The sequence below is a fragment of the Callithrix jacchus genome, chromosome 6 (genome assembly GCF_049354715.1).
Source record: "Callithrix jacchus isolate 240 chromosome 6, calJac240_pri, whole genome shotgun sequence".
NCBI lineage: Eukaryota > Metazoa > Chordata > Mammalia > Primates > Cebidae > Callithrix > Callithrix jacchus.
This window is the reverse complement of record NC_133507.1, coordinates 9,178,761-9,422,243: the sequence shown is the minus strand read 5'-3', so window position 1 is coordinate 9,422,243 and position 243,483 is coordinate 9,178,761. Positions and strand designations below refer to the sequence as shown.

The window sequence follows — 243,483 nt, the reverse complement described above, 5'->3', positions numbered from 1 at the left end:
ACAGGGAGCGTTGTTTCTCCGAGGGTTTGATTAAAATACAAATCCAGGAAAACCATTTACATGCAGTGAGCTGTGATGGCAGCACTGCGCTTCAGCATGGGTGACAGACTGAGACCGTCTCAGAAAGACAAAACAAAACATTTACAGATGACACAGTATAGCAGAGTAGAGGAAAACAGTCATTCTCGCCATACAGCCCTGGATATAAACTCCGACTCATTCACTAACTTTGGGAAGCGTGACTTTAGGCTCTTTAGTGCTTTTTGGGAAATAGGGTCTCACTCTGTCACCCAGGCTAGAGTGCAGTGGCACAATCACAGCTCACCATAGCCTTGACTTGTTGAGCTCAGGTGATCCTCTCACTCCTAAGTAACCACAGGTGTGCACCACCACATTCAACTAATCTTTGTATTTCTTGTAGAGACCAGGTTTTACCATGTTGCCCAGGCTGGTCTCCAACTCCTGTGCTCAAGCTATCCACCCACCTTGGCCTCCCAAAGTGCTAGGACTACAGATGTGAGCCACCACACCCAGACCTTCTAGTGCTTTTTAATACTCTAATTGATACTCTAATTCCTTCATAAGTAAAACCTGCTTCCGATGTAGTGAACTGAATTGACACTGAAGAAGTTCAAATCAGATACGAAGCAGAGAGGGCCAGGTGCGGTGGCTCATGCCTGCAATCCCAGCACTTTGGGAGGCAGGGGCAGGAGGATCACCTGAGGTGAGTAGTTCAAGACCAACCTGACCAACATGGTGAAACCCAGTCTCTATTAAAAATACGAAATAAGCCTGGCATGGTGGTGCATGCCTGTAATCCCAGCTAGTTGGGAGGCTGAGACTTGGGAGTCAGAGTTTGCAGTGAGCTGCCGAGATTGTGTCATTGCACTCTAGCCTGGGCAACAAGAGGGAAACTCCATCTCAAAAAAAGAAAAAAAAAAAAAAGAACAGTTCAGATATTCTCCCAGAACACTCAGAAGATGAATGTGGTAATTAAACATGGAGATTAGAAAGCAGAAACTCAGGCCGGGCGTGGTGGCTCAAATATGTAGGATGGGTCTATAAAAGACATCATATTGCCGTAAATAAAAAGAACGGTAACCAAAAGACACACTCTGATATACAAAGTCTTAGAAAATATCTCTCTCTTCCTAGGAAATTGCTGGGATACATACATAACCCAGTCATATTTCCTGGAAATATTATCAAAGAAAGGAACCCATATTAAGATTTTCTTGGCCGGGCGTGGTGGCTCAAGCCTGTAATCCCAGCACTTTGGGAGGCTGAGGCACGTGGATCATGAGGTCAAGAGATCGAGACCATCCTGGTCAACATGGTGAAACCCCATCTCTACTAAAAATACAAAAATTAGCTGGGCATGGTGGCGCAAGCCTGTAGTCCCAGCTTCTATAGACCCAGCTACTCAGGAGGCTGAGGCAAGAGAATTGCTTGAACCCAGGAGGCAGAGGTTGTGGTGAGCCGAGATCGCGCCATTGCACTCCAGCCTGGGTAACAAGAGCGAAACTCAGTCTCAAAAAAAAAAAAAAAAAAAGATTTTCTCATTAGACATATCATGAAATAAAGACTAAATAATAAATATAATGGTGATAACAAAATGTAATGGAAAAGTCAAGAATGAAATTTGAGGGTAAGATACATAATGTAAAAAATCATAGGAAATAGCAATTTGGTTTATAAATTCAAGTGAAATTAACAATGGCCAGCTGGAATGGGCAGGAAGCTTATTAGATGCAGAATTTACTTCAGTCTTGGCTTTGATGACTGAAAAAATGAATTTTCAAGCATACTTTTTGAAAAGAAGAGAAAGGCACCTGGGCACAGAGGCTCATGCCTGTAATTCTAGGTGTTTGGGAGGCTGATGTGGGAGGATCACTTGAGGCTCAGTTTGAAACAAACCTGGGCAACACAGTGAGACTCTGTCTCTACAAACAAATTTAAAAGGCTGGGCATGGTGGCATATGCTCATAGTCTCAGCTACTGGGTTGGGGCAGTGATGGGGAGGATCACTTGTGTGCAAGAGTTTCAAGGCTGTAGTTTGCCACCATGATTGTGTCACTGCACTCCAGCCTCGGTGGCAGAGTGAGACCCTGTCTCCAAAAAACTAAAAAATAAAAATAAAAGCATAGGAAGGCAATGATTTGCTGGGCATGGTGGCTCATACCTATAATCCCAGCACTTTGGGAAGCTGAGGTGGGCAGATCTCTTGAGGTCAGGAGTTGGAGACCAACCTGGCCAACGTGGTGAAACGTGTCTCTACCAAAGACACAAAAGTTAGCTGGGTATGGTGGCGTGCATCTGTAATCCCAGCTACTCAGGTGGCTGACAGAGGAGAACGGCTTGAACCCGGGAGGCAAAGGTTGCCGTGAGCTGAGATCATGCCACTTCACTCCAGCGTGGGAGACAGAGGGGATACGTGGTCTCAAAAAAAAAAAAAAAAAAAGGCAATGATTTAAAACAGATATATTTTCCAAATAACTGTAAGAGAGAAACACAAATTACTAACAATCCATATGCAACCCAAAAGAAAACAAAGGAAACACTAAGACTGAAATAAAATGGCATAAATTACATAAATGTAATTTATGACAAGAAAAATTATTTAAGAGGTTACACCTATGGTATGTTTAATAAAAAGGAAAAAGAGGCAAAACCTTGTCGATTGCGTTTATAATATGAAATCCATTTATTATCTGCTATTTATAAATAATCATGCCAAAGAAATTACACCAAAAGGTTTAGACTAAAAATCACATAATGTAGTGGTGGAACCTCAAAGCCTGGTCTTGGATTATCCCAATGCAGTCTTCTCTACATACTACAGTGCTGTGTTTTTTTTTTTTTTTATAAACCAGCTGATTAATAATTCAAGTAGCATAGTGAGGGTGGACACTACAGACTGCATAAGCATCCCAGCATCATCTGTTCTACATATTACTATTCCAAATGGCATGCTGCTGTGTTTGTGAATCCAGCCTCCCACGGTGGATATGTCACCACTGACCTGTAAAAATTGGAATGACACATCTTCACTGGAGGCAGGCCTTGGCCATCCTCCACAGCAGACTATTAACTAACAAAATAAGCAGTACTATTTATTTATTTATTTATTACAATGCTGTTAAAAAAAAAAAAAAGGCCTCTGATGAAATCCTGGTGACTTCTCTCTTCTTACAGATCCAGGAAGTGTAGACAGCTGTTGAGCCCTGTTTCCAAATCCCCAGCTGAAGGTGTGCTGACATGCCTTCTGTCCATGCAGCCCTATCCAAGGCTCAGCTATTCGTGATCACCCCCAAATGTTACCCTGATTCTATTATCAATTTGTAATAAAACTCACCTGTGTGAGTTGCCAATTAATTTTTTGTTTCTCACACATCTTCCATGCCATCATCAAATTGTTTACTGTTCATATTGAAAGTGACACACAGCCAAGAGAGCATATGCTATGTTCAAGTAAGGAATGCTATGTAAGCCAAGCATGGTGGCTCATGCCTTTACTCCCAGCACTTTGGGAGGCCAAGGCAGATGGATCAATTGAGGTCAGGAGTTGAAGACCAGCCTGGCCAATAGGGTGAAACCCCATCTCTACTAAAAATACAAAAAGCCAGATGTGGTGGTGTTATCCCAGCCACTTGGGAAGCTGAGGTGGGAGAATTGCTTGTACCCAGGAGGTGGAGGTTGCAGTGAGCCAGTATTGCACCACTGCACTCCAGTATGGGTGACAGAACAAGACACCATCTCAAAAAAAAAAAAAAAAAAAAAAGAAGAAGAAAGAAAGAAGAAAGAGTGCTGTGTAATACAACAATGATGTACTTGTCAGTAGTCTAGTGAGTCAGGGGAACCCTTTCTCTTTATTGTGGAAAAAAACTGCACAGTCAGAAAAAAAAATTAAAAGATGATTTTCAGGAAAATTGAGTTAAAAATCCAATTCTGTTTTACACAAGTAGGGTATACTATCTACTTTTGTGTTTTACAGAAAAACAAATACCCAGTGATTTGGAGATGGAAAATACATGCTCCTTAACAAATAAAAGAAGCTTAGCTGTGGGGAAACCTGCCCTTCCTCAAAATTTATTGAATAGCTTAAAAAGATTTCATCGGCAATTATAAATGCGCTTCTGAGGTGCTTACTTCATGGGCCTCAGAGGGAGTAATGGGCAATGAGAGGCTCAAGACACTTAAAAAACACATGGACATTCTGATTGCCACCCTTAGAAAGTGCTTTTTTTTTTGAGACCGAGTTTCACTCGTTACCCAGGCTGGAGTGCAATGGCGCAATCTCGGCTCACCGCAACCTCCGCCTCCTGGGTTCAGGCAATTCTCCTGCCTCAGCCTCCTGAGTAGCTGGGATTACAGGCACGCACCACCATGCCCAGCTAATTTTTGTATTTTTAGTAGAGATGGGGTTTCACCTTGTTGACCAGGATGGTCTCGATCTCTTGACCTTGTGATCCACCTGCCTCAGCCTCCCAAAGTGGAAAGTGCTTTTTTTCTTAAGTTAAAAAATACAAAATATTTCATAAATTTATGTGTCATCCTAGAGCAGGGGCCAGGCTAATCTTTGTATCATTCCAATTTTAGTATATGTGCTGCATAGAAAGTACTTTTGCAAGCATAGAAAGTACTTTTCAGGTAAAAACATGCTTCAGCTCTACTTCCTTCAGTGATTAGGTAGGTTCTAGAAAACAGCAAACACCTGAGCCATTCCCACTGGAAAGAAAATCACAGGCAGATCTCATTCCATATGTCAGTGCTTCTAAATATCAGAGCACTTCTGGCACAGTGGTGTGTGCCTGTAATCTCAGCTACTTGGGAGGCTGAGGCAGAAGGTCCTTTGAGCCCAGATTGGCCTGGGCAACATAGTGAGATCCCAATAAAAAAAAAAAAGTATGTGAAGCAAATTTAAAATAAGTATCAGAGAAGTATACTTTGAAAACAAAGCAAAAACCGTGAAAAGGGAAAACACAAGTAATCCAGGGTGTGCACAAACATGTATTGTACGCAATGCAGTGGCTAACTGGACTGCAGTTTATTCCAGCCTCTTGGTAAGATTCGGGATCACTGTTTGCTTTTCATTTACCTTAAAAAATATACAAGCCAGCTTTGCAATTCAGAGGAGATACATGATGTTTACTGCAAAGGCTTTGATGTGAGTTCAGCTCTACCATCTTTAAAATAACCAGAAAAACTCAGAAATGGTTTGCCAGTCTGATCCATGATCCTATGGTTAGAAAAGGCATTTTATCCACCATAATTTTCAAATGTGCATTTTGATAAAGCAAGACAATTTTTATGCTGTCATAAATGACGTGATTGTAAAGTTTAATATTTAGGTCAAGTTTCCAAACATCTGGGCGGTCCACGTCTACCAAGCGCAGCCCTGGTGGGTTGTGTTAAGGAAGACGTGGGAGGAACAGCAGCAAGTCCAGTTGGTGCCCAGGGAGATGCTGTGGATGTCTGGAATGTCGCCTTTGGCAATCATGTTAAAACTATTTCTGACTTGAATGGTATTGTTTCCAGGCTGTTATTTAAAAGGTGCAACCCAAAATGCCAGTATCATTTGTATGCAGAAAATACAAATAAACTGAAAACCATCACCTTGGGTTCTACCTCTTCCACTCCCGTGAACACTTGGGTCCAACTAAAATTTCTCTCTCAAACATCTTCAATTACTTCCTAAGGTCGAATCATCCAGCGGTTTCATACATACTAAACCCCACACACATTTTCCTTCTCAAAGCTCTGTACAATCTTTCCTAGTTTCCTCATAGTATTTTCTGTTCTCCTGCCTCAAATTTCTCTCACTTTCCTTCTTCTATCTAGTCCTCCCCCCCCACCCTCACCTTTTCTCTCTCCACTCTCAGGGCAAACATACTTTCTTGGATGCTTTTCATAATACCTGTATACAAATGACTCATATTCCGCTCCGTTCTTCTGATTTTCAACAGAGGATTTCTAACTCTCTGGACGCCGTGCTGTGCTGAGAACGGTGAGAACGGAACTTTTCTTCCTCCTAGGGCTTCCAACTTCCTTACTTCAGTCAACAGAGCCGCATCTCAGCATGCCAGTGAAATGGGGGCTGTTTGTTTCAGGTTGACCCTGTTCCTCCTTTTAAAAATTGTGTGTTTATTTTGTCCAGTTATACTTGCACACATTATTTAAAGACTCAGTCTTTCAGTTCCAAAAACTTTTCTTGAATTTCTTTCATAATTTCTCTTTTCCAGTCCTTTTCTCTCTTTCTGATACTTCTATTATTCAATTATTGGAACTTGGTGACTGGTTCTCACACTGTATTGTCTCTCTCTATTTTCTGATTTGTCATGTTGCCATAAGATCTAGATTTCCTCAACTGATTTTTACTACATTTCTATTGAGTTTTTCATTTTTGCTATCATATTATTAATTTATAAAAGGCATTTTTCCCCCACTGCATATTTTTCTTTTTCGAGACAGGGTCTTGCTCTGTCATCCAGGCTGGAGTTCACTGTAACCTTGAACTCCTGGGTTCAAACCATCCCTCTGCCAAGCCTCTCAAGTAGCAGGAACTACTATACCCAGCTATTTAAAACTTTTTATTTTTATTTTTACAGAGATGGAGTCTCGCGATGTTGCCCGGGTCTCAAGTGATCTTCTTGCCTTGGCCTCCCAAGTGCTGAAATTACAGGTGTGAGCCCCTCACTGAGTATTTTTATGCAGTATCCTTTATAATCTCTTTGAGGGTATTGCTAAATTAACTCCCTCTTTGTTTAATCTGTTTCATGTTTGTTTTGATCTCTGCCTTTTGGGTTAGAGGCTTTCTCCTAATTCCTGATGTTCCTTGGCTATTCACTCATATGTAAGAGTGAGGCACGTTAAGTGCCAATTAGCTCTATGTACATGGAGATGTTTACCACTGTGGGCTTCATAGTAGGGTGATTTGGCTGAGTAACTTCTTTGGGGAACCCCGTTATCAGTGTCTTTAGATCTTTCTTCTCGGGTTTGTTAGATTCCCCAGAAAAGTCTCTTTTAGCCTCTTACCTAGAGTTAGCTGGCAGTAGTGTTGGGGAGAATGGTGGTTATATTTAGTATGCAAATGTTTAATTAATCCTATTTTCAGTGTGGTATTCCTATCTCCAGCTATGTCTGGTGTTCCCCAGTCCAAAGACCCTCTGTTTCACTCTCTCTAGGAATAAACCTCTAATCTGCTAGGTGGCGCGGGAGAGAACAGTGGCTAACTACTTGGAATGAGACAGAGGATCTAGAAGTAATTGTTTCCAGAATAGCCTTTCCACACACCACCTTGTGGCACAGTGTAGTACTCAAGAATACAAGCTCCTGAGCCACCAGAGGAATCTATCTCATAAGTCAGGCTTTCTCAGTTTTCCCCATTCCAGATAGGGATTTAATGTTCCTGAGTCGGCTAAGTCAATTTGAACCCACCATTGCAAAATTGTAACTGAGACAGTGAAAGAGATCTGACCTAGCCAGCTCCATCTTGCTTCTAACCTCCAAGCTGTCCTTGTTCTTCCCAGGGTGTAGGGTGAACTAACTTTAAGAGGAACTTATAGTTTAAAACAAATATAATAGGCAAATCCCCTTCTTGCCTGGGGATTAGATTGCCCTTGCAGGACTAACAAGTCACAAGATTAGAAATTATGGTTTAGGAGTCAGGCAGCTGGAGGCTGCAAGATTCTGACCCTCCCTAAACTGCTCCTATGTCAGCAATTGAGATATTTTGCAGACCCTGAAGTTGATGGATCAGCTGGCACCACCCAGATCAATAAACTGGCTCATCTGATCTTATGTTCCCCACCCAGGAACTGACTCAGCACAAGAAGACAGCTTCAATTCCCTGATTTCATCTCTGACTCAACCAATCAGCACTCGACTCACATTCCCCCACCCACCAAATTATCCTTAAAAACTGTCATCCTTGAATGCTCAGAAAGACCTATTTGAGTAATAATAAAACTCTAATCTCTCCCACAACTGGCTCTGCATGAATTACCCTTTCCCTACTGAAATTCCCGTCTTGATAAATTGGCTCTGTCTAGGCAGCAGACAAGGTGAACCCACTTGGTGGATACAGGTTTTCAACCTACGTATCTTTGAGTTTCCAAAATTATTTTCTCCTTGTGTGTCTTGTTGCTTGTGATTTGACCTCTTTATTGTTGTTAGTGGGTCTGAAGGCAGAGAAACTGATGTGAGCATTCAGCCAGGCCAGGATCCCATTCCCATTGCCCTTGCCTTCAGTGGGATTTCTGCAATAGACTCTTCCCAATCTTTGTGCTTCTCCATGTAACCATTATATTGTCACTAAAGTCACTTTCTTCAAACACAAAACCAGCTATTTACTAAAAAATTTCATCAGCTCTCCACTGCCTACAGAAAAGTCAACACTCCTTAGCACCCTAGGTCTTGGATGACCTGATTCCAATATAATTTTATAGTGTGACTTACACCACCCACCACACACATCCAAAGCTGCAACAATTTTAGTTTTAATAGTGTACGTTCATGATCTTCTGTCTTGAAGGCAGGGAATAAATTATGAAGGCAGTCTGAGAAGAGGTTGGAACCCAGCTACCTGAATCCATTACCTCAGCTCTGCCAGTACTGGCTGGGTGATCCTGGGCAAGCTACTTAATCTCCATGTCTGCAAAACAGGAATCATAATGGGACCCACCTTCTAACAGTGTTACAAGGATTAGAAAAGCACTTAAAACAGTAGCTGGCAAGCAGGAAGTGCAAGAAGGTAAAGATAATGATTATAATTCTGTCTCCTTCAGATTATCAAATCCCTGGAGAAGGATCACTTCTCATTTATTCAACATTTGTGCTGTGCCTATGATGTGATGGAAAGACTGTTGACTTACGGTTCAAATATAATGTGACAAATGCTACAAAAGAGGAAAGACCAGAGTGCGGAGAATAGAGCACGCAAGATTAAATGGTGCAGAACAGATGAGGGAAGGCTTCACAGATCTAACACTGAAGGTGAGGCGTGAAGAATGAATATGTGAGGGCCGAGAGTTGTGCAAGGAACAGTGGATGGGGAGAAACCCAGTCTGGAGAAGCAGATTAGGGCCAGTTGCACAAGGCCCTGCATAACCTGTTTAGCATACGCTTTAATGTTTGACCAGTGTTTGTCAATCTCACTGTGCTAGCATCCTGGGCGTGTCAGAGAGTTATGAGGAGTCAAAGTATTTTGTTACTAATAATAGCTAAAATGTGGGTACTTGATATTTTAAAAATAAACTAGTACACACTCCCAAATGATGTTGAACAAAAGAATACATAATCTAAGACTCCATTTATACAAAAGAAAGACGAAACCAGGCAAAGATCATCTCTGTTGTCTCAGTTCAGGATACAGGTACCTTTGGAGGGAATTCAAGGGGGAGTTCTGGGTGCCTCATGCTATTTCTTGATCTAGGGACTGGCTCCACAGATGTGCTGTTTCTGAAAATTTATCATGCTGTATACTTACAGTGCACTTTTCTGTATCTTTTTCACTTTAAAACAAGTAAGTTAGGTGCATGGCACCGTGTGCTCACCTGTACTTCCATATGCTTTTGTATTGAAGGGGCGAGGTTACAGACTGCTCTTGTGTTATATACTGGGAACTCGCTGTGCAGACATACATCAATGGTTTTGTGTTCCTTTATGACCTAACTCAGAATAGCTCTTAGATGCTCAGAAAGGCCAAGGATAGTGATCACACAGCCAAGGGTCACCTTTAGCAAGAGCAGGGCTTAGTGAGTGTGTGATGAATTGACTTACACTCAAGTTAGTTATACGTGTAGTGATTCTGAAATACCAACTTAGCATACCTCTATGATGGCTTTTTCTTCATTTTACATGTAATGAGGGCCTGACAGTTCCTTGCTAACCTTATAGAGAAACACAGGTCAAAACCACATCTGCATAGGCATGAGTTATAATGCAGTCAACATTTATGTACCCTTAGGAACAATAGTCAACTTTTTTTTCTTTTCCTAGTTATTTCCATTAAAAAACAATTAGCCATGTGTCACTTGACAGGGACATGTTCTGAGAAATGAGTTGCAAGGCAATTTCATTGTCTTGTGATGTCATGTATGTCACAGAGTATACTCAACAAACCTAGCTGGCATAGCCTACTACACACCTAGGCTGTATTGCCCCTAGGCTACGAACCTGGACACAGCATGTTATACTGAACACTGCAGGCAACTGTAACAAATAAGAAGTACGGGTGTATCTAAGCATAGGACAGTTACAGTAAAAATGGCATGATAGTCTTACAGGACCACGGTAGTATGTGGTCTGTCATTGACTGAAATATCCTAATGCAGTGCTGGATGTATCCAGCTAAAAATAGTACAAAAAGATGAGAATTTGTCTAAGGCAGCCACTACTGCGACTTCCTTATATAGTCTTACATACATATTTTATACATGCACAAAAACATATGCAAGTATGCGAATGTGTATTACTCCTGCCCTGATTCTTTTCCTAAACAATTGCAAGCCCCATGTATTTACTTGTTTTTCACTGGAGATGTTTTACATCCACAAACATGTATAAAACCCATTATTTGCACAGACAAATGGTATTCCACTGGATATACAAATTCTGACTTACTTAACAGGTATTTCTAGTGAAGCGCTAAATAAAACCTTAAAAATGTTTTTTACAAACAATGTGGCATCTTTGGATGCACATTCCTTGACACACTTTTTAAATTATGAAACTCAATGCACATCCTTACCAACATCATGTTAAATGCAAACCTTTTGACCTTTGCATTTCTATGTGGCTAACACTGGCACTTCACTGTTATTTTAATCAGCAACCTTCTATTTAGCACCACTGACTTTTCCATTTCTACCTGAATAAGTACTAAACTGTTTTGATTACCATAGCCTTAATATATACCTCAATGTCTGATAGGTTTAGTCTTTGTTCTGTTTCTCTGCAAAGGGATCATCTAAAAAAAAGAAATTTACAGGCAATATTGTAGACTGCTTTAATGCCAGACTTAGCAGCACAATACACTTATTGCTTCTATTACACAAACCCAATAAACATATTAAAATTGAATTTACTGCTTCCCCTCAAGAATATAGAACATTATTATTAATGTCACAATTTTTTTTCATTTTTAAAAATTATGCTTTAAGTTCTGGGGTACACATGCAGAACATGCAGGTTTGTTACATAGGTATACACATGCCATGGTGGTTTCCTGCACCCATCAACCCGTCATCTACATTAGGTATTTCTCCTAATGCTATCCCTCCCCTAAACCACACCCGCCGACAGGCCCTGGTGTGTGATGCTCCCCTCCCCATGTCGATGTGTTCTCATTGTTCAGCTCCCACTTATGAGTGAGAACACGTGGTTTTTGGTTTTCTGTTCCTGTGTTAGTTTGCTGAGAATGATGGTTTCCAGCTTCATCCATGATCTTGCAAAGCACATGAACTCATCCTTTTTTATGGTTGCCCAGTATTCTATGGTGTATATGTGCCACATTTTCTTTATCCAGTCTATCATTGATGGGCATTTGGGTTGGTTCCAAGTCTTTGCTATTGAGAACAGTGCTGCTAAACATACGTGTGCATGTGTCTTTATAGCAGAATGATTTATAATCCTTTGGGTATATACCCAGTAATGGATCAAATGTTATTTTTAGTTCTAGATCCTTGAGGAATCACTGCACTGTCTTCCACGATGGTTGAACTAATTTATACTCCCTCCAACAGTGTAAAAGCGTTCCTATTTCTCCACAGCCTCTCCAGCACCTGTTGTCTCCTGACTTATTAATGATCGCCATTCTACCTGGTGTGTGCTGGTATCTCACTGTGGTTTTAATTTGCATCTCTCTAATGACCAGTGATGATGAGTTTTCTTTTCATGTTTGTTGGCTGCATAAATATCTTCTTTTGAGACGCATCTGTTCATATCCTTCACCCATTTTTTTGGTGGGGTTGTTGATTCTGGACATTAGCCCTTTGTTGGATGGGATAAATTGCAAAATTCTTCTCCCATTCTCTAGGTTGCTTGTTCCCTCAGATGCTAGTTTCTTTTGCTGTGCAGAAGCTCTTTAGTTTAATTAGATCCCATTTGTCTATTTTGGCTTTTGTTGCCTTTGCTTTTGGTGAATGGTATGTCCTGAATGGTATTGTCCTGCTATTCTTCCAGGGTTTTTGTTTTTTTTTTTTTATCATTTTGGGTTTTACATTTAAATCTTTAATCCATCTTGAGTTAATTTCTGTATAAGGTATAAGGAAGGGGTCAGTTTCAGTTTTCTGCACAGGGCAGGCCATTTTCTCAGCACCATTTATTAAATAGGGAACCTTTCCTCATTGCTTGCCTTTGTCAGGTATGTCAAAGATCAGATGGTTGCAACTCAGCCTTCTTAATATTTCTTTTTTTTTTGAGACGGAGTTTCGCTCTTGTTACCCAGGCTGGAGTGCAATGGCGCATTCTCGGCTCACCGCAACCTCCGCCTCCTGGGTTCAGGCAATTCTCCTGCCTCAGCCTCCTGAGTAGCTGGGATTACAGGCACGCGCCACCATGCCCAGCTAATTTTTTGTATTTTTAGTAGAGTCGGGGTTTCACCATGTTGACCAGGATGGTCTCGATCTCTTGACCTCGTGATCCACCCACCTCGGCCTCCCAAAGTGCTGGGATTACAGGCGTGAGCCACTGCGCCCAGCGCTTATTTCTCTCTCTTTTCTTCTTTATTAGTGTGGCTAGTGGTCTATTTTGTTGATCTTAAAAATAAACAGCTGCTAAATTCATTGATTTTTTTTGAAAAGTTTTTTATGTCTCTATCTCCTTCAGTTCTGCTCTGATCTTAGTTGTATCCTGTCTTCTGCTAGCTTTTGAATTTGTTTGCTCTTGCTTCTATAGTTCTTTTAATTGTGATGTTAGGGTGTTGATTTTAGACTTTTCCTGCTTTTTCTTGTGGACATTTAATGCTATAAATTTCTCTCTACAAACTGCTTTAAATGTGTCCCAGGGATTCTTGTATGTTGTATCTTTGTTCTCATTGGTTTCAAAGAGCATCTTTATTTCTGCCTTAATTTCATTATTTACCCAGTAGTCATTCAGGAGTAGGTTGTTCAGTTTCTATGTAGTTGTGCGGTCTTGAATTTCTTAATCCTGAGTTCTAATTTGATTGCACTGCTGTCTGCAAGACTGCTTGTTATAATTCCCATTCTTCTGCATTTGCTGAGGAGTGTTTTACTTCCAATTATGTGGTCAATTTTAGAGTGTGATGTGTTCCTGAGAAGAATGTATATTCTGTTGATTTGGGTGAAGAGTTCTGTAGATATCTATCTGTCTGCTGGGTCCAGGGCTGAGTTCAAGTCCTGGGTATCCTTGTTAATTTTCTGTCTCCTTGATCTAATATTGACAGTAGGGTGTTAAAGTCTCCCACTATTATTGTGTGGGAATCTGAGTCTCTTTGTATGTCTCTAAGAACTTGCTTTGTGAATCTGGGTGCTCCTGTATTGGGTGCATATATATTTAGGATACTTAGCTGTTGTTGCATTGATCCCTTTACCATTATGTAATGTCCTTCTTTGTCTTTTTTTGGTCTTTGTTGGTTTAAGTCTGTTTTATCAGAGACTAGGATTGCAACCTCTGCTATTTATTTATTTATTTATTTACTTATGTTTTTATTTCCATTTGCTTGGTAAATATTCCTCCATCCCTTTATTTTGAGTCTATGTGTGTCTTTGCACGAGATAGGTCTCCTGAATACAGCACATCAATGGGTTTTGACTCTATCCAATTTGTCAGTCTGTGTCTTTTAATTGGGGCATTTAGCCCATTTACATTTAAGCTTAATATTGTTATGTGTGAATCTGATCATGACATTATGATGTTAGCTGATTATTTTGCCTGTTAGTTGATGCAGTGTCTTCATAGCATCGATGGTCTTTATAATTTGGTATGCTTTTGCAGTGGCTGGTACTGTTTGTTCCTTTCAATGTTTAGTGCTTCCCTCAGGAGCTCTTGTAAGGCAGGCCTGGTGGTGACAAAAATCTCTCAGCATTTGTTTGTCTGTAAAGGATTTTATTTCTCCTTTGCTTTGTGAAGCTTAGTTTTGCTGGATATGAAATTCTAGGTTGAAAATTCTTTTTTTAAGAGGGTTGAATATTGGCCCCTACTCTCTTCTGGCCTGTAGGGTTTCTGCTGAGACACCCAGTGTTAGTCTGATGGACTTCCCTTTGTGGGTAACCCAACCTCTCTCTCTGGTTGCCCTTAACATTTTTTCCTTCATTTCAACCTTAGTGAATCTGACAATTATGTGTCTTGGGGTTGGTCTTCTCGAGGAGTCTCTTTGTGGTGTTCTCTGTATTTCCTGAATTTGAATGGTGGCCTGTCTTGCTAGGTTGGGGCAGTTCTCATGGATAATATCCTGAAGAGTGTTTTCCACCTTGGTTTCTTTCTGTCACTTTCAGGTACATCAATCAAACATAGATTTGGTCTTTTCACATAGTCCCATATTTCTTGGAGGATTTGTTCATCCTTTTCATCCTTTTTTTTCTCTCATCATGTCTTCATGTTTTATTTCATCAAGTTGATCTTCAATCTCTGATATCCTTTCTTCCACTTGATTGATTCAGCTATTGATACTTGTGTATACTTCACAAAGTTCTCGTGCTGTGTTTTTCAGCTCCATCAGGTCATTTATGTTCTTCTCTAAACTTGTTATTCTAGTTAGCAATTCCTCTAAACTTCATTCAAGGTTCTTAGCTTCCTTGCATTGGGTTAGAACATGCTTCATTAGCTCAGAGGAATTTGCTATTGCCCACCTTCTGAAGCTTACTTGTGTCAATTCATCAAGCTCATTCTCCATCCAGTTTTGTGCCCTTGCTGGCAAGAAGTTGTGATCCTTTGGAGAAGAAGCGTTGTGGTTTTTGGAATTTTCAGCCTTTTTTTGTGCTGGTTTTTCCTCATCTTCATGGATTTATCTATCTTTGGTCTTTGACGCTGGTGACCTTCAGATGGGGTTTTTGTGCGGATGTCTTTTTTTTGATGTTGATGCTCTTCCTGTTTGTTACTTTCCTTCTAACAGTCGTGCCCCTCTGCCACAGGTCTGCTGGAGTTTGCTGGAGGTCCACTCCAGACCCTGTTTGCTTGGTTATCACCAGCAGAGGTTGCAGAACAGCAATGATTGCTACCAGTTCCTTCCTCTGGAAGCTGTGTCCCAGAGGAGCACCCACCAGATGTTAGTCAGACCTCTCCTGTATGAGGTGTCTGTTGATTCCTCCTGGGAGGTGTTTCCCAGTCAGAAGCCACAGGGATCAGGGACCCACTTGAGGAGGCAGTCTGTCCTTTAGCAAAGCTCGGGCACTGTGCTGGGAGATGTGCTGCTCTCTTCATAGCTGGCAGGAAGGAACGTTTAAGTCTGCTGAAGCTGCACCCACAGCTGCCCCTTACCACAGGTACTCTGTCCCAGAGAGATGGGAGTTTTATCTATAAGCCCCTGTCTGGGGGTGCTGCGTTTCTTTCAGAGATATCCAGCCCAGAGAGAAGGACTCTAGAGAGGGAGTTTGTCTGCAGAAGGCTTTCTGAGCTGCAGTAGGCTCCACCTAGTTCAAACTTCCAGGCAGTTTTGTTTACACTGTGAGGGTAAAACTGCCTATTCAATCCTCAGCCATGGCAGATGCTCCTCCCCCAACCAAGCTCGAGCATCCCAGATGGACCTCAGACTGCTGTGCTGGCAGTGAGAATTTCAAGCCAGTGGATCTTAGCTTGCTGGGCTGTCGGGGTGGGACCCATTGAGGAAGACCACTTGGCTTCCTGGCTTCATCCCCCTTTCCAGGGGATTGAACAGTTCTGTCTTGCTAGCGTTCCAAGTGCCACTGGGGTATCAAAAAAAAAGAAAGAAAGAAAGAAAGAAAAAAGCTCCTGCTACTAGTTGAGTGTCTGCCAAAATGGCCACCCAGTTTTATGCCTGAAACCCAGGGCCCTGGTGGCATAGGCACCTGGGAATCTGCTGGCCTGCCAGTTGTGAAGACCATGGGGGGAAAGCGCAGTATCCGGGCCAGAATGCACTGTTCTTGCTGGTACAGTCTCTCATGCCTTCCCTTGGCTGGGAGAAGAAGCTCCCCAACCCCTTGTGCTTCCCCAGTGAGGCAATGCCCCACCCTACTTTGGATCGCCCTCTGGGCTGCACCCACTGTCTGACCAGTCCAAATGAGATGAACTGGGCCCCCCAGTTGGAAATGCAGAAATCACCCACCTTCTGTGTCAATCTCACTGGGAGCTGCAGACAGGAGATGCTTCTATTTGGCCATCTTGCCAGTAGTCCATGTCACAATTTTAAATAGGGAAATTATGTAGTAACTAAAATTTTTTAGAAAGAATCATATTGATACAGTATAAACACTTCTCAAAGAAACTCCTAAGGTTTTACATTTTTAATATATCCTTTCTGGGTAAATACCCCGGAGGAAAATAGTAACTATATTTGTTTTGTGTTCCTCCTGGATTCTAGTCCACCAAGAACACATGAAAGTGGCCTTTTCTGGAATTAGGGTCTTTGCAGCTGTAATCAGGTTGAGATCATACTGGATGAGGGTGGGTCCTAATCCAATGACCAATGTCCTTGTAGGAGGGAAACTGGACACAGGCAAATGCCGTATGAGGCAGGAACTGGAGTGACACTGATACAAGACAAGAGACATCAGGGATGGCTGGCTGCTGCCAGAAGCTAGAAAGCGGCAGGAAGGAATTCTTCTCCAGACCCTGAGAGCATGGCCCTGCTGCACCTTGAGTTTGCATTCTGGCTTCCAGAACCATGAGAGTAATTTCAGGTGTCTCTGAAGCCGTGGCACATGTGGCAGGTTGTTACAGAAGCCCTAGTTAACAAATATAATAACCACCCCTGATTTTCTGTCAGTTTAAACTGGCATAAATCTCCAACAGTATACAGCTATATTGGGGGACTTGTCATTTGATGTCTCTTTTTCATACACTAGGTTGCTTACAATAAGGCAAAAAGTAGGAACTTGTTTAGAAAATCCAGCCAGGCACAGTGGCTCATGCCTGTAATCCCAGCACTTTGGGAGGCTGAGGCAAATGAATCACTTGAGGTCAGGTGTTCGAGATCAGCCCGGAACATGGTGAAACCCCATCTCTACTAAAATGCAAAAACTAGCTGGGTGTGGTGGCAGACACCTGTAATCCCAGCTACTCAGGAGGCTGAGGCAGGAGAATTGCTTGAACCTAGGAGGCAGAGGTTGCAGTGAGCCAAGATCAAGCCACTGCATTCCAGCCTGGCTGACAGAGGGAGACTCCATCTCAAAAAAAAAAAAAAAAAAAAAAGAAAGAAAGAAAAGAAAACCCTTTTGTGGTGATTGTTTCATACTATTAGCTCATTGAGACAAAATTTATATTAAGGAAAAACAATTCCTGAAAATAAAATGCCAATGCTTTACAAAGTGTTCATAGTTTTATTACTTATCACCTCTATGTATTTTAACAACTTCAAAAGCGCAGTTGGATTATATGGGAAAAGATTTTTCTTTTGCAAACGGCAGATGGCACCTTGTAGTTCTTTGAAGCATTTAACTGTTCTGTAAAATATTCCCACTGCTGAGATGACATCATTTGGGGCTACTTCACAATCAAAGGAGAAGGTAGTATTAAATTCTTTCACAACCAGAGGCCTTGATGGAGGCTCAAGACTAAATTCTTGTTCATCCCTGCTTGTCACAGCTGCATCCTGAATCCCCTTAGTTCCTTGTTGGGGTAAAGACATCTGTTTACTGTTAGCCAGACACTGGTCCGTGGACTCCACTTCAGAATCATCAGAGCTGTCATAATCTACCAGACTTTGAGAAGCCCCGGGGGAAGACAGACTAGGAGCGTACATGGGGTGATTCCCTTGGGAGGTCACGGCTCTCAGTGGTTCAGAGGGAGCATCGGAAGCCTGAGAGTGGCAAGCACACACCTCTATGTGACTATGAGGAGCAGGCAAACGATGGGGTACTGTTTGGTTGGTGCTTTGGTCTTGGACAAGTGAGGGGACACAACCACAGGTACTCGTGTCATATTTAGATTCAGCTGCATCAAAGTTATTGCAAATGGTGAAAAAATTATCCCAGTCCTTTTGTAGTAATTTTAAATACCTAACGAAATACTCAAGAAAACAGGTTTCTGATGAAATCAAAAAGTCAAGAAGAACTGTAGAATCAAATCCTATATTTCCTAAGAAGAACAGGAAAATACAGTGAGGATTATAGCCGTTTTCATGTGTGTGATGGGCCCACATTTCCTTTCCTCGGGTCAAGCTTTCAGCGGCTTCACATCCTCTGAAAATGAAGATAATGGAGCATCCAGAGTAACAACTTCACAAAAATAAACCGTTTTAACAGATATCATTCGTATACCACAAATTAACCTATTCGATTACTTTTAAATCTATGCATTAAAAGAAAAAATTTCAAAACCCACTCCTTTCTCCATAAGTTCTAAATAAATCTGACTCAGTAAAGCAAAATCCACTGGCTTTGGCAGTTCTAGCTTTTGTCTGCCGGATAAAAGTTCTCTGTCATCCTTTTTCTTGACATCAGAATTCCTCATTCTTACAGGTAACCAATTTCATGTGGTAAGATAATTCCTAACCTCCTTCCTTACCCACCTCAGCAAGGGTGGGCATGTGACCCAGACTGACCAATCAGAGCACTCCATGCTCCTGGCCACAGTGACTGGTTCTGACAAGGCTCTGTGACCCAAGTGGGCTAATCAGATTGCCCCCTGGGACTTCTGCTGGAGCTGTGGAAGATTATAACTGCAAGGCTGAGGTAAGCCTTAAACTGCTGGTTGCCATGCCTGAGAATGAATTCAAAGCTGTCAGACAGAGAAAAAGAGAAGTAATTGATGACACGGTTAGAGTCCCTGTACATATAGTTAATACCTGACTCCAACTTGACCCTTTAGAATTCCTAGTTATGAGCCAATAAATTCTGGGTTTTGCTTAAATTAGTTTGAGTTGCTTTCTATAATTTACAACCAAAAGAAGAATCTTAACAAATACAGCTACATGTGAAAAAAGTATCTATGTTGTAAGCACATGCCTCTCTGGACACACTAAACTGGAGTTAAGAAAGTGGGAAATTCACATACAAAGTAAGTTTAATTCAGGGGTTTCCACTTCCTGAGGAGTAAGAAGCTAACTTTGAGTACAATTTAGATAAGCTCTTACAGGCATGTGCATTTTCAGACTGAATTTGTATTTGACTGTTTTGAACCTAATTCAAATCACATGCAGGAATTTTGTGTTCCTGATTAGAACCTTTTGAAAATTGGCCCCAACGCTTACAGTCTAAAAGCAGCCATTGCCAGCAGTGTCATAATACAAGTAAGTACTGGCAGCACAACGCTGCACCACAGATCATTAGCAAGAAATCCCTTTCTCCCAGGCCAAGAAAGAAATGGAAATAAAGCAAATATTTTAGGGTTTTAATAAAGCAGAAGCTGAAACACTGGGAAAGGTCATCAGTTATTAGCTTCATAACCAGTTATAGCTATTTGCCACAAGAAGATATTATCCCAAGTACAGCTATTTTAATAAAGCAGAAACGTTCAGTATAAATCATCAGTACATGAACTTAACCAATTTCAGACATTTGCCTCAAGAAGATACCAGCCCAAATTTGACTGAATATTAAAATGAAAAATCAGAACAGCTCCTTTGACTATTTCTAAGTTTGTATTCACCTTTACAAAGGCTACTGAAGCTTAATACAGAAAAGTAAGTCGTGGGGGTGAAATGAGGTCTTCTATTAACAACAATCAAGATTCAGAGAAGTGTACTGACTTACCGGAGACTAAATCAGAAGCCGTGTTTTCAGGTCCCACTCTAGTTATACTACCTGAGATCTGCCCAGTCAGCCAAGTCTTCGTAGTGATGCAAATGCAATCTCCTTTTCATGTAAGTCAGGGTTTAAGGAACCAGAACTTATGAGGAAACCACAGGATGTTTTCCCCCAAATGATGCAAAGTAGATAACATGCCCGACACATTCTCAGAAATGTCTTCTGCTTTCCTGACTTGCAGGCAGTTCGATAATTATTCTAAAACACACTCACCTGGTCAGTGTTAAGTAGATGCCCAGTGATGCCTTGGCAGCCTCCAGCATGTCATCGTCTTGTTCTATGAAAACCCTAGACAGCCATTTGCACGGATTGTGTAATTGTAGAGAGGGCTGAAGGTGAGGCTTTAAGAAGGTCAGTAACTCAGACATGAACCTCTGCAAGTCAACTTTAAAAAACGCAAATTTCAAAGTGCAGGCAATAGTTTATCAACACATTAATAATACCTTGCCTGTATATAAACTCACAGCATCTAAAGTACCTTAAGATGCAATTATCCTAATTCACTTTCAAAAAGTCATCAGGAGTCAGGAATCATCTCTCTTTGGCAAATGAGGACACTGAGGCTCAGGGAAAGAAAATCACTCATTCCAGAGTGCATACGTGCAAAATGTACAGACAGAACAACTATTTGCAACAACTGCCAAATAACTGTCTCTTAGAAATAAAAGTTATGTGGTTTCTTGCTAAAAACAAATAAATGAACAGACAACAGAGATCACTTCATAGATGCCAGAGTCATCTGATACTAGAGGCAAGAATGCAACCAAGCAAAAATAGTTTTGTCTTCAAAATAACCGAAAAATATATTGTTTGTTTGTTTAGAGCATAGAAGTACTACTATTTTTTTTGAGACGGAGTTTCGCTCTTGTTACCCAGGCTGGAGTGCAATGGCATGATCTCGGCTCACTGCAACCTCCGCCTCCTGGGTTCAGGCAATTCTCCTGCCTCAGCCTCCTGAGTAGCTGGGATTACAGGCACGCACCACCATGTCCAGCTAATTTTTTGTATTTTTAGTAGATGGGGTTTCACCATGTTGATCAGGATGGTCTCGATCTCTTGACCTTGTGATCCACCCGCCTCGGCCTCCCAAAGTGCTGGGATTACAGGCTTGAGCCACCGCGCCCGGCCAGAAGTACTACTATTAAGCACAAAAATAAACAACATTTTAGGGAGTTGTAACTATAATTTAAAACTGAATTATATAACAGGTGCCATCTAGTGTTACAAACTATAACTACACAGAATTATAAGTAATGTGTAGTTATTAAAAGCTAAATTATATCAAAAGCAATTCAGTGATGACACTGCTCAGAACTGAAACTTTTCACTGAATCTGTATGCTGCTTGTTTAGAGACATTTACCATTCATTTCCCTCAAGTCAAATGGAAGACTTTGAACTCCTGAGTTACTATCGTGGAAATTATATATGTAACAATTTGTCAATGGAATTTCTCATATATTACCTTCAGTTCAGTATCCAGTTTTCAAAAATCTATGTCAGTAGAAATACTAATTGTATGAAGGATTAATACAAATGGGGTGGGGAAACAGGCAGGAGGATCGCTTGAGCTCAAAATATTGAGGCTGCAGTGAGCCTGGGTGACAGAGCAAGGCCCTGTCTCAAAATAAATACAGTAAACATAATAATAACCAAGAAATGACAAACAATAATAACAATAAACGTGTGGGAGTGAACACATTTTTCTTTAACCTCTCTGACAGGACCTCCATATGTTGCACCAGAGCTGGAGTGCAGGTGTGCTATGGATCGTGGCTCACTTTAGCCTTGACCTCCCAGGCTGGAGCCTCCCAGGCTATGACGGAAGGAATAGCCTGGGCCCAGGGGGGTCAGGGCTGCAGTGGCCCATGGTCACGCACCTGCACTTTAGATTAAAAAAAAGAATATAAACAAAATACTATAAATATTTGAATATGAATTGATTTCCATTACTTACTTTGAGAAGACTCATCAGCAACTATTTTTTAGACCTAAACCATTCCTTATGCTCTACACATTCCCTTGTGGCCACAAAAAGCTGACATGTTTCTTAAAGGTAATCCAGTTCTCTTTTTTTTTTTTGGAAAATGTAATAAGTTATAAATAGGATAACATACAGCTTAAATTAGTTGAATTTATACTAGCCCTGAGATTTGATAATTATGAATTACTGCACTTATACAGTAAATAATTACACATTGCATACAGAAGGAGTTAGGAGAATCACCTTTCATTTCACTTGCTGAAGAACAATTTTGAAACTTGATTTCTAAGGATTTCAGTATAACTAAGCTTGCTGCTCTAAGGATCACATGATCTGGACCAAAGATATGTTCACATCCAGGTTGAACTTCATCACCTCCAAAAAAGGAACGTTCTCCATGAACAGGCAGTGTCTCCAACAACCCTGAATTCACAGCTTGTAAAACAGCATTAGCTAATGCCAGCATGTCCACCGCTACCTGATGGTCTGGTGGCATTAAAGCAGGCACAGATCCACTACAGAGGTCTTCACCCACTTTACAGAGAAGGCACTTTTTGAGGAATATAATGAACTTTCTTTTGGCAAAAGCCTGAATAGGCCAGGTAATAACTTCTAGCACGCAAGCTGGCTTCCAAAATAAAATCCTCTGGGAAGTGAAATGCAACTTCTGGTAGATTCTGGAGGCTATGAGGAGCTCAAGCAACTCCAGGAAACACATCAGGATGTTTATTATTTTAGACGTATCTTGGCAGTTTTCAAAATGCTGAGAGAATAAGGAATTGTAAAACGCTTCAAAAATCGTGTTGAAATGAGTCAGGAACTGCTTTAGAATTTCTGCAATTATAAAAATAGGAATTATAAATAGGGAAAACAGTCTCCTTCAAACAGTTTTACAATTTAATTTTTATAAATCTCACTTTATAAGAAGGAAAAATAGATTTGGAATGTTTACCTCTAACATTAACACATGAGGTGACACAAATTAATGGCTAATAACCACGGTTAAAATTCATTTTATGGCTAGGCGTGGTGGCTCATGCCTGTAATCCCAGCACTTTGGGAGAGCGATGTGGGTGGATGACTTGAGGTCAGGAGTTTGAGAGCAGCCTGGCCAACATGGCAAAACGTGTCTCTATTAAAAATGCAGAAATTAGCTGGGTTTGGCGACGGGCATCTGTAATCCCAGCTACTCGGGAGGCTGAGGCAGAAGAATCACTTGAACCCGAGAGGCGGAGGTTACAGCGAGCTGAGATTGTGCCATTGGACTCTAGCCTGAGCAACAAAGCAAGACTTTTCTCAAAAAAAAAAAAAAGTTATCCTCAATCAAAATATATGAGAAGAGATTGAGTTTTTCATACTTTAAAACAGATCAGATATTCTAAAGTAAGTTTCATTCCTCATTATAAACACAGTGCTCCCAGGACAAAGATGACGGTTGTTTACAGGGCCACGTAAACCATACCTGTTTTTTGTGAACATGAATCTTTAAAGATTTCTTTTATTACTGCTGTAAGAGTCCAGAGGCAGTATATTGCTTTATTACTCTCAGAGTATTCAGAAAGATTTTTCTGGCAAAAAGCAATCCATGAATTACTTAAGGTTATCTACAAGTGAGAAAATAAAGAAGGTAGTTAACATACGGTATTTTCTTTACATAACATAACTGTATACCACATTGTTTACTCATTTGCCCAAAAGAAGTAAGATATGTGGAAAACAGAGAAGAAACAGAAATCTTATTTAAGTAAAAAAATTGAATATGCCATAGAAATAAAATAGAAATGAAATAAGAAAACGTTAGCAGTGTTATCTCTAAGCGGTGAATATTTTTTGTTCTTTATACTTTATATTCCAAATTTTTTACTGTAATGTCACTTTTTCTATTCAGAAAAAAAGTTATTGAAAAAAGCAAGAGATTTTAGTTGAAAAGTCAGTAGATGCTTCATTTGTTTATTAACTAATTCAGTGATAAGAAAACTTGACTCTGAATTTGTTTATATTGTTTTTCATTATGCTGAGGTGTTATGGTTTTACCTATGTTATTATGTGAGCAAATGTCTTATTAATACAAATATTTGAAGAATAAAATCAAATGTCAAAAAGAATTTTAAAGAAACTATAAGAGAGGCCAGGTGCGGTGGCTCATGCCTGCAATTCCAGCACTTTGGGAAGCCAAGGTGGGCGGATCATGAGGTCAGGAGTTTGAGATCAGCCTGGCCAACACAGTGAAACCTCGTCTCTACTAAAAATACAAAAACTAACTGGACATGGTAGAGCACACCTGTAGTCCCAGCTACTCGGGAGGCTGAGGCAGGAGAATTGCTTGAACCCAGGAGGCGGAGGCTGTGGTGAGCCAAGATCATCCATTGCTCTCCAGTCTGGGCAACAGAGGAAGACTTCATCTCAAAAAAAAAAAAAGAAACTATAAGAGAAGTAGGTTGGCGGCCATGGCTCTTGCCTGTAATCTCAGCACGTTGGGATGCTGAGGCAGGAGGACTGCTTGAGCCCAGGAGTCTGAGACCAAATACCAGATTGGGCAACACAGTGAAACCTAGTGGCCACAAAAAATTTAAATTAAAAAAATATTAGGAAAGAGAAACAAAAACATACTTTGATGACTTATCTTACCTTTTCTCTCAACTGGAAATATAGAAGCAATGCAAGGCACTGTGCAGCCATGTGAGATAACAATTTATCTGAATTTTGGAACATACAGATCTACAGGAAAACAAATACAATTAACCATTACTGCTGAACGTTAGCATTTTTATCTTAATTATCTAGATCTTTAAAAAAATAAATGGCTTACTAATTTAGAATCAACTTGGGCTGATTCTAAGAGAATTTTAATGATATCTCTGTATTTCTCCCTTGCATGGAAATCGGTTTTGACAGACAGTATTCGAGTCGTCATCACTTTGATCACCGTCAACTGAAGGAGCATGACTTCTCTGGAACTGCTCATCTCAGAGCTGCTCTTCAAACACGCGGGTGCTACAGCAATGGGAGCCAAACCGACAGAGATGGGCTGATGCCGGCCCTGGATACTGGTGTTTGCCTGTTCTAAGGAGGTGGCTGTAGAACAATCTTGATCTGAAACTTCTGGGCTGAGATAAAAGATGTAATCGCGGCTGTCATTTTCAGGTGTGGCTCCAAGAAGTACCTTCTTGTATAACTGTTCTAAAACTTCACAGAAAACTTTCATTTTGACTTCCAAAATAGATCTTACAAGAAGGTTGACAATTCCAAGTTGTAAATATTAAATCTCAGATGTGCGATAAATCTCTAAGATGTTTCTTCAGTGAAACCTAAAATAGGAAAAGTAATTTAAAAATTCTAAGTGTTATATGTTTATCACAAGAGAAAGCCACTGTTTCCACTTAATCACTAAGTCTCTTAAGTTAAAGGGAATGCTGACTGCTTAATTTCTAGAATGGAAAATTGTAACAGGAACATTATTTCAAGACCGTAACAACGAAAGGTATGTTTTCCATACAGATTCAAGAGCATAAAATTATGTTTAATTTTAACGCAGCACAAACTTGAACTTTCCTCTAACAGTTTTCAATGGCTATCAGGGTTTCTTAACCTTGGCATTATTAATATCTGGAGACAGATAACTTTGTCGTGGGGAGCTGCTTTGCACATTCTAAGACGTCTGGCAGCGTTCCTGACCTCTACCTTCTAGATGCCCAAAGCACGTCCCATCTGACCTGAGAGATTTTGACAATCAAAAAAATGTCTGCAGACATTGTCAAATGTCCCCTAGGGGACAAAAATCACTCCAGTTGAGAACCACTGAGCTAATTCAAATCCATTAACCTTCACCTCCAATTTATAGATACAATTTTAAAGTTAGACTGCCACACAGTCAAACTAGATTATGGCTATTGCTGATGCTGATGAAATTCCAATTTAAAATGAATCAATGTCAGGAGCAGCAAGTACCTACTATAGAGGGAGAAAAGAAAGAAAAAACTTAGGACTTTGGCATAAGCAAAAGAGATTGCTGAATATCATGACAATGGAATGCTGGAGCCTCTGGGAATGATCTGGCCTTGGGGAGGAGGGGGCTTTGCTCCTTTCATTGCCTTTGGGCTATTTCACACCTCTAAACTGTAGATAACAGACCGGAAGGCAAATAATGCTTGTCCACAGATATGTGAAAAACTGTCTGGTAAAGAGGCAACCCTCTCCCCAGTGGAAAAAAATCAGTTTTGCTGTACTTGAGCTCAGTCCTGTGCTCTCGGAAGGCCAGGAGGGATAAACTCATTTTAACATTCCTTCACCCCATGTAGATTCGTGGTTTTCTTACTGCTCCTTTCAACAGGTTGTGCCTGGTTCCCTGACATTTACCTGATTAAGGTAAATAAAATCTTTGCTCTGTGGTCATTTTATATGGGTTGTGATTTTGCACTCTTGAAATCTACCCTTTAATAAAATTAGACTTCTCTGCCCTGACCCATTTATAGACACCCTTCCCATCTTTAACTTCCAAAAAACTTCAGAAGGCTCCCACTTACACTTGCGTCTTCTGTCTACAATATGGCCCACTATCCTGGTATTAGTCTTTAATGGCTGGCGTCCTCCCCTGATTTCGTCTCTAAGGATTTCAGTTGTTGATCACGCCACAACACAAAGCTGCCCTGTTTTAGTCCTTTCATGAAGAAATAAACGTTAAGAAACCTATAGATTTCAAAGTTATGAATGAAACTTTTGATGCATTTTCTCTGAATCCCACTTTCAAACTGTGGTATGCATCCCACGATTGATGAACATAAATGTTGGTAACGTTGTCCCAGCTCAAGTGCTGTACTTGAGCTCAGTCCTGTGCTCTCGGAAGGCCAGGAGGGATCCGCACCATACCTTTTTATTCCACGAAAAGGTTAACCAGAACGGGCCAACCCACTGTCTACAATTCCCATACAGGACCTACTTCCACCGTCCTCACTCACTCCCTTGTTTTCTTATTTCCTACCTTTTCTCCTTCCTCTCTGAGAGGTTTCCCATTAGTAAATATTCTCCCTATCGCAACTGCTTGAATAAAATAATCTCAATTGCCTGATACATCTAGTCTGTTGCACATCAGAAACTAGTCTTTATGTTCTGCCTCAAAGTCTAATTCCATTGCGCTTACTTTGTATTTTAGTTATAACATTTCTTCTCAATGAAACCAATGACACTTTACAACAGAATATTTTGTTTTAATTACTATCACACGCTCAACTCTTCTAGTAAAAATTTCAGCAACAAATGGAATTATTTTTATTTAAGTGCTATACCAATAAAAATACTTCTAATAATATTCCTGTGGGTCACTAAGCCCTTACACTTTACCAAAATGAGACTGAATTGCTATTTGACCCAGTTTCAACCCACAGAAAGGACAATTGCATATGGCTCAATCATTTTAGCACAGCAGCCAAAGTGAATGCCAGTAAATAAATATTTCAGGGTGAAGATAGGCTGTTTTCTCTCATGGTGGGACCTAGGTCCTTTGATAAGGGTTACTGTAAGAAATTAGATTGAAAGGTTGTAAACTTTAAGAACTACAGATTCAAAATGAGGCTTTAGAGACAGAGGGGAAAAAAAAGCTATGGGGTTATGAGAGGAAGAATTAAACTCAGTTTCTTCCACTATCCTCTTATGGTGCGCTTCTGACATCAGATGTGTGAGGATTTCTCCCCACCAGCCAGCCAGCAAGCAAAGCAACCCTGCATAGAGCATTACCTGGGCGTCCTCCAGTTCAATTCTATGTTGTCTACCCGGGGATAGCATCAGATCACACAGATTGAAGAGTGAGCCACAATTCTAAAGCCAACTGCAACCTCCAGGGTGCTTCACCTGTGCTTCTGATCAACTGGTTCTAAACTGGAGTTTCCCCAACTTCCCCTTTGCATTTGATTAATTAATATGTTACAGCAGCTCACAGAAATCAGGGAATCACATATGCTTACCAGTCTGTCATAAAGGATACTGCAAAGGATACCGGTAAATAGATAGATGGGGTGAGGTATTGGGAAAGGAGCACAGAGCTTCCATGCTTTCTCTGGGCAGGCTACTCTCTAGGAAGCTCCGTATGATCAGCTTTCCAGAAGCTCTCTGAACCTGACCTGCCCTTCTCAGGCAGGAGAATGGGATCTGGAGACAAGGAACGTAAGACCGATTGACAGCAACTTCCTAGAACTAACTCAAATGTTAACACTTCAGCTATGACAGGAAATAGCCTCTCCATTTACATAGGGCGTACACCGAGTTATGTGTACTCGATAAGTCTAAGCAATTTTTAAGTAAATGACTTTGTAACATCACTTCATCTGCTTTATTTACACAGGGCAGACACCAAGTAACCAATGGAAACCTCTAGAGGATATTTAGACCCCAGAACATTCCGTAATAGGGGTCTTGAGCCCCTATGCTCAGGCCCGCTCCTACCCTGCGGAGGGTACTTTGGTTTTCAATAAATCTCTGCTTTTGTTGCTTTATTCTTTACTTGTTTTGTTTGCGCATTTTATCCAATTCTTTGTTGAAGACGCCAAGAACCTGGATACCCTTTTACCAGTCACATTTTGGTGAGCTGGCCAGGAGGTAAGCTCAAAGTTTGGGATTTATTTTTCACCTTTTCCTTTCTGTTCCATAAAAGGGCATCTCTATCTCTGTCTCTCTTTTCTTTTCCAACTCAGGAGCCTTGGTGGGCAGCAGCTAAACACAGGCAACTGCAGATTTCTGGCCAGGACCACTCTGAAACATTCTTTTCTCTTTCCTGGTTATGGTCCCTGATCCCTACATGTGGTGCACGTTTCAGGTGACTGAAACCTTTCCTTATGCTAAATTCTTTCCTTCCCCTAGGCGACTGGCTAAGGACAAAAGAAGCCCACCCAGCCTCCAATTCCTGTCATTACAGTTCATAGCTGCAACTCTTGCGGAACGAGAGACATGGGTAAGTGGGGCCTTATCAAATTAAACGGATGCTAAAAGTTGGGGATTATACACAGGTAGCAAAGGAAAGCTCATAGTAAGCCATCACCTCTGGAGGGAAAGTATGCAAAGCGGCACCAGTGCCCATCTAAGGTCCGAGATGTCTGACACTCCAAGACTGGACTCCAAAGGGGGACGCCCCAGGGGATCTTCTGGACCTCCACCTCTACAAAAGGGATGCCCTTGGCAGAGGTTCTGAAGTCTAGGACTAAACTCTCTTTAGAACTTTCTCTTGCAGTTGCAATACTGGTTGGCCCCAATATTGTTTGGAATCTGGAGTTCGCTGCTGAATGGAAAAGTGGGACGGCATTGCATGTATCCAGGCTTTTGTGCTGCTGTTCTAAGCAGGGGCCTGGTTAACGTGTGATGCTCTCCTTTGGTGCTGTTTGGCCACAGTGTTCTTTGGAGTCTGGGGAGGTTTGGCCTTTAAAGATCAAACTGCCATGGAAACAGCTTTACCCAAAATTTTCATGCACAGCCATCACTGGATTATCTAGTGCAGCAAGCAAAGTGAAAGCAGTAAGCTTGTATCGCTGTGTCATGGCTAGAGTTCCAAGCTACTGGATCTTCGTCCATGTATGTGTATACAGGTCTAGATGTGTTTATTTGTATTTACGTTTATTGTTATGTGTTGTGTTTACCAAACTGGCTTATAATTAAAGAGTGCTCATAAATTAAATCTAAGCAATCTTCACGCGACTTAAGTATAACTTTACTAAACAAGCTGGCTTTGAAATTATTGGTAAAATAAAAACAGAAATGCCTTCAGAACTGTCAGCATACATTTTTGTTTGGTTTTATGTTTGTCTTTGCTAGATATTTTGAGATGTCAGTGTTTGGCATAGAAGGTTATAAAATTATAAACAAACCCAGCCAAAACAAAATGATCTTGGTTTGCATGCCTTTTTTTTTTTTTTTTTTTGACAAATGAGAGAACTCTGCAAAAGGAAAATATTTTGGGCCCCCAAAATCACTAAGCTAAAGGAAAAATTCAAGTTGGGAACTGCTTAGGGCAAATCTGCATCCCATTTTATTCAAAGTCATCATCCCTCTGCTCACTGAGATAAATGCATATCTGGTTGCCTCCTTTGGAAAGGCTAATCAGAAACTCTGATTAGAGAGAATGCATCTGTTGTCTCTCACCTACCTGTGACCAGGAAGCCTCCTCCCTGCTTAGAGTTGTCCCACCTTTCCAGACTGAACTAATGTTCATTTTACATATGTTGATTGATGTCTCACATCTCTCTTGTTAAAGCTGAAAGAATTGAGCACAGTGAATGGGATGAATTTTTAGGTAAACTTTTTGTGTAAATGAAATGCTTTAAGTTATTTCTGATGCTCATTCAATATCTGGGTCACTTCCAATAAAGAAAGGGTTGTGATATGGGATGCCCACATCTGATGGCACCGGATTTCTTGCTTTTTGGGGTTTTGCTAAAGTTTTAGGTTACTAACAATTCTAGTTAACACATCATTCTGTAAACAAAATGTGCCCAAAAAGTTTATGTTATTAGTGAGAACACGAATAATTTTGTGTAACTCAGAGGTTATCTAAAAGTTAGTTCAGATTACAGATGTGAAAAGGTTATTTATAAAACAACCGAGTAAGGAACCAGTAAAGTAGGGGAGAAAGATGTGGAAAAATTTTAGATGATAAAATATTATTTAAAACCAGATAGAGAATTGGAGACATTTGGCTAATTAATGTTTTCGGTTAAAGCTCTTACTCTTGATTAAAATAAAATATTGTAAAGAAATGTATCAGCCGTTTGGCAATTCTTTCTTTCTTTTTTTTTTTTTTTTTGAGACGGAGTTTCGCTCTTGTTACCCAGGCTGGAGTGCAATGGCGCGATCTCGGCTGACCGCAACCTCCGCCTCCTGGGTTCAGGCAATTCTCCTGCCTCAGCCTCCTGAGTAGCTGGGATTACAGGCACATGCCACCACGCCCAGCTAATTTTTTCGTATGTTTAGTAGAGACGGGGTTTCACCATGTTGACCAGGATGGTCTCTATCTCTTGACCTCGTGATCCACCTGTCTCGGCCTCCCAAAGTGCTGGTATTACAGGCTTGAGCCACCGTGCCCGGCCGGCAATTCTTTCTTTAGATGTAGTTAAGCCGGAAGCCGGATTTAGTGTGGAGCCTAATTTCACATACGTGCTCACATTGCTTCACACTATGGTTACTGTTCTGCATGGATAGTGCTGGCACTGATGTACTTGTTGGTCATGTGCCGAGAGGGAATTTGTTGATTGCACAGGATGTATAATGACATTCGTGAACTTAAAGAAGTTGAATTGTGCATTAGCAATAAAAAATTCATTATGTGGGTTTTTTGGGTAACATTGTAGCCTCCAGGATAGACTGAGTAGGAAAATTTAGGGTTGGTTTCCTGTTTTTTTTTTTGTTTCTAGATTTCATTTGTTTGCTGTTTATTCTCCTCTGGGCTTTGCTTTTGTATGCATATATACAAAACCATGAATTTTTTTTAAGTTCCTAAGTGGAAGGCTTTTATTTGGTTCTGTGGATATTCTGTTTCTTACATGTTTCTAGAAAGCCACCACTTGTCCCACTTATCTGGAATTCCTAGGCTACCTTTGTCGGGCCTGCAGGAATTAATGGAGCACACCAGCTTTTTAATCTTAAACTAACTTTTTTGGAGTTTAGGCTTCCTGATACTTAAGTATCTTGATTATATTTTTGTAAGCAGAATCTGAGTCATTTCTCTCTCTGCCTAATTCCTCCAAAACTTGTAAACTATTTGTGAATATTCTTAATTCATGGGAACGTGTTTGTTTGCATACATCGAGCAGGGTCACTAGGGCTGCTCAGGGAGAAAGAACCCAGAACCTGGCATGCCGGCAAAAGGGCAAGAATTTCTTACTAGTCAGACTCTGGCCTCTCTCTCTTTGTGCAAACTGTTTAAATGAAAGGTAAATGCCACTGTTTATCTCCTCTATAAAGCTTTAATTAATACAACAGGAATTCTGAGACTGGTCTTAAGCTATAGAGAATCTGGTGTGCTTTGTGTTTTTCTGTATTGTTCTCTCATAAAGAGGGGTGCCTTAGGATAAAATGTGTGCCTAGGGCCCCAAAGGCCCACTATTCAAGATGGCCCAGAGAACTGGTCCATCATGTCCTTGGGAGCTTGACCTTATAACCACGTGGCTACACGTTCTCTTTCCACAATGGTGGCTCAGGGAATGAATCTTTTATCTTCTAACTGTATATTTATATGTGTTGTGTATACAATATGAAAGAGCTTTAATGAATTGGTTTAATAATAATAAAAGCTTAAATCAAATATTTTGTCAGAAAAGAAGTGTAATGCCTACCATTTAGTTCCTATGACTTAAGTAATCTCTGGGAAATAAAGACGGTTTTCAAGGTTATTGGTAAAATAAAAATATTGTCATAAATGTAAACATTTGGTCTAAATTATACCAGTCAGATTTTTAAAATTTATTATATTTGCTACGTGCTTTAAGGTCATAAACTGCTTCTTTGACTTTTTTCCTTTTTTTTTAAACAGAGTCTTGCTCTGTTCCCAGGCTGGAGCATGGTGGCTCAGTCTCAGCTTAATGCAACCTCCGCCTCCTGGGTACAAGCGATTCTTCTGCCTCAGCCTCCCAAGAAGCTGGGACTACAGGCGTGTGCCAAACTACCGGCTAATTTTTGTATTTTTAGTAGAGACAGGGTTTCACCACATTGACCAGGATGGTCTCGATCTCTTGACCTTGTGATCCACCCGCCTCGGCCTCCCAAAGTGCTGGGATTACAGGTGTGAGCCGCTGTGCCCAGCGTTGCTTCTTTGACTTTGAAAAATTCTTCATTTTGGAGCATTAGATTCTAGATAAGTTCTGGGGACATGTGAAATTAGCCAAGCCCTTTAGCTATTCCAAGACAGTTATAAGTAAAATAAATTTTATATAAGAAAGGATCTTGTCTGATTAATTCTTGTCCTAAAATAAAGTAACTGGTTGTTTAAAAGAGGAATGTTTAGGACAACTCAGAAAGCCTAAGCATGCCACAGATGGTCTGTGTAAATCATGAAAGAATTTATGACTTTATGTAAGAAATGTGTCATTTAAAGGTGATTAGGCCTCCTAAATGCTTCATAAATGCCACTGTGACTCTTAACTGTACTACTTGCCTGTTTTACAGCTAGGTAAGTCCTGGGGCACATGGAGTTAGACGGCGGAAACAGTCAGAGTTTACCTGCATTTCTGTCTGGGTTCTAGGCTCCTCCACACATAGTACATAGTTAAAAGCCCGAACTTATCAAGGTTTTCACCAAAAGTAAAAGTCGCTAAGAGTTAACATCATAACATGTAATTAAGACTACCGAAGAAACAGTTTTACATGCAAGGTGTGTAAGAAAAGTGGAAGATGTTTTTGGTAAAAGATTATAAGAAAGCATGGGAATGTAAATTTTTGCCGAGTTTAAAGGGTTAAACCACAGAATAACCGAATTTCCTTGTATAAAGCTGCTAACCCAAGTAGAACAAGAATTGAATACCAAGAAAATACTTTCTGTCAGATTCTCATGTTAAACCAGCTGTTAATGAAATTGTTTAGATACGCAATTTGAATGAACTCCACGATCTAAGTCAAATTACCTATGATAACCCATCGGTTACCAGTGGTATGCACCTAATTTGGAGAAACAACTGGCATTCAAGAGGATATAAGTCTAATGTTATTTAAGCATGGACTCATAGAGAACCAGGATGGCCACCTTGTCCTTTCTGAGTCTTTAAAGCTTTTATTATTAAAAGTTCTGCATTGCATAACTCATCATGGAAAAGATAAAATGATCCAAATAAAATATATTGATGTGAAGACTTATAAATTACCGAAATAGTTTATAACCAATGTTTGGTCCCATATTCCTGGGAAAACAATCAAAGCTTCAGATACATTTGGTCACCTGATGGACCACGTAAACAATTTTATAAAGGGATTTCATTCAATTGTTATTTTTAACGCATGTTTTCTGATTGTATAAAAGCTCTCCCATGCAAGAGGACACACCACAGTGTATTTTCACCAGGTAGAGAAAGCTTTTTATGGTTCATGGAGGACAATCAACCCCTTCACAGTCTAGAACCTGAAGATGAACTCTTCTGAGAACATTGGAGAAAGACTGTCCTTGCCATCCACATTGCAGCAAAACTTTGGAACCCTGAACTTTGGGTTTATAATCTCACAACTGAGAAGTGTCCCTCCATACTCTTGGAACTGTACACCCTTGGAACTGTTAAGGTAAAGTTCACCAGGGAAGTCTTTCCCTAAAATAATATGGCATCCTTGATGTGAACAACTTTTCCCAAGATCACAGATCAAGACTTCTACTACTATGAGACTCTTATCTTTGAATACTTTTTGTTTATGCCTCTAGGAACAACAGAAGTGAAAAGGGGGTCTGTTGTGTTCATTGATGGGGTACACTTTTATTTGTGAAGGATTTTGCAGCCAGCCTCAGGTATGCGTAACCTTATACTTTGACAGATGAAAGACAAAGGCCCAATGCGGGTGAGAAACTTTAATGGTACACACATTGCCTCATAATCAGTCAGAAACAGAACATTGGTTCACTCCTCTTAACCCACATCACAAGTTAAAGAGAACATTGCTCGAAGGGCATCTAAGATTTGTTAGGTCCTGTTTCCATGGTCCTTTTCCACTGCAAAAGAAGTAATGATGAGAAATGTATCCCTCACGATAGGCTCTGTAACAAATTCTACTGTAAAGGCTACAGTCACACAACAGACTTTAAATTCTCTTGTGAAAGTTATGATAGAATTGGCTGAACAGAGAAGTATCTGTGCAGCTGCTGGCACTTGTGGCCTATAGAGAAACACATCAAATGAAAAGTATAGAGATTCATTGGTAGCAGATTAACAAAGAGATTACATGGTTAAATGAGTAGTCTCTTTATCTAGCTCATTCTTTGACCTATTTGATTTTAGGTGGTTTGGTTTATGGGAACTCTGGGTAAGGAGCATACTCCAAACTCTTGGTATTATCCTCCTGATACTCGTAACAATAATCTCAGCCGGGCACAGCGGCTCACACCTGTAATCCCAGCACTTTAGGAGGCCAAGGTAAGCAGATCGCCTGAGGTCAGGAGTTTGAGACCAGCCTGGCCAACATGATTAAACCCTCTCTTTACTAAAAATACCAAATTAGCTGGGCACTGTGGCAAGCTTCTGTAATCCCAGCTACTCAGGAGGCTGAGGTGGGAGAATCACTGGAACCCGGGAGGCGGAGGTTGCAGCGAGCCAAGATCATGCTATTGCACTCCAGCCTGGGCAAAAGAGTGAAACTCTGTCTCAAATCAAAATAATAATAATAGTAATATCCCTTGTATACTGTATTCCTTCAAAGGTTTTAAATGCTTACACACAGCGATCAATGTCAAATAGTCTCTCTTCAGTTGGAATGATAAGAGCTGAAAGAAATGTGCAGACATGAGGACACCATAACGTATGAATCACGTGCTGAGACAAGAAACCCAAAATAATGGTAACAGAGAGGCACTAAGGCCCTAAGTTTTGGTCACCCTCTTACTTAAGTGAGAACCTGACCAAAAGGGTGGAATTTTTAAAAATAAAATTATAGGAGGCCATTGTTTTGGACTGAACTCATGTACTAGGCCCCAACAGACCAAACCAAACCAAAATGGAGTCGCTTGCACTAAGACGTTAAGGAAACACATAGATCCTAGAACAGACTAGGTTTTGTTTTTCTCCTGCAAATCTCTATAAAACATTCCTGACAGCATAGGTATCCACTCCCTGAAGTTCCCATTAAATCTTGGAAGCAAATTCATTTCCCCTCGCCTAGAAACCATCAAGCTTCAGAAAATCATGCAACAAAGGTTCCAGCCAGTTCCAGACACGACCTCCTGGCCATCAAGGGCTACTGTGCCTCCTCTAGACATGGGGTGAGCGTTCTGTGATTCCCAGTAGGTAGAGACTACGCCTCAAGCCAGCATGAAGCAGTTACAGAAGAAAGGCCATTGGTCCCCCCTCTGCCTCCATAAAGATTTATGAGGATCATATCTTTCTGGGGGGAAATGAGGCAGAAGAGGATATGGAGGCAGCTCCCTGGAACTAAATGAAATGGAAACACTTCATCCATGAAATATTCTCTCCACTTACATAGGGCATACCCTAAGTAAGCGACTTTGTAACTTTACTTTACCCTCTTCATTTGCATAGGGCATACACCAAGTGATTAATAGAAACCTCTAGAGGGTATGTAAACCCCAGAAAATTCTGTAACAGGGCTCTTGAGCCCCTATGTTTGGCCTGCTCCCACCCTGTGGGGTTTACTTTCATTTTCAACAAATCTCTGCTTTTGTTGCTTCATTTCTCCTTGCTTTGTTTGTGCATTTCTTTAAGATGCCAGAACCTGGACACCCATCAACTGGTAACACTTTCATATTTTTATGGAGGCCTCCTTACTTAGGCATGGTTGATTAAATCACTGGCCCTTGGTGACAAACTCATCCTCGAGTCCCTCTCTCCTTCCTGAGATGGGGTAGGGCTGAAAGTTCCAACTCTGAGCACAGGGCTGGTTACCCCCAGAAGCCAGCACCCCATCCTGTAGCCATCTAGATGGTCCAAAAAAATCACCTCATTAATAGAAGCTGGGGTGTGTGAAAAGTGTTTATTGTAAATAACAAAAGACTGCCTTTTACCTCAGTGCTCTGAAGCTGTTCTTGAGCTGCTTCAGAAACCCAGGACAAAGGGCCATGTTATATTTTAACAAAAGATCAACTTACTGTTCTAGTCCCATGGGAAATAACAGGCTTATAGGAGATGAGCCTGGAATCTTGGACGGAAATCAAAATATATTCATCTTAGTAATACAGGTCACAAATGCCAAGGGGCCAGGAAGGTAATGAATGAATGAAGACAATAGATGCTAAGCTGTTTCTACCGTGATCAAGCATGAACTTCTCTTAAATATGTCTGTGGGTAGCCCACCGGAATTGAAAACCGTAGTTTCTATGTGTGTATGTGTTTTAAAGCAATTGTGGTATTAAAGGAAAGGACATATCCTTAAGAAAACAAACTAGGGGATTTAACCGACCACACTTTTTTTCTGAAGTGGATGCTCCTTGGCTTGCACATCTCACTCTGCGGTATCATGCTGGCCTGGGGCAACCTGTACTCTGCAGACATCAAGCTTTTAAGAGATACCAATAGACCCAAGTGTCTGAGGAAGGGTGCACAGGATGCTGAGAGGCTTTGAGGCCATCTACAGATGATAAAAGACAGAGATCTCTCCAGCCTGGAGAGGAAGCAGTTGGAGCAATCTTACTAGGTGAGTGAAGGAGCAGTGCTTCTCTTAGTGCTTTCTCTTGGCAGAGGAGCTGAAATCCACACCAAGTGGCCTAAGCATTACCCGTATTAAGTATACAATTTGTCTGAAGCCTCTATTTTCCAAGTTCTGTAAATTATTTTAATTTTGCATTTGATGCCTAATCAAACCATGTGTTTATTAATATAAAGTAACATACTTCCCACCCATCTTCACATAAAATTGCAGTGTTAGGAATACTAATTGTTAAACTATATTAAGTACCTCCTGTGTACCAGATACTACTCTAAGTGAGTTTCACGACAACTTTATGAGGGGGGTACTTAATTATCATACCCATTTTACAGATAAGAAAACTAAGGTAGAGGGATATTACGTCACAGAGCTTAAGGGGCAGAGTCAGGATGTGAAGCCAGAAAATCTAATTTCAGAGCCTGTGCCCTTCACCACTCCACCAAGGCACTCCTCAAACTTCCACTGGTGCTTCAAAAGCCAAGGACAAGAGTTCAACACTGGACTGCAAATTAAGTTGTAACTCATACGGCTTAACTGTTCACACTATAAACAGTATGTCAGTGCTCACAATCATTTTCACATGTTACATAAGATCGAAAATAAAGGTCAATTACTATGCAATTTCCCAAGACAAACTAAGATTAATTTATTTCAAAAGAAACTCATCAACCACAGGTTGAAATGTTAATCAAGACAGCCATTTGACTGAACTTTTAAAATTATATAGTCACCCCTAGATATCTGCGGGGGATTGGTTCCAAGACCCACAAGGATACCAAAATCCATGGACATTCAATTTCCTGACAAAATGGCGTAATATTTGCATATAACCTGTGCATATCCTGCCTTATACTTTAAATCATCTCTAGATTACTTAAAATACCTAACACGATGTAAGTGATGTGTAAGTAGTTGTTACACTGCATTGTTTTGGCCTGTATTATTATTATGACGGTAGTGCTTTTTATTATTTCTGAATTTTTTTAGCTGAGGTTGGTTGAATTTGTGGATGTGGAATCCATGGATCCAGAGGGCCAACTACAGTACCATTTAAGTCCCCGAATCAACCGGCCAGCATGGTAATCAGACCTTCAGGGGTCTCTGATTTTGGTTAATGATCAGAAATCTTGCAGGATCAAATGTCGTTGGTAGTGCTGCTGTCAGTGACACAGTCTTCTGGAATTGTGGCTTTCTGAACAAAACAAAGTGCAGTCGTCCCTCAGTATCCGTGGGAGATTTGTTCCAGGACTCTCTACAAACACCAAAATCTACGGATGCTCAAGTCCCATATATAAAATGGTGGACTGTGTGCATATAATCTACACACATACTTGTAGGTACTTTAAATTATCTCAAGATAACTTGAAATATTTGACACTGTACATTGTAAATGCTACCTAAATATGTTACACTGTATGGCTTAGGAAACAATGACAAGAAAAAAATCCATACATGGTTCAGTACCGACTCTGAGCACAGAGTGAGTTCTCCTGGAAGCCAATACCCCACCCTGTAGCCATTTTTCCCCCAATTCCCTAAATATTTTTGATCTGGGGTTGGTGAATCCAGGGGAGCAGAACCCATGGGAATGGAATCCACAGATATGGAGGGCTAACTGTATTTTTAGTGGCTATACCAAACCCAGCCAACTCCCCATGAAAAGCCACCCATCCACTGTTCTTCTCAGGCATCAACAGTTCATCAACACTAAAGGCACTGTGAATCAGGGTGCCTACGGCCTTGATTTTCCTTTCTCTAAAATAATCCAACCTTTCTACAAAACTTAACCTCAAATGGGTCATGGCTGTAAAATTTAAATTAAACTTTTAGACAAAAAAAGTAGGAAGAATCTTAGGGATCTGAGGCTAATCAAAGGGTTCTCAGACTTGACCATAAAAGCATGATCCACAAATGAAAAAACTGATAAACTGGAACTCAGCAAAATTTAAAACTTGCTCTGCAAAAAAACCCTATTAAGAGGATGAGAAGACAAGCTATAGACTTAAAGAAAAACATTTGCAAAGCACATGTCTAGTACCCTAGAATTTATAAAGAACTCCCAAAACGCAACATCAAAAAAATAATTCAATTAGAAAATGGACCAGAGACATGCACAGACATTTCACTGAAGAAGATATAATAAAGATGGCAAACAATCACATAGAAAGATGTTTAACCATGTTAGCCATTACAGAAATATGAATTAAAACTACAGTGAAATGCCACTACTAGAAGGGCTAAAATGACTCCAAATGCTGGGGAGGATGCTGAGAAACTAGATTTCTCTTACACTGCTGGTGAGAATGTAAAATGGCACAGCCTCTCTGGACAACAATTTGTGGTTATCTTTTAAAACTAAATATACAACTGTCATATGACCCAACAACTACACACCTGGGCATTTATTCCAGAAAAACGGAGAATTAGTCACATAAAAACCTGTACAGGCCAGGCGCAGTGGCTCACGCCTGTAATCCCAGCACTTTGGGAGGCCGAGGTGGGTAGATCACGAGGTCAAGAGATCGAGACCATCCAGGTCAACATGGTAAAACTCCGTCTCTACTAAAAGTACAAAAAATTAGCTGGGCATGGTGGCGCGTGCCTGTAATCCCAGCTACTCAGGAGGCTGAGGCAGGAGAATTGCCTGAACCCAGGAGGCGGAGGTTGCGGTGAGCCAAGATCGTGCCATTGCACTCCAGCCTGGGTAACAAGAGCGAAACTCCGTTTCCAAAAAAAAAAAGATAATGTCAGGCCTGGTGCAGTGGTTCATGCTTGTAATCCTAGCACTTTGGGAGGCCAAGGCAAGCAGATCACGAGATCAGGAATTCAAGACCAGCCTGTCCAATATGATGAAACCCCGTTTCTATGAAAAAATACAAAAATCAGCTGGGCATGGTGGCACATGCCTGTAGTCCCAGTTACTCAGGTGGCTGAGGCAGGAGAATCACTTGAACCTGGGAGGCAGAGGATGCAGTGAGCTGAGATCATGCCACTGCACTCCAGCCTGGGCGACACAGTGAGATTCCGTCTCAAAAAAAAAAATTCAGACATCAGTCTTTTGATTCCTAGTATTAATAAGTATAGGATTTTTCATTAGCATCAACGAAAGTGTAAACAAAAATTACTTGAATTTTGATTTTAAAGGTCTCTAGACCTGCAACTGAACAGAATGGTATCTAAAACATGTTAGAGTATTTTCTTACAGAATATTTAGAGACAGGGTCTCACTATGTTGTCCAGGCTGGAAAGCAGTGGCTGTTCTCAAAGGTGCAAGCATAATACACCAGAGCTTCACACTCCGGAGCCAAGTGATCCTCCCGCCTCAGCCTTTCCAGTAGGTGAACCACAGGCGTATGACGCTGCGCTCGGCTGAAATACGTAGAATGTCTAAGTACACTGTCTATTCATTAGAAAACACTCTCCCGTCACCTAATTTTGAAATTATCAAAGAACAAGCTCCTAATAATTTAACCTTTCTTTTTATGTGACAAAAAACGTCACTACTTTTTGGGAGGTTTTCTTTAGATAATGTCTATGTTTAAATTCAGAATAAAACAAATTTTCATGATCAGCATTAAAAGTAAAGAAATTACTAGTTTTCTTTACATGATGTGGCTACCACATAGACTGATAGACTGGAAAAGTCAATAGGGGGCCTTCCCCTAATTCAACAATACGTTCAATCTGATCACAGCCCAGAAGGCTCTATTTTGCTCCATTAATGAAGACGCTGGGACACTTGCAGCAGAAGTCGAGGCACTCCAGAGCAAGGCTGTCTTCCAAGATTCTGGCTGCCTCCACCAAAAACTGCATGAACTTTGACAGAAAAAAGAAAATGGGTCTGGTTAGACAAGAGCACCTCCCTCCCCTATTGAAAGAAGTGGGGCAGATATCTTCCAACAGCATGCCATGTACCAGTATCTTCCCTTTCTTTCCATTCGTCAGGAGGGCCTCAGTTCCCCAAGAGGCTCCAGGAGATTTGGAGTGGGAAGGGTGGAAGGCTGCTGGACTTTCAAGGTCCAGGAACTGTCAGCTCTCCTTAGCTTCAGGGCTAAACGGGGTACTGGCTGTTACTAGCCTCTGAGTGCTACACCATCCTTCCCTTCCCTCAAAACAGTGGTGCTCAAATGGTGGCATGCACCTGACAGGTTTGTGAAAGCAGACTGCAGGGCCCTACCCACCCTAGGAGTTTCCCATAAGATAGTTCTGGGGTGGGGCCCAATAATTTGTATTTCTAGCAAGTCCCCAAGTTACTTCTGAGATAGAATACAAACTCTGTCACATGTTTATAAGTTGTCTTCTTATTAAACTATTGTCTTAAGACTCTGAAACAGGACAGCTTTTTTTTTTCTTTTGGCATGAAGGAAAACTCTGGCAATCAACTTATAGATAAAAGACTTAATACGTAAAAGCATTTTTCTGTCAAAGTAATATATTGGTAACAGCCTGGTGATACAGGAGCTAGAAAGAAATTATTTAGACAGATAGGGTAAGAGAGTCCTTGGCAAGGTTTCCCTTTTAATAAAAAGCAGCCCCCAAATCATTTCTTCTCTAACAAAAAGCAGCCTGAAAAATCAAGCTGCAAGCATGGATACACAAGCTAAAAGCTTGCATAGGTGAATGCCAGCTGCTATGCCAATAGGAAAGGGCTAACTGGGACCAGGCATATTCAACATGGAAGCTCCATCTTCCTTTTTCTTTGTCAAACGTGTATGGCAAAGGAACAGGTAACATGGTGCCAGCCATGATGGGTAGAGAATCTATCTGCATAATAAAAGATTATCTGCATAAAAAAAGATTAGGGTGAGGTGGCCAGCTTCTCACACAATGCAAACAGCATACCTGGTCCAAGCAATCTCTCAGGCCCCATGTAAATCAGACACCACCTCAAGCTGGTCTATAAAACCCCATGTATTTCACCACGAAACTGGAAGACCCATTCAGGTGCCCCTCTCTCTCTACCAGAGAGAGAGAGAGCTATTTTATTTCTTTTGCCTATTAAACATCTGCTCCTAAACTCACTTCTTGTGTGTCTACGTCCTCAATTCTCTTGGGATGAGACGACAAACCTTGGGTATTTACAACGAGGTGGCTTCGGAGTCAAGTGGCTTCACTACATCAGAGTTGCCACAGGGGCAACTTACCTGCCAAACTTCAGTGTCCTTCTAAGTTCAAGGGGCATAATGATGGTACCTAGCTTACCGGATGCTGGGAGGGTTAAATTAAATGCCATTGTCTCTGTAATACTCAACTCCAGTGTCTGCCCTGCATGCTCCTTTATTTCCTTTGCAGGTCTACATACGAAATAAATGTGCTTTTGTTTTGAGTCTTGCTCAGTCACCTAGGCTGGACTGCAGTGGAACCGTCCTAGCTTGCTGCAGTCTTGAACTCCTGGGCTCAAGTGATCTTCCTGCTCCAGCCTTCCAAATAGCTGAGACTACAAGCAGGCACCACTCAGCTAATTTCCATATGTATATTTTTTTATAGAGACAGGGTCCTGCTATGTTGCCCAGGCTGGTCTCGAATCCATGGCCTCAAGTGATCCTCCTGCCTCAGTCTCCCAAAGTGCTGGGCTTACAGGCATGAGCCACCATGCTGGACCAAGTTGCTTTTTAAAAAATGAATGAACATAATTTACTTTGAGAAGGAAAGCTCCCTGTTCCCCATTTTAAGGAGGTGGGAGCAAAACATTGGCTACCAGATTCTTTTTTGTTCCCTGCACTCTGGTTAGCAGATTCTTGATCAGGAATTCAGTAGAAACTAAGAGATGTTGGGCCTCTGAAGAGGGGACAGGGCATGTTCTCAAAGATGAGAAATAGTGCAAAATCAAGAGGTCACATTCATTTGGGCAACTGACAGCCTGACTGAGGTCACCCTGGTTCAGCTTTAATTAGGCAGAATGCAGGTACCAGCAAATGCAGAGCTGCTGGACAGATTCATGAAGAGCCTGTATTGGTTTTAGACATGCAGTGAAGTGATTTTGTTCTCAGAAGCTTGGAATGATACACGGATTGTATAATAGCATTGACATAAACTTGGTCAACAGAAAATACACGTATTAGGGCCGGTAGTTAGGGAACAGGGCATGATTACTTACAGGCAGCTAAAAGCAATAAAAACAGGGCTATGAAGGTTAGCACAAGGACTGGCCCCTAGCACAAAGGAACTGTTACAACAGGCTGCCAACAATGAAGACAGGCTGCAGGACATCCTGCCTTAGGCACAGATAAGAGTGTAACAAAGAGGAAGCCTGCTGCAACCGGTTAAACCCAATGGCCAAAAACTTGACTGAATGCAGACTCCGGGCTGCACGATGTCCCTATTACCGTAAAACTTCCCTGGGGAAAACAGCCACTCCCTGCCACGTACCTGAAGCCATGGCAGTTCTGGATTAACCACATTTAGTTAAAAAAAGGCGGCACCCTGATTCAGGGAACTGCCTGCCCATTTCCTGGAAACCCTCTCCTTTATCATAATAAAGAGTCTGTGCCTTCCTTATGCCTACCTGTGTGGTAGGCCCTGACCACACTGCATACCTCTTCTGAGCACTTCCACCCTCCTCTTTTGTGTGTACTTGCTTCCACTCTGCAGTAAAGCTTTTACATTCTCACTGTGGTCTCCCTTTCAAATTCTTCTTTTTTTTTTGAGACGGAGTTTCGCTCTTGTTACCCAGGCTGGAGTGCAATGGCGCGATCTCGGCTCACCGCAACCTCCGCCTCCTGGGTTCAGGCAATTCTCCTGCCTCAGCCTCCTGAGTAGCTGGGATTACAGGCACGCACCACCGTGCCCAGCTAATTTTTGGTATTTTTAGTAGAGACGGGGTTTCACCATGTTGACCAGGATGGTCTCGATCTGTTGACCTCGTGATGCACCCGCCTCGGCCTCCCAATCAAATTCTTTTGTGCACAGAAGAGAAGAACCTGACCTGGCCTGTTGGCAACAGTATCTTTCTCAAGTAGCTCTATTATGTGACCATAGGCAAATGTATTTTTAAAACATAGTACAGATTAATGCTGGACATGAGACGCATAATGTGTTCATAGTAGAAGAGACCTCAGAGATAATTTAGAGAAGATTCTCAAACTGTAGCATCAGAATTCCCTGGAAGGCTTATGGGAACACAAATGGCTGGGCCCGCTCCCGGAGATTCTGATTTAGTGGGTCTGGAGGAGGCCCAAGAATCGAACCAGGGACTACATGTGCAGTGAGAACCCCTGCACAATCTACTTGATTTATTGATGAGGAATCTGAGCTCCCTAGGTTTTTATCATATTATGCTAATGCTATACTTTTTTTTTTTTTTTTTTTGAGACAGAGTCTCATTCTGTTACCCAGGCTGGAGTATAACGGCATGATCTTAGCTCACTGCAACCTCTGCCTCCTGAATTCAAGAGATTCTCTTGCCTCAGCCTCCTGAGTAGCTGGGACTACAGGTGCTTACCACCATGCCCAGCTAATTTTTGTAGTTTTAGCAGAAACAGAGTTTCACCACATTGGCCAGGCTGGTCTTGAACTCCTGATGATCTTGGATCCACCTGCCTCGGCCTCCCAAAATGCTGATTTTAGGATTATTATTTTTTAATTTTTTTTAAAATAAATGGAAACTCTCCAATATATTAATATGAATGACCACACTTTCTACACTTAGTTGCTAAATTATGACTGTATGTTTTAAGTGGTACTTCAGAATGAAGTGTTTCACTGAAAGGTTTTCCTTAGTCTTCCCCTTTTCCAGCCTATACCTTGTCCCTTTTCCATCTGCCCCCACAAACCCGCCACCAATGGCAGGGTAGTGTTTAGGAATGGTCTATAGATTTTTTTTGTTTTTTTAGTTTAGTTTTTATTTTATTTTATTTTTATTTTTTTATTTTTTTTTCTTCTTGGAACTGTCTATAGATGTGATACTACCCAGATTTTACTGAACTCCTAAATTCTGTACATACAGACAGGATTTGATTTTCAACTGATACAATGAGATTATCTATCTACCTCAGCCAAGTAGCATACACTCCAAGATTTGCAAAAATTAAACGGCTTATATGGTGAAAACATCTATACAACTCAAGTAGGAGGACATCGATATGTCTTTATTTATTAATTTGAAAGGTTCTTTCCTGCCTGTGGGCCTCAATACAGTACTTCTGCCTTCTGCCCAGAAAGCTCTTCTGTTCACTTTCCCTTTTGATTTAGACTTAAATATGACTTGCTTTGGCAGGGCTAGGTCCTCTGGTGATACTCTGTCTTCCAGCTCTGGGGCTCTGCCTTACAGAATGTGTCACACCTGTACTTGAATGGATTTGTGCAATGGTTTGCGTATGTCTCCGCACTAGACTGTAAATTCTGTTAAGAGTTGTCTGCTTGGTTCTTCCAAGCTAGGTTCTTCCCTAGCTACTGGCACAGCATTTGATACACAGTAGGTACTTGTATTTGTGGAATATGTTCCCACCCAAAGGTTAATATAGTAGTGTATATGTCCCAAATAATCCTAAAATCTGTCCCAAAGTATATTTTAGTACCATTTTGTTCTCAAAAAAACTTTTTAAATGCCATATAATTTTCAAGCTCTGAATTTTAAATTATAATAAAAACGTAATTTAAAAAACTGTAAACAGTAGTATCCATAGCAGGGATTAAGTTCTGAGCTTATTTCATCTTTACTGTATTACACATCTGACAACATACTCAACAGAAGCAACCCATGTTGAAGTCACATCTTAAAATGGTTGTGATAGAGTACAAATTAAAACTACCCTAGAGGCCAAAATCCCTTAGCCAGGGCAAAACTAAAAGGAACTCAAAAGCCTCCACTTAGCTTCCTTTCTTTCAACATTCTTTTTGCTGGGTTGACGAAGGTCTGAAATGCAATTTTCCCACCCAGCACCATCTCCCTTTTCTGCTAGGTACAGTTGAACTAAGTTGGGCGACAAGGCAGATAATGGCCTCCAAACTGTGCGGCATCTGTCCTTCTGGTGGCCTTCTTTACTACACCAAGATCCCCAGACACGACCTGCAGGCCCAGAACAGTGCCTGCTGCCAACTAGAGCATACACTGCTCATTGGCTCCACCACCAAGTGCTTTATGGGCCAGGACATAGCCTCCTGGGCAGTGGTCCTCGACCTTGGAATCTGACCTTCACACTGACATCACTGGAACACTAGGAAAAATCCCCCAGCCCTGGACTTCCCGGAGACCAGCTAATTCAGAATTGCTGCAGGGGGCTAGGGCATTTTTCCAAGAAATAAACTCAATTCTGACTGAGTCAGGGTTTCATGAATTGCTTCATAAATACTTATCCCAAATTATTTCATTTATATGTTGCAAGATGTTCCCATTTTTCTGAGCTTTATATTAACTAAGTGAATGGGAAATGAAGTACATCTGTTAAAACCTAATCAGTACTAACTTGTTAAAAATATTCTGCAATTGAAATCGTTTCAACACAAAGAGGACAGAAAACCAATCATTGAAGTTATAAAAATTAGCAAATTTCATAGCACCAATTCAATAAAGCAATTTAAAATGATCTAATAGTACATTCTGTGAAACTCTGACAATATGATGTTCCTTGGCTATGACATAATCATGTATTTCAGTCATTTGAAAAATGGCCAGAAATAGAGAGAGTCAGGAATTAGGAGAGGACTCTGTTTCCAGGCTCCTTACCAACAAGGTCTTAGGCCCCCGTCTCTCTGCTTAACCATCATTTAGCAAACACACTATCAAAGCTGAATGAGTGCTGAGTCTGCTACAAGACTGAATATATTCTCCACGATGACTTACGTATTTATTAATTTCTTTCCCTCTTTTCCCTTATTTTTGGAGTTCAAAACTTCTTGACTCTGCAATTAGTAAATGTTATAGAACTGAACTTGTACATTATAAGTGAACTGTTAAAAAACAAAATTTGAGGCTGGGCAGTGGCTCACACCTGTAATCCTAGCACTATGGGAGGCCAAGGTTGGTGGATCACCCGAGGTCAAAGGTTCAAGACCAGCCTGGCCAATGTGGTGAAACCCCATCTCCAGTAAAAATACAAAAATTAGCCAGGTGTGGTGGCACACACCTGTAGTCCCAGGTATTCAGGAGGCTGAAGCAGGAGAATTGCTTGAACCTGGAAGGCAGAGGTTGCAGTGAGCCGAGATCGCATCACCGCACTCCAGCCTGGGCAACAAAGCCAGACTCCATCTCAAAAACAGAAACAAACAAAGGCAAACAAAATATTAACAAATTTAAAGGCATAATTAGCTTTTATTAGCAATTCATGAATCTGGCAGCATCTCAACTAAAAATTCAGAAAAGGTTTCTGATTAGCTGAGCAGAGGAGGTGGGCTGAAAAGGGATGAAGAAGCAAAAAGAGAGAATGAAAGACAGATTGGTGAGTCAAAATGGAGGGTTTTTTTTTTATATCATGCTGGTTCAGGTAAACCAGGCTCACTTCCGATTCTTTGCTGTGTATCTTCTGGATTTTTTTTTTGACAACTGGTCCATTTGTAAGTTGTTTGATTATGTGGCATCTAGCACCAGTGACTCCACTCTGATTTGGGCTGGTCTGTGGGACCTACTGCAGGAGTTTAATCTAGAACAATGGCTTCCTATACGTTTCATTTACAATACTAATAAAATACTGCTTTTATTTCATTTTTTACATTGGAGTCCCGCTGTTAAGAAAAAATAAAGGGAGAAATCGTGGTAGAATTGAAAGATCGTAGAATTGAAAGATCGAAAGCTACTAAAACTTGATACAATTTAACAGTTCTGAATAAGTTGTTTCTAATTATAATTCAGTTACCAATTTCAAGGAGAAATGGAAATGTAGAAAGCAGAAATTACGAAAGTATGAAATTATAATGGGCCAAAAATAAAAATGCCGACTCTATCTTCACTGTCATGTTATTGTGCACTTCCCTGCACTTCTCCCTTGGACAAATGCAACCGGTCCCTTCCAAAGTGGTTCTATCTTGGCCCATCCTACACCCACTTCGTCTGAAAAACCAATCCAGTTTCCTTAGGAGAGAGTCCAAACTCCTAAACAAAGCTTACCGGGCCCTTCAAGATCTGACTTTTGGCGTCTTCTCATCTCTATGCCTCATCCCCCAGTCTCATTGCCAGTTATTTTCCCACCACTCTGCTTCAACTACCCGAGCCTTCTCTCTGGCAGTTCCTGTTTTAAACAGCGAAGCATAGGCCAGCATCAGAGGCTTTGCATTTCTAATTCTCTCTGCTGGCAAAATTCTTTCCCTAGATCTTGGCATGGCTGGCTCTTTGTCATTCAAATCTCTGCTCAAATGTCATTTCCTCAGAGACCTTTCCTCACTATCTTAGTCCATTTTCTGTTGCTTATGAAATAATTCCTAAAACTTGGTAATTTATAAAGAAAAATAATTTATCGTCTACAGTATTGGAGGCTGGGAACTCTCAAGACTGACAGACCACACCTGGTGTCAGGAGGCAGCACTGCAAAGTATCGTGTGATCAGAGGCTGAGCAGGCTCATTATCAGGTCTCTCCTCATAAAGCCACCAGTTCTACCTCCATGATAATCCATTAATAGATGAATCCCCTCATGAAGACAGAACCCTCATGATCCAACCACCTCTTAAAGACTCTACCCCTCAGTACTGCCACACTGGGGATTACACGTGAGTTCGGAGGGAACAGATATTCACACCATAGCACTACCTATCTAATATGCTATAGCCCATCACGTCCTGGTCAAAATCGATCCCACCATTCTGCTTGATTTTCCTCATATAACCCATCCCTATCTCATAATTTTGTGTTTGTCTCCCCGGAAATCACGATCTTGTTCATTGTTGTCTCCTCAAGGAGTAGAACACGGGCCAGGAAAACACTTGCGAGATGAATAAATGCGCTTAATAAACGTGTCATGATCAGTCTATCTCGCATTTTCCCCACGCCCCCTCTCCATTCATTTTCAGGAACCCGCCAACGTTGCTATCCCTTCAGGGAAGCCCTTGGACCGGCGTCGCCATCCCAAAGAGAGTCCCTTCTCCCACTCTAGGCGAGGGATTCCCAGCCTGGAAGCTAACGGGGTCTCAGGGACAGACAGACGCGCCAAGGACCGGGCACTTGCGTCTGACAAGCGCTGAGCGGGAGCAGAGAAAGAGGCACCCCTCTCTTCGCTTCTTTGAGCCTGCCGCCCTCCCAACCTTAAGCCCTGGACCAGGCCCTCATTTGGCTGCACTCACGCCTCCCCGGCCGCCGAGCTCAGCGGCTGCTCCGGGTTACCTGCCTGGGATCTGGCTCAGACAAACTCTCTTCACACCGCCATTCGAGAGAACACACCAGCCCTCTCTGGGCCACCGTAGTTCACAGAAAGTACACGCTGATCCCTCCTCCCGCATGCGCAGAGACCGCGTTCGGCGTACAGTGTCTCTTAGCAACCGTTTTGAGTCCCTCGTCAGGGGCGGAGCCTCGGAAGCCACCACAGGGAGGCCGTGGGGGTAAGTGAATGGACCAATCGGAGACGAGCCTCAGTCCCGGTCGGCACGTCTCCCTTAACTGTCGCGAATGCAGGGGCAGCTTTACGGCAGGCAGAAGGTGGGGGCTGCTGGGGGTAAGGAGGAGAGAGGGAAGCAACCAACCAACTAAGTCGCCCCCACTCCCCCCACCCCCACCCACCCCGGACCTGGTTTACGGCTCCAGGCTCAGGATCCACTGCGGCCGCTGATTGGTTGCTGAAGGCTTGGTCCCATCCCAGTGACCCCAAAGTGCTGGAGGGAGGGGGCGGGGGTGGCCCAGTGCAAAGTGCATCCCGAAAGCCCCCTGTCCGGAGACCCCACGGCTGGCACTTCGGACCTCGTATGACCTAGGACCTTGCTGTCCCGAGACCTCCTGGGTCCTTCCGTAGCTGGAAGCCTCCGGCCCGGAGCGCGGCAGCCCTTAGTTCCGAGCCCTGGACCGGGACTGCCCCCCCCACCGGAGCCGGGACTTCCTCCCTGCCTCCCTACACCCCTGCCCCGAGGCTGCCCGGAGGCCGGGACCGCCACCTCCTGCCTGCTCGGCTGTTTGGATGCTCGCCGGGCTGGGGCCGTGAAGCACCGAGGAGGATCTGGAACACCAGGGTCCGGCCCTGCCTTGGGTATTTCTTCAATGGAGAAGTTGGTGAGTGTGGAGGAGGCTAAAAGGAGGAAGAGAAGCAGCAGCTGAGGAGACAGGTAAAGTCAGATACCTCCCCCAAGGGGAAGAGAGCTGGCTGGGAGGGAAGAAAATATCTGCTTTTTCTTGCCTGCCCTTGCCACTCTCCAGTCGCTTTCCTGAGCTCCCCCTTCTTCAGAGCCCCCTCCTCACCCCTGAGACACTGCACCACTTACTGGTTTCTGTTTTTCTAGGTTTGAGCTGGCTGAAGAAGACGCGAAAGCAGGAAGGGGTCTACCCACTTACCAGGGAAGCAGAAGGGACATTGCCTCTGATCAGCATCGTCTATATAGGTAATGAGCCAGCCTTCCCCTCCCCCATTGTTTATTCCTGGCCCCTACCTCATTAGGCAGTGCTTTATTTTCAGGGTGGTTGCCTGGGAATGCAACCTTTCCTAACCCAACCCCTCCCTCAGTTTCCCAGGAAAAGCAAAAACATTACTCGTGCCTGATCTTTAACATTTTATAACTAATCTGCCCCAGGAACGTATTTTCCCACTTTCTCTCTGTGCAGTGTTTCGGTGTTTTGCGTTGTCTTTTGGTACACTGTGCCATTTACTTTGCTCTGAGACTTTGAGACCTTTTTATAGCTACCCCCCTTCCTTACTCTCATAGGAATTCCTCAATTCTTTGTTAATTGCTTGTTAATTCTGAATGACTCTCCCTTTTAATTAAACCATAATTTACTGTTTCCCCCCCTTACTTTTTCCTATCACCTTTCTTCTACCTGCATCAGAAAAATCTTTTGAGTTAGGGAGTTGACAATGATTTGGTAGAGGAAGGTAAATTAATGGCTTGAGATTTATGAGTGTCAGAAAATTGATTTTATTTCCTGCTAAAAAGCGAACCTGTGTGCCTTAAGAGTGTGAATGGTATAAAGGCAACCTTATTACCCTGAAGCATTTAAGTGTAATTAACTCTTTTGGCTTTTTGTGTTTTTGTGTGTCACAAAGTGGCTGGGCTTTGAAACTTGTAAGTTACACCTCAGATTTTCTAGAAGAACTTTAAAAAGTTTACACAATATCTTATTGATCGTCTGACTCTCACGGATTTAAAAACAAAGGAACCTTTTGGTGTGTTTACATATCTGGCTCTTAATTTTAGCATTCTATAAGAAAAGATTTCTCATTTCAAAACCCTTACATAGAGTTTGCTAGGTTGAAGTTTAAGCATCTAATTCATGTGATCACATTTCTGCTGCCATATTTTGTTGCTGCTTCTGAAAATGCACTGAAGGTAAGCTTAGGACATTAGTGTAATTCCTAAAGAGGGAATATAAGCGTGGAAATTATACAAAGTTTAACTCCAAAATTAGCCAAATGAATGACTTTTCTAACATCCAGTAGCAAAAGTATAAAGTGATGTGTTAATCTATTTTAATATCCCAGATTGTTTAGGGAATTTTTGTTACAGGGAAGTACTTAAAATAGCAGAAATGAATATTTTTGTTTTCCTATGTTCCTCTGGACTTTCTGCCCTCCACAAAAAGAAATTAGTATCTTTACTGATTTTGTTAATTCTCAAGACATAGCTAAAGATGCTTTTAAGGGGATCTGAGGTATACGTATTCTTGAGACAGGGAACTGGATGCCAAAAGAAGAGATTCTACAGAACAGGATTTAGAATCAATATGTACCAGTTACCGTTCCCTGGTGAAAACTTAGGGCAGCCTTTGTATGTGTATGTAGGGAATCGGGAGTACTTGACTACATCATTTCAGTAAAAGCTAGGCAGAAACCTTTAAAGGCTAATTTTATTATGTAAGTATGGAAGTTGCCAGGGAGATGGCCTAATGATTACTTCAGAACTTCTAAAAAATGCTAAAATATTTGAAGTATGTTTTAAAGATAAAAAATCAAGTACTGTGTTTTGTATTCAAGCCTCTCAGTTAAATATTTTTTTCTGCTTTAGATTTAACTCTAGGATGGTTTCATTTTTAAGGGGTGGTTTCACCTGAGATGGTAAGGGAGGGAGTCTGTGGCTAGTCCAGCATATAAGGTAAGAGAGGATGAGGCTTTACCCTGGCTCTCAGCCAGTTCATTCTCGTTGCTTAAATGGTATTTCGTGGATCATCTCATCTTTTAATGGTTTTTCTAAAATGAGAGAATATATATAAATCATCAGCATCTGTAATGTTTCTAATATTAGAATGATTGAGAGTGTTTGTTCTAGATTATGCCAGACATTTACAATATTGAATTTGGGTATTTACCAACACGACTAGTTAGGTAGCTTACATTTTTTAATCTGGCAGTTAGCTTTTGTTGATTCTGTTGCCAATTATGTGGTTTAAAAAGAAAATCCAATTTATTTGGTCACCAAATACAGATTTATAATCACGTAGGGAGAATAATTGATTTTAATTGAAGATATTCAATGATGCATCTTTAGTATACCGAGGCCAGTACTTATATTCTTTATACATAAAGTGATGTCATTTACAATTATTTAATACTGTGACACATACAGTATCTCTTTAATTTGTTCCCATTTAACTTTGGTGACATAGAGATACATACTATCCCTAAAATGTCTAAAGCCAGATAATGTTTATATTAGCATAGCTAGTACCTGACTTTCAGCCTTCCATTTCATAATCAACTGAATGCCCTCCTTAAGTAGAATGATTGTGTCCTTTCTTGCGAACTTTCTAGGAACTGACACATGAGGCTGCAAAGATGGTATTGGCAGAGCTTGGTTAAAAGGATGATGTTGATAGATTGTTACAGTACTTGTGATTTAAGCTTTGAGTTGGGTCTGGATGAATGAATTCTAAAATTTCTCCTGTTGCTTCATGCACATTTCATGAAAATTATTGGTTTCTCTGCTGGAATTTATGTGAGTCATAGATAAGTTGTGCTTGGTAATAAATCCTTATGTTATATGGAGGTCCAGTCGTTTGGATCAAATAGGAATACCTTTATTTGTTTTGGAACATAACCACTATACTATGCTATGCTGAGTGATACTAAAATTACACTTCTACTTTATTTTGGGTTCCAGGCCCCTGATCATATCAGTAGAGCTTGTGAACAGGCATCTCAGCCGTGTTCTACGTTTTGGTCAGGCCTTGTAGTGCTGTTGCGTCCATCTTCCCTCTTAGATCTTGTGAAAGTGAACCATTGAAGAATTTTTTTCCCCTGGGATCCAGTGTCATCAGAGTTGCCGACTGCATTTGTTTTCTTAACAGCATGTATTTTTGTTTACTTTGCAAAGAAATACTTATTTCTTTCTTTGAGTAGCAAGCCAATATCTTGTTTCTAAGTTTACGTGACATCAGAAAATACAGTTCCGTTTACAACACTTAATCAAAAATGTGTGAACTTTTAATGAAAATAATATGCAAAAAGTCATTAATGTCTAATCATTTATGTCAAAGGAAATTGGGGAAATATGGTTAAATTTGGTGAAGGTTTTCTAACTTTGGACAGATCTTAAACATATTTTATTTTATGTTTATTTTACTCTTCACTCTGTTCTATTAGTTTAGATTTTTTCCTTTTAACTATGTGAAGCAAGAAGTTTTGGTTTTAACTTAATGAACTTCACTTGGCATATATATGGAAATTAGATGGTAATGTATTTTAATTTCAAAATGAGTAGTTATTAATATGGTCAATAATATTAAAGCTCGGAAGCCTAGAGTGCTTTCTTTTGACCCCATGTAGAGTGGAAAAGAACGTCTTCCTTGTTTGGATGCTTTCTCTCTCTTCTGACTGAAACCTAGAATTTCTAAAGATCGAACCCTCAGTATCAGTAGCTCCTAGTCCACAAAAACTTACACTGAACATAGTAACTTAGAAAATTACCTCCCTTGTTATATTCCGTTATTTTATAGGTGACTTCCATGAGCTATCAGATTTTTTAACTTGAACTCCCTGAGGGAAAACAGACTTTCTTCCATTCTCATCTCTGGACTTCCTCTGTGGTTTTTAATAGACATTCTTTACTACCGGATATTGTGTTCGCTTTTAAGCTCCATAGTCTTTCTTCTTCATCGATACACACGTGAATAGCTCTACTCTGGCAGGTGTATTTCTCATAAAGTAACATCAAGAGGAAATTACTTTTGATGTTTTGACTATTTGGGGGTCTTTTATAATAAATTATTGTCATAATTCAAAGAAGTGCAGCTGACAGGGATCATGTGTGCATGACGTGTGTGTATGTTTTTTTCTGGTAAACATGGATGCGTTAGTACATGCAAGGCATACTTCTTTAGTTTAAACCTGTGGTTATTGTGTATAACACTCGGTATTGTCAGAAAAGAGAAAAATAATCTTAAAAAGGTTTGGGATTTTTAAAGATTCATTTTAAGTATGCAGAATTCTATTGGAATATCACCTGGAGGTGCTGCCTGTGGCCAGAGCCGATCACGGTGCCAAGGACGCGTCAGGCATTCCACAGACATTTGTTTGATCGAAGGAGCTCATACGGAATGGTCACGAGTTACTATGCCTTTGCATCTTTCTTGTGGGGAGAAATAGTGTGGCCCCTTCATCTTTTACCACCAGGCCTTTTCTTTATATAATTAATAAATTAATATCATTTCCTATTCTGCTCAGCTCTCATGTCCTCTCTCCTGTGACTTCCAGCTGCCTCTATGGAAGTGGTGATGGGTAGTTGGAAGCCAGCAACAACCACAGGATTCTCACAGGCTTGAAGCTGTGTTGGGTGATTTTTACTTCTTATGGGAAGCAGGAAGTGCTGAGAACACACTTAGAAGTGAGATGTCTGGTGATGTTCACTCTTAAAGTAGCTTATGTGAAAAGTGATGGCAAATTCATTTGTGGAAATGTGTGGTTGGAGACATTGATTTGCCTCTTAAACTTTATTGTAGTAAAACTTTGGATTTACAGAAAAGTTACAGAGGCAGTACAGAGTTCCTGCATGCTCCACACTCAGTTTCGCCTAATAACATGTTATATTTTCATATATGTTTCTCCCCACCTTGAGGAGGGACTATCTACACAAATTATTTGGAGTTCTGGACAGCAGATGTGTTTCTCCCCTCTTTGTGTACCGAATCAGTTATTTGTATCAATGTGGACCCGTTGATATCTGCTTTGTACTTTGGGTTGTCATTTGGTACTATTTTAAGTATGGCTCCCGTTGTTCCCGCTCTGGCCATCGAGGGATCTTTCACTTGGCTCCTGTGTCCCTTTGAGCACCTCCTTACTTTCTGGCACCGTGTGATGTTCCAGTCTTAGAATCAACCATTTGTATAAGGATCGTTCTGCATGTTTCACAGCTTGCTTCGTAGGAGTTGTTCTGATCCTGTCTGCCTCATTTATTTAGAAATAATAATAGAGTTTTAAAACAAATTTTATTTCCAAGGGCAAGTTGGCAAACTCTTTACCTTTCTTGAAGAAGGTTGACAAGGAAAAACAGATAATAGTAGAGGAAAAGAGAGAAGTGGGCTATACTCGTTTGGATTGGTTGAAAAGTCTGGTGTGCAGCCAGCAGTATATGCAACTGCTCTGTGTCAGGTTGCTCAGTGGCCTGACCTTTTCTTGTCTGAAAGTTTAAGTGATGCTCATTCATCATAAGGGGAATGGGGTGGTTCTCCCAATAAGTAATTCCTAGAGTTTTCTGTAGACTTCACTTTGTGTCCTTAACCTTAATGGAATTAACAGAGCTGGAATTTAATTGACAGGAAGAAAGATCCACCCTCTTTTTTTTTTTCTTTAAGTTGTAGAGAGTTTACTCAGAATTCACACGGGGAATCTGGCAAGGCTGTTGTTAATGTTTTATCTAGTTTGGTGTATGTATAAAGAAATAACAATTTCAAAGCAATTGACTTGATGCCTTTAGGGCACATGAAGAAAAGGCATTTAAAGACACAGTCTCCTTTTATTCATTATATATTTCATTTTAACCCAGGCTACCTACATATTGAATGCACACGTATTAAGTGCTGTTTAGAAAGTGCAGGTGACTGATGGTGTCAGTTAAAAGTAAGACAGATGAAGCAAGTCTGAAAATGTATTCTCAGTAGAGAAAAATGAACAATCTGTGCTTGCATCCAAATTCCAAAATATGTGATTTATTATTTTCTTTATTTGCTCTTTTTCAAATAACTGCATTTTTGAGGGGGAAGTTCTGAAACTAAATCATATTTACTGGAGATGAACATACCTAACAAGATTATTTTCTGTAAGAGTTGATCTGAGTTCTTTCTCTGCTCTGTAGATTTATTATAAAGCACTGATGTTTAAATTCATCAGCAGGTAGACTGTGCAGACATCTATGATTATTATTGTGAAGAATTTTCCTATGATCGTTGTTTTGTTTTTAGGTTGAGAAGGCTTTTTTACTCCGCAGTCTGGACATACTTTGAACCCCCTTCCCACGATGCTGTATGCACACAATGGTTATTAGGCAATCCCAACATCAGGAGAAGGGACACTCTTCCGTAAGGTCAGTTGACCTGGTCGTCAGTCATCTGTGTTGTTCTGGGGAAAACTCATTTAACTTTGCCTTCTCTCTTAAATCAGTTCATGTATGTTAAATATACCACTCACTAAAGAAAACCCAGGTTTGTTTTGATATTCTTTCAGTATTTTTCTTGCATGCTAGACCTCATTTAAGTGCCACCATAATCACTTCATTAAAAAGAAAATCTGGTAAGGATGATTGTGAGCATAGTAAGTTTCCATTAATTTCTGTGGATGGTCTTCAGCGTTTTCTCTTATAACTGAGAATAAGCAACAACCTATTCTGAAAGGATTCTCATTAAAAAATTTCTAAGGAGGGTCAATTTGTGAAGGAATTGAGAGAAGAAATAAGAGGCAATCTTGTTTATTCCCAGTTTCCCCTGAGGAAATAGCTGTTTGGAGAAGTAGCTTGATATTTTTAAATTTGATCATTTAGTCGTGATACTTACGAGTATGTAAAGACACCATTTTTCTATGTATAAAACAACATAGGATATTCGTATTCTTCAGTTGTGACGATTTGACTTGTTAGGCCTAAGTTTACCCTTTGTACCGTCTATAATAAGTTTTGCAAGATAAATGATTATTGTTAGCAAGATTATCCTGCAATGCCTAAGCTACATATGAGAACAAAAATGTCTTTATAAAGGGCTTTATCACAGTTTAAAAATTGTTTTAGAAACAGAGGCTACTACTTCCAGTTAGCACAGCCCGGAATGGCTTTCTAGAAGCTTGTTCGTTTGGATTTCTATATGTAGTTAAAAACTTAAAAACACACTAAAAAAGCTTTCGTGTAGACATGTAAGATGCAACTTTTTACCATTTTTCTTTGGACTATTCCTGTCTTCCATAAAGGAGGTCTCATTTTACTTTTTTGTTTTAATTTTTGAGACAAGGTTTTGCTCTGTATCCCAGGCCGGAGTGCAGCGGCATAGGCAGCCTCGACCTCCCAGTCTCAAATGATCTTCCGGCTTCTACCCCTGAGTAGCTGGGACTACAGGCGCACACTACCATGCCTGGCTAATTTTTTTATTTTGTATTTTTTGTAGGGCAGGGTTTCACCATGTTGTCCAGATTGGTCTCGAACTCCTGGGCTCAAGAGATCCTCCTGCCTTGGCCTCCCAAAGTGCTGGGATTACAGATGTCAGCCAGTGTACCCGTCCAGTGATTTCGTTGTATATTGGGTTTCAGTACATTCCTCTTTTGTGACCTTTTAGGGAGTATGAGAATTCACTGTATTACTTTTCCTTTTTGTAATTTTATCATGTGGTTAATCACCAGATTGTTTAGATTCTTTTTTTGTTGTTTGTGACAGAATCTCACTCTGTTGACCAGGCTGGAGTGCAGTGGCGCAATCTCAGCTCCCTGCAACCTCTGCCTCCTGGGTTCAAGCAGTTCTCCTGCCTCAGCCACCCAACTATCTGGGATTACAGGTGTGTGCCACCATACCCGGCTGATTTTTGTATTTTTGGTAGAGATGGGGTTTCACCATGTTGGCCAGACTGGTCTCAAACTCCTGGCCTCAAGTGATCCTCCTGCCTTGGCCTCCCAAAGTGCTGGGCTTACAGGCCTGAGCCACTGTGCCTGGCCTGATTAGTTTAGATTCTTAAGGTTTTAAAATATATTGTATCATCTTGCTACCTTTTTTTTTTTTTTTTTTTTTTTTAATTTTTTCAAGATGGGGTCTTGCTCTGTGGTCCAGGCTGGAGTAGTGCAGTGGTGCTATCAGGGCTAACTGCAGCTTTGATCTCCTGGGCTCAGGTGATCCTCCCCCCCTCAGCCTCCTGAGTACCTGTGACTATAGGCACACCACACCTGGCTAGTAGTATGCATTGTCAGGTCAGGTTTACTGATTTAGCAAATGGAACATTCTGTGATGCTTAATGGACAAAGTATCAGGAACCAGTTATTCTAAATTTCATGTTTTCTACCTTCCCTTCTTAAAGGCTGATCCCTGTGACCTAATGAATCCTTTGTAAAAAGCGGACTCAGCTAGGATGTTACACCATCATTGTCGAAGGAACCCTGAACTCCAGGAAGAGTTGCAGATCCAGGCTGCAGTGGCTGCTGGGGATGTCCACACGGTGCGAAAGATGTTAGAACAAGGCTATTCTCCAAATGGCCGAGATGCTAATGGCTGGACTCTGCTTCATTTCTCTGCAGCAAGAGGAAAGGAAAGATGTGTTCGGGTTTTTCTAGAACACGGAGGTGAGTTTCCTAGAAGCAAATCTTTTTCCCCAAGGAGAAACATAAATTACGTTTAGTTTAAAATGTGTCTATGTGTAATTTTTAATGCTTCTCTCTGGTTAGTACTCAACATCTTACTCTCTTTCCTTTGTGAAGATTTGCTAAACCCAATTGTTTAAAAGATCAGTTTTGTGAATGGATTCTTTTCCCTGAAACTGGCGTTTCTGTACAGACAGGCTTGCCCAGGTTATTTCCGCTTAACAGCCTTTCTTCAGGTTGTCCAGTTGCTTTTGTTTCAGAAGCAGAAGTGACTGTGGCGTACCTGTAATTAGAGAATTACACAGGTTTCCCCTATGGATAGTTGCTCAAGCATGTAGACTTAGCACAAGTCCTTTAATTTTTTTTTTTTTTTCAGAGTTGGAGATTGGAGAATTGTTTTTTTCTTTTTTCTTTTTCTTTTATTTTTTAAAGAAGAAAAGAAAGAGACAGAGTGAAGGAGAGGAAGAAAGAGAAAGAAAAAGGGAGAGAGAACGGGAATATTGCTTTATTCTAAAAATGGGTATTAATAATGGCCCATCAATATTTTGTGTATTTGAAGTGGAGAATGTATATTTTGTGTATTTAAAATGGAGAGCTCTATAAATATTTATTAAGTTTACTTATTCCGGATCTGAGTTCAAGTCCTGGTTGTCCTCATCAATTTTCTGTCTCCTTGAGTCTAAATCTCTTTATGGGTCTTATGTATCTGGGTGTTAGGATTGTTAGCTCTTATTGTTGCATTGATCCTTTTACCACTATGTCTTCGCTGCTTTGAAATCTATTTTATCAGATGCGAGAATTGCAACTCCTGCTTTTTATTTATTTATTTATTTTTGCTCTCCATTTGGTTGGTAAGTCTTTCTCCATCCCTTTGTTTTGAGTCTTTGTGTAAGACTCCATCCCTTTGGCTGAGTGCAGTGGCTCATGCCTGTAATCCCAGCACTCTGGGAGGCCAAGGTGGGTGGATCACCTGAGGTCAGGAGTTCAAGACCAGCCTGGCTAACATGGTGAAACCCCATTTCTACTAAAAATACAAAATAATTAGCCAGTCGTGGGGGCATGTACCTGTAGTCCCAGCTACTCGGAAGGCTGAGGCAGGAGAATCGCTTGAAGCCGGGAGGTGGAGGTTGCAGTGAGCTGAAATTGTGCCATTGGTCTCTGTGCGGTTGGCAACCAGAGCAAAACTCCATCAAAAACAGAAACAAAAACAAAACAACAAAAACAAAACAACAAAAATCATGGCCCTACTGATATCCTGTCCGTATCTCTTTTTGTTTTAAGTGCTTTCCTTTGTTACTGTTTTCGAGCACTTGTTTTTTTTCCAGCAACTGTGCATAGCTTGTAGTTACACTATAAGAAGATTAGTTATCTGAGATCTAATTTTGTATAAATATATGCAGTTGGAAACCATACTTGACATATTCCGTTTTTGGTTTGAAAAACTGTCCATTCCCATGGTTTTTAAACTAATAATTGTCCAAAACTAGTTTACTTTCTCTAGTCAAATTTCAACCTACTTTATTTTCCTAGAGGTGGATTTTTGTACATATTTGATCATGTGTACCCACATTATCTCTGTGAATTGTGGTTGAAAGCAGCTTGGTTAGGGACTCAAATTACCCATGTGCCTGTCTAGGGCTTTAGTTCCTCATTAGAAATGATTTCGTTTCCTTCCTGAGGGATACTTTGTTACAAAACTAGCCAGACTTACTTGCATTTTGAGGTGCAGACAAGTGTTGGAAGTCCTAGTATTCTTATGGGCGTCATGTGAATAATATGAGTATCTGAATACAAAGGCGGACAGGATGGACTGACTGCAAGGCTGCACTAGCCCTGAGACCAGGAGTAGCCGCCTGGCCCAGGGGCCCTGAAACGGGAGTTGCATGCCTGAAATAGTTGACTGTTGTGAGGACCCAGAAGTTCTCTGGCCTGTGCCTACCTTGTAGCTTGACTTCCACGTCATTTCACGTGGAACCTTACAACACGGACACGGAAACCTCAGTTCTGAGGTTAATCAAAGTGAACTATAAGTGGAATGCCAGGAAAAAGATCTGTAAAAAGTAAGAGGTGGGTGTAGGGTCAGAACTGCTAAAATTCTGTGCAGGGTTTCAGAACATTAAGACCAAGATCAGGGCTCACAATTTGTATTCCACCTAGCCCTGTTCCTTTCCGCTTTTGCCAGCCTCACTTTATAAAAAGTCGATAAAAAATGTCCTCAAAATGTATTATTCAAGTAATACATGAATATTGTCTCTTTCAAACAAAGCAAATCTTCAGTTACATTACAAGTAAAGCCAAAGTCCCCTTTGACTAACCCCTAATCCTTGTCTGTCTGCCTCTGCATGGATGTTTCTGGGTACACGTTTGGTTTGGTGCTTATCCCTCTAGAGCATTTCTTAACCGTATTGCATGGACTCATAGAAATTCTGTCATATGGGCAGGCGCAGTGGCTCACGCCTGTAATCCTAGGATTTTGGGAGGCCGAGGTGGGTCGATTGCCTCAGGTGAGGAGTTCTGGACCAGGCTGGCCAACGTGGTGAACAACTCCATCTCTACTAAAAATAAAAAAAATTAACAGCGTTGTGGTGCATGCCTGTAATCCCAGCTACTGGAGGCTGAGGCAGGACAATTGCTTGAACCCCGGGGTTGGAGGTTGCAGTGAGCCGAGATCATACTACTTCATCCCTGCCTGGGCAAAAGAGGAAAACTCCATCTCAAAAAAAAAAAAAAGAAAGAAAAGAAAATGAAATTCTGTTGTGTTATGTTGCTTGTAGTTTTTGAACATTAACGATATACTGACTGTATATTTCTACAGATGTTGTTTTTTATTCAACTGTGTGACTTAAAGACTTTTTAATATCGGAGGTCTGCAGACTTTTTCTGTAAAAGCCAAATAGTAAATGTGTTAGGCTTTGTGTGCCATACTGGCTTCTGTAACTACCCAGCTCTGCCATCCTAGCCTGGAAGCAGCCATAGATAGTATATGAACTAATGGGTGTGGCTGTGTTCCAATAAAACTTTATCAAAACCAATGGTGGGGGGAAAAGGGAAAAACCAGTGAGGGGCTCTTAGGAACTATAATAGCAGGGGTGTCCAATCTTTTGGCCTCTCTGGGCCACATTGGAAGAAAAATTGTCTTGGGCCACAGATAAAGTGCACTAACACTAAATGATAGCTGAGGACCTAAAAAAAAAATTGCAAAAAAGTCTTAAGATGTTTAAGAAAGTTAATGAATTTGTGTTAGGCTGCCTTCAAAGCTGGCCTGGGCTGCATGCCACCTTGGGCTGCGGGTTGGACAAGCTTGCACTGTAGTTTCTGAATCTTTTCTCTCTGTGTGTGTATGTACATAACTAGTTACATACAGCATAAAGACATTTTGCTCGATCATGGACCCCATTTACAATGGTGGCCCCATAAAAGTATACCATATTTGACTGTACCTTTTCTCTGGTTAGATAAACAGATGCCATTGTGTTACAGTCACCTACAGTATTCTGTACAGCCATATGCTGGGCAGGCTTGTAGCCTAGGAACAGTAGACCATATGCTGTAACCTGGGTGTGTAGTACACTGTGCCACGTAGGTTTGTGTGAGTGGATTTTTATGATGTTCACACAAGAGCGAAATCCCCTAACAATGCAGTCCTCAGAATATCCCTGTTGTTAAGCAGTAAATGACTGTATATCTATATATATATATTCTAATAGCTTTATTGAGATATAATTCACATGCCATGGAATTCACTCATTGAAAGTGTACAGTTAATGGCTTTTGGCATATTCATAGAGTTGGATAGTCATCACCACAGTGAATTTTAAAACATTTTCGTTATCCACAAAGAAACCTTTCATACATACTGATTCACAGTTCTTTGCAACTTCTGAATATAGTATTTATAAGTATGGATATGCTATCATTTACTTATTTTATTTTTTTGAGAATGGCTGAAATTTTCATAGCAGGAGATTTTGGTTTTTGAAAAGATAGTGCATACATACATACATGGGTAAAAGCAAATTAAAGCTATTCTAGACGGATCAGTGGGGGGGCAATATCTAGCTTTTAGCCCCAGTCTCTTACCCTTCTTCTCAGAGGCCATCACTTTCACTGCTTTCTTACGCACCACCCAGAGGGCATCTATGCATGTAGGCAGGAATATTTTTCCATCCTCTACCTTGTAGCCAGCTCCCTCTTTAAAATGTTCTGTTCTACCTCTTGACTTTTTCACGTAACAGTTAATTTAGCGATAGTTCCTTATCTGCGTAGGACTCGGTCTGAGATTCCGTCGTATGGATGTGATTTATTTATACTTACCTTCTATCGCTGGACATTTTCAGTTTTCATTTTTCGGCTGCTAGACACATTACAGAGAATGTCCTTGACTGATGATGTTACACATGTAAGAGTTTCTTTCTTGAATAACTCCTAGAAGTGCGTTTGCCAAGTCAAACCGTTTCTTACGGATATTGGCAGGTTGTCCCCCAAAGAGATTGTCATCATTTTTTGTCCTTACTGACCAGGCGGGATGGTGCTGTTCACTTGCCTTTACTAGTGATGTACTACCAGATGGTTTTTCTCTTCCCCGGTGTGATATGCCTGCGTTTCTTTCTTTCTCTCTCTCTCTCTTTTTTTTTTTTTCCCCAAAACCAACATATGAGTAACAAACATTGCAAGACTGAGCTTTTTGTCTTATTGATTTATTGGAATGGTTTATGTGTTCTTTGTTACATGTTGCAATGTTTTCTTTCTCTAGTTTTTTTCACATTCTGGCTTTTGTTGTTGGACAGAAGTCTACATTTTAATGTAGGTGAATTTTGTTTTTCTTTAGCCTTATAGTTTGTGCCCTTTGTGTCTTGTTCAGGAAATATACTGCAGGGTCATTATTCACCTTTATTTTTTTCTGAAATGTTTTATGGCATTTAGGTTTTTAATCTGTTCAGAGTTGACTTTTGTGTATATGAGGTAGCCTGGTGCACTTTCACTTTTTTCCCATGAAGACAGCCTAAATCGTGCCTTCTTTCTTCATTACCGTGCACTGCTAGGTCACATACAAGGTTTTCATACATGTGTGGTTTCATTTCTGAGTTTTTATCTAAAACAATATTTTGGACAAGCCCTATGTTTGTTTTTATATAACACCTTTTACCTGATCCCCTTTCCCTAATAGAATAAGAGATTCAGAGAGTGTTTCTCCTAGCAGATTATGAATCAACTTGGAAGAATTAGTGAATGAAAACACCTACTGCCCCACATGCTTATGGCCACATGTGGCGCTTAGGCATGCTCTATATTCAACCTAGCCCTGGCCTGTGATCTCTAGACCAGTGTAGCCAACTGTGTGTTCAACCTCTGTACTCCCATAGCTCAGAGACATTGCCAGCACAGCACGAGCTGTGTTCATTCTTACCACAGTGTTCACTCTGAGCAGATGGCACCAAAGCCTCTGATTGCCGTGCCAGAAATCTACAAACCATCCTTGGTACCTTTTCCTTACCTCCAATACCACTGATTGCTAAGTCTGATTGATTCTGTCTCCTAAAAAGTTGTCAGATCTTTTCACTTCCTTTCCCTGGAGATTCTGTCCCATTCTTGGGTCGGGAAACATTCCTCACCAGAAGTCTTGCAGTGGCCTCTTCCATCCCTGCATCCAGCCTTGCCCCTTCCAACCCAGTCTGCAAATAATGTGACCTGTTAAAATGGAAATAAAGATATTTCCTTTTAAAAATCCATAATTGGCTTTGGGAGGCCGAAGTGGGTGGATCACGAGGTCAAGAGATCAAGACCATCCTGGTCAACATGGTGAAACCCCATCTCCACTAAAAATACAAAAAATTAGCTGGGCATGGTGGCGCGTGCCTGTAGTCCCAGCTACTCAGGAGGCTGAGGCAGGAGAATTGCCTGAACCCAGGAGGCGGAGGTTGCGGTGAGCCGAGATCGCACCATCGCACTCTAGCCTGGGAAACGAGCGAAACTCCGTCTCAAAAATAAATAAATAAATAAAAATAAAATCCATAATTGGTTCCCCATTTCTCTTAGGATGATATTCAAAGTTTATAATGTGATCCGCGTGGCCCTGCAAGGTCTGGCTCCTCTTACCTTTCCAGGTGCAGCTTTGAGCCACAGCCCCTCTCTGTTCTTTCAGAGTTACGGAGTGCCAAGGTTTTGGCCTGGGACCCTCTGGGGTCACTCTTCTGTTCACTCCCCACCCCTGCCCCCCTTACCGGCTCTGCCTGCTTTTCTCTCAGCTCTCACTTATCATTTTCTCAGGGAAACCTTCTCCTACCAGCTAGACCAGGTCACCTGGTATCCGTATATATATTGTTATTCCCTGTGTGATGTTATTGCTCTGTTACGTGATGTGATTGTCCCCTGTACCTTTTTTATTACAACAGCTATCATAAGCATAATGAATTGTTTTATATATCTCCAATGAGTCTAAAGCTTCTTCAGGGTAGAACCCATATCTGTTTTGTTTCCATCTAACACCGGTTATCTCAAGTAATTGTTCCTCAGTTTTACAGAGACAAAACTAATCTTTTCTTTTATCGTAAGGTTGGAAGTAGACTGCCTTTTGGTGAGATTAGAAAGTTGCTTGAATGCATCATGCATCCTTCTACCCCCAACAGGGTCTCTCGCTCTGTCACCCAGGCTGGAGTGCAGTAGCACAAACATAGTTCACTGCAGCCTCTACCTCCTGGGCTCAAGCAGTCCTCCCGTGTCAGCCATACCTGTTACTTTCAAAACAATGTAGTTTCTTTTCTTTTTTCTTTTTCTTTTTTTTTTTTTTTTTTGTGATGGAGTCTCGCTCTGTCGCTCAGGCTGGAATGCAGTGGTGTCAGTCTTGGCTCACTGCAACCTCTGGCTCCGGCCTTAGCCTCCAAGTAGCTGCGATTACAGGCGCATGCCACCACACCCGACTAATTATTATTATTATTTTTTTAGTAGAGATGGGGTTTGCCATGTTGGCCAGGCTGGTCTCAAACTCCTGATCCCAAGTGATCCACCCACCTTGGCCTCCCAAAGTGCTGCAATTACAGGCATGAGCCACCACACCTGGCCTCAAAACAATGTAGTTTCTTTAGGAATTTGCGACCTCCAGTCAAATTGGCTCCTCCTGTTAGTAGCTCAAAGATCCCGATAGGGAACAGTGAGTGAAATAACTCATAAGAAACAAGACTTGACATTTCACTCTCTCCCTCGCTTCTCACCCTGCTGTGTGTGTGTGTGTGTGTGGAGACAGAAAGAAAGAACAAGAATTCGTATAGACAGGGTGACCAGTTGATCCTCTATAAACTATATAATCAGCAAATATTTATTGATCACCTAATGGATGCCGGGCCCAGGGCTGGGCCCCGAGATACAGAAATGAGCAAATATGGTGCCCTCCTTCTGGTACTTCATCATCTACTGGGGGATGGAGTTAGAGCTAACACTTATTAAGGGTTAAGTATATGCCAAATTCCTCATAACTCTTTTAGGATAATAAGTATTACCAGTTTTTACATTGAAAATTCTAAGCTACAGAAGAGTAAGTAATTAATTCAAGGTCATTACTTCAAAAACACCGGAGCTGGGATTCAAACCATTGTCTTTCCTGTAATTCTGTATTGTTCCTAAGAAAACAAGGCAGTTCCAAAAGAGTGAATTTAAGTGCTGTGTGTAACAAGTCCTCCGTGTCTGCTGGGTTGGGAGGACTAGTGCAAGGAAGACTTCCTAGGGAAAGCAGGGTTAGACTGGGAAGCTGGGAAGCTGAGGCAGGGAGGGAGGCTGGAAGGTTGGAAGTGTGGAATTACTCCAACTCAGCACACTACATGTGATGGGCTGAAGGAAAGAAGGAGCAGTTTTGGTTTTAGGAGCTAAATGTTCAGTATGATTGGAGCATATCCAATAATTTACAGTAGGGACACTGGTGAGCTGTCAAAACCTTTGACAGAGGAATGGGAGAACAGTCTTGTGATTTAGAAAATTAGCTGGTTAGGCCGGGCATGGTGGCTCACGCCTGTAATCCTAGCACTTTAGGAGGCCAAGCCCGGTGGATCACCTTAGGTCAGGAGTTCAAGACCAGCCTGGTTAACATGGTGAAACCCCGTCTCTACTAAATATACAAAAATTAGCCAGGCGTGGTGGCAGGTGCCTGTAATCTTAGCTACTCAGGAAGCTGAGGCAGGAGAATCGCTTGAACTCAGGAGGCGGAGGTTGCAGTGAGCTGAGATCGGGCCATTGTGCTCGAGCCTGAGCAACAAGAGCGAAACTTCATCTAAAAAAAAAAAAAAAGCTGGTTATAGTGTGTGAACATACCAGAAGGGCGTGATGTGAGAGTGAAATACATCAAGAATAACAGACTTTTGGCCTGAGGATCAGGAAGAGAAGAGTTGCGGTTAATTTAAATGGTGAAGATTAGCAGGGAGGGGAACTAGCCAGATGCAGTTTAATGAATGGGACATAGAAGTCTAATACCAGTCACTCACCCAACTAGAAGTTATCTCAAATACGTTAATGGGTCAGATTTTAGCAACGTTAGATTCCTATACCTGTAAGATGATCGCACAGAGCTAGCCAGAACTGAGGCAGAAGTTTAGGCAGAGCACTGTGCCCACAGGCACCCTGATGGGGAGCGGCCACGTGAAGCCACACTTGCCGCTGCTTCTGAAGAAGCAACTTTTATTGAGAAAATGAGTGATTTTGAGTTGAATAACGATATTACCTTTATTCCAAAAGGAGGACAAAGTGTGGCTTTCTTTCTAGTTTAATCTGAGCCTGTGCTGTCCATAGCAGGTCTGGTTATTTAAATTTCAGCCAAGTTAATTAAAAAGTTCAATTCCGGCCAGGTGCAGTGGCTCACGCCTGTAATCCAAGGTGGGTGGATCACGAGGTCAGGAGATTGAGACCATTCTGGCTAACATGGTGAAACCCTGTCTTTACCAAAACACAAAAATATTTAGCCAGGCTTGGTGGCAGGCACCTGTAGTCCCAGCTCCTTCGGAGGCTGAAGCAGGAGAATCACTTAAACCTGGGAGACAGAGGTTGTGGTGAGCCGAGATCATGCCACTGCATTCTGGCCTGGGCAACAAGGCAAGGCTCTATCTCAGAAAAAAAAAAAAAAACGTTTAGTTTCTCAGTCAACACTAGCCGTGTTTTAAATGGTTACTTGTGGCAAGTGGCTGCCATATTGGAGAGCATAGTCGTCCTTTGGTATCTGCAGGGGATTGGTTCCAGAACCATGCCCCTAGTATATCAAAACCACATATGCTCGGGTTCCTGACAGAAGATGGCATAGTATTTGCATATAACCTACACATACCTTTCTGTATACTTTAAAGCCATCTTTAAGTTGCCTGTAATACCTAGCACACTGTAAATGCTATGCAAGTAGTTGCTATACTGGATTGTTTTTAACCGTTGTATTTTTGTTGTATTATTTCTAATTTTGAATTGAATTGTTTTTCATCTGCGGTTGGTTGACTCTCTGCTGGGGAACACATGGATATGGAGGGCTGACAGTAGAACATTGGCCTGTGCATAGAAGTGATACTTTGCTGCTTTACTTTCAAGCATCCTGCATCAAAATGATGACAACTTAGGGTTTTACAGTGGTCTAAAAATATTTGAATTTTGAAGCACAAATGGGATACATATAATAGCACCTCGGTACAGATCCTGGTGGTCTTTTGGGCCAGTTTAGTGTACTTTTAGAATCGTAATGAAACAGTCTCTATTATAAGGGTGGAAATTGTAACAAACTCATTATCTTTATTTTCCAATTTTGAGTCTTCTAAAAATTTCAAGACCATGCTGGACATTTCAAGAAAATAACATGAAGAGACCATGTCGTAGTGCGTTTATTCATCTTCAGATTCAGTGTTTCTGCAAATTGGCCTGAGAGCTCTTAGATAAAGCTCTAGAATTTAAGTCTGTAAAAAATTTCCAGAGAAATCTGAGAAAACCTCCCGATAAAGTAGGTAAAATCCTTTTGGTGAAACACATGAAAATAAGTAAGAGATAAGGGGGTAATCAAATTCAAGGAAGAAAGACGAAAACAGTTTTTGGCTTTTCAAAAATGAAAGATTTTGCGAATGATAATTCCAAATGTGGTGAAACTGGCACATTGATGGAAATTTGTGAGAGTACATTGGGAAAGCAGTTTAGTAGTATGTATTGAAGCCTTAAAAACAATAGCTTCTCTTGCCAATATAGATTTTATATTAACTCTAGTCATTTGAAATAAGTATAATTAATGATTAGATTAAATAAAATTCTTTTAACATGACCAGAGGAAGCAGTCTTAAAATCTGGAAATATTTTCTGTATAAAAGTTTCACCTTTCTGAATATCATGATTTACTGGAAAAAAAAGCCTGCCTTTCATTGTATATAATTTTCCAAATGTAGGCGTTCTCAATGCCCAAATATAGAGAAACAGTTAAGTAATTAGAGTATGATTAGAGCTATAACTTTTTCAAAATGTGTAGAAGAAAAGCTGAGTCTGTCATCAATGTTGACAGTAATTATTACAAATGCTGTTCTTTTACCTTTGGTTAGTTTTACCACAGGCAGTATACATACATTTTTGTTGTCATTTCATCTTTAAAAAAAAAATAGAAGACAATAATGATGAAACTAAATTCTTGTTGGGCTTATAACATAAAAGACGAAGTATATGACAGTAATTGCACAGAGATGGAAACGGTTTCTGTATACTTCTAGAATCCAGTTAATCCCAGAGTAAAAACAGGAATGAAATAATAAAGAGAATAGTTGAAATCAGTAAAGTTGAAAATGGGCAAATGATAGTGAAGATAGAACTAAAAGACAAAGGATTCTTTGAAAAGATTAATAAAATTGATGAATCTCTGTCTAAAATGGTGGGTGGAGGGGACAAGAGAAAAGATACATAACCAATGTCAAGAGTGGAAGAGAGATTCCTGTAGTACTGGAAATCCTAGCCAGAGCAATCAAGCAAGAGGAAGGAATAAACGGGATTCAGACTGGAAAAGAGGAAGTCAAATTGTCTCTCTTTGCTAATGATGTAATCTTATATCTAGAAAAACCTAAAGACTTTATTAAAAGAAGAACTCTTAGATCTGATAAATCAGTACAGTTTTAGGTTACAAAATTAACATAGAAAACTCAGTAGCATTTCTATATACCAATAATGAAACAGGCAAAAAAGAAAGCATGAAGGCATTCTCATATATAATAGTTATCAAAAAAAAAACTCCAACAACCTAGGAATAAATTTAGCCAAGAAGATGAGAGATCTCTACAAGGAAACAAAGCACTGATGAAACAAATTGAAGAGGACACAAACAAATGGAAAGACATCCCATGCTCATGGATTAGAAGAATTAATATTGTTAAAATGACTCTTCTGTCCAAGGCAATCTGTAGATTCAATGCAATTTCTATCAGAATACCAAGGTCACTTTTTGCAAAATTAGAAAAAACAATCCTAAAATTCATGCTTTTAGGATTGAGCCCAAATAGCTGAAGCAATCCTGAGCAAAAGGGACAAAGCTGGAGGCATCACACTACCTGACTTCAAAGTATATTACAAGGCTCTAGTAACCAAAACAGCATGGTATTGACCTAAAAACAGACACAGACCAATGGAACAGAGAATTTAGAAATCTACATATTTATAGCAAACTGATTTTCGACAAAGATAACAGGAACATACAGTGGGGAAAGGACACCCTCTTCAGGTAAGTGTTGCTGGGAAAACTGGATATCCGTATGCAAAAGAATAAAACTGGACCCCTGTCTCTTATCATATGGAAAACACAAGATGGATTAAAGCCATAAATACAAGACCTGGAACCCTAAATCTACTGGAAGAAAACAGGGAAAACACTTCAGGACATTGGTTTAGTCAGAGATTTTATTGCTAAGACTTCAGAAACACAGACAACTAAAGCATAGGCAAATGGGACTATATTTTAGAAACTGAAAAACCTCTATACAGTAACAGGAACAATTAATAGAGTGAAGAAACAACCTGCTGAATGGGAGAAAATGTTGGCAAACTATTCATCTGACGAGGGACTTTGTAATATCCAGAATGGAAGGAACTCAACAGTAAAAACAACAAACAATCTCATTAAAAAGTGGGCAGACCAAGCCTGGGGGCTCACGCCTGTAATCCCAGCACTTTGGGAGGCTGAGGCAGGTGGATCACATGAGGCCAGGAGTTTGAGACCAGCCTGGCCAACATAGTGAAACCCCATCTCTACTAAAAATACAAAAACTAGCTGGGCCCACGTGGTGGTGAGTACCTGTAAATCTAGCTAGTTGGGAGGCTGAGGCAGGAGAATAACTTGAACCCGGGAGGCAGAGGTTGCAGTGAGCTGAGATTGCACCACTGCCCTCCAGCCTGGGCAACAAGAGTGAAAGTCTGTCTCAAAAAAGACACAAATAGACATTTCTCAAAAGAAGGCATGCAGATGGCCAGCAGGTATGTGAAAAAGTGCTCAACATCATTAATCAGCAGGGAAATGCAAATCAAAACCACAATGAGATACCTTATCCCAGTTATGATGGCTACTATTAAAAAAAAAACAGATGCCAATGAAGATGCAGAGAAAAGAAAACTCTTAATGCACTGTTGGTGGGACTGTCAATTCGTACAACCACTGTCTATGGACATTTCTCAAACAAAAAATAAAAATAGCATATAATCCAGCTGTCCTACTATTGAGTATCCAAAGGAAAAGAGATCATTGTATCAAAGAAATACCTGCACTTGCGCGTCTACAGCAGCACTGTTCACAGTAGCAAAGATTTGGAATCGACCCAAACGTTCATCATGAGAGAGAGAGAGAGAGAGAGAGAGAGAGAGAGAGAGAGAGAGAGAGGGAGATATATATATATATATATATATATATATAATGTGTATGTATATTATATATGTATAATATATTATGTATATAATATATTATTATAATATATATATATATATATACACACACACATTACTATTTGGCCATAAAAATTGAAATCATGTCATTTGCAGCCACATAGATGACTGGAGGTCATTATGTGAGGTGAAATAAGTCGAGCACAGAAAGAAAAATACCACATTCTCACTCATGGGAGCTAAAAAAGTTGACCTCTGGGGAGTAGAGAATAGAATGATAGATAACAGAGGCTGGGAAGGGTGTGTTGGTGGTAGGAGGAGATGAAGAGGTTGGTTAATGAGTACCATTGTTAAAAGAAAGATTTTAACAGAGTAGGGTGGCTACAGTTAGCAACAATGTGTTATGTATCTCAGAGTAGCTGCAAGAGAAGACTTGAAATGTTTCCAGCTCATAGAAATGATCAATGCCCAAGGTAATGATGGGTAATGAAAATACCCTGACTTGATCGTTACATTCTGTGCATATAATAAAGACTCACGTATACCCAATAAACATGTAAAATACTGCATACCAATAAAAAATTTTAAGAAGAATGGAAAGGGGTATGTCACTACAGATCCTCTAGACATCAAAAAGGTAATAAGGAGTGAAATGGGCACCTTCGTGCCATTAGGAGAAATGGACAGATTCCCTGATGCACATTGCTAAAACTGGCCCAAGGAAAAAATAGATTAATAGCCTTATATCAGTTTAAGAAATTTAGTTCATAACTAAAACTTTTCGCCGAGAAAACTTTAGGCCCAGCTGGCTTCTCATTGAATTCTTTCAAATATTAACGGACATAAATAAGAATTCTACACAAAGTTTTTGGCACAGGAGAGAACCCTTCCAAGCTTGTATGAGGCTTGTGTTGCCTTGATACAAACCAAACAGAAGCTATGGAAGCAAACTGTAGCCCAATGTTGTTCTCTACAACAGATGCAAAAATTATTAACAAAATATAGGCAAATCCAGTCTACTGGTATATAAAAAAAGGATATTCCATTAAACCCAAGTAGTATTTATTCCAGGAATACAAGATTTGTTTAACATCTGAAAATCAATAGCCTGAGTAATTTATCATCTCAGAATAAAACATAAATACCAAATAACCATTTTAGTAGATTCAGAAAATGAGATAGTTAGTCTTAAATACATTTATGAGAAAGAAGGGGAACCAGAAGCAGAAGGTGATTTCCAAAGCAGTGAAAAGCCACAGCTTCGTGGGTGGTGAACTACTTAATTCTTTCCTTCTAAGATCAGGAATCAAGGGAAGGGTCATTCAGCATTCTGCTGTGGGCTCTAACCAGCGGAATCAGGGCAAAGCAGTAATCAAGAGTCGTGAATTGGAAAGGAAGAAGTCAGACTGTCTTTATCTGCGGAGAACATAATTGTGCATGTAGACCCTGGTAAGAAGACTACAAGTGTGTACTAGAACCGAAGTTGATTTTGGATAGATTGTAGAATACACAAGTCAGTGTACAAAAATCAATTTTATTTCCAATTGTAGTTGTCATTTGGAAAATGGAATTTTAGCTCATAATAGCAACAGAGTTTAAAATATTTAAGAATAAATTTAACAAAAAGTATGTATGACGTGTACACTGAAAACTACAAGACATTGCTAAAGGGAATTAGAGAAGATCTAAATAAATAGAGAACACTCATGGCTATGGTTTGGAAAAATCAGTAATATTTAGATCATTTTGGAGAGGTTGCCATCCTTAGAGCCAGTGGAGTTCTAATGAAAATTCCAGCAGTCTTGTTTGAAGAATTGACAAGCCAATTCTAAAATTCATTATCCCAAATATTAATAATTTTAAAGTAGGCTGGAGAACTGAAGCTACTCTAGTGTTAAGTCAAAGCTTACTATCAGCTCCAGTCATCAAGACAGTGTGGGATTGGTATACAGAGGAACTTACAGATCAATGGAACAAAACAGATTTCAGAACTAGACCTACACTCACGGTGAATTGATTTTCAGAAGTGACACCAGGGTAAATCATTAAAAGTCTTTTTAACACACTGTGCTGGAACAAGTAGATATCTTTGTGGAAAGTACTGAACCTTGAACTTACCTTATACCACACACAAAAATAATAATGGTCCATTCATCTAAACGTAAGAGTTAAAAGTGCAAAATTCCTAGAAGAAAACAGAAAATTTTTGTGACATTGCATTGGGCAAAGATTTTTTAAAGTGAAATACAAAACCACAAACTGTAAAGTAAATGATAATGGGTTTCATCCGAATTAAAAGTTTTGCTCTTCAAAACACGATACAGAAAATGAAAAGGCAAGCAACAAACTAGGAGAAAATATTTACCAAAAAAATCTGACCAAAGGCTTGAAGCACAATATACACAGAATTTTTGTATAACTCATCAGTGAGGAGACAACCAATAAAAATGGGTAAAGGATGTGAACAGACAATTCACAAAACAAAGTATATGAATAAGCTCAGGATAAGTAGTTAACAGGAAAGTAGAAATTAAAAGCATCATAAGCCACGATTTTACTCTCTCTAGAATGAGAGAAATTAAAATTACTGATGATACCAAGATGGAGAACAATTTGAACTCATCCATTGCTGGTGAGAATGTAAAATGGTATAGCCACTTACAAAAGTTTAATGTGCATTTAACATATGACTCAGCAATTCTCTCCTAGGTATTTAACCCAAGTGAAATGAAAACACACATTCTGTCTCTCTGTCTCTCTTTTTCTCTCTCATATGTGAATTCATGATAGCATTATTTAAATAGCCTCAAATTGGTAATAAATGTCCATCTTCTCATGAATGGATTAAAAAATTATGCATCTATAGTATACAGTACTATCAAATACAAAAGAACAAACTGTTGATACAACATGGGAGTATTTCAGAAACGTCATGCAAAGTGAAGCAAGTCAAACGCAAAAATCTACATATGATTTCATTAATACTAATTTTCAGATAAAGCAAAACTAATTGTTGACTAGTGTTTTGCCTGGGACCTGGAGTCTGGGAAGGGTTAAAGAGAGATGAAGGAACTTTTTGAGATGATGGAATGCTGTATATTTTAAATAGGGTGGTGAGTGATATGCCTGTACACAATTATCAGAGCTCATCAATCTGTACACTTACAGCGAGTGCATTTTATTTTACCTCAGTAAAGCTGTTGGAAAAAAAATCCCCTCATATTCATAGGGAATGTTTATTCGCTTCTGTTTATATACATTAAATTTTTTTTCCATTAAATTTAAATGAACTTGTCGAGATTATGCTGCTGTTGGTTGAAATAAGTTCCACCTGGGGAGAAAATGTTTGATAAGGGAACAAAGTACTAAGTTTGGTGGGGTTGCTGTTTTAGATATGAAATGTTTAGGGAAGGCTTTTCTTTTTAGTGAAAAGACATTTGAGTGGATACAGATGACGTGAGCTCAATTAACGTTTTCTTTGCACGTGTCTTGTATGTTTCTTACTGAATTTCTGTCAAGGTGCCTTACAAATGAGATATTTTTCTTACCTTATTTCATGGGCTAATAATCTTTAAATGACATTTCGTTTGCATTTGCATTTGCTTTCTAATCTCTCATTCAGTTTTAACAGAGACTGAACCGATCATTGCTGTGTGTGTTAATCTCTGTTTTTCCTTGGCTCAGAGTAGTATCAAAATGTACATAGAACCTAGAAGAGACCTCAGATGTCAACCAGAGATACAAGTGTAATGTTTTGTAACTTTTAATTTTACCATCAAATAGAACAAGTATAGGGTGCAATTAAGGATGCTGACTGGCTCCTTTAAAGCGCCCCTGCCCCCCCCCCAACGTGGCTGGGAGAAGTGAAAAGAAGGTATTGTTACATTTCACTTGCAGAGGAAGAGGGAATGTCTGCAAGCAGTTGATTGACCAGGTAGAGATTAGAAATGATCTTTGGCAAGATTTTTTTGTTTCATTTGAGTGGGAGGGGAATCTTTCAGATTTCATGCTTGACTCAGAACTTTTGGTAAGTGATGCATCTGCAACAGGCTTGAGTGACTTGAGGGCTCAGCAAGTATCTGTCCAATGGAAACATTAGTAGCTCATGCTCATGCCTTGCCAGTAGATGGCAGCAAAATGCTTTGTTAAAATGTTCTTGCCCTACTTATTTAAGTCATATAGTAAATAGGTACTGTGTGTTTTTCTTTCAGTTCAGACCAAGGGAGATATGATGTCCTTATTTCCTCTAAATAGATAAAACTAATGCTACCATCGTGTATTGTCACTTTACAGTAAATGTTTTTAGAAATCTACATGACATGACTTACCTAAAAAAAAAATCTTACTTTGTATAGGTTTTGTTAGCAACTTCTTCACGGAAATCCTCACTCTCCACAGCATTATTATTTTACATTAGCTTTCTGCCTCATAGATTTTTCTAAGAGAACCATCTGTCATAATATATTCTATACCTAAATAACATTTATTCAATACATGAGTTTTTACTCACCTGTGGAGGGTGTGTGTGTGTGTGTGTGTGTGTGTGTGTATGTATGTATGTATGTATGTAAGTAAAACAATGATTTTTTTTTTCTTTTATTAACAAACCAAAAATTAAGGGTGACTTTGACAAGAAGAGAGCATTTTAATCCTGGGTAGTTAGGTCTGATCAATTTATCTTGTACACAGAATCGCTCACTTCCAGGAGGTTCCCTGCATTCTTGTCCCTCTTCTGCCTCCAGCCAGGGACGCCATGGGGTGAATGCTATCAAGAGCCAACCTTTGGCTTTAATGAAAGATATGAGGCCAGTGACAAAAGTCTGTGACTTGAGTCACATAACAGATAAACTATTACAGTTGTTTTTCCTTCCCCAGAGATCAATTAGGAGAGGTTTTTGGAACTGTTTTAGAAAATAATATTTATACAATGCTGAGGTTTCTTCCAATTATTCACATAATGCATTGCTTAATTCTTATAAACTGCAAAGTTCATGTAAAACTAAGAATTCAGAATAGACTTCTGTCTTATGAAAAAACAATTTATCAAGAATTCTGAGATGCTTTGGAATTTGTACAGACCACAGAAAAACTTTTTTCTTATTACTTAATTTACCCTAAAACAACGCAGTGTGCCAGACCATAGTGCATCTGTAATTTAGAGCAGCAGATGTTGCTACACATGCTTCTCTTTAAGACCAAGAAGAGGCACAAGAGAAAATACAACAAAAAGTTCAGAACAGAAGAGAAACTTGAAACAGTGCAGAGATGAAGGAGCTGAGTGGCCAAGGCAGTTGGTTAAAGGGCCAAGAGAGGGGATGTTGTGATCTGAACCCCATGTTTTTGTGTATATCTTTTTAAACACTTTGTCTTCCTCCTTTCATTAACCCAGACGTGATAACATTCTACAAAATTTATTTTCCTTTAAAACTAGACCTGAATTAAATGGAGGGAAAATGTACTTGGTGTTTATTGCAGTGTTTGGCTGCTTCACATTTTATATGAGCATTGGCCTCAGTTTACTGTGCCATGGTGCGTTTGTTGTTTTGTCTTAGATGCTAATACTTTCATTTTGGTTTTAACTCCAGCTGATCCCACAGTTAAAGACTTAATTGGAGGCTTCACGGCTCTTCATTATGCAGCCATGCATGGCCGGGCTCGCATCGCACGCTTGATGTTAGAATCTGAATACAGGAGCGACATCATTAATGCAAAAAGCAACGACGGCTGGACTCCCCTCCATGTGGCTGCCCACTACGGCAGGGACTCATTTGTCCGGCTTCTCCTGGAGTTCAAGGCTGAGGTTGACCCACTCAGTGATAAAGGTACCACACCACTTCAGCTCGCCATTATCCGAGAGAGGTCAAGCTGTGTGAAAATCCTCCTGGACCACAATGCCAACATCGACATTCAGAATGGATTCCTGCTGCGATACGCCGTGATCAAAAGCAATCACTCTTACTGCCGAATGTTCCTTCAGAGAGGGGCAGACACAAACTTGGGTCGCTTAGAAGACGGACAGACCCCTTTGCACTTATCTGCCCTTAGGGATGATGTGCTGTGTGCACGGATGTTATATAATTATGGAGCAGACACGAACACAAGGAACTATGAAGGACAGACCCCGTTGGCTGTTTCAATAAGTATTTCTGGAAGTGGTCGACCGTGTTTGGATTTCTTACAAGAAGTCACAAGTATGTAATATAATTATTACTTTATTGCATTTTAAAAATCTGCATCTTCTGAGGAGCTTAATGTGTTTTTGCAACTTAAGATGACTAGATATTAAGCATTCCTATAAGCCCTGCTTGGTAAGCAATGCCTCATTCTTCTGAAATAAAAAAAAAAACTGTATCACAACATTTCATAAAAATTCACTTGTGTTTCTGAATGTAAGGGGTAGACAGTAAGAGTGAGGGAAGAAATGGAGAGGGGCAGACAGGAGAATTTTTTAAATGAACAAAGATCTGTGTTAGAGCAAGACAGTTCCTGTTGGTCATAAGGATAATCTTAACTGGCTTCCGTGGACTTCAAGTTGAGGAGTTAGAGGGAGAATTTGGATTTTAGATTCCTTAGCTGTGAAAATATCGTAGAATTTGTGCTTTATTGCTAAGTTGTTCACGTTTTAGTTGTGGCTTTTCTGCTTCCTGGGAACCCACATGGAATGAATGGCGGTGGTACTGTTTACTTAGGTATACTGCTAGTGGGAGTTCAGGATGCTGGAAGCTATTGTAAGGAAGTATTTGCTAGCAGTGGGAAGTTTGGCACCACTGTCCCTCGACCACATGGCTTCCATTGTATTTGAACGTTTTTTTGTGTGGGTGCTTTTTTTTAAAGCCTGGAAGTGTCTGACCCATTTTGCGTAGTAACACCTGTCTTAGTTGTTTCTCTGATGGGGCATCCGTTTGTGTGGACTTAGCCTCCCTCTCTTGTCAAGCTTCCATGTGACCAGTTGAATGTGTGTCTCATGCTTAATGTCCAACAAGAAGCTAAAATCTACAAACAAAATTGATTGTGCTGTCTGCTGAACTTCATGAATTCCTTTTTCCTCGCTGGTTTTGAAGCTTTGGTCATTATCGTGGAAGAAGACATATTAACATCTGGGGTAGCAGGTACTAGAGGACAAGGGCTTTACCTGACCTACTTGTAAATAACCCACTCTATCCCTTGGAGCTGAACTTTGGGGTCAAATTTGTTTAATGAAGAAACAAAATGTAATTTGAATTTTGCGGCTTCATAATGGAAGAAAAGATGAAATTAGTATTGTGTATATATTCAGACTAAAGCATGAGAAGAAATCTCACTACTTAGTCTACTCAGTGCTGGTCAGTACAAGTCTCTGTAATGTTGGAAATGGTCTCGCTTTGCTGTCCAGTGTAGTAGCCACTGGTCCCATGTAGCTGTTGAGCACCTATTATGTGACCGATGCCACGGAGGAACTGAAATTTTAATTTGATTTCATTGCGACTTAATTTTAAATGGCAAGTGCCTGGTGACTCCTTTGTTGGCGCACACAGATCTGCCTGCCTCGGGAGAGGAATCTGGGGCTGACTGGTGGGTGTTCACTGCAGAAAGCTTCTGAGACATAGGAAGGAGCCTAAGATGGGAGGTGTGATGTCTGCAGTGCTGCAGCTCCTGGTTGCCTTGTTTCTGTTGTTCTTTTAACTTCTACGCTGGAGACTCGGTTACAGTGAGTGTGGCTGCCCTGAGGAAGGCGTGTTATATACTCACATAAATGCCTCAGCCCCTTTTGTTAAGTAGTTTGTTCAGTGCTTAATGGCGTAGACCAGAGCTGGACTGCAAGAGCCTTGGCTCTCACTCTGCCACATGTGAGCTGTGACCTTGGGCAGGTCACCTGATCTCTCTGTGCCTTAGTGTCCTCACCTTCAAATTCAGATAATACAGGCTTGTTATGAGGCTCAAATGAGTTCATATTTATAATACACTTAGCACTTAAAATATGCCAGGCACTGTTCTTTGTGTTTTTCAAGACAAAGTATGTAACTAATAAAGTGAGGGTGGATTAACAGCAAGGACTGGCTTGCTACCCACAGAGCAAATCTTCAGATTCATATTCAACTCAAGCCTCCCATTTTCAACCCTGTATACAACTGTTTAGAGTCAGTATGTGGAGGCATGCAGCCAGGTGGCTGAGAGGAGCCCCTGGGCGGGACAAGCACGTGGGCAGCACCCTGTGTCCCCAAGCCCTCAGAGCTGCCCCCAGCAGTGCTATTGGACAACGGGAATGTTGAGTTCAAGGCTCACATGCGCTTTAACATTTGAGCTGATAGAAACATCAATGGGGACTGCCTCTGTCTGTGCTTAAGTTCTCCACTGCACATGGAGCAGCGCTGAGCACCTTGGAGGTCCTGTTAGCCCTGGCAGGTTGGCTGACTGTGCACAACGAGGGGTAGGGACTGAAGAGACATACGGACTGCATTCCTGAGTGCAGGGCCCTCTGCCCTTTTTTTTTTTTTTCCCTTTGAGATGGAGTCTCACTCCGTCGCCCAGGCTGGAGTGCAGTGGTTTGATTTCAGCTCACTGCAACCGCCGCCTCCCTGGTTCAAGTGATCTCCTGCCTCAGCCTCTTGAGTAGCTGAGATTACAGGTGCATGCCACCATGCCCAACTAATTTTTGTGTTTTTAGTTCAGATGGGGTTTCACAGTGTTAGCCAGGCTGGTCTCGATCTTCTGACCTCGTGATCTACCCACCTGGGCCTCCCAAACTGCTGGGATTACAGGTGTGAGCCACCGTGGCCAGCCCCACTTTGTCTTTTAAGGCTGCAATTATCTTCAGGTACCTCAACATAATTTATTACTTTTTGGCTCTCCGGTGGTGTTTCCTGCAAAAAGCAAGTTTGGTGTTTCTGCTTCACCTGTGTGTTCTTTGGTTCTAAATAGGTTTTCTTTTCTTGGTAAACAATACGGGCTAGAAGGAGCAACTGTGGCTGATGCTCTTGACTGAGCTTTCTCATGAGAAGCAGCTTGAAAGAAGGTTGGTTAGTTCAGGGAGCATCAAATCAAACCTGAGAGCTCCTTCTAGCCCCTGCGCTCTGTGAGCACCATGGCCCCAGGCATCATGCTGTTGGCTTATGATCTGAGACCTCAAGACTGCCGAGGTGTTAGGACAGCAGAGGGGCCACGTGGTGATCTTTATTCAGGGCCATTTCACTGTTCATTGCACTGTTTTGACTCGAAGCGACCAAAAACAATTGTAATCCTAGAATTTGAAAACTACTCTGGCCTTTTGGGAGAATTGCCATAAAAACCGATAGTGCAGATAAACAGCGCGCGCTATGGCCTGCTAATAAGGTAGCCTCTGCTGGGGCCGCGTTGGTGCTGAGTAGGGGGAGACCATGAAGAGCTGCCGCTGCTTTTCCCTGCAGCCAGCCTGCTGTCTGGCATTCAGACCTCAGAACTTCCACCTTCCAGGAAGGCGGGAGCACAGCGAGGCCCGTCCATGGAGGAGCCACTTCTCTATGCCCAAGAACGATAAACACAGCTAAGGGGAGCCAGAGCACCTGCCTGAATGAGCATCACCTCTGGAAGGAAAGCTGTGTCCTGCTTAGAAGCCAGTTTTTATTTTTTTACCTGTAGCCAAAAAAGAAAAAGAATGGAATGAATAAACTAAAGAGAGAACAGTGAAGGTGTGACTGACGTCAAGTAGAAATGGTGGTGTCGGCCGGGCGCCTTGGCTCACGCCTGTAATCCTAGCACTTTGGGAGGCCGAGGTGGGCAGATCACCTGAGGTCAGAAGTTCGAGACCATCGTGGCTAACACAGTGAAAACCCCAAAAATATAAAAAACTAGCCAGGCATCGTGGTTTGTGCCTGCAGTCCCATCTACTTAGGAGGCTGAGGCAGGAGATCGCTTGAACCTGGGAGGCGGAGGTTGCAGTGAGCCAAGATAGTGCCACTGTACTCCAGCCATGGCAATAGAGTGAGACTCCGTCTAAAAAAAAAAAAAATTAGCCGGGGTTGGTGGCAGGCACCTGTAATTCCAGCTACTTGGGAGGCTGAGGCAGGAGAATCGCTTGAACCCAGGAGGCAGAGGTTGCAGTGAGCCGAGATTGTGCTACTGCACTCCAGCTTGGGTGACAAGAGCAAAACTCCATCTCACACACACAAAAAAGGAAATGGTAGTGAGGACAGACAGCAGTGGACATTCTGGAGGTAAACAGCCCTTTGTGCCTGGTCTAGGAGTAGGGTGAAGCAAGTGAGGTGGCCAGGGCACAAAACTTGGGAAGCCGTCATTCTCAGGCTCGTGCACACGAAGTGGAATGACGTGTACGTAGTGATTACACACACACCACACCAGAACTAAGAGGGTCCCGGAGGCTTGGGCACCTGAAGAGCAGAAGGTTGTGGGAATGTCTGCCCAGTTCAAAAGAGAAACTTAACGTTTATGCACAAGAAAAGGGCGGCACAAGAAAATGAGGTCCAGTACTGTAACTTGGAAAAAGATTGTTCCTCAGCTTGAGGAGTAAATAATAACACCCACCCTGAACAATCAGAGAGTGATTTAGTGATTTTTTTTCTTATATTCTTGCTCATAGTATAAACTCTTGTAGTCAATGTATGGACCAAGGAGTTATTGGGAATATGAACTCTTTTAGAAAGAGAGATTTCCTGAGAAAGCTGAACCTCGGGCAGTGACTTGCAGGAACATTTAATGATATACATATGCACAGATACACACACATAGAAAAATGAGGCTTTAATGATCTGCACAACTGGAATTTTGTTCAAAGAGAAGTAAGAGAGAACATATATTTTTGGGGAAAACCCCACCTTAGAATGCTTAAGCACAAATTATAGACTTGGCAAGGTAAGTACTGTTCTCACTGAGTCACTTCTGCAGGTGAAAGGAAAGGATTGAAAAGAAAAGAGATAGGGCCCGGCGAAGTGCCCCACACCTGTAATCCCAGCACTGTGGGAGGCCGAAGCACACAGATCACTGGAGGTCAGGAATTAGAGACCAGCCAGGCCACCATGGTGAAACTCCGTCTCTACTAAAAATACAAAAATTAGCCAGGCGTGGTGGTGGCACACGCCTGTGTCCCAGCTACTCGTGAGGTTGAGGCAGGAGAATCTCTTGAACTTGGGAGGCTGCAGTTGCAGTGAGCTAAGAGCACGCCACTGCACTCCAGCCCGGGTGACAGAGACTCCGTCAAAAAAGCTGCAGTCCCTGGTACAAATAGTATGGAAATTGGGGGAAATTTTTCAGTAATACAGTCCAGTGAGAGGTGAGATAGCACTAAATAGGATGGGCCCCTCCTGGGGAATGCCACTGGAAAAGAGGTGGTGTCTGATTGGCTAGATTATTTCCAGCGAAGATGCCATACTGTGCTTCCTGCCTAGGCATTCCTTTCACTGTGAGGCTTTTTACCCTTTACATAAGAGGGAAATGTCCAAAAGGCAGAGTGGAGTCAAAGGTTTGTTTGCCCCAGCAGACAAGGTCCAGCGCTGTTGGAGGGGTCAGCTTGTCACTCCTTTCCCTTTGCCGGGGACATCCACATCTGTACTGTGTTGAGAATTTCACCTCTGCAGAGCTGCTGCTTAGGCATTAGACGGTCAACATTTTACAGTTACCATCTAATCATTTCATTGTTCTTAAATTGATAATCATGGTTATTTTAAATTCCCTGGCTGGGAATTCCAACACCTGGGCCATAGTGAAGTCTGGTTCTGATGCTTATTTTGTTTTTGCTGACTGGTTTTTTTTCCTGCCTCTTAGCATGTTTTGTGCTTTGTTTTTTTTTTACTGAAGCTAGACATGATGGGTAACAAACTGAGGTCAACAGATATTTAACGTGAGGTTTTCTATTAATCTGGCTGTGAGTTGGGCTGTGTGTCATGTTTATGGCAGCTACGGGTGCCAGAGGGTTCCAGTCCCTGCAGGGCCCTTGCTCTTGTCACGTCTTGGCTTTGGGCTTCCTTGAGCGCACTCGTTGGAGAGGGTGCATCTTGCCGCTCTCTGGGCTTTCATTATCTGTTACATGGGGGAGCCCGCTGGTGCAGTTGTAGGGTGTGGGGAGGGCCAGTGGTCTGCAGTCTTCTGATTAAGTCTCGGTCTTTCAGTGGGCCCGTGTACCTAGGCTGTGTCTTCACACGTGTTTCTTCTCATGTAGCTTTTCCAATCCCATACGTAAGACAGGAGGCCAGAGGGGGCTGGGCTCAGGAATGCCCTTTCTCTATGGCTCTGAGACAAGGCTCTGGGAAATTCTTTCCCCTTGGGGCGCAGGCCTTAGTCATGGAGAAGGTTCTGGGTGCATTTCACAAAGGTTACTCTCACCTCCCCATGCTGGAGCCTTGAGAGGATCTTTACTGGCTCTTTACCCTGTGGAGTTCCTGGGAGTAAAACTCACAACTGAGTAGGGGGCTTCCTAAGACTGGCTGCCACTCTCACACCAATCAATTCACAAGCTGGCCATTTGTCAGAATACCATGGCAGTGTTCCCACCAGTTTGTGGCTTCAGTGACATCGGCTCCAGGTGCCCAGATCCCAGCCGGTGGCTCTGAATGTGCTTCTCTCATTGATTTTGTGGTGGAGGTTTCCCCACAACTTCAGTACTGAAGGATCCATGAAAACGTCATTGACTTTGAGTTTGTTCAGGTTTTTTGTCTTGTGAGGATGGGAGTGATGATTTCCAAGCTCTTTACATGTTGGAATTAAAACTAGAAGTCTAGTTGTATCATTTGTACTTAAAATAGGAAAAGCACATTCTGTCTGCTATCCTTTGAGCTGATGAATGTTTTGCCCACTGGGATCAGATGTCTCTTGTACATCATCCCAAAGATCTCCCCGCTGTGCCCGTGTCAGAGGCACTGTTGAATCAGCAGAGTGGGATGCTAGAGCAGCTAGTGGGCTTCGGACCTAGCATCTGACTTGCCTGGTAAACCCTCCCCCGCCGCTGGGGTCACTTTGCTTCTCTGAAAAATAGGGAAAATGGAACATAGTCCCCAAGTCCTTCCCTTTTAAAAATTCTTGCCACTAACCACTTGTAAAGGCTATGATTTTCTTCTGCTTGTGATTTAAAACAAACAAAAATTGTTTTCATTTTAATTTATGTTAGAATGATGTTTTTCAGTATGGACTATAACCAGGGCTCCTCAAGATTGTTTTAGGTGCCTATGAGGTCAAAACTAATTTCCTAACAGTACTAAGGTGTGATTTGCCTTTTTCACTGTGGTGGCATCTGTGTTGATGGTCTCCGCAGTGGTAGGTGAAACTGCTGGAATGTCAGCATGAATCAACAACGTGGCCCCAGCAGGTACTGGTCACTGTTCACTGCCGGACGCTCTCGGAAAAAACACTCCAGATCCACTTAAGAATGGCTTTGATGAAGCAGTAAAATTAATTTTTATTAAATCTCGTCCCTGCAGTCGTTTTGACATTTTCCGTGGCGTGGAAATGGAGAGTATTCTTACTGCATACAGAAGTGCAATGGTTGAACTGAAGAAAAGTGAGTTTGTTTGAGCTGAATCGGCAGCTTTTTCATGGAACACCATTTTTACTTGAAAGAGTGACCAACAGCTAAACCATAGCCAGTTAGTCTTGGGTATTTGGCAGACATTTTCTTGAAAATGAATAAAATTCACTTGTCACTTTAAGGAAAACAACTGACAGGACTTATGGCCAGTCATAAAATTTGAGCTTTGCAGATGAGGATTTTAGCAAAACTTAACATTGCCGCTGTGAGATTCCTAGTATCTAGAGACTTCTTCAGTCCGTGAATATATTAACAAAAGTGTTATTTTTTGATCTCATATAATGGAATAGATCCACATAACCCAATGAAGTTTGTTTTCCAAATGACTAATGCATAATGTAACAAAAATCACACATGGATGGATAAAAGATCCATTCCAAGTGCAAGGCGAACCGGTGGATTTAATGTGGCAGAGTACAAAAGTTCATTAGTTTGGTTCCAGATTTCATATTGTAACTAACCATTAAGAAACCCCCTCTTGTCTAGTTTTGATGGAATATCAGAGAAGATCCACAGTTACCAGAAAAAAAGCTATTTAAAAATTCCTTCCTTTGCAACTTCCTATCTGAGTGAGGCTGGATTTTCTTCAGGTGCTCCAATCAAGAGTGCATGTGCCACAGATGAAATGCAGAAGCACATCTCTCACTCCAGCTGTCTTCTGTGAATCCAGAAGTTAAAAGAGATTTGCAGAAAACTGTAAGAAGCGCTGTTCTCACAAAGATCCTTTTTGTTTTGAAAAGCAGCTCTTTTTTTTTTTAACATAAAAATTTCTTTCAATTGATGGTGCATTTTTCTTATTTTGAAGTGAATTGGATATTTTTAAAAAATTCTCAGTTTCTAAAATGGCAAATATAGATAAATATAACTGACATAAAAATTCTTTGAGCTTCTCCAATTTTAAAAGTTCAAGGAGGCCCTAAAACTAAAAAGCTGAGACTTAGTGACATACATTCCCTAAAATCAGATTTTTAAGGGTGTCCTGTTAGCCTACTGTTTCAGAATTTGATGAATCTCTAATGTATTTCTGTTTAAAGTTAAAATCTGTGGATAGGACGAGCTGTATTACATTACTGCTTGCCATGTACTAGCATATTCACCATGTAGGCTCTGCAGAGATCTGTGAGTCCTGAAGTTTGTTTATAAAACTGACCGCCTGGTCCAAAGGTAGTGTTCACAGTCAGTTGCAGATCTGATGCCTCATTCTGCTCTTTCCTTCCTTCTCAATACTGCACTTGACCAGTCTTAAAGAAAAAGAAAAATTTTGGTTCTACCAGTTATTGTGGATTCAAATGGATTCAAGATTCAGATCCGTTTGGAAGACTAGTACCTTGGATCCTAGGTCCAGGTTTCAGAGATTCACTGTGCACAGTAACATATCAAAGGGGCCAGGAAGCTCTTGGATAAATAAAGCATTTATTTGTTTACTAGTGTGAACAACTTAACTTTCACAGCTTTTACAGGGCATCTTTTTTTAAATTTTAAGTTCTGGGATACATGTGCACAATATGCAGGTTTGTTACATGGGTATACATATGCCATGGTGGTTTGCTGCACCCATCAACCCGTCATGTGCTCTCCCTCCCCATGTCGCCTGCCCTCCGACAGGCCCCAGTGTATGAAGTTCCCCTCCCTGTGTCCATGTGTTCTCACTTTTCAGCTCCCACTTCATGAGTGAGAACAGAGTCCCTTTTATTCCTGTGGCAGGCTCTGGTCTAGGTGACCCTTAAGTCAGAATACGCTAGTTGGGTATTTACTGTCCATAGGAGGCTGAGCTGAGGCAGTGATCTGTTTGTAATAGACACTGCTGAAAGACTAGAAGCAACCGCCAGGATGCTTTGAAGGTGTGTAACAGCGAGGGCTGGGCTGTATTTTGATTTGTACATTTTGAGAAATTAACTGGCTTGTATTTCTAAAAGAAAAAGATCAGGTAGATGGGAATTTAGTTGTATAAATGGTTTTGCAGAAGACAACCTGTGAAGTACTTAAACTAGTTGCTTTCTGGAACATTAGTCACAGATACCTGAAAGTACTATTTTACAAATACTTCAGTAACCTGAAATATTTTTGTTTAAATTTCAGCAATAGTCAAGTACTATGTGCTAGCTATAGAAGTAAAACTTTAAAAACAGTATTTTAAACTTTAGAATAACTTAAATAAGGAGTAATAAAAATCATGACTCCTCTTTTTTCAATTTAAGGAAATAAAATTTAGGCTTGGGCTTTCTCAGGTGAAGCCCCATCAGCAGTAGCGTATGAACAGCCAGTCACACGAAATGCCTCTAAAACAAGTGCCCTCCCCTACTGTGTTCCTTTTGAATGCTACTTTGATGTTTTTGTAGGATGGTTTATCTAAAATAGTGTCGTGTAGTACAACTCTGGAGAAATCATTTGTGTAATACATTTTAACCAGGGGCATTTTTGATTATTGATTTGTAATTATATCGTAGTCTGAGCTAGGTTTTTCAGTCCCAGTTATTAAGAATCACTTTTAGAATAAATAGTACACAGTTTTTAGTCAAATTGCACCACATTTTAAGGTTCTTTGATAGGGAAAATATCCTGCCCTTTATAGTATTTGTATTACTTTATATTTTTAATAGAGGCATCTAGAGATTTCTTGTCATTTGACTTAGTGCAAATGGAAAATGTAGTTCAGAGCTCATTTACCTACGGAAAAAAGCAATCAGTAGATAAATATCATAAGGCTGGTATTGTATACATTGGGATTCTATCTAAGAGAATACTATAGTTATTTCAAGGGGAGCTTAAAACTGCCTTTGTCCTATAAAGTAAGATTTGTTTAGCACATTTCATACTAAGTCCCTGTGAAGGGAATTCAGAGGCAAGAGCAAAGGAATAAAATGTGTTTATGGTAGGATTTTTTGATTTTTTTTTTTTTTTTTTTTTTTTTTTTTTTTTTAGACAGAGTCTTGCTTTTCACCCAGGCTTCAGTGCAATGGTGTGATCTCAGCTCACTGCAACCTCTGCCTACAAGGCCCATGCAATTGTCCTGCCTCAGCCTCCTGAGTAGTCGGGACCACAGGCACGTGCCATCACACCCAGCTAATTTTTGTATTTTTAGTAGAGATAAGGTTTTGCCACATTGGCCAGGCTGGTCTCAAACTCCTGACCTCAAGGGATCTGTCTGCCTTGGCCTCTCAAAATGCTGCGACGGCCGGCCTATGGGAGGATTTTTAAATGGGAAGCTGAAATGAAATAAAATAAAGAGGAATTGGGTGACCGTCCCAGATGTTGACCTTAAGGTGGAGGCGTTCTGGGAGGTCAGTTGCGCAGAGCAGTCCTGAGGATGCAGGTCTTTCATTCATTTCTTTCCGCCTCCGTCCACCTCCAGCTTCTACCCCATCCACCCCGAAGAGCAACTTTGGAACTTTGTTTAGCCTTCATTTTGTTCACTTTGGGTATTTAAAAATGTTTTTCTTCTCTACCTTTATGAATCCACGTATTTTTAAACAAATGAATAAATTGATCCTATCGTAAGAACGGTAATGGCGACGTGAAAGGGAGCTGCCTTAGGATATTTAATTATCTAAATTACGCCGCCGGCCCTGGTTTTGTAATTTATACTAGACCAGGCCCTTCAAAAGCTGATTTCCTATTTTATACTAGCCCAATTACTACTAATGATGGGCTTCTTTATAAAATGAAAAGACTAATAACTCTTTGAACTATTATGTAATTCCATTGTAGTTCATTAGTATGAATACCTGCTCATTTTTTCTGCATCCCATAAAGGTTTTGTAATTCTCTAAATGATGGTCTCTTGTGAGATGTCCTCCAGCTTTTCCCTGTTATGATCCCATGGGCAGGGAAGTTGTTTTCTAACAGGGGAGGAATTAATTTTCTAATATCCTAGTAAATGCTGTTCACATATGTGTAGATTTTTCTGCTTTCATTCTCTTTATCCTCTTTCTCTGCCTTCTCTTCCTCTGCCACTGCCCTTCTCTTCCCTTGGCCCTTTCATCTCTGGGATAGAGCATTGTTGAATACATATAATATTAATAGGTGCTCAGTAAATACTTCTAAGTGATGTATTGACAAAAAAAATATTTCTTTTCCACTTACAGTCTTCTATTCCTAAAATGCCATTTCTGAAAAACCTCCCTAGACAGTCTAACTATTTATTAATAAGTAGTCCTTATTACTCCTAAAATTTAGCCCTCTTTTCACTCAGCAATACTGGTACCTGGCAAGGTGAGCTCATACCTGTGCACTCATGGAGAAACAGTGTCATGATATTCCTCACCTCATCTCTGCACGTCTTTTTATACAGGTGGAGGTCCTCACGTCTCTGCCTGATTCAAGTCAGGCAGGGATTTCCAGAATATGATTTCTATCAATTTGCCCAGGACTGCTTCCCATTAATGGGTTTCCAGTTGCTCCTTTACTGGTAAACTGTCACCTAGTTTTCTTACTGTCGTGACAGCAGAAAGATGGAGCCTCCAGCTTCCAAAGAGGGGCACTCTGCTTTTTTAGTAACTAGAAGCAAACATCCTTACCAGTGTTGAAAAGTGTATTTACCTGGTACTTACTGTGTGCTTGGCACTGTCGTAAGCACTTCACCAAAACTGATTTTTTTAATGCATGTGAAGCCTTTGAGGTGAGTGTTAGTTTATGAGAAAACAGACAGGAAAATTGCACAAGATCACACAGATTGCAAGTGACAGTGGGGCCCAGAGCCACACCCAGGCAGCCTGGCTCCAGAGTTGATGCTTTTAACCACTATGATATGCCTCTGCCGTTCAAGGACATTCTGGACACAGGAGTTACACATGCTCAAGAAACCTTTAAAAGGCCGGGCGTGGTGACTCAAGCCTGTAATCCCAGCACTTTGGGAGGCCGAGGCGGGTGGATCACGAGGTCAAGAGATCGAGACCATCCTGGTCAACATAATGAAACCCCGTCTCTACTAAAAATACAAAAAATTAGCTAGGCATGGTGGTGCGTGCCTGTAATCCTGGCTACTCAGGAGGCTGAGGCAGGAGAATTGCCTGAACCCAGGTGGTGGAGGTTGCAGTGAGCCGAGATTGCGCCATTGCACTCCAGCCTGGGTAACAAGAGGGAAACTCCATCTCAAAAAAAAAAAAAAATGAAACCTTTAAAAGATCAGATTCTCCCAACAACACACATTCTAAGGAGAAGAAAAATTAGTAGCAAATGGAAGAGAGCGTTTCAACATATTTAGGCCTAAGACTGTGCATTTTTCCCTGGGAAAGCCTGACGTAGAGCTAGTAGTAACTTGTGAAGATGGTAGCATTTCTGTCGATGCTTCCCTTGAATTAAAGTTGCTGGCTCATTTTTGCCATCTTGCATTTTATCATAGATAATGAGGAAAAGCCAGTGGTCCTTCCAGTATTCTGCCTAGGGAATCCTCTTAAGTAGGTCATTAGGTCCTTTCCTATTTTCCACATTACCACAGTGACAGTGTTGCCAGGCTTTGCTCTATTACGTACAAGGCTTTCCCTCTTCCAGCTTCTCATCACATTCAAAACAATTTTTTTTTCAGCCTCAACCATCAGTCTTCTTAAAGGCCTTCTGGCTTTCTTAACAACAGTCACCTCACAGCCCTCTCACTTTCAGGTCGCAGGGTCTCACTTGGTTATCTAATGCTGTAAAACTTAGTGGCTTAAAACAACAAGAATCATCTTTTTCTTCCCTGCCCCACACATTATTTTCCGGAGCAATTTGACTGGGGCCCCTCTGCTTTGACAATGGCTCACTCTTGCGGCCGGGAGCGGTGGCTCATGTCTGTAATCCCAGCACCTTGGGAGGCAGAGGCAGGCGGTTCACCTGAGGTCAGGAGTACCAGACCAGCCTGGCCAACATACTGAAACCGTGTCTCTACTAAAACTACAAAGCTTAGCCGCGTGGTGGCACATGTCTGTAGTCTCAGCTGCTGGGGAGGTTGAAGCAGGAGAATCACTGGAACCCTGGAGGTGGAGGTTGCAGTGAGCCAAGATTGTGCCACTGCACTCCAGCCTGGGTGATCGAGTGAGACTTTGTCTGGAAAAAAAAAAAAAAAAAGGCTGGCTCAGGTGGCTGGTGAGTTGGTGCAGGTGGTTGGCTGGGAGCTCAGCCAGGATTGTCAGTCAGTGACCTCAGCCCTTGTATAGGCTGCTAGGGCTGCTTCATGGCATGGTGGCTGTGTTGCAGTAATAAATGTCCCAAGAGTCTAGCAAAAGCTGCATCACCTTTTATGATGTAGCCTTGGAAGTTACATGACAACAGTGTCACTATTAGCACAAGCCCACCCAGTTTCAAGGAGAGGGAACATAGACCTCATCTCTTAATGACAGGTGTGTCCAGTCTCATTGGGGAAAGGCATGAGAGATAGAAGGTAACATGGTCATCTTTGGAGAGAACAGTCTGCCACGAAACAAATCCATGTCAGAAGGTCTCCCATTCCATCACCTTTTGTCTCAACCCCTTCATTTAGCTAAGCAAATTTTAGTAATTTGGTTTTTACCACTTTTTTGGATGATAGGTTTAAATATGCATGTATAGATACATATATCAACTTTTTCCTCATCTGTTTTTTGCCTGAATATTTTGTGGTGATTCTTTTTATTAATATTGTAGCCAAAAAGGGCTGGGTACAGTGGCTCATGCCTCTAATCCCAGCACTTTGGGAGGCTGAGGCAGCTGGATCACTTGAGGCCAGGAGTTCAAGACTAGCCTGGCCAACATGGTGACACTCCATCTCTACTAAAAATACAAAACTTAGCTGGCCCTGGTGGCACACACCTGTAATCTCAGTTACCCGGAAGGCTGAGGCACAAGAGTATCTTGAACTTGGGAGATGGAGGTTGCAGTGAGCTGAGATTATACCACTGCACTCCAGCCTAGGCGATAGAATGAGATTGTGTTGCAAAAAGTAAATAATTTTTTTTTGAGTTTATACTTAAGAACCCATCATCCAATAGGAAAATCAGATTCTTTAAAGAAAGAAGATTCACATCTAATTCATATTCCATTTGCATTTGTAGGTCAAAAATGACAATGATAACTTATTCTTTTCCTAAAGTAGCCCATGATTAGTGTTGAAAAATCAAAACAGGCTTGGAAATGATTTGCCATTGACATGGGTGTCTCACAGTGCATTCACTGTTTTATACTTTAAGCATTTAATGCATATTAAGCATTCATTCAACTAATATTCATTGAGTGCTGTGTCAGCTGTTGGGTTTACATTGGCAAATGGAGCCAGATACAGTCCTTCCCTCATGGAACATGTCATATAGTGAGGAAGGTGGGCATTAATTAACATGTAATAACCAAATAAATATGAACTCATAACCTTATTAAATGTTATGAAGGAAAGGAACTCTGGGAGTATCTGATGGTGAACGCTGACATAGTCTCTGATGAAGTGCTATTTTGGCAGAGATCTGAAAGGTGGAAGAGACATAATCTTGCCAAGGGACAACGCGAGTGTGTGTGTCACATCCCTGTGTGGATCCATGTACAGACGTCTGTGGATGCACATACGCCTAGTTCATGGACATTTCCAAGAGAGCAGTCACTTCTGCTGTCGTTCCTTTAGTAAACTCTCAAAAAGCATATATTCGTCCAAGCCTTAGCAGAGCTCAGCCTTTGTCGTTGAAGAAGAAGTACTTAATTCTGAATAATGTCAATCACTGTAAACAGTGCAATGGGTAGAAGGGATAAAGTGCAAGGCTAGTTTTCCGAGTATGGTCTAGCAGGCCCCAGAAGGTCCTTTTCGGGTATCTGTGAGGTCAAAATGACTTCTCAAGCCACAGTTTATATTTTATAAACACAAACTTTTGTATTATAAAAACAGAATAAGAAAAGAGTGATATGTTAGCTGTTATGAAGGGTAAAAACTTGATATAAACTTTAAAAGGCTGCTTTCTGCATCTGCATCAATGTAATCTCATGATTCTCTACCCATTTCATTTATAGAAAAAAATCTCTAATCAAATTCTCATTCGTTTTTGTGCCCCTGCATGGGAAGTGGTGGGTGAATACCTGTAGGAATACTGCTTGTCTGCTCCTCCACTCGGAAGGAGCTCTGTGTCTGTCTACTCTCAGAACTGTGTCTTCATGAGCAGCCAGATCATAGAGAAGAGCCTTACCACTTCCTGTATCCCATAGCTTGACAGTGTTATTTATACAAGGATGCTGAAACCAGCCGCTGTTCATGGGTAGGAGACCATGCTACGGATGTCTCCCAACCAGTATGTGAGGTTAGAGACGGCAACACCAAAGAACCATCTCTAGTTTGGGGATCCCACAGTCTGATATGCCTCTCTCTGCTTCCAGATGCTAAACATATGCAAAGTGGAGAATAGGAAATACAATTAAACACTTTATTTCCTGTAAAGTTGACTTAAGATTGGCAGACAGAACATCCCACATGCTAATTGTATGGTCCCATGATGCACTGCAGATTTCTGTAGCATCTGACCACAGAACTGAGGAAGTTGCTTCCTTGTGGCCAGAGAGGGTCAGTATGGGAGTCCTTGTTAGTCCCAGCTACTCTGTTTTCTGTCTCTTTCTTGGTCAATTTGTGGATTCCTCCATTTCATTTTCTTCTGTAGGGACAGTAGATCAGATCCTTTGTATCTTATCCCAGGAGCCGATGCAAAGTTTAGTTCCTGAGCTATCAGCAGGGGTAGAATAGACACTTCCAGCATGACCTGTGCAACAGTGTAGGGTTTTCACTTTGTTTCTTTTGACATTCCACTCCCGTAAGAGAATAGTCTGATCCATAGAGGCACTCAGTAACAAGGAAGACAAACTGTCTTTTTTTCACCCGGGCCCCATCTTTTACAACGTCCATATGTCCCACAATTGTCAGTGTTGACTTTCCTTCCAAGGACCAGATCTGAGAAGCCTCTTACCATAAGAACCAGTCAAGATCCATACCTCTGCCCCTTACATTGGACTGATCCTGTCACCGTGGACACCTTGCTCTGGCTGGGATACTGTCTACTTCTCCATGTGTTCTATTTCCATAACTTCTTCTGATGAGATGTTCTCCAGTTCCAGGTGTTTTTCCATAACTTCTTCTGATGAGATGTTCTCCAGTTCCAAGTGTTTGACCAAGGGCATTCCTGGAAACTGACCTGGATAAGAAAATCAAACTCCCTGTATTTGTGGAACCCGTTTTTGTCCTTGAGTAATTTGCTGATGATGTTACTAAGGTCAGCACTTTCAGAGACAGCAGGTATTGAGAAGGAAACACATCGACGCCTATTTCTTGTTGTCAGTGTAGAAGCGTGTTTGGAGCTGAGCCACAGCAGGGAGTGCACACAAGACTTGCCCACAGAAACGTATGGGTTAGTAGGCTGAGAACCAGAGCTGCTGTCTCTTAGGACTACAAAGAGTGAGCTCAAAATTAGACCATACAGGTAGCAAGAAGCTGCAGTCTAATCCTGGACTCTGCTTTCTCTCCTTGGGTCTCCTCCCAATTTTCATAATAAGACTGAGACATGATTTGCCTTTTTTCTCATTCCTTTTCTCAACAAGGATCATTGTTTTCCAGAGACTAGGTGATGTGGTTGATGTGATTTATCTCAGCAGATTGAATTCAGAAGCATACATGAAAATTCAGTTACTATCTATTAAGCCAGACATTAAAAAGCTCTGCAAAAATGTGAAAGAATGGCATTCTTCTTGTTAAGTTGTTTTTGGTTTGGGAAAATACAGTTATTTTTCATAGTGATGTGTTAACATGTAATGGGTTCATTATTTTTAAGTGAATTTTAAAATATTTCTAAAATTTGTTTTGACTCATGTTATGGCATTTATCTATAGAGATAGTCCACATGAAAGGTTTTTTTTTTTTTTTTGGGGGGGGGTTGCAATAATTTTTTAAAGTGTAAAGGGGTTTTGAAACCAAAAAGTTTCAGAATGACTGAAATGTGGCATTCAACTTGACTTAAGCATGTTACTTAATCTCTCTGAGACTCTATAAAACGGGATGATGATCAAAGTACTTCCCTCATAAAAGGATGAAAGGAGTTAATATATGTCATGAGCTCCTAACAATACATGGTGCAGAGTAAGCATTCAATGTATATTAGCTTTATTATCATGTGCAATATGAAAGCAGAACTTCTGTGACTCCGAACACAACTGAAACACAGTTGAAGAATTCTTGGTTGTTTTTGGAGCTGTCTGTATTGTTTTTGTAAAACAAAGTACTCCAAAGGGAAAGAAATTGGGTTTTATGATTTTTCTTTTGAGTGGAGATATAACAGGGGTTTTTATTGGCTGTGATGAGGGTGTGGAGCGTGAAGTGATGTAGAGTCGGAACACCTTGAGGTGTGTTTTCAACAGCCCCGCTTCTTGCTGCACTCCTCAGCCATCAGCCTTACAACCAAGGTTCTGCTATGTTCAGAATCACGGAGGCCAGGTGGCAGATTTGGAAAGCTTGTTTGGAAAGCTCTGCAGAGACTGTGGTGGGCATCAGGGCTCCATCCTCTTAGACCCAGAGCTGCAGGGGAGGCTGACAATAAGGGACATCTCATTCAGTCCCCACACTTTTCAGATGAAGAAGCCAAGGCTCAGAGAGATGATTGGCTCACGGCTGCTCACCCGGAGTTCGAGAGACCTAATCAGGAGGAGAACCAGAATTTTCCTGGCTTGTAATGGAAAGGATATGAGGCTTAGAATCAGAACTGTTTTTAGTCTTAGTCTGAAGCCTTAATTGGTTGTCTGATATTACCAATATGTTTAAACCTGATACTCAGTATTCTTACTTGTAAAATGGAGGCGAAAATATCTACCATCCCAGGGTTATGAAAAGGATCAAATGGGGCATTGCATGAAGGTCCTAGGACACTTTGAGTTGGTATCTTTCTGGTGCTTTCCATGTAAAGTCCATAGAGAGAACTCCCCAGTGAATTGCATAGTTCTTTGCAAAAGTCTCTTAAATATTGTGCTTTGTGGCTTTTTTAACATTTTCTTTTTTCTGTCTTTTTAGGACAGCCCAGAAACTTGCAGGACCTGTGCCGAATTAAAATTCGACAATGTATAGGCCTTCAAAACCTAAAGCTACTTGATGAACTACCAATTGCCAAGGTCATGAAAGACTACTTAAAACACAAATTTGATGATATCTGATATGCCAGAACTGTGAGCAAGATGAGGAGTTCTATTCCAGATACTTAAAGGCTTTTTGCCTTGCACACAGTATATCCTATGCAATTTCTGATTTGCTGTGAAATCAGAAAGCAGGTATACACTTTTGGGTTTCTGTTTGTTTGGTTGGTTTTCATTGTAAGGGAGGGACTTTTTTATATATATGAAAACACACACCACATGCTTGAAGGTCTTAATTTGGTTTCTTGGTCCAAGTTTAAGAGGTCCAAGCTTTGTATACAGTACTGCATTCAGAAAAATGGTTTTTTGTTTTTTTGTTTTTTTTTCTTAAATGACACAAGCAGGTTTGGAGTGGAGAATGTACCCTTTCCAAATTTCTGGTTTCCTTGGTAAGCATGGTATTCTAACCCAGCAGAGCACTTGTTAATGTTTGGAGGCACAGTTTCACCCAGGGGGGCCCTGGGTTCTCCTGGAAGATGCCCTAAGAAATGTTTAAAGTAATGCTGTCACCTCATTCATTTTTAATGAGTACAAATTGGCCATTTCAAACTGTTCTTTTTCCTAATTAATGTAGCTTTCGGATGACATAAATCCAGTACCTCTGCTTTTCTTTTGGTGTGCTCTTGTTTTTAATTTATTGTTTTTTAACAACTGTAGTACACTACCCTGAGACACTGTGTCTCGATTTCTATCTCTAGTTAGAGTTGTGCTTTTAAAAAAAAATTAACGAGAAAGACAATAACTGTACGAAGCCAGTGTATTCTGTTTTTAAAACTGTGCCTGCAGTGCAATACTCTTTCTGGTGTATTTTATCCATTATTTCACTGGCTGGTCATCATTTCACAGCCAGCTCTGACATGCCCGTGAGAACAGGAGCCGCCACTTCAATTTGCATTGCAGAGTATGTCAGTAGCAATTTCCATTTTAAGCTATGCCTTTTACTTCACTTTAAGCAGAACATTTTGTACTCTGGTGGTAGAGTGTTCCCTAAAAATTGTTAAATCATTTGGCTTTAATGGTTAAATAATTTGAGGTGGCTTCATGGTGTTTCTTTTCTTCCCAGTTTAAAAAAAAAAAAAAAAAACTTTTTAAGGGTAAAATCTTTAAGGGGTACACATTTATAAGTCTGGTTAATTTCTAATATGCTAATTAGAACATCTCCTGTTTTAAGGTTATATGCAGTGAGGCTCTTCAGGACAGTTATTTTCTAGGTTGGTTGGGCATACGTGGCCGTGTAAACACAGATAGGATAAAGCTCAGTAACAGCGGAGAAGGTTCCAGAGGCATTAGGCATCTCAGAGGATGCCCTCAGAAACGTGTTCTGTGCTTGATTTGTGTTAACAGCTTCAGAAGAACCTTTTCCCATGTCCCAGTGTCGTTCTTAGTGCTTTGGGAAAAAATACTTAAACACTGTTACTAAATTTGTTATCAGAAGTTCACAAGATGAAGGGCTTCTCTCATCTGAATTTCTGGATTTCAGTCCTAAAGTGTGAAACGATTTCACCTAGAAGTGTAACTAAGCGGAATTAGGAGTCTTCTCTGGCTTTACCTTTTTCAGAGCCAGTGTGTGCTGTTTTCTGAAGCCCGGCGTTTGTTCTCTTGGGTGCAGAGTAGCTGTGGCTTCATCGACTCTGATCTGCTTGTGCCCAGGCATTGCCCAGGTTTCTGAAGACGGGCAGCTTCAGAAAAAAGGAGTGTTTGGGAGATTGCTAGTGTGGCCCATAGACTCTTTGGCATAGTCCCTTTCACAGGCAGCCAGTCTGAGTGTGGCCAGTTTTATAACCATCCCCAAACTAGCTGGAGCCTGATGGATAGGAACGGGTAGTCTGTCCTTTTCCCCATAAAAATGTCTCCAACAAGTTATCTCCAGAGAGAGTCACTTGTGAAGACAGCTGCTGAGCTGTATTCTCGTTCTTTCCACCAATACCCAGGTCAGGCTGCGACACACTAGCAGTGTTAGGGACATGGTGTGGCCAGAAATGAATTGAGTGTGACTTCTCCCCAAAACCAGGCCCAGGGAGATGAGGAATCAGGAGGCTGTCTGGAGTTTCTGCACTCTGATCAGTGATGTTGACGTTACACTTGCACAGGGCTTCTTTCCACAGATGTGTGTGTATGTTAATTTATTCACTTAGTTTAAAACGATTTTCTCTCCCCAGCCATTCAGAGGTTTCCAAACTAAGCCACTGAGTTTGAGTCAGGGAATTTCAAGGAAAAAGATCAGAGTAAGGTAAATTCTTTGTTCTGCTGCTGTGACTTCAGAAAAACAATTATGAGTGCTCTTCCTGGAAGTTTGAGATTTCTGTTTAATGAAGAAGTGTATAATTCCATTATTTATTGTTGGAGATTTGATTTATCTGAAAGCTTAAAAAGAATGTTTTATTTTTGTTGTTAATAAAATCCCAATCACATACCGCATTTCACAATAATTAATGTCTCCAAGTTGGTTGCTGGTGAATTACGGTGGTGAAACCTGCAGGTCTGCATTCGAATTGGATTGACAGGGAAGCATTCTGTGATCACATAATGAGTAGAGAGAACAGGTATTTTCAGAAAAATCAACTGGTTGTTTTATCCAGAAACAGAACAGAAGACGTTCAGAGTATTTTCAGATTTGTCACTGATTCTTGTACGTTTCCTTTGAAATTTATTATTTAAGCCTATTACTAAACCTTTATAAAAATATGTTTGGCAAGTACACCAAAGAAACCAGCTCATAAAGGATTATGATCATTAATGAACTGCAAAACTTATCTTTCAAAAACAAGGGTTTGTGTTTCTTTTTTTTTTTTGTAAATATTTGTGTTTATAAATGTACAGCAGAGTAAGAGTGCTTTTTAGATTATTTAATTCCCGTATTTCTCAACTATTTACTACACAGTAATCCGTGCCTGTTAGTTTGGAGGACTTGACTGTTTCGTTTCTTAATTCATTATCGGTCATGCTTGGAACAGCATTTCCACTAGAGAATTCAGTGTCCTGGCAGTAGCAGGAGTACACATCTGGAGCATGAGGGAGCCTAGCAAGATTTGTCAGATGCACACCCGATGAGACAAGGATGTGTAGTTTAATGACCAGAGTGGACCGTACGAAATCGAGATTCCGATTCCTGCAGAAGTGCTCATTAGCCCAGAATGTGATTGGGATAAGGCCATTTGCCCACAAATTTAGCTTTCATGTAACTTCTAGTGTGTTATATCATAATGTATTTTGTTCTTCCTTTTTAATGTAAGTTTTGCTTTGGGTCAATTTGAATTAAAAAAAATCAAATCTGATTTAAAACATGTTGGAGTTGTATTTTATTTCCAGTTTACCTTAACTTAATATGTCCAGCTATTTGGTGAAAATAAATAAAAATCTATCCTTCCTTCATCAGCGTTTTAGATCGCTGGGAATTGTTTAAGAATACGATGATGTGAAAACAATACCACTCTACATTGTCACTGGATAAGCCAGTTCTTAGCCTCCTTTAGTTTTTTTTTTTTTTTAATGCATTCTGCAAATACCAACCAACAAAAGATGATCACAGTGTTGAGTGTATTGACCCAGCACGGGGCCTTCTTGGGCCATAATCGCCACCCGCCTCATGCATGCCACACCTTGACCGAGGACAGGATTTGGACCTCAGCGTTTCTAAACGTAGACAGTACGCAGTCAAAGCAGTGAATCTGATGGAGTTACCCTGCAGGAGATGAAGCAAAACAACTTTGATTTCACGTTTCCTCTGTAAAACATAAGCACAGCTTGACTCAGGAGAGACCTGAAGCGAATATGAATGATGGTGTGCTGAGAGGGAGGGAGGAGGGACTGCTTAGCACCCCACGCAGAAATGGGATGTTTTGGAATTACAGTCCTGTTGCAGCCTTGTCCAGGGTTTGGCACGAACGAAGGCCAAGAATAGGACATTTGAAACCATTTCTAATGATCAGCAGGGGAGTTGAGCTTTGAAAAATAGCCGTGTTGCTTGGAAACCTTGAGATCATTCCTTTTCCAATGTGATATAAGTAGTGTATTGTTTTCTCAGCCGAAAGACAGTTTCCAAAAATGGTTTACAGCTATTGATAAAACATTATCTACTTGATTAAAAAAAACAAACAGTTCCACATCTCCTGTATTTGGATACTGAAGATGAAAGAATGGATTTGTATCCTCTGCCTCTATTTATGTAACTTAATGTAACGATATGCGGCTCACTGAAGGGGAGTGAAGTTTTACCAAGTTTTGATGTTAGAACTCGAGATACAAAGATACTAAGATACAAAGATAATTTTTCTTTATCTTCAGTTACTTTGTTACTACCTGTTAAATGAAACAAAGGGTCGGCTAGCATATGCCCTCCTGGATCACATGACCTCTTGTATGCCCCTGGCAAATAGTGTTCCACACTTTGTAATATATTTCCGGAAGACCATGGCACATTTGATGGATATTTCCTTATTTTCCAGAATAACTCCATGATTCCTGAGTGACAGTTAACCTTATGAATCACGTTTGAAAAGACCGAGGTGATTTGTGTATGGTCTGTAGAAGATCACGGGTGTGGGAGTAAACCCTGAATTGGCCCTGTTGCCCATTGCTTGATCCCTCACTGTCCTGAGCGAGTGTCTTACACTAAATGTTTAGATGTGATCTTCAAGTCTCCTTCATTCCGCTGTGCCTAGAGCATGCCGTGCCGCCTTGCAGTTATGTATCTGCAAGGCAAGGGGTTGATTCATTCTGACCTGTAAACCATTGGAAGTAAAGGATAACATCCAAGCACAGTGTTTCTCTTCTTTCAAGATGTGACCTTTTAAAAACGTCATCATTTGTAGTTGCAAATTATTTTATTTTTGAGACAGAGTCTTGCTCTGTCGCACAGGCTGGAGTCCAGCGGCACAATCTCAGCTCACTGTAACCTCCACCTCCCATGATTCTCTTGCTTCAGCCTCCCAAGTAGCTGGGAATATAGGCATGCACGACCATGCCCAGCTAGTTTTTGTGTTTTTAGTAGAGATGGGATTTTGCCATGGTAGCCAGGATGGTCTCGAACTCCTGACCTCAAATAATCCACCTACCTTGGCCTCCCAAAGTGTTGGGATTACAGGCGTGAGCCACCATGCCCGGCCTATAAATGTATTTTAAATCTTGACTCCGGTATCTTGAAAATCTCACTTGGAACCTTTGTTTTTTTTATTAAAGCATTGTTGAAAATTAAAAGTGGAATGTTATGTTACATTAAGAAGTAATTGAAGTGATTCGCTTTTCTGTGAAATCGTAGTTTACGAATCAGAACAGAGATGGCTGAATTTGGACAATGGCATTCGGTTGAGTTTGAGAAGTTTGCTTATGTGATGAGTAGGCTGACCCTTTGTGACTGACACAGTACTCCAGCTGCAGGGATTTCCTATTTGATCTGGCAAATGGAGTCATATTTTTCTTGCTGCTCAAATTTGAGCTAATGTTGCTTTTCTTCCTCTGCTAGTTTTAGGTCAGGTCACTTCTTAGTCTTCTTTTTCTTTACCAGAAAAAAAGAACACTTGCGGGGCATGGACTTACTGTACATGACCACTTTAGATTTCTCTAGAGAGTTTCTAGATTTTCCCTCTCTTGATTCTGGTCACTTAACCCTTTAGTGAAATACAAGCCTGTGTACAAGGTGTAGACTCAGAGACTCAGGTTGTTTTAGGGTGCTACTTCAGAGTTCCCGAATGGCTTATTTCCTCTGCCTCACCTTCCTCTGGGTAGTAATGTAGCTTATCATGTCGGAAGAATGCCTAATGAGTTGGCTACCGCCATTTTTCATCTTGGGTAGCACCAGAGGACAGGTTGCATTTCTTCCTGCTTTTCCACTGGTGCTCTTCAGCAGTCATTTGCTATGAGTTCCCTGGGCAGAGAGTTCCTTGAAGACAGACACTGGGTCTTATTTGCCTGACCCTTGAATGGTATTTGCCAAAAGAATTCATTTTCAGGCCGGGCGCGGTGGCTCAAGCCTGTAATCCCAGCACTTTGGGAGGCCGAGGCGGGTGGTTCACGAGGTCAAGAGATCCAGACCATCCTGGTCAACATGGTGAAACCCCATCTCTACTAAAAATACAAAAAATTAGCTGGGCACGGTGGCACGCGCCTGTAATCCCAGCTACTCAGGAGGCTGAGGCAGGAGAATTGCCTGCCCAGGAGGCGGAGGTTGTGGTGAGCGGAGATCATGCCATTGCACTCCAGCCTGGGTAACAAGAGCAAAACTCTGTCTCAAAAAAAAAAAAAAAAAGAAGAATTCATTGTCTAGGGCTTCAGTGAAGCCTGCGGCATTTGGTCCCTGGCCCGTTAACTTCATTCTTTCAAGACGCCAAGGAAATGAGGGCCAGGCCATTCATAGCTCTGTCTCAGGTACAGATGGCCTTCCCAATTCCTGCCAGTATTGCCTTTTGCCTCCCTTCAGCTTTCCTGCCGTCAGGGTCACCTGGCAGTGGAACTAGCTACTGGTCTCCTGTGGGCACTAAGACCTTCAGGTGAGACCACTGGATTTTGGTTGCCATGAACTGTATGAGTCAGAATTCTCCCTCCCTGAGCTCCCGGAGTGCTGCAAGGCCCCGAAGGAGGCAGGGCAAGGCACACTCTAGATGGCTGGTTCAGAGCTGCCCCCAGGCACCCACAGCTCACTTGAGGCATCCCCTCCGGTTCCAGCTGGGCTTGTGCAGCACTCTCTGCGAAGCTGGATGGGGCTGAGATGGAGCCCCTGCCCTGTCACCACCCCATGTTGCTTTCCAGTGTTTGATACACCGCATGAGTGGCATCATTCTTACATAGGAAAGCCTCGGCCGACTTGGTCCTCGTTTTTTTGGACCATATCTGCACTCTTTAGTGTCTGCCTGGCACAGTGCCTTTCACACAGCCAGTGCTCGCACAGTATTTGTCAAGTGAATCTGGTCCTTCCTTGGGCAGGTGGGAGAGCCAGGCCTCCTTACCCTCTAAGCTGGTCCTCACCATCCCTGAATTAGTGTCACTCCTCTTCTGGCATCAGTATTGTCTGTGGAATGGAAACCACTCCATTATGAAGACAGCAAGAAGAGAGTGAGACCCATTTTGGCAAGAGTTGGCAAGACTCAGGATTTCACATGCTGTACTTCCTGGATTTAAAGCCCACACATCTATAAAAATGCCTGTAATTTCCTATAAAATGTGGTCCAAGATTTCAGCCTTAGCCTCTGCCATGCCTTTTGGGTAATTGGATAATTTTTTTTTTAATTGAGACAGAGTCTTGCTCTGTCACCCAGGCTGGAACGCAGTAGTGTGATCTTGGCTCACTGCAACCTCTGCTGCCCGGGTTCAAGCAATTCTTGTGCCTCAACCTCCTGATTAGCTGGGACTACAGGCATGCACCACCATGCCAGGCTTTCTTTCTTTCTTTCTTTATTTATTTATTTTTAGTAGAGATGGGGTTTAGCCATGTTGGCCAGTCTGGTCTCGAACTCCTGACCTCAGGTGATCTGCTAGCTTTGGCCCCCCAAAGTGCTGGGATTACAAGCGTGAGCCACCACACCTGGCTGCCTTTTGGATAATCTTGAATAAAAGGAAACAGCTTGGGTTCAGGCACTCCCTTAGGAACTCCGTGTGCCCTTGGCTGGCCTTGGAAGTATGGCAATAAGAATTACTTCCTAGGCAAGGATGCTACTGCTATCAGCTCTCTGTCCACTGATGATGAGATGGGCTGGCTAACAGGCTAGCAGCACGCATACGTGGCTGGCTTTTTCTTTCAGCTTTCATTACAGGCAGCTAATAGATTGGTGGGATACTGCCATCCTTTCACCTTTTTTTGGTGATCCCTCACATTTATAACATACACTTCCACTGAAGAGAAAAGAGACCTGCTAAAGAGACTTGGGGAGGAATAGAGAGAAGAACTTGGATATGTTGTGTCAGAAACAAAGTTGAAATAAATATCCGTGTATCAGATAGCACCCTGTTGGGTGGTCGTATACATTTTACATTTGACATTTGCTTATGTGGAGTCTCCTCCTGAGGTTTATATAAGAAGCTGATACGTTATCAGTTTGTTAGACCATTACGCAAGTAAAAACTAAGATTGCCAATGTCAGTGTGCTGATTTCAAGAGGGTCACGTCATTAGAGTTTATCCTAATTCATCAGCCTTTGAGACTAAGACAGTGATGCTTTATCCCAGAAAGCACTGTTGACTCAAATATACTATCTATAGAGCATCTCAAGGTTTAAAATCACTATGCACACATCAGTGACAAGGTGGCTGCGTCTCTTGCAACTTCTGTCAAAATGAATACTGGGTAGATTTGAAAGTTACCACCCCAGCCTCCCAGCCCCATCCCTGGCAGGTGTTTCTAGGGAATGAGGTGCAGTGGCTCAGGGCCCTCCACCTGCTGGGGTAATATCAGTAGAGCACAGATGAACGGCCCTTGCCTTCTACCTCTCCTAGTCAGGAGAGCCTTCCCTGAGAGGAATGGAGTGGGACACACAGTGGCAGTCTAGTGACAGATTCTAAGGAGGACCTGGTGCTTGGAATGGAGACAAGCAGCACTGAGGGCAGTAGCATCCTTACCTAGGGGCCCCTCAAAGACTAGAGCACTTCTTGCCAGGGGCCAGGAGAGCTTTGCCACCATGCCCTGCCTGCACTGGGGCTTAGAAAGCAGCTGCTTCTCTGCTACAACCTGTTCTGAACACTCACCTTTAGCCCCACTTCTTATTAAATCTGTTCTCAGACACATTTGTCCTATAATGTGTAAATGACATACGTGTTACCACCCACCCCAAGGGGTGTGTACGTTTACATTAAAGCCTTAGATGAACAGGGATGAGGTTCGGATACAAGGCATGCTGGTGCTGGCTGCGGTGGCTCACAACTATAATCCCAGCATTTTGGGATGTCAAGAAGAGCAGATCGCTTGAGGTCAGGAGTTTGAGACCAGCCTGGCCAACAAGGTGAAACCCTGTCTCTACTAAAAATGTTAAAAGTAGCTGAGCATGACGGTGCATGCCTGTAATCCCACATACTATGGAGGCTAAGGCTGCAGAAAATTGTTTGAACCCAGAAAGTGGAGGTTGCAGTGAGCTATAAAATGACGCTGCTACACTCTAGCCTGGGCAACAGGGTGAGGCTGCATCTCAAAACAGACACACACACACACACACACACACACACACACACACACACACACACCCCATACTGGGGAGGAAACTATAGCTCTGTCTCATCCACATCCATGGGGGGAAGGCTGGGCCTGTCGCTCCTCTTCAGAGAGGTCCCCTACGATTCTACTAGCCAAGGAGGGCTTCATTGTTCATGGCCAGTGGATTTAGAGTAACCTATGCTCATCAAGTCTAGACAGGGATGGGAAACAGCAAACTGTTTCTAGTCTTCCCATCCCTTTCCTCCCACCGGAGGAGGTGATGGAGAGGCTGGTTTCCAGGCATGAGCGTGGTCTGCCAGTCTGGGGGCTGGGGAGAGCAAAGGACTGGTTTCTGTCCTTTTGCATGCCCAGTCTGCACCCAGGACAGTGGCAGCCTCTAAGAACAGCTTTTTTGGGTGTGCCTGTTGCAGCGGGGAGGGTGCCCCTTCCCTCCACCTTCCTTGCCCTTAGGTCTGTCTGTGTCCTAGGGAAAGTCCTGGTTGGAGGGGTTGCCCCACAGCTCTTCTTTGTAAAGGGGAAACTGGTTTGTCTGCCTCATCGGAAGCCCCTGGAAGGCAGGGATCTGGCCTTAGGCTTGCGGCCCAGCAAAGAGAACGGCCTTGTGTGTGGTCCCTGGCTGGCAGGTGTCTGGTGAGTGAGGAATTGGGCAGGCCCGGTCCTAACCCTGGTGCCAGGTGAGAGAACAGGAAAGGAATCAATGATTCGCTCAGGTTCCCACTCCTAATCCCACTCAATCCCACTCCGTCCCAGGCGTTCTCAACACCGCCCTGCAAGGTGGAGGCAGGGTGGGGGCGTCTTCCCTTCTCTGCCCACTTCCTCAGGGACTCACCAGGACAGCTTCCTCAGGCTCCTGAGCTGGAGTAGGTCACCCTTCCGGGTCCTCGCAGGCCTGTTTTGTGACATGTGTCCCACTGTCCTGTGTGTGTGTGTTTGTGCTTCTCGGGGCTCCAGATTCAGGCCTGGGAAGCCTCTCTGAGGGAAGACACATGACCTTTCCCGGGAAGCGGGTCTGTGGCATCGTTACCATGTTGTCCAAGGGGCCTTTGGTCTCGGGAGTGTTACGGCGCCGCACATGGGTGCCCCTGTGACAGTTCCTGAGCATCTGTCTGCTCTGCTGACATTGCCGATGTCAGGTGACTCGCGTGTGCCAGACAGCTGCCGCCTCCTGCCTTCTGGACCTTGGGTCCCTACCTCAGGCTGGGCGGGTTCGGGAGGCCTCGGGCTGTGTGGATTTGGAGGCTGCTCCCTTGTTTCCCGAGTTCTCCCCCAGCTCTTTTTATGCTTCTTCACTTAACTCCACATGTTCCTGTTCTTGACTCACGGAGACAGTCTGTGAGCACTCAGGAGGGGTCTCCAGGCGAGGAGGGAACACTGAGACGGAAAGCACCTGGAGGGCCTGCAGGGCACCCCACTGGTGGCGATGCTGGGCCGGCTCTGGCACTGAGTTGCTGCCGTCCTCCTTTGCCCTGACGCCTGGCAGGCTTCTACGTTACAATACCCAGCCTGGTTTCCTCTGCAGAGAGGCCTTTGAAGGGAGACTGGCAGAGCTGTGAGGGGAGGCCATCGGGGATGAGCTGTGACGTCCTGGTCACAAGGGTGGGCTCACCTGCCTGGGAGGAGGACCCCCTCCCAGGAGAGCCACTATGCCACCAACCCCAGGCTCCACAGTGGCTGGCCAGCACCTGAGTTCGGGGGTAACCTCATCTGTGGGCCAGGCTGGCTCCCAGGTGTTGAAGTCCTCATGGCATGCTCTTCGGGACAGCTTCGTACCTTAAGATTAAAAAAAGCACATATATAGGCTCTATGAGGAAATATCTAAACCCTGGTATATGAGGAGCCTGATGATTCCTTTGGGAATTCTGTAGAAACTCTTACTCATGAAGCCTGTAATTAAGTAACTTTGGCTAGCTTCATGGAAATGCTTGATGTTTAGGAAATTATTAGAGGGTTCAAAAAAAAGAAGAAAAACCCTGAGATTGACCAATACCACTACTTCCTACTCCATCTAACAATTATTTCATTAAAAAGTGCCCTAATCACCTCTGTTTTAGTGGGCAGCAATAAAAAGCCTGCCTAGCAGAAGCTCATCTTTGCCCCATACACATTTGAGAGATTTCTCAGGTCAGCATCTATCCCCTGGAAGCAATGCCGACCCTGAGAGGAGTCCCGTGGTGCTTCTAACTCAAGCCCAACCCCCGCTCGGTCCCGCCCTTGTGTTCCTGACTCTGCGTGTTCCCAAATCCTGGGAGAGTTTAGCAATGACTCGGTGAGTGCTGCTTGCTCATTCAACACAGACTTTTTTGGAGTGCCTACACTGCAGGGCCAGATTCATGCCAGCACTCAGAAGGAGCCCGTGTGGGAGCCCAGATGAGGGGCAAGAGGACAGAGCAGGGCTGGTATGGAAAGACTGGGCTGGGTGGAGATCAGGACGGGGCTGTGCGTGGCCGGGAACGTCTACTTTCCAGATTCAAAACATACACAATCCCTGGGGGGTGTGAGGGGGGGGATTACAGTACTCTCTACTTTAGAGTGAGTGAGCAAGCATCTGTACCCACTGGAGAGCTTTTAAAAATAGTGTGGGTCCCACCCCAAGAAGTTCAGATGCAGTAATTCTCAGGTGGGGTTTAAGAATCTCCATGTCTAGCTGGGCACAGTGGCTCATGCCTGTAATCTCAGCACTTTGAGAGGCTGAGGCGAGCAGATCACCTGAGGTCAGGAGTTCTAGACCAGCCTGGCCAACATGGTGAAACCCCATCTCTACTAAAACAAACAAACAAACAAACAAACAAAAAAAAAGCTGAGCGTGGTGGCATGCACCTGTAGTCCCAGCTACCCAAGAGGCCGAGGCACAAGAATTGCTTGAACCTGGGAGGAGGAGGTTGCAGTGAGCCAAGATCGTGCCATTGCACTCCAGCCTGGGCGACAGAGTGAGGCTCTATTTAAAAACCGAAACAAAACAAATGTCCATGTGTAACAATGACCCAGGTGAGGTGTGTGCTGTTGCTCTGTAGACCAAACTTAGAACCACTGTGTGAGCGTGTTTGGGCTCTATGTAGCAAAAAAAGACAAGATAAGAAAAGAAAAGAAAAGAGAAGCAAAGAAATCCTACCGTCACTATGAGATGTTACAAAAGCCACTTACCTGCTTATCCATGAATTGTGAGTAAAGATACCGTAGTGCTTTTCAGAAACTGCGCATAAAACTGAGGCTTCTGGGCTGGGCGCGGTGGCTCAAGCCTGTAATCCCAGCACTTTGGGAGTCCGAGGTGGGTGGATCACGAGGTCAAGAGATCGAGACCATCCTGGTCAACATAATGAAACCCCGTCTCTACTAAAAATACAGAAATTAGCTGGGCACGGTGGCGTGTGCCTGTAGTCCCAGCTACTCAGGAGGCTGAGGCAGGAGAATTGCCTGAACCCAGGAGGCGGAGGTTGCGGTGAGCCGAGATGGCGCCATTGCACTCCAGCCTGGGTAACAAGAGCGAAACTCCGTCTCAAAAAAACAAACAACAACAACAACAAAAAAAAACAACTGAGGCTTCTTATTTTATGAGCCAGCCTTGAATAGTTCTGCATGTGTTATGTGAACAAAGACTACAAATCTCTCCTGCCATTCTACAAGCTGACTCGACATTAGGCCTTTATGTCTCCAATTATCTTTTGCAACAACTTAATTCAAAACCAGTAGCCTGTAGTTCTGTTATCCTGCTGTTACCGCTCTTCAGTCTCATTTAGTGGCTCGTAAATAATAATGTGTGCCAAACAGTAAATGACAGCCCTAGCCTGCTCCAGGGCGGGAAAGACAATGACTCTAGCTGCCTCAGCCACATGTGCCTTGGCACTGCCTGTGAGGCAGCCTGCCAACGAGAAGCATGGGCAGTATTGCCTCAACTGCAGGTAGAGGACACCTTGCCAGCTCCAGCTTACTGCAGCCTGACCAACCCACCCCCAACCCCTAAAACAGTAAAAGGAACCACAGTACCTACGAATCCTTTCCCAGCCACTCAATGCAGCCTGAGCTGCTTCGGGGGCATTGAGAAAAATAAATCAGCCAGGAGGTGAGCATAGCCTCAGATCAGATGCTGCTGCTCCTGTGGGTTTTAGGGATGGCTCTGCCAGGTGTGGTGGATCTGCCAGGATCACACCTGTAATCCCAGCACTTTGGGAGGCTGAGGCGTGCAGACTGCTAGAGCTCAGCAATTCAAGACCAGCCTGGCCAACATGGTGAAAACCCATTTCTACTAAAAAACACAACAAGTTATCCAGGTGTGGTGACAGGTGCCTATAGTCCCAGTTACTCGGGAGGCTGAGGCAGGAGAATCACTTGAACCCATGAGGTGGAGTTTGCAGTGAGCCGAGATTGCACCACTGCACACCACCCTGGGTGACAGAGCCAGACTGTCTCAAAAAGAAAAAAAAAAGACTTTGTTGTTGTTGTTGTTGTTGTTAACAGCTTTTTTGAGATATTAGTGTTATACTAAAATTGCACACATGTAGTATATACAACGTGATGGGTTTGATAGATTCCCATTTGAAAGTGGAAACATAGACGACTCTGAAGGAAAAAGGACATCCAAAGTTTCCCTTCAAAATACAATCGTCTACCACACACAGCCCAGGGCTGGGTCCAGCCTGCCCTGCTCCAAAGCCTGGCCCCTCTTCATGAACACAGCCTGTCAAGATGTAAAGGGCAGGGGGTTCAGAAACCTTTCATCAGGCAAAGGTGCTTCATAAAATACTTAAGGTCTTTGAATCCTCATAAAGATTTCAATCGTCATAATTTCCAACCTCTGTATCTACTAACTTGCCTAACAATATTTTGCTAGAGGGAAATGCAGCCAGATCCTTGGCCTATCAGTTCGGGACCCCTGACAATTCCTGGCTTGCCACAATATTGATTTTATTTGACTGTTTTGGTTTGGGAGGGACTAAGTGAGTTTGGTGAAATGTACATGTTTGGGAAGTAAGTACATGGCTGTTTGTGTTATTTTTCCTCTGAGTTTATTGTAATATATTTTTTCAAAAACGAAAAAGGAAAATTGTCTTCTTACCCACTTAATTGTTTTTTGTGGGCTGGGTCTATTTTTTCCTCAGTTTGTGAATTTCAGCACAGAGGTTGGCACATTGCAAATATCGACCCCTTACTTGGAAGTGTTATTCTGTTTTGGTGGGAAAAACAGACTCCTAAAGTTCATTGGTTAGTGGTTATTGATATGGAGAGATTCCTTCCTTCCTTCCCTCCCTCCCTCCCTCCCTCCCTCCTTCCTTCCTTCCTTCCTTCCTTCCTTCCTTCCTTCCTTCCTTCCTTCCTTCCTTCCTCCCTCCCTCCCTCCCTCCCTCCATTTTCTTTTCTTCTTTCCTTTCTTTTTTCATTCATTCATTCTTTCTTTTCTTTTCTTTCAACTGCTATGTCCAGTGCTTCCTATATCCGGTGCACTATAGTCCTTCCTGGAAAAAGAATGAGATCAGGAACCTGCCTTCCAAATGTTTAGATCCCTGGAGAATAAAGAAGATAAACAAAAATTCTTAATACGCTAGGACTAGAGCAAGGCTGCCGAAGAATTAAAGACAAACAGCTTCACTGTGCACTTGTGAGATCCGTCTCCATTTTCTTTCTGATTAGCTTGCTGAAAAGACAAAAGAGGCTGAGCTGGGCTTCATGGAGCCTGACGCTGAAGGCTGGCTGTGCTGGCAGCATGACTCTGGCTGAGTCATTTGCCCAGGGTTAGGGGCATACGCTCAGCGCTCTTTCAGCTGCCACACACCGTGATCCTAACATCACAGAGAAGCCAGCAGGGGAAAAACCGGGCACCCAGGGTGACAGATCCAGCTGGGAGCCCTGCATTGGCTGCCTGTTACCACGCTCCCCTGTCCACCCATCCTCTTACCATGGCTTATTAGAGGTGTCTTATGAAAAGGCTGGAATCCGTGCTCCAGGGCCTGTCCTGCTCTGCTGGCGGGTTCAGCACCGTAAAACTCACTTTGTAAAAGTGCACCAGCTGTGATAAATAAGCTTAAGCCTCAGTAATCACTTTTTCACTTTTACCAATTACTCTAGGCTGCTTTGTGACAGAAGTTAATACCAAGTAAGAATTTTAAAGAAGCCTCATTTTCCTTGTCTAATTAAATTAAATACTTGAAAGGTGATTCGCATCTTGATTTTCCCCCCATTGAGTTAACTGAAAATTACAGGGTCTTTCAGGAGTCTGAGTCACCTGATTTACCAGCTCAGCCTCTGGGGTCAGGGAGCCCTCACCCTGGGACCCACTCCTTCCAGTGTGCCACCCACCGATTTTTTGTGCACAGCTGTCCATGGTGAGGCCCTTGGACCAACACTGCCCAGGAGAATTTAGGGAGGGCATGCCTTGTGAGTTTTTTAACACCGTCACAAAAATCAGCACAAGATGCCTTTGTCTCCCAACATGAAGCAGGTCTTCCTCTTCCTTCTTTCTTTCCTTCCTTCCTTCTTTCTTTCTCTCTTTCTTTCTTTCTTTCTCTCTCTCTTTCTTTTCTTTCTTTCTTTCTTTCTTTCTTTCTTTCTTTCTTTCTTTCTTTCTTTCTTTCCTTTCTCTCTCTCTCTTTCTTTCTTCTTCCTTTTTTTTTTTTTTGAGACGGAGTTTCGCTCTTGTTACCCAGGCTGGAGTGCGTGATCTCGGCTCACCGCAACCTCCGCCTCCTGGGTTCAGGTAATTCTCCTGCCTCAGCCTCCTGAGTAGCTGGGATTACAGGCACGTGCCACCATGCCCAGCTAATTTTTTATATTTTTAGTAGAGACGGGGTTTCACCACGTTGGCCAGGATGGTCTCGATCTCTTGACCTCATGATCCACCCGCCTCGGCCTCCCAAAGTGCTGGGATTACAGACGTGAGCCACCACGCCTGGCCAAAGCGGGTCTTTCTCGGGCAAGAAACCACAAGAACAGTCTCATCCTATCCAGTTCTTTTTGTTGGAAGCCAGTAACAGAATTCACCTGGACTGAGTTCATCCAGTCAGTGTCTCTAATCTTCCTCCCTAGTAGAGATCTGGACTGTTTAACCTCTAGAAGATCCTGTCAAGTTATCTCAGTGGTGAGGACAGGATGCTGAAATTTCAGACCTGCAATACTTTATTTTCTGTTTTTACCCCCTCTGCCCTTCGTTTCTGAGATAACACACATACATTGGAAATGCTAACGTGCTCCGCAGAAGTATTTCCTTGGACATAGAGAGGGCTTGAGGGCTTGAGGCCTTGAGGGCATCAGGGAGCCTGGCTAATGCGTCGTGTGTGAGTGCGTGAGTTTGGCTGAACATCTGAAGAGTCATTATTTGTAAAGTGACTTTGTCTTGTGTAGATTTCATCTTTGAATCAAATTATTCAGCACTATTCCTGGTCTAAGTTACACTCCCTATGCATATAATCACTTGTGAGCATCTTTTGGAGAGTGCTTTTTTATTTCAAAATGAGTATATACCCTTAAAATAGAATCAGTGAACAAACACCTTACGTAAAAAGTGGAAGCCTCTTCTTCCTTCCCACTGGCCAACAGTGTTAACCTTGTGGAGTGCATGGCTTTCAATTAGAATAGATTTTTCTCTAACTTAACGGGCTTTTTTATTTTTAAAAATATTCTTGTTCTTTTTGGGAGGCTAAGGTGGGAGGATCGATTGAGCCCAGGAGGTTGAAGTTGCAGTGAGCCATGACTGTGCCCCCACACTCTAGCCTGGTTGACAGAGTGAGACCTTGTCTCTGAAAATACATAAATAAAACAAAGTTGCAGACATTGTGATACTTCACCTGCATCCAAAAATAAAGACATTCTTCAATATAACCAGAGACTAATATCATTCATAAGAAAACAATGGTAATTTCAAAATCTAATACAGAGTTTGTGTTCAAATTTCTCCACTTGCCACCAGAATATCTGTTACAACCGTTTCATATGTATATATATAAAATCAGATCTAATCTTGGTTTACACATTGCATTTGTGTCTCTTTGATCTTTCATTCCAGAATAGTACACCCTACCTTAAAAAAAAAAAAAAAAATCTCGGCCAGGCGCGGTGGCTGACACCTGTAATCCCAGCACTTTGGGAGGCTGAGGCTGGGAGATAACCTGAGGTCAGGAGTATAAGACCAGCCTGGCCAATGTGGTAAAACCACGTCTCTACTAAAAATACAAAAACTTAGCTGAGCATGGCGGCAGGCACCTGTAATCCCAGCTACTCCAGAGGCTGAGGCAGGAGAATCACTTGAACCCAAGAGGTGGAGTGCAGTGAGCTGAGATCATGCCATTGCACACCAGCTGGGCGACAAAAGCAAAAAAAAAACTCTGTCTCTAAAAAACAAAAAATCCCAAGAGTTGACTAAAGAGTCTAGAAAATATGTCTTAGAGAACACATATTCTGGATTTGTGTGTCTGTTTATCTCTGGTGCCATTTAGCTTGTTCCTCTACTTCTGGTATTTTTGGTAAACTCTAAGTTTTGCAGCACGCTGGGTCCAGGGTAGGCGTTTTTGGCAGGTATGTCTCATAGATGATGCTGTGTGCTAGGATACGTTTTTAGAGTTTCATCTCTAAAGGCAACTCTAAGTAGACAGCTCCCAGGCCTTGCAGAGTGATTACTAATTGACTCGAACGTTAAATAGGCAAGAATTATTTCTACCCGAGGAAAACCTAATGAGGAAAACATCTGGCCCCTTAGCAGAGGCTGGGAAATGCTTGCATCTCTTCCAGGGACTAGCCAGTGCCTGACAACGCACAGCGCTTTGTTAACGTGCATTTTCTGACCCCATATGTTCCTGTGGTTGAGGGGAGGTGAGGCGCAGGGCAGCGCGTGGAGAAGAAGGCCTGGCCAGGACGCTTGGGTTTTGTTTCCACGGAGGATTTGGCTCTTCGTTTATTTACACCATGGTGGATGTTTTCGTCCCTCACCTCCCCTCTAATCCCATATTTCATCTCTCTGGCCAACAACCGAATAATAAAGTAAATAGATAGGACAAGCTGGTGGGTCCCACAGAGCAGGAGCTGATGAGACTTACTTGAAAATTCCTTTCTTTAGATTTTTAATTCTGTGACTCAGAATTGTATTTAAACACCCCCCCCCCAAAACACACACACACACCCCTCACGGAAATGTGGGTGGGAAAGTGCAGGACTGAGGGTCATTATGTCTCTCTGTTCCCACCTATCCTAAGTGGCCATTTCTAGATGCCATTTTCAAATTGTTTCCTTCCTGTAACAAGAGCCTCTTGTACTAAAGAAAATCATGCTTCCTGAAATGTGGGTTTCTGGGGTCTGAAAAGACACAAGGTGAGTGTAAGGAAGTGGAGCATCCGGGGCTCCCCTCAGGGGGCACAGGGCTCCCCTCAGGGGAGGGGGCTTCCGCCTGGCCCTGAGCCCATTGTGGCCTGCCCCTCGGGCCATTGCCATCACTTCTTCCTCCGGACTCCATGGTCCTCGGGCCTTACTGGCTGTGATGGCCTAAAGGCTTTGGTTACTGACAACTTAGCAACCTGGGTGCACGTGCGCGTGCGTGAGTGCGTGAGTGCGTGCATGCGTGCGTGTGTGAGAGCGTGCGTGTGCGTGAGTGCGTGTGCGTGTGTGCGTGTGCGTGTGTGCGTGTGCGTGTGCGTGTGTGCGCTTGCGGGATGCCCTCTCTTCCATGCAACTCTTCTCAGTGACCCTATGAGGCAGGCACTCCGTCGGTTACAGGAGGATGAAGAGGAAACTGAAGCACAGAGAGGCAAAGGGAGTGGCCCGAAGTCATAGGGCGAGGAAGCCGTGGAAGGCACGGTAGCCACATGTCTGTCCCTAGGAACTCTCAGGGGCCTCCGCTACAGACAGACCATGCCGGATGGAATCGAACTGATCCCTTGGCTGGCTTTACTGTGACATCCTTAAACCATTCACTCAGAGCCCAGGTGACGTGTCTCGGGGCACTGGCCACTGTGGGTTGGGTTTTGCTGGAAAAAAAACCTTGGCACATTCCACTGTGAATTGCTTACTCCTCTCAGACCACGGGCTCCAAGGCTTCTGGCTGACCCGCGGGCATTGCACGGGCTGACAGGCGTGTTTGGTTCCTTCTCAGCCAGTCCAGCGAAGGGCTGGGTAACTGTCGGAGAGCCCAGCTCCCGAATCTAATTCAAGAAATACCAGTCAGCGAAAAGCACCATGGTCTTCGGCTTGAAAAACTTCTTGGTGAATAAGAGGTAACATTTCATTTTATTTTCTGGATGTATCTTCCCACCCATCCTCCCCAACCCCTAGAAAATCTAGTTACTGTGACGCCGTAACAACCAGCAAGCTTGAGATATGTTTTAGCTTAGACAGGGAGTGATGCGGCCATGGGTGGAAGCTCATGCCCAGGTCTGAAGGATTTCTCCTGCACGTGCATGCAGGACAGATGGGGCTGTCCTCCTAGGGGCGGCTCCTAGGGCTCCAAGGGGAGGACAGCGCTCCCAGCGTGGGAGCAGCACTCGGCTCACTTCTGAAGGGCTTAAAGCTTTCTGCGAGAGACAGCTGGGCTGAGTCCTGGCAGGAATTTGCCTTGCCTTAAGATGGTGGGTCCAACCCCCACTACCATCACAGGAGTCTGGGGAGTGCGAGAAAACCTGGCTGCTTCCCCCTGGGTAAAATGAGTCCTGAATGAAGCAGGCTTTAGTAGACGGTTCAACACATTTGGCGCCTCATTTTCTGAATCCCGAATCAAGACTTATGATTTCTCTATGAGCTTTATGCTGTTTGGGGATTTAGGAGGCAGCTTGGAACAGGGTATTTTGTAGCTGAAATGTGAATTTCTGGGACATTCTGACAGCTTATGAGGACCGAGGTTTACACATTTGGAATTGTCACTTTCCTGGAGATTCCAGGGTGTTTGGTCGCTGTATTAGTTTGCAAGGGTTGTTACAGGGCGCCACAACCTGGGGACTTAAACAGCAGAAATGTATCATCTCCCAGTTCCGGTGGCTGAAAGCCCAAAATCAAGGTGCTGGTAGGGTGGGTTCCTACTGAGGGCTGGGAGGGAAACTCTGCTCCAGACCCCTCTCTAACTTCTGAGGGTTTTCTGGCGATCTTCGGGGTCCCTTGGCTTGTTGAAGACTCATCCTGATCTGTGCCTTCGTGTCCATGTGGCACTCTCCCTGTGCATATCTGTGTCCACATCTCTCCTTGTTATAAGGACACCAGTCTAATTAGATTAGGGCCCACCCTAATGCCCTCAGCATAGTGCAGTCTGCAAAGACTCTATTCCCTAGTAAAGTTACAGTCTGCAGTGCTCGGGCTGAGGATTCAACACACGAATTTTAGTTGGGAACGCAATTCCGCCCATGAGAGTCATCGTATTTGGCTCCACATAGCCATGGCCTGCTTGGTGCAGTCAACCTCTACCTGGGCCTTGGACACTTGATTAAGACCAGAAGGTTGAGGGCTCATGTTTCAAAGCATGTTCATCGAAGTGGCAGGAGGCTGTGAATCACAGGGACGCAGTTCTGGGAGCGCTGGGTATATGTGCAAGTCGCTTCAGGGAGAGAAGAGGAGATGGGGAGAGACGGGGTGTTTACACTATTGCTGGGAAGCCGTGGGCACTGCGCCTGGCTGCCTTGCTCCAGCCCTGTTAATACATAGGCTGTTCAGGACCCTTTCCCCAGAGCCCCAGGCTGGGCTCTGGCACTAAGGCCCACACCTGCAATTGAAAGACTTGAGGTATTAGAAAGTAAGCCCCACCTCGCCCGGCAAGACTTCCCGAGAGCTGCCAGGTGAGCACGGCAGAAGGTAACCCTACTGTTTTAGTATCTGGAAGCCACCAGAAAGGGGTGAGTCCTGCTGATGGCTCTGCTGTTAATGGGGCCGTTTCCAGTGCAGCTTAGGGGGCAGAGACAGGAACAAATGTTTCATGCACTTATCTCCACCCAGCGATTCTTCTTCAACATGGAAACGGCTGCTGGGTAGCAGGGAGGTGAACTCTGCACTTGGATTCTACTGGGGAGAACTTAGGGAAAGCTCATTTGCATCTTGGGTTAAAGCACCCTGATGCTGCACCTCTTTCTGGGAATCTTTGTGGAATTAGATGTACCTGTATTCAAGTCCTGACTGCACACCTCTGTGCTGCATGGTGATGTGTAAGCCAGCTCACACCCAGAGACTCAGTTTCCACGTCTGGACGGTGGGCACAGGGCTCCTGTGAAGAGGACCCAGATGATGGGTGTCAATAGGCACTGGCAAATGACAGCCAGCAAGTTAAGCAAGCTGCATCCAGCCAAATTGCTCGGCTTCTGCTTTGCTAGGGTTATTTCCCCCACCCCACCCCACTGCAAAATCCATACTGTTAAAATGGAGGCAAAAAGCACTCCCTAAAATATCTGTGACTCTAATTCCTGTAATCACCCAAAACTCCCCCATTTTTTTTCCTTTTTAAGAGGAATTACCCAATAAAGTAATAATTTGTTTATTAGTGGTTATCTGTGCACATTTGCAAAAGGGGGAGACCAGTGGAAACAGCCGTATTCACGGGGGGAAAAAAAAAGCTCGTGTCCTATTTGTGTGTTTCTGTGTGTGTGTGTGTGTGTGTGTGTGTGTGTATGTTTTAATGAGCCACAGTCGCTACAGCATGATCTGCTGGGCATGGGGATTACCGAATACTCTAGCGTTGAAGTCTCTAGATTGTACCACCATTGTAAGATGCACCGTCAGGCTAGTAAAAGCTTTTCAGAAGGGAAAAATGCCACCATCTTAATATATGCATTGGTTGTAAAAGGCATCATGAATTCAGAAATGTTAAAAAGATGGTAAAATGTAAACCAGGAAATATGGTGTGTGAATGCTAACCATCCGGCAGAGGGCAGGACAGCCACTGCCTCATTAGAGGTGTGGAGACAGAGCAGGGGGCAGTTTGGGGGCTGCTGTTGAGTTTGGGGTTGTGTAGGTGGGAGCCTCATATGCTTGAGATTGGCCCAAATGTGCCCCCTCAGAAAAGCACGGCTTGTTCTTTTCATCTCCAGGACCCACTTAGGGAACGCTTTTTTGTACTTTTCTTTTTTTTTTCTTTTGAGACGGAGTCTTGCTCTGTTGCCCAGGCTGGAGTGCAGTGGTGCGATCTCAACTCACTGCAAACTTCACCTCTTGGGTTCAAGCGATCCTCCTGAGAAGGTAGGACTACAGGCATGCACCACGACGCCCAGTTAATTTTTGTGTTTTTAATAGAGATGGGGTTTCACCGTGTTGACCAGGATGGTCTCCATCTCCTGACCTCATGATCTACCCACCTCAGCCTCCTGCGTGCTACAATTCCAGGTGTGAGCCACCAAGCCTGGCCTCTTTTTTAAATTATAGATTGATAAATTATAGTTGTATACATTTATGGAGTACAAAGTGTTGTTTTGGTTTATGAATACAATGTGAAAAAATTATTCCAGGCTAATTAACATATCACCTCAACAGTTTTAACTTTTTTGTGGTGAGAACACTTGAAGTTTACTCTCTTCGCGATGTTAAAATGTGCAATACATTATTATACTATTTTATTAGGATGTACACTCCTAATAAATTTATCTCCAAGGAAAATAAAATTCCTCCTTGTTTCTAACTGAGGCCCTGTACCCTTTGACCATTCTTTCCAATTTTCCCCAACCCCTGACTCTGGTAACCGCCATTCTATTCTCTGCTCCCTTCCCTCCCTCCTTCCCCGCTCCCTTTCCCTTGTTTTGAAACAAGGCCTTACACTGTCACCCAGGCTGGAACGCAGTGGCATGAACATGGCCCGCTGCAGTTTTGACCTTTCAGGCTCAAGCAGTCCTCCCGCCTCAGCCTCCTGGGTGGCTGGGACCACAGGCCTGTGCCACCACACCTGGATAATTTGTAAAATCTTTTGTGGAGATGGGGGCATCACTGTGTTGCCAGGGTTGGTCTCTAACTCTCCAGGGAGCCTCCCATCCCAGCCTCCCAAAGTGCTGAGATTACAGGCATTAACCACCACGCCCGGCCATCCGCTTGTTTTCGATTCTACATATAAGTGAAACGTGTGGTATTTATCTGTCTGTGCCTGGCTCATTTCACTTAGCATAATGTTCTCCAGTTCCATCCATGTGGCTGCAAGTGGCAGAATTTCCTTCTTTTTATAGCCAGCAGTGCTCCATGGTGTATGTGTACCATGTTTCCTTTATCCATTCACTTGCTGATGGACTCTGAGGTTGATTCCATATCTGCCACAGTGAATGTGCAAATACCTCTTTCACATACTGAACTCAAATCTTTTGGCTAAATCCCTGGAAGTGAGATTGCTGGATCTATGGCAGTGCTATTTTTGGTTTTTTGAGGACCCTCCATACAGTTTTTCATAATGGCTATGCTGATTTACCAACAGTGTTCAAGCGTTTCCTTTTCTTCATATTTTTTTTAAAGTTAGGCCTTGAGGCTTACTTTTATCTGTTTGGCCTGGGCAAAATTGCTAAGGCTAGGACATATAGGAGCACACAACTGGCCCAGCAAAGTGGTGCCTTTTGCAACCTCCTATCCCAACCCCTCTCACTGCAGCCTCCACCTCCTGGGTTCAGCCGATCCTCCTGTCTCAGCCTGCCGGGTAGCTGGGACTATAGGCCCACTGCATTCCCCAGGTGGGACTGCGTCACTCCTCTGGTACATGGGTTGCTTTGAGCTGATATGATTTTTTCTTCACTCAATGGGTTGGCCTTCCATCTCTCATATCTAATATTTATAGTTTTTCACATTTTCACATTTCTGAAATAGGTTGTGGCTTAAAATTGATGGCACCTTATAGTTTATAATATATGGTAGCTGAGTCAGACTCACCTGTCAGCAATTCTCAGGCCAGGTTTGTTTCCTGACCTTGTCCCTGGAGTGAAATGAAAGCTTCTTTTTTTTAAGATTTTTTTTTTTTTTTTTTTTTTTTTTTTGAGATGGAGTCTCACTGTGTCACCTAGGCTGGAGCTCAGTGGCACAGTGATCTCAGTTCACTACAACTTCCACATCTTGGGTTCAAGCTATTCTCCTGTCTCAGCCTCCAGAGCAGCTGGGATTACGGCATGCCACCACCACACCTGGCTAATTTTTTAATTTTTAGTAGAGATGGAGTTTCACCATGTTGGCCAGGCTGGTCTCGAACTCCTGACCTCAAGTGATCCACCCACCTTGGCCTCCCAAAGTGCTGGGATTACAGGCATGAGCCACAGCACCCAGCGAAACAAAAGCTTCTTGTGGTCCTGTGGGCCCCACTCATCTCTTCTTGGCTAGGGAATAGGTGTTGCTGATTGGTTGGGGATACAATCATGGGGGTATGGGGAATGGTCCTTGTGCACTGAGTCTGCTTCTGGGTGGGGTCCACAGAAATCAGTGGTCCTGGTGGAGTCATCCAGTAGGCAGAAATGCAAACGTCTGCCAGGCATGGCGGCTCATGCCTGTAATCCCAGTACTTTGAGAGGCCAAGGCAGGTGGATCACAAAGTCAGGAGTTCAAGGCCAGCCTGGCCAACATGGTGAAACTCCATCTCTACTAAAAATACAAAAAATAGCCAGGTGTGGTGGTGGGCGCCTGTAGTCCCAGCTACTTGGGAAGCTGAGGCAGGAGAATTGCTTGAACACAGGAGGCAAGTTGCAGTGAGCTGAGATCACACCACTGCACTCCAGCCTAGGTGACAGAGTGAGAGTCTGTTTCAAAAAACAAAACAAAACAGAAATGCAGAAGTCTGAAAACACATCTCAAAAGGCCAGTCTTAGGCTCTACAATCATGATGTTATTTACAGGAGTAACTGGGGAGGTTGCAAACCTTGTGACCTCCAGAGTAATGGCTGGTAATAGTTTAGCTGTGAACGCAGGCTCCTCTAAGCCGTTTAACCCACTGGCCTTTCGTTAGTTTTACAGAGGCAGGTTAGTTTGGGGGAAGGGTTGCTATCATTTAAATTATAGACTAAATTTCTCCTAAAGTGAGCTTAGTCCACACTCAGGAATGGCCAAGGGCAGTTTGGAGGTGAAAGGCAAGATGGAGTTGGTTAGGTCCGATCTCTTTTACCGTCGTAGTTTTCTCACTGTTACAATTTTTGCAAAGGTGGTTTCAATGTCATTGAACTGCCTCTATCAAAAAACTCTGACGTCTGATGGTTTTGCAGCATTCACAATTCAAGGGTGCTTTAAACACTTAGTAGCATTTCGTCATTAGATGTGAAAGGATATTTTAATGCAGGGCTGGGTCTCTAACTCTAGCGGCAATTGGTATTTCCAGTCCAAATACTGCAATAGACAAACGCTCCAAATCTTATTTCTTCACAGGCTCCTTTGTCGTGGACTCTAACAGAGTCTTCTCTAAACATCAAAGTTACTTGAGGGCCGTCTGAGCAGGCAGGGGGTGGTTTCCTGTGGACCCTGCTGGTGTTGAGGCTTTACTTGTGGGCCCCAAGGCCAGTAAGATTCCCTGGGGGGGTGGGTCTCCTGGTTCTAGTTCTGATACTCCACTTATGATCTCCAGGGCTTTAAACAAGTTACTCTGTTTCCCCCCAACAGAGTCTGTCCTGGCTGACATTTAGAAGCTCTCAGGCCTTAGGGAAGGATAGAGGATGAATATCATCCTTCAGTATCTGATTCCATTTGCAATGAGAGGCTCTGAATTCCTCTTCAGGGTCACTGGACACATCCCGTGGGATCTGGTGTCTTGGCTGAGTTTCCTTGAGAGCTGATCTCCTACAGAAGCAGGGTTAAGGAAAACCTACCATGTGCTCATGGGTGGATTGAGATCAAGGCCAGAGCCTCAAAAAGACCACTGATGACAAGTAAGCTCCTGTGCTATGGTGCCAGCGGATGCTCTGGTGGAACACAGAACGTGGGTGCACTTCCTAGGACACCAGGGTAGGGATGCCCAGGTGCTGAAAGAGACATGGAGGGCAAGGCAGGCCCCGGAGAATGGGGGAGCTGGAATCACTCCAGGAGAACAGCCTTGTGCTCCCGTGTTGCCTGGTTGGCTGGAAAGTAGCTGTGGGCTTTCTAGAGCGCACCCTGGGCTGCATCTATGTCAAGACAAGATCAACAAGAGAGCACTGATTCTCCAGCAGAGATAGAGGGAGGTGGCCGCACACCCCAGGGGCTGTTTTATTTGTTCATTCATTTGTTTATTTAAGTTCATATAGCTAGGGATGATTTTAAAAAACTGTTATTTTAGGTTCAGGAGTACATGTGCAGGTTTATTTAAATTTTAGATTCAGGGATACATGTTCAGGTTTGTTCAGGGGTACATGTGCAGGTAAACTTGTGTCATGAGATTTGTTGTACAGATTATTAGGTCCCCAGGTACTAAGCCTAGTACCCAATAGCTATTTTTTTCTGCTCCTCTCCCTCCTCCCAGCGTCCACACTTAAGAAGGCCCCAGTGGCTGTTGTTCCCCTTTGTGTACATGTATTCTCATCATTTAGCTCACACTTGTAAGTGAGAACATGTGGTATTCAGTTTTCTGTTCCTGTGTTAGTTTGCTAAGGATGGTGGCCTCCAGCTCCATCCATGTCCCTGCAAAAGACATGAGCTTGTTCTTTTTTATGGCTGCGTAGTGTTTCGTGGTGTACATGTACCACATTTTCTTTACCCAGTCTGTCATTGCTGGGCATGTAGGTTGATTCCATGTCTTAGCTATTGTGAATAGAGCTGCAATGAACATATGCATGCGTGTGTCTTTATGGTGGAACGATTTACATTCCTTTGGGTGTATACCCAGTAATAGGATTGCTGGATCGAATGGTAATTCTGTTTTTAGCTCTTTGAGGAATCGCCACACTGTCTTCCACAATGGCTGAACTAATTGACACTCCCATCAGCAGGGTGTAAGTGTTCCCTTTTCTAGCAACCTCCCCAGAGTCTGTTACTTTTTGGCTTTGTCATAATCAAGGGCTGTTTTAAAGAGCTCTGGAAGCAGCTTCCTTCCTGCCACCAGCTGGTCCTAGGTGTGGTGGGAAGGGGGTCCCATTAGCACCCTGTATGCTGCTGTGGTGTGTTCTGGGGCTCGGGACACAGTGGGCCTGGGACCCCTGGCCTGGACGGCACCTCCCTGGAATGCTGGAAGGTAGGTACAGCTCAGCCCCGACTGGGAAGGGCACAACTGGAAGCAACTGTGCTGTCTAGTTTGCCTGTCTTGGGGTTTTGGGGAGTTTTCCCTCTTTGCCTCTCTAAATGATTTTCAGCTTTACAGTTTCCTACTTAGAAAGGAGAGCAGAAGAAAGCTAATGTTTCCTGAGCCCTTGCGCCAGCCATGTTAGAGGTGTCTTATCCTTTTAAAGCTTCCTAGCCACCCTGCAGGGAAGTGTCATTCTCCTGTTTAGCAGGCCAAGAACTGAGAGAGACAGGCTAGGCTCCTTGTGGAGTCTGGGTGCAGATTTGCATCCTGGGGGAGCTGACCCTGGTATAGCCTTCCCTCACCCCTAATGGGGAGTAAGCCCTCGTCCCCCTCATAGCAGCGCCTGCTGGACGTCCCCCGAAGGGACAGAAGTCATCTTGACAAAAGGCGTGGAGGCCAGGTGCAGTGGCTCACACATGCTATCCCAGCACTTTGGGAGGCTGAGGCAGGTGTATCATCTGAGGTCAGGAGACTGAGACTAGCCTGACCAACATGGCAAAACCCCGTCTCTACTAAAAATACAAAAATTAGCCAGGTTATGGTGATGGGCACTTGTAATCTCAGTTACTTGGGAGGCTGAGGCAGGAGAATCGCTTCAACCCAGGAGGTGGAGATTGCAGTGAGCTGAGATTGTGCCACTGCATTCCAGCCTGGGCGACAGAGCAAGACTTCTCAATAAATAAATAAATTAATTAATTAAAAAGACTTGGAGGTTGGAAACTGCCCCTGCTGCTGGCCCTAAGGGTGCTGGTCGCAGTTGTTGTGGAGAAATTAGCCCCTTGGGAGGTGACAGGCTCAGGACGGGCGGCCATACCCAGGGAGCTCTGCCAGGAACCCCGCAGCTCCAGAGGAGGAGAGTGAAGATGGCCATTGGAGGGTGAGGGGATACTGGCTGCTGGCACTAATACCCCCTGCATCTCAGCAGCTTGGTGCACAGGCCTCAGTGTTCCACTCTAGGAACAGCAGTCCAAGGCAGACGGACCTGGGCAACGGCAGCCCATCCATAGAGGCCTAGATCTCTCCATCTTGTGTCTTTGCCATCCCCCAGAGCCCCAGACTTCCTCCTTCTCCAGCTGGAGAATGGAAGGAAGACTCAGTCACATCTGCCTCAGAAGCGACACTCAGCACGTCTGCCAAAATTCCTCTGGCAAGAACTAGTCGCTTGGCCTCACCCTGAGGTGCAAAAAGGGGAAAATGTCATCCCTGGCAGGGCTATTGCTCGACAGGGCTGTCTCCCATGTGCCACCCCCCAGTTGGAGGTGAGCACACTTTTTTGGTGAGCACAGAGCCTTCTCTGTGGTAGCGGGGTCAAGGGCCCGAGGGAAGCAAGTGATTGTGAGAAAAGGCAGCTCCCTGAGGGCCACCTGCTGGAGGATAAAGACAAGGGTGAGCCCGCAGTTCCCAGTCATGGGAAGATATGTCAGCTGCACACATGAGCAAAGGCTGGGCCAGAGTGTGGTTCCTTACACACGAGATGTTCTCCGACCATGCTTTCTGAGCTGGTGCCTTGGTCTTCGAGAGTGGACTTAGAGCCAGGAGCCCTGGTGGGGAGCAGTAGGGAGCAAAAGAGCGACAGGGGGTGTCAGGAGATGGGTAGTTAGAGCAGAGTCAAATGTGGGGGTCCTTTCAGGCCAGGGCGCCCCAGAGGTCAGTGTGTCCTTGGCACTAGCTCCTCAGCCCTCTCCTGGAGACAGCTGGGCTCATGGGCAAGTGACCTGTGGGGTTTTCACAGATGGGTCATCCCTTACTGTCTTCCCTGGCCAGTGGCTTGGAAATGGTCACCCAAAAATCCACCAAAGGCATATGCGAATAGGTGAAGTTAATTCTGGATTTGACTTCAGAGATCGATTGGGATGATGAAAACCTTGGAAATCCGGGCGAGTGACTTGAATTTTAATCCTTCAGTGTGTTTCACAAGTGAGGAAAGCAGATGACTAATATTTTATCTTTCAAGAGCCCGGAATCAATCTTCCTGTGTGTGTTTGGCTCCTTGGATATTCATTCAAAAGGCATCACGTTAGGTGTCGTGAAACAGAAACCGTCTATAACCCAGTGGGAAGTGAGTGAGGCATGAGTAAGACCCGGGGAGCGGAGGACCAGCCGAAGGGGCTTTTTCTGAAAACAAAGGAAGAGTGACTTAAAGAGAGGAATGTTTGCTTAGTGACGTGTATAGCTCCTAGATAGTTGTCCTTAGGAGAAAAAATTGAAGGTGAAGTGCACCGCATGATCAATTATATCTTTATCCTCCTTCTGCATACCGCTCCCCATACATGTCCGCTCAGCCAAAAATGATTTAATATGCAAAACCAGAAATCCAAGTGGGAGCAAAACCTAATCATGATAATTAAATGGGTAAACGTGTTGTGCCAAAAGTTTAGCAATGTTGTAATCAAGTGAGTAAGAGTTTCTCAGAGATGCTCAATGTGAAGCTTCTTGGTGCATAAGGAAATTCAGTGAACTTTCAACTGGGGCGGTGTGAGTCAAAGGCAGGAATGCACTCCTTTAGCTTTATTCGGAAACCCTCAGGGTGGACTGAAAGGGTGATGGAAAGAGAGAGATGGAAGGGGGAAAAGGGGGAGCCTTCTAATGGATCGAATGCTTTCATGTGGCCAGCCAAAGAAAAAAAATTCTTGCCGGAAGCAGAGGACAGGGAGGCATGACATCACTCAGCCCAGGATTACAAGAACATGAGGAGCAAATTCCGGGAAGAGTGAGTGGTGCAGCCTCTAAATGCTGCTGCTGAATGAGGAAGGTAGCTCTGTTAGGCACAAAAACTTCCAGGTTTTCCCCAAGTCAGAGTGTTAGGCAGGAATGGTTCCAGGGTTAAATCACTGCTGAGCTGTGTCATATCAGCTGCATGGGTGGGAGCGTCTGGAGGAGAGAGAAAGAGAGAGAGCATGGGGAAATGAGAAATGAGGGAGAGCCCTGGGACAGGTGTGGGGTGAGGGGCTCTCTAATAGTGATAGTAATTTGCCCTCAAAATAAATCAAGCAACCCCCCCCAAACAAGGTGCAAAGAAGAGGCAGCCAACACAATGTAGGGCAGAAGCTTGACTCCAGACCCTTCCTAGTTGATACTGGGGGGTGGTGTGCTGCCCAGGACCTCAGGGCCATATCTCAGTCATTGCTATGGGCCACACGTGGTGCCCTGCTTCTGCGAGGACCCTGTCCCCAAGCACAGTCCCTGCTGTGCTCTTTGGCTCAGAGCATGAAGACTGGGCTACTGGGGTCTGAGCCCCAGCAAGCCTGACTTCCCAGCCTCCTGGCTGTGGGCGCGGTGTTAGGATAGAAACTCAGGGTTGTGTCTAAAAGCACTAAACCTTAAAAAGAAGGCAAGCCTTCCTTCAGAGCCTCCACACTGCCTCCATGCCCTGCCCACTCCTCAATCAGCCACAGGAAGAGGGCATCCTGCACCCTTTGGTACCCTGGTCCCTGTGTAGGGAGGCACCTTTCTGGGGGAGCCTGTAGCCAGAGGTTTGGGGCTGCAGGGGGCCTGCTCTGTGTGCCCCAGTGACACCAGTGCAATAGAAGTGGAATGTTGTAGCGCGACCCTCCAGCCCACCAAGTGGTTCATTGTGTATCACCAAGTCAGAGGTAAGGCAAAAACCTGTTTATCACATAGTCAATATGCCAAGACATCAGTAACACCAGGTGAGGGGCTGTCATCAGTATGCCCACCCCTGTAGTGGGATGGAGCTCCTTGCGATCTGAGAGCACATGATGCAGAGCAAGAACGTGCTTTGCTTTTGTCTTCCCTTTCTACATCCCCTCTGCGCTCCAACTGTGATTTGAGGCATAGGCACTGTGTACGACAGACCCAGGCTAGAGTCTTGGCTGTGCCCTTTCTAGACAGTGACCTAGAGCATGTCATTTTACACATCAGCATCTCCATCTCCTGTGTAAAGGGCGTGTGGAGGAGAGCTCCAGAGCTTGCCTGGATCCAGTGCTCTGCTCTGTTGGACCTCAAGGGAGTTTCTGTTTTCCTGCCTTCTCAGGCAGGACCATAGCACTGCTCTCAGCCAAAGGGCCAGGAGGGAAGTGATGAAGATCACTTTTGGGCCAAATCATTACATCGTTTGTGATGTTGGTTTTACCCATAATCCCTCTGGAGAAATGCTCCAAATGGAGCCACATGTGCTGCCCTGCTGCTGCGAGGACTCTGCCCCCAGCACAGTCCCTGCTGTGCCCTTTGGCTCCGAGCATGAAGGCCAGGCTACTTGGGTCCGAGCCCCGGCAAGCCTGACTTCCCAGCTGTGCACGTGACCTTTCTTCTTTTTGTTTGTCACCTCATCCCTTTCTCTTTTCCTCATTTGATTTTAAAAGATTTGTAAATTTTATTTTGTTCTCAATCTTATTTCCACTAAGAATATGAACTGCTTGATTTTGTCAAGATGTAGGGTGTGTGAATCCTCTGTGTATCTTGCAAACGTCATTTCACCAGAATGTTTAAGGAGGGCCCTCAATACTCAAGAATCAGTGCATAATGGCCTGAGATTCCCAGGTGCACACGTGCACGCACGCACATGCACACACCCCCCCCCCAATGGAGACGGTCGCTGATTTGAGTACTATTAGGTTGTCCTGTCTCATACCTGCTTATAAGAGTTGTGCCAACTGGTGTTTTGTAAATGCCTGAAAGCCCTGGCCAGCTCGGATGGATGCCTTCACAATAACCGGAGAGGATGTTGAATTCCCAGGGCAAACTTGGGAGGCACTAAGGTCCCTTTCTCTTGTGATTAGAATGATCCCATTACCTCCATAGATGATTGGCCCAAGACATTGAAACTTGGGAAATGAACCTGCACCCACCCTTGGTCCATGGGTCACAAGTGGAGCCCACTTCTGCACAGGAGTTTCAAACCAGGGTCTGTGTGTCGGCTTCAGGGTCTTTCCTAATTCATTGAAAATTGTGTGGAAAGGGTATGTAGCTTTATTGGATTCTCGAAGAAATCTGTCATCTTCTGAACCTTAAGAACAAGTAGATCAGGTTAATGCATTCTAAGGTAGAAGGAATTTTGGTCAATTGTGCAAATAAATGGAAAGATATACTTTGCCAATAGTTGCAGAGAAAGATGGGATGAAGCCAATTCTAGGCACTTGATTAACATTATTGTTACTTTCCTTGTAATTCCTGGCCTGAAAGCCTCCCTTGGTACCGCTTTTCCCAGCCAAGTGGTGCTTTCTTCCAAATGCCTTGTGGTGCCTCTCAAATTTTGGAGGGCAGCCAGTGCCATGACTTCAGGACATGCTTAACTTCCCAGGCCTCTAAAGGGTTGTGCAAGTGACCTTTATTCTTTTTGTCTGTCCCCCCACTTCTCTTTTCCTCATTGTTTTGTGAATTTTAAGATTTTTATATTTTATTTTCTTCTCGATCTCATTTCCACAAAGAATATGAAGTGTGTCATTTTGTCAAGATGTAGGGTGTGTGAATCCTCTGTGTATCTTACAAATGTCATTTAACCAGAATGTTTAAGGAGGGCCCTGGATCCTCAATAATCAATTAATAAAATCATCGAATTCACTGAGGATTGACGCAGAAGAGTTTCCATTTGCGTCGTCACTGACAAGGCACGAGGCATGTGTTTGCTCTCTGCCTTGGGAAACAGCGATCGTCTCCAGCACTGATTCTTTTGTTGGATGGTTGGATGGTTCCTTGGGGCACCGATAGCCTTTAAGGTTTCCTTCTCGCTGGTGACAAGGCCAAGACTTATTTGTGGATATGGCTATTGTTACTGTTCTTTTAGTATGTTCTTGATGTGAATTTGTTTTATTGTAGAAAGGATCTAGTGCATTTAGAGTTTTGATTATGTTCCAGCTTGTTAAGGGTTTTGCTCTGCTGTACAGTTTGTGAGTTGAAGAGGCCAAAAGTGTAAGGAGCTCCAGGAAGCTTCCAGCTGCCCCTGGAAGGGACACATGTGCCCACATTGGCCAGACATAGGTTTGAGACAGACACATGTTTCTCCATGTTGAAGCTTCTCCAGCTCCTGGAGACGGACCCTGTGTTTGTCATTGGCCAGGGAGGTCCTCTCCAGCCTTTCTCTTTTGGACACTTTTACCCAGGGGTATAAGTAATTGTGGCTCTCAGTCCAGTGCTCCTGTAGTGACCTGTATTGAGAGGTGTGCCAACAGTGCAAGGAACCCAATCAGGCCTCTGTTCCAGCTCCTCTCTGACTTGCCTGCTCGAGACAGTGACAGCCACATTCCCCTCAGAGAACAGGAGTCCACGCTGGCCCTTGTCCATTCTCACCCTGGTGCTCTGACTGTATAACAGGTGCTAACCAGCACAGTGTGGGGAGCAAAGGACACTGCAGCTTCTTGGCTCTGGCTTTTGGGCACAGGTATAACTGACCCTCAGTCCAGATCCCTCATGAAACTAGCCCTGCCTGGGGTCTGAGAGCAAGCCATGGAGATATGAAGAAGGGGAGCTCCAAGGGGTTAACTAACAGATGACCAGTGTCAAGAGCAGAGCTTGGTGCTAGGGCCCAGGGCCAGGAACGTAGCACCAGGTGGATCTGGGGTGACCCAAGAGAGATGGACATCCTCAGATGCCTTTGTGGTTCATCATGTGAGGGGGATGTCTTCTGTGGAAAGAGCCAGCCGACAAAGAATCAACCAACACGATCATTTTAGCCACTTATCAATCCCTTGGGTTAAAGTCCACTGGGTGTTTAACTGGCTCATCACATAGACGTACAGATTTTATGATGGGTTGACTGAGGGTTTATCAACTTCACAGTGGTGTGAAAGTTACACACATTGACTAGAAACCATACTTCAGCACACTATTCAATAAACTGCATGAGGTATTCAACACCTTATTATAAAATAGGCTTTGTGTTAGATGATTTTGCCCAACTGTAGATGAATGTCAATGTTCTGAGCCTGTTTAAGGTCAGCTAGGCAAAGCTGTAACGTTTGGTAGGTTAGGTGTATTAAATGCATTTTTGACTTATGATATTTTCAACTCATGAAGGTTGCATTGGGACGCAAGGCCATTATAAGTCAGGGAGCATCTATGGTCTTTACAGGCCAGTGTTCTCATGGACTAATTAGGGAGACTCTCAGAGAAGCTGTGTGAGGTGCCCAGAAGTCTTTGGTTCTTTAGTGGCAGAGGCAGGCTCAGGTTCAGTCCTCCTCCCTTCTGTCCATGGCTCCTTCACTCCCACCAGACAGTCCCATCCGTTCCCTTAATATATTGTCTTGAGTTTGTTTTAACACTTCTTTGTCTTCAAAGTCCAGCCAATTCAATGCCTTGCATCTGAACTCTTTATCTAGGGAGTTTGGAATACTCTCTATGCATCTTCTAAGACTTCTGGAATGTCGCTAACCTTAAAAGTAGGAAATCGTCAAGGAGGCACTTGAAAGTCCCTGACTTACAAGATCACTCTTAGTCATTCCTTACTAAGAATTTTCTCAACTTTCCTTTCTTAAGGGTTACCAAGCAAGTCACATTTTCATCAGCTAGACCTTCATGCTTGCTATGAGCCAGTTCAAAGAGAGTAGGGACTCGGGCTTTGGGCTCAGGCCAGCGAGCCTGGGCTGGCCTTGCTTTTGCCCTCATTCCTGGGTATCTGTGACACCTCATGTCACTGGATAAATGCAGTGAAGTGATTCCTTCACTAACGGTCAATGCCTTTTCTCAGGCCACAGAGCAAAGCCAAGTTAGGAAGACTCCAAGGTAACAGAGTTTTAGGAGCATAGAACCAGAGGGAGGAGAGAGCAGCTAAAAGATGCTGGAAGTGGCATGGCAGTGGCGTTCCATTTCAGGGGGCAGCATTTCACTCCCATTCTCTGACTTCCATTTCTCATGGGCAGTCACTGCCCTCAGCAGGATTGATGGAGCCTGGCTTCTCCTCTTAGCTCTTCTTCAGGCTTTATATGGACCTCAGGCAGTGGGCCTCATTAAGCATATGCTTCATCATAGTGAAAAGATAGGATTCTGAAGGTGTTACCCCGTGGGGGCCCTTTTCCTTTAGGGCTTCTAAGTGGCTCCTGCACTAAGACACATTCCGTGGCTGCAGGAAAATGAATCTCTGCCTACCCAGTATGTCTAGCATGATGGGACTTCATGCTTCAACTTTGTAGATAGTCTTAGGGATGGATATCAACTCCACAAGAATTTAGTGAATTAGCACGCCATCTTGTAAGGAATATATATATGGAGCGCCTACCACGTGCCAGGAGGCGCTGGGCACTCTCCCCTATGGTGCAGCACTTAATCCTCATGGAAAATTCTAAGATAGGTGCTGCTATCATCTCTACTTTAGAGACGACGCAAGTAGACTTAGCAAGAGGAAGTGGCTCTCCTTAGGCCACATGGACAAAGTGGCAGAACGAGGCTCAGACCAGGGGCTGTGCTGCTCCAGTGTCCACGTACTTCCTGTGAGCGGGTCAGCCTCTTAGTGATGATCGTGGCTTTGAGAGTTCAGAGGGAATGGCTTCAGCTGAGTGTCCAAGCATGCCATATCTTCAAAATGAGTACCTTCCTAGTGGGTAGAACTCAGAGAAGCAGAGAGGAAAGAGGGAAATTCCAAGAGGGTTGGGCCAGTAGTGATGAACACGCATAACTGGTTTGATGGATGCAGAGTGAACAAGTTTGGCCAGCATCAAGCAGCGTTTCTCAACAGGGGCACTACTGGCATCGGGATGGGACAATTGTTCAGTGTGTGGGACTGTTCCAGGCATTCGAGGGCAATTCCCATGCCTGGACCCTGCCCAAGAAGTGCCACCCCCATCCTAACGACAATGAAAATGCTTGTGCGCGTTTCCAAACACCCTCCAAGGCACCCCAGGTTGAGAACCACTAGAGCAAATGAGAGCCAGAGATCAGCTGGGGACTGTTATTGGGATTAGACTGAGGAAGGCCTTGAAAGCCAAACAAGGTTAGCCTTGAGGCTGGAGACAATGGAGAGTGACTGAAGGTTTATGAATGAAGAAGAGTGTGAGGAGCAGCCAGGGGGAGGCACTGGAGAAGGAGCGAACCTAGACTCCAATGAGCGCAGACTCTCAAGGGAGCTGAGAAGCCTAGCAGGCCACCTCCTGCCAGTCCTGCAGGGATCAGTCTTGTATTCACATGAAAGAGCCCCGCACCACCACCAGGAGAAGAATCATGAGACAGAAGTGTGTGGCTCCCTGATGAATCTCTAAAGGAGTCAGGGGCTCTGCTCAAGGTGTGGTGGGGAATCAAGGCTAGATCATAGAGAGAAAACCTACCCTGATATTGCTAACAGAAAGGAAGCAAGGAAGGAAGGAAAGCAGGGAGAGAAACTAGAAGAAAGATGACTGGGAAGCTTGCCAATGATTCTTTCTTTGCCTTTTGTGTTCAGTTTATTTAAACTGTCTGTGAGCCTGCATCCCTTTATCCAAGAGGTCATTAAACTTTGTCTTATAAAATTCATCACAGGATTAACTTGCAAACAAGGAACGTGCTGTACCAGCCATGGGTACTTGAGCTAGGAGTCTCAAGGAACTTGGTCCATACTAATAGGCCCTCTCCTGAGGGAGAGGCCCTTGACCTGTGATATCTCTAGGCAGAGAAGAGTACAGGGCTGTGGAGTAGAGGTTCATGTGAGCTGGCTGTCTCCACGTGTGTCCTGAAGGAGGCAGCTCCACTGGGGACTGAAAACTGAAACCTAGACCCCTTGTTGCCCTTTGGGACCACTGGGCATTGCTCTTTGTCCTGGAAAAGATGCTGCAACTGCTAGCATTCCAGTTACCAGACAGCTTCAAGAATGATATGTAGTTTTGTTTATAAGGAAAAATGCCAAGCCCCTAAGAAAATTCCCAGAACAATGATTGTAATTCATGACAAGACAGAGTATATGTAGTTTTTCTGGCGCCATCACCCAGGTTGTTGATGTAGGACCTTGTGGGATTTTTTTTTATCCTCCAAGGAAGTTATGCTTTTTCACCAAAATACTGATTTTTAAAAATGAAACTTCATGGCTCTTTCAGGAGGATTCAAAGGAATTCTAACCTAATATCCGTGTTTCTAAAGAACTTTCTCGACTCCATTTCAGCTGGGCTGTAAGTCATCATTTCTTATCCAGAGTAGGGGCTGATTTTGTAATGTGTTATCACATTGATATTGGATTTTAACTCAGAGGGTGGGGTGGTATGATCTTGGTATAATAAAATTTTAAATTCCCCAAGTCCTAATATCCACAACTATATGACAGCAGAACAAATTTTCTTATGTATTTAGTGAGGAACGCCACCCAGGATCATATTCCAAACTTCCACCAGTTCTGAAAATGTCTAGCCTGTATCACTTCAAATGTTGACTTGTCTCCATTCTTTTCCTCCTCTTCTCTAACACTGAGTAAATTAATGTTGGTCTTCTCATTCCATATTCTCTATTTCTTAACTTCTCTTTCATATTTTCTATTTTTGTCTCTGTGCTTCATTCTAGATTATATCTACTGACCTAGCTTCCAGTTCCCAAATTCTTTCTTCAGCTTTTTCTACTTTTGTTGAACCTGTTTACTGAGATTTAAATTGTGATTATTCCTTATTTTTATTCCTAGAAGCTCCATTTGGTTCAATTTCAAATTTGCAATGCCACTTTTTATAGTTTCCTGTTCTCTGCAGGATCATTTAAGCTTCAAAAATCTTTTAACATCAGTAAGTGTAGTTATTTTATAATCCGTGTCATGTGATTCAAGTGTCTGATTTTCTGCAGGTTTGTTTCTGTTGTTCATTCCTTCTGTTGGATCTCACTCATGGTGCCTTGTTTCCTTACATGCTTGATTTTTTTTTTATTGTAGAATGCTCATTGTCCTTGAAAAATTATTTGTGGGGTGAAGTGCTTCCCTTCAGTATTGCATTTTTTCTTCCTGAACTTGCCCTAGGTCACTACTGATCAGAGTACTTTAACCTAAATTCATAGTTAAGTTTAGTTTGGCACCATCCCAGGAATATGAATTTGGGATGCAGATCTCCCTGAAGGCCTGCTTATGATTGCAAATGTTGATAGAACATCACCATCCTCTCCTGCTCTGCTCAGTACCTCATTTAGTTCCCTCACTTGGATGGGAGAAGAAGATTACTACTGACTCATCTTGTTCTGAGGGTATAGCTTTTTGGGCTCATGATTTAATGTGGGGAGATTCTCCTGCTATACTCTTCACTTTTGCCTTTGTCCCCTCACCATCAGGAACCAATCAAAGTTAAAGTTTGCTGAATCAGCAGATGACCTCAAAGCAAAAGCAACTCCAGTGTTGCTCTTTCCTCTCTGGGGCTTCCTCTTTCTCTTAAACCTTTGACCAAATAATTCCTCAGTATTAGGTTTAAACATATGATATTATTATTGGTATCCCATTTTTGACTGTCGAAAAGGCAACTTTATCAAATCTAATATTTAGCCAGCTTTTGGATGCTTCAGAATATGTGTCTCTCCTATTTTATCTGATATTTGTCATTGTTTTCTGCAGAAGGGTTGACCCAAATAATCCAGTCTGTGAAATTCCCAGAAGTGGTGTCTGCCTTTCAGCTCTTCTGGCTAATGCTTGTGGGAAGACTTTCCCTTCTCCAAAGCCAGCTCACTCATACTTAAGTGTGATCTCTGGGAACTGTCTCCCACATAGTACCTTCTTATCTTGAATGACCACAGTTTTTCTCTTTCAGTTAACCCCTTCTCTTTTGCCATTTTGGGTTAGTAGTTCATGTTTCTCTCTACTGGAAAACTTTTCCATTAAATGAGAATGACTTCTTTCTCATCATCTCTCTTCTAACTGCTGTAGAAAGTAAATCAAGAAAGAAAAAGACCATAAAAAATGAAAAATAAGTGAACAGGAAATGGTTGAAAGGCAAAAATATGCTTTGAAGATGTTTTGAAAGGTTGATGTAAATGAAAGCCCAGAATTACAGCCATGTAATTGCCTATCAGAGCAGTTGACCCCATTTGTAGCAGGAAGATAGAGGACCACAGAAAAGAGATCTCCAAAGAAGATACAAAATTAATAGATTATGGGGTGTACTTAAATGTATCGAGAGGATAATTTATCCAGAAGAGATGTTAATGAATGGCTAAGCAAAACAAAACAATAACAACAATACACATTACACACATGAAAACAAGGCGGGAAGGCAGGAAAGAAAGAAAGAAGGAAAGAGAAAAAGAGGGAAGGAAGGAAGGGAGGAAGGGAGGAAGGAAGGGAGACTCCATGGAAGGTTTTCCAGGGAAAAGAAAAACTGTAAAGCAAAGGAAAGGTGGTCACTATGTGTGTGGCTCAGCTATAGATGATATTTACATATCCATGACTATGTGAATATAAAAATTGGTTTGTTGTGGTAAAACTATATTAGAATGGGGAATATATATGTGGGTGAGGGGTGGTATAGGAGAGCTAAATTCTTATTTTCCCATTGTAAGAAGTTAACAGATAGTACCTAAACCTAAAAGTATAAAAATGTGCTCATACAAACATGTCATTTAGAAATATGGCTCTGTGAAAATGTTGGAAGAAATAGCTAAAATATGTCAAGGTGGCTGCATCTGAACATTCAGAATCAAAAAAGTGTGGCAAAAAAAAGTGAGTGTAACAAGTAACTACATTTTAAAATTATAAATCTTCTAGTATCATTTGACTTTTAAAACTGTGTGCTTTTATTACCAAGATAAAACATGAAAATTAAATAAAAAAATATAAATATTAGACAAAAAATTATATATGCAATTATCATGGTTGATTACATATCTTGAAAACCTGAGAGACTAATTAAAGACTTAGTATTGAGTAGAATATATAGCAAGTTTGCTGGATACAAGGTAAATATACAAAATAAATAGCTTTTCTGTATTATCAAAATTTAGTTAGAAATGAAAATGGAGGAGGGGATTCAAGATGGCGCTGTGAGAACAACCCAGGATTGGAGCCCGCGTTGAATTCGCAAACGGTGAGTCAGTGCTGCATTTCCAGACTGATCTTTGTTGCCCACAGAACGGGGAAACTCCCAAGTATAAAAAGACACGGGACGCCAGGCAGTAGGTCTGCCTGGCGAAGCCGGCAGCAGGGGCGGCGGCGGCCGGCCCTACCCAGCAATCCCCACAGGGCGCGCTTGTCCGGGTGCCTTGTTGAACTGGCAACCTGAGACTTGAGAGGGCTGGACTTGAGACTGAACGAGACTTGCACAGTAGCCCAGCCCAGGGGATTGCAGGGACAGATCGCTTGGGATACCCAGTGGGACGAACAAAACCGCGATTTCAAACTATCCCGGGCAGACGGTCCGAGACGCTCTGTGGGGGAGGGGCGTCCACCACTACGGAGGCAACCTGCCCCAACTGATATACACGCCCACTGCTGAGGCAGCCAGCCGTTGCCGAGGCAACCCGCCCCAACTGAGATACACGCCCACTGCTGACACAGCCAGCCGTTGCTGAGGCAACACGCTACAACGAAGAGACTCCGCCGCAGGGCGTGGCGGAGACCACAGCAGAGCCAGCAGGAACAGCGCGAATCACACAACAGCAGGGCGGAGCCTCGGCAGCCAAACAGTGGCTAGTCTGCCTTTGAGCTGGGCAGGACACCTGATCGGACATCCAAAAATAAAGCCCAAACCCCTCAACACAGAGCATTTGAGGAAAAAAAAAAAAGGATTGTTTAATGAGCTGTGTTGCAGCAGAATCAAACATAGCAGCCTAACAGCCCCGAATGAACAACAGAGTGCACAGCTCAGCAATTAAACCCCTATAAAGTACAAACTGTCTCCTCAAGCAGCTCCCTGACCCCTCTATATCCAAAAGACTGTCATTAGGCAGGCATCATCCTGGGACAAAGAGAGCAGAAAAAGAAACTGGTAGCATCCCTCGCTGTGCCACGGCTACTAGAGGTGCACCCCAGACAAGCAGGGTCTGGAGCGGACCTCAACAGTCGTACAGCGAAGGGGCTAGACTGGTAGAAGGAAAACCAAGCAACAGAAATACTTCATCATCAACGTTCTGGGTGTCCACTCAGAGACCCAAACGAAAAGTCAGCAACTACGCAGACGACCAGCGGACAAATCCACAAAGATGGGAAGAAACCAGCGCAAAAAGGAGGAAAACACCCGAAACCAGAACACATCGCCTCCTAGAAAGGACCAAAACTCCTCACCAGCAAGGGAACAAAGCTGGACGGAGAATGACTGTGATGAAATGACGGAATTAGACTTCAGAAGATGGATGATGAGAAACTTTTGTGAGCTAAAAGATCATGTATTAAATCAATGCAAAGAAACTAAGAACCTTGAAAAAAGATTTGAAAAAAGATTCGAGGAAATGATAACAAGAATGGATACCTTAGAGAGGAATATGAATGAATTAAAGGAGCTGAAAAACACAATACGAGAACTTCGCGAAGCAAACGCAAGTTTCAATAGCCGAATTGACAAAGCAGAAGAAAGAATATCTGAAGTCGAAGACCAACTCAATGAAATAAAACGAGAAACCAAGATCAGAGAAAAAAGCGCAAAAAGGAATGAACAAAGTCTCCAAGAAATGTGGGACTATGTGAAAAGACCTAACCTACGTTTGATAGGTGTACCAGAAGGGGACGAAGAGAATGAATCCCAGCTGGAAAATACTCTTCGGGACATCATCCAGGAAAATTTCCCCCACCTAGCAAGACAAGCCAACACTCAATTGCAGGAAATACGGAGAACACCACAAAGATATTCCGCAAGAAGAGCAACCCCAAGGCACATAATCGTCAGATTCAACAGGGTTGAAATAAAGGAGAGAATACTAAGGGCAGCCAGAGAGAAAGGTCGGGTCACCCACAAAGGGAAGCCCATCAGACTCACAGCAGATCTCTCGGCAGAAACACTACAAGCCAGAAGAGAGTGGGGGCCAATATTCAACATTCTTAAAGAAAAGAACTTTCAACCCAGAATTTCATATCCAGCCAAACTGAGCTTCAGAAGTGAAGGAAGAATAATATCCTTTGCGAACAAGCAAGTACTCAGAGATTTTGTCACCACCAGGCCTGCTTTACAAGAGCTCCTAAAAGAGGCACTACACATAGAAAGGATCAATCAGTACCAGCCATTCCAAAATCACACTGAATGCTAAAGAGCTTCAACATAATGAAGAATCTACAACAACTAACAGGCAAAACAGCCACTTAGAATCAAAATGGCAGTATCAAATTCACACATAACAATATTAACCCTAAATGTAAATGGACTAAATGCACCAATCAAAAGACACAGACTGGCAAATTGGATAAAAATCCAAAACCCATCAGTGTGCTGTATCCAGGAAACCCATCTCACATGCAAGGATACACAAAGGCTCAAAATAAAGGGATGGAGGAAGATTTACCAAGCTAATGGAAAGCAAAAAAAATCAGGAGTTGCAATTCTCATCTCTGATAAAATAGACTTTAAAGCAACAAAGATCAAAAGAGACAAAGAAGGCCATTACATAATGGTAAAAGGATCGATACAACAAGAAGAGCTAACGATCCTAAACATATATGGACCCAACACAGGAGCACCCAGATACATAAGGCAAGTTCTTAATGACTTACAGAAGGACTTGGACTCCCACACAATAATGGTGGGAGACTTTGACACTCCACTGTCAATACTAGACAGATCAACCAGACAGAAAATCAACAAGGATACCCAGGGCTTGAACTCAGACCTGGAGCAAGCAAACCTGGTGGACATTTACAGAACTCTCCACCCCAAATCCACAGAATACACATTCTTCTCAGCACCACATCACACCTACTCTAAAATTGACCACATAATTGGAAGTAAAGCACTGCTCAACAAATGCAAAACAACTGAAATCATAACAAACAGCCTCTCAGACCATAGTGCAATCAAGTTAGAACTCAGAATTCAGAAACCGACCCAGAACCGCACAGCTTCATGGAAACTGAACAACTGGCTCTTGAATGTTGACTGGGTAAACAACGAAATGAAGGCAGAAATAAAGAAGTTCTTCGAAAACCAATGAGAACGAAGACACAACGTGCCAGAACCTCTGGGACACATTTAAAGCAGTCTCTAGAGGAAAGTATATAGCAATAAGTGCCCATATGAGGAGAATGGAGAGATCCAAAATTGACACCCTATCGTCAAAATTGAAAGAGCTAGAGGAGCAAGATCAAAAAAACTCAAAACCCAGCAGAAGACAAGAAATTACTAAGATCAGAGCTGAGCTGAAGGAGATTGAGACACGAAAAACCCTTCAAAAAATCAATAAATCCAAGAGCTGGTTTTTTGAAAAGATCAACAAAATAGACAGACCACTAGCCAGACTGATTAAAAATAAAAGAGAGAACAACCAAATAGATGCAATAAAAAATGATAAAGGGGAAATCACCACAGATTCCACAGAAATTCAAACCATCATCAGAGAATATTACAAACAACTCTATGCACATAAACTAGTAAACCTGGAAGAAATGGATAAATTCCTGGACTCCTGTGTCCTCCCAAGCCTAAACCAGGAGGAAGCCGAAACTATGAATAGACCAATAACAAGGTCTGAAGTTGAGGCAGCAATTAAGAGCCTACCTCACAAAAAAAGCCCAGGTCCAGACGGGTTCACAGCCGAATTCTACCAGACACACAAGGAGGAGCTGGTACCATTCCTTCTAAAACTATTTCAAACAATCCAAAAAGAGGGAATCCTTCCCAAATCATTTTATGAGACCAACATCATCCTGATACCAAAACCCGGAAGAGACCCAACGAGAAAAGAAAACTTCAGGCCAATATCCATGATGAACATAGATGCAAAAATCTTCAATAAAATATTGGCAAGCCGATTGCAACAGCAAATCAAAAAACTTATTCATCATGATCAAGTAGGATTCATCCCAGGGATGCAAGGCTGGTTCAACATACGCAAGTCTATCAACGTAATTCACCACATAAACAGAACCAAAAACAAAAACCACATGATTATCTCAATTGACGCAGAGAAGGCATTTGACAAAATTCAACAGCCCTTTATGCTAAAAACCCTCAATAAACTCGGTATCGATGGAACGTATCTCAAAGTAATAAAAGCTATTTATGACAAACCAACAGCCAATATCATACTGAATGGGCAAAAACTGGAAGCATTCCCTTTGAAATCTGGTACTAGACAAGGATGCCCTCTCTCACCACTCCTATTCAATATAGTACTGGAAGTTCTAGCCAGAGCAATCAGGCAAGAAAAAGAAATAAAGGGTATTCAAATAGGAAAGGTGGAAGCCAAATTGTCTCTATTTGCAGACGACATGATAGTATACCTAGAAGACCCCATCGCCTCAGCCCAAAAACTCCTGAAACTGATAAACAACTTCAGCAAAGTCTCAGGATATAAAATCAATGTGCAAAAATCACAAGCATTCGTCTACACCAATAACAGACTTAAAGAAAGCCAAATCAAGAGCGAACTGCCATTCGCAATTGCTACAAAAAGAATAAAATACCTTGGAATACAACTCACAAGGAACGTAAGGGACCTCTTCAAGGAGAACTACAAACCACTGCTCAACGAAATCAGAGAGGACACAAACAGATGGAGAAACATTCCATGTTCATGGTTAGGAAGAATTAATAACGTGAAAATGGCTATACTGCCCAAAGTAATTTACAGAATCAACGCTTTCCCCATCAAGCTACCATTGACTTTCTTCACAGAACTGGAAAAAACCACCATGAACTTCATATGGAACCAAAAGAGAGCCCGCATAGCCAAGTCAATTCTAAGCAAAAAGAACACAGCGGGGGGCATCACACTACCGGATTTCAAACTATACTACAAGGCTACAGTAATCAAAACAGCATGGTACTGGTACCAAAACAGAGATATAGACCAATGGAACAAAACAGAGGCACCGGAAGCAACACAACATACATACAACTATTCAATCTTTGATAAACCTGACAAAAACAAGCAATGGGGCAAGGATTCCATGTTTAACAAATGGTGTTGGGAAAACTGGCTAGCCATGTGCAGAAAGCAGAAACTGGACCCCTTCCTGACACCTTACACTAAAATTAACTCCAGATGGATTAAAGACTTAAACATAAGACCTGGCACCATAAAAACCCTAGAAGGAAATCTAGGCAAAACTATCCAGGACATAGGAGTAGGCAAGGACTTCATGAACAAAACACCAAGAGCATTGGCAACAAAAGCCAAAATAGACAAATGGGACCTAATGAAACTCCACAGCTTCTGCACGGCAAAAGAAACAGTCACTAGAGTGGATCGGCAACCAACAGAATGGGAAAAAATTTTCGCAGTCTACCCATCTGACAAAGGGCTGATATCCAGAATTTACAAACAACTCAAGCAGATTTACAGGAGAAAAACAAGCCCATTCAAAAGTGGGCAAAGGATATGAACAGATACTTTACGAAAGAAGACATATATGAGGCCAACAATCATATGAAAAAATGCTCATCGTCACTGGTCATCAGAGAGATGCAAATCAAAACCACATTGAGATACCATCTCACGCCAGTTAGAATGGCGATCATTAAAAAATCTGGAGACAGAGAGAGACGATTCAAGATGGCCGACCACTAACAGCTCAGGATTGTAGCTCCCAGTGAAAGCTCAGAGAACGAGACGACGCCACATCTTTAGACGAATTTTCGTCACTCACCGATTAGCCGATTCCCAGTGGAGGAGCCCCACGGGTCGCCAGCGTGACTCTTGTGGCCGCCGCAGCGGTTTTGCCGGCGTCTCGGCGCAGCAGCTCTTCACGCAGAGCCAACGGGACTGCTTCCCCTACTGACCGGAGTTTGGAGCTCGGGGAAGTCAGAGCCGCTTGTTGTGGACTCAAGAGGGAAGCCAGACCAGAGATTCCCGGGCAGAAGAGCACCATCAGTCTTACTGCTGCTATTTAGGCTGCCACAGTGGGTGGCTCGGATCCCAGCACTGGGAATCAGTAAGTCGGACGTTGACTCAGAAAACTAATTAGAAAGGCGGTTCATCTATAATGAAGGGAAAAAAACAGCCTAAGAAGGCCGAGTATACTCAAACTCAGAACCCATCAGCAACGGAACAAGCCCTGATGGAAAAGGACTCATCAGCAACCGAACAAGCCCAGATGGAAAAGGACTCATCAGTAACGGAACAAGCCCTGATGGAAAAGGACTGTGTTCCATTATCTGAAGTAGGCTTTAAAAGGTGGATGATAAGAAACTTCTGGGAGTTAAAGGAACTTGTTCTAACCCAATGTAAAGAAACTAAGAACTTGGAAAAAAGGTTCGATGAAATGTTGAAAAGAATAGACAATATAGAGAGGAATACAAATGAACTTATGGAGTTGAAAAATACAACACGAGAACTTAGTGAAATATGTACAAGCTTAAAAAGCCGAATGGATCAAGCAGAAGAAAGGGTATTAGAGGTCGAAGACCAACTTAATGAAACAAAACGACAAGACAAGAATAGAGAAAAAAGGATAAAAAGGAATGAGCAAAGTCTCCAAGAAATATGGGACTATGTGAAAAGACCTAATATACGCTTGATTGGTGTACCTGAATGTGACAGAGAGAATGAAGTCAAGCTGGAAAATACTCTCCAGGACATTATCCAGGAAAATTTTCCTAATTTAGCAAAGCAGAACACTATTCAACCCCAGGCAATACAGAGAACACCACAAAGATATTCCTCAAGAAGACCAACCCCAAGGCACATAATCGTTAGATTCACCAAGATCGAAACGAAGGAGAAAATATTAAGGGCAGCCAGAGAGAAAGATCAAGTTACCCATAAAGGTAAGCCTATTAGGCTTACAGCAGATCTCTCAACGGAAACCCTACAAGCTAGAAGAGAGTGGGGGCCAATATTCAATATACTTAAAGAACAAAACTTTCAGCCCAGAATTTCATATCCTGCCAATTTAAGCTTTACATTTGAAGGAAAAATAAAATCTTTTAGGAACAAGCAAGTACTCAGAGATTTTATTACCACCAGGCCTGCTTTACAAGAACTTCTAAAAGAAGCATTATACACAGAAAGGAACAACCAGTATGATCCTTTCTAAAAATACACCAAAAAGTAAAGAGCATTAACATAAAGAAGAATTTTTTATCAACTAAAGGACAAAATAGCCAGTTAATATCAAATGGCAGCAACCCTAAAGTTAAATCAACCAAATCTCCCAATCAAAAGATACAGACAAAATCCAACGGTATATCCAAAGATATGCATAGACTCAAAATAAAGGGTTGGAAAAAAAAAAAAGTACCAACCAAATGGAGAGCAAAAATAAATAAATAAAAAGCAGGAGTTGCAATTTTCACATTTGACAAAATAGATTTCAAAGCTATAAGGATACAAGGGTAAAAGGATTAATGTAACAATAAGAGATCTTAACACCCAGATACATAAGACACATAGTGAGATTTAGATTCAACGAGACAACAAATTGATAACGATATCCAGGATTTGAACTCAGAGCCAGAACAAATAAACACAATAGAGGTCTCCATTTTAAACACATAAAATATGCATTAACCACTTTAAACACTCAAAATATTGATCGGCCATTATTGAAACCCATTTTAGGAATGAAGTAATATTCCTTTTTCCCTCTTTTTCTTTTTTCCCCTTCTTTTTCTCTTTTTCCCTAAAAAAAAAAAAAAAAAAAAAAAAAAAGAAGAAAAATCTGGAGACAACAGATGCTGGAGAGGATGTGGAGAAATAGGAACACTTTTACACTGTTGGTGGGAGTGTAAATTAGTTCAACCATTGTGGAAGACAGTGTGGCGATTCCTCAAGGCCTTAGAAATAGAAATTCCATTTGACCCAGCAATCCCATTACTGGGTATATATCCAAAAGACTATAAATCGTTCTACTATAAGGACACATGTACACGAATGTTCATTGCAGCACTGTTTACAATAGCAAAGACCTGGAATCAACCAAAATGCCCATTGATAATAGACTGGATTGGAAAAATGTGGCACATATACACCATGGAATATTATGCAGCAATCAGAAATGATGAGTTCGTGTCGTTTGTAGGGACATGGATGAATCTGGAAAACATCATCCTCAGCAAACTGACACAAGAACAGAAAATGAAACACCGCATATTCTCACTCATAGGTGGGTGATGAAAAATGAGAACACATGGACACAGGGAGGGGAGTACTAAACACTGGGGTCTATTGGGGGGAAAAGGGGAGGGCCAGTGGGAGGGGGAGGTGGGGAGGGATAGCCTGGGGAGAAATGCCAAATGTGGGTGAAGGGGAGAAGAAAAGCAAAGCACACTGCCATGTGTGTACCTACGCAACTGTCTTGCATGCTCTGCTCATGTACCCCAAAACCTATAATCCAATAAAAAATTAAAAAAAAAAAAAAAAAAAGCATCTTACCTAATTTAGGTGTGTAACAAGGCAGAGTCCAAGATTTTCCTTTCCAATGAGTGCTCCTAACTTACTTTCTTTCTTTTTTGAAAGAAAAAAAAGAGAAAGAGAAAGGGAGAGAGAGAACAGAAGTCTTATTCTATTGCCCAGGCTGGAATGCAATCTAAAAATAGGTATTAAAAACCTCTTTTATGCCAATAATTGTACTTAACAGTGGAGACAGGAAGGAATAAGGGAAGAAAATAACAAACAAACAGCCAACCAATATTTCATTTAAGTCTGTGAAATGCTATGCAAATGCTGAAGAGTGATTTACTTCCAATTATGTGGTCACTATCAAAATAGATGTAATGTGATACTAAGAAAAATGTATATGTTCTGTGGACCTGGGGTGAAGAATTCTACAAATATTCGCTGAGTTTACTTGTTCCAGGTCTGAGTTCAAATCATAGATGTTCCTGTTAACTTTCTCTCATTGATCCGTTGAATATTAACAATGTGGTGTCAACGTCTCCCGCTATTACTGTGCGGGAGTCCAAGTCTCTTTATAAGTCATTGGGAACTTGTCTTATGTATCTGGGTGTTCCTATACTGGGTGCATATATATTTATGATCACTGACTCCTGTTGTTGCATTGATCCTTTTACTATTATGTAATGTCCTCTGTTTCTTTTAGTCTTTGTTGCTATTAAGGTTTATTTTGTCAGAGACGAAAAAAAAAAAAAAAAAAAGAAATGAAAATGGAAAGCTCCTAGTTATTTAAAATTCTGCAATATTCATAGGAACAAAACTAGCAAGACGAATCTCATACCTACTGAAGAACATTATACAACTTTATTAAAGGAATTAAAACAACATTGGAGAGACATGTACCTAAACAGAAAGTCAAAATTGTATAAAAATGAAAATGAAATGTGATTTTAAATGGAATCTCTATACTGTATCTTTAAATAAATATATCTTAAAGGTAATCAGAAAGAACAAAGTCTGAGAATAGCCTGGAACATCTTGTAAAAGAATGATGTGAGGGGGGCAGTTTGCCTCATGGGATATTACAACTTTAAAACTGCTTTAACAAAACAGTATGGCATTGACACACAAATATTCACATAGATCAGTGAAACAGAACAAATCCAGAAATGGTAACATTTTCTTCATCATCTTTGGCTTGTTTCATTCCTGCAGACATGTATTACTTCATAATTTAAAAAATCTAATAAAGATAATTCAATAATAATCCAATGACATATTTTCATTTACATGCATTTTAAATATTTGTTTAGAAAAACAGTGGTATTGTCAGATGACTTTCTCTTTTTCTGCTTGTGTTTTGCTCCTTTTAAAAATTCTAAGGCTCATTGTCAAGTAGCCAATAACACAGAAGTATACTGACAAAAATATATAGGTTTCTCTTCAAGACCCAGTCCTCATTCCCTTCTCAGAGGAGATCTAGGGTGCGTTCTCCCTCTTGATCATTAAGATTGATTTACATGGTTCAGATCGCATGGCCATTTTATGGTCCTGTATACTACATTACAAAAAAAAAAAGGTTGTGGCAAATATATTTAAGGCTTTAAAAACTTAAATAATTTTTGAAAACTTAAAATAGTTCTGCACTTGCTATTCTTTGACTATTTTTAATATATCTTTTTACAGTGTCTCATGCAACAGAAACATAGATTATTAAAAGTTCTTTATTGCAGACCCCATCTCCCCACCTCACTCCCATCCGATTTCTCATGCTAGAGTAACAGGTTAGTGAGGACCATTCTAGTTTTTTGTTTTATACATATATACATATATATATATTGCACTTGAAAAAATGGGTCATAATAAATGTATTGTTTTGAGACTCTATCTTGCATTTGAGAATATGCCTTTGGTCTCTTTTTGTTTCTATATATTTAGAAGCACCAAATTCTTAAGAATGATTGCATGATATTTCATTTATGTGGCCAGTCCCGTTCTAACAGACATTTATTTAAGTTTCTCCAACTTTATTATTAGCAGTACTGCAGGGAATGTTCCTGAATGTGCAGCCTTGTGCCTGGTGTGAGGATTTGGGTCAGGTACATTCCCAGCTGTGAGTTACTTGATTACAGGGCCCCCTGTTGAGTCACTGGGCATCGCTCAATGCCCTCCAAAACAGGGTGCTCATTCCATACTCGAGAGCTTGTGATAGATTCCTTTCTTCCATAACCTGACCCACATGTAATAGTACCAATCTTTAAAGATTTTTTCCAATCCGGTGCATTTTAAAATGCCACCTCATTGTTTGAACTTGTGTTTTTAAGTGTAACATTTGTATTTCTTCTGCGAATTGTGTTTTGCTGTCTTTTGCCTGGTTATTCTACCCAGGTTGCTCTTTTTCTTTTATTAATTCTTAAAATTTTTTATAGTTTGTTTATTGGGATTATTTATCATACACATTACAAATATTTTCTCCCTGAATCTCTCTCACCATTAAACTTAGAAAATAATGTCATTAATATACAGAACTTTTAAAATTTGTACGTAGTTGAACACATCATTATTTTATTTTATGGCTAATGGATCTGATATCTTGCTTGGCAAAACTTTCTGCATATTAAGTGTGAAGATATGTTCCTGTATGTTTTCTAATACATTTATAATTTTATTTTTTGCAATTGATACTTTGATTCATTAGAATTTTATTTTATTTAATTATTTATTTATTTTGAGACGGAGTTTCGCTCTTGTTACCCAGGCTGTAGCGCAATGGCGCAATCTCGGCTCACCGCAACCTCCGCCCCCTGGATTCAGGCAATTCTCCTGCCTCAGCCTCCTGAGTAGCTGGGATTACAGGCACACGTCACCATGCCCAGCTAATTTTTTGTATTTTGAGTAGAGACGGGGTTTTACCATGTTGACCAGGATGTGAATTTTATTTTTGTATATAGTGCTGTGTTAGGGATCTGCGTAGTTTAATGTTTTTTTGGTAAGACAGGGTCTCACTCTGTTACCCAGGCTGAAGTGCAGTGGCATGATCATGACTCACTGATCAGTGGCATGATCACTGCAGCCTTGACTTCCTGGGCTCAAGGGATCTTCCTACCTCAGCCTTCTGAGTAGCTGGAACCACAGGCATGTGCCACAATGTCTGGAATTTTTTTTGGTGAGAGGGGTGGAGTGACAGGCTCTCACTATGTTGCTCAGGCTGGTCTTGAACTCTCGGACTTAATTGATCCTCCTGCCTTGGCCTCCCCAACTACTGGGATTACAGGTATGAGCTGCTGTGCTGGGCTCTAAGCAGTTAATTCATAATACTAGTTTAAGGTCCAACCTTCACTTATTGAACATTTGAGTCTGTCTCTGCTGGTTTGAAATGACACCTCTACCATGTATTGTGAGTCTGTTTCAAGACTTGTTGTTTTTTTCCAACGATTTGTCAGTACTACCATGCTTTAATAACCAAAACTTTATAGAATAGTTTGATATCCAGTATCTCAAGAACCTTTCCATTTTCTTATATTTCAGACACTTCTGGCTCTTCTGTCAGATATACTCAAAATAGAAACCATTTTGCAAATTCCATAGGAATCCTTTAAGATATTGCTTGGCAATTTATTCAACTTGTATACTCTTTTGGAAAGATGTGAGCTTTTTATAAAAATGAGTATTTCCTGCCTGATATAGTTGTTGGGGGGATGGGGGCAGCAAACCACCTTGCCATGTATGTACCTATGCAACAATCCTGCATAATCTGCACATGTACCCCCGAACCTAAAGTACAATTTTTAAAAATGAGCATTGCCATTGAGAAACATGGAGTTATTCAGGTGTTTCAAAAAATGTCCTTCAATAAATTTTTGAATAAATAATTTTTCAATAAATATTGTTTCAATAAATATTTTTCCATATAGAATTTATAATATTTTATTTCTATGGGGGTTTAAAAATTGTTTAAACTTATTTTTGTTTTTGGCCAGGTGGGATGGCTCACACCTGTAATCCCAGCACTTTGAGAAGTCAAGATGGGTGGATCACTTCAGGTCAGGAGTTTGAGACCAGCCTAAGCAACATGGTGAAACCCCGTTTCTATTAAAAGTACAAAAATTAGCTGGGTGTGGTGGTGCACACCTGTAGTCCCAGCTACTCAGGAGGCCGAGGCAGGATAATTGTTTGAACCCAGGAGGCAGAGGTTGCAGTGAGCCGAGATCGTGCCACTGTACTCCAGACTGGATGGCAGAGCGAGACTCCATCTCAAAAAATAAAAAAAGCATTGTTTTGGTGTTCTTTTAAGTGATTTTGTTTCCATTACAGTTTTAAATGTTGATTGCAGCTGTATTGGAAGTCCACACCTTTTTTTGTACAGTACAGTAGGGAGGTTAAAGTGCTGGGGGAAGAATAGGACGGCACTAAAAGTTATTTCCTCACTTGTTTGTATGAAAACACTTGGACCTCATCTTCATCACCATTTTTTTTTGTAAAATATGGTGAATCATGGATAATACTTCAAGTTATAATTCTTCAAGTTCTTTTTATCATTTTACTATTTATTAGTTTATTGATTTGTAACTGAAGATGGAGTAGATACATCTTCTTGGGACAGATATCAATACATCTCAGGGGTTCAAAAATGTATTAGGAAATATTTCATACATACAAAGAATGTGTAGATTGTCTACATAAGGAATAAAGAATAATATAATGGGCTGGTCACAGAGGCTCATGCCTGCAACCCTAGCGCTTTGACAGGCTGAGGTGGGCAGATCCCCTGAGGTCAGAAGTTCGAGACCAGCCTGGCCAACATGGTGAAACCCTATCTCTACTAAAAATACAAAAAATTAGCTGGGTGTATTAGTCCCAGCTACTCTGGAGGTTGAGGCAAAAGACTCGCTTGAACTCAGGAGGCAGTGGTTGCAGTGAGTCAAGATCATGCCACTGCACCAGCTTGGGCAACAGAGTGAGACTCTGTCTCAAAAAACTATATATATTTATATATCTATATAGATATATAATGAACCCTCATCTACCTACCACTCAGCATAATAAATAGAACACCATTAAGTCTTTGAAGACCCTCTGAAAATCTTTCTGATTTGATTCCTTTTCTTCTCCTGCAGAAGTAAGCAATACCTTGAACTGTTTATCCTTTTTTTTTTTTTTTTGCTTTTTAGGAATGTGTATATGTGTGGAGGCAATTTTTCAAGGTACACACACACTTACACACATACACATACACACATTTCAACACACCTTCTTTGCCTTCTTAGGTCGTTCTAGTGAGAATCTTTGCCATAATAAGCCACTGTTACCCTGGGAATGTGTGGAGTACCCCACAGTTTGGGGGTTTGAAAATTGTTAAGCTTTGGCTTTGATTTTTTTAAAATTAGAAGCACTGGAGTCCGTTTGATTTTTTTTCTAGCTTCTTGTTATGGTTATTCCGCCATTAGAGCCCATCTTGTTGGTTGTAGTTTAAGATAAGCTTTGTTTTAATATCTGGGGTAGTACACTGTGCCCTCTCACATACAATGTTTAAATTACTATCACCTCTTCATTTTCCAAGAAAAACTTCATATTCATACTATCAAGTCTCTTGAAAAGTCATCTGAGGGTTTTGATTCAAACTATGTTACATTTTCAAGTTAATTTAGAAAAGTTTTTGTATTTACTATACTGAATCTTCCTAATCAAGAACTCAGCATTGTCTTTATTTGTTAAAATTTTATTTCCCTTAATAGAGTTCATAGCTTTCTCAGTAGGTCTTGCTGTGTTCCTAAATTAGTGTGTCTGCATGTCTATATTGATTTTTAATAGTATGATTTAAAAAGCCTTCTTTTACATTTTGTTTTCTACAAAGCAAATCTATTGATTTCTCTATAATTGTGAAGCCAGTCAGAAGCTGTTCATTTGAAAATATTCAGATATACCTACCTTGTTCATAGAAGAGATGAGTATCAAATGAGAATAAGCAAAGGCATTTTAAACTGCAAAGTAATATATGAATGCAACGTATCCTTGTATTGTTGTTTTAAATTGTTGCCCAAGTCCTTAGCTAATTGTATTTGCCACAGCTATGCTACGCCATGCTGTGGCAAGAAATTAACCTTGTAAGAAACAAAAGTTTATTGCTTGCTCCTATAAGGTCCAGCAAGAGTGAGCAATAGTTCTCCACATGGTGACTCAAGGATTCAGGCTGCATCCATTTTGTCCCCAGTCATTGTAACACAGGAAGAGAGGGATGGAGGACACACACTGCCTCCTACTGCTTGTCCTGAAACTAAAACCCATCTTTGGTGCTCACAGTCCATTGGTCAGAATTAGTCACATGACCTTGTCTCACAGCAAGGGAGGCTGGGAAGTCTGGGATGCTGATGAGTGGGTAGGTACGTGAGTGCTGCTTCCACCGCACCAGCACAGTCATATAGACGGATGTGTGTGGTCTGGTGCTTTCATGGAGAAGTTTCAGCCACAGAGGACAGGCCTTGCAGCTACTGACAATGTGTGGGAAAGTGTGCTGAACCCAAACGAACTTCTGGGTTCATGGTTGATTTCCCGGATTTCTCATTCACACCTTTTGTTCTTTCTGACTCTGGGCTTCTCTATGTAAACAAAGCCTCACTCACTCAATCCTTTGGCTTAGTCATGACTTCTGATTCCTCATGGGGCACTGGGTGGCTTCTGAGGGAGCATCTTACCAGGCTTTCCTTGGGCCCAGTGGGGAGTCTGCTGGAAGAGAGCACCTCCAGCTCCTGCGGAGAGCAAAGGAACCCAGTGTCAGGACTCAGCTCTTTTGGCTGCAAGCAACAGAAACCCACTAAAACTTGACTTCTTTCTTTTCTCACACCCCATATCCAATTGCCAGGAAACCCTGTTGATCTTTCTGGAACTGCCCTCACCTTTGTCTAAGCACCATCAATTAACATTCAGATGATACAAGCCCCCAAGCAGCCTCCCTATTTCTCCCCATATTCCAGTCCTGAGAAAACTGTCAACGTGATGGTTTCATCATGGAAGTCAGATGGTGACATTCTTCTGCCCACACCCTCCAGTGGCTGCCCCGGCCTGAGTCCCCTATACCTCCTCTGCCTTTTACCCCACGGCTCTGGTCTTCACTCACTCTGTTCCAGCCCCAGTCTCGTTGCTGTTCCTCAAACCTTCCAGGAGGGACCGTGCGCAAAAGGTGACTTCTGCTGGCCAGAGCGTACAGGCCCAGGGCCACCACAGCTCCCCATGGTCCCCACCCCAGGGCCTGTCTCCACCGCAGGGGACATGCAGCAAGCTGGAAACACTCCCCTCCCTTTATCTTCTTCTTGGGAAATGTCAGTGCCTTTATCCCTATGCGTCAACACCCACCCTCCTAGAACTTGGCAAGACACCTGGAAGAACTCGGAGCAGATTGTAAACTCCATTGATTCCTAAGAAGGGAGGGGATGAAGGGGATTTTTTTCCCTCCTATGACTGTTTGCAAGTAGATATCCCATTACATGACTAGTGTAAGGCCTCAGCACATTTTGAAAATGGTAAGACACATACGTTGCTATAGATTCAACTGTATTCACTGATGATGTAGTGGGCCCAAATGTTGTGTCTGAGGTTCCTGTGTTCCTGAGTCCTCCTTACAACTCTGTGAGCCAGGCCTTGTGGAAGTCTTCCTTGAACCTCAGAGGAGATATGAGGCCTGCCATAGCTACCTGGCTGGCAGAAGGGAGAAGCCATGCTGTGAGTCCAGGTCCCTCACTTATCACCCCATGTGATGGGTGCTGAGCTGGAGCTGGGGATGCCTACCCCTGAAGAAGCAAGATTCCCCAAGCCTGGACCACAAGAGCAGTAGGTCTGGTGTGGGGCCCCAGGACCAGCTGCATGAACACTACCTGGTATGTTTGTGAAAATGCACATTCCTTGGCCCTGAATTGGAATCTCAGGCATGGAGCCAAGGGACCTGCTGTTTATCACGCTGCCAGGTGATTTTGTGCACACTGGCATTTGAGAACTTTGGGGATTCTGGTGAGAGAGACTGGATGGTTGACAAAGGATCACAATAGGAAGTGACAAATCCAGTGTGGATGACGTTGCAACCTACTCTGGGAGGAGACCCGAAGGAGTCTCCTCGGGTCGACGTTGGAGCTGGGCCTCAGAGGATGAATAAGGGTTCACGGGCTAGAGGACTAAAAGAGCGTTCCTAAAAGGAAGGACACTGTGGTGAAAGGCACAGTGGTGGGAAACAGCATGACCTGGTGTGGAATAGAAAGTGGCTTGGTATGGCTGAGGCAGGAGGTGAAGGGCATGGATGTTTAGGGAATGGTGCAGGCTGGCTGGGGGAATTCAAGCCAAAGAGGCAGAGGCCAGACTGTACATGTCCAAACAGCATACCCTCAGGTGGTACAGGCTCTCAGGCTCTCCTGGGGCTCTGGAGGCACAGAGGAGGTTGGATGGGATGGAAAGAACCCACCAGAGTGGAGCTGAGAGCAAAGGCCATCATCACATTGAGGGCAGGGCTAGTGCAGGCCTGATGGAGAGATGGGGCAGGGTTGGAGGGAAATCGGGAGACAGAAGCTGGGGGCTCAGAGAGGACAGGCTGTGAGGAGTCAACATCTCTGGCTGGGGCAACTGAAAACCATGATGCTGTTACCCTGGCCGGAGACAGCTCGGGGGAACTTGGGAGAGAGGTCAGCTAAAGATAATCAGAGAATCCTACTTTGGGAGGAAATCCCAGGAGGAAGCTGGGCATGCCAATGGGGAACAAAGAGGCAGCCAAGAGGCCTTTGCTGAGCACCTGCTATGTGCCCAGGCTGTGGCTCGCTGGCTGTGGGCACTCTTGAAATCTGAGGACCCCAACTATGTGGGAGGGAAGAGGAGGACTCATGGCTGTGATGAGCAAGGGATGGCCTCTGAAGGAATCCCTCTGCCATCTTTGATGCAGATGAAATGTTGGTGTGAAGGACCCTCCATGCCTTCCAGGTGCTGAGGCTCACACAGACCATGGGGTCCCAGCAACCTGGAGCAGCTATCATAGGTGCCCCCTTTGCACATGCCTCTGTCATGTCGGGAGACATTCTCTTTGCGCTGCTGCTCTTCCAGAGTGGAGTCTGTGGACCTTGAAGTGGGCCAGGCAGCCATAAAAAGGGAGTTAGGCCACGGAAATGTCTGCTCACTCCTGTTTATCTTGCAAGTGCTGGGAAGGCTCCCGCTGGCCTTCAGTTCTTGGTGACAGGGTGAGTGAGGAAGGGGAGGGCCAGCACCTTCCGGGTAGCAGATGAGTAAAATGCCAGAGCCACGGCCCTGCCAGGCTGAGTGGCCACCCAGCTTCATCCCCAGAGCTTGTTGGTGACTGGGGCTTTCAGAGCTGAGCTGGCCTGTGGGACTGTGAGCAAAAGGTCTGGGGAGCCCTTTGGAGGTCCCCATTCAACCTCCTCTCCAGAGATGTAGTAGAGATCCCTGCCTTCTCTGGAGGTGGGCAAAGGTCCCTTCATTCAGAAGTGATCTTCCTAGGCCGGGCAGGGTCTGAGGGCCTCATGATGCTGGCCACTCCACTGTACACCTTCCACACTGGGTGCTCACCCTCTCCATATGCCACCAACTGTAGAGAGACCCCCACCCATGCCCGGCTGGCTAACCCAGGGCTCTGCAGCCTCCTCTTTGGACCTGTGGACAGGCTCTGCCCCTAAAACTGAAGTTGAAGTCATAAAGCTCAGTACTTTAGAACTTGCCCTGATTGTTTGGAAATAGAGTCATTGAAGGTGTAATTAGTTAAATTAGGAAAAGACCATACTGGAATAGAGCAGGCCTCTAATCCAATAAGACTGGTGAGCTTATAAAGATGAGAAACTTGGATACAGATGCGCACACAGGGAGAACGCCATGTGAAGATGAAGGCAGGGGTCTACCAGCAAGGAACACCAAAGATGGCCAGCAACCCCCAGGAGAGAGACTGGTTGGGGACAGATTCTCTCTCATGGCCCCGAGAAGGAACTATCCCTGCTGACCCTGATCTCAGACTTCCAGCTTCTAGAACCATGAGATGATACACGTCCATTGTTTAAGCCACCTGGTCTATGGTATTTGTTCTGGCAGCCCAAGAAGACTAAAGCGAGCTCCATTATGCACAATCCAAGCTGAACGGCTAAGAGCCCCGAGTCTCCAGGAGGCAAGAAGGGAGATTCTTGTTGATCTACCAAGAAGGGTGAGGCTGCTGCCTTTTGTGATAGGAACATGCCAGGAGACCTGTTAGGAGGCTGCCACAAGAATGCAGGCAACAGAGAGGTTGGTGTTTGGATTGGCTGGTGGCAAGGAGGATCAGGAGAAATGGGTGGACTGAGAAGAATGCTCAGCCTCGGTAATCACCAGGAAACACAAACCAAAACCACAAAGCAATAGCTTGTTGGTGACTGGGGCACCTGTCAAGATGGCTGTTACCCAAGCCTGGAAGACACGTGTTGACAGGGTGTGGAGAATTTAGAACCCTCACACAGTAGGTAGGAATGCAAAATGGTGCAGCCACTCTAGAAAACAGTATGGAGATTCCTTAAAAAAAAAATAAAAATGGAACTATTACATAATCCAACAATCCCACTACTGGGTATTTATTCTAAAGAACTGGAATCAGGATCTTGAAGAGACGTCTGCACTCCTGTGCCATTTCAGCATGAGTCACACCAGCCAAGGTGTGGAAATGACCGAAGTGTCTTCAGAGAATGAATGGATAAAGAAAATGTGGTATAGACACATCAGGGAATGTTACTCAGCCTTGAAAAAGTTGAACATCCTGCTGTCTGCAACAACATAAATGAACCTGGAAGACATTGTGCTGAGTGAAATGAAAAGTCACAGAAGGACAAATAGTTCATGATTTTACATCTGAGATATTGAAAATAGAATAGAAGCAGAGAGTAGAATGGTGATTACCGGGGCTGGAGCAGGGGAAAATGGGGATTTGCGGATCAATAATGAAGAGTTACAGTAAAGCAAGATGAATACGTTCTAGAGATCTGCTGAACAACATTATCTGTATAATCCACAGATTGTATTAAAAGCTTTTTTCTTCTTTTTTTGAGACAGTCTTGTTCTGTCACCCAGGCTGGAGTACAGTGGTGCGCTCTTGGCTCACTGCAGCCTTCGCCTCCTGGCTCAAGTGATTGTCCTGCCTCAGCCTCCCAAGTAGCTGGGCCCACAGGTGCACATCATCATGCCTGACTAATTTTTGTATTTTTGGAAAAGAAGGAGTTTCACCATGTTGTCCAGGCTAGTCTCAAGCTCAAGCAATCTACCTGCCTCTGCCTCCCCAAGTGTTTGGATTACAGGCGTGAACCACCTCACCTGGCCTATACCCAGTATTTTAAGAGTGTAGGTCACATGTTTATTCTTATTGCAATAAAATGCATTTATAAGAAGATCTTTGTAGAGGAACTAACTTTGGCTAAACCATGGAGGAAGCTGGATGGATGAGCCATCTATGGAGAGGGGAAAATTCTGGAGGCAGATTAGGTTGGAAGGGGAAGATCAAGAGTTAAGCTTCTGGCTACACTGAGTTTGAGGCGCCAGTGAGATGGTAAAGAACGTGAATCCAGTGGGCAGTTAGTGAGATCAGACTGGAAGGTCCCAGGAGAAGTCTGGGGCAGACACATCATGAGGGGTCATCAGAGGATGGGGATAGTCACAGCCATGGAGCAGCTGGGTAGGATCAGGAAACTGCTGATGGACAGAGCCCAGAGCAGGGGATGAGGAGAACCAGGGCCAAGCCTGAAGGGATGCCAGCATTGGCCAGAGGGGTAGAGAGGCCCAGACCAGGAAAGGAGACCAGGGCAGAGTAGTAGCCAGAGGGGTGGGAGGAAAACCAGGCGGGGGCTGGGCTGCAGAGTGTTTCAGAGAGACCAGAGGGTGGACTGTATAGAATTGCGTCCAGAGGTTGAGTTGGCTGAAAGCAGAAATGTGCCAGAGGAGTCAGTGGTTCCAGCCGTTGGTGACATGAGTAAGAGTGACATCGATGGAGGGATGGAGGCAGGGTCTGGGGAAGTGGGCTGAGGTGTTGGAGGGACAAGAGGGCCTAAGATGTAGAAGGTGGGCACATCACTCCAGTAGACCACTGGTTTTGCTTCAACTTTTCTTGCCCAGATCAGTAAACATTCAACAGTTATTCCACAAACACGAATGGGACACACATCATTTCTCGATTCCTGTGTGGGCCCACCCAGGAGTCACCATTATTCCCTGTTTTAGGGACCTTCCAGACCAGTGGGGAAATCAGAAATGGAGACAGATGATTGCAGTACCAGGGAAGGAGTGAGGAAGAAGTAGAGAGGCTGACCACATTAACCTTGGAAGGTGTGTAAGGAACCCTTATTATTATCAGCGAATATGGGATTTTAAGGCGGCGGAGGAGAAACAAGAGCCAAAGAGGTAGCTCAGTATCCATTCTTCTCTGAGGAGCCCCAGCAAGTTATGGGAAACTCTATGGCTCGATTATTTATATTAAAGGCTGTGACAAAGCTTGCAATAAACATAAACATTTACGCTTTTAACTCAGCGTTTCCCAAATTTGATTAAGACTTTCTTTAGGACACATTTGGGGAAGTCTGGGGTGGTGTGGGAAGAAGGCATTGCAGGCTTTACACCCTCTAGAAAGGTGACTGTAATGGCAGTGTCCAGGCCAGATGGGAGGAGAGGGGGATAAGTGCAGAGCTGGATGTGGCAGGATTGACATAGACTAGTGTCTGCGCAGAGAAGGGGCAGACTCCAGAGAATTCAGGAGAAAGAATCACCGGAACTAGGTGACCCAACCCAGGAGTGTGTGCGTGGTGTTGGAGATGAAGGTGATGGAGGTGGAGGTGGTGGAGGAGGTGGAGGTGGTATTGGTACTGGAGGTGGTATTCCACCACCACTGAGGTAGTGATGGAAGCTAGAGGTGACAGTGACGGTGATGGCGGTGGAAGTGAAGCTAGAGGTGAGGATGAGGTAGTGGAGGTGATTGTGTTTATGTTGGTAGTGGTAGAGGTGGAGGTAAAAGTAATGTAGGTGGAGATGATGGTGTTAGAAATGGAGGTGAAGGTGGAGGTGGGCTGGTACTCCTTCCTGCAAGGGCATGACCCGGCTACACCACTGGATCTTACGCTTCGGAATTTTCTGGTAGTGGTGGTGGAAGTTGTGATGGAGGTGGTGGAGGTGGACATGGAAGAGAAGGTCATGGTTGGTGGTGGAGGTGGAGGTGAAGGTGATGATGGCGTTTATATTGGTGGTGGTGGTAGAGAGGTAGAGGAGGTAAAAGTGGTGATTGTGGTGCAGGTGAAGGTGGAGGGCGTGCCAGTGGTGGAAATGGAGGTGGAGGTGGAAGTGGAGGTCATGGTGCTGGTGGAGGTGGAGGTTGCAGTCATGGGGTTTGTGGTAGAGGTGATGGTAGAGGTGGTGGTAGGGGAAGTGGTGATGACAAGTGTGGGACATAGTAGAAATTTCTGACTCATGTCTGCATGGATTCATCATGATAGCGAACGTAGAAGGATGGTAGGTTTGAGGCCAGGATGGATGTTAAAAAATAGCTCATTTTAGACATACTGTTTGATCTGCACAACAGACACAGGATTTCCTGAAGAACTACCATGTAGGAGCTGAGGCTCAGGGGAGGGCTTTGGGCTGGAGACACAGACTTGGGAGTCAACAGCCACAGAAATGGGTGGAACCGCAGGAAAAGTGAGCAGAAAGAAAGGAAGGTTGATGTCGGGCCCAGATTACAGTCTGCTCTTTAAGCTCTAGTAGGAAGGGACAGTTGTGCCTTTGAAGTGTTAAATCTGTTAGAAAATTCCTAAGCATAAGGTCCAGTAGTGCAGTTGGTCATGCTCTTGCAGAAAGGAGTGCCAACCCAATGCCACCTGAACCAGGATGAGCCTGCTGTGGCCTGCCCACTGCTGTTCCTCACCATCGTCATCACTACCTCCTGCACAACCACCATGACCACAGGCTCTGCCATCTCCGCCATTGCCACCAGCTCCACATTCACCCCCACCTGACCTGTTGCCATGGGCCTAAGGGATTAGGTGCATGCTTTCGACCCAGTCGCTCATAAGCAGCCACTTGGTGAAGAGGGATGTGTGTACCATTTGGGAGTGGTAGACCCTGCATCTTGTATCCCTTGGCTGATCTTGGGTTGACACTTAAGACGGCTGGGCTTGTCTCTGCAGACGGCTTTGTTGCTCACGTGATAACTGGACCTGGGTTCAGATTGCATGGGTTCCCTTCCTCAAAGCCCTTCAGGCTGCGCTGCCCTCAGCACTGTGTTAGTGGCTGAGTGGCTCTGCCACCTTGGATTGTTAGACAAATATCCCAGCACTCAAATGGAGCCAAAGACTACAGCTGCAGCAGGGCGCCTGACACCTATTTGGTCTCTTCAAGCTTTGATAAATTAAGTGTCCATGCCGCACCATCAGGAGGCAAGGCTGGGGGTGCTGGGGGCAGGGTTCTGTGCATCCGGGTTAGCATGCGGCTTGTGAGTGGCTTGTGAAGTACTTGGAGAGATGACAGGAAACAAGCCAGCAGGCACACAGGCATTACAGCCATTGCGCTGAGGCTTTACCTGTGGAAGGCAGAGTCTGTTTTAAGCTAAAGCAGTTGTGCTTGGCTCTTACTTGTGTGTATGATGTTCAGGCTTCAGAAGAGCCAAACATCTTGAAAATCCCTAGTAGGAAGGTAGAGGTGAGGTCCAGGTTGTGACTTACATCATCCTATGGTAACAGAGAAAAGGCAAGAGTGGTGCCTATGGGGTAGGGGGAGCTAGTGTGTCCAAAGCTGCTGCCAGCTCCGTCTGGGTCTCCACTAGAGAAAAGACCTTCCCCAGACACCCCGTTCAGAACCCCCTGTTCCAGATGAGTAGATACCCAGGCCAACTTGGACCCCTTCCCTTCCTCCCCAAGATGCACCCTCCTCTGTCAGCTTTCATGATTGAGCTGCTGATTTGTCAAAGGGAGGGAGAGATGGTTGTTTGGTATTTATGTAAAGAACAAAAACTGGCCAACCAAACTTTCCAGTTTGCATGAGTGGCATCCTCCTGGCCTTGCTGGTGCCAGTGGGGTTTGCCTGCAGCGCTTGAAGGAACAGGCAAAACTTTGCCAGACTCCATCCCTGCCACACCCTGTAGGCCACAGCCAGACCAGCGGATGCTCTCTCCAGGCTTTGACATCACTCGCCCCCAGTGTCCAGCTCCCAGACAGTTTAGAATGTGCACAAGCCTACATGTTGGGCCTGAAGCCCAGGGAAGCGGGTGGGGTCCCAACCAGGCCACATCCTGGTCTCCCCTGAGGCCATGGTGCCCACCTGGCCAGGCCTAGCCCTACTCTGTCTGAAGGCTGTGTGGGAGGAGCAGGAGTGGGCATGGCTGTGTGGGCCAGGGAATTTCTGGAATGGTCTCCAGAAACTCCTGCATGGACAGACCTGACCCTCTTTGGCAAATGGAAGCAAGATGACCTTGTAGCAGAGAACAGGACCCTGCTTAGTTCCTACTGGGAGCCTCCTCCAGCTGAAGCCTTTATTTAATTTTTTAAAAGGGAAATGAAGATGAAATGGTTTTAGCAGAGCCGTTTCTATTTAAATGGATTTCCAACTACCTCCCTCCCTGGGCAGCATTTCCTGCAGCCAGCCTCATATACGAATCTCGGTGGAGTATTTGGTTGACCGCATTGTACTGGGAAGCTCTGGATACTAGTTTATGGTGCAGTCATTTTGGGGTTCCTGGGCCGTGCCTGTCCCTCATGGCTGGCCAGCGGCCCTCATTGCCTGGCTGAAGGAACATAGCCTCACTGTCAGACAGTCCTGAGTTCCAGTACTGATTCAGCTGTGGAGCCTGGCCAGGGAGCCTCACCTGGTCTGTTTATCCATCTCTAAATCGGGGATGAGCATGCTTATCTGGGAGGTTGGTGTGCTCATAAATTAAATGCCATTGTGTAGGTACAGCTCTGGCAGGCCCCAGGCACCTCATGTACTTTATGATGCTGGCCGTGGCACAGAAGGGGCTCAGAGCTGCCTAAAGCCTGAGATTCCCTCAGAGGGTTATTCGTGGGTTAATAGCTGCCTATCAGGAAGCTGCTCCCACAATGGTCGTTTATCATTCTCCCTCCATCTCGCCAGCCAGGCCTGTTTATAACCTCAGAGGATTCCTCTGCAGTGACTCACCCACCATGCTGCTCTCCCCAGGAGACCTCATCCTCACGCTACCTGCCTCACCTCCTGGTATCTTGGCCTAGGCTCACCTGGTGGCCTGGCTCTCACCTTGGCTGGCCCTGCCCAGGTGTCTGCTGGTGCCATCAGCCCAGGCACAGTAGGACTCTGCCAGCTGGGGAGGCAGATAGATGCCAAAGAGACCTGGGGGAAACTGAGTCCCAACATGAGGCCCAGCTTGGTGACTGGGTCACTATCTAGATGGACACATCAGCCCAAACCACAGTGGGCAGCTCAGGGAAGGGCTGGCATAAACTTGAAATGAAATGACATCTCAGGAACTTTCCTGGCTGGCAGAGCCACTGGGATGTTCCTTCAGGCAAAAGGGCACCAGGCAGTGGTCAGGGAATGGGATTCGAGGCCAGGTCTACCCAGGCCTCCTGGGAGCACACGAAGGTGACCCTGAGGTCCCCATGGCCCCCACCCCTCCAACAATCTGTGAGGTACCTAGCAGGCTGTATGGAGAAAGGCTGTCAGTGAGGCCTCCCCTCTCTGCAGAGCACAGGGCGGTGTGTGGAGACAGCTGCAGAGAAGGGGTCTGCAGAGATCTTGCAGGGACCCCGTCCCCCTAGCTTAGCACCACTTGGCCAGCCTGTGTGGCATTCATTTCGGGTGGGAGATTGTTTCTGGTGTCTCCCCTTCCCTTTGCACCATCCCTTCTAGCCTTGAGGTTTCAGCCCAGAGACCTCCCAGGGGTTTTCCTCTTTCCTACTGCAAAATGCTCTGAAAAAGGCAGCAAGAAAAGCCCTGCCTGGTAGGAAGGAGGTGGCAGGGATATGGAGGAATCCGAATTTTAAGCCTTGTCTTCTGTAAAACACTTAGCTTCCCTCCCTGCACGAGACACAGGGCCTGTCCCAGGGAAAGGTTTCCCTGGCATCTGCCCCCAGGGTCAGGGGCTGGGGAGTGTTCTCTAAGCCCACCTTGGCACTCCTCAGTGCCAGCTGCTGGCAGTTCCTACGGCCATAGCTGTTCAGCTTCTTCCATCTCTGTGTCTTTCTGCTTCTTTAAAGAATCATGTACCAGGCGCGGTGGCTCACGCCTGTATTCCCAGGACTTTGGGAGGCTGAGACAGGCAGATCACAAGGTCAGGAGTTGGAGACTAGCCTGGCCAAAATGGTGAAACCCTGTCTCTACTAAAAATACAAAAATTAGCTGGGTGAGGTGGTGGGTGCCTGTAACCCCAGCTGCTCAGGAGGCTGAGGCAGGAGAATTGCTTGAACCCAGGAGCTGGAGGTTACAGTGAGCCAAGATTGCACCACTGCACTCCAGCCTGGGTGACAGAGCAAGAATCTGACTAAAAAAAAAAAAAAAAAATCCTGTTTAAATATTCAGGTGAATTTGAATGATATTATCTCAGGAACTTCAGATACCCCTTGCGAGGACTTGAGGGTGTTGCAAAATGAGATCTAGGAGCTGCCACCCTGGGAACCATAGAAGCAGCCCCTGGGACAGACCCCTCCTGGCAGGCCCACGTGCTGGGGATGGTGGGGGCAGCAGGCTCTGTTTTCCTTGCATTCTTCGTCTTATCAGAAAAACATGGAAGAAAGGACACTAATATTTGCCAGGCGCCTACTCGACACGTGATTGGCCCATTTATTTCTTTCAGTGTCCCTCCCAGCAGGTGGAATAACCACCACCAAGAACAACTGGCAGGAATGCTGTGAGCAAAGCCCTGTTTTCAGCCCTGTGTGAAATCGGTTGCTTGCCCCTCTGAACAGCCCCACTGCAGGGTCTTCAGTGCTCCTCACTTTACTGATCAGGCAGCTCTGTCTCCCCTCTTGTTCCCTGTCTACCCTTGACTGAGTGTGAGTGCTTGTCGAGGCGCCTGTCTCCCGATCAGCTCAGGAGACAAAAGGCCTGGTTCTATCTCACACACTGGCGCAGAGCCTGGCAATCAGTAAAGAGAGGGAATGGAGGCACAGGAGCGTTAGGTGACACACTGTGACACAGGGGAGGTGGTGGCAGTGCTGGAATTCGGCCCCAGGCCATCTGGCTCCGTCTAAGCTCTCAACCCCTTCATGAATTCCACACCAAGTGGCTGAGCCAGGAATTGAACCAGACCTTTCTGAGGTTCCCAGTTCTGTCATGCCACCTCTCAGGAACAGGGAGCATTGTCCTTCGATTGTCCCTCCAGCCTCTGCTGGAGAAGTGACAGGTCCTGGCTCAGAGTATCAGGTTCTGGAAGCAAGAATGAATGGCAGGCGGAAAGGGGCGGGAGGAGGAAGCAGGACTTAGGAAGGAGGAGCAGGACTGGAAGGATCAGTTGCCCAGATGCTGAGAAATGGGCTGGGTGAGGCAGGCACAGGTCCCCCATCAGCTTCCCATACCACAAGCATGGGGAGGAGGCCACTGGGCTTCTCCATGAAGCTGCAGTCATCAGGCAGCTCTGTCTCCCCTCTTGTTCCCTGTCTACCCTTGACTGAGTGTGAGTGCTTGTCGAGGCGCCTGTCTCCCGATCAGCTCAGGAGACAAAAGGCCTGGTTCTATCTCACACACTGGCGCAGAGCCTGGCAATCAGTAAATGTTTGTTGAAAGAATTAGTGAAACTTGGAGTGTTTACCCGACAGAGGCCACTGACCCCTGGTTGGAGGCTCATCAATCTGACCTTCTGTCTTCGAGTGGAGACCTGGTTAATCCTTCTCAGGAGACCCAGTGGCCCTTGGCACTGAATCCCTGGCTTCTCAACTGTCAGTGACAGGGCTGGGATGGCCTGTGGCTGCTGGCCCGGCCTGTGGCTGCTGGCCCTGGGAGCAGAAGGCCGAGGAGCCAGGGTGCTTTCCTGTCGCTGTCTCAGCTGCTCCCATTGGCCTTCTGGTCAGGCTGGTGTCTCCTTGGCCGGCTCCCTGCTTCCTAGCTCACACCTCTAGTTGTCTGGACTCTAGGATCAGATGTGGCTGCCCACCTTGGACATGGTTGACTTGAGGGAAAGAGGTGCCATGCGCCCCAGGAGAAGAGCTGGCTGGATGCAATACTCAAAGAGTGGACCACAGATACCTGCCTGTCCACTGTTTGTTACTAGGCTGGGAAGCTGCAAGAACCGATGCTGAGAGCAAAAGTCTAGAAACATTTGAGCACTTTGACATTGATGCAATGCCCCAAAAGGGATCTGTCAACTTGACTTCCTGAGCCCCTCGGGCAGAGATCAGATCAGGGAGGACCTTCACTTCAGATGGCAGGGCCGGCACTGGGTTAGACGAGAAGCCCTCAGAAATACATTTTCCCTGAAGGTCTCTTCTGCCCCTTCCTCGCTGAAATCCCATTGAAATCTGAGCGCATATTGAAGCGGTTCTAGGTTCTTTTTCCAGCCCCATCACCTGCTAACCGTGTGACAGTGAGTGAGTTCCTGAGTGCTTTGGTTTCCCAACTGCTGGCTATCATGTGAGCTAATTGAATTAACACAGAGCCAGGCCTAGACCATACTAAGCTCTGTACCTATGTCTGTTCTTGTCATTCAGGAGCATATCCAGCTCTGTCCCAGGCACTCAGAGGCACAAAGGGCGCTTGAGACACAAGCCCTCACGTTGCCCTTTGGGAGGTAGGACAGGTGTGTGCTAGCACAGTGTGGTGGGACAGGACCCAGCAGAGGAGGTGCTGCAGAAGGATGCTTGGTTCGTGAGCCACCATCATTCTGCGAGACTCCTGGGAGAGGCCGAGGTAGGGAGATGGGCCTTTTAGATGGAACAAGTTGGGAGTATGCAACACAGTATTGAAACTGGAGTAAATGCGGGTTTTGAAGGTGACGAGAGGGAACTGGCTTCTATAAAGGAGGCTTGAAAAATATCAGATAGGGCCCAACTGTGGAATTACAAACACCAGGACTTGAGATCCCATAAGCAATGGGGTCGGGTGGGTGGCATATAGGGTTTCAGTGATGTGAGCACAGTGGCGATTAGACAAATCATTAGCAGGTGGGTTAGTGCCCAGCAAAGAGTACCTGAATGAGTGAGTGATGAATGAATGAATGAATGAATGAACTGATGCATTCATCAGACTTCTTTGGGCTGTGAGTAAAATAATCCCTACTCTAACTAGTTTAAGTAAAAATAAAGTTGGGGAGATTTATTGCCCCCCCCCAATAAATATACTTACTGACAGTGTAGAAATAAATGGATTTAGTGGCTCAAATGATGTCATCGAGACCTCCCTCACAGCTGGAGAGCGTCATGTTTCCAGTAACTGCGGAGTCCTAAAATTTGGTCTTTTGGGCCTGGCTTGGGTCATGTTCCCAAGGAAGTGGAATGGATTGCTTGGCTATACCTGAGCTACCTTCCTGCTGTCAGGAAGCTGGAAGTAGGGTCATCTTGGGCTAAGACAATTAGAGAGTGGAGGAAGGCAAGTTGTCCGTGGGGAAACCAGGAGCTATCGACAGAGACGGGAGGAGGCGCCTTGGGCAGGCGTGGACGCCAGCTCTGCGTTGCAATGGGTGTGCAGCTAGAGGCCACAAGGCCAGAGAGGTGCTGAAGGCTTGGATGAGTGTGGAACCAGGAATGACACCTTACTGAGCCACTGGGACTTCCCTGTCAAGTTCTCTCATAAAAGGCCACAAGGCTTGAGATCAGACTGACCCAGGTGTCAGGGGCTGAGCCTCAGGGTATCTTCTTGGTGGCAGGCCTTCCAGAGGGATTGGAGAAGGCTCAAGAATAAATGTATTTGTCTCGTTGAGTGTTCCCCAGAGGGTAAAGGCAATAGACTAACAGCTCCATTTTGGTCCTGCTCCATGAGAGACACACACTGCCAAGTGAGTGCCAAGGGGACAGCTAGAATAAGAGTACCGGGGTTGGGGCAAGGTCTGGAGACATCCTGTTGGCATCTTCAGAGTACAGTAGGTATGTAAGAGCCGTGAGACTGAATGGAATCACCTGAAAAGGAGATGAGGAGGAGGAGGGACCCAGGGCCAAGGCTGCATGCTGCAGTGTTGAACGTTGGTCAGATGGAGCTAGGCCTGGGGAGGAAGTACAGATGGAGGAAGCTGAGTCGGTGGGAGGCCTAGGAAGTCGGGAGGGGAAGGGGTTAAAAAAAAGAGTGGACGATGGTGACCAACACCAATAGGGAGAAGAAAGTGTCTGCTGGATTTGTGAACAAGGAACCATTGGTGGCCCTAACAAGAGAGCTTCCGTGGAGCTAGGGGACAATAGTTAGGCTGGAGATAGTTGAAGAGGTGTGGACTATGGAGATGGGGAAATGGAGGCAGTGAGTGTAGACAGCCATTTGGGGACCTTCTGCTGTGAGGGAGGGCAGAGAATGAGACAGGAGAAATGAAGCGGAGGGTGTGGTTTCTTCAGGTGGACACTGCTGGAGTCTGCACATCTGGGGATGATCCAGTGTCCAGGCTGAAGGCCATGGTGAGGGAAGGAAAGGCCATAGGCGAGGTGAGGGTTGCAGGGGGTTGGGGGAGCAGGTCACAGCTCCCAGAACTTGGACGTGCTTCATGGGATGCAGGAAGTGAAGGGAGATCCATTCCCATGGCTTTAGTGTGTCACGCACGAACTAGGAGGCGAGGGCAGCCCTGAAGGTGGACTGGGGGTAGGAGACAGCATGCGATGGCCTCAGAGAGCAGAACAATCAATCCAAGGAAGGGATTCGGGACTCCAAGCAGTGCTGAGAGCCCCTGAGTCATGTTCTAATGGGTGGAGGTAGAACCAGTTGTCCTGGTTGGGAAATTTCCTCTGGAAACAACAGCTATATGGAGAAGGCAAATGGCTGGGTCCATTCAAGATTGGAATTCAGTCATGGGGGTACAATAGCCACAGTGCCAGGGTGGGCATGGAGGGAAGGGTTACCATGATGGAGGAGGGTGTGAAGACAAGGGAGGGAGAAGGTGCTGAGGCTGATGATGGGAGGACTGGGGAGAGAGTGTATTGCAGCCGTGAGGACGCTGAGTGGGTAAGCTAGGAGTACCCCATGTGGCAGCCACAGAGCGGATGCTGGAGCTGGAGACCTCAGATGTGGGACAGCTATTGGCAACAGCAGGGTGAGACTGTGGGAATGTCAGGGGCAGGGAGGAGGAGGACAGCTCAGGCGCTAGGGAGGTCAGGACCTGGCTGGCCATTGAGAAAAAATCTGCCATGTGGAGAGGAAGCCAGTGAGCAGGTGCTCAAGTCCATCCTGAAATGAGGGTTGATGGATCACAGCAGCCAGGAGAGGAAGCCAGTGGGCAGGAGGAAGAGAGAGGTGTAGATGCAGGTGTGGGACACTCCCACCTTCCAACCCAGCCCCAACTGTCTTACACCTGCACCCCTTCCCCTCCCCAAGAGGCTGCAGGGAAAGTGGGGTCTTCAGGGGAGGGGGCAGCCAGGTCCCCAAATAAGGAAGATTTAGAGAAGAGGTTGGGGAGAAAGGAAAGTTCCAGAGAACCTGGTGACGGGTTTGGGGTGGGGAGGGGATGAATGGGGAGTCAGGTCACATAAGGAACAAATGAATGAACTGCCAGTGCATGAACCACAGCAGTGCCATGCTTGTTAACTGGGAGGAGGAAATGTCAGTGCTGCCACGGTATACGCATTCCACACCATTGTTCATTGTTGCTATGCCCGTAGGAGCAGGGAGGTGGGTGGATGGTGTGTGTGTGTGTGTATGGCGTGATGTGCCTCACCAGTATACATTTCAGTTCTTGGTAATCCTGTTTTGAGTCTCACAGAATCTATTTCCTCAAGCTGCTTGTATCCGTATTTACGTAAGTGACTAATTCTTTCATGGGCAGAGCCAGGCTTTCTGTCTCAGTTACATAGAGATACCGAGACAAATTACCCATGAACATTCCAGGAGAGATGAGTGTCCACAAGTTATTGAGACAGTTTCAATATGTCTTCAATAGTATTGTTGACCACAATTTCTCAGAGTTATCCAAGTTAGATTGGTTAGACTGGATACAGTAAGTGGGTAATTCCCAGCCAGTTATCCCCTTTACACATGGCATGATGCCCCACTGCTGGGTCTTCCCAGCCCGCCATGTCCACATTGCCAGGATGCTCCCAGGAGCTGCTGGGGAAAGGAGGGCTGGCTTCGGGCTGTGTCCTGAAGGCTGAGAATTTTTTGTCTGTTTTTTTGAGACAGAGTCTCACTCTGTCACCCGGGCTGGAGGGCAATGGAGTGATCTCAGCTCACTGCAACCTCTGCCTCCCAGGTTCAAGTGATTCTCCTGCCTCAGCCTCCCAAGTAGCTGGAATACAGGCACATGCTACCATGCCCGGCTAATTTTTTGTATCGTTAATAGAGACGGGGTTCACCATGTTGGCCAGGCTGGTCTTGAACTCCTGACCTCATGATCCACCTGCCCCGGCCTCCCAAAATGCTGGGATTACAGGCGTGAGCCACTGTGCCCAGCCAAGGCTGAGAATTTAATGCCACTGCCCTGAATGTGCTGTAGCTTGTTGGTAGAACAGTGTCCACCGAAGGGAGGTAGCTCCTGAATTTATTTTTGCAATACCCTTCTGAGGAGCTAATTGGCCCTAACAAGCCTTGTAAAACATAGGCCCTGCCTACATGGGGGGAAGCACTTGCTGTCAAGAGTTAGCCAGCGGCATCAGCCCAGGAAGAGGAGGAGCCAGCAGTGCTTATGTCAGGGAACTTTCCACTCCTCAAACCAGCATGAACGGAACCGGGAGCACAACACGTGAATGTGGACCACAAGAGGCTGACATGCAGGACTGGGTTGCTTTGATGACTCTGAACCCTGAAAGGGAAATAGAATGAGTTTTATGAGGACAGAGGTCCATGGTCTATTGCAAAATCAGTAAATGGGCTGTTTGAATGAATCATCACTTCCAACTCCTAGTCATTGGTGTCTGAGTCTTGATTGCAGATGAAGCACTGAGTCACGACTGTAAAATGCCAAAGTATTCATGAAAACCCAGAAGGTTTTTCTAAATTATCCTGACTAGCTAAATCAAGGTAGATCATCCTAATAATACTTGTCCACTCAAGTGGCTACCCATGGCCAAAGAAACGCAAATAGAAGCCTGCGGTGTTTGCAGCTCTTCCTGACTTCCTGACACCAGCCAATGGGTCAGTGTGAGACAGCCAGGAGATTGTAGGCACGGCCTTCAAACTCACCACCTTGTCCCTTGATCAAGTGACTGTACCCGGAATTTTGCCTATAAGTGTTTCTTTTGACAGTTGGAGCTCTTGAGAGGTTACTCATTATTCAGGAGATAACACCAAAGCATTCTCAAAACCGATCTTCGGAATTGACTTCCAAGATTATACATGCAAGATTAGTCATACAGAAAATCCTTAAAGATAGCAAACTTGGGTCCTTTGTTTGTGTAAACAAAGCCGTTGGTAACCAAGCCAAAAGCGAGCATGTGAGTCTAACCCATAAATTTGGAAGTTTTCAGGCAGCTGACCCTAAAGACACTTTCAAACAGGTAATTCCCTTTCATTAATTCACTAATCAGTTATTGGGAGAGTGAAAAAGAAAAAGAAACCAAAAGAAATCATCATTACCAGAAACACGTGGGTTCAAATTCTAGCTCTAACACTTCTCAGCTGTGTCTTTGGGCGAGTCACTTAACCTGTCTGGGCCATCCCTGAAAATTTTCCCTAAGGGAAAAAACATCTAAGGTATTGCACTTCCTTTTCTGCTGCTGCTTATTCTCTGAGTTGGGGCTCCTTTCGTGACGGAACATTGCCTTTACTCCCCTCTTCTCCCTCTACCCAGGGATGTATTGGTTTATTCCTCTGGGAGGAAAAAAATCACAAAGCTCTGATCTGTGGCTTTTGCCAATTTCTGTAGTGTAAATACTTCCCCCATGGCTGATTTTAAGTTACCAACAGTTAAGCAACAGGCTCTCGAAGTTCCTAAATATTTAACAGCTGGGCCTTGTGGACCCTGCGTGTTGGCTGCACGTCATCACGGCCCCTCCCCTCTCGCCTTCTCCTTTCTACTTTCCTGAGAGTATGGTGGATGTCGTCTGATGTAATTTCCATCCGTGTCTCTGCTTTTTCTATTTCACCAGCTTCCAAAAATAGTTTCCTTACATCCATTAGTTCTTAACCAGGGAGTGTGCTGGAATTCAGGTGGTCAGGTCACTGCCTCCCGTCTTCCTGAATTCTGCTTGGCCATATCACCAGCAGGAATTTTTGAAGGGGACAGAGAGCACTTTGTTTCGTGCAGGGCTGTGCCAGTTTGCATTTGGGTTTCCTCATTCTGTCAGAGTGCAGCGCTGATCTATTCTCCTTGGCGGAAGTGCTCAGGGTTTTTTTCTTTCCTCCGTCTAGTCACATCCCACTTCTAACAGTCTGGACGAATTGTGTAAACCCAAGAAATAGAGAAAAGAACAGGAAGTTTTGATATTGTCACAAGGTCACTTAATGACATGGGTGTCAGAAGGAGGGAGTACCTTCCACAGACATTCTCAAAGCAATGTGCCTGATGCATCAGAAGATCTTCCTTGTGGGGCCAACCTTAGGCATCAAAAACATCCGTGTATTAGGATCTAACTTTTGTGAGAAGGACTGCTCAGCAACCAAAGGTCAATACTAGTATTTATCCAGCACTTTGGGAGGCCAAGGCAGGTGGATCACTTGAGGTCAGGAGTTCGAGGCCAGCCTGGTCAACATGGTGAAACCTCATCTCTGCTAAAAATACAAAAATTAGCTGGGCGTGGTGGCAGGCACCTATAATCCTAGCTACTTTGGAGGCTGAGGCAGGAGAATTACTTACCCCAGGAGGCAGAGGTTGCAGTGAGCTGAGATTGCACCGCTGCACTCCAGCCTGGGCAATAGAGTGAGATTCTGCTTCAAAAAAAAAAAAAAAAAATCTTCATCATATCACTTAATTGTGGTAGCCAGGATAAGCTAACTTTTGTAGCAAAGAACCCCCAAATCCTAGTGACAGAAGAAAGCAGCGGTTGGCAAACTCTCCATATGGACCAGATAGGAAATAGTTTTAGGTTTTGCAGGCCAGGGTCACAAGTGGGCTGGAGACACTCCAGTGGCACAGGGCTGATGCCTTTGGACAGTGTAAACCTAGAGCTCCTGAAGCTTTGGGTTAAGGGGAATGGGATTGGGGGTGCAGGGTGCTGCTAACAGCAGCAAGCAGAGCCCCTGCTGAGGCAGCCATGCCTGGAGGCTGCCCCACAAGAACAGACAAGCTGTTTTCCACCAGCTCATGCCAGGGGATGCTTGGAGAAGGAGGAGAAGTCAGGAGGGGCAGAGGCAGCCTGGGACTCGCGGTTGATGCTGAAAGGGATGTGAAACTGAACCTCCTAAATGAGGCCAGCCCAGAATGGATCAGAGGTCACAGGTTTCTTAAAAGTAATCAGAGGGAAATAGGCTATACCTGGTTCCATTTGGGCAGTGTGGCCTTCCAGGCCTCCTGGGAACTCTGAGCTTGGGAAGTTGGCAGAGGGCACGGTGGTCTATGTGGTCACTCCTCATGGTGTGGACCACCAGCCAGCCCCACAGAATCACCAGGACCTGCATCTAATTCTCCGGGATGCCTGCTGCAGACGGGGCCCAGCTGGTGGTACACTAGATTCATGGTCTATCAGGCCCCATGAATGCTTTCAGAGGCTGGGGGTGGGGTGGGGGGCGTAGGCAGGGAGGGAATGCCCTCTCCCTAGATGATGCCAGAACTTCCTTACATGCAATAGGAGCCTTAGGATACCAGGGCTCCAGTTCCCAGCTGCCAGTGACTCACCATGGGGCTCAGGCAATTTGCTGAAACTCTTTAAGCCTCAGTAGGCTTGTCTGTGAAATGGAGCAGAAACGCCTCACTTGGGCACTATGCATGCCCTGAGTCCAACACCACTAGGCCTGCCCTAATATGCATGGGCCTGCCAGGTGGCTGCCAAGGGTTGGGGCTTTGCAGGACACTCAAGACCTTGGGACTGAGTCCGGGGGCTTGGGACTGTAGTCCGGAATGAGGAGAGTTGTGGTTCCCCAGGCTTCCTGGGGACTCTGAGCCCGGGGAGAAGGCTGGGGTAGGGCGGTCTCTATGTTCCTTCCTCATGGCATGGAGCAGCTGGGGCTTTGCTGGGCTTCCTTCTACTATCCCCATCACCCTGATTTCATTCTTATCCCATTCCATTCCTCCTGTGAAGGCCTGGAATGATGATATGTCCGGGTGCCATAGAGTATCACAGATACCAGCACACATACAGAGAGCGCTCAGCAGGAACACGGCTCTGTTCCACAGACGCTCTCTTGTGGCACCCTGGCTGCATCCCATAAGGAACGTACTGTGACTGCTCGCATTTTAAAGACAAGAAAATCGAAGCACCTGAAAACGCCTCTTTTGACAACTAAAGAAACCAAGTACAGAGAGATGAAAGGAATTTCCCAAGGGCACACTGTGATAGCAAGAACGAGAATGTTCTACCATTTAATGTAGCACCTATTGTGTTAGGGACGATGGGAAATTTATATGCAATTTTCTTTTTCTTTTTTGAGATGGAGTCTTGCTCTGCCGCTAGGCTAGAGTGCAGTGGCGTGATCTCGGCTCACTGCAACCTCAGCCTCCCTGGTTCAAGCAATTCTCCTGCCTCAGCCTCCCAAGTAGCTGGGACTACAGGCATGTACCACCACACCCACCTCATTTTTGTGTTTTTAGTAGAGATGGGGTTTCACCATGTTGGCCAGGCTGATCTCGAACTCCTGACCTCAGGTCATTTGCCTGCCTTGGCCTCCCAAAGTGCTGGGATTACAGGTGCGAGCCACCGTGCCCGGCCTATATCTAATTTTCAAAACAACCCCATGACAGGGGCATTGTTCTCATTTTCTGAATGGGGACACTGAGTCCCCACGAGGACTTGTGGTCAAGGACACACAACTTGTCCTTGTGTGTGACCAGGATAATGCAGTCCTCACTCTGCAGCCACCATGCCAAGCTGCTTCCAGGTGCTAAATATGCCAAGCCTGATTCTCTGTCCTCCAAGGGTGTCAGGGCACCAAGGCCAGGGCTGTCCTGCAAACCATACCCACCCGGGGCCTGAGAGGGGCTCCTTTGTCTCCCTCCAGCCCTATCTGCGGCGGAGTTCAAAACGCTTGAGTGGCTTCTATGGACCTGCCCTGACAGCTCTCCCCTGGGAAGGAGGGGCCCCTGTGTTTCACAATGGAAATACCAAGTGCTTGACTTGCCTGCCCTCCCACACTGCTGCTCCTGGAGGCAGACAGGAGAGTCCCTGCTCCCCGCTGCTCCCAGTGCGGGGAAGACCAGTGTCCTTCCAGAGTTTCCCAACTTCCTGCGGTATGAGAGAGGGGCGGATGCAGGTGGCTTTGGAGGATTTTATTTACAAATGGCATTTAAATTCATATGCTAGTGGGCATGGCCTGCTGGAATCTGAAGGCTTTTGGATGAGTTACCTTCCTCCCTGGACCTGAGACTCCTCTTTCATTCATAAAGGGAGAATGACATCTGACATGTAGAAATAGCAGGGTGTGCCCGGCTGGAGGTCAAGGGGACGAGAACACACTCAAATATTGACATGTGTAGGGGAGGCAAAAATGACTTCCTTCTACCCTCCTGAGTTCTTTGGTTGGGCTACAAATTAAGTTGACAAAACACAGATTCACAGGAGAAAACCATTTGAGTTGTGCATATATGCATGGGAATCCTACAAAATATGAGACTTCAATAAGGGTCAGAGAATTGAACCTTATGTAGCATCCTGAACTACAGACAGGAAAAAGGCTTGGGACATCTAGGGTCGGGGCATGGGGGTGGCGACAGGTTATGATAGGGTGAGAAGAGGAAACGTATGGTGAATAACGTTTGTCTTCTTATACAGATAAAAAGTCCCTCAGGTCAGGCTGAGCATGGTGGCTCACGCCTGTAATCCCAGCATTTTGGGAGGCCGAGATGGGTGGATCACGAGATCAGGAGTTTGAGATCAGCCTGGCTAACATGGTAAAACCCCAACTCTACTAAAGATACAAAAAATTAGCCCAGCCTGGTGGCACGTGCCTGTAAACCCAGCTACTGGGGAGGCTGAGGCAGGAGAATCGCTTGAACCTGGGAGGCAGATGTTGCAGTGAGCCAAGATGGCACCACTGCACTCCAGCCTGGGTCTCAAAAAAAAAAAAAGAAAGTGCCTCAGGTCATAAAAGTTATCTGGGAGCAGCCCTCTTCCTGATACAGATACTTCACTGTATCTGTAATTTCCTTCATACATGAAAATTTCTTTTACAAAAGGACAGCTTTTCAGAGCTACTCCTGTGTCTGCAATTTCTTGAAAAACCAGGTCAAAATATGCCAAGAAGTATATTTAGAGGTGGCACATTTTGATCTTCTAAGGTTATACTTTGGGGTGGTGTGTCCTGAACCCCAACAAATGCATCATGTGACCTTGACATTTTCAGGCCCCCTACCCCAGTCCAGTCTCTTCCCATCAGCCTTGCTGGAATGGAGCTCTGAGGCTGGACTCCTGGTGACGTGGCTATAACCAGATCAGACACCAAAAGCTGGAGGTGAGCCCTCTGACCCAGCCTACTTTAGAGGGGCTTCACACAGTGACTGCCAGGCCCTCCCACAAACAGAGGAGTCCTCCCTCTGCAGAAGTTGCCACCACTGTGCCTTGCTGGTGCCTGCTTCGTGATAGGCAGGTTTGGAATCCCCAGCACATGCCCTGCTTGGGCCAGGAAAATCTTCCCCACTAGGGCTTGGAACTGAGAAGGGAAGTGTGCTCCGAGAAGTCTGTCATCGCTAGCCAAGCCCTTCAGGTGAGCCCCAAGGGAGCCTGCCCTTCCTCCACTGCAGCCAGGCTGACCTCGTCCCACAGCAGGGTTCCAGATGGGTCTCGAAGGAATCCCCTGGAAGGCTTCCCTTCCCGTTGGGCTCCCATTCTCCACCAGATCATGCTCTCATTCACCAAGTCTCAGGGTCTGCAGCAAACACATGCAACAGGTGTGAGCTGAGATCAGGGAGGCAGGGAGGGATAGCCCAAGGCTCCACCTGCTGGGGTAGATGGAGCTGGACAGCCCAGTGGGGCACATTCCTGAGGTCTGAGGAGCCACGCCCAGAAGATCTTGGTCATTCTCCCCAGCACGTCTGTCGCATGAGATGTTATTATGTGTTTATTGGCATGTTGGCTTTCTTCTGCCCGCTCTCTTGACCAAAAGGTAAGATCTCGGAGGAGAGAAACCTTATCTGTTTTGTTCTTTGCCACCTGTGAGTTATATTCCTCCTGAATCATGGCTGAATACTGGCCCCCAAACAAGATACCAGTTCTTTATCTCTGGAACCTGTAAATGTTACCTTATAAGGAAAAATGGACTTTGCAGATGTGAAGAATTTTGGGATGGGGAGATTACCCTGGATTATCCAGGTGACTCCTAAACCAAGCAGGTGTCCTTATAAGAGAGATGCAGAAAGAGATGTGACACACACAGGAGGAAAGGAGGCCATGTGGCTACTGAGGCAGGTGATGTCAAGTAACAGCAGCTACCAGAGGCTGGAAGAGGCAGGGAAGGACTTCTCCCCTCATGCCTCTGTGGGAGCGTGGCCCTGATTTTGGCCAAGTGGTACGGGTTTCTAACTTTTGGCTTCCAGAACTGGGAGAGGATACATTTTTGTTGTTTTAAGTCACCGAGACTGTTGTGATTTGTTACAGCAGCCCCAGAAAATTAACAAACCGCCATGTATCTTAGTGCCTGGTACACTGTAGCTAGTATATATTTGCTGAAAGAATAGGCCAGGCACATTGGCCCACACCTGTAATCCCAGCACTTTGGGAAGCTGAGGTGGGTGGATCATCTAAGGTCAGGAGTTCAAGACCAGCCTGGCCAACATGGTGAAACCCCATCTCTACTAATAATACAAAAATTAGCCAGGAATGATGGAGTGTGCCTGTAATCCCAGGTACTCTGGAGGCTGAGGCAACAGAATTGCTTGAACCCAAAAGGCGGAGGTTGCAGTGAGCCAGTCAGCCAAGATCACATTATTATCCTGCATCCTGGGCTATAAGAGCAAAACTCCGTGTCAAAAAAAAGAATAAATACATACCCCTATCCACACCTGCTCTTCAGGCCAGCTCAGACCTAGCCATGACTCAGCTTCTGGTGCCTGCCGCCCCAGCCTCTGTGTCCTGGGTGGTTCTGCCCTGCTGGCCTGTAGCCACAGGCTCTGAGACTGTTTACCCGAAGGTTCCTACCTGAGCAAAGCCAGTGCACTCTCCACGCAGAGCCATTGCCTCTTAGACAACGTCGACAGCAGAGGCCACAGACAGACATCCTGGGGGCCACATCCCATCACTGGAGAATTTTGTTTGGCTGGCATAGAGTGTTATTTATAAATTAAATTACATGCCAATATTTTATTACAAGTTGGGAAGTTTCACCTCAAGTCAGAATTTCCCATTTCTTGAAAATCCGGATGATATTTTCAACTCCAGGCTGCACATCCGCATGGCTCAGTCAGTGGGAGCTTAGTGGCAGCTGCCCTCTCTGCCGGGGCCTGGGCTCAGCCCTGACCAACAGGATGCTTGTCAGCTGACTCCTCCAGCCCCCTTTCTGTCTACACACCTGCCCCCATGTTTGAGATGGGTGGTTCAGGTTTTTTCAGTCTTGCAGAAAGTCAAGGCAACCTCAGTGTGCTCTCTGGCTGACTTGACTGCTTGCCCAGCACGGCCTTTATGAAGACTGAAGTGACCCTGCTCAGGGCGCTCTTACCCCTCTGCGACTACCAGCCAGGAAGGTGGCCTCTGGGGCCCAGGGCCTGCTGCAGGTGCTGGAAGTCACCCCGTTATTTCCAGGGGATGGTCTTTGCTCTGTCAGTCAATGGGACAGCAAATTTCCAGAAGCACCGAGGCTGACCTCCCTGGGAAGGCTGACCTGCTTGGGAAGACTGCGAGGCAGCAGCATTCTTATCTGACTTCCTGAGTGCTCTCAGGCCCGCTCAGACAGTGGCTCCATGGAACCAAAAGCACGACGGAAAGGAAGGAAAAGGACAGGAAAGGAATGTGAGTGAAACCCTGGGGGAACGCCCACCAGGAGGACTTTCAGTTTACTTGGAGAACACACAGGCCTCAAGTCTCCAAAATGGTGATTCAGGTCCGAAGCTCGAGGGCACATAAAGCTCTGTGCAGCCACTTTTTTTTTTTCTTTTGAGATGGAGGCTCGCTCTGCCACCCACGCTGGAGTGCAGTGGTGCGATCTCGGCTCACTGCAACCTCCACCTCCTGGGTTCAAGTGATTCTCCTGCTTAAACCTCCCAAGTAGCCTCCACCTTCTGGGTTCAAGCAATTCTCCTGCCTCAGCCTCCTGAGTAGCTAGGATTACAGGCACCTGCCACCATGCCCGGCTAATTGTGCAAACACTTCTTAAACAAGCAGATCATAGGATGATGGATGTTGGTAGGATCTGATTCCATCCATCTTAGAGGGGGACTTAGAGAACTGCATTATGGCAGGTGGCTCTGGTGGTTCTGACTTAGGGCAGGGGCAGCAGCAGGCAGAGCCGTCTCCTCTTCTCCAGGCAATGGCCACAGCAGTCCAGGGGCTGAATCCGACAAGGAGAGTGAGTCACTGAGTGAAGCCCTAGGACGTCATCTGTATCCACAGCTGCCGTATACTGGGCTGCTTTTGCAAGCCTTCCCCAGAGCTTAAGAAAATGAAACTTAAAACGTATGTCAGGGCCTTAAGGAGAGTAGTAAACTCCTCAGAGTCCTGCTCTGGCTAAGGTTTGTTAATTCTGTAAGCCCTTCTGACCAGGGGTCTCTAGCACTGGGGGATGAGTTGAGTGAGTTGATGAATACACTGAATTAGCAGAAGCTGTGTGACTTTAGGCAAGTTACATAACCTCTCTGAGCCCCAACGTTTTTACCTGTAAACCGGGAACAATCACTGCCTCAAAGGGATAGTGCAAGGATGAACTAGGATGAGCAAGATGGATGTCCTGGCTGTCACTAAACTGTAGTGGGAGCTGCCACATCTGTGCCCCATGTTTTAAGCATAAAGTTGGAAGACTGTGTCTGAAATGGGGCTTCCACATCCTTGCACTGCTTTGTGACTACTGGAGGTTCAAGTCAGACCACGTCACGTCTCAGTAACAGTGATCCTCTCAAATGGGCAAAAAATAAAAAGGTGTGCAAATGGGGTGCATTTATTCTAAGGACAAGGGGAGCCTAAAGGAATGGCTGGCTCAGAAAGACCTGGACCCAGGAATGGGAAATCCAGAGAGAACCCGGGAAGAACCCTCTCCCCTCTTTCTTTCTGGGCCCCCTTCTCTCATTATTGTTTCCCTGGCCACATGGCTCTCTAGGTACACCCAAGGTCAGACCTTCAGGAGACTGTATCCAACCTTGAACTTCCTTGCTGACATGTTTTCAATTCAACTGTATGTGTGACAAAGACTGTCAGGCATTTCCAAGTCCCAACCCCCAAATCCCCAGGCCCAGCTTGGGGGTCTTCGTCCCTAGTCCACCAGCTGTGCGGAGGGGGGTCTCGGCTCAGCCCCAGGCGGCTGTGTCAGCGGCTCTCTCCCAACAGGGGTATCCTCAGGTGAAAAGCAAGCCTAGTATTCACATTGCTTTTCTGAGAGCTGGTGAGCTTTGTTGGAGACCTTGGGCAAAAACAAAACAAAACAAAACAAGCCAGTGAGAACTGTGTGCATGGGACTAGCAACAAGGTCATATAGGAGCAACAATCACAGTGGCTGGGGGAATGAATTCCAGGACACAGTACTGCAGGAGGGGCCATGCCCCTTGAGGCTTCTTATATGTGGTTGCTCAGTCCTTGGCTAAGTTAGGATCTCTGGGCTGACCAACACTGACGTTTGTACCTGGGGCCATTTCTTTCACTCCATGAGAACTTGTCATCATATTTCCCAGGAAGAACGACCACCTGCCATTTTATGTTTGTCTATTTGAAAGCTTCTTTTGCCCTCTACAAGCCCAGTGCTACCAAATCCTGTGAAGAGTTTGTGCTGGCTTCATTCCCTGGTCAGTACCCCATTCTTAGCTCTATGGGGGGAAGCTTGCCGCTCTCTACTGAGTAGAGTCTTGGCTCTCCGTTCCTCCTTGGGTATCTTTTTGTCACAAGGATAGCTGGCACTGGCACACACTCTAAAAGAGGAGGGGATGGGCCTAAGTTCCCATGATGCTGCAAAGCAGAACCGTCTGTTGGTGGCTTCTCTGTTAGCCCACGGTCGTGAAGCGAGCATTTAACAATGAAGAGCTGGGGCCAGACATGAGTCCTGGGCCCCAGTTCCTGTTTGTCCTCAAGCCACTGCATTCCGCAGGATGCAGGACACTGACATTCTGTTTGCCTCTGCCAGGCAGGGCTTGATTAATCCCTGTGACTTGTGGCACATTCCCCATCAAGAAGATCTCCTGTGGAAAGGCAGACGTGGATTCCGTAGAGCCACAGGCTTTGCTCACAAAGACTTGGTGCAGACATCCCCTCACAATACCCTGAGAGGTGGTTAGGTGGTCATAGAGCTTATAAGGGCCACCATATTGCACAACCTGAGAGCGCATTCACACTGTAGTTTAAGTGAAAAGCATCTCCTGGACTTGTGGTGTAGTAGACCACCCAGGCAGCTGTATGTGGTGGCCCTATAGCTAATAATTAATAGAGCCAAGTGAGGTTTAGACTTAGGTTCTTGGACTCTCGTTTTTTTTTTTTTCTTTCTTTCCTTTGCCACCTCTTATATAAGGTTGGCTCTTCTAATGTACCTCATTGAATTTGAAAAGATGCCTGACACCCAAACTCCCTAATACTGAGCTTCTTCATTTGTAAAATAAGTTCAAAATATCTACTCCTTTTGACTGTTGTGATGAGAAAATGACCAGGTACAGAAAATATGCCTGACCCAAGGGCCTACATTTTAGTGAGAACTCTGGTGATATGGCTTGGCTCTGTGTCCCCACCCAAATCTCATGTTGAATTGTAATCCCCAATGTTTGGGGAGGGACCTGGTGGGAAGTGTTTGGATCACACGGGAGGATTTCTCCCTTGCTGTTCTTGTGATGGGGAATGAGTTCTCACGAGATCTGGTTGTTTGAAAGTGTGTAGCACTTCCCCCTTTGCTCTCTCTCTCTCCTGCTGCCACATGAAGACGTGCTGCTTTCCCTTGCCCTTCTACCACTTTCCACCAGTTTCCTGAGGCCTCCCAGGCATGCCTCGTGTACAGTCTGTGGAACCATGAGTCAATTAAAGCTATTTGCTTTATAAATTATCCAGTATCAGGTAGTTCTTTATAGCAGTGTGAGAATGGACTAATACATCCAGAAATAAAGGCAGCTATTCCTATTACTCCTGCTGCTGCTACTGTAATAATATTCACTGTAATTATTATCTTTCCAATATAAATGAACATGTTGCCCACTGCTCTTAGGGCAGTGAGAGTCTAAGGCTCCTGTTGCCACATGGGCACAGATTAGGTCCTCCTGTCTTCCTTCTTCTCTCCTAAAGCAGGGGAGGCCCAGATCATACTTGGGGGGTTGGTGTGATGCTGAAGGAACCTAGATCAGCTGAGGAAGGAGAAAACACTTAAATGAAATGACGTAAGAGCTCCTGGCATCCAGCAGCCCTTCCTGCACCTGAATATCATGCAGGTGTTAATGGAGGTTCTTCACTTTCTCCATTCCACTGAGTGTGCCACTGAAGCCCTGGCCCCCAATTGTGCTTGGAGCAGGGCCTGGTACAAAAGCACCACATGCAGTGAGTGAACAGATGAAGGAATGAGTCAGTGAGCAAATGTCAGGGCCCCCTCACCCCAACTTCAGTGCCTCACTGTTTTGTTTCTTTTTTCCAGCAAACACTTAAGCTGTGTCTGCTTTGTGCCAAGCATCATGGCCAGGCTGGGGCACTAAGGCAAATTCTACCTGCCTTTGACCTTGGCAGCTCAGACCTGCTCTGCTCCCCTTTTCAAGCCAGTGGGCTGTCATTGTTTTTGCCCATTTTATCAGTGGCAGCTGTCATCCAGGTAGCCAAGGGGTAACACCACAGCTGTCCATACAGCCCTCTAGGCTTTTGCCCACATATTCCTCTGTGCCCTCTTGCTGAGAGCCTGGCCAAAACAGCTCCACTCTATCTCTGTGGTGGCCCTGAGTGTTTGTCCAGCAGACCCCTGAGCTTAGAGGAGGTAAGAGCCCAACCCTTGCCCTGCGTTGTAGAAAGGGAGGTGTCCTCTGAAGCAGAGACAGAGGAGCAGATAGAAAAATGCACGACCCAGGATGAATGTTAGAAACACATAAACATGCACGCAGCCTCTTAAGCTGCACCAAGCCACATGTATACGGGTGAGAAGGCGCCCCAGTGGGGGGACGAAAGTGACTAGATCCAGGTGGCATTGATCCAAGGTCCTCTCCTGCCACTTCCTCTCTTTTCGGCTCCGCTTGGGTCTCCATGCATTGAGCCTTCAGTGCTTGTTGCTTGATTCTTGGCTTTGTAGCCTGGCTTGAAGCAATCAGAGCCCCTCACAGCCTTTTCCCACCACCCCTTGTATGCAGAGAACAAGACACCTTGCTGCCAACTATTCCAGCTGAGTGGGATGACAGACTGCCAGGGAACCCCCAAAATGCAAAATGCAAGAGCAGTGAAGCCAGGGGTCACAAACACAGAGGGTGGTAGCATCAGCACTTGATGGAGATGCAGGCTGGGAGTAGGCATCAGGGAACAGTGGTGACTGTGGACACAGCACCCAGACTCCGTCTCAGCTGTCCTCAAACTCAAGCATCAGACTCCCCGCAGGGCTTGTCAGAACACAGAGTGCTGGGTCCCACGCCAGATCTGAGGCAGTGGGTCTGTGGTTGAACATGTACATTTCTCTTTTTTCTTTATTCGGATTTTTTTTTTTTTGAGACAGAGTCTCACTCTGACACCCAGCTTGGGGTGCAATGGTGCAATCTCAGTTCACTGTAACCTCCACCTCCTGGACTTAGGCAATCCTCTTAATTCAGGCTCCCGAGTAGCTGGGAGTACAGGCGCAGGCCACCATGCATGGCTAATTTGAATTTTTACTTTTAATTGACAAATAACACTTACGGAAATACCTCATAAAATATGATGTTTTGATACATGTATACATTGTGGAACGATTATATCAAAAGCTAAAGGGCACATCCATCACTTCACATGTTTATCATTTCTTTGTAGTGAGAACATTTGAATTCTATTCTTCTAGCAATTTTTAAATCTATTACATTATTACTGACCATGGTCACCATATTGTGCAATAGATCTTAGAAATGTATTCCTCCTGTATATCCAAAACGGTGAGCGCTTTGGTCGACATCTCCCATCCCCATTCCCCGTCCCCAGCCTCTCAACTTCTGCAAGCTTGATTTTTTTCAGACTCCACATTTCTAACAAGTGTCCAGGTGCTGTGGCTACCACTGGTCAGGACCATGCTTTGAGATCCACTGCCCCGCCTGAAGCGGGTGATGATTCCTCAGCTCCAGCCCCTGGTTGCCTTGGGAAACAAACGCAGCCTAGAGCTGCTAAATCTCCCAATTTTTTAAGGGAGCCCAGAAATACAGATTTTTTTTTTATTTTTTGAGATAGAGTCTCTCCCTGTCACCCACCTGGAGTGCAATGGCATGATCTCGGCTCACTGCAACCTCTGCCTGCTGGGTTCAAGTGATTCTCCTGCCTCAGCCTCCCGAGTAGCTGGGATTACAGGCTTGCACCACCACACCCAGCAATTTTTTTTTTTTTTTTTGTATCTTTAGTAGAGACGGGGTTTCACCATGTTGGCCAGGCTTGTCTCAAACTCCTGACCTCGTGATCCTCCTGCCTCAGCCTGCCTAAATGCTGGGATTATAGGCATGAGCCACCGTGCCCGACAGAAATACAGATCTTAACGTAAAAGGTTTTAACTCTTAAAATTTCCAAGCAAATTTTTTAAAAAATCAGAATTTGTTAGGGACTAATATCTGTAGGCTGGATTGGACTCCCAGCCTTCCACTTCGTGAGGTGTGAGCTTTGCGCGCATGGTTGGGGACCATTTACCTCTTGACGATATTTGTGCCAAATGCCGCATGTTCGCCAGGAGCTGGGAACCTGGGTAGAACCTTTGTGTTTCCCTTTTCCCTTGCTGCTTACAGAACAAAAGACTGATTGGCGGGTTTTAGGAGCCTCTGCTGTGAGAGGAGAACAAAAAGGCCACCCATTTTAAGAGGATTATGGCAGACTTCTCAAACCACATATAATTAAATGGTAGAGTGAACCACTGTGGGGAACCTTGGACCGGGCTTAGCAAGAAGCCAGGTGAGCCCTGCCAAGTGGGTGATTCAGAGTCCTCTGCGGCCACAATAGCACCGATGAAATGACAGGCAGCTCAGCTTTCAGAGGACACGAGGTGATCTGAATTCAAGTCAGGGTAATAGCATCTCTCCCGACACGTCGGATTGTGGAGCAGTTTTACACCTTTCTACAGTGCATGTGGCATTGGAGGGCAGGGCCCCGGTGAGGCCTGGAGGCTGGTACTCCCTCTTCTAGACCTTTCCTTACCAACTTTTCTGGTTCTACTGCAGAACATCAAAAACCATTAATAGCTCTGAGGATATCTGGGCCTTTTTGGGTCTTTGAGCTTCACTTTCTGTTGAGTAACCATTACCTTCAGGGAAGAAAACACCTCAAATATGACAGTAGTAGGCCACCTCCTTATCCCCATTACACACACGCCAACATGGTACTGAGATATCTTATTGCCTGAAAAACCGAATAAACCTCAAGACCTGACTGACGAGCTGTACAGAACTCAATCGTTAGGCTCATTTTACAAAACAGCCTAAGTGAAGACTCCTCAATGCTGTGTTATTTTTAGCCTCAGCCAATTTGACTTTCGGGTTGTTCTGCTCCCAGTCTTTCAGAGGGTCCCAGTGGTCAAATGTAAGATGTTCCTAGGCCCAGAGATTAAGGTTTCCTATTGCTTCATGTTCAGGTGAAGCAACAGAGGGAAGCTTCCAATCTTAACGAGTAAACTGCAGCTGGGGTATAGGGTGCCTCACCACACTTTACCTGGCAGATTGGCTTTTCCCAGCGTGAGCACCATGAAAAAAAATGCAAGGAATTGAGAAAGAATTTATTCTAGACATTTCCTCCTCTTGACACTATAATGGATTGTCTGTGGGGAGCAGGAAAGCATGTGCCTGTGCCTCAGGTGGCCCTGCCAATTGGAGGCTTTGAGGCTTGGAGATAACATGTACGTGCTATACAGACCTGAGAGGACGACAGTCACTGCAGCACATTCAAAGGACACATTCCGGCATGTTTTATCTGAGGACGTAGCATTAATCAGGATTCTCCAGAGACAGGACCAGTGCGATGAAGAGCTCTCCTCTCCATTCTGCTGGTGCAGAGTTCTTTCCCCAGGAGGGCCTGTCTCTTGACTGAAGCCAGAGCCCAGCTTTTGCAGCCCTTTCTCTGTTAAGTTCCCCTCATCCAGTCAGAGTCCTATGTGAGAAAGAATCACAAAACTCACTAGTTGCAGTTTTGACAAGGCCTTGTCTATTTCCACAGCCAATCCAGGGAGAGGGTGAAAGTGCCACTCCTATAGGTGGCAAAGGCTGATGGTGAAGGGGGAGGCTTGGAGGCCAAAGCCCTGGGTCCTTCTCTCTCAGCTGTGACCTTGGGCAGGCTCTGGAATTGGGCTAGGTCTCAAGTGAAATGGGAAGTGGGAGCTCCATGCGAGAACTCTCCAGGGCGCCAGGGGAGGCAGTTACACAAGGAAGATCCCTAGCCGTGAGAGCCTTTGTTCATTGAATCCTGGGTACACAAGGGAACACATGGAGTGTTCTGGTGAAGTGGGGTTTTCGGGTCTTTTAGCTGGTCTGTTTGTTCAGCTCAACAAAAGTCTTTATGTAGCACCTATCATGTTTTAGGCATGTTACTAGGTGCTGTCTATATCAAGGTGTGAAAGCGGTTTGCTCACCTGAGAGCAGCAATTTTCAAACTTTTTGATTCCTGAACGTCATTGCTCTCTACCTCTATTTCTCAAAACAGAAAAGAAAAAAGAGTGATGTTGTTTTATGTAATTTTGCAAATGTAGAAAATATTTCACAAGTCTTTTTAATGCCTAGTTTAACAAAAGACAGATAGATTCCCATACCTGCTTCACCCATGGGCTCCAGATAATGCTTTGAGAACCACTGCAGTAGAGTAATGGGTATTAATGCAGGGAAAATGTACCTCCACTTGGGGACATATTTGGTTGCCACATTTGGGGTTTTATTCAGTGAGCCTAGAATTTAACTGCATGTTACATATAAACACAAAGTCATTTTTGCATAGTTTTAATATACTCAGTGTTTTCCAAGAATGCAAATACTGTGTTAATTGAGGGAAAAGATTATTGTTAGGTTCAGAATTTTATTGAGAATTGTGAAGCTTTTGTGAACCAACATGACTAACGGTAATGTTGTTCATGGTGTTTGAATTAACACAAACTTCAGCATTAGCCTGCATTTAAATCTATCATTGTCAGCCTAGCCTTTCCATAGTTGCTGGCGTCTTGTCCACTATTATATATGTGGCTTCTGCATTTATGTTTTTCTAATTATGTTTTTTATTTTGAGAACAACGTAGACTCACGTGCAGCTGTAAGAAATAATACGAAGAAATTCCTGAACTGGGCGCGGTGGCTCATGCCTGTAATCCCAGCACTTTGGGAGGCTGAGACGGGTGGATCACCTCAGGTCAGGGGTTCAAGACCAGCCTGACCAATATGGAGAAATCCTGTCTTAAAAAAATAATAATAAATAAAATAAATAATAAAAAAAAGAAGAAATCTCCTTACCTATTTTCTTCAGTGGTAACATCTTTCGAACTATAGCATAATATCACAATTAGGATATTGACGTTGATATAGTCATGTTGCAGAACATTTTTGTTTCCTTATAGCTACACCCAAATCCCCCCAGCCCCTCCCCTCTTTAACCCTTGATGAACATTAATATGTTCTCTATTTCTATAATTTTGTCATTTAAAGAGTGTTGGCCGGGTGTGGTGGCTCACGCCTGTAATCCCAGCACTTTGGGAGGCCGAGGCGGGCCGATCACCAGTCGGGAAATCGAGACCATCCTGGCTAACATGGTGAAACCCCATCTCTACTAAATACACAAAAAATTAGCCAGGCATGGTGGCACGTGCCTGTAGGTCTCAGCTACTTGGGAGACTGAGGCAGGACAATCGCTTGAACCCGAGAGGCGGAGGTTGCAGTGAGCCACGATCACGCCACTGCGCTTCAGCCTGGTGACAGAGGAAGACTGGGTCTCAGGAAAAAAAAAAAAAGAGTTATATAACCTGGGTGTAGTGACACTTGCCTGTAGTCCTGGCTTGAGACCAGGAGGTTGAGGCTGCAGTGAACTATGATTGTGCCACTGTACTTCAGGCTGGGTGACAGAGAGTGAGACACTGTCTCTAAAAAAAAAAAACAATAGTATATTAGTATGTGATAAATAGACTCATATAGTGTATAACCTTTTGGAGGGACTGGCCCTTTTCACTCAGTGTAACTCTGTGGAGATCCACGAGGGCGTTGCGTGGATCAATAGTCTGTCCCTTTTGTGGTTCAGTATTATCCCATGGTATAGATGTACCACAGCTGGTTTCATAATCCACCCACTGAAGGACATCTGGGTTGTTTTCCATTGGGGCAATTGCAAACGAAGCTGCTATAAACACTCATGTTCAAGCTTTTGGGTGGACATACGTCTTCATTTCTCTTGGATAAATGTCAAGTAGTGCAATGCTAGTTGCATGTTCAGATTTATACAAAACTTCTGGATGGTTTTAACTGTCTCATTTCACATTCCCACCAGCCATCTGTGAGCGAGTGAATTTCTCCTCATCACCAGCTTCGGTGGTGTTGTCACGAATTTTTACGTTAGCCATTCTGATTAGGTGTGTACTGATAGCTAATCGTGCCTATCATTCACATTTCCCTAATGGCTAACCTCATTCAATACTTTCTTCATGTGCTTATTCGCCATTAGTACATCCTCTTTGGTAAAATGTCTGTTCATGTCTTTGGCCCAATTTCTAAGGATTGTTTGCTTTTTCATTGCCTAATTACATGAGTTATGTAAATATAGATATGCAGTTTGCAAATATTTTCTCTCACTCTGTAAGCTTCTTTTCATCCTCTTAACAGGATCTTTTGCAGAGCAAAAGTGTTTAATTTTGATGATGATCATGTCAGTTTCTCCTTGTATGGATCATGTTTTTGGTGTCAAGTTCAAGAATTTTTTTTCTATCCTTAGCCCCAAATATTTTATGTTATGCTCCTTTTTCTACAAGTTTTATAATTTTATGGTACGCATTTAAGCCCATGGTGTATTTTGAGTTAACTTTTGTATAAGGTAGAGAGCAAGAGGGCAAGATTTTTTTTTTTTTTTTGCCTCTGGATGTCCAATTGCACTAGTACCATCTATTGTAAAGGCTATCTTCACTCCGTTGAATTCCTTCTGCTGCTTTGTCAAAACTCAGTTGGACATATTTGTGTGGGTCTCTTTCTGGGTTCTCTGCTCTGCTCTGTTGAGCTATGTATGTCTGTTCCTCCCCCAATACCACACAGTCTTGATAACTGTGACTATAAATAGTAAGTCTTGAAACTGAGTAGACTGATTTCTCCCACTTTATTCTTTTTTGAACTTCTGTTTCAGTTATTTCGGGCTTTTCCTTTTTCATATAAATATAACCAACACAACATTCCATGTAAATCTGAGAATTTATATGGCAAATTCCTGGAATTTTGACAAAAATTGCATTAACCCTGTGTATCAACTTAGGAAGAATTGACATCTTTACTGCGTTGAGACTCTAATCCATGAACATCGTGTGCCTTTCCATTGATTACGTCATAGTCGATTTGCTTTTTCAGTATCCAGCATTATATGGTTTTCAGCGTACAATTCCTAGGTATGACGTTAGATTTATACCTAAATGTTTTATTTCCTCTGGGCAACTGTAAATGCTATTGTATTTTTAATTTGAATCTCCATGTGTTCATTTGTACTTTATAGAAAAATGTTATTTTGTATGTTTATCTTATATCCTTCAACTTTGCTGAACACATTTGTAAATTCTTAAGAGGTTTTTTGGTATGTTTCTTGGGATCTTCTATGTGGACAATTACGTTATCCAGAAATTGGGAGACTTTTATTTCTTCCTTTTATTACCTTTCTCTTCTGTTGTACTGACCAGAACTTCCAGCCTATATTGAAGACAGGAAAGTGCTGTCAGTGGGTATTTAGAAATGTGGTGGTGAGGTGTGAAAGGAGGAAAGCCTGATGACAGCAGACATCCCTGCCTCTGTTTCTAATCTTAGGTGGAAAACATTCACTCTTTCACAATTCAGAGTGTCTGTTGCAGATTTTTGTAGGTCTTCTTTGTCAAGTTGAGCAACTTCCCCTTTATTTCTGTTTTTTTGAGAATTTTTAAAACATGAATGAATATTGAATCTTGTCAAATGCTGAACTGATTGGTAGGAACACATGGTTTCCCTTCTTCAGGCTTTTAATACGTTAGATCATATTTATTAGTTTCCTAATCATGCCCAGCTATCAAGAAAAATTACAAGGTATCCCAAAAGCGAAAAAAACCAAAGTGCTGTAATGGGTAGTTAGTAATGTGGTGGTGAGGTGTGAAAGGAGGGAAAGTGTTCTATAGTCCTATGATTAGGTCTCAACTCTTAGGTCAGCCTATGCCTCTGTGCTTCGAACCTCACAAGTGATTCTCAGGGTTTTTTCCTCTCCACTTAGGTGGGAGAAGATGTTTCAGGTGGGCTTTAGTTGGGTATTTACTTTCTCACCAGTGTCCTCACCTCTTTTATGGATCCTGGAAGAGTTGTTGTTTTTTCAGTCTGTTCGGCTTTTTACTTGTTGTTAGAATGGAGTGGTGATTTTCAAGCACCTTACATGTAGAACTGGAAATAGAAAGTCCTCTGCATCATTTAAAACAGACTCTTCCAACCTCTGTCTTATAATTGGTGTATTTAGATCATTTACATTTAATAGAATTACAAACGTGTTAAAGCTTAAGTCTGCCATTTTAAAATTTGATTTATTTCCTTTTTCTTGTTTGTTTTCTTTTCCTGCTTACTGTGGGTTACTTGAATATTTTTTAGAAATCCTACCTTATTTATCTGTAATGTTTTTGAGAGTATTTTTTTTGGTGATTGCTCTAAATACTACATTATATATAATAATTTATCGCAGTCTGCTAGTATTGTCATTCTACCAGTTAATTCAACATAGATGTCTTCCCTGTCTTCATACCTCTTTACCTACTCCCAGTTATAACTGTACTGAAATTTCCTCTGCATTTCTTTAGAACCGTATGAGACAGTGTCATAATTTTTGCGTTTCCCATCAAACGTAATTTAGAAAATTAAAGAGAAGAAGAAAAATCTTTATTTAGTCATAATTTTGTTCTTTCCATGTTCTTTCTTCCTTTTAAATATCTTTTTTTTTTTCTTTTTTTTGACACAGAGTCTTGCTGTGTCACCCAGACTGGAGTGCAGTGGCAACCCCCAGGTCCCCGAGCCTCTGCTCTTTTTTTTTTCAGAATATTTTCTCTCTGTTGTTCCGATCGACTTACTTCTATTTTTCTATCTGCCAGTTTACTGATTCTTTCTTCTGTCCCCTCCTTTCTGCTGTTGAACACATCTACTAAGCTGTTTATTCCAGCTGTTGTATTCTTCAGTTCTAAAATTTTCATTTGGTTCTTCTTTACATCTTCTTTGTGGAAAATTTATGTTTCTTGATCAAGTTTTATTTTTAGATGTACTTCATGATCATAACTGCTTGTGTTTTGTTTGTTTGTTTGTTTGTTTTTTGAGATGGAGTCCCACTGGGTGATGGAATGAGACTCTGTCACCCAGGCTGCAGTGCAGTGGCATGATTTTGGCTCACTGCAACCTCCACCTCCTGGGTTCAAGCAATTCTCTTGCCTCAGCCTCCTGAGTAGCTGGGACTACAGGCCTGTGCTGCCATGCCCAGCTAATATTTTGTATTTTACTTTTTTAGTAGAGACAGGTTTTCACCATGTTGCCCAGGCTGGTCGTGAACTCCTGAGCTCAGAAAATCTGCTCCCCTTGGCCTCCCAAAGTGCTAGGATTACAGGCATGAGCCATCATGCCCAGCCTAAAGCATATTTATCATGGCTTCTCTAAAACATTTTTAAGATAATTCTAACATCTCTATCATCCTGATGTTGGCATCTGTTGACTGTCTTTTTCATTATATTTGAGATCTTCCTAGTTCTTGATATGATGAGTGATTTTTAGTTCTAATCTGGACATTTTTGTATTATATTATGAAAATTTGCATCATATTTAAATCTTCTGTTTTAGCTGGCTTTCTCTGACATTGTTTTTGCAGAGGTGGAAAAGGAGTGCTGCCTCATCACTGCCAGGTAGGGGTAAAAGTCCAGGTTCCTTACTCAGCCTCTGTGGACACATGAGCTGTGGGGTTCCTTGTTGTTGATGGGTGTGGGTGTCTCCACTGACTCAGGGGGTTCATATCTCATTACTTACCAGTGGGGATGAAAATCTTAGGTGTCCACTTGGCCTTCTCTGATGTCACCTTTTGAGGTGTGTTAGGACACCTTGCTAAAGTCTCATAAGGGTAGAAGTCTAGGCTCTCCACTTGGTCTTTGCTGATGTAGATATCTGTGGTTTTCACTAGAATAGAGCAGTTATTCTGTAAATGTTTTCCATCTTGCTAGGCTACCCCTTTCTTGGCCCTTTTATTAGAGAGAGAAAGCTTATGTTATTATGGTTTTTGTTTGTGTACATTGGGATTTCCAGCTTGCCAGCTTTTCAGCTCCAAGTTTAGGATAGATGAGGCAAAAAGAAACCCTACAGAACTCACTACCACATCATTCCTTGAGTCTTAGGTCATCTAGCCAGCCTACCTTCTCCTGGTCACCTTTCAGAGACTTAGCATGTTTGTTTTACATATAATGTCCAGAGTTTTAGTTGTGCTTAGTGGGAAATTAGGGAAGGACATGTATACTTCATCTCCCCAGAAGCAGAAGTCTTCCTAATTTGTTTATTTATTTTAATTAAAAAATCATTTTAGGAGGTTTATTTGCCAAAGTTAAGGACATGCACCTGGGAGACAGGTCTATGCCTTTCTTTGAAGATGATTTTGAGGGCTTCAACATTCAAAAGGGAAAGTGTGGGATATTGAGAAATACACAATTTTCATGGGAGTGGGGTAGGGGGAAGTAGGCATTCATGCCTTTGTCTGGCTCAGTGAATCTGCATTTTTACACAAGATAAGGTAGACAAGGAAGAGGAAACAATCAGATATGCATTTGTCTCCGATGAGCAGAGGGATGACTTTGAGTTCTGTCCTTTGTTGCTGTACCTTGCAGATAAGCTATCAGTTTACATTGCTATGATGAACTTTAACAGAACCACTTTAGGGTAAAGATCCGGGGGCCCACAAGGAATTTCCATGTGGGCAAATTGTGAGGGAGTCGTGTAGCTTTTCATCTTTGTAACCATCTTATTTAGGAATCAAAATGGGAGACAGGTTTGCATCACCCAGTTCCCAGCTTGGCTTTCCCTTTGGCTTAGTGAGCTTGGATTCATTTTCCTTTCACAGTTGTAATGTTAACTCTTAGTAACCCTTTTTTTTGACATTGGTTTTGGCAATTATTTTTTTCTTTTTCTTTGTTTACTTTTATTTTAAGTTCTGTGGTACATGTGAAGGTTTGCTACATAGGTAAATTCGTGTCATGGGGGTTTGTTGTACAGATTATTTTATCACCCAGGTATTAAACCCAGTACCCAATAGTTATCTTTTCTGCTCCCCTCCCTCCTCCCACCACCCCCTTCAAGTAGACCCAGTATCTGTCGCTTCCTTCTTTGTGTTCACAAGTTCTCATCATTTAGCTCCCACTTATAAGTGAAAACATGCAGTACTTGCTTTTCTGTTTCTGCATTAGTTTGCTAAGGATAGTAGCCTCCAGCTCCATTCACATTTCTGCAAAAGACGTAGTCTCTTTTTTTTTTTTTTTTTTTTGAGACGGAGTTTCGCTCCTGTAACCCAGGCTGGAGTGCAATGGCGCGATCTCAGCTCACGGCAACCTCCGCCTCCTGGGTTCAGGCAATTCTCCTGCCTCAGCCTCCCGAATAGCTGGGATTACAGGCGCACGCCACCATGCCCAGCTAATTTTTTGTATTTTGAGTAGAGACGGGGTTTCACCATGTTGACCAGGATGGTCTCGATCTCTTCACCTCGTAATCCACCCACCTCGGCCTCCCAAAGTGTATGGCTGCCTAGTATTCCATGGTGTGTATGTACCACATTTTCTTTATTCAGTCTGTCATTGATGGGCATTTAGGTTGATTCCATGTTTTTGCTATTATGAATAATGCTACAATGAACATTTGTATCCACGTGTCTTTATGGTAGAATGATTTATATTCCTCTGGATATATATACCCAGTAATGGGATGAAAGGGTTGAACAGTAGTGCTGCCTTTAGCTCTTTGAGGAATCGCCATACAACCTTTCACGATGGTTGAACTAATTTACACTTCCAGCAACAGTGTATAAGTGTTCCTTTTCCCCACAGCCTCGCTAGGATCTGTTATTTTTTGACTTTTTAGTAATAGCCATTCTGACTAGTATGAGATGGCATCTCATTGTGGTTTTGATTTGCATTTCTCTAATGATCAGTGGTATTGAGCTTTTTTCACATAATTATTAGCCACATGTATGTCTTCTTTAGAAAAGTGTCTGTTCATGTTGTTTGGTCCCTTTTCAATGGGCTTTTGTTTTTCTCTTGTAAATTTCCTTAGGTTCCTTATAGATGCGGGTATTAGACTTTTGTCAGATGCATATTTTGCAAATATTTTCTCCCATTATGTAGGTTGTCTGTTTACTCTGTTGATACTTTTGCTGTTGCACAGCAAAAGAAACTTTAAGTTTAATTAGATTCCACTTGTCAGTTTTTGCTTTTGTTGCAGTTGCTTTTGGTGTCTTTGTCATGAAATCTTTCCCCTTTCCTATGTCTAGTATGGTATTGCCCAGGTTGTTTTCCAGAGTTTTTTCTTTATAGTTTTGGTTTCTATAAGTATGTCTTTAATCCATCCTAAGTTAATTTTTATATATGGTGTGAGAAAGGAGTCCAGCTTCCATATTCTGCGTATGGCTAGCCAGTTATTCAGCATCATTTATTGAATAAGGAGTCTTTTCCCCATTGCTTTTTTTTTCTTATTATTATACTTTAAGTTCTGGGGTACATGTGCAGAGCGTGCAGGATTGCTACGTAGGTATACGTGTGCCATGGTGGTTTGCTGCAGCCATCTCCCTGTCATCTACATTAGGTATTTCTCCTAATGCTATCCCTCCCCAATCCCCCCACCCCCTGCTATCCCTCCCCTAGCCTCCCCACCCCCAACAGGCCCTAGTGTGTGATGTTCCTCTCCCTATGTCCATGTGTTTTCATTATTCAACACCCACTTACGAGTGAGAACATGAGGTGTTTGGTTTTCTGTTCTTTTGTCAGTTTGCTGAGTATGATGGTTTCCAGCTTCATCCATGTCCTGGCAAAGGACATGGACTCATCCTTTTTTATGGCTGCATAGTATTTCACAGTGTATATGTGCCACATTTTCTTTATCCTGTCTATCATTGATGGCATTTGGGTTGGTTCCAAGTCTTTGCTCTTGTAAACAGTGCCATAATAAATATACATGTGCATATGTCTTCATAATGGAATGTTTTATAATCCTTTCGGTATATACCAGTATCCATTGCTTGTTTTTGTCAGCTTTGTTGAAGATCAGATGGTTGTAGGTGTGTGATCTTATTTCTTGGCTCTCTATTCTGTTACATTGGCCTATGTGCCTGTTTCTGTACCAGTACCATGCTGTTTTGGTTATAGTAGCTCTCTAGTATAGTTTGTAGTTGGGTAATGTAATGCCTCCAGACTTGTTCTTTTTGCTTGGGATTGCCTTGGCTATTCAGGCTCTTTTTTGGTTTCATGTGAATTTTAAAATAGTTTTTTTCTAGTTCTGTGAGGAATGTTGTTGGTAGTTTGATAGGAATAGCATTGAATCTGTAATTGCTTTGGGAAGTAGGGCTATTTTAATGATATTGAGTCTTCCTATCTATGAGCATGGGATTTTTTTTCCCATTTGTTTGTGTCTTCTCTGATTTCTCTGAGTAGCGTTTTGTGATTCTCATTGTAGAGATCTTCACCTCCCTGGTTAGCTGCCAAAGTTATTTTTAAATCATCTTATATTAGTCATGGTTTTCCAGAGAAATAGAACCAGTAGAATGAGTGTGTATGTGTGTGTTCATCTGTGTGTGTATATACACATATGCACAATCTATTGTGTGTGAGTGTGCATATGTGTATATGTGTGTGTGTATATGTGTGCATATAGATATAGACACACACACACTATTGGATATATTCACATACAAGCACACACGTATACCATATTAGATATACATATGTGTGTTGTGTGTATATATGTGTATGTGTATGTGTGTACGTATATATGAATGGAGAAGAGTGTGCGAGGTAGAGAAACAGGGAGAGAGAGAGAGAGACTGACTTAGAAATTGGCTCTCACATAACTGTGAGGGCCGGCATGTCCAGAATCTGCAGGACAGGCTGACAGGCTGGAGATCTAGGGAGGAGTAGTTGCTGCAGCTTAAGTCCAGTGGCATCTTAGAGACAGAATTCATTCTTCCTTGGGGGATTGATAGGTATGCACAGCAACCTACAATTAAATAGCATATCCAGCTTCCATTGGGACATTCTATTAGGTCTCCTCATTAGGATATCACTGAGGCCTTTGGGCAAGAACCTGTTTAATTTTCTGGCTCATGCTTCTTGGTCATGATTATCTCCTCTGCCCCAAAGCTAGTCTTTCTCTTATAATTACCATTTACTGAGTGTCTACTTTTATGATTTGCATTGTCTCTATTTCTGAAAATAGCAGAGTAGGGTAGATATCAGTGTTGCTTTTCTAACATGCAAGCAAATACTTATTGAGACCTCTCTGTCTGCTAGCTCTTTCAACCTTTGCCTTTTTAAAATGTCGTGCTTTAAGAATGATTCAATAGACTTTGGAGACCTGAAGGAAAGGGTGGGCTTAGAGGTAAAAGACTACAAATTGGGTGCAGCATATACTGCTCTGGTGATGGGTGTACCCGAATCTCACAAATCACCACTAAAGAACTTACGTAACCAAAGACTACCTGTTCCCCAAAACCTATGGAAATAAAAACAAACAAATGAATATAATTTTATGCTTTAAGTTGGATCTTTGTCAACCTAGCTCTGTAGCTTTAACTTCCCTGACATAAAACACTGCGTAGATCTGTTCAACAGTAAATGTAACCTAAGGTCACAGTCTGAAAAGAAGCCCCATATAACAACTTGTGGATGATTTTGCATTTATCTTTGGGTGCAGCAATGAACTTTATGGATGGAGTAATGAATTTAGGTGTGCATGTGTACCCTGACTTTTGGTAGAAAATTAATGACCTTCAGGTTGAGAGTTACATAAAAAATTCTTCTCCTGTTAGTCAAAGAAGTTTTTTTTTTTTTGAGACGGAGTTTCGCTCTTGTTACCCAGGCTGGAGTGCAATGGCGCGATCTCGGCTCACTGCAACCTCCACCTCCTGGGTTCAGGCAATTCTCCTGCCTCAGCCTCCTGAGTAGTTGGGATTACAGGCACGCGCCACCATGCCCAGCTAATTTTTTGTATTTTTAGTAGAGACGGGGTTTCACCATGTTGACCTGGATGGTCTCAATCTCTTGACCTTGTGATCCACCCGTCTTGGCCTCCCAAAGTGCTGGGATTACAGGCGTGAGCCACCCCACCTGGCCAGTCAAAGAAGTTTTGTAGCGGTTATTTTTCATTACACAATTAAATTCTATCCGCTGCCCCCATCTTACCCAGGGCTTTAGCTATTTGATTTCCTCTCCCCAATTATATCACCCCACTTGCATGTAAACCACATGGATAGTCCTTGTATTTCTGGGAATCTTGACTACGAAAGTCTAGTATGAAGGACGGGGGACAGGCAACAGAGGTTTGAGTGCTTTCTGTACACCCTAACAAGCGCTATCAACAGATGGAAACTCTACCGTCTCATCAGACATCTGTGGGCTTCTGAGATGTCAAGAACAACTTTATTTTCTTTTGTTAACATTCTGTTAGAAAAATCCTGAACATATTCAAATGCATATACAAGGTATAATAGATAGTCATTATTGCATGTCAACAATAATCAACTCATAGCCAATATGTAGCATCTCTAGCCTGCCCATTTTTCCCCTTCTTGATTGGGTTCTTTTGAAGCAAATCTTAGAGAAGTATTTTAGTCTGTAAGTACTTAAGCATTTGTATCTAAAAGATAAGACTCTTTAAAAAAAAAAAAACCAAATAACCATATTATTATTATCAAATCTAAAAATTTTAACAATAGAGATGTCATAATCTTAGTTCCTCAACTATCTCATAACTCTTTTTTACAGTTGGTTTTTTGAATCAGGATTCAAATAAAGTTCACACATTTCATACGGGTTGATGAGTCTCTGAAGCCTCTTTCCCATCCCCCTTAATTTTCCTGTTGAAGATCCAGGTCATTCATCCCGTGGAGTTTGTCAGATTCTGGACCTTGCTGATTGCATCCCCATGGTGTCATTTAACATGTTCTTCCGTCTGCAGTGTTTCTTATAAAATAGTAGATCTGTGACTTTATAATAAACAGGCTAGTTTTTTTGGCAAAAATGCTTCATGGGTGGTGGTGTGTACTTCTATCAGGAGACCCATAATGTCTGGTTCTCTTCCCTCTGTGCTATTAAGATGGATCAGTGGTTTCAACTATTGTTAGCCTGATCCATCTGTTAAAGTTCCCCATCAGCTTTTTCCTAATAGTTTTAGCAGACATTGATGACCATTAGAGGTTTCAAAGTAGTGATCTTCTATTTTTATCCTTCCTTCTCTGTGTATTAGCTGAAACACTTCTACAAAGACAAACTGCCTCTGAGCAACAACCTTGCTACCCTGAGGCACAGTTCCTACAGGGAAGGCAGAATAAATGTTTAATTATGTTCCCCTTTGTTTATAGATTTCAGAATAATAAACTGGCATTCTATTAGCCTTCAAAAGTTAAAAATGAGTTTGGGGTTTTGTTTCATGTTTGTTTGTTTGCTTATCATTGTCAACTCACAGATTAAACATATTTATGTGTTTTTCATGCTTCAATGCATTGTAACTACTGTTCTTGATGCTCATATTGTACTACCTTTGGCTGGTAGGAGCCTTCTCTGGTAGGTTCCTGAATAATTTTGACCCAAGAGTAGCAGTCCATGACTGTGTACATGTTCTCAGATGTGACAGGATGATCCAGGTTTCTCTTGTACATTTCCTGCTCCAGACCTGGATCCAGACATTTCTTCAATGAGCCTGATTTATTTTGGTGAAAACTGGAATTTAGAGATCAAAATCTAGTCATTTGTGGCATTTATCACTTCTTGGCTCGTCATTGTTTCTAGGCCTTTGTGAATAAATGGAGCAAGGAAATACATTTTTCTTAAAGGAAACACATTATGAGCTTATCCTGACATCTTCAGATTCAAATTTAGGATTACAAAGATTTTACACTGGACCTCTCTTATTGAAAATTTTTTTTTCTAACATTAGTACAGTTATTTACTTCATATATATATGTGTGTGTGTGTGTAGGCTTTAGAACATCAATTCCCAAATGATTTCTAACAACATGGTTAGCAACAATTAAGATTTATTTGCAGTTACTTTTTTGTCATTGGGATATACCCCAGTAGAAATGTTCCATAGAATTACTGTGTTTTAAAACGCACCCCTCTGTATGGATAGGACATTAAGTCAATACAGAGACTTATTTGATTCACTTTTTATTTTCACAAATTACTTTATCAATGTCCCTTATATTTATGTAAGACATTTACATTGTACAAAAGTCAAATCCACAAGACAAGATAAATTCAGAGAAGTCTAATTTTCATGCCTGTCTCTTCCATCATGTCCTCTCCTTCTCCAGTACATAGCCATGTATATATTTCTCTTTAAAAATTTATTCTGCAATTGTTTTTCTTCACAAAACAATATATTCTGGAGATCATCTATAGCAATGCATAAAGATATTCCTCATTTCTCTTAACCTCTGAATAATTCTCCATTGAATAGAAGTACTGTAGTTTAAAAACTAACTTATTTTTTTATTTTTTATTTTTATTTTTTGAGACGGAGTTTTGCTCTTGTTACCCAGGCTGGAGTGCAATGGCACGATCTCAGCTCACCACAACCTCCGCCTCCTGGGTTCAGGCAATTCTCCTGCCTCAGCCTCCTGAGTAGCTGGGATTACAGGCACGCGCCACCATGCCCAGCTAATTTTTTTGTACTTTTAGTAGAGATGGGGTTTCACCATGTTGACCAAGATGGTCTCGATCTCTTGACCTCGTGATCCACCTGCCTCTGCCTCCCAAAGTGCTGGGATTACAGGCTTGAGCCACTGCACCCGGCCTAACACTAACTTTATATAATTCTATTTGTGAACATTTTAGTTGCTTCCTGTATTTTTATATAATCTTGCATATTTAAAAACCATTTTGGGAATATGTATTTATACTGGATTTCCAAAGGGAGATTTCCGGGTCAAATGCTTGTGTAATTTTTCTAAATATTTCAAAATTTCTTTTCATAGTGTTGAAGAATTTTTTCTTACTCCCACCAGCACCAAGTTAGTCATCAGACTTTTAGATTTTTGTTCCTTAAATGTAAGAATAATACTCATCATAGTTTTCATTTACATTTCTCTTGTTGTAAAGATGATTAATCAATGCACATGTGGATGAGGGCCATTTGCATTTTTTCCTGACATATCTGCTCATAGCTCTTGCTTATTTTTCTATGAGATCGTTAGCCTTTTTCTTCTCTCTTCAGAATCTCTTCTGCAATCTATTTTTCCTTTTTCATTTATTTGTGTTTTTTATTTGTTTTGTTTATTCCATGCAAAAGTTTTCCTTTGTTTATATGCTGTCAAATGTATCAGTCTTTTCCTTAATTGCTTCTGGATTTTGAGTCATAGTTTAGCAATATTTTTCCTCCTCCATGAATTTTCAGTAATTTTTTCATATTTTTAAATTTTATATGATTTCTTATTATTCCATAATATTAAATATTTAATCTCTGAAATAATGAGTTATCTTTGTATACAGGGTGAGAAAAAAATTAGCTTTCTCCTTTTTTTCCCTATAGATATGCAAGTATTCTTCCAGTGCCACTTATTTAAAGGTCTGTTTTTTTCTCCACTAATTTGAGATGCTTCCTAAATATCCATAAGCAGTTGAGCTTATTTCTGGATTTGTTTATTCTGTTGCATCAGTCTCTCTGTGCACTAGTTCTATACTTTTTTTAAAATGATAAAGACTTTGTAATATGTTTTAATATTTGGTAATGGTAGTTTCTCCACATTGTTTTTTCAAGATTTTTCTGGCAATTTCTGCTTGTTTGTGCTTCAATTAAATCTTTGAATCAACTTGCCTAGCTCCCCCCAAAAAACGTAATATTTATTGAGACTATGGCAACTTTATAAATTATTTTAAAATAAATGGATATCTTCTTGATGTTCAGTCTTCCTATCCATGAACATGGTATATCTCTCAATTTCCTTAATTACACTTTTGCATCTTTCACAAAAGTTTTATATTTTCCTTGAACAGTTTGCACATTTCTCATTAAGTTTACACTAAGGTCTTCTTTTACTCCATCTCACAAATGAGATCTTCTCTTTTATTATTTCTCCTAGATGGCTTTTGTTTATAGATATGGAGGCTATGGCTCTTGTTTATTTGTTTCACAGCCTCTTATTTTACTGAATTATGTTATGGTTTGCATTCATTTTTCTATGGATTATTTGGGGCTCTCCTAATATATCATTATATAATCTACACAGAGATATTTTTTATTGTTATCTTTTCTTTTCAAATGTATCTGCTTGTAATTATTTCCCCTTTTTATTGCTTTGGCTAATACTTCCAACACAACTTTATACAGTAATGATGATGGTGCACATCTTTGTCTTGGTCCTGATTTCCTAATTCTACTTGCTTGGATTTTCTTTAACATTTTCATATCAATATTAATGAGTGAGATTGGTTTGCAGTTTTACTTTTTCAAATTTTCAAACCAGAAATGCTCATGGCTTTGTAAATAATTGGAAGTTTTCCCCTTTTTCTTTGGTTTGGAATAATTTAAGAAATATTGAGAAACGATTTGGAGTTGATGTCCTTTGCAGGGTCTAGGGGGAGCTCTAACTACTTTCTCTATCACTTCTGTGATAATTGGTCTGTTCAGACTTGCAGAATAAAAGACTTTAGAGGAACCACTTCTGAAGGGTTGTTACTTGTGGGAATTGGAGAAAGAAATGCAAATATTCTTTGTAGCTCAGGAACCACGGAAACTGGTTTTATTGGTATATGACTTTGCTTTTATGCCTCAAACACTTAGAAGGAATAGTTTTTCCTCACAACTTAGTGTACGTCTTGGAATTAAAATGTCATGGAGAATATGTTATTAAACAGTGCTCTGAAGTCCTGTCTTTTCTTCAGAACAAATATTAATGTGAATTCATACATATGTATCACAGAAAAGCTGAGGCTCCCAGTACCACCACCTTCTTCTTCTCCTCCTCCTTCTTCTTCTTCCTTCTCCTCCCCCTCCTCCTCCTCCTCCTCCTCCTCCTCCTCCTCCTCCTCCTCCTCCTCCTCCTTCTCCTCCTCCTCCTCCTTCTTCTTCTTCTGAGTTTTGCTCTGTTGCCCACACTGGAGTGCAGTAGCTCAGTCTTGGGTCATTGCAATCTCTGCCTCCCAGGTTCAAGTGACTCTCCTGCCTCAGCCTCCTGAGTAGCTGGGATTACAGGTGTCTGCCACCGCACCTGGCTAATTTTTTTTTTTTTTAGTAGAGATGGGGTTTCACTATGTTGGCTAGGCTGGTCTTGAAAGCCTGGCCTCAGTAAATGTTTAATGAATGCTGTTTTTGTTTGTTTGTTTGTTGTTTGAGATGGAGTCTCATGGAGTGCAGCAGCACCATCTCGGCTCACTGCAACACTTGCCTCCTGGGTTCAAGCAATTTTCCTGCCTCAGCCTCCTGAGTAGCTGGGACTACAGGCACCTGCCACCATGACTAGCTAATTTTTTTTGCATGTTTTGCAGAGATGGGGTTTCTTCATGTTGGCCAGGTTGGTCTTGAACTCCTGACCTCAGGTGATCTGCTTGCCTCGGCCTCCCAAAGTGCTGAGATTATGGGCCTGAGCCACCATACCCAGCCACCATACTTCAATTTCATATCATTTCAGGAGTTAAGTAAAATGATAATGTTTAATTTTGTTTAAAATATCTAGTAGAGTTAATAATTCATTAAAATTATGATGATTATTTTTGGACTCTCTTGTTGACACTTGCCAAATTACGATGGTTTAATTCAGTTTAAGGTTTGCAATTTTGTGCCATTTTTCTCTGTTTTACTCTTAAGAAATCACAGCGCTCCACTCTTACTCCTCACTTGCTTTTTCTCTAGATAATAATTTCCATTAGAACTTTGGGGAGCTCAGCAGATGCATTTGGATTTTTTTGTCCAAATGAATGACTTGTTTCTGGAAAGAAAAATGTTACCATCAACGGGATTTTTTTTTTCATATTATACAGTGTTTGATTCAGGCCAGCAGTGTGGGCTGAGATTTAGTCTCCGGATTTGCCAAATGTTTATGCAGCAGGAATGTTACTTATGTAAGCCTGGAAGTGCTCCTGATGTGCTAGCCTCCTCGTCCATTGCAGCTTTTTTTCATTAAGAAGTTGATCTTCCTTTCATGATACCACATTAAGTGGCTGAAAGGAAAAGAAAAAAATTGTTTACTGTGCTAAATAACCTAACTCTCCATAAAACATCCATTTGGTTAAAGGAATTGCAAGGAGCTCTGGAGCACTGGGCTGAGAATTGTTTTGATGTTGTGCGCCTGGGCCCTCACTCACTTCCTATTGCTCTCTAGACAGGATCACATTCAGATGTGGGAAATAGAAAATGTTTTCAAAATAAAAGGAAAATGAATTCACAAACAAAACACCCTCTTTTACATTTTTTCTGGGGACTGAAATTTCCATGTAATGGAAAAGTGTCAAATGAGAGAAATCAACAATATTAACCCTTAACAAAACACAAATAAAAGCTATATGTAATCATTGTGAGAAACTAAGGAAGAATAGGATTAGAATCACCCTGCTGCAAATGAATAAATATCTACATGTTTATATAACCAACCAACAAGGCTCAGTGCACGCAAACAGGACATTTTGGGGTGAAAACAGAGCTGTGAAAGTCATGAGTCGGACACTCCCAGCCCTCCCGGCTTATCTCATCCTCTGCTTTCTGTGGATGCTGCCCTATGAGTCAGACGAGATGAGACACTTTCATCATTCTAAGCAGATGTGTATCAGCACTCTCTGATAAAAGCATGCCAGCACGCTGCACCGGTCTGTACCAGCACCCATCCTTCAATAAAGCAATGGTCCCTCAACCAAGGCGGTAATAACTCAGGTTAGACTACAAGTCCAGCACCCCCTCCCTGGAGCCGTTCTGTGACATCAACAGCTCAGAGAGGGAGATTCTTCACAGAGACCCCTAGGCTGGGCTTGAAGCATCACTAGGTGTTTACCTTCTGCCCATGGCTCTATGAGCTTTCTGAATGTTGGAGTTGTGGTACTGCATTGACATGGTTTTTGCATGTGGGCAGTGAGGCTGGGGCCAGTCCTGAGAAGTGGCCTCTTGCTTGAAAAAGACTGTCATTTTCATTGGAGAAGAGGTGCAGCCTCAGCCCAGAAACATCAAGGGGCTGGGAGACCCTGTTATATCTTCCTCAATTATCTCTCCAACTAATACTTATTCAGCAGCTAGATACTGGCAGGGCTGCCACATATGGCTGTGCAAGTTGCGCACTGGACAAGGGCGCTGTATCCAAGAGACGTTATTCCCACGGCAGCTTTCATAGATTTGCGTGTTTATTGTGTTCACTTTCTGGAGGACACTAGGAAAGTACCTTGAATCAGGAAGTCCTGTTCCCAAGTTGCATAAAAGTGCTATATGTGTTTGAGGGACTGTGTGCACAGGGCTGGGTGGGGTGGATCCAAAGACGCATGGCGACACAGAAGCCTTCCAGGTTCTGGATTTTTGTGGTATGTGCACCCAGGCCACGGGGGCTAGGTGGCGAGGACCCTGCAGGATCTCCTGGGAAGGAGGAGGATGCTGGCCTCCTAGGACCAGGCCCCTAAAAGAAGCCATATATATTGAACAGTCTGTTTAGAGTGGCACTACCCTATGGAAATAGAACCTGAGCTGTAAATACCAGCCATATGTCATTTCAGATCTTCTAGTCATCACATTTTTAAAGTGAAAAGAAACAGACTCTAATATATATGTTATCTGTTATACTAGAGATGTCTGTGTCTCGTATATTATCTATGTATCTAATACATGACTATATTATATATATATAAATTTTGGGACAAAGTCGTTGCAATCTAGTGTGCTTTTATGCTCTCAGCACATGCCATTCTGGACTAGCCACATTTAAAGGGCCCGGTTGCCTGCTGTGGCTGGTGGCCCCTGGCTGACTGTACATCTCTGGAGTCTCACTAGCTACCATTTGAATCCTCTCTCCGACTGAGGGTGCAGCCTCCCGTCCTGGAGCAGTCTAAGCCTTGGGTCTCTAAAGGACCAACAGTGTGGATGAGTGTCGGGGGTCCATAGGCAGCCACACCCAATGGTGTCCTGGGGTTCAAGCAGGCGGGTGCTCCTGCCCACCCCTGTGACACCCCCCACATCACTTCCCTGGCCAGCCCTGGGGCCTGGGTGCATTTGATTGAGGAAGTCAGCACTTTGGTGAGATGCAAGGCAAATGGAAACCCGGGACCTGGTGCTGTTGTCATCTGAAGAGGAAACCACCACAAATCGTTCCTTAGGGAGCCACATGAGTGAGCAAGTTCAGAGAGACAGGGAGCCGCAGAACTGGGTGGCCTCCCTCCAAAATGCTAATGACGATGGTGGTCACAGCGCCATGACCACGGTTTCAGGCATGGTGCTCGGCACTGTATTTGATTTCCACAAGCACACCAGCTCCTTGGGAGGTAGATCTTAGCACCCTGCCTTGTGAGGAGGAAGCAGAGACACGTGTCTTGCTCAGGGTCTCACGATCCAAGTGGAGAAGCCAGCAAAGCCTCCATAGGCTCTGCTGAGTCTTCCAGGTCACCAGTAACTGGACACAAGTGGAGGTGTCATCTACAGGGTCCAAAACTTGGGACAAATCCACTGGGCAGGATTTCCTTGGTGACCCTGCTGTCCCAGAAAGTCTGGCATCATTGCCAGAGCCTGCAAAAAAAAAGTTAGACTGAGGTTTAGATGGCTTCATGTGGAAGTTTCCCTGCTTATCCCTAAGTGTGGCACAATATCCTGAAAGAGAAGAGCCATTGGAGTCTGTTTCCATTCTTCTCTGGGTTCATGTGGGGTACTTAGGAACAGTTAGAAGGTGCCTTGTTCCTGGCCAGGTATAGGTCAGATCTCAGCTGTCACCTGTGAGGGTAGCCAGGACATGGGACCGGCTTGGAGAGATAGAGAAAGGAATGTAGGGTGATGGGATGCAGGAAGGAGAGAGAGAGTGTGTGTATTTCATGTGTGTTTCAGAGGCAGATTGACAGTGTCAGGAGCTCATAGAAGATGAGGACCAGTCAGGGCAGGGGGGCAAACTTTGAGAAATACCCAGTGGAGTGCTCTAAGTTGAGACTTAGAGAAGAGACCAAAGGTTTGCAAAGCAGGGGAACTCTCAGGGATTAGAACTGGGGGTGGGTGGCCGTGGGGTGGAGTCAGGACCCTGGGTGCAGAAACATACTCCATGCAAGAAGTTTCTGGCGGGCACAGTCAGAGGACGGACTGCCTCAGCAGGATGTGTTCCCCACCACCAGAGGTGGTTAAGTTTGTGCAGAGGCACAACTTGGTGTGGATGACGTGGACATGGAGCTCAATGAGACGTCCTTAGTGGGATGGAGTACTGAGTTCAGAAAATGGCAAGAACAAGGACAAAGAGAGGGTGCTACAGTGAACCTGGAAGGCTCCATGTGAACCTTTTTATGAATTAAATATGATGAGTCTGTGTGATGACAATCACAAGCCACTGAAGGACGAAATCAAGGAAGACCTAAATGAATGGGGGGACGTCAGTGTTCATGGATTCAAAGGCTCAGCATGACAAAGATGTCTCTTCTACCCACCGATAGCAGTTTTAACACCATTCCTATCAAAATCTCAGCAAGGTTTTTACAGATACAGACCAGCCTATTCTCTAATTTATATGAAAAAGGAAAGGCCCTAGATAGCAATCTTTGACAGAGAAGAATGAAGTGGGAGGAACCCTACACCTGGTCCTGAGACTTACTACAGAGCTGCAGGAACCAAGTGTGGTCTGGCAGGGGGAAGACGGGCAGGTCAGCAGCCCCGATGGAGGCCCAGCGCCTGACACTTCTGACCTGTGAATGTGGACCCATCTGACGAGTTTTGGAGTCTATTCTTGCTCTTGTCCTTTATCCCTGGGGAAAAGCAACGCTGACAGGCAGCTTCCACATCACCCTGGCATGGGACAGAGGCCATCTAGGTGGCAGGCCAGCCTTCAAACTTCTGCACATCCTCACTGAACAGGGCCCCCCACTCCATCTCCTCTCCTCCCAACTCTTAGCCATCTCCATCTCGCTCCTCTGAGCCCCAGAAAGCTGTGGGTGCCCCCCAGACCATTCCAGCTCTGCAGAGGGCAGGTGCCACCACACCTCTGCCCCAGCCTCCCCCAGCACTGTGTCTCTCTAGATGGCCACCAGCCAGTCCACAGACTCTCAGATGGAAGATGGGGTCCAAGTTCCCCTGCCTTGGCAGCCCTCAACCAACCATGAGGTGTCTCTCTCTGACCCCTGGAAAGTCGGGCGAGTCATCTCACTATGCAAGGCCTATTCCCGGGCCTCTCAGTCAGCAGGAACCCCCAACCCTGGCATCCCACCCTACACTCTTCCCTCCTTTTCTGCAGGAAGCGCCAGATGCCTTTGCTGTCTTGAAGCTATCATCCTTGTGCATGCTTCTGAGAGCAAGTTTGGTCTGTATGGGGTGAGGCTTCCCCTTGGGGCCTCACTGGGCTCTTCTGGGTCTCCCTTCCTGAGATAGCCCCAGCCTTGAGTCTGGCTAGAAGGGAGGGAGAGCTACAGGCAAAGAGGAATGACCAGCAAGGGAGCACGTGGGGTCGGGGAACAGCTCCTCTAGTTGTAGTCAGCAGCGCCTCCCTTGTGCCTTCTTACCAAGGGACCCAGGGAGCAAAGACCATCCGGGTTTCCCTGGCAAGGGGACACATGTGAAAAAGCCACCTCTCATATGCCTTCAAGAGGCTGCCTCCAGGCAGGCAGTGGGTGCCAGAGGGGTGAACAAGCCTCCCGGCAGGTGAGACAATCTGAAGTCCCCTGGGCAGGAAGAGGAGCTGACAGCAAAGCAGTGGAGCCCAGGCAGCACCAAGTGTGAGGAGAAGCCGGGGGAGGTGACATAGCCTTTGTCTTTACTTTGGGGTGTTTTCCACTTCGCTCACTGAACTTGAAGTGAGGGGTGGCTGGTGTGGAGGCCTGGCTCAGGTCTTCCCTTCACCCCCAGTTCTTTACAACTCACACCTGACCCATGGGGCCATGGGGACTTAGATGTGGAGCCCACCTGGGGAGGAGGGCCTTACAGCACCTCTTTTCTTGCTGATGAGGAAATGGAGGCATGGGGTGTCAACATGACCTGGGTAAGGTGGACCCAGCCCCGGGTTCATTCCTCCTTCCTGGTATCGGCTGCTGCATTTCCTTGGGGTGTCAACCCGATCACAGTTGTATTCCACCACGTGGTTCTGCAGTCCTGCATGGGTGCCCCCACTAGGGAGAAGGATGTGAACAAGGCTGAAATACTCAGCACAACCCACCCTGACTGATGAGATGAGTTCGGATGAACCCCTGGCCCAGTTCACTCTAAGCGGCAGCCTCTGGCCTTGTTTGCAGCCCCTGATATAGCCCAGCGAGCTACAGGAGCTGCCTGAGACTGAAGCCAAGCCAAAGAAAGCTGAGCTAGAGAATGATAGACTGCGTCTTGGTGACATTGTTAGAGCATCTGGATCCAGCTATACCTGAAGCTACTCCTCAAACATTTTAATTACACTCCTCAAAATGTTTCTTTTTGCTTAAGACAGCTTGGTTTGTGTTTCTATGATTAGAACCTGACAGGATTGTCTAATCTAGCATATCTGGCCAGGCCTCCTTTTCCTCATCCTCCCCTCCGCCGTACAAAGAATGGAGCTTTTCCGAGACTGTTCACAGCAGGAAGCTCTTCCACCCGTCTGCAACCCATAATTAGGGGCCTCCTGGCTGAGAGAATATCATTCTCCTTTGCACAGCCTCTGGATCCACCGATCTGCAGTTCCACCATCACTTATCAGCCTCCCTGTGCGTGAGACACATTGCCAATGCCCAGAGCCCTGCGCTCAGCCAGTCTCAGACCCCCAGGCTCTCTGAACCCTGCGGGATGACGGGCTTGTACCCAGAGATGGACTCTCCAGGCCCCACAGCTTGGCTGCCGCCCACTGCCCCTGCTCCCTCCACTGCCTCGGAGGAGCTCTCAGGCCTGCCAGGACTGACAAGCTGTGAACACACATCGCTAGGGGGTGGGGAGGGCTGTTTTTTCCAATGGCCTTTTCCAAGCCAGAAAGAATTGAAATGTGAGCTCCCCCTCCTCTAACCACAAGCAGAGCTGCCAAGGCAGTCAGCTCCCTCCTCCTGTGTTATGGGAGCCCATGTGGGCACACGGCCACAGCAGTGGGGAATGTCATGGGGCAGGGAGGTGGAAGGCACCAGGGGCTTCCTGTGGCTCAAATAATGAAAAACACCCCAGATAAGTGCTGGGGTTCCATGACACCACCTCCTGGAGCTCTCAGGCCCTAGCAAAATAATTTCACATCTCTAAGCCTCGCTCTCTCAATCCATGAAATGGTCATACAAATCCTTCCTGCCATGGTCACTGTGAGGAAGAACCGGTTAATTGGCCAGGAGGGTGTGACGTGGCACTGGCACAGAGTAGGTGCTCAGTGAGTCGTGTTAGCCGTGCAATTGTCCTGTGAGGCAGGCACCTTTGCTGCCCCCATTCCACAGAGAAGAAGGCAGCAGCTATGTGGGCAGCTTGCCCAAGGGGACAGCAGCGGTTCTGGTCCCTGAGACGCTGACATCCAGGGAGTTGGCTTCAATGGGAGCAGCCACTGAAGCTGTGCAGGGAGCAGCTGTTACTGGTGGCCCCTTAGGGAAAGAACTGGTCCCGCATCCCTTTCCAGAGGTGTGACTCTGAGCTCCTCCACTGGGGTCTGGGGCAGCATTGTGCAAGGGGACTCTCGAAGGAGAGGCACCCCATCCTGGGAAGAGAAGGGATGTGGGGATGCAGGCCGGGGGAGGCTGGTTCCCAGGGCTCCTGGGCTAGCCACAGATGCACTCTGCAAGCCTAGGGGAATGGGGGGCTGCGACTGCGTCTGGGGGCCTGAGACAAAGACAGACTGTCTAACTCAGGTGAGAATCAAGATTTCAAGAGGCAGGAAAGTCCAAGAAAAACCCCTAGAGCCCTAGGACATGTGCTATTGGGTGAAATAATTAAGAAAACCTGCCCGATCTCCCACGGAGACACCAATCCTCCCCTGCCGCTCGGGGCTGATACTCACCGTGGAGCTCCTAATTCTTCACAGCTGTCCCTGTGAGACCACTGGAGGGGGATGGGGGCCAAAGTGTGAGGCCGGAAGGAAAGAGGGGAGTGGAGGGACAGGCCCAGAGAGATATGGGAGGAGGGGGAGATAGTGGTCCAGAGACATACAGAAACAGAGAGGCAAGGGGACAGAGCGAGGGAGCCCCAGCGTGAGACAGAGGTGGGGGGTCAAGAGAGAATCTGATTGACTTAGGAGGCCTTGTGATCGGCCAATTAAGAGGATTATGGAAATTAAGAAGATCAAGCCAAGGTCTGGGTGTCTGGTCTGGAGACCTTGGCCTGGTGCCAGCCTGGACTCCATTCCCTGGGAGCTGCTGCAGCCCCAGGCAGGCAGACCCCAGGCACTGGCCCTGAATCCCACCTCTGTCTCCCCACCTCAGATCACCCAGAGGAACCTGGGCACATGCACTGTGTTCTCTGTGGGGCACCCGGTCCAGGCCTCACTGCTTAACCAGCAGATGAGGGGGTGAGGTCGGAGAGGAAGTGACTGGCTTCCAGACTCCCCAGAGGGAAGCCCATCTCTGATGGCCGCAGCCTGTGAGCCAGGCTGGGGAGGGTCCCGCAGGCAGGCGGGTGCTACTCCTTCCCTCCTGAGACATTGGAAGGTCATTAGAAGAAACAGAAGCCAAAATATCCCTGCCCTGTTCTGGAAAGAGCCTGGTCCTTCCATACCCTCAGGATCAGGAGGTTATGAAGGGCCTGCTCCCAGCTCCAATGAAGGTCCCTGAGGAGAGGTCTTGCAGCCCTGTTTTACAGATGAGAGAGATGAGCCTCAGAGGGGATGAGGGTCTCGGCCAGCGTTTCTCAGCTGGTGAGAGGAGGGTCAGGAAACCGGAAACCAGATGCGCTACTCCCCCCTCCATCCCTTCCCTCTTCTTCCCTCCCTTCCCTCCCTTTCATCTTCCTTTCCCCTTCCCTCCTTTTCCCCTTCCTTTCCCTCCCCTTCCCTCCCTTCCCTTCTTCCCTCTTCCTTTCTCCTTCCCTCCCTTTCCCCTTCCTTCCCTTTCTCCTTCCCTCCCTTCCTCCTTTCTCTCCCTTCCTCCCACTATCTTTCTCTCCTTCCTTCTCTCCCTCCATTGCCCCTCCTTTCTGCCTTCATTCACTCATCTGTTTTTCCCACACTCATGACTGATAAGAGGAGAGGGACAGACACAGAGAAGGAGGCAGAGAGAAGGGCAGGGCAGCCCCCACTTTGGCTGGCCAGTCCACTGAGGGCATCTGGGTAATAAGGTCATCAAGTAAAGTGGCCTGAGTAAGTCTCTGCTGCTCCACATCAGAGCAGCCCCAGCTGGCTGAGGGAGCAATTCATTGGCTCCTGGGAGCAGTGAGGGCTTGAAGCATGCCATGGCCGGCACGTGGTAGAGACATTTAGGGCCCTGGCCAGCCCAAGGACTTGGGCTGGACCAGTCAGATCCTCCCGCCTTCTCTTTCTCTCTGGAAGCTGAAGCTGAAGCTCAGAGACCAGCAGGTCCTGTGGTGGTGGTGGTCTTGGTCTCGTGGTGGTGATCTTGGTCCTGTGGTGGTGGTCTTGGTCCCGCGGTGCTGGTGGTCTTGGTTCCATGGTGGTGATCTTGGTCCCGTGGTGGTGGTCTTTGTCCCATGGTGGTTGTGGTCTTGGTTCCGTGGTGGTAGTCTTGGTCCCGTGGTGGTGGCCTTGGTCCTGTAGTGGTGGTCTTGGTCCGGTGGTGGTGATCTTGGTCCTGTGGTGGTGGTCTTGGTCCCATGGTGGTGGTCTTGGTCCCGTGGTGGTGGTGGTCTTGGTCCCATGGTGGTGATCTTGGTCCTGTGGTGGTGGTCTTGGTCCCGTGGTGGTGGTCTTGGTGGTCTTGGTCCCATGGTGGTGGTGGTCTTGGTGGTCTTGGGCCCGTGGTGGTGGTCTTGGTGGTCTTGGTCCCGTGGTGGTGATCTTGGTCCCGTGGTGGTGATCTTGGTCCTGTGGTGGTGGTGGTCTTAGTCCCATGGTGGTGGTGATCTTGGTCCCGTGGTGGTGGTTGTCTTGGTCCTGTGGTGGTGGTTTTGGTCCCATGGCACTGGGGTTTCTGGAATTCTGATGTAGTCCTTAGAGAACAGATGACCTGTGTTTGAACGCTGGGTGCACATGGACCAGTTCTAGGGGCATCTCTGGTCATCAGTTTTCTCTAAAATGAGGATAATTAGAGCCACCTTGGAGGTGAGTGAATAACAGTGGAGGCAGGGCTCATGTGTGTCATGTGGTTCCTGAGCCTCCCTCCCCATCGATGCAGGTTGGGGGTGAGGCTTGGTTACCTTGTGGGCACCATGCAAAAGGTTGCAGAAGCTTGAGGTAGAGGCAGATAAGGGATGTCCTTCAACTCCTCAGGGCCACAGGGACAGGACCTGCCACCCGGCTGTGTCCACAGCACAGGAATGAGTGGGCTCCTCTTTTAGCCAGGGAGTTTGTGGGACCTGTGGAACCCTTCAAGTCTTTACGAATGCCAGGCATTGCTTCCTGATGGCTCCTCCTCACTTGGGGAAGCCCCTACCCACAGGATGCCATGCAGGGGCAGGCCCTGTCTATATGTCTGTGTGTCTGGGAGCCAGAGGTGCCTGGGGTGGGATGCAGAGACCTGCCCGAGGCCTCGCCCTCCATGTGGCCAGGCTTCCTCCCTCCACCACCTTCCCTGAGAGCTGGAAACAAGGGTTGTAAGAGGGTCTATCTCCTTCTTCTTCACTTTGTTGCTGCCTTAGGTTTTTATGGCTCACACAAGTCTGGCACACAGGCATTAGCTCAGCCATTCAGCCTGGGCCACCCAGCCAAGTGCCCTCCTGGGATGACGGCAGCCGCCCAGCCCCTCCACAAGTTCTGCCCTCCCAGGGGCTGTCAGAGAGACTCACCCAGTCCATCAGAGTTGAGTCCCAGGTGCAGGGATCTCCCCCACTGTAGGCAGGAGGCAACTCCACCCCAGGGCTTCAGGCCTTCTGTGGGTTACCCAGAGCCCCATGGAGTGATGGTAGCCACCCCTGAGTGGGGAGGCAGGTGGGCCTGGGCGTTGACCAGCCCCTGAGAGCAGTTGCAATCGTAAGTCCTTATGGGCCACCTGCAGGCCATGCCAAGACCTTGCTCTGTGGGCCTCATTAGTTCTCATACAGTTCTGGAGTTGGAGACTAAGGACAGCTCCATGTTACCGAAGATGCAGTGGAGACACACAGAGCAGGTGACAAACGTGCCTTGGCTGGGTGTCCTGAAGAGTTGCAGGACCCTGACAGGAGACAGGCATGGTCACGACCCCTACCCACCTGACCCAGAGCTGGACCGGAGCTAGAGGGGGCCTGCTGGAATAGGCTGAGCAGCAAAACAGAACAGAACAAGGGACCCACATTCAGGAGAGCCTTCGTGACTCCACCAGCCCCTTTTTCCCACAGCCTCTGTCTGCCTGGAGGTGCGGGGCCACTCACAGCTCTGACCATGCCCAGCCCTGTGGACAAAGGACCCATGGCCACCTGATTCCTGGCCAGCCCAGCCTCGTACTCACAGGGTGGAGCTTCTGTGATGCCCATGTGCCTCCCCATTCCTCTGGAAGGCCACCATGCTAACCCACACACATCTGTGAAGTGCTGGAGTTTTGGAGAAGTCCCCCTAACTGAGCTGCGACCATTTAGCATTTGGGAAAAATGACCAAAGCAATCATGGGTGGGTGTGTTTCATCTGCCCAAAACAGAAGCCCCATTCTAGACCCAACCAGGTTGAAGCAGGGTTTTCATCTGCTTACAGACTCCGCCCCAGCCTCCAAGATGGGTGGGGACATCATTGCATCTCTGCCCACTGCCCAAAGGTGATTGGGCTAGGGATGGACAGGGAACACTGCTCGATCTATCAGAGGCTTCCCCAGGATTTTTAAGCTGGGACTGGAGCTACTCAGGCCAATCCCTGAGGACGGAGACTGTCCAATAAATACCAGCCATTTAGGAGGTGAGGGGAGTGTCCTAGTGGGGTTGGAGAGCCTAGTTGTTGTTGCCCTGGAATAAAGAAAGAATCTCGAAAAAGGAGTTTCAGTGAAGTACAAATGACAATAGGAGAGAGGGACTTTGTTCCAATGCCACTTCACGGAAAAATGACCATGCTGGGATTCGCTCTAAAAGATATTTTCTTCTCCAAAATGGCCAATATTGAAACAATTTTGGCTAATGGTTTTATATTCATAAACATAGAGTTAGAAGCCCTCAGGGCTGAGATGGTGGATTCAAGAGGTCCTGAGTTCAATAACTGAATACCATCTCCCTCCTGGACCCCCTCATTCCCTCCCACCCTACTGAGCCTCTGGATGCTTTAGCCTGTAGAGTTTCTTACAAACTCTTAATATGCAAATAGCACAGTATTCTTAACTTAAAAAGAATCCCTTGAGTAAGACTACTTGGCAAGGCCTGGTTAGCTTCCCTCAAGTTACTTTATGTTCTTATCGAAAGTAATCCATTGCAACTGCTTTAAAATATTCTAGAATTCCCATTTCTCCCCTCTCTCTTTCTTTCCCCAAGTTGGCCAGCTTCCATTCTGTCCTATAAAATTAAGTTAATGATATCTTCAGGATCAGCATGTCTTTGTCTGTAAATGTGGGAGTGTGTCTCCTCCAAGACTTGCCCTGGCAAGGTCCTCCCCTCCTCGGGCATGCAGTGCCGAGCCGGGGAGCTGGCTCGAGAGTAAAGAGTGGGCACCTCATTCTTTCTCTCTGGGGCTTGCTGCGTGGACCTGTCTGCCCATTCTGGGTCAGGGGCGGCATGGGTCCAGGTTGCTTATCTGAGGCAGCTCCAAGCAAGGAGAAATGTGGGATAACTCAGCCAAGAGGGGGTCTTCCCTCTGGGCAGCATCAGCCCCATTTCCCTCTTGGCAGATGCTCCATAAAGAGTGCTTCTGCACTTCCCTCCCTCTTCCCAGGTGTAGAAAGGCCTCAGGCAGCCAGGCCAGGGAGCCACAGGCACAGCCTGTAGGGGACAGCTGCTGCTTTCTGTCTCTGGCCTCTTTTCAACAGCTTATGAGATTTTCAAGTGTCCCAACCTGATCCTCCCCACAAATGACATTTAAGGATACACAGGGCTGTGGGCGGGGGCTCATGCCTGTAATCCCAGCACTTTGGGAGGCCGAGGTGGGCAGATCACCTGATGTCTAGAGTTCAAGACCAGCCTGGCCAACATGGTGAAACCCCATCTCTACTAAAAATACAAAAATTAGCCGGGTATGCTGGTACATGCCTGTAGTCCCAGCTACTTGAGAGGCTGAGGCAGGAGAGTCACTTGAACCCAGGGGACATAGGTTGCAGTGAGCCGAGATTGCACCACTGCACAATCTGGGTGAAAGAGTGAGACTCTGTTTCAAAAAAAAAAAAGACACACAGTAGGCTGATGATTTGCCTTTTTGTCCTGGACTTAGTCAGACAGACACCAAGAGAAGGAGAGAGGGAGGAAGGGAGGGAGGCAAACCAACACAGAACAAAGCCAGGAAGTGCAGGGAGCCAGGCAGGTCCGAGGCTTGGAGATGGGGCAAGCAGCCCCAGTCCAGTAGGCTGCTTGAGTGAGACCTGCGAACCAGGAATCATCCTTGGGTCCTTTTTAGCCAGAGAGCCAGACAGCTGGGCTGCAGAGCTGGCAGGGTGAGGACAGCGGGGGCCTTCCCAGACCTTGTCAGCCACAGGCCAGTGTGTGCTTGCTCCCTCCCAACCTGCCCCGTTAGACAGCTGTGTCCTGGGGCTGCCCCATTCGTGGTCATGAGGGAATGCTGTTAAATTTGCAGAAATCTTGTGAGCTGCTTGTTAAACGCAGCTTTTATTATTAAAAAAAGAATAGTAAGCTTACAATGAGATACGTTATATTAAAAACAATTGTATTAAGAGTAAATGTAATACTTAAAACTCGTCAGACCCGTCGCTTCCTACTTATTTTACCATTGAGTTTATGTTTATTTACAATCTATCTGGTGTTTATATGGTGGAAATACCATATAATATGTACCATATAATACTGCCTACCTCTCCCCAACTTCCAATGATGTCAATTCGGTGGGATTGTTTACACCACAGAAACTCGAAAATAGGATAAATCAGAGAGTCCACCCCTGCTCCCACCCTGGCACTGGCACTGCTGACTTCCTGGTGCATGAGTGCTTAAATGTGCTAATGTATGTTCCATAAACAAGATAAAGCGCGGGCAATACTTAGGGCAATCATGCTTCCCAAACTTTCCAGGACAGTTTCAGTTTAAATATTCTGCCTGTGGTCGAACTGTGGGACCCAATCAAGTTTCAGAGCCAACGCCAGCCGCAGGGAGGCCACCTCAAGGTGCATGCCTGACGCTCAGACTTTCACCCCGTCTCTTCTCCCCAGCCCCACAGCACCAGACCCTCTTTTCATAGTACTTTAATTTCACTTTTAATCTCCCAAATTTATGTCACAGATATCTCAGATTACCTCCTTTTTTACGGGCATTGAATCTAATGCTAAAACCTGGAGGGGACAGAACCAGTCTGCTCCAGGGCCAGACTTGAAAAGAAATAATAAAATCCCCAAGCCTTAAGATGTCCATTGCCCGAAATACACAGTTTAGAGCTTGAAATTTAAGTGACTCACAAAGCACACAGCTGGTGACCCTCCCCACCTTCCCTCTCAAGCTAATTGAATTTAAAAAATACTTAAAGAGGCCTGGTCCCTCCAAGAAGGAAACTCCATGTACTTCCTCTCCTGGGCTGGAGGCACACTTGGCCACACAAGACAAATAAAAGCCCCGTTTGGAGAATCGCTCGTTTCCCACGTGGCTTCTGCAGTCGGTGTAATTGAAGAAACACACGACTCATGCACCCAGCTTTGGAAGTTGCAGTGGGTACACACCTGAGAGCGAAGCCGGGGGATGGAGGGGTGTTTTTTTTCTCTGTGTTTAAGCCCCTGTACTGGCTTCTTGAGATGCCAGATACTTTGCACACACACAAAAGGCTGATCTATGCACTCAGGGCGAAAGGCAAGTCATAAATTCCAAAGGAAAGTGCACAACCTAAAATGCTGTCGGGAATGGAAGGGAGGATTTGGAGGGAGTCACATCAAATGGTAACCGTGTTCATCTCACAGTGATGGGGTGGTGGGGCTTTCGTTTTCTTCTTTACAGTTCTCTAAATTTTCCAGATGGTGTATACTGAAGAGATACAGCATTTCTTTTACAGTTAGGGTGGGAGAAAATGCTGTTACTTGCTTGATTTGTTTGTTTGTTTGTTTTGTTTTGAGACAGGGTCTCACTCTGTCACCCAGGCTGGAGTGCAGTGGTGTGATTTTGGCTCACCGCACCCTCCGCCTCCCATATTCAAGCGATTCTCCTGTCTCAGCCTCCCAAGCAGTTGGGATTATAGGCCTTCACCAACACAACCAGCTAATTTTTGCATTTTTAGTAGAGATGGGGTTTCATCATGTTACACAGACTGGTCTTGAACTTCTCACCTCAGGTGATTTGCCCGCCTCAGCCTCCCAAAGTGCTGGGATTACAGGCATGAGCCACCGTGCCTGGCCTAGTGGTTAAATATTTTACCTATTTAATCCTTGCAGCAACCCTAGGGTACCACTTTATCTGCATTTTATTAATGAAGAAACTACAAACCAGAGAAGTTAGGTCATTTGCACAAGGCCACACAGTGAAACAACAAGCTATCATTTTTTATTTCATAGATCCTACTGCATGCAATGACTTATGCCTGTAGTCCCAGCAACTTGGGAGGCTGAAGTAGGAGGACCACTTGAGGTCAGGAGTTTGAGAGCAGTCTGGGCAACATAGCAAGACCGCATTTCTACAATTATTTTTTTAATTAGTCAGGCATGGTGGCATGCAACTGTAGTCCCAGCTGCTCGGAGGCTGAGACTCGGATATTACTTCGCTCAGGAGTTGGAGGTTGCAGTGAGCCATGATTGTACCACTGCACTCCAGCATAGACAACAGAGCAAGACCCTGACTCTAAAAAAACAAAACCAGCTGTCATTCTGTATTTCATGGGTTCAAATACTGGATTCTGGGGTAATAAACATCCAATTCTTCCTCTACAATCATAATAGCATAGCTCAGCCTTTTATGTCAAGGAACATCATATCCCACTATTGTCTCCTTGGGAGCAGGTGATCAGATCCATTCTGTCTTGCCGTGATTCCAAATATTGGGTGCCAACCAAGAAAACATAAGTCAGTAATTTAACCCTATTAAAACCCTCAGCTGGGTATGGTGGCTCACGCCTGTAATACCAGCACTTTGGGCAGCCAAGCAGGTGGATCACGAGGTCAGGAGTTAGAGACCAGCCTGGCCAACATGGTGAAACCCCATCACTACTAAAAATACAAAAAATTAGCTGGGCGTTGTGGCAGGTGCCTGTGATCCCAGCTACTTGGGAGGCTGAGGCAGGAGAATCGCTTCAACCTTGGAGGCAGAGGTTGCAGTGAGCCAAGACTGCACCACTGCACTCCAGTATGGGCAACAGCATGAGACTCCAGGTCAAGAAAACAAGCAACGACAAAAAAACCCTCAACTGTGTGGGCCGATTGGGCGGGCAGCTATCTGGGAATTTTAAAAGCTGCAATTTGTTGAGAGTGCTTTTTTTGTCTTTAAAAAAACATTTTTATTGTAATATAATTCACATATCATTCAATTTATTTACAGTGCACAATCCAACGACTTTTAATATATTCACAGAGTTGTACATTCATCACCAAATTCTAGAACATTCCATCACTCGTAAAAGAAGCCCCCTAGCCATTAGCAGTTACTCATTCCTCCCTGCCTCCACCTTAGGAAACTATAAATCATTTTTTATTTCTATGGATTTGCCTATTCTGAACATTTTATATAATTGGAATCAGACAATATTGTTCTTTTTGTGTCTGGATTCTTTCACTTGCCATAATGCTTTTTTTTTTTTTTTTTGAGACAGAGTCTTTCTTGGTTGCCCAGGCTGGAGTGCAGTGGCACGATCTTGGCTCACTGCTGCAACCTCTGCCTCCTGGATACAAGCAATTCTCCTGCCTCAGCCTCCTGAGTAGCTGGGACAACAGGTATGTGCCACCACACCCAGCTAACTTTGTATTTTTTTTTTTTTAATAGAAATGGTATTTCACCCTGTTGGCCAGGCCAGCCTCGAACTCCTGACCTTGTGATCTGCCCACTTCAGCTTCCCAAAGTGTTAAGATTACAGGCGTGGGCCCCCACCCCCGGCCACCATAATGCTTTCAAGACTCATCCATGTTGCAGGATGTATTGCTACTTCATTCCTGCTTACTGCAGAATAATATTGCATTGTATGGATGGACCATTTTTCATTGATTCATTCATCTATTGGTGACGTCTAGGATGCTTCCACTTTCCGCTGTTGTGAGCATTCACGAACGGGTTTCTGGGTGAACGTCTATTCTCATTTGTCTTGTGTATATGCCTGGAGTGGAAGTGCAGGGCACATGGTAATTCCACATTGAACCCATAGAAAAACTACAATGCAGCTTAATATTCTCAAGACATTTCTTGACAACTTCTGCACTTGCACCTGGGCAGTGCCCTTGACAGTAGCCAGGAGAGGGAAGGGGTGTTACAGCTCACAAAAATTGGTTGGCTTTTCCTGGCCACCTCCTTTAGATGGTCAGAAACATCTTTACTTACTAGAAAATCAGCGGGGATGACAGGCTCTAATTCAGGTCACCGTAATTGCTGGAAAGTGTTTTGAAGGGTTGGCATTGTTTTGGCTCCTTCGAAAGCAGTAACCTTACACACACAGACACACACACACGCGCACATGCATACACACACCACCTCTGGGAATTCAGACGCTTGGAATTAACTATTTGGTTTATTCTTGGTGAGAGGAGAGAGTCAGATGGATGTAAGTAGATTTCTTCCTTCATAAGCAAAGCCCAGTAGCGTTGCTTCCACCTTCCGGGAGCCAGGCCCGTTGGTCATTTGTTTATTACTGCAGCCAGGCCTGAGTCAACGCAGGGTGCAGCCACCCACGGTCACTTCCTGGTTGTGGACACAGGGCTGCCTCAGAGCCAGGAAAGACCCAGAACAGGCTAGACAGGCCCTGCCTCCTCCCCACCCCCCATCCCAGAGGCCCTGGGAACACGTGTGTCCTGTCCGCCTGCAGGGAGCTGGGGCGAGGCCCCTCGGAGGAAGTGGGCTGGGCCTGGCCAGGTGCTCGCCCTCTCCCGAGTCAGAGCAGCACTTAAAGACGGCAGACTTCCAGGTGGAAAGTGCAACATCCTGACGTCTTAGGGGCCCAGCCAAAGTTCCAGATGTTTGGCACCGACAGCCCCCAAACCCTGGTGATTGAATCTGACACTTTTTTATAGAGTGTAGGCACAGCTGGCCAGAGGAAGCTTGTCTGTATCCATTCCTTCTCTCCTGGCTCCAGTGCGCTCCGAGTTCCGATTCCAGGCAACTTTTGACAGCTCATTCTTTTATTCTGATGCTGGGAAAAACTCAAGAGTCCCCACACCCATTTCCATAAGAAGGGACACTGGAGGTTTGGCCTATTTGATGTGGATGAATGTAGTGCTATAGGAGACAGGGGTCTTGCACTGGATGGGGTCTCAATGACAGAATCTTCACGGTCACTCTTCTTTCTAGGCTTCTAGGACCCTAATGCAAATTCCACAGAACCCCCAAGAAGCCCAGAGGCAATGCCTTAGGAGGCCTCAGAAAGGGAGAGAGACCAGGAGAAGATGAATCTTTTTTCCAAATCATTCTGCTCCCAGCATTCCTAGGGTCCCCAGTCTGGCCGCATAGGCAAACCACCTGTCATCCCGGGACACCCCTTGCACCCCCCACTTCTGCAGCTCTATTCTTCTTCCTTGCTGCTGACCTGTAGATCTTCATTATCTTTCTCAGCTCCAGTGCCCCTTCCTCCCTGCAGCCTTCTGGGAGCACCCCAGTAGAGCAATTGCCTTCTCTTCCCTAAGCCCATGGACTAGGATGCATTCCGTGGTAGCACACATCAGCTAGCAAGTCTCCCCAGGGACAGGGATAGCCAATCACCTCTGCAGCCTCCGCCCCAACCCAGGGCCCTCAACATGACAGCCACACTTGCTCAATGAAACTTTGTTGACATGAAGTGAAATGCAAGAAGCATCTATTCTGGGGTGAAGGGGGGTTCCCAGAGCCGGGAAGGAGGCGCCAAGGTGGAGCCACCCAATAAGACTGATGCCTTGAGCAGGGCACCTGCAGCCTGGGGGCCCTTGGACCTGCCTCCTCTGATGAGTTTGAAAAATCATTACATTGTCAACTGTGAGAATGAGGAGATTGCACTTAGGAATCCAGGTATTCAGTTTTTAGCAAAAAATAAATAAATAAATCCCAGCAAGAGAAGCCAGAGATGATCAAGGCCTGCCCCTGCGCCAAGACCCCGTCCTGAGAACTCGGAGTTTTTGAGTTTCCTGCCTGGGCTCTGTGGGTACTGAGTTTGGGCTGCCCTCTGCTAGTAGGTGCTGAGGAGAAGGCAGTTGCGCTGGGAATGGGCAGGAGGAAAGGAATCTTTCCCAAATTTTACTCCAGGCCTGACTAGGATTTTAAATCCACACCCAAGAGCTGCCCTTTACCTTCCTGCCATGAAGCGCCTTCTGAAGAGGGTGATGGGACCATCCCTTCTACGTCTACATTCCGGTTCTCCCTCAGCTGGCAGCAAACCCTCCTCAGGAACTCTGTGTAGCATTTCTAGGATGTTCTCCTGCTTTCCAGAAAACCAGAGTGGGTGGCCTGCAGGAGTCCCCACGGGCATGTGTGGAAGTGGCTGTTCCCAACTGCCGCCTCCACAGAAAAGAGGCTCATGCCTTCAGTTTCTATTTGCTGTCAATTTGTGTCCATACCAGTTCCTTTAATGAAATTTCTAGATAAAAACTAGAAACTAGAGGTATCTGTGAAAATGCTTTATGATGTGTGGATTCATCTCACTAGAGTTGAACCTTCGTTTTTTATTCAGCAAGTTGGAAACACTCTTTCTGTAGAATCTGCGAAGGGATATTTCAAAGCCCACTGAGGCCTGTGGTAAAAAAAAAAAATGAATATACGGCAATAAGAACTGATAACAAGCTATCTGTGAAAATGCTTTGTGACAAATAACGCCTCGGCTGATGAACATGCTCACGGCCTTGACTGCGGTGATGGCTTCCTGATCGTCTACCTGTTTCAAAGCTACCAAATTGTACATGTCAGATAGGCGTGGCTTGTTCTGTGTCAATTATGCCTCAGTGAGGCTATTTAAAACTTAAAGGCTGTGTTCCTGTGGGTCTCCCAGGGAAGACCGAGGCGGGTGGATCACGAAGTCAAGAGATCCAGACCATCCTGGTCAACAAGGTGAAACCCCGTCTCTACTAAAAATACAAAAAATTAGCTGGGCATGGTGGTGCGCGCCTGTAGTCCCAGCTACTCGGGAAGCTGAGGCAGGAGAATTGCTTGAACCCAGAAGGTGGAGGTTGAGGTGAGCCAAGATCGTGCCATTGCACTCCAGTCTGGGTAACAAGAGCGAAACTCCATCTCAAAAAAAAAAAAACATAAAGGCTGGCTTACACCTGTAATCCCAGCACTTTGGGAGGACAAGGTGAGTGGATCACCTGAGGTCAGGAGTTTGAGACCAGCCTGGCCAACATGGAGAAACCCTGTCTCTACTAAAAAATACAAAAATTAGCTGGGCATGGTGGCAGGTGTCTGTAGTCCCAGCCACTCCGGAGGCTGAGGCAGGAGAATCGCTTGAACCTGGGAGGCAGAGCTGCAGAGAGCCGGGATTGCGCCATTGCACTCCAGCCTGAGAGACAGAGCAAGACTCTGTCTCAAAAGAAAAAATAAAAGCAAGAGCCACCATTTGAATTGATTGGCATTTGGGAGAGCAGGTCAGTAGTGAAGGGCCAGGGCAAGGCCCAGATTACAGGGACCAGGTAGGTCTAGGTGCCCCCGGGAAACCCCATCTTTCTCTCTTGGCACTTCCCTCTCCCCCGGGCCCTTTCTGGGCTTCTTTCTAACCTTGCTTTTGTCCAGGAGTCCTCCAGTCCCTGGTAGGAGTGAACAGCTCCTAGCTGAAGAAAGAATACCCAGGGAGATCCTGTAACCAGGGGCCTCTCTGTGGAAGCAAAAGGCATGGGGAGACACACCCACCCCCTCCTTCCTGCTCCCTGCAGCCCCTCTGTCCTCTGAAGGAGGCCTGCTGGGAGTGGCCGCTCACTACTGCAGCCACTCCCGGGGGTCTCAGAGCTCTGTTTCTGTCTTTGCTGAAACCTGCACATCAGTAACAGAATCTACCAAATAATTTATCTAAAGAGATAAAGGAAAGCGACTCTTATGCTAGCAACAAAAGCTTACCTTTGTAGGGCAGTCTCTCTCTGCCCTGCCCCTGCCCACCTGCCCCTCTGACGGGCCAGGCACTACACCAGCCAGGGGGGTTGCCATGCTGGGCAGGTCTCTCCATTCTGGTCACAGTGGCAGTCTGGGATCCCTGCTCTCCATCTCTCTAATGAACTGTGACTCTCTCCTGGAAAGCATCTGTTTTCACAAAATGTAACCATGGAGGTGCCCTCCGGACGCGTTCACCCCTTCTGCAGCCAGGACTGCAAAGGACAGACAGGTGGGTCTCAGGCTGCAAGGCGTACTGAGGCTTCCAAGGGCCCCAGGGAGCTGAGCCACTTGCTCACCCTGGCTGGGGCCACACCCTGGCACATCCTACTGCACTCCATGTCGTGGGAAGGCTTACCCTGCTGTTCCCCGGAGCTGGTCTCCTCTTAAGAATGGTGTGCTATGAGCAGGGCCGTGGGACCCTCCTCAGGGGTCCTGGCTTTTTGAGGGAGGAAAAAATTTGTCTTCTACCTTCTTATCTTCAGTGACCGAGGCCCTGCAAATTAAACTGGCAAAAGGCAATTGACAAGAGAGAAGAACCAATTTAATTATGCACATATGCATGGGCCTTCACAAAACTGTGACCCACTGAGGTGGTTAACATTCGGGGCCCGTGTAACATCTTAACAAAGAGCCATAAATTGCAGAGATGTGACAAGACAACGGAAAAATGTTTTCAGATTCTAGGGATGGCAAACATGGAAAGGGAAACATATGGCGGAAATAATGGAAGATAAGGGTTATTTTAGTAAAGGTTCCAACTACTCAACTTGGTGCCATCTCCAGTGATGAGTTGTGGCTTCTTTCTTGCACAGGTGAGGGCAGGGGAAACCTTCACAGGATGAATTTCTGGTCTGGGCATGGTGGCTCATGCCTGCAATCCCAGCACTTTCGGAGGCTGAGGTGGGTGGATTACTTGAGGTCAGGAGTTCGAGACCAGCCTGGCCAACATGGTGAAACCCCATCTCTACTAAAAATACAAAAAGTAGCCGAGTGTGGTGGTACATGCTTGTAATCCAGCTACTTGGGAGTCTGAGGCGTGAGGAACTCTTGAACCTGGGAGGAGGAGGTTGCAGTGAGCCGAGATTGCTCCACTGCATTCCAGCCTGTGCAACAGAGTCAGACTCTGTCTCAAAAACAAAAAGTTGTGGGGGGGGGGATTAAATTTCTGCCCTCCCTTGAGGCAGATGGGAGCATGGGGAGTAGAGAGCTGTTTCTGCACCTGGCTGTTTCCCAACTGCCTTCAGTTCCAAATAATCCTTATGCCAAAGTGGCATCCTTCAGGGTGGCATTTTCTGATGCTTTCACACTCCTGCCTCGGTGCCTGTGATCTCCCCACCGTTCTGCCTTTGCTCCAGAGAGGTGTGCATGATGGTGCTGGGAGTCTGGCGATGGAGATGAGATTCCCAGTTTTGCTCATTATCGTGGCTAGCGCCCTTCCTATGCCTTGATTTCCTCTTTTGTAAAGCCGAGAGCAGCACAGTGACTACTACCTCCTGGGGGGCAGTTATGAGCACTCCACAACAACATAAGGTGAAATGACAGCCTGGGTGCCTCAGGTTCTCCTTACACACCAGCTAGATGTATCAGACAGAAAGCTACATTACAGAAAGGGACAATGGTGTCCACAGTGACTTCTGAGCCATGCAGCACATCACCCCAAACACTGCTGTGGATATTCTCTTACCGAACTCTTATAATTATTTTATTTTATGGATGAGAACAGGAGAGCGTAGAGACATTTGGTGCCTGGCCCAGGTCACAGAGCCCACGCCGTAGCTCAGGCTCCTGGTCCCACACTGCCTCGGCCCCGGGCTCCCCTGCTATGGCTCACTGAGATGGTGAGTCCCGCTGTCCCTTGCATGGTGCCTGAGGCCCCAGGGAGGTGTGGATGGAGCGGAGTTTTGCAAAGGGGTGGTGCTACCCAGATCAGGGCTCCACATGGGCAGAGGGAGTTCTGGAAGGTTGGAGGTTCCCCGAAAGACAATCTGAGGAAGGGAGACAGCAGCAAGGCCAGGAGGGAGACCAAGGGAGTGAGAGATGACAGGACCAGAAAGAGGCAGGCAGGAGGCAGGGGCAAGCCACTGCAAAGGAGCAGGTTCCTGAGATCAGCTGCTGTGGGCACAGGGTGCAGAACTCCGTGAGACCCAGGCTGGCCAGTGCAGAAAGCTCATGCCCTAGAGAATTGGAGGATGCCTGGTGCATTCCCATCACTGGCAGCTCCTTAGAGGCACTGGCTTAGCAGGAAGAGGCCAGCCAGACACTAGGGCACGTAGGGTGGGCACACAGGGAGCAGCGGGGAGCCAGACAGGGAGAGAAAAAGAAGCTGGCCCCAACTGTGTGCAGAGCAGCCTCACACTTTGTCAGCTACATATGGTTGAGGACACATAGCTCTCAGGTCTGGTGATCCCCAGTTCTGGGGAGGGCTGAAGCACAGCAGGCTCTCCCACTGCTGGTGAGAAGAGAAGCTGCCAGCCACTCAGGGGCAGCATCTACAGCACCTACCCAAGTGAGGAAACCCAGTTCTACTCCCCAGGCACATTTCTGACAGTCACTGTGCACAGGTGCAGCTGGAGACAGGATGTTTATGAGGCAAGTTTCCTAAGAGCTAAAGATCAGAAGCAACCCCAAGTCCACCAATAACAGAGGAGAGAGCAGTGGTTGCGTTCGTGTGATGGGCCATGTGTGGAGCTGCAGTAGGATATGAGCAAAGAGCAGGCAATGAAATAGGAAGATCCCCAGACATGCTGAGCGAAAGACAGACACCGATAGGAAGATTCCCAAACATGCTGAGTGAAAGATATCAGACACCGATGAGGACATGCCCAGTCATCCCAGGGCCAGAAAGAGGCCCAACTCAATTCTGGTGCTTAAGAACTTGTAAGCAAGTGATAAACGTTGTTATTACCAAGTACGTGACTGTCACAGAAGTCAGTGCGATGGTTTCCTCTAGGATTCCCATGAGACAGACTTGGGGCACTCCTGAGTCAAGGCAATTAGCCGTTTCCTATGGCATAGATGTTTGCTTTCAAATTCTACTTTACATGGCAAACACCTGTTTTTTGACTTTTCTGTGATATGTGACCAATCACACTTACACAGCAAAGGGGGGCGGAGAGTGGAGAAGCAGCTGTCGCCTCACCTTCAGGACCTACAGAATGAAGGGATGAATGAAGCCAGCTTCCCTAATCCACTGATGTAGACCAGGTGGGGAGGAAGGGAAGGGCCTGCTGGGGGCCAGCTGTGATGTTCAGCATCAGGTGCTACCTGGTGGACATGCCAAGGTGCCACCCACCAACAAGTGGGCCACAGGAAACAACTGAAAGACCCTCAAGATGCAATTATGTCAGGGAAATGGTGACTTCAGAAGACAGGCAGGCAGATGGGTGGATCAGATTTGCCTATGGATATTAGATGCCTCATTCCATGTGGATGTGAGTGACCTCAGGAAGAGGCCCAGCATCACAAGCCCTTCCACTCCACAGGACAGCACAGAGCACCTCACCTGGCAGCTCCGGAGCTGTGGGTGCCTTATGCACCTGAGTGGTGGGAAGGCTTGGAGTCAGGAATACCCAAGGCGCCCCTGCCCCAGACCTGGTAACGTGCAGAGGCCCCGGAGGGGGATGATGCTCACAGGTCCCTAAGAAGCTGGGCTCAGGTCATTGAGTTCCCCCAGGTCCTGGAGCTGCTCACGGGCACTACCGACTTTCAGCTCAGGTTTTCCTGGCCCCAAGAAGTCATTCTTCCTACTGTGCCATGTCAGGATTCATTCATGGAGTGAGTTTCTTGAAATACTTTTCTTAGAATTCAAAAACGAATTTGAAACACTTTTTGTTGTTATTTTACTGTTTGGGGGGTGCCCAATGGCCTCTTATATCAATTAAGTGAGACTTTGTCTGAAGCCCTAAGTGAAACTCAATTCTGCATTTGGACTTACCTGCCAATCTGTAGATGGTCAGACCTGTTTCAATCTGTGGAAATCTGTAGATCAACGTGATGTGTGTGTGTGCATGTGGGTGAACATGCCGGTGTGTGGTCGCTGCACTGATGTTAGGTTAGGTGAGGCCGTCTCATCAAGCCTCCAGCACAGCTGTGAGGGGCTGAATTGTGTTTCTCCCAAATTCATGCATTGAAGCCCTAAACCCCCCATTCCTCAGAATGTGACTATATTTGGTAACAGGGCCTTGAAGGAGGCAGTTAGGTGAAAATGGGGTTGTTAGGGTGGGGCCTGACTGGTGTCCTTACAGGAAAAAGAGATTCAGACGCAGACAGGCACAAAGGAAGAAACACACGTGGACACGGTGGGTGGGTGGCCATTTGCAAGCCCAGGATGCTTTCAGAAAAACCAAACTTGCCGACGCCTTGATTTTGGACTTCCAGTTTCCAGAACTATAAGAAAAATTAAGCTGTTGCTTAAGCCTCCCATTCTGTGGTATTTTGCTATGGCAGCCTGAGCTGGCTGAGACACCAGTGTCCAATCCCTCAGGGCTGGGAAGGGGGTGCATCCCACATGCCTTGTCCTCTACAGCCCACCCTTCATGAAGATTTTGCCCCAGGAAGGAGCCTCACGGGTCACCTGTCCAGATAGCCTCTCTAGACCCAGGTGAGGAGCCGCCTGCTCAAGCTCACGTGGCTCCTGCTCGATGTGCTGCCACTCTTGAGGCAGAAGGCTTCATGGGACAGGGCGGGGGGCAGACCTGGGTGGGCTCCATGAGCCCACAGGGAAAGATTCTCTATCATAGCTGCACAGTAGAGTCTTGAAACTCAAAAGCATGCCCCTGCCAGGGTCTCCCCAGAGCAATTCAAGCAGAACCAGGGAAATAGGGCCCTGGCCTATGCATTCACTTCAGAACTTCCCTGGGGACCTAATGTGCAGCCAGAGCTGCGGCACCCACTGAAGGGGCATCCTGGACCCCCGGAGGCAGCCTGGGTGCCACCTGGGTATGCTTCTTGTGCTAGTTGAGCGTGCTAATGCCAGCCTGTAGGCGTCCCTCCATCCTATTGCTAAATCCTCCTTGAGCAATCGGTGCCATCCACCCGCCTTCCCAGAGAAACCACTCTGCGGCTTCGCTGTCCGTATGGGAATCTCGTGCCATTTCTGCTGTCACGGATTCCTCCAGACATGTTGAACATGGGCTCGGGTCCCTCCCCACACCACACCTGCTGCCTTCCCCACGCACCAAGATGGGATGAGCTCAGCTGCTCCGGGAGCAATGCAAGAGCCAAATCCGCCTGAGCTTCAGCTTCCCCCACATGACTGCACCCAGCTCCAGGCTGGGGTGGTGTCCATGCAGAGGTGGCGGCTACTGTGGGCAGCCAGGCAGGCCAGGGTCTAAAGTGTGGCCTTGCTACTGACTAGCAGAGTGGTGGGGGTCAAGCGACCTCCCCTCAATGAGCCTCTGTTGATTCCTGTGTAAAGCAGAACCAGCGACACCTGCCCCTGGCTTTGATACAGGAGATGTGGTATGTGCCTGGGGTAGGCAGCAAGAAGGCAGAGATGCCTTCGTTACTTTACCTTTTGCCTCTCTTGCCTTGCACCCTTTGGGCATCCTGTGATCAGAGGAGGTTCCAATATTGCTGAGGAGGCTGCAATTGCAGGGACATCCCCCGGCAGTTCCCTACCAACCCCTGGAAACTCCCTCTCCTGCTTTTCCTTCTGAGAATCTCCAGAGTTGTCCTGCCAGGCTCTGCCAACCCTCTGGCATGTCCCAGGGCTGAGATGAGAGGAAATGGGGAGGGAAGGGGCCCTTCAAAGGTGGGTGGACCACCCGTGTCTGTCCCCGCTGCTTCCCGTGCAGCAGTTCGGGATCCCACTGGGGAGCTGCACACAGCACTTTGCATTCTTGCTCACCAGCATCTGATACACCAGAAGGAAGCAAGCTCAGCACCACTCACGTGCTGTGCCTTTGTGTGGATTACAGACGTTGCCCCCTGGGCAGCAGCAGCCGCCAACTTGGTGTGGGAAAAGCAGCATCAGCTGGATTTCAGGTCCAATTTGCCTCCTAGCTGGGCACCTTTGGCCCAACGCAGCTGTAGCACTGAACAGAACAGTCCTGAAGACTATTGCCATTTAATCATCACCCAAAGAAACCATTTCCCGCAAGGGAAACAGCAGCTCACTGCACAGTCGGATTCTGCAGTGGCTCTTTGCAAGCCCTGCATCTGGAGCATCAACTCCTGGATGAAGGTGATGCTCACGGGATTCATCCGCACGTCTCCTCTCTGCCACACAGAGTGGGGTCCTGCGTGGTATGCAGGCTCAGAAGCAACAGGCTGAGCCAGTGCTTAGAGAGCTGAGACAGGGGGTTGGGCCTTCTAATTAATGGAAGGGAGTTGGGGGTAGGATTTAGAATAAATGCTTGCTGAAGGCCTCATGTGTTGGAGGATGAGAGGAATCATGCTGTAGCTAAAGTAAAGCCAGTATCACTGATGCGATACATTGTGGCTCTGTCCTTACTGCGTGGGCTTTCTAGGTTATCGTGCCTTTCTCAGCTCAGTGAATAGTCGAGTTAGCATCCCTTAGCAGATGCAGAGGACCTAGAAGACAGGGTGGGGCAAATGCAGCAATACTGAGGCAGAGGTCCAGGCAGGCTCCTGGATGCCTCGGGCAGAGTTCCAGAATGAAATGCCTCTGAATGAGTCTCCCAGGACAGCACAGGGTTTGACTCTCAACTTCCCCTTGAAATGTGAACTTTCTCTTCCTGCTGACCTCTACTCTCTTGGCTATGATACTCCACCCATTCATTGATTCTGCCAGCAAGCATCAAGCACCTACGATATATGCTTGGAGGAGCTCACCATAGGGGAAGGGAAGTTAGAGGGGGAGCCACCCTCCCAACTGACAGAGGCAGAAAGGAATTTCGGAAACACAGCTTTCTGGGAGAAATACAGCCTCCACTTGGCAAATGGCTGCTGTGCACCAGGCCCTGTAACAGGAGGACTGCAGAGCTCAGCCAAGGGAAGCTTTGCAATTGGCCTGTGCTGAGGCCTGTCCATGCCCAGAAGAGCAGGGACCAGCCCTTGTGGATGGATGGAATCAGATGGGCTGATTCCAGAACTTGTGCCTTTCCAAATACCTCTCCCCACTCTGTCCATCCACCCCTACCCTGCTGCTCACCATGTTGTGGTTCTGTTACCTCCAGCGGGGTTTTGGTTGGGCCAGGAACACCTGTTTCTAGCATGTGCCCTCAGCGTCTGCCTTTCTCTCCGGAGCAGGGCTCTCAGCCTCCCCCTGTGCCAGGAGAGCATGACCCCTCCCCACCCAGCACCCTTGCTCCTTGTCGAAAAAGGCAGGTCTACAAGGGAGGGGATGGGCTTGCACTCCCGCATCTCAGGCTCCAGGGGGTAAGGGCATGAGAACAGTATAGGGTCTGAAGAGTGGCCTGAGACTGCTGCCCGCTCATCATCAGCCTACTGTGGGTGGACGATTTCTCACAATGTGTGGGTTGTGACTTCCTCACTATCTCCTTGAGGGAAGAGTGGCCGTCCATGTTCTACAGATGAGGAAACTGAGAGGCAAGACAGGAATGGGATGCCCTCGCCCCACGTCACCGCATGGCTCAGAGCCACATCACACTGCATCCTTGAACTTCACACCCTGTGCTGCTTTGTCTGCCCCTCCTTCCTGCATCCAACCACCCTGGAAGTGGAGGAAGATCGGGATCCTGAGGGACCAGGGTGCTTCTGAGAGAGGCACCCCATGATGTCCTGACCATGCTTCCATGCCTTGTAGGACAGACTTTGGAACCAGCCAACTGGTGACAGGAACAGGCCTACTAATACCTTTGTGCTTCCATTTCCTCATCTGCAGAGTGCAGGTAACTGCACCCAAGAACTGGAAGATCTGGATGGAAAGACCCCAGCCAGCTGAGTGAGTGTGCAGCACACACAGGTCATCCAGAAGCAGTAGGTAGAGGAGCATGAAATGCAGCATCTGCTGTCAGGCAAATATTTTTCACAGCAAGAGCTCCCTGACATGTTTCTTTCACAGCAAGAGCTCCCTGACATGTTTTTTTACGTGAGCTCCCATCCTAAATCATCTCTCCTTTAATGTGGCTCAAGCCACAGGCATTTAGCAATTTCCTCTTCCTCATGACCATAGATGTTACTTCTCATATCATGTACCAATTAAAGCTCTCCTGAGTCACCTTATAAAATGAACTTTGTACATTCGTATTCATAGCAATGTTATTCACAGAAAGATGGAAACAATTCAGATGTCCAACAATGAATGAATAGGTGAGCGAAATGTGGTATATATATACAATGCAATATTATTCGACCTTCAAAAGATTCTGACATGTGTTGCAACAGGACTAGATCTTGAGGACATTATCCTGGGGGAAATCAGCCAGTCATGAAGGACAGATACTACATGATTCCGTTTATACGAGGTGCCCAGAGTCATCACATTCACAGAGACAGAAAGTAGAATGGTGTTTGCCAGGAGCTGAGGGGAAGATGGAATGTGTGGAGTTAGTGTTTAATGGGTACAGAATTTCAGTTTGGGAAGATGAAAAGAGCCCTGGAGGTGGATGGTGGTGACGGTTTCACAGCAGTGTGAATGTGCATAATGCCACTCAGCTGGGCACTTAAAAATAGTGAAGGTGAGGCTGGGTGTGCGGTGGCTCACACCTGTAATCCCAGCACTTTGGGAGGCCGAGGCAGTCAGATCAGCTGAGGTCAGGAGTTTGAGACCAGCCTGACCAATGTGGAAAAACTCCATCTCTACCAAAAATACAAAAAAATGAGCTGGGTGTGGTGGGGCATGCCTGTAATCCCAGCTACTCTGGGAGCTGAGGCAGGAGAATCTGAACCCAGGAGGGGGAGGTTGCAGTGAGCCAAGATCGTGTCATTCCACTCAAACCTGGTGACCAAGTGAGACTCCATCTTAAAAAAAAAAAGGTTCTTAAAATAAGTGTTATAAACTAACAGTTTATTTATCTCAGGCACAGAAAAACAAATACTGCATGATCTCACCCATAGGTAGAATCTTAAAATGTTGAACTCAGCCGGAAGCAGTGGCTTATGCCTATAATCCCAGCACTTTAGGAGGCCAAGGCAGGCAGATAACCTGAGATCAGCTACCTTGGAGGCTGAGGCAGGAGAATCGCTTGAACCCGGGAGGTGGAAGTTGTGGTGAGCTGAGATCGCACCATTGCACTCCAGCCTGAGCAACGAGAGCAAAACTCCATCTCAAAAAAAAAAAAAAAAAAAAAAAGGTTTAGGTGGTAAATTTTACATTACATGTATTTTACCATAATTACAAAATAAAAATAAAACAAACAAAAGAGCAGCTAGCTTTCCTGTACGTGCATAGATGCTGGGGTAAGGCAGCCTTGCTGCAGAAGAACATTCAGTCCAGGTTGCCCAGGACTCAGAAGCAGCTGGTCATGTTGGCACAAGGCACAGTTGTCTTCTTGTTGAGTGGTTAGAGCAGAAAGTTAATCTGGCATACCATTTTCACAGTATTCTGTATGCCACAGGTTCCGTAGTGATGCCCCTTATTTAATTCTGGGCACTTAAAATTTTTGTCTTCTCTCTTTTTGTTAGTCTTGCTTGGGGAGGGCTATGGATTCTTTTTGCTACTCTATTTTGCCATTTGAGTTACGCTCTTATCTTTATGATTTTCTTCCTTCTGCTTTCTTTGGCTTGATTTTGCTCTTCTTTTTCTTCTTTTAAAAATTAAGGTAAAATATACATAGAAAATTTACCATCTTTATCATTTTTAAGTGTGCAGTTCAGCAGTAATAAATACATTTATCTTCTCTCTTCTCTCCATATTTTTGCTCTTCTATTTCAAAAATTTCTTAAGGCAGAGACTTAGCTGATTGATTTGGGATCTTTTCTCCACAAAGCTTTTGGTGCTGTAAATCTCCCCCTTAGCTTTAGCTGCCTCCCACAAGTTTTGATCTGTCATCTTTTTGTTTCCAATCAGTTCTCTGTATTTTTTCAAATTTCCTCTGAAGCTTCCTCTTTGACCCATGAGTTTTTATAGAAGTGCGTTGTTAAATTTCTGTGTCTGGAGATTTTTCTTTTGTCTTTCTGTTACTAATGTCATTATGATCAGACAACACACGCTGTATGACTTCAATTCTTTCACATTCATTGAGGCTCATTTTATGGCCCTGGATATGGTCTATATTGATAAATGTTTCATGGGTGCTTGAAACTATTTGGTGCTTGGAATGTTTCTAAAGAGAAGTGTGGGAGGAAAAGCTTGTCTCTGAACACCTTTTGGCACTCATTCTCCCTTCTTTTTTTTTTCATACAGAAATAATTATGAGTATATTGATGACGATAGTAATAATCCAATTTTTAAGATGGTTTACCACACTTAACGATGCCTTCTCCACGTCAACCACAGAAATGCAAGGTATGGTACATTTTTATTTTCTTAAAAGGGAAGATATATATGCTGATTAATTTCAGTTGTTATTAGAGAAATAAATACGTTCAATTCTTTGTAAGTGTTCTAGCAGACACTCGCTACTGTCTTGTAGCAGCCATGCCTGTTTTCCATCTTGCTGATTTAGTTCTGATTCAGCTCTGATTCTGTTCACATCACCCAGAGATGGGTGCCTCTGCACGTAGCTCTAGAGGGAAATCCCGACTGATCGAAGCAATCAGGGTGATTCTTTCTCCACTCTGGGTCTGGGTGCAGTTCTGGCCAACAACTCTCAGGAGAAGTCTACTGAGTGCCTTCAAGGAATTTTTTTAAATCACTTTTCACGAGCATAATAATAAGCTTCCAGTATTGTCAGGTGACCTCCCAATGGCTCTGTCTCTCTGGCAGATACTAACTCTGAGGCACTGGGAAAAGAAAACAATGGCTGGCACAATGGAGAGTGGACGCAAGCAAGAAGATTCTGGAGAGGGATGAAACCTGGCAGGAGTGACTAACACAGGATGAGTTCCTTACTTGCTCTGATAGAAATCTGCACCTTCTCAGCCCGAAGAGCCATAGTACAGAATTGGAGTAACTGCAGCTGCTGGAGTTTCAGAAAGAAGAGACCTGTAGATGGAGAGACCAAATTTGGAACTCCACTCAAATCTGCTGCCGATCCCTGTCAGATGCATTCATGGAACAAGTTCAAAGCAGCAAAGCTAAATAAAGGCTTTTCTGAACTCAACCACCTAGTTTTATCTTGATGACCTAGAAAATAAAAACAAAGTAAACTCAAAGCTAGCAGAGGAAAGGAATTAGTAAAGACTGCAGCAGGTATAAATTAAACAGAGACTGGAAAAACACTAAGGAAAATCAGCAAAACCAATACCTGGGTCTTTGTGAAGATTAACATCACGACAAGCCTCGAGCTAGATGAACCAAGGAAAAAAGGGTAAGATTCAAATAACTAAAAGCAGAAATGAAAGGTGGGGCATTACAACTGATTTTACAGAAGGAAAATAATTATAAGAAAGCACTATAAGTAACTTTATGCCAACAAATTGTATAACCTAGATGCAACGGATAAATCCCTAGAAACACACAGCCTACTCAGACGGAGTCATGAAGAAACAGAAAATTCAAACAGACTTATTACTAGTAAGAACATTGAACCAGTAATTAAAAACTTCCCAAGAAGGAAAAGCTCAGAAGAAGATGGCTTCCTTGATGAATTCTGCCAAACAGTAAAAAAAAGGACATAAATCCTCCTCAAACTGTTTCAAAAATTGAAGAGGTGGAAATATTTCCAAACTCATTCTATGAGACCACAATTACTCTGATACCAAAGCCAGACAAAGACTACAAACAAACAACTACAGGTGAATATTGATGCAAAAATGCTAGCAAACAGAATTCAACAGCACCTTAAGAGAGTTGTATACAATGACCAAGTGGTTTTTATTCTTAGAATGCAAGATGGTTCAGCATACAAAAAGCAATTAACTACCATTTGATCAGCGATTCCACTACTGGATGACTACCCAAAGGAGAATAACTTGTTATATCAAAAAGATACCTGCATGCCTATGTTTATCGCAGCACCACTAACAATAGAAAAAGTATGGAATCTACCTAAGTGTTCATCAGCAAAGGATTAAATAAAGCAAATGTGTTGTATATACACAACAGAATACTATTTAGCTATAATAAAAGGATACAATCATGTCTCTTGCAGCAACATGGATTGAACTGGAGGTCATTGTCTGCAGTGAAACAAGTCAAACATTCTCACTTTTAACTGGAAGCTAAATATTGTATTTACATGGACGTAGAATGTGGAACGTTAGTCACTGGAGACTCTGAAGCATGAGGGTGTGGGAGGGGTGGATGATGAGAAAATATTTAATGAGCACAATGTATATTACTCAGGACGGATGTCCTAACTGCCCTGACTTTATCACTATGCAATCTATGCATGTAACAAAATTGCACTTGTCCCCCACAAATTTATACCAAAAACTCAATCAATGTAATATACCACATTAACATATAAAAGAGAAAAACCCTCACATGATCATCTCAATTGATGCAAAAAAAGCATTTGACAAAATCTGACACCATTTCGTGATTTTTCAAAAACCCTCAAAAACTAGGAACAGAAAGAAACTACCTCAACCTAATATGTAAAGGCTGCATATGAAAAATCCTTAGCTAACATCACACTCAATGGTAAAAAGCTAGAAGCTTTTCCTCTAAGACCAGGAAAAAGACAAGAATAATCACTTCTGTTCACGTTTACCACTTCTAGTCGACATAGTATTGGAAGTCCTAGCCAGAGCAGTTATGCAAGGAAATAAAATAAAAGATATCTAAATTTAGAAAGGGAGAAGTAAAATCATCCTTGCTTACAAACAACATGATCGAATATGTGGAAAACTCTAAAAAGATAACACAGAAAAATTAGAGCCAATACAAGAACTTAGTGAAGTTCAAAGACACAAAATCAGCACACGAAAATCAGTGTATTTCTATGCGTTAACATTAAACAATCTCTAAAGAAAATTCAGAAAGCAATTCCATTTACAATTTCATCAAGAAGAATAAAATATCTGGGAGGTAAAATATCTCTTATTCTAGGAGGTGAAAGTCTTGGACTTTGGAAACTATAAAATGTTGCAGAGAGAAATTAAAGAAGATGTAAATAAATTGAAAGATATTTAATGTTAATATGTTTGGTAGTATTGCTATCTACATGATAGCAATACTATCCAAAGAGATCTACAAATGTAATGTAGCCTCTATCAAAATCCCAGTGGGGTTTTGGACAGACATAGAAAAATTCATTCTAAAATTCATATGGAATTTCAAGGGATCCCCAATAGCCCAAGCAATCTTGCAAACAATGAACAAAGTTAGAGTTCTCACACTTCCTGATTTAAAAACTTATTACAAGCCAACAACGATCAAAACAATGTGGTAATGTCATAAATACAGACATATAGACCAATGGAATAGAATACAGGGTCCAGAAATAAACCCTCACACACCTGGTCAAATGACTCTGGACAAGGGTGCCAAGACCATTCAATGGGGAAAGGACAAAAGGACCAATGATGCTGGGAAAACTGCATAGACTTATGTGAAGAAATGAAGTAGGGCCCTTACTTAACACTGAATACAAAAAATGAATTCAAAATGGCTTGAAGACCTCAGTGTAAGATGTAAAACTCTCAGATGAAAAAATAAGGGGAAAGCTTCATGTCATTGGACTTGGCAATGATTTCTTGGATATGACACTAAAAGCTCAGGTAGCAAAAGTAAAAATAGATGAATTTTACTGTAAAAACTCTGTGCATCAACGAATACAATCAACAAAATGAAAACACAATTCACAGAATGAGAGAAAATATTTACAAATTATATATATATCTCATAAAGGGTTAATATTCTGAATATGAAATAATTCCAATAGCTCAACAGCAAAAAGACCAAACAATTAAAAAAATGGGTAAAGAACGAATAGACATTTCTCCAAAGAAAATATGCAAATGGGTAACAAGCACATAAAAAGATGCTCAACATCACTAATCAATGAAAAAATACAAATTAAAATCACAATAGAATACCACTGCATGCCTAGTAGCATGCTACTTCAAAAAAAAATAATAACAAGAATTGACAAGGACATGATGAAATTGGGAAAATTGTGCACTGTCGTAAGAGTGTAACATGGTTCAACTTCTGTGAAAAAGCATATGGTGGTTCCTTAAAAAATTGAAAATAGGCTAGGCATGGTGATTCATGCCTGTAATCTTAGCACTTTGGGAGGCCAAGATGGACAGATCACCTGATGCCAGGAATTCGAGACCAGCTTGACCAACATGGCAAAACCCCATCTCTACTAACAATACAAAAAAACCAGTCAGGTGTGGTGATGGGTAGCTGTAATCCCAGCTACTGGGGAGGCTCAGGCAGGAGAATCACTTGAACCTGGGAGGTGGAGGCTGCAGCGAGCCGAGATCATGCCATTGTACTCCAGCCTGGGCAACACGAGTGAAACTCCATCTCAAAAAAAAAAAAAAAAAAATTGAAAATGGATTTACCATATGATCCAGAAATTCCATGTTTGGGTATATACCCAAACAGATGTTTGTACACCCATTTTCATAGTCACATTATTCTTAATAGCCAAAAGATGAAAGCAATGCAAGTGTCCATCAATGCATGAGCACATAAACAAAATGTGGCGTATACATACAAAAAGATATTATTCAGCCTTAGGAAAGAAGGAAATTTGAACATATGCTGCAACATGGATGTACCTTGAGGACATTATGCTGAGTGAAATAAGCTAGTCAGAAAAGGACAAATACTGTATGGTTCTACTTACATGAGGTACCTAGCATAGTCAGATTTATAGAGACAGAAAATAGAATGATGGTTACCAGGGCTTGAAGGGAGGAGAGAAGAGAGTTGCTTGGTGGGTACAGAGTTTCAGTTTGGCAAAATGAAGTGAGTTCTGGAGATTGGTTCCACAACAGTGTGAATGTACTTAAAACTACCAAACCATATACACAAAGATGGCAAGTTTTATGCGATCTGTATTTTATCACAACTTTTTTTTTTTTTAAGACGGGCTCCACTGAGGATTTGAACCAGCAACCTTGCAGTTGCAGGCCTTATACTTTAACCACTATGCCAACAGGCCACTTTATCACAACTTCTAAAATGGAAATGATTTCTACATAAAAGAAACAACAGCACCAAATTTCTAAATTAGATAAAGACATAAATTTAAAGATGAAAAAAGCTCAGTAAACTCCAAGAAGTACAAATACAAAGAAAACCATGCCAGGCCACATCAGAGACAAGCTTCTAAAAACAAGTCTTTTATAGAAAGAATTTCAGAAGAAGCCAGAAAAAAATACACATAGGTGAAAAAACATTTGAATTATCACTAACTTCTCATCAGAAACAATGGAGACCAGAAGTCATTTAAACATTTTGAAAGAAAAAACATTAACTCAGAAGTATTCAGTGAAAATACCGTCCAGAAACAAAGATGAAATAAAAATATGCTTAAGTAGAAAGAAAATGAAGATAATTTATTGCCAGTAAAGTTCAGTATAAGAAATGCTTTAAGAGGTTCCTCAGGCTGAAGGGAAATGATACTAGATAGAAAATGGAATCTTTAGAAGGGAAGAATAACATAAAAAATATAAAACTGACAAAGAAAAAAACATGACAATGCCTTGTGAGGTAACATAGGTAGAGGTGACACATGTGATTACTACAGCATGAAACACAGAGGAACCGGAAGTGTCTCTGTATGGCTACAGTTTCCACACTTTAGGTAAATGGTACAATATTAATAGGAAGTAAACTGTGGAGGGTTAAGAGTGTTATCCCCAAGACAAACGTCTAAAACTGCAAAGATATCATTAAAATCAATAGATAAATTGAAAATTTGAAATTCAACAACTTACTAAAATAATAAAAAAGCAAGAAAGGATGAACAGAATTGGAGGGACAAACAGAAAACAGTCAAACAGCAGACCCAAATTCCGAAAGTGCTGGGGCAGCTGGGTAACAGAAGGACAAGCAGGCTCACAAAATGGGCAGATATGAACAAAAGAGAAGCGAGAATAGAAATACCAATGTCACATCAAGTAAAGTTTAAAGCAAAGGTATTAAATGGGGCAGAGAAGTACGTTTTATGCTGATAAGATCAACAATACACCCATAGAGAAAATAACCGAATCTGTATTATAGTAGATGTTAGCAAACCTCTCAAAAATGAAAACACCAGCCAGGCAAAAAACCAGGAGGGATGTAGAAGAGGGAATAATTTAATTACAACTTGATATGAACTTGTATCTAAAAAACAAAAAGCACACAGAACAGTTATGAAAATTGATCACACATTTGGCCACAGAGAAAGGCCCAACAAATTCACCAACATCACACAGACTGCATTCTCTCTTCGTGATGCAATGAAATTAGGAATCAACAAAGAAAAGGTTCACCGAAAGCATTCCATGTCTGAAAACGAACAACCTTACTTTTCAATAATTTGCAGATTAAAAGGAAATCATAATGGAATTATAACTTCTCAATGAGATAAGCATAAAACGACTACTTATCAAAAACTGTGGAATATATCCAAAATAATACTTAGAAGGAGACATATAGTTTTAATATATTTAGCAGAAAACAAGAAAGATTGAAAAAATTGGGTATAGAATTTAAAAAGGGGGAAAAGTTAATGAAATCCATGGATCGGGGAGAATAGGTACTAGAGATGATTAATCAAACCAAAGGTTCTTTGAAAAAAACTAATAACATTTTCAATAAATCCTTTAACAGAATGAATCAGCTGAAAAAGAAGTTACGAAACCCCAAACCTGGCAATTAAAAAGGAAAATAGGCCAGGCACAGTGGCTGACACCTGTAATCCCAGCACTTTGGGGAGCCAAGGTGGGTGAATGATGAGGTCAGGAGATGGAGACCATCCTGGCTAACACAGTGAACCCCATCTCTGCTAAACAACAACAAATAAATAAATAAATAAGCTGAGTCCCGTGGCACGCACCTGTAGTCCCAGCTACTCTGGAGGCTGAGGCAGGAGAATCATTTGAACTCGGGAAGTAGAGGTTGCAGTGAGCTGAGATCATGCCACCGCACTCCAGCCTGGATGACAGCAAGACTGCATCTCTAAAAAAGGAAGAAAAAGGTGAGGATGGGGGAATAACTACAGATACTGAATGAATGTTTTAAATCAAGGAAGATATTATGAACAACTATTTCATATACTGTTGAAAAAACAAAGAATATATAAAATATAAACTACCAAAACTGATAAGTAATGAAAAATTTGAGTAAACCAATGACAGTGAGGAAAATCCAGTGACAATCTACAACCTCACTCAGATTTTTTGGGTATATTTTTATCAAATTGTCAAAGAACAGGTAATTTCTATTTTTACAAGTTCTTACAGATAAGAAGTAAGATAAAATATTAACATAACATCTTGCAGATAAAAATAAATAAGCTTTCAATTTATTTTTTGTGTAAATATAATCTGGATTAAAATAAATGTAATGGTCCCTATAAGAAAGAAAAAGTACAGGTCACTTAGAAATATAAATGTAAGAATCCTACAGGAAATATCAGGGATTCTAATCTGGTAGTATCCTAAAATAGTAATTTGTCATGACTAAGTTAGGCTCATACCAGAAATGAAAAAATGGTTCTTTCATTAGGTAGATGTATATTTCATCTCATTAATATATTAAAGAAGAAAAAACATACGTACCTTTCAAAAGATACAGAAAACGCACTCAATAAAATTTAAAGCCCATTCACAAGAAAACATATATATCCTAACTGTAGAAGGAAATGTCATGAAAATAATAATTGGCACTTATCAAAAATCTAATACAGACAGCTTATGTAATAGTAAAACAACAAGTTTAATATGGGAAAATGCCCATTATCACCACTACTATTGAATAGAGTACTAGAGTTTCTAAACAATGCAACAAGGCAAGAATAAGAATTAGAAAGGTAGACAAAATTGTAAGTGAAATACGATCATCTATATAAAAAAACACAAGAAACTCAATGGAAAAAATAATAAAATTAGTAAGACAGTGAGGAAAGGTATATGAATACAAAATAAAGTTATAAAAACTAATAATCTTTTATTAAATATTCAATAAGTCTAGTCATGTAACATTTAAAATGTCACAATTGCAAAATATATACACACACATATAAAATAAATCTAACAAGAATGTACAAACTTTATGGAGATTATTAGAAAACACTGAAAGACATAAAAGATTAAAATAAAGAAATAGATATTTACTGTTCATGCATAGAAAAATTCAGCACTGTAGAGATCTAGTCACTCTACTTCCAAATTAATATAGTAAGTGCAATTGCAATTAAGATTCTTTGATTCATCTCAGGAAACAGATTCTAAAATTTATATGAAACAATGAAGGAATTTGAACAGCTAAATCAATTTTAAACACCATCATCAAAAACAACCTCTCTCTACCAGGCATTAGGTCATTTTGCAAAGCCAGAGTCATTAAAATAGTGCAGTACTGATTCAGAAACAGAGTAATGGAATAAATAATGAAAGCACTGGACAGGCTAGGGCACTGGTCAGAACGTTGGGTTTGAAAGACACACCATCACAATGCCTGGGGGGAAAGAGCTCAGACACAAAAAGACAAATTCCAGATGAATGCTTTCAGAGAAGGGACAGAGGAATCGGAGCTGGAAGGAGATGTGGGAGCAAGGTCAGTTTTTGTTTTTTATGTATTTATTTTTGTCTGTTATTTTTAATGAGGAGAGGCTGTAGTGCAAAAAAAGCCCCTGGGAAAGCGCAGAAGGGTGGTCTTTGGGGTAAAGTTCCTGAAAAACTTTGGACTCCAAAGCTGAGGAGGAGGAGAGCCAGAGGATGTGGGAAAGGGTGGGTGAGTGTGTGTACTGGGCCCAGGAAGAGGAGAGCGTTTCCATCTTTTTGTTCACCACCATTCCATGTAAACTTCCCTGTGTACCGTGACCATCTGCAAGGTAAGATGGATGGGTAAAAAGCAGAGACTCCATAGGAGGGTAGGGAAGCAGGAATCAAAGAAGCCGAGTGGTGACGTTTTTGGTTTCGTTGTTTTCAGCATAGAGGAGAAAACCAAGGGCCACCTCCACAGCCGTCATGTCTGGGAAGGTTAAACTGGGACAGCTTATCAGCAGCTGCCTCTTGATGACGACACAGCTGGAAAATAAGTCAAAAATGCTGCCAACAGAACTCACCATGTGGTCCATCAAACGCCCACCTGAGTGAACGCATGGCAGCACGCGCAGTGCAGCTCCGCTGGCCGGGAGGTCCAGGTGAGGTGCGCCCAGGGAGGGCAGGTGCCTTCAGTAGGCGTGGTAAAATGTGAGGTGGGACCTGAAATGCGCGATTCCATGGAAGATCTAAGGTCTTAACTAGCCCTGCTGTGCTTTCGCTTGTTCACTCCGTGTGCTAAAACCAAACAGATACACAGAGAACAGGGACCGAGCCGTACCCCCGCTTCATGCCCAAAGGGAGAACCAACCACAATGGGTGGGCGTCCCAGGGCCAGGACCAAACGGAACCGGGTTGTAAGTGGGAGAAGACCAGGGGAAGGTATGTAAGCAGCAGCCACAGAGTGAAGCCAGGGAGTGAGCAAAAGCAAAACCAAGTCCTAGAACGCGCCCCAAAGGTCAAAAATCAGAATGACCTTTTCAGGGATGGGATCTGAAGCTGGAGAAGTGAAGGAAGGCAGCGGGGTAGGACGGGAACCAGGTGGGAAGCACAAGGAGGCTCTGGGCTTTGTAGTGGCTGAGACCCTGCTGGGGCTCCCTTCCGTCCATCTGGGAGCGGGGACAGGCCTGATTGGGCCAAGGAGAGAGGCACAGGCTGGAGGGACGCATGTAGGGCCCAGTGAACTGAGCACTAGAGAAACAAATCGTTCTGCAGATGAAAATCTGGGACCTGTGGAGCAAAGTAAGAAAGAGCCAGTGGGGTCCAGGAGCAACAGCTATAAAACCTCAACATGTGTTAGGATTCAGAGTTAATTCCGTAGCCTCAACTGTGGTTCCAAGGGGACTGGGGTGGGGTGGGCTGGGCTGGGCTGTGAGTGTTGCCGGAATCCTCGGATGCCCCCAAACCAAGACTCCTGGGTATATAAGGAGGACACAAGTGTTCTCTGTGAGACTGTGCGCCTTAGGGTCTGTTCATGCATTTCATATGTTACATCTGGGGTGTAATGACTGCTGAAGAATTCCAGAATATTCTCAGCAAACCAAAGGTTTAGAGCCTTTAGAGCTGGACTGCTTCAGACCTGTAGGGGAGGTGTTGCTGCCCTGGAATAAGCTTCATTTTGTTTGACAAGAAACCCAGGCATCCTTGGATTTTATCTTGTCATGATTGCTGTCGGCAGATATACAAAGCCTCCCCCAGGGAAGCGGCTTCGCACCTGTGAGGGGAACGGCCCAGGTGTGCGTGTGTCTCCCGCCACCTCCTTGCTCGGTGTTGGGTGTCTGCTGGGGCATACCTGTCCACAGCCTGCCTGGAACCAGCATGGCCCCGCAGCCTGGGGAATAATAACACAAGGGTGAGTCCTCTCTGCTTTCGGGTGCCTGGGTCTTGGGAGCACCCGCCCCCGGGGTGCAAGTGCTGTAAACATTGTCAGGCCACTCAGCCGGAAACCTGGGAGCAGAACTCTGATGGGACCTGAGGTGCCCCGGGTAGTGTGGATGAAGATCAGACGCTGACCCCTTCCCCACGACACACAATCCCCCAGGCTTATTTTCAGCCAGATAATCAGCCACTGTCACCACCAGTTGGGCCGCTCAGCTGCCTGCCCAGGCCCATGCCAGCAGCAGAGCTGGAATCTGGGTGTCTTTCCCAGCGTCGCCGTCTGCTGGGCTCGATTAGGGAGGGTGGCCGGGGCCTCAAGTGATATTCCCGCGTGCCTGGCCCCGCTGCCCTGGGCTCCTTCCACCACACAACTAAGGCAGCCAGGTTAGAAGCCACTTCCTCTTAGTCACAGGCACAAGTTAAACAGTCTCAGGTGTCCTCAAATGCCCTCTTCTGCAAGTGTTTACTTTTGGGTTTATCCCCACAAATAGGTTTCAGCATTTCCCGTGATACCCAAATAAGGCAGAGCAAGCAATGTCGTGTACTGACCAACAACCAAGTAAAAGACAAAACAACGTCAAGGAAAAAACTGACCACGTGTATAGCTACAACCTTCCCATCCCTGAACAGCGCCCTCTGAGCTGAACTGAAAGGTTCCTTTGTAGCTAGCACAGCTTGGGGGAACTGTGAGCCGTGGCT

The 243,483-nt window shown here is 44.1% G+C and overlaps 2 protein-coding genes, 1 long non-coding RNA gene, 1 other non-coding gene and 2 pseudogenes across 7 annotated transcripts; 2 read left to right on the top strand and 4 right to left on the bottom strand.

Annotated features, from left to right (window-relative positions):
- Positions 1 to 4,519: 4,519 nt before the first annotated feature.
- LOC118154910 (U6 spliceosomal RNA) lies at positions 4,520 to 4,622 on the bottom strand. Its single transcript, XR_004745164.1, has one exon. It is a non-coding gene; the product is annotated as a U6 spliceosomal RNA (small nuclear RNA).
- A 12,814-nt stretch (positions 4,623 to 17,436) lies between these two features.
- Positions 17,437 to 49,507, bottom strand: LINS1 (lines homolog 1). Of its 4 annotated transcripts, none has more exons than XM_035303688.3 (8): positions 49,440 to 49,507; positions 29,992 to 30,099; positions 24,676 to 25,174; positions 24,495 to 24,584; positions 23,329 to 23,470; positions 22,110 to 22,700; positions 20,097 to 20,268; positions 17,437 to 18,317 (listed from the first exon to the last, which is right to left on the bottom strand). In XM_035303688.3, exons 3-8 carry the CDS (start codon positions 25,069 to 25,071, stop codon positions 17,438 to 17,440), a joined length of 2,271 nt encoding a protein of 756 aa, XP_035159579.3. In that variant the 5' UTR covers positions 25,072 to 25,174; positions 29,992 to 30,099; positions 49,440 to 49,507; the 3' UTR covers position 17,437. The 4 variants fall into 4 exon arrangements, with proteins under 4 accessions (XP_035159579.3, XP_078185165.1, XP_002749116.3 ...); XM_078329039.1 differs by having other exon boundaries at positions 49,444 to 49,507; XM_002749070.6 differs by lacking the exon at positions 29,992 to 30,099.
- A 419-nt stretch (positions 49,508 to 49,926) lies between these two features.
- On the top strand, positions 49,927 to 99,721 carry ASB7 (ankyrin repeat and SOCS box containing 7). Its single transcript, XM_002749069.7, has 6 exons — positions 49,927 to 50,368; positions 50,543 to 50,641; positions 56,646 to 56,767; positions 58,731 to 58,992; positions 77,448 to 78,053; positions 96,321 to 99,721. The coding sequence occupies exons 4-6, from the start codon at positions 58,782 to 58,784 to the stop codon at positions 96,458 to 96,460; spliced, it is 957 nt and encodes a 318-aa protein (XP_002749115.1). The 5' UTR covers positions 49,927 to 50,368; positions 50,543 to 50,641; positions 56,646 to 56,767; positions 58,731 to 58,781; the 3' UTR covers positions 96,461 to 99,721.
- On the bottom strand, positions 93,307 to 94,546 carry LOC118154434 (ribosome biogenesis protein WDR12 pseudogene; annotated as a pseudogene).
- A 15,917-nt stretch (positions 99,722 to 115,638) lies between the features above and the next one.
- On the top strand, positions 115,639 to 239,093 carry LOC118154457 (uncharacterized). The gene is made up of 3 exons (XR_008481974.2): positions 115,639 to 115,762; positions 232,493 to 232,594; positions 238,973 to 239,093. It is a non-coding gene; the product is annotated as an uncharacterized LOC118154457 (long non-coding RNA).
- Positions 224,050 to 229,709, bottom strand: LOC100405856 (uncharacterized; annotated as a pseudogene).
- Positions 239,094 to 243,483: the final 4,390 nt, after the last annotated feature.

What these genes read in the sequence shown, in the direction of transcription:
- LINS1 (XM_035303688.3), bottom strand. Translation starts at nt 25,071, where the DNA reads ATGAAAGTTTTCTGTGAAGTTTTAGAACAGTTATACAAGAAGGTACTT. An exon ending in CCCAAGTTGATTCTAAATTA is followed by an intron (nt 24,585 to 24,675) that starts GTAAGCCATTTA and finishes GTTTTCCTGTAG; the next exon opens with ATCTGTATGTTCCAAAATTC. An exon ending in ATTTCCAGTTGAGAGAAAAG is followed by an intron (nt 23,471 to 24,494) that starts GTAAGATAAGTC and finishes TCTCACTTGTAG; the next exon opens with ATAACCTTAAGTAATTCATG.
- ASB7 (XM_002749069.7), top strand. Translation starts at nt 58,782, where the DNA reads ATGTTACACCATCATTGTCGAAGGAACCCTGAACTCCAGGAAGAGTTG. An exon ending in GGTTTTTCTAGAACACGGAG is followed by an intron (nt 58,993 to 77,447) that starts GTGAGTTTCCTA and finishes TTTTAACTCCAG; the next exon opens with CTGATCCCACAGTTAAAGAC. An exon ending in TTTCTTACAAGAAGTCACAA is followed by an intron (nt 78,054 to 96,320) that starts GTATGTAATATA and finishes CTGTCTTTTTAG; the next exon opens with GACAGCCCAGAAACTTGCAG.